At 44.0% G+C, this 217,001-nt stretch overlaps 2 protein-coding genes across 3 annotated transcripts; both read left to right on the top strand.

Annotated features, from left to right (window-relative positions):
* Positions 1–15,701: 15,701 nt before the first annotated feature.
* On the top strand, positions 15,702–29,689 carry EIF1AX (eukaryotic translation initiation factor 1A X-linked). The gene is made up of 7 exons (XM_044283970.1): positions 15,702–15,921; positions 22,121–22,204; positions 23,264–23,367; positions 26,147–26,197; positions 27,237–27,318; positions 27,402–27,493; positions 28,461–29,689. Exons 1-7 carry the CDS (start codon positions 15,906–15,908, stop codon positions 28,464–28,466), a joined length of 435 nt encoding a protein of 144 aa, XP_044139905.1. The 5' UTR covers positions 15,702–15,905; the 3' UTR covers positions 28,467–29,689.
* Positions 29,690–52,455: 22,766 nt separating this feature from the next.
* Positions 52,456–189,033, top strand: MAP7D2 (MAP7 domain containing 2). Of its 2 annotated transcripts, none has more exons than XM_044283972.1 (17): positions 52,456–52,616; positions 119,080–119,157; positions 120,847–121,010; positions 153,066–153,177; positions 158,963–159,073; positions 163,961–164,086; positions 166,066–166,217; positions 168,934–169,055; positions 172,239–172,468; positions 175,074–175,206; positions 177,742–177,946; positions 178,882–178,986; positions 180,155–180,208; positions 180,924–180,993; positions 182,768–182,957; positions 183,430–183,698; positions 186,686–189,033. In XM_044283972.1, the coding sequence occupies exons 1-16, from the start codon at positions 52,493–52,495 to the stop codon at positions 183,677–183,679; spliced, it is 2,226 nt and encodes a 741-aa protein (XP_044139907.1). In that variant the 5' UTR covers positions 52,456–52,492; the 3' UTR covers positions 183,680–183,698; positions 186,686–189,033. The 2 variants fall into 2 exon arrangements, with proteins under 2 accessions (XP_044139907.1, XP_044139908.1); XM_044283973.1 differs by lacking the exon at positions 52,456–52,616 and adding an exon at positions 100,883–100,927.
* Positions 189,034–217,001: the final 27,968 nt, after the last annotated feature.

Consider the following 217,001-nt stretch of genomic DNA (forward strand, 5'->3'; position numbering starts at 1 on the left):
TGGCTCAGAGTCCAGGACGGAAGCAGCCTCAGGGAAGCAGCGGGACAGGGCATCTGCCTTCACGTTTTTGGAACCTGGTTTATAAGTGAGGCGGAAATTGAAGCGGGTGAAAAACAATGCCCACCTGGCTTGTCGGGAGTTGAGTCTTTTGGCACTCTCTAGATACTCCAAATTTTTGTGGTCAGTGTAAACCGTGATGGGATGTTCTGCACCCTCTAGCCAATGTCTCCACTCTTGAAAAGCCAATCTTACTCCCAGAAGCTCTCTATTGCCGATATCATAATTACACTCGGCTGGAGAGAGCTTCCGAGAGAAGAAGGCACAGGGATGTAACCTCTCGGGGTCCCCAGAATACTGTGAGAGAACTGCCCCTACACCGACCTCTGAGGCATCGACCTCGAGAACAAAAGGTCTGGAGGTGTCTGGATGAGTAAGAATTGGTGCCGTGCAAAAGGCCTGTTTCAGCGTCTCAAAGGCTCTGACTGCCTCTCTCGTCCACTTAGAAGGATTAGCTCCCTTCTTAGTGAGGTTAGGTGAGAGGTACTACTATCGCTGAAAAATTCTTAATAAACTTGCGGTAGAAGTTGGCAAAGCCTAAGAAACGCTGCAACCCCTTAAGATCCTTAGGTTGAGGCCAATCCAAGACAGCAGAAAGTTTGGATGGGTCCATAGCCAATCCCTTTTCTGAGATAATGTACCCCAGGAAAGGCAACTCCTTCACCTCAAACAGACACTTCTCAAGTTTGGCATAGAGGCGGTTCTCCCTCAGCTTCTGGAAAACCTGACACACGTGTCTCCGATGAGAGACCAGATCCGAGGAGTAGATTAGTATGTCATCTAGATAGACAACAACACATCTATCCAAGAAATCTCTGAGAACATCGTTGATGAACTCCTGGAAGACCGCGGGAGCATTACAGAGACCGAAAGGCATCACGAGATACTCGTAATGCCCGTCTCTGGTATTAAATGCGGTCTTCCATTCGTCACCCTCTCTAATGCGAACTAAATTATAAGCACCCCTTAAATCGAGTTTGGTGAAGACTCGGGCCCCTGCCACCTGAGAAAACAGATCATCAATCAGAGGCAGTGGATACCGATTCTTCACCGTAATCCGATTAAGGGCACGATAATCGATGCAAGGTCTCAAGCCTCCATCCTTCTTCTCCACAAAGAAGAATCCAGCTCCAGCAGGGGAAGTGGATGGACGAATGAAATTCTTCTCAAGGTTCTCTTTAATATACTCCCGCTGAGCCTGAACCTCAGGCCCAGTGAGATTATAAAGATGCCCTCGTGGTGGCATGGTGCCTGGCAACAGGTCTATAGGACAATCATATGACCTGTGGGGAGGTAATACATCAGCCCCCTGAGGACTGAACACATCTCGGAAATTATGATACTGCTGTGGTAAAGTACTTAATACTTCCATGGAGGCTAGTGACAGGTCGGGACGAATGCACTTAGTAAGGCATTCCGTACTCCACTGACAGATAAGACCCGAGCGCCAGTCCACTACTGGATTATGGAGCCTTAACCAAGGGAGACCCAAAATCACGGGAGTGGATGGCATGTCAAGGACAAAAAGGCTTAAGGTCTCCCGATGATCAGCCCCCACCGTTACCTGTATTCCCGGAGTAATCCACACTGCACGACCATCTTGAAGAGGGGAACCATCAATCGCGGTCACTGACATGGTGGTTTTCGGCTGGATCAACGGGATGCCAAGTGGACGAACCAAGGTTGAGTCCACAAAATTCCCAGCGGCCCCAGAATCGATTAGTGCTGACAACTCATGGACCTTGTCTTGCCACCGTAAGGATATGGATACCATCACCCGGCTTGGAGGAGGGATAATAGCACCTAGGGGGTTCTCCTCTATGCCCCCTAGGTTCATTTGTTTCCCGCTGGCAGGAGGGGACAGGTTTTAACGAGGTGTCCAGACTTCCCGCAAAATAGGCACAGGCCTTTCTGTTGGCGACGAGCTCGTTCTGCCTGTGTGAGATGGGAGGATCCAACCTCCATTGGCTCTTCGGCCGATTTTAGAGGCCCTGGATGTGGTCGAGAGGATGAAAACCGAGACGACCGTTCCACTCGCCTCTCACGGATTCGCCTGTCGGCATCGATTGCCTGAGAGATAGCCATTTCCAACGAGAAGGGGGTAGGCAAGGCCAAAAGAAGATCCCGGACCGCATCCGAAAGTCCCAAACGGAAGCGATGGCGTAGGGCTGCGTCGCCCCAGGTGGTGAAAGCTGCCCATCGCCTGAATTCTGCAGCGTATTCTTCAGCTGGGCGGCGGCCTTGTTGAATATGCTCAAGATTGGTCTCTGCGGTGCGAGTACGATCCGGGTCATCGTAAATCACAGCCATAGCCTCGAAGAAGGCATCCACTGACGAAAAAGCTATATGGTCTTGAGGCAAGTTAAATGCCCAACGTTGGGGGTCTCCACGTAGCAGTGACATTACAATCCCAATTCTCTGCCTGAGAGTGCCAGAAGCCATCGGTCGTAACTGGAAATAAAGGAGACAGGAGTCCCTGAAGTTTAAGAACTCCTGTCGCTCTCCTGTGAAGGGGTCAGGCAGAGGGATCTTAGGTTCTGTTTGATGCCTTGCGATAGTGACAGGTAGTGCTGAGGCTCCCTGGATAAGCTGCTGAACCTCCTCCATCACAGTTGTCAGTTGCTGCAGCGTATTCTTCAGCTGGGCGGCGGCCTTGTTGAATATGCTCAAGATTGGTCTCTGCGGTGCGAGTACGATCCGGGTCATCGTAAATCACAGCCATAGCCTCGAAGAAGGCATCCACTGACGAAAAAGCTATATGGTCTTGAGGCAAGTTAAATGCCCAACGTTGGGGGTCTCCACGTAGCAGTGACATTACAATCCCAATTCTCTGCCTGAGAGTGCCAGAAGCCATCGGTCGTAACTGGAAATAAAGGAGACAGGAGTCCCTGAAGTTTAAGAACTCCTGTCGCTCTCCTGTGAAGGGGTCAGGCAGAGGGATCTTAGGTTCTGTTTGATGCCTTGCGATAGTGACGGGTAGTGCTGAGGCTCCCTGGATAAGCTGCTGAACCTCCTCCATCACAGTTGTCAGTTGCTGCAGCGTATTCTTCAGCTGGGCGGCGGCCTTGTTGAATATGCTCAAGATTGGTCTCTGTGGTGCGAGTACGATCCGGGTCATCGTAAATCACAGCCATAGCCTCGAAGAAGGCATCCACTGACGAAAAAGCTATATGGTCTTGAGGCAAGTTAAATGCCCAACGTTGGGGGTCTCCACGTAGCAGTGACATTACAATCCCAATTCTCTGCCTGAGAGTGCCAGAAGCCATCGGTCGTAACTGGAAATAAAGGAGACAGGAGTCCCTGAAGTTTAAGAACTCCTGTCGCTCTCCTGTGAAGGGGTCAGGCAGAGGGATCTTAGGTTCTGTTTGATGCCTTGCGATAGTGACGGGTAGTGCTGAGGCTCCCTGGATAAGCTGCTGAACCTCCTCCATCACAGTTGTCAGTTGCTCTTGGATTTGCGCTGCAGCGGCTGCTGGTATATTTGGGCGTCGTTGGAACAGCAGGTTAACGGCTCCCGTTAATTCATTCAGCTGCTGCTGGATCTTGTCCATGGCAACTGTTAGTTGGGCCCACTGTTCTGTAATGCAAGGCACCAACAAACAGACCAGTGATGAAAGCAAAAAGGTGTTTATTCACCAGAAACATAAACGTCCAGGACACTTGCTGGTAACAAGGAAAAATAACAAAAAAAAACAGGCAAGGAGATTCCAGGAATAGTCCCAACCAGTGCTGAATGAGGCTGTGCACTTGGCAGTCGAGTCACTCCAGATCTTGGGTCCGCTGTAAGGACAAAGTTCCTGGCAGTCTTCAGTCACTAGGAGTTGTGACCTATACCTGGTTGAGGGAAAATAACAGTGGGCACTGATCACCCTGAGAGACCTCCTTTTAAATGCCTGCTGACCAATCCCAGGGTGCCAAGTGTCCACTACCATAGGTGAACAAATTGCCCTGCACCTGAGTACAAGGCCTAAGGCAATCACAAGTTGATTAACCCATGGCTGGCTCCCTAATCCACTTTGCTCTTGTGAGTCAGTATAATATGCGCCACTGGTCGACGAAGTGCATAAGAAGCGCGTACTCGCGACCGTGTATCCCTTTGCGAACCTGCCCTCGTGCGTACGCACGGACGCATGATTGACTCAGCGCGAGTATGCGAGCGCGTGGACCCAGATGCGGAAACGGAAGTCGCAGGAGACACCGGAGACAACCCTGGCCGCGGCGTCTTGTCACTCGCCTGGCCACTCTGTCCCCGGGACTCCGACGGTCCTCCCCTCCGATGTCCACGCGAACGCATCTCCGCACTGGCTCGCAAAGGGGTCAGCGCTGGTGCATCAGAGACACGCATAACCTGTCCCGCAACTCCACGAGGACCCCTCTTGGTTCCCCTGGAGTGCAAAGCAGGTGAGGATCTTACAGGTGGGGTGTCAGCAGGATAAAAAAAAACTTCTGTACAAGATAATGTTTCTGGCCAGACCAATAGCTCGTTCTTGGTTTGCGCGCAATGCTCCTAGTATGAATACATGGCTAAACCTGATAAATACTATAGACTGTTTACATCTAACATGACTAAAAGGGCATTTGGCGGAACACTCTGTAATGTAGAAATGATTTTGAGAAAATGAGATGTATCTAGTAAATAAGATTTAGTTAATTTGGTAAGTGGAGTAAGTATTTTTTCTAGAAAAATAGACAATGGCGCTAAAATAGAGTCCATGGACGCTACTATCGGACGCCCCTGGTGGTTTCTGAACAGTTTTATGGATTTTGGGTAATATATAGAAAACAGGTGTGATCAGGAGTTCATTATATAGAAATGTGAAAGTGGCTTTTTCAAGTGTCCCCTCCATGAGATGTTGATCTAAAAAGGTTTAAATTTCCTTCAGAATTGTAACCCCTTCAGGACCCTGCCATTTTTCACCTTAAGGACCAGGCCATTTTTTGCCAATCAAACATGTGTCACTTTATGTGGTGATAACTTTAAAAAGCTTTTACTTATCCAAGCAATTCTGAGATTGTTTTCTTGGCACATATTGTACTTCATGACAGTGATAAAATTTAGTAAAAAAAATGGCAAATTTACCTAAATGTTTAAACATTTGCAAATTTCCAAATTTCTATTTCTCTACTTTTATAATAGATAGTAATACCTCCAAAAATAGTTATTACTTTACATTCCCCATATGTCTACTTCATGTCAAGATAATTTTGTGAATGCCTTTTTGTTTGGGGGGACGGGGGGGGGGGGACGTTAAAAGGCTTAGAAGTTTAGAAGCAAATCTTGAAATGTTTCATAAAATTTCCAAAACCCACTTTTTAAGGACCAGTTCAGGTCTGAAGTCACTTTGTGAGGCTTACATAATAGAAACCACCCAAAACAGGATCCCATTTTAGAAACTACACCCCTCAAAGTATTCAAAACTGATTTAAAAAACTTTGCTAACCCTTTATGTGTACCACAAAAATTTATGCAAAATGAAGATGTAAGTTCTAGAATTTCACTTTTTGGGCAGATTTTCCATTTTAATCCATTTTTTTACACTAACAAAGCAAGGGTTAACAGCCAAACAAAACTCAATATTTATTGCCTTGATTCTTTAGTTTACAGAAACACTCTATATGTGGTTGTTAACTGTGCGGGCACACAGTATTGCGCAGAAGGAAAGGAATGCCATATGGTTTTTGGAAAGCAGATTTCACTGGGATAATTTTAAGCTGCCGTATGACATTTGAAGACCCCCTGATGCATCCCTAGAGTAGAAACTCCCACAAAGTTACCCCATTGTAGAAACTACACCCCTCAAGGTATACAAAACTGATTTTACAAACTTAGTTTACCCTTTAGGTGTTCCACAATAATTGATGGAAAATAGAGATGAAACTTCAGAATTTCACTTTTTTGGCAGATTTTCCATTTTAATCATTTTTTTTCCACTAACAAAGCAAGGGTTAACAGCCAAACAAAACTCAATATTTATAACCCTGATTCTGTAGTTTACAGAAACACCGCCTATCTGGTCGTAAACTGCTGTACGGGCACACTGTATTGTGCAGAAGTAAAGGAACGCCATATGGTTTTTGAAAAGCAGATTTTACTGGGATAATTTTACGCTGCCATGTCACATTTGAAGACCCCCTGATGCACCCCTAGAGAAGAAACTCCAAAAAAGTGACCCTATTTTAGAAACTACACGCTTCAAGGTATACAAAACTGATTTTACAAACTTTGTTAATGCTTTAGGTGTTCCACAAGAGTCAATGGAAAATAGAGATAAAATTACAAAATTTCACTTTTTTGGCAGATTTTCCATTTTAATCCATTTTTTCCAGTTACAAAGCAAGGGTTAAAAGCCAAACAAAACTCAATATTTATGGCCCTGCTTTTGTAGTTTACAGAAACAGCCCATATGTGGTCGTAAACTGCTGTACGGGCACACGGCATTGCGCAGAAGGAAAGGAATGCCATATGGTTTTTGGGAGGCAGATTTTGCTAGACTGTTTTTTTGACCCCATGTCCCATTTGAAGCCCCTCTAAAGCACCCCTAGAGTAGAAACTCCAAAAAAGTCACCCCATTTTGGAAACTACAGGAATAATGTGGCAGTTTTGTTGGTACTATTGTAGGGTACATATGATTTTTGGTTGCGCTATATTGCACTTTTTGTGAGGCAAGGTAACAAAAAAAAATGTTTTGGCACTGGTTTTATTTTTTGCTATTTATAACGTTCATATGACAGGTTAGATCATGTGGTATTTTTATAGAGAAGATTGTTACGGACGCGACAATACCAAATATGACTACTTATTTTGGTTGTTTGTTTCAGTTTTACATAATAAAGCATTTTTGAAAGCCGTAGTTATTATTATTATTATTTTTGTGCGACTTTCTTGTGTAGGGGCTCATTTTTTTCAGGATGAGATGACGGTTTGATTGGCACTATTTTAGGGTGTATATGACTTTTTGATTGCTTGCTATTACACTTTTTGTGATGTAAGGTGACAAAAAATGGCTTTTTTGACACCGTTTTTATTTTTTAAAAATTACGGTGTTCACCTGAGGGGTTAGGTCATGTGATATTTTTATAGAGCAGGTTCTTACGGACGCAGTGATACCTAATATGTATGCTTTTTCTATATACTTAGTTTAGTAATACACAATAACAGCATTTTTAAAACAAAAAACCCGCACCTACAAGGAGAACGGAGCAGAGAAAGTGGAGGAGGGCGCACTGCGCATGCGCAGCCGCCCTCCGTTCATTTCTATGGAGCCACCGAAAATAGCCGAGCGCTGTTTCGGCTATTTCCGTCGGTCCCATCGAAATGAATGGGAGCGTTGGCCGCGCATGCGCGGTGCGCTCCCATTCACTTCAATGGGAGAGGCGGGGAGCTGTGCCTGGTGGTGGACGGAGCCTGGGAAACCCGGGGTCCTCTAGCCACAACTCTCCCCGGCTCCATTCTCGTTGTAAGTGCGGGTCCCAGAGGTGGGACCCGCACCTAACAGACAATGGGGGCATATCCTTGCGATATACCCCCATTGTCTAAGATGGGATAACCCCTTTAAGTCACGGACATCTCTACGGGTTAAAAGTGGGGTTGGAATTAGTTAACTCATATGCATCAGTGTCCATTAATTGTCTCCTGATTTTCTGTACATAGTAGGAGGTGTCCATTATTACAATCGCACCTCCTTTATCGGCAGATTTGATTGTAATGGTTTTATCTTGTTTAAGAGCTTGTAACGCGGTGACCTCAATGTTGGATAGATTGGAGTGGGAAGGGTATTTACCTTTCTTAGGCCTCTTGCACACGAACATGTGCGCCCCGTGGCCGTGCTGCGGCCCGCAGATCAAATCTATATATAACATATGATATCGGACCAGATCACATCTGTCCCAATCATATGTAAATAGGTCCGCATAAAAACTGGGATGCGTTGTATCAGTAGATCTCACTCTGTTCAGTTAGATCATATATTATTATTGATCTGCTCCCATATGATATGTTATATATAGTCAACAGGCATATGTATCTTATTCTTCAGCTGAGTGGCTCTAATGTCCACAGTATGTTACTCACAGTTTGCTGGTTTGTAATGAGGAGCGGGGTGCTGTGCCTCGGCGTGGCGTCCCACGTGGTCCCCGACACAAGTGTCTCTGACCTCCGCGTCTCTTCGCTTCACTGTGAGTGCTGTGGATGTGGCGTTCAGTCGGCTGCTCTGTTTGCAGATCGGGAATACAGTGTCCTACGTGGTCTCTGAAGTTGGTCTCTAAACAATAGCAAGAGTCCTCATGGAGTGCTCCATTTCATTTTCAATTGATTGATTTAATGCGTTTTTAATGCCTTTTAATATAATTTAGTTTGAAAAACTCCACCACTGTAAAAATCACTAGATGCTATCTATCTGGAAGTCTTTGTTTGTTTTTTAAAATCCAAATTTTTTGTGTTTTAAAATTTTTATATATTTTTTTAATGTTTTCATTTTTTGGTGTCTTCTTTTACTTCTTATTATTTCAGATACTTCATGGGAGATCAGAAGTGAAACATTGGTATCTAAAACCCCGGCACAGGACTTGTGGGATCCAGAATTTAATAAGGAGTGGGATACCCTACTACATAAACAATCTATTGCATTGATACATCTACAGTAAGTATAAAAAGAAGATCCCAAATAGGGCTGCAGTAAACGAATATTTTTGTAATCGAGTATTCTATCGATTATATTTCTCGATTCATCGAGTAATCTAATAAGAAAAAGCTACTTAAAATAACGTACATAATTAGGTATGTATAAAGTTATTGGTTTGAAGGGGTTAATAACTTTATACATGCCTAATGCCAATGTGCTTCCATTAACCCCTCCAAACCAATAACTTTATACATGCCCATTGGGTTTGGAGGGGTTAATGGAAGCACCTTGGCATTAGGCATGTATAAAGTTATTGGTTTGAAGAGGTTAATGAAAGCACCTTGGAGGTGCCTTCATTAACCTCTCTCTAAACCAATAACTTTATACATGCCAAGGTGGTGCTTGCAGCCTCCATTAACCACTCTCTCTCCATCTGCCTCCCCCCAGCCTCTGATCTGCTTGCCCCCAGCCTCTGATCTGCTTGCCCCCAGCCTCTGATCTGCCTCCCCCCAGCCTCTGATCTGCCTCCCCCCAGCCTATGATCTGCCTCCCCCCCCAGCCTCTGATCTGCCTCCCCCAGCCTCTGATCTGCCTCCCCCCCAGCCTCTGATCTGCCTGCCCCCAGCCTCTGATCTGCCTCCCCCCCCAGCCTCTGATCTGCCTCCCCCAGCCTCTGATCTGCCTCCCCCCAGCCTCTGATCTGCCTCCCCCCAGCCTCTGATCTGCCTCCCCCCCCAGCCTCTGATCTGCCTCCCCCCCTCCCCCCAGCCTCTGATCTGCCTGCCCCCAGCCTCTGATCTGCCTCTCCCCAGCCTCTGATCTGCCTCCCCCCTCCCCCCAGCCTCTGATCTGCCTCCCCCCTCCCCCCAGCCTCTGATCTGCCTCCCCCCAGCCTCTGATCTGCCTGCCCCCCTCCCCCCAGCCTCTGATCTGCCTGCCCCCTCTGGTAACGCAACCCCCCCTCCCTCCCCAGTATTAATCATTGGTGGCAGTGGCCACAGGGTCCCCCTCCTCCCCCCCATCATTGGTGGCAGTGTCAGTTCCGATCGGAGCCCCAGCAGTGTAATGCTGGAGCTCCGATCGGTTACCATGGCAGCCAGGAGTCACGCTACTGAAGTCCTGGCTGCCATGGTATGTTAGTGAGCAGAGAGCAGCGCATTATACTCACGTGCGCTGTGGCCGGCGGTCGCTCCTTCTCATAGGTCTGTGCGGCGCATTGCTAATGCTGTAAGCATTAGCAATCCGCCGCACAGACAGAAGAAGGAGCGACCGGCGGCCACAGCGCACGTGAGTATAATGCGCTGCTCTCTGCTCACTAACATACCATGGCAGCCAGGACTTCAGTAGCGTCCTGGCTGCCATGGTAACCGATCGGAGCCCCAGCATTACACTGCTGGGGCTCCGATCGGAACTGACACTGCCACCAATGATGGGGGGGGAGGAGGGGGACCCTGTGGGATATGGCCGGCACATTCATTGGTGGCGCAGTGGCCACAGTCCCTCCCCTCCTCCTCCTACTCTGTCCTCATTGGTCTTCAGGGGCAGCCGCGCACAGTGGGGAGGGAGAGACTCCCTCCTCCTCCCTCCTCCTCCCTCAGCTGTGCCGGACTAAATTAAAACGCATTAAAAACGCACAGAAAACTCACATTAGATTTATTGAGTTCTTTTTTGCTTTCTTCATATTTTTACATATTTTCATATATAATTAGAATAATGGTAATGCATTTATATGTATCATATATGTTTACATAACGAAAAGGGCACCGTGTGAGACATAAGATACGATTGATTGGGAACCGCAGGACAACTATACATACTCCATTTCCGAACTGAGATCCAGTTTGGATTTTTATTTGGATCCTCATCATAATATGTATATAAGGAAACTTGCTAAGATGGAGGTCTTTGACCACTGAAGAAGGAACAAGTTATGGTTCCGAAACGCGTCTGGGATAGTTGGGGACCTCCTGATGCCAACTATCTGTCGCCTAAATCAATAAATTGAAAATGAAATAAAGCGCTCCATGAGGACTCTTGCTATTGTTTTTAAAATAAAAAAATTCTGGAATCGACTCCATTTACCACGTGGGATGTTGCCCGCTCTTCCAGGCCGGCACTGATTTTGCCAACTTCAGAGACCACTCACAGTGAAGCAAAGAGACGCGGAGGTCAGAGACACTTATACCGGTGACCAGGTGGGACGCCACGCCGAGGCACAGCACCCCGCTCCTCATTACAAACCAGCAAACTGTGAGTAACATACTGTGGACATTAGAGCCACTCAGCTGAAGAATAAGATACATATGCCTGTTGACTATCTATAACATATGCTATAGGACCAGATCAATAATAATATATGATCTAACTGAACAGAGTGAGATCTACTTATACAACGCATCCCAGTTTTTATATGGACCTATTTACATATGATTTGGACAGATGTGATATCATGCGGTTTCCCAATCTCCATATGAATATCAGTTCATTATCATTACCCCACCACGCTGTTTAATGCACTTACTGGCACATTGAATATATTGTGAAATAATAAAATCTACACAACACGGATCCAAACCCGAACTTCTGTGAAGAAGTCCAGGTTCGGGTCTGGGTACCAAACATGCAGATTTTTCTCACGCACTTGCAAAACACATTAAAACGTTTTGCACTTGCGCAGAAAAATCGTGCATTTTCCCGCAACGCACCCGCATCTTTTCCCGCAATGCCCGTGTGAAAGAGGCCAAAGTGGTGCAGAAAAAAAATGACCCAAAAAAGTGCACAGACCAAATGCCATCTGTAAAAAAAGGACAGAGGGGCTGGGGGGAGGGGGGGGGGGAGAGACAGGGACAGGGATGGAGGGTGGTTTAGGGATCTGGAACAGATGCAAATGAAAAAAAAAATCAACACAGCAATTCCAGATGTTCTTCTTCTTCTTTTTTTTCGGCAGGAAAAGCTCAAATCGCAGTGGTGGTGCACTACAAGTCCCAGCAAGCCAAAAAGCTGCACAGAGAACCACATAACCTCTCTGCATGCAGTCACCAGCTAGAAGGGCTGCCTGCAGAGAGGTTCAGCGCTTTTCTGTGCTGCTATAGCGCTGCCATTGGCTGGAGCATTGTTCCAGCTATTTGCAGCACTGACAGGGGACGCCAAACACTGGAGTCCCCTGCCTGACTTCAGAGGAGACCGGTGCTGACTAGTTCAGCAATGGTCACCTCCCCATTTTTTTTAACCCCTTCTACCCTGTACCAGTTTTCGCTCTTCTGCCCAGGGCATTTTTTGCAAATCTGACATGTGTCACTTTATGTGGTAATAGCTTTGGAACACTTTTACTTACCCAAGCCATTCTTAGATTGTTTTCTCGTGACACATTGTACTTCATGATAGTCATAAATTTGAGTCAATATATTTTACCTTTATTTCTGAAAAAATCCCAAATTTACCCAAAATTTTGAAAAATTCCCAAATTTTGAAATTTAAATTTCTCTACTTTTATAATAGATAGTGAGTGATACCTCATATAATATTTATTACTTTACATTTCCCATATGTCTACTTCATGTTTTTAGCATTTTGAAAATGTTATTTTATTTTTTGGGGACATTAGAAGGCTTAGAGGTTTGGAAGCAAATCTTGAAATTTTTCGGAAAATTTCCAAAACCTACTTATTAAGGACCAGTTCAGGTCTGAAGTTACTTTGTGGGGCTTACATAATAGAAACCACCCAAAAATGACCACATTTTAGAAACTACACCCATCAAGATATTCAAAACTGATTTAAGAAACTTTGTTAACCCTTTAGGTGTTCCACAAGAATTAATGGAAAATGGAGATAACATTTCTGAATTTCACTTTTTTGGCAGATTATACATTTTAATCTATTTTTCCAGTAGCAAACCAAGGGTTAACAGCCAAACAAAACTCCATATTTATTGCCCTGATTCTGCAGTTTACAGAAACACCCCACATGTGGTCGTATACTGCTGTATGGCCACACGGCAGGGCGCAGTAGGAAAGGAATGCCATATGGTTTTTGGAAAGCAGATTTAGGCTACTTTCACACTAGCGTTCTGCTGTCCGCTCGTGAGCTCCGTTTGAAGGGGCTCACGAGCGGAGCAGAACGCTTCCGTCCAGCCCTGATGCAGTCTGAATGGATGCGGATCCGCTCAGACTGCATCAGTCTGGCGGCGTTCAGCCTCCGCTCCGCTCGCCTCCGCACGGCCAGGCGGACAGCTGAACGCTGCTTGCAGCGTTCAGCTGTCCGCCTGGCCGTGCGGAGGCGTGCGGATTGGTCCAGACTTACAATGTAAGTCAATGGGAACGGATCCGCTTGAAGATGACACCATATGGCTCAATCTTCAAGCGGATCCGTCCCCCATTGACTTTACATTGAAAGTCTGAACGGATCCGCTCAGGCTACTTTCGCACTTAGAAATTTTTCTAAGTTATTAATGCAGACGGATCCGTACTGAACGGAGCCTCCGTCTGCATTAATATGATCGGATCCGTTCAGAACGGATCCGATCAAGCGCAAGTGTGAAAGTAGCCTTAGCTGAACAGGTTTTTAGATGCCATGCCCCATTTGAAGCCCTCCTGATGCACCCTTACAGTAGAAACTCAAAAAAGTGCCCACATTTTGGAAACTACGGGATGAGGTGCCAGTTTTATTGGTACTATTTTGGGGTATATATGATTTTTAATTGCTCTATATTAAGTTTTTTGTGAGGCACCGTTTTTATTTTTAACAACATTCATCTGACAGGTTAGATCATGCGCTATTTTTATAGAGCAGGTTGTTATGGACACAATTATATCAAATATGTCTACTTTCTATGATGTTTGTTTCAGTTTTACATAATAAAGCATTTTTGAAAGCAAAAATTTGGTTTTTGTATCTCCATTTTCTGAACGCCCTTTTTTTTTATTATTCTGCTGATCGTCTTGTGCAGGGGCTTGTTTTCTGTAGGAAGAGTTGACGTTTTTATTGGTACCATTTTTGGGTACATATGATTTTTTTATCATTCATTATTACACTTTATGGGGCAAGGTGACCCAAAAATGTGTTGTTTTGGCACAGTTTTTATTTATTTATGTTTACAGCGTTTACCTGAGGGATAAGGCCATGTGACTTTTTTATAGAGCAGATCATTATTGACATGGCAATACCTAACATGTATACTTTTTCTTATTTATTTAAGTTTTACATAATAATAGCAGTTTTGAAACCGAAATAATTATATTTTAGTGTATCCATAGTCTGAGAGCCATAGCTTTTTTATTTTTTGACCAACTGTCTTAGGTAAGGACTCATTTTTTGCGGGATGAGGTGACGGTTTGATTGGTACTATTTTGGGGGTATATGCCTTTTTGATCGCTCTGTGTTGCAATTTTTGTTATGTAAGGTGACAAAAATTGCATTTTTTTTACACAGTTTTTTTTTTATGGTGTTCACCTGAGGGGTTAGGTCATGTGATATTTTATAGAGCTGGTTGTTACGGACGTGGAGATACCTAACGTGTATTTTCTTTTTATGTATTTAGATCGCTTGATGTTGCACTTTTTGCCTTTTTTACACCATTTATATTTTTTATTTTTTTATGTTTTTTATCGGATTTATAGAGCCGGTCATTACGGATACGGCGATACCTAATATGTGTGTTTTTTTTCTTTTTTGTTTTTTATTATAAATTAAGGGGAAAGGGGCGTTTTTTTTCCTTTATTAATTTTATTACTTTTTTTAAACTTTATTTCTGATGTTCACTTTTGGGGGTCTGATCCCCTCTGCAATGCATTACAATACATCTGTATTGTAATGCATTGCCTGTTCGTGTACAACAGTGAGTAATACACGAACAGGTTGCCTTCGAGACCCAGCCTGAGGCTGGATCTCCTTGGTACCCGTAGAAGGCAGGTCCCAATGCCGTGCATCGGGCTGCCTTCTGACACATCGAGTCCCCAGCGCGGGGACTCGATGTGCTCCCTCACCCGACACAAATCCCTTCTGTGTTGCGGTTAGCGTGGACCGCGGCATGGAAGGGGTTAATCAGCAGGGGCCCGGCTAGCCGGATACAGCAGGGGCCCGGCTACCAGAGACTGTTGGGCCACAGCAGTGATCGCGTGCGTACCGCTCTGGTGCCCACCCGATTACTATGACATACTATTACGTCAAATTGCAGGAACGAAGTGGCTTCCATGACGTGATAGTACGTCATGTGTCGGGAAGGGGTTAAAAACCATCAAAAACAGTGTTGGCTACCTCCTCCACGGCTGCGTCCACCTACACCGCCATGTCCATCGCCTCCTCAACCTCCTACTCCACTTTCACCTCCGCCTCCTAGTTTAAGATTACTATTTTTTATGTTTTATGTTATTTTTTGTAATTTGTCTATCCACATTTCTTTGCAGGGCAATTGTCCTGCCCTTACACCCATTTTGCTTTCTTTTGTAGCCCTCTAGCCCTTACTACGACTATTTTACAGCACCAAGGTCCGGGTCCCTATTGACTTCAATGGGGTTCGGGTTCGAGTTCGGGTCCCGAAACCAAACTTTGACCTGAAGTTCGGTAGAACTCGAACATCCACGGTTCTACTCAACACATAGGGATGTGGACAGTACATGGTGTGTTTGTCCTCATCTTTTACAATAATGAATGGGTCTGCATCTTATCCAAAAACAACGCAGACTGGATGTGGGCCAAAAATACGGTTGAGTGCATGAGCCCTGATACTGTACTATACATATGCCCCAGCATTTACAGAAATGTGCATTCTCTTGAGACTACTGGACCCAGCATAAAAAATATTAGACATATCTCTAGCTAGAAGCCTGATTTCTTGTATTGAGACATAAGGCTGAGACCATTCACTCCATCTATTCAAGAACACTCCTCCAGGTTTGTTACACTTTAAGTTGTTATTGTGTATAAAAATAATTGTACAAATAAAGTTCTCTTGAAAAAAAAAATCACGAGCGCAAATCTTATTGGCTGGAAGCGGCGTGACGCTCATGACGTTGCTTCATCGGCGCTTCCGACGTGAGGACGCTCTCTTTTACGGCTGTGCACGCCGGCTCTTTACGCACGCGGGAGACCGAGAAGAAAGCCTTCTTTAGCCAACGTTACAGCCCGAGCACCGGAAAGCGGAGTCCTCGTCTATTATCCGTGTGCCGAACGATCATTCCAAGCCCTGAACTTTTCATCTACGGGAGCACAGCAAGCCGGTACACTACACCATGCCTAAAAATAAAGGTGAGGCCCAGGGAAGCGGGCTCTGAGGGACTTCTGGCTGCCCGGAGGAGGGCGGTGTTGGTGACCCGGGTAGTTCCAAGGGCAGTAGAAGTGACTGAGGGAGCAGCCTTTGTGCGCCACGTGACGTGGGGTTTTCTCTGGGCGAGAGGCCCATATGGTTTATAGACAGCTGCCACTTAAAGGGGTTGTCTGATGAAAAAGATGTCCTTTTAGAAAGGAGTCCTGATTCTGCCAGGAAGTACAGTGTTATGGCCACCATTCAGAGTAATGCCTGGAGAGCTTGAGTGTGCTGAAATGGGAGCCATTCATTCCAGGGCAATGTTCACACACAGCGGCTACGCGCTGGATTTCCCTTCTAGATTTGCAGCCCAATTGAACAGATCCTACACGGTTTCAAAGCAATGGATGTCTTCTCCAGATACCTTGTCCACAAGCTGTGCTATGGATGCTGCTGGCAGATCACTAGGATATACCATCAATGTCAGGTGTGAACAGAGAGCAGGACTTCTGCTGGGCCATGGCAGTGAATCGAGAGGTGGCCGCAGTGCTTGCTCAGGGGGGATTATAGTGATGAATGGAACTTCGAGGGCCCTGTTCTGGAGATAGGAGCCCAGAGGTGGGACCCCCTCCTACCTGACACTGATGGCATTCCCTAGTGATAAACCATCAATGTCCCAGATGGGCCAGCCCCTTTAAATCTGTAGCACAACCATTTTTTTTCCCCTGCAGATTTCCCTTTGCCAGTGAGCCCACAACAGAACCCACTGGTAATAAATTTGGATTTTGCCACTGGAATGTGGATGGAACATGAATGATATCTGCAAAATGCCTGCGGCGGTGTGCACGAGGCCTTATACAGAGCGTGTATCATACTTTGTGTAGTGTTTCTCTAAGTTTATATTGACAGACCAGTCAGCTCTGGAACCCCCCCCAAAACGACAGTATGTTGTGGGAGTGTGAAGATACAAACTATATAATTAGGCTCAGCGTCTAACACTATACACCGCTTACTGTAGTTTAGGGGATGGGTTCCCCTTAAGATGTGTAGATGAAAAATCACTGTTAAAAATATGTACATAATTCTTAAAGGGGGTTTTCCAACATTTCTAAAAACTTGGCACAGAGCAGGAGACTTCAGCTACCGTGATGGACCCATACGTCAGTGGTTGAGGGAATGTATGGAGCGGGCTGCTGCGGTGAAACCCGCTACATACATGGCAGGTGTCGGCTGTATCGTGCAGCGGGCACCCAGCCGCAATGTCGGGAAATGGCAATCCCGCCAGTCCCTGTTTAACCCTTCAGATGCTGTGATCGTCACCGATTGCTGTACCTGTGAGCTAAGGCAGAAGAATGCTGCTCCCTCTACCTTCCGATCGAAGCAGCCGCAGTGAAATTGCAGGACTCCTATCGGATGCCCAAAAAATTTAGCTCACACAATTAGCCTTTTTTTTTTTTTTTTTTTTTGTCGCCTTCCCCCTTAAAAATTTTTTTATAACAGTGATCAAAAAGTCGTACATACGAAAAAATGGTACCAATAAAAACTATAGTTCGTCCTGCAAAATATAAGCCATAATACAGCTATGTTGACTGAAATATTAAAAACGTTAGGGCTGTCAGAAAAGGGTGATGCAAAAAAAAAAACTATACAAGTTTGGTATCTCCCTATTTGGATTGCGCTGCAGAATAAGGACGTCGTGTCATTTTTAGCACACATGAATGTCGCAGTGTCAAACCCCCAAAAACCTTGGCAGAATTGAATTTTTTTCCAATTTAACCCCACAAAGAATTTTATTTTCCTTTTTTTGTTTTCCAATAACAGACATTATAAAGTAAATGGTGCCCTTAAAACTACAATGACCTCTCGTATAGCTATATTAGGGTGTTTCATTTTTCCAAAGATGTGATTTTTCATATGACTTTGCTTACGCCCTGAGTCTCAGTGATTAGATATATATACGCACGCTAAGGGTACTTTTCCGTCACAGGGGCAAAGAACTGATCAGGCATATCCCCATGCATTCTGAATGGAGAGTAATCCGTTCAGGATGTCTTCAGTTCAGTCATTTTGACTGATCAGGCAAAAGAGAAAACCGCAGCATGCTACGGTTTTCTCTCCGGCGAAAAAAACTGAAGACTTGCCATAGGAATGTATTAGTCGTTCCGGCATGCGCAGATCGGTAAAAATGAGAAAAAAATGTACAAGACGGATCCGTCGGTCCGCATGGCAAGCGGAGATCCGTCCTTGCAATGCATTTGTGAGACTGGTCCGGATCCGTCTCACAAATGCTTTCAGTCAGCGGCGGATCCGGCGGCCAGTTCCGACTACAGAACTGCCCGCCGGATCACACTGCCGCAAGTGTGAAAGTAGCCTTAATTTCAAGAAGATTGGATAATATTTAGTGGTTGCACACATTGATTACTACTCTCACTCCTGTACCTAGGAGGTTGGTCATAAAATGACTTCAGTTTCAGGATCCCAGGGGCTCTGCATCAAGCAAGGCCGATGGCAAAGGCAATATATGCACTTAAAATTGTCCTTCACTAAACAGCTGAATATTCCTCAACGAGAATTGAAAGGAATGAAACGGGTTGCACATTGTGTCAGCCTCATATGTTGGCTTTTTGCACGAGGCAATTGTCAGTCGATGGGCTCCAAAGAATGCTTTGGATATGCTACAGCTTCTGAGCACTTACCCAGATGCAGACGTAAAAAGAAAGTGCTCTCACAGTTGCTAAGAGACACCTTTTGGTATCTGTTAGAAACAAATGTAGGATTGGCTTTTTTGGACAAATCTTCTTGCAATTTGGGATATATATCTTTTACGTCACTGAGACTCGGGGTGTAAGCAAAGTCTGCAAAAATTTAACATTTAAATTTTTTTCCATTACAAAATGAAACCCCCTAAGCTATATAAACAGGGTGGCTAAAAAAGTTATGGCTATTGGACCGTGGGGAGGAAAAATAATGTAAAACCAAAAATGAGCTCGGTACTTAAGGGGTTAAGAAACCCTTGGGGTGTTCACACATACGCACACAGGTATTTATTTTATTTTTTGATCGGCTGAAGTAAAAATGCAGCTAATCAGCAAATGCCCGTTCATTGGGAGAGGGCGTTGTTGATGAGGCATCCTGTTTCATAATTTCTGGGCAGTAGATCCAGTTTTGTGTAAACGGGGATCTGCTGCCTAGAATTGGTTCTGTATGGGGACGAGCAATTGCAGTAGTCCTTGTTTAGCAGACTAGATCAGGAGTCGGTAGCCTTTGGCACTCCAGCTGTTGTGAAACTACAATTCCCAGCATGCTCCATTTATCTATGACAGGTCTGAGAAGAACAGAGCAAGTATGCATGCTGGGAGTTGTAGTTTCACTACAGCTGGTGTGTTGGAGGTTGCCGACCCCAGGAGTAGATGCATGTAAAGCAGGCAATTATTGGGGAGGAACTGTTCTTTCGCAATTATAATTGCCTGTTCAGCGGGTTGCACAAGTGGATGCACAACTTCTTTGAGAAGTCTCAACCACTATATAGCGCATAGGCTGCATGCCAAGAGGAGTTTGCAGAGCTGGACCTGGTGATCCACATCAGCAATATATAGAATCGATGCAGGGGAAAAAAGTTCCAGCACTTCCCCATAAAAATGAGTCTTGTTTATTCAGCAATAAAATTAAATGTATATGTATAATTCAGTTAAAGGTTGTCTCACTTCAGCAAATGGCATTTATCGTATAGACAAAGTTAATACAAGGCAGTTACTAATGTGTTGTGATTTGTCCGGGGTGGGCAATATATTCATTTTTCCATCACATTATACACTGCTCATTTCCAGGGGTAACGACCACCCTGTCATCCAGCAGCTGTGGTCGTGCTTGTACATTGTAGGAAAAGGCGCCGGCTTCTATGGTGGCCAGGGCAATATGAGTATGTATAGGCACGCATACGTAGGAGCTCCTGTCCCGGCCACCTCATATCTGGCGGTCACTCACAACTGCATTTATATACATAAACACTTTGTTTTATTGTTGAATACATCATATGCAATATTAAATTGTGGCGTTGGAAAGTACAACTTGTCCCGCAGAAATCAAGCCTTCATGCCTGTGAACAGACAAATAAAAAAAGTTATGGCTCTGGGAAGGCAGGGAGCGCAAAACAAAAAAATAAAATAAAAACCTCTGGGAGTGAAAGGGTTAATGGCACACTGACCTGGACTTGAAGTTGCTTGAGATGGGTCCCAGACCGGTGATAGCAGTACACTAGACACTCTGAGAAACGTATCTTTCGGACCATAAGACACACCTCTTTTCCCCTAAGGGCTCACGCACACGAACGTATTTTCTTTCTGCTTCTGTTCCTTTTTTTTTTTTTTTCTTTTTTTTTGCGGACCGTATGTGGAACTATTCATTTCAGTGGGGCTGTCGAAAATACAGAAGTTACTATGTGCATTCCGTTTGTATGCATGTGTGTAACGCAAAAAAGTAGTGCATGTCCTATTGTCTGCAAATCACAGTCCAAGGCTCCATTCAAGTCAATGGGTCCATAAAAAAATAGAACACACAGGGAACACATTCGTATGTCATCCGTATCTTGTGGATCCATACTGTAGAAATGCTATGCCCAGCATAAGTTACTCTATACGATCCGCGAAAAACGGATCAAATACGGAAACCATACGGATATGTTTTGTGCAATAGGAGGACTTAAATCGGAGAGAAAAAAAACCTTCAGATACAGAACAACGGATCAGTGAAAAACGGACTGAAAAACAACTACTGTCGGGTGCATGAGCCCTAAGTGAGGGAAATTGGCAGTGCGTCTTATAGTCCGAATGTTGATGACAGCTTCTGTTAAGCAGTGAGTGACGTGTGGCACAGCTGTACTCATCCATCCTGGTCTTCTTCTGGACATCAAGACATAGTGCATGCCTACGTGCACTATGATATGACTGTGTGTGGAACGCAGGCCGGAACGTTTACCCAGAAGGATTTTGGCTTACTCGTGTACATTTTGGAAAACTGTAGTCAAGCTTTGTCTGTCAGCAGTGGGGTTCTCCTGCCATAGTTTATTTCATTCAAATGTCAATGGATAGTTTGTGCTGACACTGATGCACCCTGAGCCTGCAGGACAGCTTGAATGGGCCTGCTTATCCACACTCTGGACTATCCTGCGCTACAACCTTTCATCAATTTTTCTTTTCCGTCCACGTCCGGGGGGGGGGGGGGAGATTAGCTACAGTGCCATGAGTTGTAAACCTCTTGATAATGTTGCGCACCGTGGACGAAGGAACATCAAGATCTCTGGAGATGGACTTCTAACCTTGAGGTTGTTTAAAATTTTTCCACAATTTTGGTTCTCAAGTCCTCGGATTCTTCTCTTCTCCTCTTTCCGTTCTCCATGCTTGGGTTCCATTCACACGTCCGTATGTGTCTTGCGGCTCCACAAAACACGGGCATCGGCAATGTGCGTTCCCGCATTTTGCAGACCGCACATCGCCGGCACCATCATAGAAAATGTACTTTCTTGTCCATGATTGCGGACAAGAATAGGACATGTTCTTTTTTGTGGATGCGGACAGCACATTCCGGCCCCATTAAAAATGAATTGGTCCGCACCTGTTCCGTAAAATTGCAGAACGGACGCGGACCCATTTTGCGGACGTGTGATTGGACCCTAAGTGTGGAACACCCAATGCAAAGATTGAGCTAACTAAGGTGTGATTTTTAGATTGCCCACACCTGTTACTTGCCTCAGGTGAGTTTGAACATCACATGAAACAAATTTTTATCCCCAATTTTGAGAAGGTGCAAACAGTCTTAGCTGACACCCCAAAATAGTCATAAGAAGAATGTCAGTTGTTACACACCCCACAGCTCTGCACCTGCATGTAAACAAAGGGGCCAGAGCAGTAATAGGTATGTGTAAGTTTCATTTTTCTTTTGCTATACCTCACTTATCTGATGTAAGGTTTGGAGTCGTTATTTTTTTTTCCTGTAACTTGGAGAAAAACCTTATCTCAACGATTTCATCTGCGTGACTGTTTTGTCCAGATATTGCGTTGTGTGGTCCATTATTCTGTGCACAAGTTTGTAATTTTAGACCATCTACATACCCGCAAGAACTGACATTGCCTAAACATAATCTTTTTATTTTTAATTTTTTTATAGTGATTTTTTATTTTTTTTTTATTTTTTTCTTCCCTTTAGGTAAGGGAGGTAAAAATAGGAGACGTGGTAAGAATGAAAATGAGTCTGAAAAGCGAGAGCTGGTATTCAAAGAGGATGGGCAAGGTGAGATCTGCTTGGGTATCCCTTCATAGGTGTATTATCACATTGTTACAGAAATTTCTATGACTGCCGGGTTCATCTGCACGTGCTGCAGACAGTCCCATTCAGAATTCAATTGCAGAAATGTCTGCATGTTTTCTAAATGTAACTTTCTGTAGATATAAATGGCTTTTGTGTGCTGGTGTAAGGGAACTTTCACACTAGCATTTTTGTTTTCCGGTATTGAGTTCCGTCACAGGGGCTCAATACCGGAAAAAAACGGATCAGTTTTATCCTAATGCATTCTGAATAGAGAGCATTCCGTTCAGGATGCATCAGTTCAGTCCCTCTTATGTTTTTTGGACAGAGAAAATACTGCTGCATGCTGCAGTTTTCTCTCCGGCCAAAAATACTGAACACTTGCCTTAATAAACACGGCATTAATTTACAAAGAAGTGTATTGGTGCCAGATCCAGCATTAAGTGTTCCGGCAAAACGGATCCAGCTTTCCGATCTGCGCAGACCTTTAAAAATGCTAAAAAAAATAATAATTTATACCGGAGAAACTGATCCGGTATTTCAATGCATTTGTCAGATGGATCTGCATCCGGTTCCGTCTGACAAATGCGATCAGTTTGCGTCCGGATTGCCGGAACTGCCTGCCGGAATCCTCTGCCGCAAGTGTGAAAGCACCCTAAAATACGTTATTGTAAGTTTATTCTTAGAGAGAAAGGTTTGTCTGCAAATGAATGAATGTCTTACGATCTGTCTACAGTAGTTTCTAGTCCTTTTTCTTAATGTCAAGGTCCAATTACATAATGTCTCTGGATTTCTTTAGACTATTATAACCAGGGCCAGGTTTGACAGGGTTATCTAAGCAAGGCCAGTAGGCCTTGGAACTATTCAGCCAAGTCTGCCTTTCTAGTTATCGACTCTTTCCTTTTGCCAGTTTTTTTTTATATACATACAAACTTTTGATCACTTTCCTTGTGGGGGGCTTAATGCAGGGTTACTTTTGGGTCTCACTTTGCTTGTATCCCATTTTGCTCATTAAGCATGTATTATCTGTGCTTGTTCCCACAGAGTATGCGCAGGTGATAAAGATGTTGGGCAATGGCAGACTGGAAGCTATGTGCTTTGATGGCGTTAAGAGGTTATGTCACATTAGGGGAAAACTGCGAAAAAAGGTAGGCCTTACTCTGCAAAATGATTTCATTACCATAAGGATACATCCACAGGGGACATATAGGCTGCAGATTTGCCACCAAGTGGCAAATCCCGAGAGTTTACAGTCCCAGATTATTGAATGAGCTTTTGAAGGAATATCGCACATACCTCAGTAGTAATCCGATTGACATATTGGATGCTTCATGGTTCAAGGCCGACTGTCGTTTGAAAAACTAGCGTAAATGAGCATTCGTGATCACAGACTGCAGACTTGTCTGCCGAAAACGTAATCTGCTGTGCTGGAAAATTTAGGCCATTTATCGGCCGAAACTGCATGTTGATGGCATAAGTCGATAACTTGCCATTGCGCTCAAGCACCAGTGAGACTGTTTTTATTAATAACTGACTCCCTGGTCTGGCAGTTTAGTTGGTGGGATGGTTCATACCAACGATCCTATGGAAGACTGATCAGGCGCAATGCGGCCGATTATCTCAAATGTACGGCCAGCTTTAGAGTTTGTGACATACAAATTACGTGTTTGGTGCAGTCTCTCACAGTTGCACCGAAGGCCCTGTTTCTTATCGCTGCCAGCACTCTTCATCCCCTTTGAGAGACAGGTCCAGGCAGTATCAGTAGCTTGACACCCAACCCCCCTTTTTTAATTTTTATTTTCAGGCAGCATCTTGCCTGGCCTTGTGTTCGTTCTCATTTACAGTCACTACGGCAGTCGTCTCTCAATGATCTGAACTAATATGCATATCACAGAATCAAAGTCTTTTATTTATTCCCCCCCCCCCCCCCCCCCCCCCAATACAGGCACCAACCTGGATTGGGAAAATATATTTAAATTGGGAGACCATGATGCATTTATCACTTCACTTGGATTCCGGTGGAGGTTTGTGGTGACAGATTCCCTTTTAAGGGAACCTGTCACCATGAAAATGCGATGTTTTCTGCCAGCAGCATTTTATAGAGTATTAGGAGCTGAGCAGAATAGTATGTTTTATGGCAAAAGATTCAGTATAACCTGTATTAAATTCATTTAAATTCCTTACCATTCTGAGCTTTGAAGTCAAGGAGACGTCCTATCAGTGATAGACAGCTATCTCTGTATACAGTCTTGGGGTCCATTCACACGTCCGCAATTCTGTTCTGCATTTTGTGTAACGAAATTGCGTACCCATTTAATTTTCATGGGGCAGCCCAGATCTGGAAATGCGGACTTCCACTTCCGGGTCCGCATTTCTGTTCCCGAAAAAAACAAAAAACAAACATGTTCTATTCTTGTCTGCAATTGCGGACAAGATTAGGCATATTCTATTATAGTGCCGGTGAGGTGCGGTCCGCAAAATGTGGAACGCACATTGCCGGTATCCGTGTTTTGCGGATCCACAAAACACACACAGATGTGTGAATGGACCCTTAGAGGGCAGGCTGTCAGTCACTGATAGTACCACCTTCTTGACTTCAAAGCCCAGAATGAGCAGGGTTTTAAATGAACGAAATATGTTTTACTGAATCTTTTTTCTAAAAATTATACATCAATCTGCTCTGCTCCCCTTGTTCTATAATCTGCTGAAAATCAGACACCAATTTCAGTGAAAGGCTCAGTTAAAGAAATCTCATACACATGCTGACACGCTGCACAATTCCACAGTTGCGTTCACTCTGTAGTCTAAAGGATAAAATGCAGCGAATGTGCACCCTGCTTGACAGGACCCTAACGCAATGTTCACATAGCAGATTTTAACACTGTCAAAATCTGCTGTATATTCTGCGGAAGAACCCGCTGCAGTTTGAGGACTCACAGGTTTAATCCCATTGAATGGTGCTAAACCTTTAGCAGACTTCTGCCATGGTGTCTGGCAATAAATCTCCACCATGTAAACATAGCCTAAGGGCATATGCATGGTGCAGATTGTATGCAGCAAATCTGCATGACAACTGATTGAGAGGCACAATAAAAAGAAATGCACATAAATCTGTGCCATTTATCATGCCTTTTGTGCAGTTTTTAGTCCTGCTCTGCTGTGGAAATGCATTAGAACCCAAGTTTTCTGTGTATTCTAACAGTCCGTTGAAGTCTAAGGAGAAAACCAGCACTAAGGCTAGGTCTACACAACGACATTTGTCGCGCAACATTTTGTTGCACTAATGTCGCGCGACAATTTTTATAATGGCAGTCTATGGTGTCGCACTGCAACATGTGGCGTGACAGTCGCAGAAAATCTGTTAGATGGATTTTTCTGCGACTGTCGCGTCGCATGTTGCAGTGCGACACATAGACTGCCATTATAAAAATTGTCGCGCGACAGTAGTGCAACAAAATGTTGCGCCCTATTTGTCGTGCGACTTTTTGTCGTGCGACTTTTTGTCGTGCGACTTTTTGTCGCGCAACAAATGTCGTTGTGTAGACCTAGCCTAAATCAGCTGCAGAGCTGCACAAACTGTGCTGCAGATGTTATAAGCTGCGCTGTGAACAGGAGATGTCGATTTGCTGGTACTGTACTGCACTTTGTATGTTCCCTGCTGAAAGTGTAATATGCATCGGGTGTCGTACCCTTAAGGTGATTTCACACACGGCGAAAGAATCCTAATCGGTCACAACTTCAATTATGTAGGTGAGGGCACATATCGAGTTAAATCTGAGCCAAATGTTTTTAGGTCTTAGAGAATGCATGTAACTGATCTATGCGTTTTTCAAAGGGGTGTCAGCTTATGAATGAAACAGCACTCCTTTAATATTCTGTTACAATTACTTTTCATGTGAATTTTTATTTTTTCCCACCCTCCATTAGGTGTGGATAAACACGTCAGACATTATATTGGTCGGCTTACGAGACTATCAAGTACGTATTTTATTTCCTCATTTTGGAATACAAAAATAAAACTGCTCCCTTAGAGCCCAGATCATCCAATTCAACCCCGTTGAATGTCACAGGTTCCCTTAAAGATGATTAATCCTGCATGGTGAACGGCGTAAAGGGGGGGTGGGGGGAGAATTCACAAACCCACTATTGCTGCTTTGCCACCTTATGTCCCCCCAAGAATGGAATAATAATCAAGAAGTCGTGTTTCTAAAAATTTTACTGATAAACTATAGCTCAATCTGCAAAAAAAAAACAAGCCATCATAAGCTCCATCGATAGAAAAGTAAGTTATAGGTGTCAGAATATGGTAACACATATATTATATTATATACAGAGTGAATCACCCCCAGAACATGGCAGTTCGGGCTTTTTTTTTTTTTTCCCTTCCCAGTTTCGCATCACAATTTTATTTATTTTTTTACAGTTTTGTAATTGTATGGAGCATTTAATATTGTCAGTAAAGTGCAACTCATCCCACAGAAAAACAAGCCCTCATACAGCTATGGTCAGCACAAAAATAAAAAGGTTTTGGCTCTTGGAAGGCAGGAAAGGTGAAAGCGAAAACTGGCTTTGGTAGGAAGGGGTTAAATGATGCTTTAGCATCTTCATATTAGATTATAATAATGTTCAGTAGTAAGTGTTAAAGTGGTAATCCAGTTGGTACAAGCTATCCCCGATGCACAGGATGGTGGGGGTCCTATCACAGGGACTCCCACCAATCATGAGAACAGGAGCCCTGTAGCCCCTGCTGCTCCCCTGAAATGACTGGAGTGGCCGGTTGCACATGCGTGCAGCCCTTCCTTTTATTTCTATGGGAGTTCTGGAGATGACCGAGTACAGCACTTGCTATCTCTGGAACTCCAATAGAAATTAATGGAGCTGCTGCGCACATGTGCAACTGGCAGTTCCAGTCATTGCAAAGGGGGTGGGGGGTACAGGGCCCCCGTTCTCAATCTGTGGGGAGGGGGGGGGGGGGGTTCCCCACAGAATACCACTTTAAGCTGTTTTCTTTCTCCAGGACAACAAAGCAGATGTTATCCTAAAGTATAATGCAGATGAAGCCAGAAGTCTGAAGGCGTACGGAGAACTTCCAGAGCATGGTAAAGAGCTGCAACATGTGTCTCATGCAGTCCTCTTGGATATTGGAATGCAATTCTAAGTTATTTTTTGGTTTGTTTTTTAGCTAAAATTAATGAAACCGACACATTTGGCCCTGGTGATGACGATGAAATCCAATTTGATGACATTGGAGATGATGATGAAGATATTGATGATGTAAGTGTCTCATTGTATTCTAATGGATGTGGAATTTCAGGTGTGGTGATTTGGGTTAAGTGAAAAATTGCTCAATTGTGATCACTGCTTAGTGACCTTTGGCAGACTAAAACTAGGCTTCCCTCTTCTCTAGCTGTGCTGAACTGCTTTGTCGGCACTCAAGTTGGGCCATGCATGGTGGAAGGGGGTTGCAGGGTCAGAGGGTTATGTTGATGGCTCACTCCCATCTATTGCTTGGATATACCGTCTCTTCAGTGTTGGTGGGGGTCTGACCTCTAGAACCCTCACTGATCCTGAGAATGAAGGGATCACAATATTTCATTTTTAGGCTTGGTGGTTGTCCTAGAGGTCAGACCCACATTGATCATAAAGTGATGGCGTATCCCAGCATGAGATGAATAACCCTTTTAAAGGTTGTCTGTCACTGGGTAATTCACTGATAAACCAAGCATTATGATGTACGCGTAACTCAGCTGAATGTAATGATACCTTGCATTCGGTGTTCTGTGGCTTCATTCTGGAGAACAATTACTTTTACTCCATATGTAAATGAGCAGACAAGTGCACCGAGGGTGGGCACCTGCTGTTCTGTGCACGCTTATTTCTCCAGGCAGGACGGCTATTGCAGAACATGGCCCTTAAGTAGAGGGAGAGGCGAGCAAGGGTTCACAGAGTGGCTTGGGCTTATCTTTGGTGCACTTATTTGCTCATTTACATATGGATTAAAATAACGTTTTTCTTCATTATTTAAGCAATGGATCGCTAAGTGACAGGTAGTATTACAGCACTACAAGGAATTATGCCTGGTTTAAGGGAATTTTGTGCTGAGACTCCCTTTAGGATCATAATATTGAAATCTCTCTATTGCGATTACAAACCTGAAACACCCGGCTATCTTTATCAGTAGGATAATCCTCTTTTTTTTTTCTGCTGTTTAAGTAATGTCATTTTGTGCTTGATTTTTCAGATCTGATCAGATAGGACGTCTTTTCCATTCCACTTGCTGCGGATTGTTCTAGTTTTGATGTTTTCGATTTGAGTGAAGTCCTCCCATTGAGACGACGCTCTCCCTTGGCTCCAATAAAGTTTTTTTCTGTTTTAAAGTATTTATATTCTTTCAGTAGATGTCGACATTACTGGATGTTCTGGAGCACCCGAACAGAAAAATATCCTTTGTCCATAAAGATGGTAATTTACACCTTTTGAGTTGTGTTTATCATTTTAAAATTTTTTTTTTTTGTATTTTTATTTTCTTCCTTGTAATTTATCATGGTACTTGTTTGAGCCAAATCCACACTTTAGAGTTGGTTCAGATGGGATGCTCAATCTCTCCACTGGACGCCTTCATGTATTATTTTGGCTGTGGTCTTGCAGACAGCAATCCAGGTGGTGAGCGACGCTTATGTTTTTACCATGAGTTTTATACACCCTTCATCAGTTTCAATGCTTTTCTTTGCAATTGTTTTAAACTGTTGTGCGGAATGAGTAAATGCCACTGTACATTAACTTCATTGGTGAAATGCTCGAAGAGCCCTACCTACAGAATTACCCTCTGCATTTAGCCCTACTTTTTTTTCCACAAAAAGCTAATTTTATTTTTTCCCCGCAAATAAATGCCTAACCATATGTTGCTTTTTGGGTTTTTAAAAGCTATATAAATATTTTTTACTATACAAAGTGCTTTTACCATGCATTTGATGCCTTGCACACCAAAAGAGAAAAAAAAGTGCATCATCATCTTATTAGTCTGTTGCATTGATGGTTTTCCCAATGTTATCTTTAAATAAGGCTTATGATAGATTATATTGGAAGAAATATGAACGGATTTCATCTTGGTCAGGTTTCTGGATTTTCTAACACAATAGCACAATAACATACAAATGGCCGTGTTCGGCTCAGTGTGTATTGTCACTGGATTTAATGGAGCCTACATATGTAATACCGACTAGTAAGAATGGGATACTAACGTGTCTAGTATCTCATTTTTCTTATGCTTCCTTTGGTGTGCAGGCTCCTCTTGGCCTGCATTACATTGTATAGTATGTGAATGGAATTGTGTACAGATTGATATGTTAGACTTGAAAGGGCCTATGTTTCCTAACTTCGCTAAATTTACCCAAACTATTATGGAAAGATGCCATGCAACTTATGAATGGGAAATAAAACATCCGAAAACAATAAAGATTTATGACAATATTTGGAGTAGATCTGAGTAATTTTACATTCATTTTATTTTTTTTATTAATATCAATCCTTTCATACAAATATTTGTGGATTAAAGGAATTATGCAGTGGCTTAATATCTACGATCTATCCTCGGAGGTCATCAATATCTGATGGCAGGGTTCCTCTCCGATAATAAGTTCGTAGAAGAGGTTGTGGCACTGCGAGTGCTGCTTCCACTCCCTGCACGTCCTCTCCTTTGCAGTGGCCGTGCAGAGGATAGGTCATCGGTAAAGAAGAAAAAAAAAAAATCTTGAAAAACTCTTTTAAAGCATTCCTTCCCTGTTAAAGAAAATTATACCATAGACAACTCCTTTAACCCCCTTCAACCTCCCTGACATACCGCTATGTCATGGTGGTAGAGGTATTGAATGGAGCAGGCTGCTGCAGTGAGCCCACTCCATACCCGGGTGTACCGAATGTGTCATACAGCAGGCACCTGGCCGCAATGATGAGGAATGGCGATCCCGCCAAACCCTGTCGTTTAACCCCCTCAGGTGCCACGATCAACACTGATCACGACTCCTGTGAGGCAAGGCAGAGGGATGCGGCTCCCTCTGCCTTCCGATCGACGTCCCTGCAGTGAAATTGCGGGGCTCCAATGGGTTACCATGGCAGCCTGGACGCTTGTGAAGTCTTCCAGGCCTGCAATGGTAAGCTCCCTGCTGCTGTGTGCACAAAGCACAGCAGGGACAGTGTAAAATCCTAGTCACCCTAATGGATCTCTTAGGGTGAATATGACAAGGGATAAAAAGATACTAGGTTCTATACCTCTAAGGGGGCTAATAGTTATTTAATAACTTTAAAAAGTTATAAATTAAAATAAGTTTAAATGCCCCCCTTTCCCTAGTTTACATATAAAAATATATTAACAATAAAAAAATAATGGTATGGCTGTCTAAAAATGGCAATGCAAAGTACATTTTGACCTTTTTTTCTTTTTTTTTTTGTTTTTTCTTCAAGTGGTAAAACAAAAAATACCTCTACAAGTTTGGTATCGCTGTATTTGTAGTGAGCCGCAGAATAAGAACGTCATGTCATTTTTTGCACACAGTGAATGCCTTGATGTCAAAAACCTTGGTGGAATTTTTTTCTTCTCAATTTAATCCCACAAAGAATTTATTTTCCTGTTTTTCCAATAACAGACCAGGTAAATTAAATGGTGCCCTTTAAAAAAACAAAAAAAAAAAAAAACATACAACTTATCCCACAAAGAAAGGCCTCATATGGCTATATAAACAGAAAATTAAAGTTACTGGAACGTAGAGGCCTGGTACTTAAGGAGTTAAAGATCAGTCCCAGACTGCATTGTTTTTCCAAACCCTCTCACCATTAAATTACCAGGGAAGCAGCAGCTGCTAGCCATGCATTATACAGTATTGTGACCCATTTGAATTAATAAAGTAGGGATGATCGATATGGCCTAAAATCTATTGTGAAATAATTTGAAGCATATTTTCTTCTGTATGTATACAAATTACATGGCCATCATCCATGTCCCCCAGCCAGCGCCATCAGCCCCATGCCAGTCAGTAGATAAATGCTCCGACTCCTAAGTTTTTGGTACTTCCGACTCCTCTGTATTTAAAAAGCAAATGTATTTTATACATTCCTTGAAGGAAAGAGAGGCAACATACATGTCATTACCACAGAACTACTGGCTAGGAAGCCGACAGTCTACTGTATTGAACAGTTTAAGCCTAAGACAAATGCAATGAAAACAACTTTTTTTTTTTTTTATTTATTTTTTTAAGTGGCTGGATATTAGCAGCAGGCATAAACATCAGGAACTTTAGCAGTTCAAAAAATGCTGCTGCTGCCTTCTCCTTTGTGTGCTGATCTTCTGCTGAAGATACGGCAGTGGGAGGATCCAGGAAGGGGCATTTTTTTTTTAGCAGTTTTTCAAATGGTTTACAGCTTCAGTCTTGAGCTATTGATTTTCCATTCCCTTCACTTATACAAGTGTCTAGTCTTGCAAAAAACATATTTACTTAATCAGTTATCAGTGAGAGGCTAGGTTAACTATGGGCGTTGCGTTCCCTGTAACAGCGGAACACAACACAATGGAAAGTATAAGTATTGCCGCTCCTTAACTGTGCGTTGCGTGCCATATAGTGAAGCATATGAAAAGCACGCTTCTTCATGGTCACTTAACGTGCTCGTTTTGCGGTAACGTGACGCACTGCATGCATTGGCCTTTATTCTTACAGTAGAGAAGTAATTAATTATAACTTTTGGTGAATTAGGACATTTACCTTTTTTTTATTCCAATTTAGTAGGAGTCAGTTCATTTTTGCCGACTGACTCCAGGTACCCAAAATTGCCTGACTCCACAGCTCTGCCATGACCATCATCATCCATGTCCCCCAGCCAGTGCCATCAGCCCCATGCCATTGCTATTTGCAATCATCCATCTACCCAAGCCAGCTCAATCAGCCCCATGCAATTGCCACCACCATCATCCATGTTCCCTAGCCAGCGCCTTCAGCCCCATGCCATAGCCATCCACTGCGCCCCACCCCCGGTAGATTTGGGCCCCTGCTAATATACTTGCCTTTCCTGCAGGGTGCGTGGCTGGCTGATGGAGTCCGCAGGAGACAGACTGCGTCGTCTTCCCAGCATGCACTGGGAGGGACCTGAGATCGCACACAGCGTCAGCCAGCACACTATGTGCATGCAAGGCCCTGGCCAGTGCGGTGCGGTGCAGAGTTGGGAGGCCATGGAGCGGTGAGTGAGAAGCTTCAATTCACTACTGCTCCGTGGTCATCTATTGCGATATCGCAAATCTATATCGTTGCCTGAATTTATATTAAAGGGACTCTGTCACCACTTTCTAACCACCACTTTTAAAACTATTGTTCTGTCCATGGAGCCCTTGTGATTACAATGGTGTTATATGCGAAATCTGCTGGCTCGTTTTGATAAAAAAAACCTTTTATCTAACCTGTCAATCATGTGGATAAGGTGCCCAGGGCGTTTCTCCTGGTCTGAACATGCCGCCCGCCGTTGGTGCCCAGCTCCTCCTCTGCCTTGAATTAGCGCCGCCTGAATGTGAAGAAATACGCCTCCGGCTCTCCCTCAGTCCCCCCTCCTTCTTTTCTAAGATCCCGCGCGTGCGGCAGTGTTCACGTTATCGGGCTGAATCGAAAAGTCAGCACGGGCGCATCAGGCACAGGCCTGTGCGCACGCGCGAGATTTTAGAAAAGGAGGGGGGACTGAGGGAGATCCGGAGGCGTATTTCTTCACATTCAGGCGGCGCTGAAAGGATCAGAGGAGGAGCTGGGCACCAATGGCAGCGGGCGGCAGCTTCAGACCTTGAGAAACGCCCTGGGCACCTTATCCACATGATTGACAGGTTAGATAAAAGGTTTTTTTTTTTATCAAAACGAGCCAGCAGATTTCGCATATAACAACACCATTGTAATCACAAGGGCTCCATGGACAGAACAATAGTTTTAAAAGTGGGGGTTAGAAAGTGGTGACAGAGTCCCTTTTAATATCGTTTATATCACCCACCCCTGGAATCAAGTAATACCTAGGTCAGGTCAGCCATAGTGCTAGAGCTCTGCTAGGTGCTGGGGCTAATAAAGGCTCCTGAGAGGAGTATTCCTTAGACATCCATATTCCCTTACAGATCATATGGAAAAAGCTTTGTATATAGTATACCTATGATGCAATAGTAAACACCTTTTTTTAAAGGGGTTTTCCAATCATCCGTATCTGACTTGTGGGGGCCTGAAACCCAAGAAACCTAGTGAGCAACCGTGCCTTCACAAACAGCTGATTGTGGGGGTATTGAGTGTCAGACCCCCACCGATCAGATACTGATGACCTATCTACTCGGGACACTCCTTTAATCTGGATCTAAACTTTCCTTTTTTGCTGCCAGAATTTGTCAGTAAGGTGGAGATGTGTTACGGTATTTGTCACCCATGCCGAGTGGCAAACGTCAAGTGTGTGATAAAATGATGCACATGTAATATATATGTAGGCCTCATGTTGCGAGTTCGTATTCAACAGTGATGGCGCTCAATGTAAAAGAGAAACCATATCCAGAGTCTGGATACAAGAAATGTTACACTAGTGGTTAAAGTTCTCCATTTGTAACAAGTAGGCTTTAGTTTGGATAGTGGTTAAAAGGGGCATGAATGAACCATTCACGGTAAGTTTGTCTGTAGCCAATTTATTCACTCCTATTGAAAAGCTGCTCTGTATATGCGCTGCCCTGCTGTTTCAGTGTCCAATGTCTACATGCACACAAACATTTCTGCTGCCCAATGCAATCCAGTCTATGCAGAACGTACTGCCCATGTTATTGAGTACACTGAATCTGACTTTTAGGTCAAATAATGCCTGAATGGGGGGGTCTGAGGTTTAGAAATATTCTATTAAGAACATGTGGAGCTCTCCATAAAGCAGACTCTGCTTTAACCACCTCAGCCCCCCTAGCTTAAACCCCCTTAATGACCAGACCACTTTTTACAATTCTGCACTATACGACTTTCACGGTTTATTGCTCGGTCATACAACTTACCACCCAAATTAATTTTACCTCCTTTTCTTCTCACTAATAGAGCTTTCATTTGGTGGTATTTCATTGCTGCTGACATTTTTAATTTTTTTTTTATATTAATCAAAATCGAAATTTTTGCAAATAAATTAAATTTCTCGCCCATTTTCCTTGGGGGACACAGACCTTGGGTATAGCTCAGCTCCCTAGGAGGCGTGACACTAAGTAAAACTGTTAAGCCCCTCCTCCATCAGCTATACCCTCAGCCTGGAGATAGAGGCTACCAGTTTTAGCTTAGTGTCATTCCACCAGAGCAGTCGGAGCTTCCTGGGCGCAGAGGCATCGGGCCTCGGCTGAACAGTTGTGCAAAGCAGCCACTTGGTCCTCTCTGCACACTTTCACAAAGTTCTATAGGGTGCATACGCATGCATCAGCGGATGCTGCTTTGGGCCGCCTTGTTTTGCAGGCAGCGGTTTCCTGATGCTCTGGTGGTGGTCCGCCTTGGGTTTGTGGTCCCTCCCTTCTTGGACTGCTCTTGAACGTCCCAAGGTCTGTGTCCCCCAAGGAAAATGGGCGAGAAAAGGAGATTTTTGTATAACTTACCAGTTAAATCTCTTTCTCGCTCTTCCTTGGGGGACACAGCACCCACCCTTCTGTGTTTGGTTACAGGGTTATGGTCTGGCGCCCCGTTGGGTTGCTGGCTGGTTGTTTCCGTTATTGGTTGTTATCCTTTCACTACTTGGACACGCAACTGGTAGCCTCTATCTCCAGGCTGAGGGTATAGCTGATGGAGGAGGGGCTTAACAGTTTTACTTAGTGTCACGCCTCCTAGGGAGCTGAGCTATACCCAAGGTCTGTGTCCCCCAAGGAAGAGCGAGAAAGAGATTTAACTGGTAAGTTATACAAAAATCTCCTTTTTTCACTTTGTTTTAAATTTTTTCTAATAAAACTACATTTCTATATAAATTTTTCTCAATTTATTGTTCTACATGTCTTTGATAAAAAAAAAAAAATGCAATAAGTGTATATTTATTGGTTTGGGTAAAAGTTATAGCGTTTACAAACTATGGTACAAAAATGTAAATTTCCGCATTTTGAAGCGGCTCTGACTTTCTGAGCACCTGTCATGTTTCCTGAGGTTCTACAATGCCTAGACAGTAGAAACACCCCACAAATGACCCCATTTCGGAAAGTAGACACCCTAAGGTATTCGCTGATGGGCATAGTGAGTTCGTGGAAGTTTTTATTTTGTGTCACAAGTTAGCGGAAAATGATCTATTTTTTTTAATTTTATTTTTTCTTAAAGTATCATTCCACTAACTTGTGACAAAAAATAAAATCTTACATGAACTTGCCATGCCCCTCACAGAATACCTTGGGGTGTCTTTCCAAAATGGGGTCACATGTGGGGTATTTATACTGCCCTGGCATTTTAGGGGCCCTAAAGCGTGAGAAGTACACATCCAAATTCTCAAGCGATTAAACACCTGGTATTGTTGCTGTCCTGGACCAATCACGTATAAACCAAAACGAAACTCAGAACAGCATAGATCATCAAAATACAAAATCTTTTATTGGACATACACTTGTAAAAAGTTTGTGTGTGTGTATATATATATATATATATAATTTATTTATTTATTCTCATTACATCACACAGGATGATCGCCACAGGTCTATTCCATTATACTACATATAGTTTTGCAATTACAAAATCCCTAACTGCAGTACAGTAAACAAGCAGGGGCCTAAGTCAATATACATAAAGTGCATAGTGCCTCCACTAAAAAAATGACACAGGGAAAATACATGCAATATCTGTAAATAAAATGCCCTGTGAAATCCTGAAAGTACTCATTGGAATTTGCCCATGTGCGCATCTTGGCTGCAAAAAAGTGTCACACGTGGTATCGCTGTACTCGGGAGTAGTAGGGCAATGTGTTTTGGGGTGTCTTTTTACATATACTCATGCTGGGTGAGAGAAATGTCTCTCTAAAAGACAACTTTTCCAATTTTTTTTATATTTTTAAAAAATTTTTATACAAAGTTGTCATTTGACAGATATTTCTCTCACCCAGCATGGGTATATGTAAAGACGCCCCAAAACACATTGCCCTACTTCTCCTGAGTACGGCGATAATACATGTGTGACACTTTTTTGCAGCCTAGGTGTACAAAGGGGCCCAAATTCCAATGAGGAACTTAGGAGGGCATTTGGATTCCAGACTTCTTCTCATGCTTTAGGGCCCCTAAAATGCCAGGGCAGTATAAATACTCCACATGTGACCCCATTTTGGAAAGAAGACACCCCAAGGTATTCCATGAGGGGCATGGCGAGTTCATAGATTTTTATTTTATTTTTTTGGCACAAGTTAGCGGAAATTGACTTTGTTTTTTCTCAGTCTCCCTTTCCGCTAACTTGGGACAAAAAGTTAAATCTTCCATGGACTCAATATGCCCCTCAGCGAATACCTTGGGGTGTCTTCTTTCCAAAATAGGGTCATTGGTGGGGTGTTTGTACTGCCCTGGCATTTGAGGGTCTCTGCAATTATTACATGTATGGCCAGCATTAGGAGTTTCTGCTATTCTCCTTATATTGAGCATACGGGTAATGAGATTTTTTATTTTTTATTTTTTTTCGTTCAGCCTCTGGGCTGAAAGAAAAAAATGAACGGCACAGATTTCTTTATTTGCATCGATCAATGTGGATGAAAAAATCTCTGCCAAAAAATGTGCAAAAAAAACTAAAAGGCGTCTGCCAGGACATAGGAGCTCCGCCCAACATCCAAACCCAGTCAGCCCGTATGCCCTGGCAAACCCGATTTCTCCATTCGCATTACTCGATGTGGATAAATAAATCATTGCCGGAATTTTTTTTTTTTTATATACAAAGTGTTTGCCAAAGCATATGAACACCGCCCCTCAGCTCATAAGCCTCGGCAGATGTATCTTTTTTTTTACTGCAGAGGAGAAATGTCATCTTGCAGCGCCGCATACAACGACTTTTGTGTAATCTGACAGCAGTGCAATGCTAATGTCAGAATGCACATCAGTGCTGCAGCTGGTCGATCGGTTGGTCCACCTAGAAGGTAAAAAAATAAAAAAACAGGCCGCAACGCAATACATTTATTAACATTAACTTTATATAACATTTGAAACAGAACATTAACTTTTATAAACTTTATTGAACTTTTGGAACATTAACTCTTTTGCTTACGTGTGGTGATTTTTTTTAAACCTTTTATAGGACAAACCTCTTCTTCCACATGGGACAATGTGCAAAGTGCAAATCGCCCAGAGATGTGGTGAAGTACATTATGCACTTTATCCCAGGTGAAAGGAGAGGTTTGCAGCAGTTCTGTGTGAAAGGCCCCTAAGAGCCCTGTGTGGCTGTCCTGTGTCACGCAATACTTATACTAAGTGTACCTGTGTGTTACTTCCAGAAACACTCCCTTAAGCATAGGTCAGGGCAGTCGGGACAGAAATAGTGGGTGTCACGCCTTATTCCACTCCTGCTACAGGCACAACATCTTTTTCGAGGTGATGCTTGGGTTGAGGTACCAGCAACGACATTAGGGAAATGGTGCTCGTGTAGACGGCTCACTACACTGGTGGTTGGGGCTACGGAACCTCCTGGGTACAGGAGGTTATTTATGATCTCTTCCTGAAATTTGAGGAAGGATCGTGTTCTCCCAGCCTTACTGTAGAGAACAAAACTATTGTACATCGCCAATTGAATTAGAGATACAGACACCTTACACCAGCGTCTGGTCCTGTGGGAGAGTAAGTAAGGAGCCAACATCTGGTCATTGAAGTCCACCCCTCCCATGAGCAAATTATAGTTGTGGACACTGAGGGGCTTTTCAATGACACTGGTTGCTCGTTTAATTTGTATTGTCGTAGATGGAGGAGAGCATGTAAACGTCACGCTTGTCTCTCCATTTCACTGCAAGCAGTTCTTTGTTACACAAGGCAGCCCTCTCCCACCTCCCCCTTGCAAGACGGGTGGTAATGAGCCGTTGGGGGAAGCTCTGGTGACTAGGTTGCGCGGTGCCACAACAGCCAATCTGTTCTAGAAACAAATGCTTGCAGAGGGGCACACTTGTGTAAAAATTGTCCACATAAAGATGGTACCCCTTGCCAAATAAGGGTGACACCAAGTCCCAGACTGTCTTCCCACTGCTCCCCAGGTAGTCAGGGCAACCGGCCGGCTCCAGGGTCTGATCTTTACCCTCATAGACTCTAAATTTGTGCGTATAGCCTGTGGCCCTTTCACAGAGCTTATACAATTTGACCCCATACCGGGTGCGCTTGCTTGGGATGTATTGTTTGAAGCCAAGGCGCCCGGTAAAATGTATCAGGGACTCGTTTATACAGATGTTTTGCTCAGGGGAATACAAATCTGCAAATTTGGTGTTAAAGTGGTCTATGAGGGGCAGAATTTTGTGGAGCTGGTCAAAAGCTGGGTGGCCTCTGGGATGAGAGGTGCTGTTGTCACTAAAGTGCAGGAAACGCAGGCTGGTCTCAAATCGTGTCCTGGACATGGCAGCAGAGAACATGGGTATGTGATGAATTGTGTTCGTGGACCAATATGACCGCAATTCATGCTTTTTTTTTTTTTGTCAGGCCCATGTTGAGAAGGCCCAGAAAAGTTTTAAATTCGGAAACTTGGACGGGTTTCCAATGGAAAGACTGGGCATAAAAGCTTCCCGGGTTGGCGGCTATAAATTGAGTGGCATACCGGTTTGTTTCTGCCACAACTAAGTCCAAGAGCTCCGCAGTCAAGAACAGCTCAAAAAACCCCAGTGCCTATCCGATCTGAGCTGTCTCAACCCGAACTCCAGACTGGGCGCTGAAAGGGGAACTACTGGTGCGGCTGAAGTTGGAGGCTGCCAATCAGGGTTTGTCAGCACCTCAGGGACTCTACGGGCCTGTCTGTGCGGTGGCTGCGACGGGGAACTAATGCACGTGCCACTGTACCAGCTTCAACTGCCCTTCTGGTGCTCGCCACTTCACTATGTTCTACGGCAGTGCTGGTACTAGGTCCAGGATGGGCTGCGCTGCTGGTGTATGCCTCACCACGTAATCCGACAGCGCCAGCCCCACTCTGCTGCCCTTGAAGCGGATCCTGCGCAACCTATGGTCTAGCAACACGGGGCCAGGTACGCCTGGTGGTATTGGGGACCTCAACCTCATCGTTCGAACTTTGGGTCACACTGCCACTGCTTTCTACAGGTTCGTATTCTGACCCGCTGGATTTGTCAGATGAGGGTTCCCATTCCTCATCCGCTCTTCAGAAGAATACCCCTTACTTGCCATTTGGTCAACTAAATTTAGGGGGTATTCCCTGAGACTACCCAAGAAAAAAAAGCAAGCCTGTCTTACAAATGGGAGGCTAGCGAAGTACAGGAAGCCGCTGCAATTGATAAAATAAATAAATCAGTTTTGATATTTTTATTATCGCTGCAGCGCTTGTGTAGTGATTGCGCAGTGATTTAAAAAAATAAAAAAAAAATGTCACTGCGGTGGGGCAGGCGTGGGTAAACGCACGTGTGGGCAACCGATCAGGCCTGATCGGGCAAACACTGCGTTTTGGGTGGAGGGCGAACTAAGGTGACACTAATACTATTTATAGCTCTGACTTTGATCAGTTCTGATCACTTACAGATACTATAAAAGTACCAATGCTGATTAGCGATATGCTAATCAGTGACTGCGGTGGGCTGGGCGCTAACCGACGCTAACTACCTACCAAAGGGGCCTAAACTAACCTAAAACCTAACCGTCAATACTGGTGAAAAAAAATGTGACAGTTTGCACTGATCACTTTTTTCCCTTTCACTAGTGATTGACAGGGGTGATCAAGGGGTTAATTGGGGTGATGGGGATCTGGGGCTAAATGTGTTGTGTTTTGTGCACTTACAGTTATCTGTGCTCTCTGCTGGAACCAACCGACGAAAAGGAACCACCAGAGAGCACAGAAGCCATTTAACACACTATATTTACTTTTTTTTAAAGTCACCAGCCTGCCAGCGATGATCATTGGCTGGCGACGAACTTCTGCTGCGACGATTGCGCAGTGCGGGCCGGCTTGGTGCGTCGTCTCGCAAGATGACTCGCCGATGCGTCCATGAGGAATAACCCGCCCGCAGGACACATCCGTGCGGTCGGGTAGCAGTTAAAGGGACACTGACAGGCCGTTAGAACATATAAAGTGACATATATTCTTCTATTGGTCTTAATATGCATAATTAAACTATACCATTATCACCCCCTCGCTGCCTTTCCGTTACTTATAAAAAGTGTTTTTATCAATATGCAAATTGATAAATAGTGCAGCCCAGCTCATTTTTTTTCTCTCAACGACGCAGTGAAATCCCGCTCATGCCCTGTACTATCTTCTACTGGAGCTGGAGGGTGGAGGGGACCTTATCCGGCACAGGCACGGAGCGACAAGCTGAGGCTGATGCCAGGAAGATGGTACTGGGCATGCGTGAGGGGTGATAATGGTATAGTTTAAGCATATTAAGACCAATAGAAGAATATGTCACTTTATAGGCTCTAACGGCCTGTCAGTGTCCCTTTAAGCCTATTTATCACAAGTGTATTTAATCTGTGAAACACTCCATGGCAATTGTATTTCCTGGGCTGAACACTGCTCCTCTGACATTAACTCAATGCACAGTGATGATTTATGATGCTGTGTGGTCCTGCCTGACCAGCGGTCTACTATACTGTACTCATGGCATTATGTGAATACAGTTTAGCAGACCCACAGGCAGGACCACACAGCATCATTAATCGTGATACAGTCAGTTTACAACATCATTGGAGCAGTGTTTCCAGGCTCCTGATAATGATAGTGGAGCTCATTCTGCATCCCTGCCACCAGCACTGGACTGGCACTGTGAAAAGAACAGGAAGTACAGCTCCGTTCCAAGTGTAGTGGCCGTGGTGAGTTACTGCAGCTAAGCTCTCATACTCTTCCGTGGAAGGTGAGCTGCCGTAACCTAGCACGGCTATTACACTTTAAAAGGATCAGAAAGCAGCCAGCTTCTTTCAGAGTGCTGTTACCAGAGGCTCGGGGTTGCCAACCAATTTTTATTTTATTCTTTTCTGGAAAACTTATCTTAAAAATGATGGACAAATTGGAACACCACAATGAATGGTAAAGATTACAAGTAATGTCTATAACTCAATTCACTAAACTCTCTACTGTAGATCTGTGTTGCTAATTTCATAAGGTTATTTTCTGTATGAAGGGGACTGAACAAAAAAATCATGCCATATTCCAGTGATCGTGAATCTTTTACAGACTGAGTGCGCAAACTGCAACCCAAAACCCGTATATTAATCGCAAAGTGCCAACACAATGATTTAACCTGAATACCAATATAGTATATCTTCCATGTACTTTATCATTTAGCTATAATAGCCTGCCTATTCGGTGCCCTGTGCTGATGAATGGCAGGGAAAGTCTAAGGCATAGTAGTACACCATAGACTTTTTCCAGGGTGTGGGTGCCCACAGAGAGGTCTCTGAGTGCTGCCTTTGGCACCAATGCCATAGATTCGCCACCACTGCCATATTCCATTGTACATACGGGCCTGATTTATCATAGACTGGTGGTGTACACTGGTCTGTGATAACCCTTCATGCTGTGCCTAATTTGAGGAAGTGTACTAATCATAAATTAGGTGCGGCTTTCAGTATTGCATGGTGCCAAAATTGGTATAAAAGATAGGTGTGATGGGGCTGTTGTTTCAATGCCCCTTTTTTTTAAAAAGTGGCGGAAGAGAACCACTTGTCCAAAAATGTTTATGGTAGTGGTGTTTAAAAATTGTTTGCAACTTTTTCAGTCCTTTTTTAAACTGGTAAATAATTGTGATAAGTTAGGCCCATGCATAAGCCCTGAGCTACTTTAGGAGGGAATTCCTGTGTTCAGACAAGAAATGTGAAAGGCTGCAGGGTCATTACACAGAGCAGCACTACAACACTCCCATGTCCTAAACATGTAGAATTATCTGCTTTTTTTGTTACACTGTTGTCTATGTGCTTCTCATCTTCAGCAGCAGCCCATGTGGGTTGTAGCATGCTGCCTTGCTGTTCCTGGCTGTTGTTCTTCTCCTGGCTGTTGTTCTTCTCCTGGCTGCTGAAGAGAAGTCTCTCCCCACTCATAATGTACTGCCCCTCCAATAGGTGAGCCGCTCACATTAGTTTCCAGTCCCCTAGTTTACAGCCCCTTGTAACTTGGTGTAACTGAGCATGCTTGACCACAAGCTGAAGCTAAACTACAGGTCGTAGCCTAGAGCAGGGCTCAGCAACTTTTGGAGCTCCAGCTGTTGCGAAACTACAATTTCCAGCATGCTCCATTTGAAGAGCAGAGCAAGTATGCATGTTGGGAGTTGTAGTTTCACAACAGCTGGAGGGCCAGAGGTTGCTGACCCCTGCCCTAGAGAGTAAGCTATGAAAACAATATTGTGGGTTGGTGATCAAGTGGGGAAAAAGGTAGTGATGAGCGAAGCGAGCTTCGGATCCTAGATCCGAAGTTGCTTTGCTCAAAACTTTGGCTTAATGCTACACGGAGATCAGTCTCTGTACGGCCTCCGATGAGGCGAAGTCAGTTATTCCTTTAAGTTTATGCACTTTAAAACTTTGATCTGAACTCTGCTTTGGTTCCGAGGTATCAGTTGGAACCAAAGCAGATTTTGGATCCAAGTTTTAAAGTGGTTTTCCACTTTAAAAATCAAATACCAAAGTTATTCAACAAAGTCTCGCGAGATTTTAGGAATAACTGACTTCATCTCTTCGGAGACCGTGCATTTCAATGCTTTACGGAGATGGATCTCAGTACAGCATTAATCCGAAGTTTTGCGTGAAGTGACTTCAGATCTAGGATCCGAAGCTTGCTTCTCTCATCGCTACTGAAAAGATTTAATTTCTACATACTGAGGATTTTTGCTGTGTTTTGCATACTTTTAATAGGAATGTATTCTAGAAGAGTCCACCTTTAACTTTTGTCACCAGATATCCCAATGAAGTGCTGCTTTCATTGGGAATTTCTGATCATGTTCAAGAATTTGGACAAAATTGAAGATACATTTATAAATCTAATAATTGGTTCACTAATGGAATAATAGGATGATGGGTCCATATTTACTTTGAGGTTTGCACAATATCCAGGTCTGTGAGGTTTAGTATGAATGATGTGATGAGTAAACGGTTCAGTTCCAAATCCTGCTAGCTCACTGGTGATTTCATTAGCTAAGCAAGTAATTTGTTGGATGTCGCCCTAAAATGGCATTTTGAAAAGGTTGACTGACAAAATTCCTGGAAACTCCCCTGCATAATGGAAACGGGACGGATCAGTTTTGCAGCCTATAGACTTTTATTATGACTGAATGAATAACGGAATGCCTCTAAAGGCATTCTGTCATAGAATTGCGTTATGGTCCGTGGTAACTGAATCCATAACGCAATTCACCTTTTACCAACAAACGAAGTGTGAACGAATTTCAAAATATGGAATTCGCTCATCTCTAATGGGAATAAATTCTGTCTACAGCAGGCTGCCAAATCAGTGCTGCAAATTGTTGTAAAGAGCAGATTACGTGTAAGATTTTGTGATCTGACAGGTCAGTATCCGATGCCGTTCCAAATATACAATGAGCCTTAAGGCTGTATTACACAGCCTGATGTGGCCTCTATAGGTCACCATAGGGTAGTCACTAGAAATAAGCGAACGTGTTTTTTTGCCAGTTCGGGTTTTATTACAATTCTGTTACCATGGCCATAATGGAAACCAGACGGATCCGTTATGCGGCCCATGGACTTCTATTATGACGGAATGCAAAACAGAATGTTTCTTAAAGGCATTCTGTTATGGCCCGTGATAATGGAATCCATAACAGAATTGTAATAATACCCGAACTTGAAGTTGTAAAACACAAGTTTGCTCATCCCTAGTAGACACCTGTAACCTGCCTCTCATGTCCAGATCTGTCGTAAGGATCTCGCAAGGTTTTGGCAATATTTCTTTTACTCTATAGTCCTGATAAAAAAATAAAAAATTATAATATACCTATGGGTTCTTTTGTGTATATGTACTCTCTCTAATAAACTACAGTTGCAAGAAAAAGTATGTGAACCCTTTGGAATTTTATGGATTTCTGCACAAATTGGTCATAAAATGTGATCTGATCTTCATCTAAATCACAACAATAGACAATCACAGTCAGCTTAAACTAATAACACACACAATTAAATGTTACCATGTTTTTATTGAACACACCATGTAAACATTAACATTGCAGGTTGAAAAAGTATGTGAACCCCTAGCCTAGACTAATGACATCTCCAAGAGCTAATTGGAGTGAGGTGTCAGCCAACTAAAGTCCAATCAATGATATGAGATTGGAGGTGTTGGTTACAGCTGTCCTGCCTTATAAAAAACACACACCAGTTCTGGGTTTGCTTTTCACAAGAAGCATTGCCTGATGTGAATGATGCCTCACACAAAAGAGCTCTAGGAAGACCTATGATTTAGAACTGTTGACTTGCATAAAGCTGGAAAGGGTTATAAAAGTATCTCCAAAAGCCTTGCTGTTCATCAGTCTGCGGTAAGACAAATTTTCTATAAATGGAGAAAGTTCAGCACTGCTGCTACTCTCCCTAGGAGTGGCCGTCCTGTAAAGATGACTGCAAGAGCACAGCGCAGACTGCTCAATGATGTAAAGAAGAATCCTAGAGTGTCAGCTAAAGACTTGCAAAAGTCTCTGGCATATGCTAACATCCTCGTTAGCAAATCTACGATACGTAAAACACTAAACAAATATGGATTTCACGGGAGGATACCACAGAGGAAGCCACTGCTGTCCAAAAAACAAACATTGCTGCATGTTTACAGTTTGCACAAGAGCACCTGGATGTTCCACAGCAGTACTGGCAAAATATTCTGTGGACAGATGAAACCAAAGTTGAGTTGTTTGGAAGAAACAAACAACACTATGTGTGGAGAAAAAAAGGCACAGCACACCAACATCAAAACCTCATCCCAACTGTAAAGTATGTTGGTGGGGGCATCATGGTTTGGGGCTGCTTTGCTGCGTCAGGGCCTGGACGGATGGCTATCATCAAAGGAAAAATGAATTCCCAAGTTTATCAAGACATTTTGCAGGAGAACTTAAGGCCACCTGTCCACCAGCTGAAGCTCAACAGAAGATGGGTGATGCAACAGGACAACGACCCAAAGCATAGAAGTAAATCAACAACACAATGGCTTAAACAGAAAAAAATACGCCTTCTGGAGTGGCCCAGTCATAGTCCTGACCTCAACCCGATTAAGATGCTGTGGCATGACCTCAAGAAAGCGATTCACACCAGACATCCCAAGAATATTGCTGAACTGAAACAGTTCTGTAAAGTGGAATGGTCAAGAATTACTCCTGACCGTTGTGCACGTCAAATCTGCAACTACAGGAAACGTTTGGTTGAAGTTATTGCTGCCAAAGGAGGTTCAACCAGTTAATAAATCCAAGGGTTCACATACTTTTTCCACCTGCACTGTGAATATTTACATGGTGTGTTCAATAAAAACATGGTAACATTTAATTATTTGTGTGCTATTAGTTTAAGCAGACTGTGATTGTCTATTGTTGTGACTTAGATGAAGATCAGATTACATTTTATGACCAATTTGTGCAGAAATCCATATCATTCCAAAGGGTTCACATATTTTTTCTTGCAACTGTATGTCTATTGTGATCTTGCTCTGACAAGGGTAGGGTAAGTCTGTCCTGGGAAAGGGCTGGTTTAAATGGACTTGCTGTGAATATCCTCTCCTCAAGAATCTTCCTAGTAGCTCTCTTGCTTGTTGGTAAGTCATCAAAATGAGGGCAATTTTTGTGAATAGCTCTTTTTTGACTTGCTGGATGATGACTCTCACACGGGAAGGGACTGTTAGTGCCTCTGAGTTTGCAATGAATCTTGGTACTCAAAGACCCACAGCTCTCTGTTTGGAATATCAACATTAGGGAATGCAATCTGATTTAGATTTATTAAATATGTAAAATGTATCCTAATTGTGTTGTTATTGAGCTCCCTGATAATAGTAGAGAAGTCAGTTTCTGACCCGTTCCAAAAATGAAGATGTCATCGATATAGCTCCTCCAGAAACGTATCTGGGAGGGTCCATATACTATCTTCTGTAAAGACTACAGTATCCTCCCACCATCCCAGAAAGACATTCACATACGTGGGGGCACATGAACACTCCTGAGCTGGTGGAGAGATTTGGAATTAAAAAGATAATACTTAAGAACTCCAGCAATTCCAATATAAAGGTATTATGGGGGGGAAGATCTATCAAGTGGTGAAAAGGGAAAAGTGGCTTAGTTGCCCATAGCAACCAATCAGATGGATCCTTTTCTAAGGGAGCTCTGAAAAATGAAAGGTGGAATCTGATTGGTTGCTATTGCCAGCTAAGCCAGTTTTACTTTGCACACATTTTCATAAATCTCCTTCCATGTGCTGTGAAACCAATGCCTTTTGTGTTAAGGAAATGGTTAACAGCCAGTAACCCCAATTGTGTGTATATTACTATATAATGCTAAAACATCTATTGAAGTTATTTTTACTATCGCTCCCAACCACTGGGACACGCAACGTTGAATAGTGCTGACTTTTCTGCCTAGGCACGTAGCAATCTGCCAGAGTTCTAAACCAAGGATTCTCAGTTGAAGGATTCTGTCCCTCTAAGTTTTTGACAAGTGGTGATAGCTGGCACGTAGATGTACAGGATGCATACATCCCACACACAACTTGATGTGATTTTTGAGGTTTCATGTGGCTAAAAAAAAACTTTGCTTTCCATCTGGCTTGTATGCCCCTCCCACATGCCACAGATTGGAGCTAAGTGCTTGAAAACATTATCTGCAGATCTTAGTGATACCTGCTACTTCCTCGATAGGCATGACCTTACAACCTGTCCTTCTTGGTGTTGCAATTTCAATGTTGTACTCCTCAATCTGCCCCTATGTTTGTTTGGGGGGGGGGGGTTCTCATTTTCATGATTGGTGGTTGTACTACCTGTGGCAGACGCAGCACTATGAAGTGCCTTTTGCGCTGTGGCATTAAAATAATTTTGATATCTCTGACTTAGTCTTACCAGACTGTCTGCACACGGCCGTGTTCCGCGGCCCATAGCGGTCCGTGGTGTGCCGGGCTGGATTCCTGTTCAGAGCAGGAGCGCACGGCGTCATTGGTTGCTATGACGCCATGCGCTTCATGCCGCCGCTGCAGTACAGTAATACACTCAGTAATCCAGCCCGGCACACCACGGACCGCTCTCGGCCGCGGAACACTGCCGTGTGCATGAGGCCTTACTCTGTAATTCCTCTAGCGTTGTTCTATGGAGACAGTAGGTTAAAAGAGCACACCAAATGCTTGAAAATAACTACTTTATTAACTTAAACTTTTCTTCATATATAACACTACCGCCTCCGCAGCAGATAGTCCATGTACAAAACACGTGTTGAAAAGATATCACAAAATGGCGGTATGCAGTTAGCAGTAACTATTTGCAGATTGGTTGAGTATGATCTGGTATGGTTGTATGCAATTTGGATTGCAATATGTTTGTATGGTATTTGTAGTAGTTCACAGTTTGGAACTGTAGCTTGCAATTTGTATTTGTACTTTGCAATTGTATGGTTGCAATATGTGTTTACTTACAGTTCCACCAAACTACAATATCTAGTTCAGTATACAGTTCTAAACACAATATGAAAATTATATAACTGTTTTAAATACCTATATTGGCCTCTTGTTCCCATAAAACTCAGCTCTCAGTGGAGTGAATGTCTCTTCAGCTCCTGTCTGTGGTGAATAATTATTCTAGCAGCAGGAGCTGGGGGAATTCCCAGACAGGCTGTGTTTGGTGAAAACTCTTGCTGTGTGAGAAGCTGGCTGTGATTGGTCTAGACTTCTGCCCAGCAACAACAGATTAACACCATGCTTTCTGCTGTGTCACTGAGTTTACTTTACATTACAAAATGAATCTTAAAGGCATATTTTCTTTTTCTGCTTCTGCAAACACAAAATATAACAGTAATATGACATCCAAAACATGATGTCATAGTAAATAACTCTGCTATTGTCTTTAACACATAAACATAAGAACTATATTAAGGCGATTGGCAGGTTTAGCTGTATACACATATAAGCTATACTCTCAACCAAGGACAGGTCTTAGCTGGCCAGCTACACTACCACCGGCACCACTACCTGTAATGATGACGAGAACCCCTGAAATAGGTTAGGGGATAACTTGCTACAACCAGGACAACCCTTTATCTGCATTTAAAGGGGTTATCCAGCTTTTTAATAGACTATCATTAGGGAGGGCCACCAACATGAGGTCAGCAGGGGTCTGACTCCCAGCACCCGCGGCCGTAGCCAGAAAAGCTGCAACTAACAGTACAGAATTCTGAGTATGACCAGTGTCCGGACAGATGTAAGCAATGAAGAGGCTATAACACTTGCCCGAAGGCAGTGGACCCTTCAAATGGCTGATCAGTAGGGGTTCCAAAAGTCGAATCCTAGAGCGGCCAAACCCACTGTGTGTTTGGAGCACCTAACTCTCCTCTGACAGATGATGTCGGGGAGAGAAGTATTTAGGCGAGGTGAATGTCTTCTCCAGATCCCTTTGTTCTTCTGGGAGATAAGCCACCACTACCATTATCTGGCAACTGCTTTCTCGCCATTGCATGCACTTGCACGTTTGGCCAGGAGGGAATCAGGAGAGCTGTCGACCAAATAATTGTTATTGAATGTGTATGGCTGCTCCAGGGATAGGCCGCCATGTCCAAAAGGCTGGAAACCCATTTAACACTAAGAAAATTTCACTAGATTTCACATGCGGACTGATTTATTTTTGATCATGCCGTAGTTGTTACCTTTGTCCTTGCAGGATGGAGATAGCAAATTGATCTTTGTCCTCAGTCATGTTAGTTCAGTGATTGTGAATCACAGCTCCTTGAAGCACAAATATCATATATTACTCATCCATTATAAAACCTGTGTACACATATTAACGTTCTTTCTCTATGTTATAGCTAACCAGCAGCATTTCTCGGCACAGAGCATTCCCAGAGCCTGTGCACGGACTTGTATAGCAATTACTTAACAGACCGATTGTGAGGATTTAAAATTGGCATTGGACATGAGTTAATGATGATTTCTTATGGCTGTGGAGACACTTTGAAGACATGGAAGTCTTTTGCAGTTCGTGTTTCTATGGCAACATGTTCTGTAAAATGCTAACAAAACAATGGTATTTCTGCCATCTCCTATGTATGGTGTACAGTTTTCTCGTGGACTATTACCACCCAACTCAAAACATAAGAAAAAGGTCAGGAAACAGAACTGGTATTCCTAAAGAAAAGTTTTTCCATCTGTCATCTGCTGGAAATGAAATTCAATCCTGTTGTGTTTTTTTTTTTTTTATAATTTAAAAAAATATCCTTAAAGGGGTTGTTTACCCCCAGAGGCCTTTCGTGGCCAGACCTGCGAGGGAATCTTACTTACCTGATCCCTGCTGCTGGGTTCTGGCTCCTCCACTCCCCTGCAGCTCTCCCCTCTCCCCATGTCAATATCTGGTTCGACGTGGGTCACATACTCGCTGCAGCAGCGACGTGTCCCCATGCTTCATGATGCATAGGGGCACGTCAACATTGCGGCAAGTCATTGGCTCAGTGACCACGTGACCCGTGTCAAATTGGATGTTGACACTGGGAGACCATAGAACTGCAGGAGCGGTGGGTAGGGATGAGAGAAGCAAGCTTTAAATCCAAGATCCGAAGTCGCTTTGCTCCAAACTTCATTTTAAGGCTGGACAGAGATTCGTCTCTGTACAGCATTAAAATGTATGGGCTGCGGCGAGGCAAATTTGTTATCACTGAAGTCTCGCGGGACTTCGGTGAATGACATCGGGATTGGATTTTTGAGCTTGAAAACCAATTTAAAACTTGGTTCTGAAGTTGGTTTAGATACCTGTTTTAAAATGATTTTCAAGTTTAATAACCAAAAGATGAAGTTATTCACCGAAGTCTCGCAAGACTTTGGTGAAAACTCTTTTCGCCTCGCTGGAGCCCATACATTGTAATGCTGTACGGAGATGGATCTCCGCACAGCACTAAAACTAGCTTTGGAATGAAGCGACTTCGGATCTAGGATCTGCAACTCTCTTTGCTCATCCCTAGTGGTGGAGGAGCTGGAACCCAGTGCCCTAAAGGACCCCGTGGGTGAACAACCCCTTTTATTATTTAGTAAACTGTCCATCACCCAGAACGCTTTGGACACTAGATCTTTAGCAACACAGTGCCCGTGGTTGTAACCATGGAAATCAGAAGTGTATAATGCAATCGAAAATTTTACTAAACTCTACTTCTGAAGTCCCAGCTGATCACTCTAGCAGCGCGGATGTTGAGGAACCCCGGCTGCAGTCCGCAACACCTGCCTGCTGTGCAGGTAAAAAAAACGACGCTATTAAACTAAAACTGTGATTACATTGTCTGTGCGTTTCTACATGAGGTGCTGTCTCCTTTTCACAGTAGAAAAGTTGATATTTTACCTGTTTTGTTAGGCTACATTCACACTAGCGTTTTGGCTTTCCGTTTGTAAGATCCCATGCCACCATGGCCCCTCCCACTTCCTGACCTGGCTCCTCCCATGCCACACCCCCATTAAATACATTTATACATGACCTACTGAAACTGTTAGGGATAAACATTTTTTATTTTATTATTAACAAACTTTGTTGCAGTAACGTATAAAATGTACATGTATTTTCCAATAAGGATTTGTTCTGTGAAATAAAACAAATGAAATATTATAGATAAGCTACATTTAAAATATTTACCAAAAAAAAATAAAAAATATTAACTTATTTTGAAGATGACGTGTCTGCCTCTGAAAGTCCAAGTCAAAAGAAGTATGGTAGCATGGCGGGGATCAGAAAAATAAACCTGAAAGAGTAAAACATAATGCATATCACATGTTAAGTTGAGCTGTTACAGTGGACACAGATGGGCCATGTCACTTGCCAGGCTTGCCAGAGTGGGCACAGGGCGCAATATGTATGCCACACAACTGAGCGAGTGCAGGAGCGCATACACATCACTCCTCCTGCCTCTGTCCACTGTGCTAAAGCTGGATGTAAGCCATCCCCCATATCTTTAACCCATTTTGTCATCACTTCTCTTACCCCAAACCCCTTTAACTCCTTGCTGCTGATGCTGAGTGTGCACATTGTGTTTTTCAGTTTGTTCCATGTTATAAGGGAAAATAATACAGTGAATAGACTTTAATTGGGTCTGGGGTTGCTCATCCCTATCATCTCCTAGCAACCATGCGTGAAAATCGTACCGCATCCGCACTTTCTTGCGGATGCTTGCGATTTTCACACAGCCCCATTAATTTCTATGGGGCCTACGTTGTGTAAAAAACGCTGAATATAGAGCATCCTGCGATTTTCACGCAACGCACAAGTGATGCGTGAAAATCACCGCTCATATGCACAGCCCCATAGAAATGAATGGGTCCAGATTCAGTGCAGGTGCAATGCGTTTTCCTCACGCATTGCACCCGTGCAGAAAACTAGCCCGTGTGGAAGGGGCCTCAGGGTCCATTCAGACGTCAGATAGCCACGGACAAGAACAGGCATTTCTACCACAGGGCCGGGCATGAGCGGTCAGCAAAATGATGAACGCACATGGCCGGTATCCTTGTTTTGTGGATCCGCAATTTGCAGACTGCAAAACACTTGCAGACGTGTGAATGTATTTATATATTTTTTTTTTGTTTTAAAAAAGATTTTTATTTTCCAAAAATATAGTGAATGTATTTTTGTCATTTGTCGATACATTGAGATATACGCTGTTCTGACTGAACGCCTTTTTATAAGCACCTGTTCCACCTTTTCCAGCACAGTGGGTGAGGCCAAGGGCGACTTCTTTTTATCATTGTTTTCATTAAATTTCCTGAATAAATAAATGTACATCTTTGCATTGCCTGGGGGCGACTTGCCTACCTGTACTGGTAAACAAGGTGGGGAGGGGGCCCTGCCAGGATGTCGGTGTAGGAGAGGCCCTGGGATGGAGCCGAGCAGTAATCCCCGCTCCTCCTGTAAAGCGGCTTAATGAGCCCGGCCCCCTGCGCCTCCTCCCGGCTCCTGTGCGCCTCACTGCGCAGTCTGCAGCCTCCCGCACATGTGGCAGGTGGAGCTCCGAGGGGCACTGACCGCACCAGCAGGTATCACCGGAGACCTTGAGATGGCGGACGGGTCCGGGAAGACGTCACCGCAGAGCCCCAGAGGCGGCACACTGCCTGCAGGTGAGATGATGCAACGGGGACGGTGACTGGCACAGCCTGGGTATGTGCCTGGCACGACTGTCACATATGCCTGGGCTTTTCTCCCAGGGGCTGATAATGAGAGACACCCTGCATGAGGGGTGGAATATGGGTGATGAATGTAATACACCCTGCATGAGGGGGTGGAATATGGGTGATGGATGGATGTATGTAATACATATTCCTGCGTGAGGGGTGGAATATGGGGGATGGATGGATGGATGGATGTTATACATATTCCTGCATGAGGGGTGGAATATGGGTTATGGTTGTATGTAATACACCCTGCATGAGGGGTGGAATAGTGGTGATGGATGTAATACACCCTGCATGATGGGTGGAATAGTGGTGATGGTTGTATGTAATACATATTCCTGCGTGAGGGGTGGAATATGGGTGATGGATGTATGTAATACAGGCTGCAGGGGCTCCATAGATGAGTATAACAGTGAGTGATGGTTATTATACACCCTACAGGGTCTCCATAGAATGTAATAGAGGGTGATATTGTACTACACCCTACAAAAGCTCCATATGGGGTATCATAGTGGGTGATGGCTGTCATACACCCTACAGGAGCTCTATATAGGAGTATACTAGTGGGTGATGGTTGTGATACCCCCTAGATGGACGCTATATAGGGGCATAATAGTGGGTGATGGTTGTGATACCCCCTAGATGGACGCTATATAGGGGCATAATAGTGGGTGATGGTTGTGATACCCCCTAGATGGACGCTATATAGGGGCATAATAGTGGGTGATGGTTGTGATACCCCCTAGATGGACGCTATATAGGGGCATAATAGTGGGTGATGGTTGTGATACCCACTAGATGGACGCTATATAGGGGCATAATAGTGGGTGATGGTTGTGATACCCCCTAGATGGACGTTATATAGGGGCATAATAGTGGGTGATGGTTGTGATACCCCCTAGATGGACGCTATATAGGGGCATAATAGTGGGTGATGGTTGTGATACCCCCTAGATGGACGCTATATAGGGGCATAATAGTGGGTGATGGTTGTGATACCCCCTAGATGGACGCTATATAGGGGCATAATAGTGGGTGATGGTTGTGATACCCCCTAGATGGACGCTATATAGGGGCATAATAGTGGGTGATGGTTGTGATACCCCCTAGATGGACGCTATATAGGGGCATAATAGTGGGTGATGGTTGTGATACCCCCTAGATGGACGCTATATAGGGGCATAATAGTGGGTGATGGTTGTGATACCCCCTAGATGGACGCTATATAGGGGCATAATAGTGGGTGATGGTTGTGATACCCCCTAGATGGACGCTATATAGGGGCATAATAGTGGGTGATGGTTGTGATACCCCCTAGATGGACGCTATATAGGGGCATAATAGTGGGTGATGGTTGTGATACCCCCTAGATGGACGCTATATAGGGGCATAATAGTGGGTGATGGTTGTGATACCCCCTAGATGGACGCTATATAGGGGCATAATAGTGGGTGATGGTTGTGATACACCCTACAGGGGCTCATCAGAGACTAAGGTGGCTGAGATACACCTTCCTGGGGCTCTATAGGGGTGTAAATGATTGGATATATGCTATACTTTGCTGGGACTGTAGGATAGACGGGTGTATGTGATAGCTTGGGGCTCAATTGGATAAATCCGGATGTGGATTTACAGTACCACACATGTGGAATGGGGCATGCTGTGAATGTCAACACTATGCTCATTTTGTTGTGGAAATTCGCTGTGGATTTCACCCCTTCAACCTATAGTGGTGAAACTGGTGGTGATGAATCTGCCGCACATTCGGCCTGCACCACATGCGGATTATGCTGTAGGATCTCCATGGATTGGCGGCAAAATCCACAATGGAACAATAAGGCCTCTTCAACACGAACAATACGGATTGGCTCTGGATGCGTTCAGTGAAACCCGCACCATTTCCAAGCAAGTTCTGTCTGTGATTGCGTTCAGTTGTTCAGTTTTTTTCCGTGCGGGTGCAATGCGTTTTGATGCGTTTTTCACGCGCATGATAAAAAACGGAAGGTTTACAAACAACATCTCTTAGCAACCTTCAGTGAAAAACGCATCGCACCCTCACTAGCTTCCAGATGCAATGCATTTTTCACTGAAGCCCCATTCACTTCTATGGGACCAGGGCTGCATGAAAAATGCTGAGTATAGAACATGCTGTGATTTTCACGCAACGCAGAACTGATGCGTGAAAAAAAACGCTCATGTACACAGACCCATTTAAATAAATGGGTCAGGATTCAGTGCGGGTGCTATGCATTTACGTCACGCATTGCACCTGGGCGGAAAACTCGCTCTTGTGAAAGGGGCCTACCGCTTTTTACGGCCTTACCCATACAGTGGGGACAGCTGAAATGTCACCTCTCGGCTTTTCCCAGCAGTGTGTACAGATGTGGTCAAAGTACAATGGAGGTGGAGACGGCAGGTTGTACTTCTGCCATTACTACAACATAGAACGGGTTATGCTTGGATTCGGAGATGCAGATCCCAGTATTCATTATACGTCCCAGTGTCTGATCAGGGATTTTACTGATATACCAATGTCCAGTAGGTAGAAGACCCCTCGTTACATTGGCATTGTGTGGGTGCCACTCAGACTATACAATAAACTGGTATCATTTACTAAAATCTGATTGTGGGAAAGCTGGGTGGCTGAGTATCATTGTATAACTGAACTGCTAGCGGACATTTATGTGGGAGCTGTAATAGACACCATATTGGACGTCTGACACGGGACAGGAAGCCAAGGCACAGAGACGTTCTACCGGCACAGGATTTCTGTGACCCCCCCCCCCCCCACCAAACCTGAGAACAGGGGTCACGTTACTCAGATCAAGCATGTGCCCCGCCACTCCATTCATTCTCTATGGGATTGCCGGAGATGGCTACGTACAGCGTTTTTCTATCTCCAGCCGTCCCATAGACCTGAATGGAGCAGCAGAGCACATGCGAGACCACCACGCCATTCAGATGGAGGGAGAGCTCCCCCCCCCCCCCCCATGTTCTCGCCCCAACTGTCAGTCCCAACTTTTATCTTCTATCCCATGGTTAGGGGATAAGTTGTCTTGTAAATGCACACGTTCCAGATTTATGTGCGGAGAATCCACAGGCGTCAGCAGGGTAATAAGTGCGGACAATCCGCATTAATCGGTGGGGATTTACATGCAGATTTTACTCTCCACATTGAAGTGAATGGAGAAAATCCGGTCGTGAAAAATAAAACAAACTGACATGCTGCGGCTTTTAAAATCCGCACTGCTGGTGTACGTGATAATTTCAGATTGTCATAGGATACAATGTACATGACCTACGGTGTGGATTTTCTGCATGAAAATCCGCATGGAAAAATCCCTACGCAATAAATGCGACAACCACTGGTCGCATTTCCGTGGCTGCACAAACACTTTTGGGGGCACCAACCCCGACGGTGTCTCTGTGCTATACATGGGACAAGGTGTCGGTATTGCCCCAGACAATCCTCCCCACCTTAGCCTAAAGGCAACGTGTCCAGACTCCAGAATGCTCATTTTCTTTACATACAGCCGGCTGTACATAGAAGCGCTAATATACTGTACGCCCTCTGTACCAGCCTCCTGAACTACCGTCTCACTGGACTCCGCCGTCATGTGAGTAACCGGACAAACCTGTCCCTGCTGGTAGTTTTAATTACTCCACTGCTATTTTTATAGTGTATGTATGGAAATGTGTGCTTGTAGTAGTGTATGTATGTGCCATATAATCTCCTCGCAGAGGTGTCCGGGTGATTTTTAGTGGCATTTTCAGAATTTTTTTATTTTATTTTTTTTTTGCAGTAAAAAACGCCATCTCCAGATGTTAGCAGAAGGTCTGTCTGAAATATGAAACACAGGACACACAAGTGTTTTAAAAAAAAATTGTATGCTGCTACTTTTGGTGTCTCTATAACATGTCGAAAGTTTTACCAAAACTCAGTGGGGATGATTTACAATGGGTGCTATGCCAGTTTTTGGCCATAAAGCCGCAAGACCCAGTTTTGCAACTTTTTATATACCAGCGTGACAATATTTTGTCTCATGGGTGTTCTTGTGCTGTGCTCGTCACTTGGGAGTGATAGGCCCCTTTCACACGAGCGTGACGGATTAGGTCCGGAAGCGTTCAGGGTGCGTTCAGTGAAACTCTTCTGCAAGCAAGTTCAGTCAGTTTTGTCTGTGATTGCGTTCAGTTTTTTCCGCGCGGGTGCAATGCGTTTTTCACGCGCGTGATAAAAAAAACTGAAGGTTTACAAACAACATCTCTTAGCAATCATCAGTGAAAAACGCATCGCACCCGCACTTGCTTGCGGATGCAATGCGTTTTTCACGCAGCCCCATTCACTTCTATGGGGCCAGGGCTGCGTGAAAAACACAGAATATAGAACATGCTGCGATTTTCACGCAACGCAGAACTGATGCGTGAAATGAATGGGTCAGGATTCAGTGCGGGTGCTATGCGTTCACGTCACGCATTGCACCCACGCGGAAAACTCGCTCGTGTGAAAGGGGCCATAGGGGCATGGCGGATGCCAGGTCTTCAGGCCTGACACACTTACCATCTTTTACACTCTGTGTAAGGGTACTTTCACACTTGCTTTTTTCTTTTTTTCGCCACCGAGTTCTGTCAAAAGGGCTCAATGCCGGAAAAGAACTGATCAGTTACATCCCCATGCATTCTGAATGGAGAGCATTCCGTTCCGGATGCATCAGGATGTCTTCAGTTCAGTCTTTTTGACTTATCAGGCAAAAGATAAAACCGCAGTATGCTACGGTTTTATCTCCGGCCAAAAAAAAACTGAAGACTTGCCTGGTTTTTTATTATGTATTAGTGCCGGATCCAGCATTCAAAATGCCGGATCCGTCCTTCCTGCGCAGACCGAAAAAAAAGGTGAAAAAAAAATAAAAATGCCGGATCCGTTTTGCCGGATGACACCGGAAAGACAGATCCGCCCTGATCAGTCTTAAAAATGCCTGATCAGTCAGAAAAATGCATTGAAATGCCAGATCCGTCTTTCCGGTTTCAGTCTTACAAATGCCATCAGTTGGCATACGTTTTGTGACAGAACTGCTTGCTGGATCACTCTGCCGCAAGTGTGAAAGTAGCCGAAGTCTTGAAGGTCCATGGAGATATAGTATGGGCTCATACCGTCATGTGCAGAAGACCTAATTATGATTGAATGTTCGGTATTATGAAATGCCTATGCATGCTTGTAATGTAAAATGTAATTGTAGACTGTATAATAGGTCTGGATATTGCTATGATGGTGCTGTGAGTGTTGAGTATCATCTGGTCTACCTGGGGATGATCTGCAGGATAAGAATTCACGCCTGTGTGCTATATCGTAGTCATAGTAAGCGTTCGGGAGGCTCATTGCTTTACATTTCAAAGGCATGCGATGAGTGTATGCAGGATTAATATGAACGCTTCAAACCCAATGGAAGTTTTATGGATAGGCGGGTGGGGGATTGGACTTTCATGGTAACATGTAATTTACACCGGCGACATCTCTGCTTTGCTATCACTTCAAGGTGGGTGTCTTTGTTCCTTCTGTTGAACATTTTTGGAAACATGCCCCAGGAGAGAAGACGGGAAGCCATTAATGTCTGTGTTTTTATGTATATGGAGTGGCCAATGTATTAGATCTACCGTGTTTCTCCGAAAATAAGACGGGGTCTTATATTATTTATTTATTTTCTCAGAATAAAGGGTTAGGGCTTATTTTGGCTCCGTGAACATATTTTATATAGACACATGCCAATTACAGAACAGTCCCTGGACAGTGTTTATTAAATATGACTATAACCCCCAAGCCCATATGGGTGCATTCCCATGGATTAGGTGGGTTTTTGGCATATTTGCCACACATTTTTCATTCTGGTACCGTATATTGCACCTGAGCTGTCCTAGGCTGCAATCTATGGTACCAGGGAGAGCAGATACGGCGCAGGAGAGATGTAGGGAGCTCCTCCAGACAGAGAGGGGAAGGAGATCCTTCTGCTGCCTCCTTCATGTAAGTAAGAACGTGCGGGCTGGCGGCAGTACAATACAGAGAAGCTGTCAGCCCGCCCAACGTGAAAGTGAAGAGAAGCGCAGGCTGCTGGCATTATTTACGCTGGGTTCAGACCTGAGCGTTCGCGATGGAGCGCTCTGTATGCGAGATTGTACCGGCGTTTGCAATCGCGCATACAGAGACAAGCGAACGCCCATTGTCGCGCGTTCCCGAAAGTCTATGTACGGGAACGCGCGACAAGACGCCCCAAAGAAGCTCATGTACTTCTTGGGGCGTCGGGCGTTTTACAGCGCGATCGTATGTGTTGTAAAACGCCCAGGTGAGAACCATGCCGATAGGGAAGCATTGGTTTCTCCTTGTTGAGCGTTTTACAGCGCGTAGGAACACGCTGTAAAACGCTCAGGTGTGAACCCAGCCTCAGTGAAGCTGCCAGCCCGCCCGTCAGGTGCTGCTTAGTGCCGCGATGTATGCGCGGGCTGGCGGCCTCACTGAAGGCTAATTCACTGAAGCCTACGCTGCCGCCCGCCCACAGTTTCATGACAGCTCAGGAGCCATTAGTGAGCGCTCCTGAGCTGCTGCAGCCCGCACATTTCCGCCATCTTCCCTTTATATAAAATAAAATACTGCTATATCTAGAGCTTATTTTTGGAGTAGGGCTTATATTTTAACCCTACTCCAAAAACCCTGCAAAATGGCACTTATTTTCGGGGAAACACGGTATCTATCAACTAGAAGACTCTAAAGTCATCATGGAGTCTGAGAGAGAAGACTGGCACATGGATTGCATCCAAAAATTAGCCGAGGTTGAAATAAAGATATTCCTCTGGAGACATTGGGGGAGATTTAACAAAACTGGTGTAAAGGAAAACTGGCTTGGTGGCCCAGAGCAACCAATCGGATTCCACCTTTCATTTTTCAGACCTCCTTTGTAAAATGAAAGGTAGAATCTGATTGGTTGCTCTGGGCCACTAAGCCAGTCTTCCTTTACACCGTTTGATAAATCACCCCCATTGCTACCAAGTGGTGGCCATTTTGCTTTTTCTCTACAAAGTTCCACATGGCCTATGGACAGAACCTGATTGGGCGACCCCTTTTATTTTATGTCGCCAAAGTTAGAATTGCCATACAGATTGGCTCTAAGGCTGCTATAGGTCTAAGAAAGGGATGCCTCCATTCCTTTCCCCCTCAGTGAGCTATCTAGACCAGCAGCCAGTCTGAGGGTCTCGCTGCTGTTTTTTTTTCAATCCATGGATAGGACTGTTGTACCTGCACTGGGATCCTGTCTCCCCACATTGAGTTGTGCGGTGGTGTAAACCATAAGCTGAGGGTGAAAACTTATTTTAATCCTTGTTATGCGTCTTTCTTCTCTCTGTTAAAATTCACCACATATTCCGCAGCATAAACCACCAAACCAGCTTTAAAATGCATTTAGAGGACTCCAGAGCGCTCACACATAATGGAGAGGACTTGCCGAGGAGTCCTCTCAACACATTTAATGCTGGTTTGTCAGAATGCAAGGGAGTATGATGATAAATATATGACCGGACTGAGCACCACTTTATACTATACACCGCTTAAAGGGGTTATCCCATGACCAATGTAAAAAATGAAAATCCAGTATCATATAGTACAAAGCTAGCCAGCCCTGTACCTCACATGGATCCAGAGATCTCCCCATTCATTGCTCCAATTACTCAGCTAGATTTATTCCAAGCTGGCAGCTCAGGGGGCATGTCCTTTCTAAGGGCTCGTTCACACGAACGCATTTAGTGTTCTGTATACGGGCCGTTTCCTGCGTTCCGCATACGGTCCGTATACAGAACCATTCATTTCAATAGGCCCGCAAAAGATGCAGACAGCACACACAGTGCTCTGTTCCGTGGCCCTGCAAAAGTTATGAGTCCTGTCCTATTCTTGTCCGTTTTGCGGACAAGAATAGGCATCTCTATAATGGGCCTCCCGTTCCGTTCCGCAAATTGCGGAAGGAACACGGGCGGCATCCGTTTTTTGTGAACCGCAAAAAACTGCACGGTCATGTGAACGAGCCCTAATGCAGCTGAAGGATGGAACTGAGCATGTTCTTCCATCTCAGTGAGCAGGACAGAGAAATTAGAAAAAGAGCAAACAGCAGGTGGCGCTCTGCAGATAGATTTCAGTGAATAACTCGCTGGCTATACTCAATTTTTAATTACATGCAGTTAAAAAGGTATTCAGATCCAGGTGCTGGTTTGAAAAATTTAGAATATTTTTTTGGGGGCGGCAACCCCTTTTATCTAGTTTGGGGGGCAGTTTTGGAGCTGACATTCCCTTTAAATGATTTTTAGCAGAAATGAGGAATTATCTAAGGCTCCTTTCACACCTGCGTTCAGGTGTCCGCTCGTGAGCTCCGTTTGAAGGGGCTCACAAGCGGCCCTGAACGCAGCCGTCTGGCCCTAATGCATTCTCAGTGGAGACGGATCCACTGAGAATGCATCCGCCTGCCAGCGCTCAGCCTCCGCTCAGCCTCCGATCCGTTCCGACTTACAACGTAAGTCAATGGCGACGGATCCGCTTGAAGATGACACCATATGGCTCAATCTTCAAGCGGATCCGTCCCCCATTGACTTTCAATGTAAAGTCTGAACGGATCCGCTCAGGCTACTTTCACACTTAGAAAAATTTTCTAAGTTCTAATGCAGACGGATCCGTTCTGAACGGAGCCACCGTCTGCATTAATATGAGCGGATCCGTTCAGAACGGATCCGATCGAACGCAGGTGTGAAAGTAGCCTAATGTTGTTAAACTTGCCAAAAAACAAGTTTCGACAAAATAATTATAAAGTCACCAACTCATTGCTTCCTTGCATAACAGAACAGTTGTATGCATTGTCGGGCCGGGCTCTTTTAGTATTATTTTTCATATCTTCCATGATGCAGGATACAGAACATAATGGTGCAAGTCATCGCCGTGCTAACACATATGACACCACAGTTAAGAAATAAAATAATATCAAGGAATTTGACAAATCCCTTTAACCGCCTCCGGACCGCCTAACGCAGATGTGCGGTCCGGAGGCGGCAGCCCTGCGCACGACGACTCATATACGCGTCATCTCGCGAGGGCCGGGATTTCCTGTGAACGCGCGCACACAGGCGCGCGCGCTCACAGGAACGGAAGGTAAGCGAGTGGATCTCCAGCCTGCCAGCGGCGATCGCTCGCTGGCAGGCTGGAGATCTGATTTTTTTAACCCCTAACAGGTATATTAGATGCTGTTTTGATAACAGCATCTAATATACCTGCTACCTGGTCCTCTGGTGGTCCCTTTTGTTAGGATCGACCACCAGAGGACACAGGTAGGTCAGTAAAGTCGCACCCAAACACTACACTACACTACACCCCCCCCCCCGTCACTTATTAACCCTTTATGAACCCCTGATCACCCATGATCACCCCATATAAACTCCCTGATCACCCCCCTGTCATTGATCACCCCCCTGTCATTGATCACCCCCCTGTCAGGCTCCGTTCAGACGTCCGTATGATTTTTACGGATCCACGGATACATGGATCGGATCCGCAAAACACATGCGGACGTCTGAATGGAGCCTTACAGGGGGGTGATCAATGACAGGCGGGTGATCACCCATATACACTCCCTGATCACCCCCTGTCATTGATCACCCCCCTGTAAGGCTCCATTCAGACGTCCGCATGATTTTTACGGATCCATGGATCGGATCCGCAAAACACATGCGGACGTCTGAATGGAGCCTTACAGGGGGGTGATCAATGACAGGCGGGTGATCACCCATATACACTCCCTGATCACCCCCTGTCATTGATCACCCGCCTGTCATTGATCACCCCCCTGTAAGGCTCCATTCAGACGTCCGCATGTGTTTTGCGGATCCGATCCATGGATCCGTAAAAATCATACGGACGTCTGAATGGAGCCTTACCAGGGGGGTGATCCGGGAGTCTATATGGGTGATCACCCCCCTGTCATTGATCACCCCCCTGTCATTGATCACCCCCCTGTCATTGATCACCCCCCCTGTAAGGCTCCATTCAGACATTTTTTTGGCCCAAGTTAGCGGAAATTTTTTGTTTGTTTTTTGTTTTTGTTTTTTCTTACTAAGTCTCATATTCCACTAACTTGTGTCAAAAAATAAAATCTCACATGAACTCGCCATACCCCTCACGGAATCCAAATGCGTAAACATTTTTAGACATTTATATTCCAGACTTCTTCTCACGCTTTAGGGCCCCTAAAAAGCCAGGGCAGTATAAATACCCCACATGTGACCCCATTTCGGAAAGAAGACACCCCAAGGTATTCCGTGAGGGGCATATTGAGTCCATGAAAGATTGAAATTTTTGTCCTAAGTTAGCGGAAAGTGAGACTTTGTGAGAAAAAAACAAAAAAAATCAATATCCGCTAACTTATTTCTATGAACTCGCCAGGCCCCTCATTGAATACCTCGGGGTGTCTTCTTTCCAAAGTGGGGTCACATGTGGGGTATTTATACTGCCCTGGCTTTTTAGGGGCCCAAAAGTGTGAGAAGAAGTCTGGGATCCAAATGTCTAAAAATGCCCTCCTAAAAGGAATTTGGGCCCCTTTGCGCATCTAGGCTGCAAAAAAGTGTCACACATCTGGCATCGCCGTACTCAGGAGAAGTTGGGCAATGTGTTTTGGGGTGTCATTTTACATATACCCATGCTGGGTGAGAAAAATATCTTGGTCAAATGCCGACTTTGTATAAAAAAATTGGAAAAGTTGTCTTTTGCCAAGATATTTCTCTCACCCAGCATGGGTATATGTAAAATGACACCCCAAAACACATTCCCCAACTTCTCCTGAGTACGGTGATACCAGATGTGTGACACTTTTTTGCAGCCAAGGTGGGCAAAGGGGCACATATTCCAAAGTGCACCTTTCGGATTTCACCGGTCATTTTTTACACATTTTGATTGCAAAGTTCTTCTCACACATTTGGGCCCCTAAATTGCCAGGGCAGTATAACTACGCCACAAGTGACCCCATTTTGGAAAGAAGACACCCCAAGGTATTCTGTGAGGGGCATGGCGAGTTCCTAGAATTTTTTATTTTTTGTCGCAAGTTAGTGGAATATGAGACTTTGTAAGAAAAAAATAAAAATAAAAAATCATTTTTTTTTTTGCCCAAACATTTTTTTTTTTATCAAAGACATGTAGAACTATAAATTTAGCGAAAAGTTTATATATGGATGTCGTTTTTTTTTTGCAAAATTTTACAGCTGAAAGTGAAAAATGTCATTTTTTTCCAAAAAAATCGTTACATTTCGATTAATAACAAAAAAAGTAAAAATGTCAGCAGCAATAAAATACCACCAAATGAAAGCTCTATTAGTGAGAAGAAAAGGAGGTAAAATTCATTTGGGTGGTAAGTTGCATGACCGAGCGATAAACGGTGAAAGGAGTGTAGTGCCGAAGTGTAAAAAGTGCTCTGGTCATGAAGGCGGTTTCAGCTAGCGGGGCTGAAGTGGTTAAATAACATGTATTTATAATACAATTTGTGAACTATTAGGAGGTTCAGATTGGTCCATTCGTAGCGTCCCTGATACATGGGTATCTGACTCATTCAGCGTTATTGCTGTAAATTACTTGTAGTGACACACGAACACCTTTCCAGTGCTAGTTTCTGCCGTCCCGTGTGAAGGTGTGTAATTATAATTGCACTGACACCTCTGCTGTACCTCATTCTATCTTGTGCTTACCTGTGCGATTACCTGACCACGCTCCGTTCACTGTCTATGGGACTGCCGGAGATAGTCCAGTGATGTACTCTGCTGTCCCATAGTCAGTGAATGGAGTGCTGCTTCATTCACACAGGAGACTGTAGACCCCCATTCTTGTTATTGGGGGGTGGGGGGGGGGGGGGTCTTAGGGATCGTATATTTACCTCCTATGCTGCATAAGTGATAAATGTTTGTGTGCCAACCCCTTTAAGACCTAAATTTATGATCAGAGCCTGAAGGTCAGCTGCCAGTCAATCGGCCCACTGCTCTTTATCCTCCATGCTTTCCACGGCATCTCTGCTTGTGTATATTGAAACCTTAGTGTATATATACAGTTCTGATCAAAAGTTTAAGACCACTTGAAAAATTGCAAAAAAATAATATTTAGCGTGGCTGGATCTTAGAAGGTTCCAATAGAGCTTCAACATGCAACAAGAAGAAATGGGAGTGAGACAAAACATTTTTTGAGCATTCAGTTTAATGAAAAGAACGAATAAACTGAAACGGGCTGTTTTTCAGCTGATCAAAAGTTTAGGACCACACCTCCAACAAAAAGACTACCCTCCCCCCAAAACAGAAATCCAACTTCCAAACATGAACTCAGTAATGAGTAGCTCCACCGTTATTGTTTATCACTTAAAAAATTGGTTTCGGCATGCTTGATGCAAGCGTTTCCATGAGGTGAGTGGGAACATTTCTCCAAGTGGTGAAGACGGCCGCACGAAGGCCATCTACTGTCTGGAACTGTTGTCCATTTTTGTAAACTTCCCTTGCCATCCATCCCCAAAGGTTCTCAATTGGATTTAGATCAGGGGAACACGCAGGATGGGCCAAAAGAGTGATGTTATTCTCCTGAAAGTCCCTTGCCCTGTGGGCATTGTGTACTGTAGCGTTGTCCTGTTGAAAAAACCCAGTCATTACCACACAGACGAGGGCCCTCGGTCATGAGGAATGCTCTCTGCAACATCTGGAAATAGCCAGCGGCCGTTTGACGCCCTTGCACTTCCTGAAGCTCCATTGTTCCACTGAAGGAAAAAGCACCCCAGACCATTATGGTGCCCCCTCCACTGTGGCGCGTAGAAAACATCTCGGGTAGGATCTGCTTGTCATGCCAGTTACGTTGGAAACCATCAGGACCATCAAGGTTACTTTTTTTTTTTTTTATTATCAGAGAATAAAACTTTCTTCCACCTTTGAATGTCCCATGTTTGTTGCTCTCTTGCAAAGTCCAAACGAGCAGTTCTGTGGCGTTCAAGGAGACGAGGTCTTTGAAGACATTTTTGTTTTTTGAAGCCGTCAGTCTCAGATGCCGTCTGATGGTTATGGGGCTGCAGTCAGCACCAGTAAGGGCCTTAATTTGGGTCGAGGATCGTCCAGTGTCTTGACGGACAGCCAATTGGATCCTCCGGCTCAGTGCTGGTGAAATTTTTTGGGGTCTTCCACTTGACTTTTTTGTTCCATAACCCTCAGGATCATTTAAGAAATTCCAAATGACCTGCGATGGTGCGCTGTGAGAGACCCTGCTTATGCAGTGCAACAACCCGGCCACGTTAAAAAAGGGAGAGTTTTTTTGCCTTTGCCATCACAACGTGTGACTACCTGACAGAAAATGACAATGAATCCACATCCTTGCACAGATTTGGCCTTTTAAAGGCATGTGGTCCTAAAATTTGGATCAGCTGAAAAACAGCCTGTTTCAGTTTAATCGTTATTTTCAAGTAATTGAATGCTCAAAAAATGTGTTGTCTCACTCAACAAAAACACTTCTTGTTGCATGTTGAAGCTCTACTTGGAACCTTGTTAAAGGGCTTCTGTCACCCCACTAAAGTAATGTTTATTTTTTATTTTTATTTTATTTTTTTGGGCTAGTTAAATTTCTTATACTGAGATATATGAAAATATAATGGTGTTACTTACTTTCCTTCAGCAGTTTCTTATAAAAACGAACTTTTATAATATGTAAATTAGGTCTCTACGAGCAAGTAGGGCGGCTACTTGCTGGCAGCTGCCGCAAAAAACCGCCCCTCGTCGTGTTGATTGACGGGGCCAGCCGCGATCTCCTCCTCCGGCCGGCCCTGTCAGCATTTCAAAAATCACGCGCCTGTGTTCATTTGGCGCAGGCGCTCTGAGATGAGGAGGCTCGCCTCCTCAGAACTCCCTCAGTGCGCCTGTGCCGATGACATCACCGAAAGAGAAGACATCATCAGCGCAGGCGATGCCATTGAAATGAATCCGCAAAAAACTGAACTGACACGGAAACAAAATACGTTCCTGTGAATGTAACCTTAGGGTACTTTCAACTAGCATTATTCTTTTACAGCATTGAGTTCCGTCCTAGGTGCTCAATACCGGAAAATAACTGATCAGGTATATCCTCATGCATTCTAAATTGAGAGCAATCCGTTCAGGATGTCTTCAGTTCAGTCTTTTTGCCTTTTCAGGACGGTGATAATACCGCAGCATGCTGCAGTTTTATCTCCACCCAAAATTTCCGGAACACTTGCCGGCATTTTTTCCCATTGAAATGCATTAATGCTGGATCGAGCATTGCAATCTGTGCATGCTCAGACCGCAAAAAAATGTGAAAAAAAAAAATTTATACTGGGTCAGTTTTTCCAGATGACACTGGAGAGACTGATCCGGCATTTCAATGCATTTGTGATACGAATCAGGATCCCGATCCGTCTGACAAATGACATCAGTTTGCATACATTTTGACGGATCCGGCGACAGAACTGCCTGCCGGAATCCTCTGCCGCAAGTGTGAAAGTACCCTTAGTCTTACTTGCAGCACTCCTTGTGTCTGCGCAGTAAAGGCTTGTGAGCGTGCGTTACTTCATGCTTCACACTGTTTACCAAGTCGATTCCTTGCTCCCTAATTCTCAATATTTGACTTGGCCCGTGCATTAGCTTTTTAGTTAACTCATCCATCCCTCTATTAAATTCGTATGTGCATTTTTGTTTTGTTTTGTATAGCGAGGATCTTGAAGGGGTTTTCCAGGACATGCTTCTTGATGACTTATCTGTAGGATACGTCATCAGTATCAGATCAGTGGGGGGAGGGGGGAGGGGGGGGGGCACGTGAATTGGAGCAGAGCTGCAATAACCTGGCATGGCCATTACACAGTGGGTGAAGTTGGATAGTTCCAGTTCTGGGGCTTCTGAAAACAGCTGATGGTGTGGCCTGCTCGGAGTCTGACTCCGCTGATCGTATACTGATGACCTGATCGTATACTGATGACCTTTCCTAAGGATAGATCATCAGTAACTAAAGACACTCTGTGACCAGATTTTAAAATTGGTCCATTAAAGGGGTTATCCCACAGAAATGATTACTTATCAAGTGAAATGCATGCTCAATCGGATTCAGGTCAGGTGATTGACTTGGCCATTGCATAACATTCCACTTCTTTCCCTTAAACATCTCTTTGGTTGCTTTTGCAGTATGCTTTGGGTCATTGTCCATCTGCACTGTGAAGCGCCGTCCAATGAGTTCTGAAGCATTTGGCTGAATATAAGCAGATAATATTGCCCGAAACACTTCAGAATTCATCCTGCTGCTTTTGTCAGCATCACATCATCAATAAATACAAGAGAACCAGTTCCATTGGCAGCCATACATGCCCACGCCATGACACTACCACCACCATGCTTCACTGATGAGATTGTATGCTTGGGATCATGAGCAGTTCCTTTCCTTCTCCATACTCTTCTCTTCCCATCATTCTGGTACAAGTTGATCTTGGTCTCATCTGATGTTGTTCCAGAACTGTGAAGGCTTTTTTAGATGTTGTTTGGCAAACTCTAATCTGGCCTTCCTGTTTTTGAGGCTCACCAATGGTTTACATCTTGTGTTGAACCCTCTGTATTCACTCTGGTGAAGTCTTCTCTTGATTGTTGACTTTGACACACATACACCTACCTCCTGGAGAGTGTTCTTTATCTGGCCAACTGTTGTGAAGGGTGCTTTCCTTACCAGGGAAAGAATTCTTTGGTCATTCACCACAGTTGTTTTCCGTGGTCTTCCGGGTCTTTTGGTGTTGCTGAGCTCACCGGTGCGTTCCTTCTTTTTAAGAATGTTCCAAACAGTTGTTTTGGCTAATGTTTTTGCTATCTCTCTGATGGGTTTGTATTGTTTTTTCCAGCCTAATGATGGCTTGCTTCACTGATAGTGACAGCTCTTTGGATCTCATCTTGAGAGTTGACAGCAACAGATTCCAAATGCAAATAGCACACTTTGAAATGAACTCTGGACCTTTTATCTGCTCATTGTAATTGGGATAATGAGGGAATAACACACACCTGGCCAGCTGAGAAGCCAATTGTCCCATTACTTTTGGTCCCTTAAGTGGGAGGCACATATGCAAACTGATGTAATTCCTACACCGTTCACCTGATTTGGTAGTAAATACCCTCAAATTAAAGCACATCTTTATTTATTGACCTGACTGTAGGAGTAGATCTAAAAAGAAGGAAAAATGTAATGGAAAAACCTGCATCTCCATTCTGTTATATCCGCTCCTCTGTTTGGTTCAAAAAACACATCAAAAACTGCCACAATATCTGCCTTTGTGATTCCATCCCTGATATGGAACTTTCTGTGAGGATGAATGTCCATGAAATAACGAAACATTTCAAGACTGCAGCTTGTCAGATACTACAGTGCTAGCGGTGTGCAGTTCTCATATTACAAGGGGTCCTCTGTGAGATGCAGTGAAGTCCCTGAGTTAACATTTTTTTAGGTTTTGTACAGTAGAAGTGTGTGTTCATACATCCTGTTCCACGGTTAGGGTCCTGTTTTATGGGCAGATGCCAGGCCAATAACGAGTGCCGACCGACTGTATACAAGTCGAACGACCCTCATTTAAAGCGCCTTTCACTTGTTTGCCAGTTTGCATAATAAGTCTATGGTTATCCAATATCAACTACTGGTCCCTGCTCCCTGCACCACTTCTAGTTCCCGCACTGCCGCTGTTCTCCCCGTGCATGGATGAAAGTGTCCGGGGGATGTAGGGGGGGGGGATGCAGCCAGTGGAAGACGGGGACGAACCTCGCTAGCATCGTGGGTGACGCTAGGGAGGCTTGTCCCCATCTCCGCCTGCCATTGGCTGCAGCCTGCTCGCTCCCCCCCTGATACCGGATGCGCGGAAGCAGCAGTGGCGGTGCGGGGACCAGGAGCGGCACTGGGAGCCAGGTAAGTATATTGAACGTGGGGGGCCTGGCACATGGGATGGAGGGGCAGTTATTGATATTGGGTAACCCCTTTAAGATTTTTATATAGACTCCCATGCAGGCAGGCGTCCATATGTGACATACACTGGTCCATCCAGTTTGGTTAGGGGCTGCATTTATATAATGATTGCATAATGCCATTTATGTACCGTACTCTTCATACTGCCATATTAGTTAGTCCTGAAAACCCCTTTTAATAATCCTGAAAGTTTGACCATGACTTCATGAAACTGACTGGGGTCATTTGCAAAAACCCACTTTTTACGTCGGTCTCTGTTTCCCCTCCTGCACCACCAGAGGATTTGCTAAATTTATAATGAGGCGTGTGCCACGTCAAGAATTAGGTGCACCTCTGGCAGTTTGTTCGCCAGGAGTAAAAACTACTCCAGCCCCTGACTGGAGTAGTTTTAAAGGGAACCTGTCACCTGGGGACATGGGCTGCTAGATCGCCGCTAGCACATCGTAATATATATTCTCCATAGCTCTCTGTGCTTTTTATTGTGTCAAAAAAACTATTTTATATAAATGTAAATGAGGCTACTAAAACGTTTCCAGAGCCCAGCACCGCCCGCATACTCCGAATCTCCTCCTTGCTCCCCGACTTTACAAAGATAGATCGCCGTAATCTCGCGATGCGCGAGCTAGCGCATGCACAGTGTCGGCATAGTGTTCCTTCCCTGTGCTGGCATCGGCCTCGGGGAACGAACTGCGCATGCGAGATTACGGCGCTCGAGATTTGTGACGTCGGGGAGCAAGGAGATTCGGAGGATGTGGGGCGGTGCTGGGCTCCTTCACAGTGGCTGTGGATGGGCTCAGAGTCAGAGAATGCTGGACTCTGAAGCATGGAGGAGACAGGACTCATCTAAGGTTAATTTACATATGTATAAAATCTTTTTTTTACACAATAAAAGCACACAGAGCTATGGGGACTGGGTATTGCAGATGTGCTAGCGGCGATCTAGCAACCCATGTCCTCAGCTCAATACCTAAAATCCAGGTGATAGGTTCCCTTTAAGCCAACATTTACGTCTGTTTCCAGTAGACTTGCCAAGGTTGATACCCCGCCATGCACCCGCCATGTCCAAGTGGTGAGCGCGGCAGAAAAATACCCTTTCGATAAAATAGTGTTGCACAAGTGTTAAAGTTGCAAAAGGTTTCTTGCAACTATTTTTAGATCAAAAACGGACTAAAAAAAGTTTGTAAATGACCCCCATTGTGTCTTATGTGTTTGTGAGGTGGTTCCCTGCTATTTATCTCTATAATGGAACTTGAAATAAATGATCATATTTTGTACACCATGTACATTTTTTTTTTCCTTCTGTTTGTATTCTTCATTATCTGTAGAACACGGACGATAAATTGTGATTTATTTTCTGTTTGGTTTTTTAGGGATATTTGTATCACTTTTATTGACCTTTTACAAAGTGTTGCCAGTGTAGAGAAGTGCCATCTAGTTTTGGTCATTTAGTAACAAAGCTGTTTGTCATTCTAGATGAAATACCGTGAGGCAGATTTATTGCATGCACATCGTGGTGACAGACCAAGGTCAGCATTTTATGCTGCGCACTTCATTATCTGTAGAGGCCTCCGCAACTTATAGCATCTGTTCTATAGGTATATTTGAGGAGATGCCTCATCGCCCCTACTTGACTGGTCCCCTTACTGTGACCTCTCAGGTGGCTCCTCTAATGTAGAAGGCCACATTTGAAAGCCACTTTGTTCCTTTCATCTCTGAGGTTATTCTGTTCTACCTGGCCAGTCAGTGTATTGTCAGTGCCCACTGTGTACACAGCTGGTTTTCTCTTTTTGTCTTAAAGCGACAGCAATCCTAATGTCTATTCTGTAGTGCAGTTGAAAATGAGGTGTTCCGACCTAGGACAAACAAACTCTCTGCTCCCCAAAGGGTGGTCTCAACACGGGGACTGCATTTCTACATAGGCTACGTTCACATCTGCGTTTTCCTTTCCGGTTTTGAGATCTGGCAGAGGAAAACACATCCGTTTGAATAATACAACTGTCTGCATCGATTCAGAACGGATTCGAAAATGAGCATGCCAGATCTGGCATCAAATACCAATGTAAGTCAATGGGACGCCGGATCCATTTTAGGTCCGGATGTATTGCAAATGCGTTCAGTGAAAAAATGCAAGAACTGAATGACTTTGCCTGCGATCGCGTTCGGTTTTTATCGCGTGGGTGCAATGCTTTTTGATGTGTTTTGCACGCGCGTGATAAAAAACGGAATGTATGCAAACAACATCTCTTAGCAACCATCCGTGAAAAACGCAAGCAAGTGCAGATGTGATTTTCACACAGCTCCATTCACTTCTGTGGGGCCATATGGAACATGCTGCGATTTTTCACGCAACCCACACGTGATGCGTAAAAAACCAACACACATGTACACAGCCCCATTGAAAGGAATGGGTCCGGATTCCGTGCGGGCTCATTGCACCTGTGCGGAATATTCGCTCGTCTGCAATGGGCCTTAAAGTCCGCAGCATGTCAATTGTTTGTGTGGCTCCATGGCTAATATATTGCAGTTGTTCCCCATAGACTCCAGTGGGGTTGTTAAAATACATAGAAAATATGCATACGGTGAGTTTAGTGCAGGTTTTGATGCATTTCCGCAGAAGAGCTGCACAAAAAAAGTACTAAATCTGCAATAAATAATTATTTTAAAAAAAGTGTGTTTTTTCATGCAGATTTTCACACACAAATCCATGAGCATATACCCCTGGGCTATGTTAAAATCCGCCACGGCTGTTTTCTGCAATGGTATCCACTATAAAAATACAAATTACATCTTCCTATTGACTTCAATATATATATATATATATATATATATTTTTTTTTATTATTTTTTTTTTTCCCCTCCACTGATTTGAAATGCGCTTCAGCTGATTTTAGCTGCGTTTCGCACTGAAGTTGTGTGTGTGTAATTGCTAAAGTATCATTTTTGTGCAGAGGCGGGTTAGCCAACTGATCGGCTACTGTTTTTTACGCAGTGGATTTTTGTAGTGTGAACCTATCCTTAGGCCTCTTTCACACAAGCGATACAAATTGTGTCAGGTTCTGTTCAGGGAAAAACTGATAGTTTTGCATGCAAGTTCAATCAGTTTTTTTCTGTGATTGCGATCATTTATTTTTAATAAAAAAAACAAATCCGGATTGCATGCATTTTTTAAGCTCGTGAAGGAAAAACTGAACAACAATCTACTTCTCCTAGCAACCATTGGTGAAAAACGCTTTGCATCCAGATGCTTTCCATTTTTCACACAAGGCCCATTCACTTCAGGGCTGTGTGAAAACGCTCAATATAGAACATGCTGTGAATTTTCCCTGAACGCAAAGATGACCAGTGAAATGAATGGCTCAAAATTCGGTCCTGATGCGATACGTTCACTACACTTGCTTGCTTTTGTGAAAGAGCTCTTAGGCCGCTTTCACAGAAGCGACTTTTCCATCAGGGTGCGTGCGATGCGTGTAGCAAAGACATAGCATCCGGACTGAATCCTGGCCCATTCATTACCATAGGTCTGTGCACAGAAGCATTGTTATTCATGCATCATTTCTGCGTTTAGGAAAAATCGCAGCCTGTTCTGTATTGTGCGTTTTTCACACAGCCCTGGTTCCATAGGAGTGAATAGGGCTTGTGTGAAAAACGGAAGGCATCTGGATGCAATGTGTTATCCAATGATGGTCCCTTTTAGATGTAGATTGTTGTTCTTCTTCAGCTTTTTTTTTTTTTTTTCACGCGCATGAAAAATGCATCAAAAACTGCACCCGTGCGGAAAAATTGAAACGCTGAATGCAGACGAGACTGATTGGACTTGGGTGCAAAACCATCAGTTTTTTTTCCCTGAACAGATCCTGACACAACCAAAAACGCTTGTGTGAAAGAAGCCTTAGGCCCCTTTCACACGGGCGTTGCGGGAAAATGTGCGGGTGCGTTACGGGAACACCCGCGATTTTTCTGCGCGAGTACAAAATATTGTAATGCGTTTTGCACTAGCGTGAAAAAAATTGCGCATGTTCGGTACCCAAACCCGAACTTCTCCACAGAAGTTCGGGCTTGGGATCGGTGTTCTGTAGATTGTATTATTTTCCCTTATAACATGGTTATAAGGGAAAATAATAGCATTCTGAATACAGAATGCATAGTCAAATAGCGCTGGAGGGGTTAAAAATAAATAAAAAAATTATTTAACTCGCCTTAGTCCACTTGTTCGCGTAGCCCGGCATCTCCTTCAGTCTCCTTTGCTGAACAGGACCTGGGGTGAGCATTAATTACATGAACAGGACCTGTGTTGACGTCACTCCGGTTATCACATGATCCATCACATGATCTTTTACCATGGTGATGGATCATGTGATGGAACATGTGATGACTGGAGTGATGTCATCACAGGTCCTGTTCATGTAATTAATGCTCACCCCAGGTCCTGTTCAGCAAAGGAGACAGAAGGAGATGCCGGGCTACGCGAACAAGTGGACTAAGGTGAGTTAAATAATTTTTATTTATTTTTTTAACCCCTCCAGCGCTATTTGACTATGCATTCTGTATTCAGAATGCTATTATTTTCCCTTATAACCATGTTATAAGGGAAAATAATAATGATCGGGTCTCCATCCCGATCGTCTCTTAGCAGCCGTGTGTGAAAATCGCACCGCATCCGCACTTGCTTGCGGATGCTTGCGATTTTCACGCAACCCCATTCATTTCTATGGGGCCTGCGTTACGTGAAAATCGCACAATATAGAGCATGCTGCGATTTTCACGCAACTCATAAGTGATGCGTGAAAATCACCGCTCATGTGAACAACCCCATAGAAATGAATGGGTCGGTATTCAGTGCGGGTGCAATGCGTTCAACTCACGCATCGCATCCGCGCGGAATACTCGCCCGTGTGAAAGGGGCCTTATAGTATTGGGGAAGCCAGAAGAGAGAGCAGACATCACACGCAGTCTGAACATTAAGAGCAATGTCCAGCTAAACGTGGGCCAAGAGTAGTAATTTGTGGCACTATAGATAAAATAAGTTGTCTGAGATATAAAAAAATAAAAATTGGAAAAGTGCAGGAACCTGTATTAAAAAAAAAACAAAAAAAAAAAAAACATTGCTCACCCTTTAGGCCTCTTTCACACGGGCATAATGTTTTTTGCCCGGATAAGAGGCGGGTGCGTTGCGGGAAAATGCGCAATTTTCCCGCGCGAGTGCAAAACATTGTCATGCGTTTTGCACTCGCGTGAGAAAAATCGCGCATGTTTGGTACCCAAACCCGAACTTCTTCACAGAAGTTCGGGCTTGGGATTGATGTTCTGAAGATTGTATTATTTTCCCTTATAACATGGTTATAAGGGAAAATAATATCATTCTGACTACAGAATACATAGTATAATAGTGCTGGAAGGGTTAAAAAAATAAAAAAGTTAACTCACCTTATCCTCTTGTTCGCGTAGTTCGTTCCCGGTCTGTTCTTTGCTAGCTGTGTGCTTTGGCTGAATGACCTGTGGTGACGTCAGATCACATGCTCCAATCACATGGTCCATCACCATGGTGATGGAGCATGTGATCTGACGTCATCAAAGGTCCTTTAGCCCAAGCCCACAGCTAGCAAAGAACAGACCGGGAACGAACTACGCGAACAAGAGGATAAGGTGAGTTAACTTTTTTATTTTTTTTAACCCTTCCAGCACTATTATACTATGTATTCTGTAGTCAGAATGCTATTATTTTCCCTTATAACCATGTTATAAGGGAAAATAATACAGTGAATAGACTGTCACCTAGAACCCATGTGTGAAAATCGCACCGCATCCGCACTTGCTTGCGGATGCTTGCGATTTTCACGCAGCCCCATTCACTTCTATGGGGCCTGCGTTGCGTGAAAAACGCACAAAATAGAGCATGCTGCGATTTTCACGCAACGCATAAGTGATGCGTGAAAATCACCGCTCATGTAAACAGCCCCATAGAAATGAATGGGTCAGGATTCAGTGCGGGTGCAATGAGTTCAACTCACCCGCGCGGAATACTCGCTCGTGTGAAAGGGGCCTTACAAGTCCTGTTTCCCCAGCATAAATGCTTTGGTTCCCTCTGGCGCTATAACGATCACTCGCCATACATTGTTCACATGACTGCAGCACCCAGCCACATGTACATGAATGGCACATGACCACTGAGGACATTCATTGGCTGCAGTGATCTCATGAACAATGAACACGGTGTCCTCTCGGCAAGGAGCATAAACGGAAGTAATGTGTTTTTTTTTGGGGGGGGGGGGGGGAATTTCAGTTTCCTGCTCTTGGGCAATAAAAAATAAATAAAAAATCTGACAACGCCTTTAAAGGGAACTTGTCATCAACTTTATGCTGCCCATACTAACGGCAGATTAAAGTAGAGACAGGTTTATTTCAGTGGTCTGTCATTTATAAGTGGTTGCTGAGAACCAACATCACAATCATTGCAGACTGGGCCTGGAAAAGAGTCACAGCCACCTGAGAAGAGTCCTGGTTATTCATGGATTCCTGCTCTCCCTGCCCATCTGCTGTGACTGACAGTCTTCTACCTAGTTTTCTCCCTTTCTCTCTAGGAGAGACCTGCCAATCATCAGCAGATGGATGAGAGTGTAAGAGATTCTGAATAACCAGGACTCTTCTCAGGTAGATTTGACTCTTTTCAAGGCCTGGGCTGCAATAATTATGATGCTGGTTCTCAGCAACCACTTAATATTAGCTCATGAGTGACAGCATTTCTGTCACTAATTTATGCTGCGCTCAGTGAAGTCAGCATCAAGTTGATGACGGGGTCCCTTTAAAGGGGTTGTCCGGGTTCATAGCTAATGCTCCGCTTTGCCCTGTGCTAAATCTCGCAGGGCAAAGGCATTTTTTGGAGATCCGGTGACGTACCGGGGCTCTCCATGGGGCTGCCAGGAACCCCGGTGATGTCACCGGCACAGATGGGCGGGCTTTAGCGCTGCCCTAGCCAGTAAAATGGCTAGGGCAGCGCTAAAGCCCGCCCATCAGAGCCGGTGACGTCACCGAGCACACTGCCAGGCAGAAGTTTCCGCCTGGCAGTGTGTTATTGAAAGCAAAATAGACCTTGCCCTGCGCAATCTAGCGCAGGGCAAGGGAGCGCATCGGAGCATGAGATGCACCGATACTAGCCTCAGGGGGGCTGCCTGGTGAAAATAAGGGTATGTCCGGGTTCAGCTCTGAACCCGGACGACCCCTTTAAGTGGAGAAGCCAGGTGTTGACAACTGAAACAGATATACAAAACAGGAAAATGGCTAAATACAAGTCAGACGAGCCAAAAGACACACAGCCTGAAGACCGTATCACAATACCAAAATGAGAAATGGCACAGGAACCAAAAAAGGTTGCAGAACAAGAATGATCAGAGCGCACTTCAGAAGATAGCCTTGTTATTGTCATTGGTTCTTCTTTTGAGTATTTTTTAGTTTGTATTTTGCTTTGTGTTAGTGGTTAGCAGCCCCGCTGTATTCTGCGCCATTTCAGCAAAGTGGGGCAAATCTCTGCTGACAACTGAAGAATAAATACATTGCTAGATAAACATTGCTTACAAGAAATAATGGCTGTCTGCCTAAAATGATTTTACTGCTGGAACTGTGCAGGAAGTGCCAGCAATCTGCAGACATCAGTTAACCTAAAGTCAGCGTTTTAATCCAACGCGTGACACACTTTTAGTCAGACTGTAGAGCTGCCTGATGCAGTAAAGGTGTATGAGGACTTTGGTCTGTACCTTTGAAAACACTCTCAACATGTATGCGGAGAACACATCTGAAGAATGTGAACTGAGCCTAAGGCCTCATACACATGACCGTTGTTCGGGTCCGCATCCAAACAGCAGTTTTTGCGGCTCGGGTGCGGACCCATTTACTTCAATGGGGCCGCAAAAGATGTGGTCAGCACACAGAGCTGCTCCGTTCCAAGGCCCCTCAAAAAAAAAAAAAACATGTCCTATTCTTGTCCGAATTTCTACAATGGGCCACTCATTTTGTTCCGCAAATTGCGGAAGGCACATGGGCGCCTTCCGTTTTTCTTTGCGGATCTACGGTTTGCAGACCACAAAAAACGGCACGGTCGTGTGCATGAGCCCTAAAGCTGTCCGTACACGTTAGATAAATGTAAATTCAAAACTGCCAATTTGAGAAGGACTGGACAACCATCTAATTCGTTTGGGGACCGCCTCTTTATTTCTCAGGGGCAGCTGCATTGCAAGTATCCAATCCATTTGTTCTTGGAAATATAAGCTGTTATCCGCCCGGCCGTGTTCCCGGTGACATCACCGGCACTAATGGACGGGCTTTAGCGCTGCTCTAGCCATTTTATAGGCTAGGGCAACACTAAAGCCCGCCTATTAGTGCCGGTGATGTCACCGGGCTCGCTGGTGGGCGGAAGCCTCCTCCTAGCAGTCCCCACGGAGAGTCACCGGATCTCTCTAAAATGCCTTTGCGTTGCCGTTTACCGTCCACAATACGGGCACTGATCCAGTACGGTCGTGTGCATGAGCCCTAAGGCTAATCTATGTTGTGGAACTGCTAATAATAAACTGCACGTTCTAGGAATTTAATTTATTGGGCCACAATTGTGCTTAAAGCTGCCATGTTGCACTTGATGCTTCAGACATCATGTTACAGAGCAGGCGGAGCTAAGCAGATTGATATATAGTTTTGTGGGAAAAGATTCAGTATAATAAAATTTTCTATAACTTAACTTTATTCATTTAAAATGGAGTCTGTCCTCTCCAAAATCATCTTCAAAGTAAACGTATCGCCATGTAGGGTCTGTGCTCCGGAACATAACTAGAACTTTGTTGTGAAAATCCAGTCCTTTAATCCTGAAAAGGTGTCTTTTTTTTATATTTTTATAGAAATAATTTGTTTAGTGCACCTTGGGCATGCCTGTGCAATTTGGTTCTGAAATCTCAGGGGTTGTCAATCAAACAAAGCACAGGTGCTGGGTGGCATCCAGGCAGAGAGGCTCCACCCATGGTGCATAAAAATGAAAAACTTGTCTCTGGATTAGAGGACTGGATTTTAATTTTAAGGTTCTGTTTCAGGACACCTACCCTACATGGGCGGTATGCTGAGTTTGAAACCGTTTTGGAGGGGACAGACTTCCTTTAAATCTAAATCTCTCAACAATGTTTGTTTTGTTTTGTTTGAGTATTTACTCAATGTGCATTCTGTTTCCATATGTATACATGGCCGTACTGCAAAACAATATGTAGTGCCCTGGAGCAGGGAGTACTTTGACATTTGGACATTTGCCTATTTCCCCTATGAAAAGTTAAAACTTCTTACTTTATTTCACCTAAAAGGGTTAACTTGCACTGTTTAATACTGCGTAACTGCATTTTATATATATGTTGTGATATTCAGCCAGGTCCATAAATATTGGGACATCGACACAATTCTAACATTTTTGGCTCTATACAGCACCACAATGGATTTGAAATGAAACAAACAATTGGCTTCTCAGCTGTTCCATGGCCTGATGTGTGTTATTCCCTCATTATCCCAATTACAATGAGCAGATAAAAGGTCCAGAGTTCATTTCAAAGTGTGCCATTTGCATTTAGAATCTGTTGCTGTCAACTCTCAAGATGAGATCCAAAGAGCTGTCACTATCAGTGAAGCAAGCCATCGTTAGGCTGAAGAAACAAAACAAACCCATCAGAGATAGCAAAAACATTAGGTGTGGCCAAAACAACTGTTTGGAACACTATTAAAAAGAAGGAACACATCGGTGAGCTCAGCAACACCAAAAGACCTGGAAGACCACGGAAAACAACTGTCGTGGATGACAGAAGAATTATTTCCCTGGTGAAGAAAACACCCTTCACAATAGTTGGCCAGATCAAGAACACTCTCTCCAGGAGGTAGCTGGATGTGTGTCAAAGTCAACAATCAAGAGACTTCATCTGAGTGAATACAGAGGGTTCACCACAAGATGTAAACCATTGGTGAGCTTCAAAAACAGGAAGGTTAGATTAGAGTTTGCCAAACGACATCTAAAAAAGCCTTCACAGTTCTGGAACAACATCCTATGGACAGATGAGACCAAGATCAACTTGTACCAGAGTGATGGGAACAGAAGAGTATGGAGAAGGAAAGTAACTGCTCATGATCCTAAGCATACCACCTCATCATTGAAGCATGGTGGTGGTAGTGTCATGGCGTGGGCATGTATGGCTGTCAATGGAACTGGTTCTCTTGTATTTATTGATGATGTGACTGCTGACAAAAGCAGCAGGATGAATTCTGAAGTGTTTCGGGCAAATGCTTCAGAACTCATTGGACGGTGCTTCACAGTACAGATGGACAATAACCCAAAGGATACTGCAAAAGCAACCAAATAATTTTTTAAGGGAAAGAAGTGGAATGTTATGCAATGGCCAAGTCAATCACCTGACCTGAACCTGATTGAGCATGCATTTCACTTGCTGAAGACCAAACTGAAGGGAAAATGCTCCAAGAACAAGCAGGAACGTAAGACAGTTGCAGTAGAGGCCTGGCAGATCATCACCAGGGATGAAACCCAGCGTCTGGTGCTGTCTATGCGTTCCAGACTTCAGGCTGTAATTGACTGCAAAGGATTTGCAACCAAGTATTAAAAAGTGAAAGTTTGATTTATGATTGTCCCATTACTTTTGGTCCCTTAACAAGTGGGAGGCACATATGCAAACTTTTGTAATTCCTACACCGTTCACCTGATTTGGATGTAAATACCCTCAAATTAAAGCCTGACAGTCTGCAGTTAAAGCACATCTTGTTAGTTTCATTTCAAATCCACTGTGGTGGTGTATAGAGCCAAAAATGTTAGAATTGTGTTGATGTCCCAATATTTATGGACCTGACTGTATATACTGTTCATTATCACTGTATTTACATGGCTCTGTGGAAAGGGTTAATGAATATTGAGAGACTGTTAGGCCTCTTTCACACGGGCGTCATGGATTTGGCCCGGATAAGATCCATGGGTTCGTTTTGCCGTAAACGAGACTCCGTGGGAACAAAACCCATAAAACGGTGGGGGGGATTGCGTTTTTTTTTTTTTTTCCAATTCCACCCAATTTTGAATTTTCCTTCCGCTTCCCACTACATTTTGTGGCATTAGAAATTACAACTTGTCCTGCAAAAAATAAGCCCTCATACAGCTATGTGACCAGAAGTATAAAAAAGTTATGGCTTACAGAAAATAGGGAAGAAAAATGAAAACGCAAAAACGAAAAACCTCCGTTAGCGTCTGGTTAAGGCCTCTTTCACACTTGCGTTATTAGGATCCGGCGGGCACTTCCGTTGCCGGAAGTGCCCGCCGGATCCGTAACACCGCAAGTGAACTGAAAGCATTTGAAGACTGATCAGTCTTCAAAATGCGTTCAGTGTTACTATGGCAGCCAGGATGCTATTAAAGTCCTGGTTGCCATAGTAGTAGTGGGGAGCAGTGTACTTACCGCTCGTGCGGCTCCCGTGGCGCTCCAGAATGACGTCTGAGCGCCCCATGCGCATGGATGATGTGATCCATGCGCGTGGGGCACCCTGACGTCACTCTGAAGCGCCCCGGGAGCCGCATGGACGGTAAGTTCCTCCAGTAAAGAAGGACCCTGGTTTACTGTAGACCCTGACTCTCTGGACTTATTTCCCATTGGGGTGCACCATGCCTTACCATTCGTTCCAGAGAGCAGCAACACGTGGTGACAACTTGACGGTGTCCGTGGGACCCAGCATAGCGTTGGGGCCACCCCAAACCCGGCCACTGCAAATAGAACATGTCCTATTATTGTCCGTATCATGGACAAGGATAGGACAGTTCTATTATGGGCCAGACGTTCCGTTCCGCTAAATGCAGAATGCACATGGCTGGTATCTGTGTTTTGCGGATCTGTAATTTGCGGAGCTCAAAACGGGCAACGGTTGTGTGCATGAGCTCTTATACTCAATCTTTTCCCCTAAAACTATATATCAATCTGCTCAGCTCCCCCTGCTCTATAACATGCTGCCCACAGTTAGGAGGACTGTATGAACAATGTGATGGTTCCCTTTAAATTTGGAATGGGTTTGTCCAACACAAAGGATTGGTTTGATTTTGTTTTTTGCAAATGTGGTGCAACATTGTGACACCCCCCCCCCCCCCCCCCCCCCCGGTATTTCCCTTGGGGGAAGGGGCCGAATTTTTTAGATTGTCGCTTGTACTCACAGGACAACATTGAGGTCACATGTGAGTTGTAGTAATTTTTTGTGACTCTCAGGCCACCAGATTTTGCTGCGGATCTCTATTTTCTGCTTTTCTGAGTGTATGAGTAGCGTAATAACAGCAAATGAATGTGGACAAGACGACAGATACTTGTGTGACATGTTTTATTATTGGACAGTATACTATTTAGGTGGTGAGTTATGTCCGTTAAATGGCAAGGTAGAATTTATCAGGCCTCTTCATATTGTTTAGCCGGGTTATCAGTCTTCATATATTAATGGTGAATGGGCTGCTAGTCATAAATACATCTATGTACATGGCTGGCTTGTATGCGTATAAAATGAGTGACTGTGTGCACTGGGAATATGATATATGTAAGTAATGTTGGCGTTTATAGCTATACTAGCAGGGTGTAAAATGTGAGTCATTTTGTACATTACACAAATAATACAGTGATGTAGTTATTAGCAACATCATGAGCTATGTTTCTTAGACTAATGTATTCAGTAACTCGTTCTCGTTTAGGCTACATTCACACGACAGTGACAAAAAAAGGCTGTTAAAAACCAATATACTGTCTGTTTTTCATGGCTATTTTGCATCAGTCTGTGCATCCACTTCCTGGCCATTTATCCGTTTTGTAACAGCCGTTTTGCAACAATTTTTAATGGCTGGGGCTGTTAAAAACAGATGAGTTTCATATTTTTTTTTTTTTAATCCCAACCCACTGCAGGTCCCCCAGTATAGATTGTTACCCCCATAGTAGCCCTCAGTAAAGATAATGGCCCCATTTGGGCACACAGTATTATAAAATGTCCCCTTTGTCCCCCGACATCGGAAAAAAATAAGAATTCTCCTCGTCCACCTCCACTTGAACATGTGGACACACTCGCTTCTCACTAGATGCTGCAGGACCTGCACTCCCAGCATGATCATGTGACATCATGCTGGGAGCGCAGGTCCTGCTGCATCCAGTGAGGAGTGAAAGTTTGAGAAGTGAGTGTGCCTGCACATTTAAGTGAATGGGGTGAGTATATTTTTTATTTTTATTTTTTAACCCCTGAAAGGCTCTTGTGACGCACTTTGATAAACTACCTGGCTTGGTCAGGGTAAGCAGAACCATCCTGAGGGTATCTGCTTCCTTAGCTGTCGGCGACATGCCATATTTTTTTCAATCATTTATTCCTTTCTTCTTGTCTGGCGCAGTACACTACAACTCGGTGTCGTCTAACATTTCCCGTGGATAACACAGTCAAGATTTTTGACTCTCCCCATGATCAAACCTGTTAAACTAGGCATACTGCCTGGTAGGGTTGATAATGGTGAATTAAATGAGCCCTCTTTTGCTGCAGCGAGATGTATATTGGTCTTACTTTTATTTATACTTTATATGTTTATGCAAATGAGGTGCTTGGGGCACCAAGGGGCTGGCCTTGCTCCTTTAAGCACTGCTTCACCTCCTCCTCTTCCCTGATGCCACTACCCCTTATGCCCTGATTGACTCACTGTTCTGAACTCTCACGCATGTTTCGGTGAGATTTCAATCAGAGCATGCATAGTGTAGACAGCAGAGCGAGGAGAGCCTCATGAGCTGCACTGCGTATGCTCTTATTGAAATCTCCCTGATGTAGGTGTGAGATTTCGGGGTCAGGCATCTGAACAGTCAGGATGCCTGGCCCCGTCAGTCAGGGCACGAGAGTGAGTGGCTGCGGGGGAGAGAAGGGGGTGAAGCGGTGCTCCAAGGGGCTAGGCCAGCCCCTCGCTGCTCTGAGCACCTCAATAAGAACTTCACTGCAATAGTATGTCCTAAATGAGGGCTCATTTAATTTACCATGATCGACCCTACCAGACAGTATGCCTGGTTTTAATCTGGGTTGATCATGGTGACAGATGCTTTTTAAAATAATATACACATGATCTGAATGCAGATTTTAGCAGGAACTCTGAGACTAGTGAAGGTGTGCTGAACCGTCTATAGGTAAACTATAAAAAAAAAAAGTATACTTATTTATAATTGCCTAGACTTTAACAGTTCCATCTACAATTCACCTATATCCACATGTACGTTGGGAACCTGTGGCCCAGGCAGTTATTTTTTTCTGGTGGCATGGAGTGTCTCCTCTAAGGTACTCACGCCTGACGGCCGACTCTTGGATGTACAATTGTATGAGGTAGAAAAATTCCACAACTGGATAACATTGACACTACTAGTTTTCTGGCAGAGCAGACAAGATTGCTGGGAGAAATGTTAAAATTACCTTAGACATCCCGTTTGTAGCCATCCTGATTTATATTCTGATCAAAGTAAAAGGATCTAAAAAGGATAACCTTTTAGGTCTTCTTTATGAAACTTTCAGTAATCTCTTGTCACATTTACGTTTACATCAGAGGTTCCCAGACTTTTCTAGTCTGAGGTCTGAGTTGTCAGATTGTACCACTCCCAAGGGTTGCACCTTAGAGGCATTCCCATGGGAGACATTTATGACATATCAAAAGTCCCAAAGATGTAGCCCCCACCTGTAGGCTTCCTTCACACACTGCTAAATAAAGGTTGTTGTTTTTTTTTTCTCCTACCACTTTAGTTTTCTAGTGGCGTTTTTGTTTTTTTCTTCAGGTAGACTGTGATCATCAGCATGGCTAGAAAGCTTGAGGAATAAGGGTATGTTCACACACTTAAATGTGCAGGCACACTTACTTCTCAAACTTTCACTCCTCGCTGGATGCAGCAGGACCTGCGCTCCCAGCATGATGTCACATGATCATGCTGGGAGTGCAGGTCCTGCAGCATCTAGTGAGAAGCGAGTGTGTCCACTTTTTAGTCTTGTCGCCATTTGCCACTAGACTCTGCTCTGCAGTTGAATACAGCGGCGGGCACAGGAGATGATAGTTCTCTGCCCCGCCGCCGATGTTCTTCTCAGCAGCGCAGTGGAGAAAGGAGTCTCTCCCTCCCCCCTGTGCTGCTGCCTCCGCCAATAAGAAGAGACGGGAGGGAGGAGGGGAGGGGCTGTGGCCACTGTGCCACCAATGAAGAAAACTGACCTGTAATACAAATAAAGGAGGCGGGTGCTGGAATCAAATAGCCGGCACCCGACCTTTGTGACAGGAAGCTGCGATCAGCTGCAGTTGAGTTAACCCTTAAGGTGCGGTACCTGAGGGGTTAACTGCCGCTGATCGCAGCTCCCTGTCACAAAGGTCGGGTGCCGGCTATTTGATTCCGGCACCCGCCTCCTGTATTTGTATAAGAAACATGGTGCGCCCCCCCCCCCCCCCAACACCCCAGTATAAGAAAGATTGGTGGCTCAGTGGGAAGTGCCAATGAGGGTTAAAAAAATAAAATAAAAATTAACTCGCCTCCTCCAGTTAATCGCGTAGCAGCCGGTCTCCTGTTCTTTCTTCAGGACCTGTGGTGACAGTCACTGAGCTCATCACATGGTCCATTACCATGGTGATGTATCATGTGATGAGCACAGTGATGTCACCACAGGTCCTTTGAAAGGTCCTGAAGAAAGAACAGGAGACGATCAATTGGAAGAGGTGAGTTAATTATTTTTATTTTATTTTTAACCCTCATTGGCACTGCCCACTGCACAACCAATGTTTATTATATTGAGGGGGGCACACTGCGCCACCAATGTTTATTATATTGGGGGGGGGGGGGGCGCACTGCGCCACCAATGTTTATTATATTGACCTTCTACTATGCATTCTGTATTAAAGAATGCTATTATTTTCCCTTATAACCATGTTATAAGGGAAAATAATACAGTGAATAGACTTTCATCCTAGCAACCATGAGTGAAAATCGCACCGCATCCGCACTTGCTTGCGATTTTCACGCAGCCCCATTAACTTCTATGGGGCCTGCGTTGCGTGAAAAACGCACAACATAGAGCATGCTGCGATTTTCACGCAACGCACAAGTGATGTGTGAAAATCACCGCTCATGTACACAGCCCCATAGAAGTGAATGGGTCCGGATTTAGTGCGGGTGCATTCCGGTATTTTGAATGCCAGATCTGGCACTAATACATTTCTATGGGGAAAAATGCTGGATCCGGCATTCAGGCAAATCTTCAGGGTTTTTTTCGCCGGAGATAAAACCGTAGCATGCTGCGGTTTTATCTTTTGCCTGATCAGTCAAAATGACTGAACTAAAGACATCCTATGCATCCTGAACGGATTGCTCTCCATTCAGAATGCATGGGGATAGGCCTGATCAGTTCTTTTCTGGTATAGAGCCCCTAGGACGGAACTCTATGCCGGAAAAGAAAAACGCAAGTGTGAAAGTACCCTAAAATATTAAGTTTAAATCCCCCCTTTCCCAATTTTACATATAAAATATATAAACAATAAATAAATAAACATATTACATAGCGCTGTCCAAACTATTAAATTATTAAAAAATATCTCCTATGCGGTGAGCATTCGCCATTTTTTAGTCACCTTGTCACCCCAAAAAATAGGATAGGACTGTTCTATTATGGGCCGAATGTTTCATAAAATGCAAATGCACTTGGCTTTTTTTGGTGGTTTTTTTTTTTTTTTTTTTTTGCGCGGTATTGAGTATCGCAATACTTTTTTATGGTGACGAAAGCGAATCAAAATTTTGGTATCAAAATGTAGCTATAGTGACCCAGGCCTGTATTTTGCGAATATTACATTGCCGATTTTTCGCAATTAAGAATATAATCTAGAATTCGCAAATATATGACGAATATTCATCCAAATATTCGTGAAATATCGCAAATTCGAATATAGCCCCTGCTGCTCATAACTAATAGTCAGATGAAAGCATGCATAAAACTGTGCTGTTTAGTCCAGAGTCCAAGGTACGATGGAACAAGGGACGGAATTTCCAGAAGTGAAAAGCCCTGAAGCAGATTTTCTTAATACCAATAAGCTGGGTTTCCACATTCAGGGTTTTTGGTGCGGTAGTAGATTCAAGAAGAGGAGAAGACTTTCTTTTATGTCTCCTTTATTTCTACTTTGTTCTTGGCTTCGGTTTCAACAACTGCATCAAAAATCTGGATTGTGGAAACCCAGCCCAAAGGATTTGAGATCTTAAAGGGAACCTGTCATGTGGATATTTGATTATAATCTAACTAATTATATACAATCATTAACTAGTAAAAAGTGCCTTAGATGTATTCACTTACTGGTGTGACAGATGGTTACCTCATAATATACACACAAAGATGCCACATGCCGCATGCTAATGAGCTGATTGGAGTCCGGAGTGATGTCATTGAGTCCAGCGTATATTTAATTCAGAGCTATAGCCACTCCCCTGCCCACCTGCTGCCGATTCCTATGGCAACAAACTGTCACTCAGCAGTAGGTGGGCGGGGAGAGTCAGGAGCTCATGAATATTCATGACTCATTATCAGCTGGAGCTTTTCAATACAAGATGTTGGCAGATTGACTGGGTCAATTACAGAAAGTGACCCAGCATTTTGATAAGCGAATCAGTCACTTATTTATGTTGCCCTTAGTTAGGACACCATAAAACTGGTGACAGGTTCCCTTTAAGATGATATTTTTAGGAACGCTGGCATCCTGGTAAGGTACCCAAGTAAAAACAGGTACAGCACTGGTGGTAACACTATATTTTCCATGCTCGTGTAAGGGTGGAGATGAGCTTCTAGTACAAATGGTTTTTCTAACACCTACATTACAAACACTGCAAACATTTGAAGCCAAGACCAATATCGCAACAACCACAAAGTAAGTAGACTGTTCAGATCTCACCTGTCATGGTTGTCCACCAGTTTCTCATTTTTACAGAACAATTTCAGGGCATTATAAAGAAAATAATTTAAAACTATTCTGAGAACTGTAGAATGTGTACAGAGCAAGACAAACTTTGGTGGGTGAAATTATGATATTTGGGCAACTTTATGGGCACATGCACAATTTAGACAGCCAAGCCCTGCTGCTTATGGCAACATTGTACAACGGTCTAATCTGTATGAGGGCAAGCTAAGAGACCCGTTTGGGTATATTGGATTTCAAGGTGCTTATTCTCCCCATGGAAATGAACAGGCTTGGCAATTGTGTGGACTATTACAGAACTGTTGTGGTTGCAAGCTTTGGTTGTTTGGTAGATTTGCCATCTCATATGATCCTGAATATGTAGAAATGTGTATAAAATATTTTCTCTAGAAACTGTATTTTACAGGTAGTCTGACCATATATTGGGGATTTCTGAGGGCAGTCTTCTGAAAGACTCGTCAATCATGGTTGGCCTGTGAAGGATATCGCTATGGACAACTATGCAGTTAAAGTGACAATTCGATATCCATGGCTCCGTCTAAAAGACTTTTTACCTGACTACCACCAAACAATCCTACATGGCAGATCACCTTTTCAACACCAGTGATGGTCAGTTCACATTGTTCGCCTGCGAACACATGCGGGCTGCCATATTTTCTCACAAGTCCGGCGAGGCACAGGTAAGCCCTGATGCGATCAGCGGGAGCAGGCAGTTCCGAGAACAGCCCGATGAAGGCCCCCGGTGACTGTTCTCAGAACTGCCTGCACCCGGTGACTGCATTTGATTTCAGACCGGCTCGCGCACAGGTAAGGGCTTACCTGTGCATCGCCGGACTTGTGAGAAAAGATGGCAGCCTGCATGTGTTCGCGGACGAACAATGCGAACTGGCCATCACTGTTCAACACGCCTGCCTTCACTTGGCATCTGACAGGCTCATTTGTGCTACAGAAAGGCGGAGCATGGTCTAAATCAGCTTTTTGGCTGTCCAAAATCTCAAAGTGTGTGTATAGGTCATCACTACCAAATTTCTAGAAAACCCTTATAAAGTGCACCTGTTTTTAAGAACTCGCATTTTAAATTTCACGGTGCATGACTTACAAGGAGTCCAGAGAGCATCCTACATCTTACAACTGACTATTGACTAGTGTCGAGGAGGGCTGAGTGAAGGACCTGAAGGTTTCCATTAAAATTATAATATAGAATTGCATGATCAGAATGAAAGAGAGAGTAAGGCTACTTTCACACCCGCATTTTGTGCGGATCCATCATGGATCTGCAAAATTGGATCCGTTACAATAATACAACCGCATGCATCCGTCATGAACGGATCCGGTTATATTATCTGTAACATAGCCAAGACCGATCCGTCATGAACTCCATTGAAAGTCAATGGGAGACGGATCAGTTTTCGATTGTGTCAGAGAAAACGGATCCGTCCCCATTGACTTACATTGTGTGCCGTTTGGCTCAGTTTAGTCAAGCGGACAGCAAAACGCTGCTGGCAGCGTTTTGGTGTCCGCCTCCAGAGTGGAATGGAGACTGAACAGAGACTGAACTGATGCATTCTGAGCGGATCCTTTTCCATTCAGAATGCATTAGGGCAAAACTGATCCGTTTTGGACCGCTTGTCAGAGCCCTAGACGGATCTCACAAACGGAAAGCCAAAACACGAGTGTGGAAGTAGCCGAAGTTCAGCATTTACTCTGAATGGTTGCTAGTACCTGCTAGAATGGGGAGACGTACCAAGGCAGCTAGTAGAAATGTAGATAGGCTCTTATCTAGGAGGCCCTCTATTGCCACCTTTTGGATGGCTTTCCTAAAAGTCAATGGGGAGACTTTATCTTGTGTCTGCGTTAGAGTTGTTGCGATACCAATTTTTTTTATTCGGTTTCGATACCATGAAAAAGTATTGCGATATTCGATACCACGCAAAAAAAATAAACCAAAAAAGCCACGCAGTTTTTTTTTTTTTTTTTCTGTTCCGGCGTTCATCGCATAGATTTTATTTTTTTTATATTTTAATAGTTTGGACTTTTCTGACGTGGCAATATGTAATATGTTTATTATTTTTACATTTTATATGTGAAATTGGGAAAAGGGGGTGATTTATACTTCATATTTTGGTGTTTTCTTTTTTTTACTTTATTTATTTTTATTTATTTTTACACTTTTTATTTAATAACTATTTCCCCCCTTAGGGGCTAGAACCTGGGATTTTTTTCATCCCTTGTCCTATTCACCCTGATAGAGATCAGGGTGAATAGGACTTCACACTGTTCCTGCTGCTCTGTGCACACAGAATCAGGGATGTTACCATGGCAGCCAGGGCTTCAGTAGCGTCCTGGCTGCCATGGTAACCGATCGGAGCCCCAGGCTTACACTGCTGGGGCTCCGATCAGAAGCTGCCACTGCACCACCAATGAGGGGGAGGGGAGAGGACCCCTGTGGCCACTGCCACCAATGATTTTAATACTGGGGGGATGGGATGGGGGTTGAGGGGGGGGGGGTGCGCACTGTGCCACCAATGATAATTACAGGAGGCGGGTACTGGCAGTGGCAGATCAGCGGCAGTTAACCCCTCAGGTGCCGCACAGCTCCCTGTCAGAGGCAGGGTGCCGGCAATGTGATTCTGCTGCCGGCACCCGCCTCCTGTATTATGTGTTAGACTACTTTTCCTGGGTCCAGACTCCAGATTCCAGACTTTAAGTATTAGGCTACACAGAGCGGCGCCCAGCGATGTCCCAGCACTTACTATTAGTCCTGGGCGCCGCTCCGTTCACCCGCAGTGCCGAGCATGCTTATTACTATCGGAGCGATGGGGAGGAGATATCAGCTTCACTAGTGCTTCTTCCTGCACTGCGATTGGACAGCGCTACAGCCAGGGAGAAGGAACGCCCACTAGTGAAGCTGATGTCTCCTCCCCATCGCTCCAATAGTAATTAGCATATGGAGCAGGAGAGGAGACAGTAATGGGGCACAGCAGGTGAACGGAGCTGCGCCCAGGACTAATAGTAAGTGCTGGGACATTGCTGGGCGCCGCTCTGTGTAGGAAAAGTCGTATCATTGGTGGCGCAGTGTGCCCGCCCCTCCTCCGCCCCTCTCCCCGTTCATTGGTGGCAGCAGCACAGGGGGGAGGGAGGACGGCTTCCTTCTCCCCGTGCTGCTGAGAGAACATGAGCGCGCCGTGCTGCTGAGAGAACATGAGCGCGCGCTCATGTTCAGAGATACTAGACTGCGCAGAAGCGCAGCCCAGTATCGGGAAAAAAAATGGAAATCCCAGTATCGTATCGATACCGGGACAAAAGTATCGATTGGGTATCGAAATTTCGATACCCGCAACAACCCTAGTCTGCGTTGCCGTACTATCCACCACATTTATCAAATGTCACAAGTTGGCGCATCTTTAAACGTTTTGTCTAGAGATTCTACTCCAGTTTTTCTACGCCACCCCCCACTGGAGGGAATTTTTTTTGTACGACTTTTAAAAAAGTTCAAATGATAAATTCAGAGTGAAACTCATTAACATAGCTAACCATGGCCACTATCCCACCCACTTTTCAAAACTGGAATCAGTGGTGCAAAAATAAAAATTCTTAAAACATTTTGAAGCCAGAGTTCTGGAGTACAATGCGATAAATTCCTCCAGTGCCTTGGAACAACATCCGAGGAAAATATTCTGGTATTTGCTTATTTCTCAAAAGTCTACCTCAACTTTCAAGTAATATGTTGGTAGAAATGCCCTAATTTTGTGATGTTATTGATTTTACTGTTTTACAAGCAAGACAGATTCTGGTTTCTACAATACGTGCTGCAGTGGGCACTGAACGGAAAGGAACACAGAACAAAGCTGGTCCTGTCTGTCCTCACTCCCTCCGCTAAAGCCTGGCATAGGACATAGATACAGGATATCCTGCACTGATGTTGTAAGGCAGAGGTTTCAGCGGAGGGCACAGGCAGGAGCAGCGATGTGTGCTCCTGGCAGTAATGTTCTCACTGCAGCGCATATTGTAGAAATCGGAATCCGTAAACCGCATATGTGGCTGAACTTCAGGGGCCTTTTGCTGCTTGTAAAATCAATAAATAAAATACATCACTAAAATTATTAGGGAATTTCTAACGGTTTAAAAATTATTGCTTGAAAGTTTAGTTACACTTTAAGGAACAGACATCCATCTGCAGGCAGCTATTTCAGGGTTTTTACCCATCTTCATTGGGGTGCCACCTGGTTTGGCCGAGTGAGAGGCCTTTAATGTGGGTCTGGGGGAATTAAAGGGAACCTGCCAACTGGTTTGGGGCCAGTAAACCACCAGCATGGAGTTTCGTAACGGGAGTTTAGGGCCCCAAACCTGCTTACAGCAAACCTAGATGTCCCCACAAAAGAAATTCAAACTTACTGGTAGAAGAGTCTGCGCTGCACAGCGATGGAAGTTGTACCGTCCTCGGCCTCTTTGACGCATTGTGTATGCAGCCAATGCTGTAGGAGAAAAGTCCTGGACTTTTCTCCTGGTAAGTATGAAATTTCATTTACGTTCTTTTGCAAGGACAGATGGGTTTGCTACGGCAGGTTTGGCACCCAGGCTGCATAATGGCATGCAAGTGGTTTGGTGACCCCAAAGCAGGTGACAGGTTCCCTTCTGAAGTTACCCAAGTTGGCGTAGGGAGTCTTATAGGCCAGACAGTGTTTTCTGGGAAATGTAAATACCGTAAGGGCTTATCCAGGAGAACAAAAGCTGTCTCTCTAGTGCCACCTGGTGGATGAACTACCCTATCAGCCAAAGTCTGGCCCTTTTAATGGGTCTTGAGACAATGAATTTAGGGTATGCTTTGTGTCATGAGCACTTCTTATCCCTCTTCTTACAGTTTTCTTCTCGTTATTCTGGTACAAGTTAATCTTGGTTTCTTCTGTTCAAAGAATTGTGTTCCAGAATTGCTTTTTTTAAAATTAAAGTGTAATATTATTTGCAGTTCCTATACCGGACTCGTACATACAATGGATGCTAGTGGGACTTTACAGCATGTGCATTCTACATTGGCAAAATTGACCCATAGTCCACACTTCAAATGGGGTGAGGGGGGGCAGTCATTAGCAGGCCGCAACGGAGATAAGCCTCCCTTGTGTCACCGGATGTCTTGATCCCAGTCATGGGGAGATGCAGCGGCGGCCATGCAGGAATCTAGAGCAATGCAGGTGCTGGGGAGCAGGTAAGTATATTTTATGAGGGGCCTGGGCATTAAGGGGGTCATTATAGGGGTTGGATAACTCCTTTTAAGGGTGTATTAGACAGGCAGATTGTCTGCCAGATCATTACTAATGAGCGTTCGTAGTAATGTTAGCGATGATCATCTGGCAGTGTAATACTGCCACCAATTACCCTTCATCGGGCAATCTTTCAAATATTTGCTTGCCGGCGGCACATTGTGGTGTCTAATCGCGATCTGCCGCCAACAAACAATGATTCAGTATGGGGACGAGCAATTGCATGAGCGATCATTCATCCCCATACTGTGGAGGAGATCGCTGTATGTAATAGCAGCGGTCTCCACTGACGAGCAGGCAATTGCTGGGATGAAACGTTTCCTTTCTGGCAATCGCCTGGATAATCTGGCTGTCTAATACAGCCTTTATAGTATAATAGTTATATAATAGTTAATGTGTACTAGAAAAAATATCCTGTAGAAGGAACTATGCTAACATACTTCTGAGCCTCGCCCTGTTTCACACTGCACTATTTATTAGCGGGCAGGTTCCTAACGCTGACAGCATGTTTTCATGGGCATAATTTTTTGCTTCATGCATGGCTCACTGTCAGCTTGTGTGTGATTGCCTTTAAAGGGGTATTCGGGTTATAGCATGTTATCCCTTATCCATGGGATAGGGGATAACTATCAGATTGGTGGTGTTCCTACCTTTCGGACAGGGAGCCCACTTGAAATGGTTTGAAAAGCACGTCGCTGCTCCATCCATTTCTATGGGAGCGCCATATCATATGTTTTTTTTTTTTTTTTAGAATTAGTAATATTTCTCTTCACCTAATGACTATGTAATACATTCATTGCCTTGTAAAATAAAAGGGGTTGTCTCACCTCATTATTTACAGGCTCTCTCGTGGCTCTTAGGGCCTCAGTTTCCTGCTTGCTGGGGTGGAGCTGTAGGGACAGTGAGCAGGGCAGGGAGGATGCAACCCTGCCCCTTGCTTGTGCGTGCGAGCACGCTGCCTGTAGATCCTACGAGATTGTAGTAAAGCTCAGAGCAGGCAGCCGATAGGGCAGTGATGGCGAACCTATGGCACGGGTGCCAGAGGCGGCACTCAGCCCTCTCTGTGGGCACCCGCACTGTGAAAAAAGTCTATGGTGTACCAATATGCCTTTAGACTTTTCCTGCCATTCATCAGCGCAGGGCGCACTATGAACAGCGCAGGCAGCGCACTAATTGTAGGCAGGATATTATAGCTAAATGATAAAGTACATGGAAGTTATAATATACTGGACTGTAGTATTCAGGTTAAATTGCCGTGTTGGCACTTTACGATAAATAAGTGGGTTTTGGGTTGCAGTTTGGGCACTCAGCCTCTAAAAGGTTCGACATCAGTGCGATAGGGTTTCTGTGTGCCTGCGCGGCCACCACTGATAACGTTACAGCAGTGGACGTAACCCCTAGAAACAGGAATAAAATTTGGGGCAGTATAAGGAGGAATAAAAGGTGACAGAGGCAAATTGATCTACGGTACAGAAATGATCCTGATGGTACAAGGAACTGATTAAATTGTGATTATTGAGGTGACAACTCCTTTAAGTGATGTGTTAATGGTAACTGAAATGTTCTTTAAAGGAGTTGTCCGAATGTTTAATACTGATGACCTATCCTCTGGATAGGCCTTCAGTATGTGATCGGTGGAGGTCCAACATCTGGCATCCCCCCACCGATCAGCTGTATGAAACGGCTGCGGCTCTCCTCACAGCTTACTAAGCACACCACTGTCCATTGACTAGTGGCTGTGCTTGGTATTGCAGCTCAGCCCCATTTACTTGAAAGTGTCTGACCTGTGCCTAGGTCACAAGACTGATGACTGTCACTTGCCTAGGAAGAGGCCGCAGAGCATTGTGGTCTCTTCAAACAGCTGATTGGCGGGGATGCCGGGAGTCTGACCTTCACCTGTTAAATACCTGTGACCTGAGAAGTGTCTGATCAACTGTGGTCCGACGTGTGGGGACCCCACCAATCACAAGAATAGCACCCCGTTCTATCTTGTTTGCATGGAGCTATGTGGCAGTCACATGTCTGCGGCCACTTTATTCATTTCTATGGGGCTGCCGGGGATAACCGACTGCTTGCACTCGGCTATCTCTGTCGGACCAATAGAGCTGAAAAGAGAGGCAGTGTACACGTGTGACCGCCACTCTAGTCATATGGGGGAGAACAGGCCCCTATTCTTGTGATCAGCGGGGCCCCCCGGTGGGCCAGTTAAAGGACAAGTCACATAGACTGACATTCTTTGGAATGGCCACCGCGTATGGCTACATTTCCCCTGAGGCAGTTGGTGCAAGGAAGGCTACTTTCACACTAGCGGCAGCCTTCTCCGGCAGGCTGTTCCGGTGGAGGAACAGCCTGACGGATCCGTGCTACCGCTAGAGCACCGTGCCACTGGAAGTCCGCTCCGGCCCCATTCACTATAATGGGGGCGGGCCAGAGGTCCGTCCGCAGCACGGCAAAAATACTGAGAGACGGCCGGAATAAAACTACGACATGTCATTGTTTTATTCCGGCCGCCTCTCGGCATGTTAGCCCCCGACCAGCTCCCAGCACCCCCGGCAATCTATTTCTTCCTTAGTAAATTATATTGTGTTCAAGTACACCTTTTTTTTTTTTTTTTTTTTTTGCGGAAGTAATCTTTTTATCAACACATTCGATAAGAATAACCAATGTGCTAATAATTCTTGCACCTAAAATGTGTTTAGCAAGTCTCAGTTTAAGACTAAAATGACTTTTTCCTGTCCTCTAGCTGCACAATGGTACACTTTAAAAATCACACTATAAATGCCACGTTCCGGAATGAAATGACAGACTACGTAATACGTAAGGGACACCTGAATCCTAGTGGGAAGTGTTGGGACATTCAGTGTATGTTATTTCCTATCGCCAAAGTGCTTAGAGAGAACCTGCCATCTCTTCTGACATGTCTGTTAAAATAAAAATGCTGGAAAACTGCTGCCTCAAACTGTGTTGTAAAGTTCCCCCGTTACTCCTCCTGGAAATGCATGAATAAAAAAAATAGGATTTTACTGCAAAATAGTGTAGTCCTTGGTTGCCACATGCAAGCAATACGCCATAATGAGAAGGTGAAAACAGAATGTAAGAAATCTTTGCTAATTTATTGAAAAGGAAAAACTAAAATCTTGCATTGACATAAGTATTCAGATCCTTTACTCAGGACTTAAAGCACCTTTGGCCGTGATTACAGGCTCCAGTCTTCTTGGGTATGACGCCACAAGGTTTACACACCTGGATTTGGGGATTTCTTGGCATTCTTCTCTGCAGAGCCTCTCGAGCTCTGTCAGTTTGGATGGGGACCGTTGGCCTACAGCCATTTTTAGGTCTCTACAGAGATGTTTGATTGGTCTCAAGTCATGGCTCTGGCCGGGCCATTCAAGGACATTCACAGGGTTGTCCCTAAGCCACTACTGTGTCGTCTTGGCTGTGTGTTTAGGGTCATTTGGGGAGATTTATCATAGCCTGACTACGTACCCCAGGCTACGATAACCAGGCACGCTGGTAAGGCGCAGCATCCAGCAGTTTGTGTGCCAGGGGCTGGTGTAGATTCCAGTGTTCTTCTAGCCCAGTGGTGGCGAACCTATGGCACGGGTGCCAGAGGCGGCACTCGGAGCCCTTTCTGTGGGCACCCACACCCTGGGAAAAATCTATGGTGTACCAATATGCCTTAGACTTTTCCTGCCATTCATCAGCGCGGGTTCACTATGAATGGCACCGGCAGTGCACTGAATGTAGGCAGGCTATTACAGCTACATGATAAAGTACATGGAAGATACACAATATTGGACTGTAGTATTCAGGGTAAATTGCTGTGTTGGCACTGTGCGATAAATAAGTGGGTTTTGGGTTACAGTTTGGGCACTCAGCCTGTAAAAGGTTCGCCATCACTGTAATCTAGGCCATAAAACTGTTGTAGATAAATGTGACCTTTTCAGGAAAGTGGCGAGGAAGGCAGAGAAACAAAAAATTTTGCGTGCCATTGAAAAAGTGATAAATCTGCCCCAGTGTCTCGTTGGAAGGTGAACCTTCAGTGCAGTCTGAGGTCCAGAGCACTCTGGATGAGGTTTTCATTAGCAATCTGTACTTTTTTCCATTCAACTTTCCCTTAACCCCAACTAATCTCCCTCTTCCAGCCCCTGAAAAAAAAAAAAAAAACACAGCATGATGTTGCCACCACCTTGCTTCACTGTAGGGATGGTATTGGGCAGATGATGAGCAGTATCTGGTTTCTTCCGGACCTGACTCTTAAAATCCAAGCCGAAATGACTAGAGAATCTTGTTTCTCACAGTCTCAGAGTTCAGTAGGTATTTTTTACTGTAACCTCCAGAGAGCTTTCATATGTCTCTCTTATTGAGGAAATGCCTCTTTCTGCCATAAAGCCCAGATTGGTGGATGCTGCAGAGATGGTTGGTCTTCTGGAAGTTTCTCCTGCACACAGGATCTTTGGAGCTCAGCAAGAGTGACCATTGGATTCTTGGTCACCTCTCTTTACAAGGACCTTTTCTTCCAATTAGTTAGTTTGGTAGGGTGGCCAATTTTTAGTACCCTTCTCCAAATCTGTGCCTCCGCACAATCCTTTGACTGCTGTGCCCCCGGTTCTGATTTTAATTAATAGCATCGGTACAAACAGGAGGAGACGGCCATGTTTCTCAGGGCAGTGATTGGGCAGCTCACAGCCAGGGAGAAGGAGGCGCCCCTTGAGAAACACGGCTGCCTCCTCCTCCCTGTACCGATGCTATTAGCATACAGGGTGGGAAAAGAGAACAAGGGGCACAGCGGGAAAACGCACTGACATCTACTGATCATACCCTACACTGCCAGGTACTAATACTGCAATGTCAGAACCAGTAAAAGGTCCCATTTACCACAGGTGGTCTCCAGTTAAGAGCTCATGCACACAAACGTATTTTCTTTCCCTCGTCCGTTCCATTATTTTTTTTTTTTTATGGAACCGTATATAGAACCATTAATTTTAATGGGTCCGCTAAAAAAATGGAAGGTACTTCATGTGCATTCCGTTTCCGTATGTCTGTATTTCGGTTCCGCAAAAAAATAGAACATGTCCTATTGTCCGCATTACAGACAAGGATAGTACTGTTCTGTTAGGGGTCAGCTGTTCCGTTCCGCAAAATATGGCATGCACACGGACGTCATCCGTATTTTATGCGGACCGTCGATGTAGAAACCTCTCAAAGATGATCGAGAGAAATGGGAGGCCCCAGAGCTAAATGTCAGGTGTCATAGCAAAGGGTCTAAATACTTATGTACATGTGAAATTTTAGCTTTTACTTTTTAAGGCTATATGCACACGACTGTGCTTTTTTTTTTTTTTGCGGTCGGCAAACCGCGGATCCACAAAAACCGGAAGCCGCAAAACGGACAAGAATAGGACGTGATATTTTATTTTTGTTTGCGGAACAATGGATGCGGACAGCACGCGGAGTGCTGTCCACATCTTTTGTGGCCCCATTGAAGTGAATGTGTCCGCATCTGAGCCACAAAAACTGCGGCTCGGATGCGGACCACAACTACGGTCGTGTGCATGAGGCCTAAGTGTGACTTCACTACACACGGCAGATCTTGTGAAAATCTGTTTCATTCACCTTAATGGAGCTTTCAGAAATCCATGTGCTTGGCGCCCAATTCAAATGAATGGAACAGATTTTTAGTTGCAGAATTTTCAGCCACAGAATCTGCCGCGTGTAAAGGCGCCCGTATACATTTGCAAAAACTTCTAAAATTCTGTTTTTCATTTCTCATTATGGGGTATTAAGTGCAGATTGATGGAAAAACTAGATATTTTTTATTTTGGCACAAGGCCTCAACATGGCAAAATATGAAAAAGTGAAAGGGTCTGAAGACTTTCCACATGCATTGTATATAAAACGTATTTGAAAAGAAACTCATGAAAAATGTTCAAGGGTACTTTCACACTTGTGGCAGAGGATTCCGGCAGGCAGTTCCGTCGCCGGAACTGTCTGCCGGATCCGTCAAAATGCATGCAAACTGATGGCATTTGCCAGACGGATCAGGATCTTGATCTGTATGACAAATGCATTAAATGCCGGATCCGTCTTTCCGGTATCATCAAAACGGATCCGGCATTTATTTATTTTTTCAAATTTTTTGCGGTCTGAGCATGCGCAGACCGCAATGCCAGATCTGTTTTGCCAGAAAACTCGGGGCAGGGTCTGGCATTAATGCATGTCAATGGGGAAAAAAATGCCGGATCCGTGTTCCGGAATTTTGGACAGAGATAAAACCGCAGCATGCTGCAGTATTATCTCTGTCCTGAAAAGTCAAAAAGACTGAACTGAAGACATCCTGATGCATCCTGAACGGATTGCTCTCTATTCAGAATGCATTAGGATAACTGATCAGTTTTTCCGGTATTGAGCCCCTAGGACGGAACTCATTGCCGGAAAAGAATAACGCTAGTGTGAAAGTAACCTGACATGAATATATGATTTAAAGAATGTCTTTTTCTGACATTTCCTCCCCTTTAAATATCCATTGTTTCATTAATCAGCCAGTAATATCATAACCTGTAAATTATGACGACCTGTGGAATGAAAAATGCAAACGCACATTAAAATTTTCACAGGTTAGCCATCTTTTTCATGGTAAAGAGGGATGGGTGTGTGACCCGTCATACTTACATGTGGTGGATACTGTGTAGATTTTCTGCACTGGAATTGCGAGCATAAAATCCAGTGTTTTTATAGTAGCTGCAAAGTGGATCAGATTGTACAAAATCTCATCCAGATAGTGCAGAAAAAAAATATGCAGTGAAAATTGACCAGCGGTGCAGATGTTAAATGTAGAGCATAGGTCATCAGTATGAGTGCTGCAGTCAGTGACGTCATGTTTATTGGTCACATGGCCTACGTGCAGATCTGTCCCATTCAAGTGACTATAGAACATATGGCGCTGTGCTTGGCATAATGTGAGGAGGCAGCAGCTGATCGGTGGCGGTGCCACAACCCCCTGATCAGATATTGATGACTTAGGCCTTATGCACACAACTGTTTAATTCCATGTCCGTTGTTCCGTTTTTCGTGATTTTCTGCGGGGCCATTGACTTTCAATGGATCAGTTGAAAACTCAGCTAATGCACAGTTTGTCATCCGCGTCCGTGATCCGTGGTTCCAGTCCGTCAAAAAAATATAACCTGTCCTATTTTTTTCACGGAAAACTGTTTGCGGACCCATTCAAGTCAATGGGTCTGTGAAAAAACGCGGAGGCACACAAGATTGTCATCCGCGTCCGGTTTTTTTCCCATCATTTGCATGGCAGACTTGACTTAGACTTTTTTTTTATGCTTTCCTTCATGTCTGGTGATCCTCCAAAAAAGCTGATTGCTTCTCTGGACATCCCCTTGACTTTAGGCAATATTTTATCAATGGCGTAGATTACAGCAATGGTTTTCTATGTTCCTGGAAACTGAATGTAAGACAATTGTTCATATTCTCAATGTTTGGGTCTGCTGTCTTGGTAATACATAACTCTTGTCCAGCCCTGGACTCTGATGGCAGCGGTGGCACCACAGCATCCCAGAAATGCCATGGACTCATGGGTGTAATACTAAATAGTAAAATTGTAGAAATGATTTTTTATTTTTTCTGTCTTTTTATTTTTTGTCAGTTTTTTTTCCATTGTCTTTTTTTAGCTACAGAATAAGTATCTGTAGACTTTTATTGTTTTTGTGCATAGCGGAAGGCAATCTATCGCAGCAAGCCAGGGTTCTGTAACCAGTAGCAGACCAGGACTTGTCTATACGTTCCCTTTAATAGTCTGGCAGGCAGCAGACATGTTTGAATGAGGTTAGCATTTGCTCAGATGGTTTCCAGGGTTACTGAAGAAGATGGGTTAGGGCACGCAGCGCCAATAGCAGAGCAGGATTGTTAGGCTTTCCTTTTTCCTTTTTTTTTTTTTTGTCTACACTTTCAAATTCCTTTTGTGCTGGAGGTAGAGACCTCTCCCGGGAAGGTGAGCACTCCGCACATGGAGACGGGTCTCTCTATAGATGTATCTTCTCTGTTCTCTTTTTGATTTCCATTAATCTTGTGTGACTGGATATACACTTCTTATAGAGCTCAGCCTGATAACATGGCATCTGTCTCCTGCTTTTTCCTTGTTACGTTGTCTGCGCGTTCACATTGTATACGGGATTTACCCTATTGTCTGCTGTTTGTAAGTGGAGAAATGCCATTTGTATTATTGAGGTGGAGCAGTAATAGACCTCCTTATTTCATGTGGTGTATACCCATTATACTCTGTATACTCCATACAGAATGCTGGTGTTTTTGCATGCAGTTTTTTTTCTCTTAGAAATCTGTAAATGAGCAATATACATACTTGTATGGCTGAAACAGCAGGGTACATGTAATGCTCTGAATTGCTCATCTATCTGCACTTATAGTTGCATCACCATGTCCTTATTCTTTGCTGACTGGTCACTGCGTATATGAGGCACGCTGACAGTGACTACCTGTGGGGCTGCTGTGGCTGGGTACTGCCTGTATTGGGTGCACTGGCGGGGCGCTGCCTGTGAAGGGTTGCACTGGCGGGGCGCTGCCTGTGAAGGGTTGCACTGGCGGGGCGCTGCCTGTGAAGGGTTGCACTGGCGGGGCGCTGCCTGTGAAGGGTTGCACTGGCGGGGCGCTGCCTGTGAAGGGTTGCACTGGCCGGGCGCTCTGGTTTGTCATTGTCTTTAGGGCTAGTTCTGGACTCTGGAGGCTAGCCTTCCCTGAGATGCTGGACAGTATGCTGCTGAACTCATTTTGCTCATTTTCCAGCTGTATATAAGAACGCAGAAATATCTCGTGCTGATCTGATTGTTGAGGTGCTGAACATTCCACTTAACTTGGCTTGCTGGGACTTGTAGTTCTGTATATATCTGGTTATCTAGTCCACTTTCTTCTACCAGGAGGCAGAATGATGATATGTACTAGTGAAAGATTTGTTTTGTCCCATGACGGTGGGGAGCGAGTGTAGACCTGTCGGAGCGGAGTCGGCAGCTGTCTGGAGGACGAGACAACAAATTATACATAGCTGGGATAATTGCATTGTTCCTGTTTTCCTTACTACTTGTACGCCAAACAATCATGAGGTAATAGAAGCTCCTGAGTGGAATCCACAGTTGCGCCATCACACTTGGTAGAAGTACTGGGGGAGCACTATAGTTGTCTCCTGTAAGCCTCATTACAGCTCCAAATAACCTTTGGGTTGTAGGATGACAAGCATTTGGCCGATGGCTGTCTTAAAAGGGTTTTCCAAGAGTTTTTTAAAAAAATTGACAGGGGGTAGGGTGCAGTATAAAAAACATTTGAAAAAAAACCCATTTACCTTGTATATGTGGCCATTCTGATCGTGGCTGGGCTGTCATCAGTCATGTGCCATTCATCATTCACGTGACTGCTGCAGCCAGTCATTGATCTCTCAATGCTAAAAATGCTCTCCAGGTACCCTTGCATTAGGACTACAGCCACGAACAGTGAATTACTACCCAATAGCCGGAAACACACAAACATAAAACAAAAACTGGCTCAGAGTGGCTAGAGTACTGAAAATAATATTTAATCAAATATTTTATAATAGATTTGATGATCTCTTATGCATAATGCAAAAAGATAACAAAAAAAATCTTTAAAAGCGAAATAATTACAAATATAAATGCAGTCCTGTCCCTATAGGTAGCGTATGGGGGGCCAACACTTGTACGGCTCCTGCAGTATAATAAACAGTTAGGGCTCATTAACACAGCCGTATGGTCGCTGTGCCCGTGTTGCAGACCACAAATCCTGGTCCACAATATACGCGCAGCGGCCGTGTGAATTCCGTGCTATGGAGGCATGGATCGTAAGCCTTTACGTGGGCTTTTGGGTCAGTGCCTCTGCGTATTTTGTAGATCGCGGACCCATTCGGGTCAGTGGGTCCGCACCGCAGCACAGAGTTCAGAAGGCTGATGCCCGTGTATTTCGGAACACTATTTGCAGTCTGCAGCACGGGCACGGCCACCATGTGGTCATGTGAATACGTCATCAATATTGGATCGGTGGAGGTATGACTCCAGACACCCCCACCGATCAGCTGTTTGAAGAGGAGGCGGCGCTCCTTTCAGCTGCGGTGTAATGTACTCCTGGGTGCCCCAGCTGTTGGATACCTCTGATCAGATACCTTTTCCATAGCTAGGGATGAGCGAATTTCATATTTTTAAGTTTGTGCGCGGGTTCGTGTTGTGGTATTTACTGACTTGCGTTATGGATTCCATTACCACGGACCGTAACGCATTTCCATAACGGAATGCCTTTAGAGGCATCCCGTTATTCATTCTGTCATAATAAGTCTATGGCCTACAGAATGGATCCATCTGGTTTCCTTTATCCGTGGAGTGCTCTCCTGCATAACGTAAACCGGATGGATCCATTATCCATTCCATCATGGAATTGCGTTATGGTCCGTGGTAACGGAATCCATAACGCAATTCATTAAATACCACAACACGAACTTCAAAATATGAAATTCGCTCATCCTTATCCATAACCTGTGGATAGAGGCCAAGTTGATGTCTTGGCACAACCCCTCTAACTCTAGAAAGCTGGGAAATCAACTCTATGGAAGCTGCTATGGCGGCCATAATGGTTGTCAACTAGTTTTCCTGCAACTTGTGCATAAAGGAAGTCTGTCACCTCCTAAATCGGTTTCAAAGTAAACATACCACCTTGTAGGGTAGGTGCCCCAGAACATAACCATATCTTTCTGGTGAAAATCTAGTCCTTTATTCCTGAGAAGGCTTTATGTTGATGTAAATAAGGTGTTCAGTGCACTGTGGGCAGGGACATTTCATCAGGTGCAACATCAGCTATGCCAGTAATGCTACCCAGCGCCTCCCCGTTTTTTAAAATGAACTGTCCCTGAGATCTTAGTGGTGATAACGATGATGCAGAGGAAGCCAAGTGCACCAAACAGAGTGGCTCCACCCACAGTGCACAGAAAACCTTATATGTCTAAAAATAACCAGAAGCATTTCTCCGCATTAGAGGACGGGGCTTTCACAAGAAAGGTATGGTTATGTTTTGGGGCACCTAATCTACATGGCAGTAGGCTAATTTTGGAGATGTTTTTTGCGATCAAAGAATCTGTTTAATGTCCAATCTAGGGCTGAAATGATTGCTCGATTTGAATCAAGTAATTCGACACACAAAAATCCTCGATGCAAATTTTTTGCATCGAAGATTCGTTTGTGTCACGTGACCACGGAGCAGGAGTGAAGCGCTTGCTATTACCGCCGCTCCGTGGTCTCCCGCTGGCCTGCAATACTCCCCTTTCCAGCAGGGGGCCTCCGGACACTCTACAGCACATCCATGGCGTGTCGGCGGCACCCCTGCTGGAAAGATAAGTTGGTGCAACCAATGACGCTGTGCACTCCGGGTGTCAGGAGGGAGGGGGGGGGGGGAGCTGCTGGCACAAGGGGTGGGGAAATGAGCTGCTGGCACAAGGGGTGGGGAAATGAGCTGCTGGCACAAGGGGTGGGGAAATGAGCTGCTGGCACAAGGGGTGGGGAAATGAGCTGCTGGCACAAGGGGTGGGGAAATGAGCTGCTGGCACAAGGGGTGGGGAAATGAGCTGCTGGCACAAGGGGTGGGGAAATGAGCTGCTGGCTCTGGGGGATGGTGGAGCCTATGGCACTGGGGCAAACTGAAGCACTTGTGCTGATCACACAGGGGGGAACAAAGGGTGTTGGGGACTGATGGAAGGGGGTCTGATGAGTTTTTATAAAGGAAAACAGTCTATTAATTCATTTTTTCTTATTAGAATACTCGATTAATCGTAAAAATTATCGCTAGAATTCTCTATTTCTAAAATAATCGTTTACTGCAGCCCTAGTCCAATCATTAACTAAATGTGTCAGGAGGTTGCATTTAAAATTCTAGCCTTTTTAAAAATTCCAAGGTATTGACTCTGGGAAAAGGGAGAGGGTACACACTGAAAATGGTATAGCAAAAGGTGGGACTAGTAACCGTTGTTTGTTTAGTGCTCCCGGCGCATTTCAGAAACTATTTCAGAGGATAAGTCAGAGACCTTTGTTAACCAGTGATTTATTTTCTATTTTAAAGTAAAATGCCGTCCGTAGGGATTTTGGAATGTATGTTACTATTGGAATTCTATCATTCCTCCAGAAAGTGTTGCTGATCATTGCAATTGCATATACAGTAAATATAAAAAGTCTACACGTCCCTGTTAAAATGTCAGATTTCTGTGCTGTAAAAAAATGAGGCAAAGATAAATCATTTCAGAACTTTTTCCACCTTTTAATGGGACTTATAAACCTGTACACCTCAATGGAAAAAACAAACTGAAATCTTTTAGGTGGAGGGAAGAAAACAAAAAAAAACTAAAATAATGTGGTTGCATAAGTGGGCACACCCTCTTATAACTGGGGATGTAGCTGTGTTCAGAATTAAACAATCACATTTAATATCATGTTAAATAGGAGTCAGCATACACCTGCGATCATTTAAAGTGCCTCTGATTAACCCTAAATAAAGTTCAACTGCTCTAGTTGATCTTTCCTGACATTTTCTTAGTCGCATCCCACAGCAAAAGCCATGGTCCAGAGAGAACTTCCAAAGCATCAGAGGGATCTCATTGTTAAAAGGTATCAGTCAGGAGAAGGGTGCAAAAGAATTTCCAATGCATTAGCTATACCATGGAACACAGTGAAGACAGTCATCATCAAGTGGAGAAAATATGGCACAACAGTGACATTACCAAGAACTGGACGTCCCTCCAAAATTGATGAAAAGACAAGAAGGGAGGCTACCAAGAGGCCTACAGCAACATTAAAGGAGCTGCAGGAATATCTGGCAAGTACTGGCTGTGTGGTACATGTGACAACAATCCCCCGTATTCTTCATATGTCTGTATGGGGTAGAGTGGCAAGACGAAAGCCTTTTCTTACGAAGAAAAACATCCAAGCCAGGCTACATGTTGCAAAAACACATCTGAAGTCTCCCAAAAGCATGTGGGAAAAGGTTTTATGATCTGATGAAACCAAGGTTGAACTTTTTGGCCATAATTCTAAAAGATACGTTTGGCGCAAAAACACTGCATATCACCAAAAGAACACCATACCCACAGTAAAGCATGGTGGTGGCAGCATCATGCTTTGGGGCTGTTTTTCTTCAGCTGGAACTGGGGCCTTGGTTAAGCTAGAGGGAATTATGTACAGTTCCAAATACCAGTCAATATTGGCACAAAACCTTCAGGCTTCTGCTAGAAAGCTGAACATGAAGAGGAACTTCATCTTTCAGCATGAGAACGACCCAAAGCATACATCCAAATCAACAAAGGAATGGCTTCACCAGAAGAAGATTAAAGTTTTGGAATGGCCCAACCAGAGCCCAGACCTGAATTCGATTGAAAATCTGTGGGGTGATCTGAAGAGGGCTGTGCACAGGAGATGCCCTCGCAATCTGACAGATTTGGAGTGTTTTTGCGAAGAAGAGTGGGCAAATCTTGCCAAGTCAAAATGTGCCATGCTGATAGACTCATACCCCAAAAAACGGAGTGCTCTAATAAAATCAAAAGGTGCTTCAACAAAATATTAGTTTAAGGGTGTGCAACAATATTATTTTATGTTTATATTTTTTCCCCCCTCCACCTAAAAGATTTCAGTTAGTTTTTTAATTGAGTTGTACAGTTTATAGGTCACATTAAAGGTGGAAAAAGTTCTGAAATGATTTATCTTTGTCTCATTTTTTTACATCACAGAAACCTGACATTTTACAGGGGTGTGTGGACTTTTTATATCAACTGTATACTACAGGAACTGGCAGTATAAGGGCTCTTTCACACGAGCGCATCCTGTGCGGGTAATCTGCTACGTGAAAGAGTCAAGCCCCGTTACATGATTAATAATGCTCCATGCTTTTCTATGACCTTTTTAGTACAAAATCACAGTAACAACTTTATCCCACTGTGATTTTGTAGTAAAAAGGTCACAGAGGCACGGAGCATTATCAATCATGTTAATGCTCCGTGTCTCTACTGTCCGAAACAGGGCTTGGCTCTCTTTCACTCAGCGGATTACCCACACGGCATCCACTCGTGTGAAAAGAGCCCTAACAGTCTTCTGAAATACAGTTAATAGGACTCCTTATGTCTAAAGTAGTGTTTGTTTTTATTTGTAATGGTTTTGTGTCAAAAGAACCACCACAAAAATGATCCCTTTTAACCCGTAGAGGACCCGCGCCGTACATGTACGCCGCAGATGTCCGTGACTTAAGGACCAGCGTAGTACGGCGCGCTGACCGTGGCACATGCGATGTCCTCACGGGAATCTGAGCTGCCATCGGGTCCCCGTGCTGCTGTGACGGGGACTCGATGGCATGGAAGGCAGCGCGATGCCTTCCTTAGGCATCAGAGCTGCCTTTCGGTTGAGAGCCTGTGAGATCCAGCCCCCTGGATCTGACAGGCAGGAAGCTGTATGTATAATACACACTGTATTACACATACAGCCAATGCATTCTGATACAGAAGTATTGGAATGCATTGTAAAGGGGATCAGACCCCCAAAAGTATAAGTCCCAAAGTGGGACAAAAAATTGAGTGAAAAAAGTTGGCCTCTACCTAAGATAATCGCCCCCCCCCCAAAAAAAAGGCTTAGAATATGGACACACCAAAACATTGTTTTGTTTCAAAAATGATATTGTGTAAAACGTAGACATATTATGTATCGCCGCATCCGTAATAACCTGCTCTATAAAAATATTACATGACCTAACCCCTCAGGTGAATACCGTAAAAAATAAAAATAAAAACGGTGTAAACAAAAGCCATTTTTTGTCACCTTACATCAGAAAAAGTCATGTGCACCCTATAATAGTACCAATCAGTCATCTCATCCCCAAAAAGATTTGCCCCTACACAAGACAGTCGCCCAAAAAATAAATAAAACTGTCTTTCAGAATGTAGAGACACTAAAAAATCAATTTTTTTCAAAAATGCTTTATGTAAAACTGAAACAAACAGCGAAATAAAGTTGTCATATTTGTTATTGTCGCGTCCGTAACAACCTGCTCGATAAAAATACCACATGATCTAACCTGTCAGATGAATGTTGTAAATAACAAAAAATAAAAACTGTGCCAAAACAGCTATTTCTTGTTATCTTGCCTCACAAAACGTGTAATGGAGCAACCAAAAATCATATGTACCCTACTATAGTACCAACAAAACTGCCAACTTATCCCATAGTTTCCAAAATGGGTTCACTTTTTTGGAGTTTCTACTCTAGGGGTGCATCAGGGGGGCTTCAAATTGGAGATGGTGTCAAAAAACCAGTCCAGCAAAATCTGCCTTCCAAAAACAGTATGGCGTTTCATTTCCTTCTGCGCAGTACCGTGTGCCCTTACAGCAGTTTACGACCACATAGGGGGTGTTTCTGTAAACTACAGAATCAGGGCCAGAGTTTTGTTTGACTGTTGACCCTTGGTTTGTAACTGGAAAAAATGGATTAAAATGGAAAATCTGCCCAAAAAGTGAAATTCTGAAATTTATTCTCTATTTTCCATCAATTCCTGTGGAACACCTAAAGCGTTAACAAAGTTTGTAAAAATCAGTTTTGTATACCTTGAGGGGTGTAGTTTCTAAAATAGGGTCATTTTTGGGTGGTTTCTATTATGTAAGCCTCACAAAGTGACTTCAGACCTGAACTGGTCCTTTAAAAAGTGTTTTGGGGAAATTTTCGGAAAAAGTTCAAGATTTGCTTCTAAACTTCTAAGCCTTCTAACGTCCCCAAAAAATAAAATGGCATTCACAAAATGATCCAAACATGAATGGAGCGATTTTCATCCATCCGGAGCCGGTGCCATCTCGCGAGAACTGGAGCGCCTGGGAGAACTTTTGAAGGCCCGCCCAGTTGAGCCGAACGGTCCATTAGCATACAAGGCGGCAAATATTACGGGGGGGCAGCGCGGACAAACGGGGGCACTGATTGAAAAATGAATGACTGAATAAGCAATACCAGGGGCATGTAAGTAAGGCTTTATCTTTAGTTTAGTTTAACTTTCATTTTCGGGTGAAAGGTCCTCTTTAAGGTGAAAAATGGCAGGGTCCTTAATGGGTTAATATGTGGTTTGTCCACAGCAATTATTAGCTATGTCCACTCAAATATATATATATATATATATATATATATATATATATATATATATATTATTTTTTTTGCTGCTGCTGTCAGCACAATATCTGCCTCCAAGCTGCCTGGAGCACCTTAAGGCCTCTTTCAAACGGGCGTGTCCAGATTAGGTCCAGATGCATCCCGGTGCAATGCGGCAAACCCGCATGAGTAGGTACGCAATTGCAGTCAGTTTTCACTGCGATTGCGTTCCGATGTTCAGTTTTTATCGCACGGGTGCAATGCGTTTTGCACGCGCGTGATAAAAACCGACTGTGGTACCCAGACCCGAACTTCTTCTTCACATAAGTTCAGGTTTGGGTTAGCTGTAGTGTAGATTGTATTATTTTCCCTTATAACATGATTATAAGGGAAAATAATAGCATTCTGAATACAGAATGCATAGTAAAATAGGGCTGGAGGGGTTAAAAAAAAAAAAAAAAATATGTAACTCGCCTTAATCCACTTGTTCGTGCAGCTCGGCTTCTCTTCTGTCTTCATCTGTGAGCAATAGGACCTTTGACGTCACTGTGTTCATCACATGATCCATCACCATGGTGATGGATCATGTGATGAGCGTAGTGACGTCATCAAAGGTCCTATTGCTCACAGATGCAGACAGAAGAGATGCCGGCTGCACGAACAAGTGGATTAAGGTTGTATTTTTCGTTTTTCTTTTTTCTTTTTTTTTTAACCCCTCCAGCCCTATTGTACTATACATTCTGTATTCAGAATGCTATTATTTTCCCTTATAACCATGTTATAAGGGGAAATAATAATGATCGGGTCCCCATCCCGATCGTCACCTAGCAACCGTGTGTGAAAATCGCACTGCATCCGCACTTGCTTGCGGATGCTTGCAACTTTCACAAAACCCCATTCACTTATATGGAGCCTGCGTTACGTGAAAAACGCACAAAGAGGAGCATGCTGCGATTTTCACGCAACACACAAGTAATGCGTGAAAATCACCGCTCGTGTGCACAGCCCCATAGAAATGAATGGGTCAGGATTCAGTGCGGGTGCAATGCGTTCACTTCACGCATTGCACCCGCGCGGAATACTCGCCCGTGTGAAAGGGGCCTAATAGTTGCCTCCTTTTCTCTGAAGGTGTTCTCGTATCATTCTTCTGTCTTACGAATGCAGCAAAAATCATCTTTCTTTTTTTTTCTTTTTTTTTTATAGATCCCGCTGTATGCTAGCCTGCAGTTCGAAGTCAAGGGGCTGCATTTATCATTTAAATACACCAAGTCGCAACCTTCAAATGTGCGACTTTTACAACGGCACTTGAACAAAAACACTTTTTGTGGAAGTGGTGTTTTTCCCCTGGCCTCCCCCCTTTCTCGAAAAAGGGCCTGGGAGAGGGACCCAGCCACGTTTATTATCTTCTACGTCAGTTTTCAAGTATAGAACAACGCTGAAATCTAGGCCATCCAGGGGCACTTGAGGAAGAGGAACTGCTGGATGCTGTACCTAATTTATGGCCGGGCATACGCCTTGGCAAAAATCAGGCCCAGCATCCGGCAGCGCACCTGGCTATCATAGGCTGTACTCCGCCAGGCTGTGATAAGTTTTCCCCAGGAGTCTGGCATCTTCTTTCCTGAAGTCCAGGTTGCCCTCTCCAAATCTTGCCCCTTCTTTGACAATCCCTAGCACATATACAGTAGAAAATTCTAAAGGGTTCACAAACTTTCGAGCACCGCTCTAGCGGTCAACAAACCAAACACTGTCTCTCCCAAACTTCATTCACATAAACGTTCAGCCTGAACATGCATGCATGTGTACTGAATGGGGAGAGGGCAGTAAGCCGCTGACAGGTTATCTTCCCTTTTGGTGGCAGCGTATCTCCCCTGAGAACAAAGCCATTGGGCATGTTGGAACTCAACAGACCAGATCCATTATTTATTTATTTATGTTCTTCTCTTTTTCTCCCTGACATGTGCCGTTGGGACACGCCTATACACATTGGCAGGTATAGCATGCATGCCATTTTATGTACAGATGTAGCAGAGGTTAGAGAGGAAGTGCCAAGAGAGAGCTTTTTTATGTACGTCTATTGTAAGACACATCTATTGTAAGGCGTTTCTTTAGTTAATCTCTGGTATTTTTGTGTGTCTTTTGTAGATGTTTGATGTGGTTACACAGTAACTGAGGCCTCAGACTAGTCAGGATCCGTGTGGCTCACTCCCAATCCTCTATATAACCTATAACAATACATGGAAGGTGAAGAGAGGGATTTATAGTGGGGAAATCTATAGTTGCCATATAACTACACAGAAGTCTGATGAAGATTCAGCCTCGCAGTAAAGCCATGCTGAACTAATAAATGTAAATTACGGCATTTTATGTGGTTCTTGACTACAAATACCCCCCGCTCTTCAGAGCTGGCCATGCTCTAATCCTGGGGTGCCTAACCTGTGACCGTCCAGCTGTTGTAAAATTTCATTTTCCAGCATTCCTGCACAGCCTACAGCAGTGATGGCGAACCTTTTAGAGACCAAGTGCCCAAACTGCAACCCAAAACCCACTTATTTATCGCAAAGTGCCAACATGGCAATTTACCCTGAATACTACAGTCCAAGATAGTGCATCTTTTATGTACTTTATCATTTATCTATGATAGCCTGCCTACATTCTGTGCGCTGCCTGTGCTGTTCATAGCGCGTCTGCACTGATGAATGGCAGGAAAAGTGTTAGGCATACTGGCATGCCTTAGACTTTTTTCAGGGTGTGGGTGCCCACAGAGAGGGCTCTGAGTGCCGCCTCTGGCACCCGTGCCATAGGTTCGCCACCACTGGCCTACAGCTTCTAGTTCAATAGAACTAATGCAAGAGTTCTGTCACCAGGATCAACCCTATTAAACCAGACACACTGGCTCATCATGCTGATTTAAACTATACCTTTCTTTTGTCTGTATGCTAATAAAGCTGCAGAGAAATCTGTTTTTATTCATATGCAAATGAGAAATTAGAGCACCAGGAGGCGGGGCTGAATCCTTTGAGCACTGCTCTAACCCCCCCCCCCTGTGCTCTGCACACTCCCCCCTCCATTTGAGCTGCGTCCTAACATCTACATATGATATATTGTATTTACTATAGCTTCACCACACTGAGATCTGCTCAGAAAGCTAATCCTACATATCACTGCTTTATTCGCAGGCACAATATATGATTATAAAGACTAGTAATGTGTGTGTTGGCTTATAAGCATAGAAAACCATATTATTCTATGTAGTAATGCTATAGCTTTGTGGTAAGTGTTTAGTTTTGCATGTAGAGATCCTAGGTTTGAATCCTGGGAGTCACAAAGCCATTTCTACTTTACACCAGTTTGTTACTATATGACACTATATATCCTTATCATATTGAGAATTATATTCTTAGGCTTTAAAAGCTAATAAATCTTGCTGGTGTGTTTTATTATTGTGTCTGTAAATAAATCAGTAATAGTTTTCAGGTTCCTAAGCAAAAAACAAACAAAACAAAACACCAGTCTAATATACTGAGAAAAAGTTTATGGAAGTCTCTCCCAGGATTTAAACCTGGCATCTCTTCATGCAAAACCATACACTTACCACAAAGCTATAGAATTACTACATAGGGCTATATGTTTTTTTTCTGTGCTTATAAGCTAACACACATGTATTACTGGTATCTTTATAATCATATATTGGGCCTGTGAATAAAGCAGTGATATGTAGATTAGCTTTCTAACCAGATCTCAGTGTGGTGAAGCTATAGTACATAGAGTGTATGATATGTAGATGCTAGGGCACAGCTCTGCCCTCAGCATGTCTAGCTCCTGTCAATCAAAGGAAGGGGAGAGTGTTCAGAGCACAGGGGGTGTTACAGAGCAGTGCTCAAAGGCTTCAGCCCCGCCTCCTGGTGCTCAAACTTCTCATTTGCATATGAATGAAAATGAAGATTTCTCTGCAGCTGTTTAGCATACAGACAAAAGAAAGGTATTGTTTAAATCAGCATGATGATCCCTACCAGCCAGTATGTCTTGTTTAATAGGGTTGGTCCTGCTGACAGAGCCACTTTATAGGAAATGTCAGCAAAAATGTGTTCTGCCAGTTAAAATCTGATAGTAACACATCTCCTTTTTTTCTGATCAGTTTTTATTTTCTGATGGAATAAATAAATCTACAACTTTCTGAACATGATTATGGGGGTGGCCATCTTGCCTGAGCTGTTCTTAACAGCATCAAGAAAATTGCTTTACAGCAGCCCCATGGTCCATAGACACTGGTCAGGAGGGGACCTCATTGACTTCTATGGGATAGTTTCCTAGGCAACTCTGTGACCTGTGCAGAGCTCTGATGAGCTCTGACAATCACCTATGTTAAATGGTGGCTCCTGTCTTATCTGTCATTCTAACCCTGCCTGTAATGACATCACCTCAACGTATAGATAAGCAGGAAACTGCAGTAAAGTGATTTGTACAGACTTAGGCTACTTTCACACTAGCGTTCGATCGGATCCGTTCTGAACGGATCCGATCGTAATAATGCAGACGGAGGCTCCGTTCAGAACGGATCCGTCTGCATTATATTAGCAAAAAAAAGCTAAGTGTGAAAATAGCCTCGGACGGATCCGTCCAGACTTTCAATGTAAAGTCAATGGGGGACGGATCCGCTTGAAGATTGAGCCATATTGTGGCATCTTCAAACGGATCCGTCCCCATTGACTTACATTGTAAGTCTGGACGGATCCGCACGCCTCCGCACGGCCAGGCGGACACCCGAACGCTGCAAGCAGCGTTCAGCTGTCCGCCTGTCCGTGCGGAGGCGAGCGGAGCGGAGGCTGAACGCCGCCAGACTGATGCAGTCTGAGCGGATCCGCTCCATTCAGACTGCATCAGGGCTGGACGGCTGCGTTCGGGTCCGCTCGTGAGCCCCTTCAAACGGAGCTCACGAGCGGACACCCGAACGCTAGTGTGAAAGCAGCCTAATAAGTGGTGCCAATTATTTGGTTTATTGGCCAGTGGGAAAACTACAGGATTTAATGTTTTTTGTTTAAAATTTTTAGATATGGACATGGAAAATGATTTAAACAATGGGTCATATTCTGATGACACATTTCCTTTAAGGCCCTCATACTTAGCCCAATACTGATCATTTAAAGGGCCTTTGACCAAAATGAAAGGGGGTGAATGATCATTATTACGATCATTCACCCTCCATTCCCAAGCATATTGTATGCTTGTTTAAACGACCTTTGCCAATAATTGTCCCTCATAAAAGTGCCACTTTTCGGCACCTAAAATGATTAGCAGCATACTGCACTGTGCAAACGGAGGATGTGCTGCTGACAAACTGCAATATTAGGTGCCACACAAGCCAATTACCAGGAAACGGGTGTTTGTACGAATGTTAATTTCTGATAACTGGCCTGATCCTCGGCCCGTTTTAAAAGTGCCTTTAAATGTATGGGAGTATTTTCTGGTGGTTAGATCCTTGTTCTGTTCATGTGACTACAACACTAGTAGTTCAATCCGGGCCATTTGCCCCCTTCCTGACCAGGCCTAAATTTGCAAATCTGACATATGTCACTTTATGTGGTAATAGCTTTGGAGCGCTTTTACTTATCCAAGCCATTCAGAGATTGTTTTCTCGTGACAAATTGTACTTCATGATAGTCATAAATGTGAGTCAATATATTTCACCTTTATTTATAAAAAAATAAAAAATGTACCCAAAATTTTGAAAAATTAGCAATTTTCAAATTTTTTATTTCTCTGGCTTTAAAAAAAAAGTGATACCTCATAAAATAATTATTACTTAACATTTCCCATATGTCTACTTTATGTTGGCATCATTTTGAAAATGTCATTTTATTTTTTTAGGACGTTAGGAATTTTAGAAGCAATTCTTATAATTTTTAAAATTGCCAAAATACACTTTTTAAGGACCAGTTCAGGTCTGAAGTCACTTTGTGGGGCTTACATAGTGGATACCCCCACAAATGATCCCATTGTAGAAACTACACCCCTCAAGTTACTTAAAACGTATTTTACAAACTTTGTTAACCCTTTAAGGTGTTCCACAAAAATGAAAGGAAAATGGAGATCAAAATTTCAAATTTTTCGCAGATTTTCCATTTTAATCAATTTTTTTTCTTTAACACATTGATGGTTAACAGCCAAACAAAACTCAATATTTATTACCCTGATTCTGCGGTTTACAGAAACGCACCACATGTGGTCGTAAACTGATGTAAGGGCACACGGCAGGGCGCAGAAGAAACGGAGCACCACATGGTTTTTGGAAGGCAGATTTTACTGAACTGGTTTTTAGATGCCATGTCCCATTTGAAGCCCCCCTGATGCACCCTTACAGTAGAAACTCATTTTTTGCGGGATGAGGTGATTGTTTTATTGGTACCATTTTGTGGGACACACGCCATTTTTGATCACTTGGTGTTGCACTTTTTTGTGATGTAAGTTGACAAAAATGGCTTTTTTTTTTACAGTTTTTATTTTAAAAAAAATTATGGTGCTTATCGGACTGGGTGGATCATGTGATATATTTATAGAGCCGACCATCACAGACACGGCAATACCAAATATGTCTTATTTTTTTTACATGTGAAACTTTTTTTTTTTTTTTTTTTTTTTTTCACTTTGCGTCCCCCCCATAAGGTCATACAAGACCTCTGGGGGACATTTAACTTCACTTTTCTTTTTAGAAGCTCCTGTACTCTCCCAGCCCCGGCGGTCACATGACCACCGGGCCGGGACAGGAAGCGCATAGCTGTGTATACAGCGAACTAGAAGGCAGGGACACCTGGGAACTGTCCCTGCCTTCTCTCTGGGTTGCCCTGCTGTCACTGACAGCGGGCAACCCGCTCTGCAGGTCCACTATTAGCGTGCAGCTGCTATCTCTGAATAGACGTTCTGGAACGTCCATTCAGAGATAGCGAAACACCTCCCGGATGTTTATAGTCAACGGGTGGACGGGAGGTGGTTAAAGGGAATGTGTCATAAGAAAATGACCTATTGTTTAAATCATGTTTTTATGTTATGTTTAAATAATTTTTGGTGAGGTTTTTAATTTTCTATATTTAAAAAAATAAATAAAATCCTGCAGTTTTCGCACTGGCCACTAGTTCTAATAGGTGACACTTCACAGTGTGTATAGATTACTTTACTGCAGTTATCTGGTTAACTTTATAGCCTCCGTTGTATGAACTCTATGTACAGACAACACAGGATCTACCATTCACAATAAGTTATATCACAGCTTATAACCTCCCTCCTTACCTCTGCACAGGTCTCGGAGCATGCCTAGAAAACTCTCCCATAGAAGTCAGCGGTCTGTCCCTGAACATTGTGTCTATAGCCCATGGGGCTGCTTTAATGCTCTCTAAATGCTGTTAAGAACAGCTCAGGCAAGATGACCGCCCGTAATCATGCTCAGAAAATAGAATAAAAAAATCAGCTATCAAAAAATGAAAACAAATTTGAAAAAAGGGTATGTGCCGCTATCTGGTTTTAACTGGCAGATAAAATTTTCAGTGACCCATTTCCTTTAAGAATGATCCTCACATTAAGCGTCTCATATGAATGCGTCTAGAGACTGACTTCCGCTTCACACAGCGGACTCTGTAGGATTCAGGTGGTCAGTATAATGGTGGAACTGAGCTGATAATTCTACAATAAAGCACCTCCTGAGTGCATTGCATGCGCTGCCTTTTATCCGGTGGACTTGACAAACGAAGACAACGAAGATGTTTTTTTCCTGGAGTGCTTCTTTAACAGCAAATGCTACTGAAATAAACCATATGACTGGCCTGCAGAATAGCAGGAATTGTTCTGCCTTTTGTGTACAAGAATATCCAGGTAGCGGGACTGCACATATATGACCACTGGCACTGGACACACTAGGTGGAGGGAATCGTCAGAACAATAGAGGGTGCCATGAAAGTATGTAACAGCCATATATGAAAAGATAACATATTTTGCTACCGTTGTGGGAGGGGGTCCTCCACCTACCCCTCCCCCTCCCTCCCTTCCTTCCAGAGTGTTAAGTGGGTTTTCCAGGATTGTGATATTGATGGCCTATCCTTATCAGCCGGCACCCTAGCTGATTGCTGTTTGAAGAGCCCATGACACTCTGATGAAAGTGCCCCGGCCTCGTCCTAGGTCAGTGACATTATGTGCATTGGTTACATTGGCCTATTTGCAGCTCTGTCCCCTTGAGATGAATGGGGCTATACAAAGTACAAGGCATTGCTTGGTGTGCCGTGGGGAGGCCACAGCGCTCACTGGAGCACCACTGCCTCTTCAAGATGCTGATGGGATACCTGGCTGTCAAGTATCTGATATTGATGACCTATCCTGAGGATAATCCATCAATATCAAACTCCTGGAATACCTTTTCTGCCAGAAAACCGCTGTGTAAAAGCATTTTGTACAATTACAGTAAAAAAAAAAAAGCATGTTTAGTAGGATTAGGTTTTCTACTGTGTTTTTAGGGCTTTGGAACTTTAAAAATTCCTTAGTGTGCAAGACCGGAATATTCCCAAAGGGGTTAGAAGACTTTACAGCAAGGGTGGCTAAGTCCATGTGATCTTTCCGCACATGGACTTAGCCACCTCATCTATTAGCCACCTCATCTATCTGAGTTTATCCGAATACATGTGTGCAGTGATCTTCACCTTTGTACTGGGAAGACAAGAATGCGGTCTGCTGAGATGCTTTACTTTCCCCATTACATGCTGATAAAATCTCTGTGTACGTTGTAGATAGGAATGCTTCCTATGTATTACCATGACAGTAAAAACAAAAAAGAAAGTGAACAATCGGGAGAAACATATTAATGTATGGTGTTTCATATGCCAGTCTTTATGTAGTTTGCACTGGTGCATCTCTGGCCCTTTGTGTGCCAGAAAAAACAATCTACACCAGTTTATGGTTTTCATTAAATTTTCAGGACGACTAAGCCTTACCCATGCCACGGCCACTTTTGAAAAGGGGCGAGTGCATTCCCCAGATGGGAGTGTGTCTAACATAGTATGACAGTATGTGGGGATTCTCACTGGTAGTTCGGACTAGCGGATGCAGAATAGAGGCAAAGTATACAGTTTGTGAATCAAACAGCGGTGTTTATTCACACATTGGTGTATAACAAAATGCAGATAAGGTGTATCACAAAACGCAGGTGGCTTGGTGTTTGTTCACACACAAGGAAAGTCCATTAATAATAAAATTCCCCTTTTCTCCTGGGTGTTAATTCACACCCTGTTAGCCATTCAGCCTCATCAAGTCCATAGGCGGCCTGTTAGCCTTTAGAGGGGCCTGAGTCCTCCAGCCCGGCTCAAACCTCAAATCCCAGCACAGCCCTCAGTTCACAGCACACAGACTCCTGAGCTCCAGTGTCAGAGGGAGGTAAATCCACCACACCTGGTAGTGCTGGCTGGTTTTTATGCCTGGCAAAACCCGGCCTGGAACATAGGGAGTAATCACCCACCCAGCACTTTGACTACTCCCAATAAGAGCCGTACCGGATCAGCTATGACAGCCATGCTAAATCTCAAAGTGTCAATTAGCAATAGCTGCTGCTGAGATATAAAATACCGGCTCTTACTTCACCGAGGCCAGGAACCTCGGTGATACATACCTTCCATCCACGATGATTCCAGGTACCTTCTTACACAGGACACGCCTCTAATGGGAAACTCCCAGCTGGCCTCTATTTTAGGCTGTTTGCAAATAAATGTAGGAATAATAAAAGAATTGCACAACACAGAATTATGCAAAAAGATGCTCCAGAATTATTACATGGGGAATGCAATTACTGGTAGTTACTAAAACAGACATGTCAAAATAGGTGACGGGTCCTCTTTAACGCCACAAAAGATTCGAAAAATAATAGAGGAATAATCGAAGAACAGGGCAACGCATTTTTTATTTTTATTATTCAAGTGAAATTAATTAACTATTCTTTCATTTCAAGGTATGGATAGTCTTTTCAAGACTGATGAACGACAAAGACTGGCCAAAGAAAGACGGAACGAAAGAGAGAAATGTCTTGGTAGGTTTCACTGTTGCTTATTACTTTCCTTCTTTTAAAAGGGTTTCCAGTGAGATTTTCTTTGGTACTTCTCTCCACCTGTCCTCCATCATTCCTGTTCCAGCCCCCAATACTCTGAACTTCCTGTCCTGGTTCAACATGGCTAGAAATACTAGTAACCGCCTGCTCATCCAGTCATTGGCCTTAGTGGTAACCAGCATCAGCTAGTGACTGGCTGAATGAGCCTCAGCTGGAATACATTAAAGTGTCATGCTGTGACAGGAAGTGCAGAACTGGTGCGGAATGGCAGGGAATCGGTGGAGGCATGTACTGGTTCTTTGTAATCTTTTACAGTTTCTTACAGTTGTATCCAATTTGGTTCATAAGCTGGCCATACACATTTAGACTTCTATAAACTGAACTCACAGATTTCATCAGGGTTGGCTGACCATCAAATGTGTATGGGGGAGACTAACTCTCCCCTAATGGTAGATGTCGACTGAGATGAGGATTGAGCTGTTAAATGTCAACGTGCTCCATCCTTTCGTTCTCAGTAAGATAAGTTACCGCCAGAGGTATCTGTCAGCGGCTTACTCCCCCCTGTCAGCCGCTTACTCCCCTCTCCCCATTCAGAATACATGCGCGCTACATTGGCCAACCAGTATTTTGTGTATTTGATTAAGGTAGAAAGGGATGCAAATGAGCTCTGCCTCTGGTGCCACCAGATGTAAAGCAACTATCCTGTAAGTCAATGTTCAACACTTTAAATAGGCCTTGATACATGACTTGGATATTAAATAAGCCAGCACCTCATCTGCAGACAGCTGTTTCGGGTAGCTGCCGGGATGCTTGTTAAGAGCTCATTTGCATCCCTTTCTTTCCAGAATTCCAGAGGAGCATATATGGCCTATAAGTCTCCTCACTTAGTAACGCTCCTCCCACTTTAGGAAGCAGGAGCGTTACTAAGTGACGTCAGTCACGCGCCGGCCGGCCGGCCAGCTCGCTGCAGTGCATTTATCGTGACAGTGAGTACAGAGGCTGGACCTGTTATCAATAGGAGAGAGATTGTTTTACACACAAAGCCAGTTATGTGCGCGGGGCCCCTTCATATATAATCGCGGCATTTTCGGGTCGGCTAAATCGCCATATCGCATTTGCCGATTATCGCAATTCGATTAATTTTGCGATATATCGTGCAGCCCTAAAGTGCACCAAAATTCTGTACACCAAAAACTTTAGACCAACTCGAAGTAGGTCTAATGTGCACTAGAATCCTGGATTTCAGTTTTTAATTAATCTGGCAACACCCAAATTCTAGTTTAACACCATGAAATGTCACGGATGTTTGAAACAGTCATTCTTTGTGGTGCACCTTATGTCTTATATAATAGTGGGCCAACATTTTGGCGCAAAAAATGCAAGTGGTAGTGAAACTGTATGCTTTGCTTTCACACGGGTGAAATGCCCTGGTGCACCCGGTGGTTCTCTCATGCAAAGACATTCAAGTAAATCCCCCTGGATGCCCTTCAGGTATAATTACAATTATAGTAGCATGCGTTCTAATGTCATGTAATGAGTCCATGACAGATGCCCTCTATGGGGTTCATTCTTGCGAGCAAAGCATGCTTTGTGTCTACTCCATTGGCATTGTGTGCCATACGTTCATCTGGGTTTTATGGCTGCATTCAATTTCTACTTCTCTATTTGTAGCTGCCAGAGAGCAACAAATTTTGGAAAGGGAAAGAAGAGCAAAACTGCAGTATGAGAAACAAATTGAAGAGCGGTGGAAGAAGCTGGAGGATCAGCGTATAAAAGAGGAGCAGAAGCGGGCGGCAGTAGAAGAAAAGAGAAAGCTGAAAACCAGAGAAGAAGAGGTGAGATCAGTCTCTGCTTTTGTGAGTGGCTACTCACAGATTTGTTCCTTTTTGGATTGGTTTTTGTGGGCATGACCTTTTCAGGATGGTGGCTAGCAGTCCATTGACACATGGGTACAGAGCATTTCATACCTTCTCAGCTCCCACTTTTTACTAGGTGGGTTAGAGGACTTGCTTTACATAAGGTTTGACAGGGGCAGTAAAAAAAGTATGCAAAAAAGCTATCCTCCAGAAGTAAGAAAACACAAAGACTCTTAAAGGGGTTGTCCTATCTTGGACATTAGGGGCATATTGCTAGGATATTTCCCCAATGTCTGATAGATGTGGATTCCACCTCTGGGACCAGCACCTATTCTTAGATCGGAGCCCGCAAAGTGACGGAGGGTGCATACGCGGCCACCCTTCATTCCTTTCTATGGGAGTACCGAAAACAGCCGAGCATTGGCTCAACTATTTCTGTCAGCCCCATCGAATTGAATGAAGCCATGGCCACACTTGTGTGCTGTGCTTCCCATCCATTTCAATGGGACTGCCAAAAACAGCCAAGTGCACCACTTGGATGTTTTCATCTCTCCCATAGAAATGAATAGAGGACTGTTGCGCATGCCCAGTATGTCCTCTAACTTTTTGGGCTCTATTTTAAGGATAGGTGCAGGCCCTAGATGTGAGACCCGCATCTACCAGACATTGAGGGCATATCCTAGCCCCAATGCCCAAGATGAGAATGCCCTTTTAAATATGTTGTCCCTTTATTTTCCCAGATGTTGACATGTGATCATTGATGTGTATCTGATTGTATTCTGTGAAAGAATTAGTTCCAGTGAAGGGAAATCGTAATGCTCCAGTATACAGTATAATGAAAGACGTTTTTGGACCGTTGTATGCTTCCAACTTTTTGGGAACAGCTTTGGGAATACCCTTTTCTGTTCTACAATTGTTATGCCTCACTTCACAAAGCAAGGTCTGAAAACGCATGGTTGGGTTAGTTTGGTGTGGAAGAACTTGACAGGGCCCTGTCCTTAACCCTATTGAACACCTTTGGGATAAATTAGAAAATTAATTGTGAGCCAGGCCTTTTTCTCCAACATCAATGTCCGACCTCATAAATGCTCTTTTGGCTGAATGGGCAAAAAAGACGACACCATCCAAAATCTTGTAGAAAGTCTTCACAGAAGAGTTGAAGAGGTTTTAGACTCTAGGGGGGGGGGGGGGGGGGTTACTTGATATTAATGGATTAGAATAAAAAGTCCTAAAGGCTCCTGTAGTAGTAATATGTATGTGTCCCAATAATGTGTATATATTATGTATATTTATGTGTATGTAGATACATACATACAGTACAGACCAAAAGTTTGGACACGCCTTCTCATTCAAAGAGTTTTCTTTATTTTCATGACTATGAAAATTGTAGATTCACACTGAAGGCATCAAAACTATGAATTAACACATGTGGAATTATATACATAACAAAAAAGTGTGAAACAACTGAAAATATGTCATATTCTAGGTTCTTCAAAGTAGCCACCTTTTGCTTTGATTACTGCTTTGCACACTCTTGGCATTCTCTTGATGAGCTTCACCTGAAATGGTCTTCCAACAGTCTTGAAGGAGTTCCCAGAGATGCTTAGCACTTGTTGGCCCTTTTGCCTTCACTCTGCGGTCCAGCTCACCCCAAACCATCTCGATTGGGTTCAGGTCCGGTGACTGTGGAAGCCAGGTCATCTGGCGCAGCACCCCATCACTCTCCTTCATGGTCAAATGGCCCTTACACAGCCTGGAGGTGTGTTTGGGGTCATTGTCCTGTTGAAAAATAAATGATGGTCCAACTAAACGCAAACCGGATGGAATAGCATGGCACTGCAAGATGCTGTGGTAGCCATGCTGGTTCAGTATGCCTTCAATTTTGAATAAATCCCCAACAGTGTCACCAGCAAAGCACCCCCACACCATCTTCTCCATGCTTTATGGTGGGAACCAGGCATGTAGAGTCCATCCGTTCACCTTTTCTGCGTCGCACAAAGACACAGTGGTTGGAACCAAAGATCTCAAGTTCAGACCAAAGCACAGATTTCCACTGGTCTAATGTCTATTCCTTGTGTTCTTTAGCCCAAACAAGTCTCTTCTGCTTGTTGCCTGTCCTTAGCAGTGGTTTCCTAGCAGATATTCTACCATGAAGGCCTGATTCACACAGTCTCCTCTTAACAGTTGTTCTAGAGCTGTGTCTGCTGCTAGAACTGTGTGTGGCATTGACCTGGTCTCTAATCTGAGCTGCTGTTAACCTGCGATTTCTGAGGCTGGTGACTTGGATGAACTTATCCTCCGCAGCAGAGGTGACTCTTGGTCTTCTTTTCCTGGGGCGGTCCGCATGCGAGCCAGTTTCTTTGTAGCGCTTGATGGTTTTTGTGACTGCACTTGGGGACACTTTCAAAGTTTTCCCAATTTTTCGGCTGACTGACTGACCTTCATTTCTTAACCCCTTAGTGACCACCCATACGTGTTTTTACGGCGGTCACTAAGGGGCCTTGGGCTGGAGCGCCGCCTTTTTACGGCGGCACTTCAGCCCGAGTTAACGCTAAAATCAAGCGTAGTAGCTCCGTGCCCGCAGCTACCGGAGGTAGCTGAGGGCTCGGGGCAGTGATCAGAGACCGTGACAAGCGGTCTCTGATCACGTGATCGCCGTGATACACTTTATCACGGCGATCACCGAAAATGAAGCCTGAACTAAAACTTTCTCCCTCCTCTCATGTGAGAGAGGAGGGAGAAAGTCTCCGGTGCTAGGATCGGGTCCCCCAGCACTTCTATCCCTAAGCTGGGTCCCGATCCTCACCCCCCCACCCCCCTTACCCTCAAGGAAGATGGCGGCGGCGGCCGGCGCATGCGCAGACTGAAAGCCGGCCGCCGCCGCTTACTGTAAGGTCTCTCTCCTCAGGAGAGGAGAGAGAAGTTCAAGTTATGCCCCGATCGGGTCCCCAGCACCCCGATCGGGGCAATAGGGCCCTTAGATATATTTTAATAAAGTTATTAGGGCCCCCCCCCCCATCTAATAAAAAAAAAAAAAAATGGCACAGACATGCGCACTGGTTACTGTGCTGAAGATCTGCCTTCAGCACAGTAACCATCAGGGACCAATAATAATGGTCCCTGATCATGTGGTCTCCATGATAAACCTATCATGGAGATCACATCCATTATATTTACAAAACATGGCCAGGACAGGGGCTGTGCTTCTCTCTCCCCTCAGCGCAGTTGTTCTGTGAGGAGAGAGAGATCAGACTTCTGTCCTGGCTCTGTGATTACATACTGTGAAAAAAAAAAGAAAAAAAAATCAAATTATAAACTGTCCGTCAGTAACTGGCGGTCAGTGGATGTCCGTGATTAGGCGTCCGTCATTAGACGTCTATTAGTTACAGTCATTTATCTTTATTAGGGACCCTGTTCGTCTGTTACTGGCGGTCAGTGGGTGTCAGTCAGTGAGTTGTTGGGTGTCACTCCGTCAGTCGGTGGGTGTCACTCCGTCAGTCGGTGGGTGTCACTCCGTCAGTCGGTGGGTGTCACTCCGTCAGTCGGTGGGTGTCACTCCGTCAGTCGGTGGGTGTCACTCCGTCAGTCGGTGGGTGTCACTCCGTCAGTCGGTGGGTGTCACTCCGTCAGTCGGTGGGTGTCACTCCGTCAGTCGGTGGGTGTCACTCCGTCAGTCGGTGGGTGTCACTCCGTCAGTCGGTGGGTGTCACTCCGTCAGTCGGTGGGTGTCACTCCGTCAGTCGGTGGGTGTCACTCCGTCAGTCGGTGGGTGTCACTCCGTCAGTCGGTGGGTGTCACTCAGTCAGTCGGTGGGTGTCACTCAGTCAGTCGGTGGGTGTCACTCAGTCAGTCGGTGGGTGTCACTCAGTCAGTCGGTGGGTGTCACTCAGTCAGTCGGTGGGTGTCAGTCAGTCGGTGGGTGTCACTCAGTCAGTCGGTGGGTGTCACTCAGTCAGTCGGTGGGTGTCACTCAGTCAGTCGGTGGGTGTCACTCCGTCAGTCGGTGGGTGTCACTCCGTCAGTCGGTGGGTGTCAGTCATTTTTAGGGACGGTCGGTTATTTGAATTTTTCTGAGCTGTACAGAAAAAAAAAAAAATGGCTCGGAGATTAAGTGCGGAGCAGGCATACGAATTTCTCTGCTCTGACCACTCTGAATCTGGCACCGCTTCAGAGGCGGAAATATTTTCAGATAGCGGGGACTCTGATTCCATCCCCAGACCCCATAGCCCTATGGTGGTAGAAGTCACCACCTCCCCTCATTCTCCACCCAGCGGTCCCGTCCCTTCTGCTACGTGGGTTCCTGCCACTTCATTTTCCCCCCAAGTACCCCAATTTTTACCCACTCCCCAAATTAATGTGGATGTCGGCAATTTTACCCCTTATGATTTTTTTCATTTATTTGTAGATGATAAAGTCCTGGAGTTAATTGTGCAGCAAACTAATTTGTACGCCACACAGTTTGCTGTACAAAAGCCCACGTCTATTTATGTAAGACGGTGGACCCCCACAAGTGTCCCTGAAATAAAAAAAATTTTGGGGCTTACCCTGGACATGGGCATTGTAAAAAAACCCTCTGTCCGATCCTATTGGGCTGCGAGTACTGTCCACTCAACCCCTGTGTTTGCAGCAGTTATGTCCCGTAACCGCTATGAAGTCATAATGCGGTTCATGCATTTTTCAGACAATTCCCAAGTCCCCCCCAGAACTGACCCAGCCTTCGACCGCCTAAATAAATTGAGACCCCTTATTTCCCTCCTTACAGATTTATTTTTGAAATTATATACCCCTGAGAAAAAATTATCAGTTGACGAGTCCCTTTTTAGTTTTAAAGGCCGCCTTTCCTTCCGTCAATATATTCCTTCCAAGCGTGCCAGATATGGGGTAAAGTTGTATAAGGTGTGCGAGAGCACAACCGGCTACACCTGTGGCCTGTCTATTTATGAGGGCAGAGACTCCCAACTTAACCCCCCAGGCTGCCCCGAAAATATTGGCACATCGGGAAAAATTGTGTGGGATTTATTGGCACCATTCCTGCACAAAGGGTACCACGTGTACACCGATAATTTTTACACTAGTATACCCCTTTATAAATCCCTCCATGCTGCAAACACAGGGGCTTGTGGGACAGTCCGCAAAAATAGAGTTGGATACCCACAACCGCTGGTCTCCAAACGTTTGGAGAAAGGAACATCCTTCGCCCTCGCAAGTGACCAGCTGCTTGCCGTGAAGTGGAAGGACAGGAAGGATGTCTACATGCTGACCACCTTGCATGCAGACACCACAGTGGCAGTTAGGGAGAGGGGGGCTACGGCGGACAAGCACAAACCGGTCTGTGTGACAGACTACAATAAATTTATGGGAGGTGTAGACCTCTCGGACCAAGCGCTTCACCCCTACCTGGTGAAGCGAAAAAACAGGGCCTGGTATAAAAAGGTAGCAATCTACCTCATCCAGATTGCTACCTATAATAGTTTTATTTTATTCAAAAAGTCCCAGGGAAACCTTAACTTCCTCGAGTACCAGGAGAAGGTGATTGAGAGTCTCCTGTTTGAGTCCCCCGCACCTAGGCAAGCCTTCGAATCGGAGGACGTTCGAAGGCTTTTAGAACGCCATTTCCCTCACCCCGTCCCTGCCACTACCAGCAAAACGTATCCACAGAAAAGATGCCGGGTGTGTAGCAAACATGGAAGGAGGAGGGACACCCGGATTTACTGCCCCAGCTGCCCATCACAACCAGGGCTCTGTAATTACCCCTGCTTTGAAACGTACCATACGGTTGCAAATTATTAATTTTATTTAATACCAAAAAGAACAGGGGGGGGGGGGGTCAGGAATTCAATTTATTCTCATTTTCTGTTTAGTTTGTGGGCTTTCCAGGGAGGGAGGGATCCCTTTGGGATGGTTCGTGGAGCTATTTTTATTTTTTTTCACCTTCTTAGCATTAATTTCAACAAAAAACTAGGGGGTCTAAATGCTCACTACACCCCTAGATGAATACCTTAGGGGGTCTAGTTTTCAAAATGGGGTCCATTGTGGGGGTTTTCTATTGTTTTGGCAGCTCAACGCCATTACAAGTGTGCAATGGGGCCTAAACCATTTTCAAGCAAATTTTGTGTTCTGAAAACAACTGGGTGCTCCTTTATGTTTGGGCCCTGCCGTTTGTCAAGACATAAGATTAGGGCCACAATGGGGGTATTTCTGAAGACAGGAGAAACAGGGGTGATACATTTTGGAGTGTACATCTTCATTTTCATGTGCTCTGTAGAAAAAAATCTGTCTTTAAATTGACACTTTTGTGTAAAAAATGAAAATTACATTTTTTTTCACCTTCTTAGCATTAATTTCTACAAAAAACTAGTGGGTCAAAAAACTCATTACACCCATAGATAAATACGTTAAGGGGCCTAGTTTTTAAAATGGGTTCACTTTTGGGGGGTTTCTATTATTCTGACACTTATAAACCTCTGCAAACTTGGCTTGTTTCAGGAAAAAATATGTACTTAAAATTTTTTAACATTTATGTTAAAATGTAAAGTCTCCTAAATAAAAAAAAATAAAAAGTAAAAATTTTTGTGAGTGCAGCCAAAATAAAGTAAAGATGTGGAAATAAATTTCTGATAAAAAAATATTGAATAGTATTTATGTATGTATATGAAATATTGCAGTTGAAAATAGGAAAATGTGCAGTTTTTTACAAATTTTCATAAAATTTCACTTTTTTAATAAGGATACGCATATTTTATCGGTAGAATTTTACCACCTAAGTAAAGTACAATATGTGACGAGAAAACAATGTCAGAATTACTTTGATGTGCAAAACCGTTACAAAGTTATTCTAAGCTAAAATGACACATGTCAGATTTCCAAAATTTGGCTTGGTCATTAAGGCCCAAACAGGCTTGGTCACTAAGGGGTTAAAGTAATGATGGACACTCGTTTTTCTTTACTTAGTTGCTTTTTTCTTGCCATAATACAAATTCTAACAGTCTATTCAGTAGGACTATCAGCTGTGTATCCATCTGACTTCTCCACAACACAACTGATGGTCCCAACCCCATTTATAAGGCAAGAAATCCCACTGATTAAACCTGACAGGGCACACCTGTGACGTGAAAAGCCATTTCAGGTGACTACCTCTTGTCGCTCATCAAGAGAATGCCAAGATTGTGTAAAGCAGTAATCAAAGCAAAAGGTGGCTACTTTGAAGAACCTAGAATATGACATATTTTCAGTTGTTTCACACTTTGTTATGTATATAATTCCACATGTGTTAATTCATAGTTTTGATGCCTTCAGTGTGAATCTACAATTTTCATAGTCATGAAAATAAAGAAAACTCTTTGAATGAGAAGGTGTGGCAAAACTTTTTGTCTGTACTGTAGATATATATATATGTCCGCTAATCTGCACCGTCGCATTTACAATCATGAAATTTGGTACATCAGGTGTCTGGAAAGGTTTTCGACTGAGTCTCAGCTATATAGCACATACCGTTCCTAAGATATCCCCCCAAAATGCAAATATGGCACATCACATGACCTACATTAGCCAATAGAAGCCTGCAGGTCTTTCTCCTCACATCCCAACTGCCATACACACGGTCGGTGACATGTCCCTTATCAGCCACCCTAGGGGAAGGCTGCTGTGGAGGTCACAGTTAAGGGGGCAGTCCGCTATGGAGGTCAGTGTTAAGGGGCAGATTGCTCTAGCGGCCACTGTTAAGGGGTGAGGTGTTGTGGAAATCACTGTTAATGAGATGGGGTACCGTTGAGGTCACTAATAAAGGGGCGGCTGCTGTGGAGGTCACTGTTAGGGGAGGGATGCTGTGGAGGTCACTGTTAGGGGAGGGATGCTGTGGAGGTCACTGTTAGGGGAGGGATGCTGTGGAGGTCACTGTTAGGGGAGGGATGCTGTGGAGGTCACTGTTAGGGGAGGGATGCTGTGGAGGTCACTGTTAGGGGAGGGATGCTGTGGAGGTCACTGTTAGGGGAGGGATGCTGTGGAGGTCACTGTTAAGGAGGCAGGCTGCTGTGGAGGTCACTGTTAAGGAGGCAGGCTGCTGTGGAGGTCACTGTTAAGGAGGCAGGCTGCTGTGGAGTTCACTGTTAAGGAGGCAGGCTGCTGTGGAGGTCACTGTTAAGGAGGCAGGCTGCTGTGGAGGTCACTGTTAAGGAGGCAGGCTGCTGTGGAGGTCACTGTTAAGGAGGCAGGCTGCTGTGGAGTTCACTGTTAAGGAGGCAGGCTGCTGTGGAGTTCACTGTTAAGGAGGCAGGCTGCTGTGGAGGCCACCGTTAAAGGGGCAGCGGGGTACTGTGACTGGTCTGCGGTTGTGAGGCCGGTTGGATGTACTGCCAAATTCTCTGAAACGCCTTTGGAGACGGCTTATGGTAGAGAAATGAACATTCATTGCATGGGCAACAGCTCTGGTAGACATTCCTGCAGTCAGCATGCCAATTACAGGCTCCCTCAAATGTTGCGACATCTGTGGCATTGTGCTGTGTGTTCAAACTGCACATTTCATAGTGGACTTTTATTGTGAGCAGTCTAAGGCACACCTGTGCAATATTCATGCTGTCTAATCAGCACCTTGATATGCCACACCTGTGAGGTGGGATGGATTATCTCGGCAAAGGAGAAGTGCTCACTAACACAGATTTGTGAACAATATTTGAGAGTAATGGGTCTTTTGTGTATGTAGAAAATGTTTCATATCTTTGAGTTCAGCTCATGCAAAATGGGACCGAAAGTGTTGCGTTTATATTTTTGGTCAGATTTTATAATATATATATACACACACACACACACACACACACACTAGGGCTGCAACAATTAATCAACGTTTTTGATAATATTCGATAACTGGTTCGTTGTCAACAAATCCCGTTATCTAATAATCGGACGACTCGTTGCTATGCAGGTGGGAGCGGGCGGTCAGGCGATATGCCTGTGTGTCCTTGAACTTTAAATCACTGCATCTTTATTTACTTACAATAAAGCTCCAGTAGCAGGCAGAGCGGGCTGCGGCGTAACGTCACTTACTCACGTGACGCACATGCTTCGTCTGCTTCATTCATAAAGTGGGCAGCGCAGGCGCGTCACGTGAGTAAGTGACGTTACGCCGCCGCCCGCTCTGCCTGCTACTGGAGCTTCATTGTAAAGTAATAAAGATGCAGTGATTTAAAGTAAAAGTTACTGCCGGTTAAGGAATACTCCTGTGAGCGGCGGGGCCGGGGCTGTTATGGGAGGGGGATCTGGATGACACTGTTATGGGGAGGGGGATCTCTGGATGGCACTGTTATGGGGAGGGGGATCTGTGGATGACACTGTTATGGGGAGGGGGATCTCTGGATGGCACTGTTATGGGGAGGGGGATCTGTGGATGACACTGTTATGGGGAGGGGGATCTGTGGATGACACTGTTTTATAGGGAGGGGGATCTGTGGATGACATAAGATGCTATATAGTGTCATCCACAGATCCCCCTCCCCATAGCATAGTCATCCACAGATCCCCCTCCCCATAGCATAGTCATCCACAGATCCCCCTCCCCATAACGGTGCCAGCCACAGATCCCCCTCCCCATAACGGTGCCAGCCACAGATCCCCCTCCCCATAACGATGCCAGCCACAGATCCCCCCCTCCCCATAACGGTGCCAGCCACAGATCCCCCCTCCCCATAACGGTGCCAGCCACAGATCCCCCCTCCCCATAACGGTGCCAGCCACAGATCCCCCCTCCCCATAACGGTGCCAGCCACAGATCCCCCCTCCCCATAACGGTGCCAGCCACAGATCCCCCCCCCCCCTCCCCATAACGGTCTATATACAGTGGATATAAAAAAAAATCTACACACCCCTGTTAAAATGTCAGGTTTCTGTGATGTAAAAAAATGAGACAAAGATTAAATCATTTCAGAACTTTTTCCACCTTTTAATGTGACCTATAAACTGTACAACTCAATTGAAAAACAAACTGAAATCTTTTAGGTGGAGGGAAGAAAAAATATAAACATAAAATAATATGGTTGCACACCCTTAAACTAATACTTTGTTGAAGCACCATTTTATTAGAGCACTCAGTCTTTTTGGGTATGAGTCTATCAGCATGGCACATTTTGACTTGCCCAGATTTGCCCACTCTTCTTTGCAAAAACACTGTCAGATTGCGAGGGCATCTCCTGTGCACAGCCCTCTTCAGATCACCCCACAGATTTATTAATCGGATTCAGGTCTGGGCTCTGGCTGGACAATTCCAAAACTTTAATCTTCTTCTGGTGAAGCCATTCCTTTGTTGATTTGGATGTATGCTTTTGGTCGTTGTCATGCTGAAAGATAGAGTTCCTCTTCATGTTCAGCTTTCTTCTAGCAGAAGCCTGAAGGTTTTGTGCCAATATTGACTGGCATTTGGAACGGTTCATAACTCCCTCTAGCTTACCGTATTTTTCGCCCTATAAGACGCACCGGCCCATAAGACGCACCTAGGTTTTTGGGGAGGAAAATAAGAAAAAACATTTTTTTAACCAAAAGGTGTGCTGTGGGTTTGGAACTAATGGTGGTCTGTGGATGGCATTATTACTGGGGATCTGTGGATTACTGACACTGTTATGGGGGGGATCTGTGGATGACGGACACTGTTATGGGGGGGATCTGTGGATGACGGACACTGTTATGGGGGGATCTGTGGATGACTGACACTGTTATGGGGGGATCTGTGGATGACTGACACTGTTATGGGGGGATCTGTGGATGACTGACACTGTTATGGGGGGATCTGTGGCTTGCACTGTTACAGGGGGGGGATCTGTGGCTGGCACTGTTACAGGGGGGGATCTGTGGCTGGCACTGTTACAGGGGGGATCTGTGGCTGGCACTGTTACAGGGGGGATCTGTGGATGGCACTGTAATGGGCTGGGGGGGGGATCTGTGGGTGGCACTGTTATATATGTGCCATCCACAGACCCCCAGCCCATAACAGTGCCATGCACAGACCCCCCCAGCCCATAACAGTGCCATTCACAGATCCTCCCCCCCCCCCCTGTAACAGTGCCATCCACAGATCGCAATCCGAACGCCCGCCCGCCGCCGCCATACAAATATAAGATGTCATATTGAATTAATAGTTATTAAACATGCCCCCCAACTCCTATTACTACCTTACATCCTAATCGCTTCTGTAAAATTCAGGCTGGACGGCCGGCGCGTCTCACTGACGTCACTTGCCTGCGCCGCCTACTTCATTCATAAAGTAGGCGGCGCAGGGTGACACGAGTTACGCTGCCGCCCGCCCGGCCTGCCTGAATTCTACAGCAGCGATTTAGGATGTAAGGTAGTAATAGCAGTTGGGGGGCATGTTTAATAACTATTACTTGAATATGAGATCTTATATTAGTATGGCGGGGCGGTGCTATACTACACTGACTGCACCGCCCCGCCGCTATTGCCGGCCCCCAGCTCCTCCTCCCAGTCCCTCCCCGAGTCCCCGCTCTGCTCATACATCGCAGCTTGCGATGTAAAACTGGCAGCATTCGCCCCATAAGACGCAGGGGCATTTCTCCCCCATTTTGGGGGAAGAAAAAGTGCGTCTTATGGGGCAAAAAATACGGTAACTAAGGCCCCTACTTCCAGCTGAAGAAAAACAGCCCTAAAGCATGATGCTGCCACCACCATGCTTCACTGTGGGTATGGTGTTATTTTGGTGATGTGCAGTGTTGTTTTTGGGCCAAACATATCTTTTGGAATTATGGCCAAAAAGTTCAACCTTGGTTTCATCAGACCATAACACCTTTTCCCCCATGCTTTTGGGAGACTTCAGATGTGTTTTTGCAAAACGTAGCCTGGCTTGGATGTTTTTCTTTGCAAGAAAAGGCTTTCATCTTGCCACTCTACCCCATAGCCCAGACATATGAAGAATATGGGAGATTGTTGTCACATGTACCACACAGCCAGGACTTGCCAGATATTCCTGCAGCTCCTTTAATGTTGCTGTAGGCCTCTTGGTAGCCTCCCTTCTTGTCTTTTCATCAATTTAGAGGGACGTCCAGTTCTTGGTAATGTCACTGTTGTGCCATATTTTCTCCACTTCTCACTGTGTTCCATGGTATATCTAATGGCTTGGAAATTCTTTTGTACCCTTCTCCTGACTGATATCTTTTAACAAGGAGATCCCTCTGATGCTTTGGAAGCTCTCTGTGGACCATGGCTTTTCCTGTGGGATACGACTAAGAAAATGTCAGGAAGACCAACTAGAGCAGCTGAACTTTATTTGGAGTTAATCAGAGGCACTTTAAATGATGGCAGGTGTATGCTGACTCCTATTTAGGGTCCATTCACACGTCCGTTGTTTCTTTCCTGATCTGTTCCGTTTTTTGCGGAACAGATCTGGACCAGATCTGGACCCATTCATGGGTCCTGAAAAAAATCTGACATTGTGCTGTCCGTTTTTTTTTCAGGACCCATTGAAAATGAATGGGTCCAGATCTGTTCCGCAAAAAACTGAACAGATCAGGAAAGAAACAACGGACGTGTGAATGGACCCTTAACGTGATTGCTTAATTCTGAACACAGCTACATCCCCAGTTATAAGAGGGTGTGCCCACTTATGCAACCACATTATTATTATTTTTATTTATTTTTTTTTCCCCCCTCCACCTAAAAGATTTCAGTTTGTCTTTCAATTGAGTTGTACAGTTTATAGGTCACATTAAAGGTGGAAAAAGTTCTGAAATGATTTATCTTTGTCATTTTTTACAGCACAGAAACCTGACATTTTAACAGGGATGTGTAGAATTTTTATATCCACTGTGTGTGTGTATAGATAGATAGATATAGAGATAGTAAGATAGATAGATAGATAGATAGATATATAGATATATATATATATATATATATATATATATATATATATAATTTATTTCATTTTCGCACACAAACTATGATGAAACATGGTTTGAAACCTTTCCTTCCTCCATCTCGGGTACTGCAGTGAGAGATTAGGCACTCGCTGGCTGTTTTGACTAGTATAAATACAACTTCATGAAGTATGATCACTTGTGCATAAATTGCTGTCACAACACCTAAGAGGTCCGTAATTTCCTTTGCAATTGTATAAAGCTATTGAGCATTCTTAGGGTGGATTCACACTGCTTTCTGGGCTTTCTGTCGGGGGGTATATATTTGATTACCCAAAATCGATAGATGTATACCATCAGGGCCGCCATCAGGGCCGCCATCAGGGGGGTACAGCCAATACCCCAGTAAGGGGCCCGGACCCTGGGGGGGGGCCTGGCCAGTTCCAATTTAAAAAAAAAAAATAATCCTTTTTTTTTTTTTCTTTTTTTGAGATTGTAAGGCTACTTTCACACTTGCGGCAGGACGGATCCGGCAGGCTGTTCACCCTGTCGGATCCGTCCTGCCGTTATTTCACCGGACCACCGCTCCGTCCCCATTGACTATAATGGGGACGGGGGTGGAGCTCCGGCGCAGCATGGCAGTGCATGGCGAAAGGCCGCCGGACTAAAAGTACTGCATGTCCAACTTTTTAGTCCGGCGGCCTCTCACCGCGAACTGCCGTACTGAGCCGGAGCTCCGCCCCGTCCCCATTATAGTCAAAGGGGACGGAGCGGCGGCAGGACAGATCCAACAGGGTGACAATCTCTCTTCAGGTTTATTAGAAAATCGTGCACAAATTGCACACTAGTTATTTTCCTGAGTGATGTCTGTGTGGACTGTGGGGACTATTTTATTATCAGCCAGTGTTACTGTTATCACCTTAGCACATACAGTTTTCCCTGTGCATTCACTTAGTTGTACTGCTGTCAGACTGCTGTCACTGTGGGTAACAATGCATTGCATGCCCACCACACAGCTCCTGAGTCCTCCTGTCCGCTTCCCTTCATTCCTGACTCACTCAGTCAGAGCTCAGACAATGCACTAAGAGCCGACTCAGCGTGTCAGCAAGTGAATCGAAGCATCCGCGCATGCGCACCACCTAAGCTCTTCAGTCAGTAGACTCAGCAAATGAACCGAAGATCCGATTCATGGTCTTCCGAACTTCCCATCTCTATTCCTTGCCCGATTACCCCCCCGCTCCGCTGATTCCCGTATTACAGCTGGTATACCGGCTCCGGCTGCATTCCCCTTTAAAAAGCTCTGAGCCGCTGTGCAGAGGAATGTAGCTGCGCAGCGGCAGATGACGTCAAACGCTGACCGCTGCCTTCTGCCGCTGTCCGCTGCCTGCTGCTGCCTCATGCCGTGATGCCGCCTTCAGATTAGCGCGCCGCAGCCTGCCTGCTGCAAGCAGCGTTTTGGTGTCCGCCTCCATAGCAGAATGGAGGCGGAACGGAGCCAAACGAATGCATTCTGAACAGATCCTTATCGATTCTGAATGCATTGGGGCAAAACTGGTCTGTTTGGGGACGCTTGTGAGAGCCCTGAAACAGATCTCACAGGCGGACCCATAAACGGCAGTGTGAGAGTAGCCTATGCCGCATACTGAGCTGAGCGATTTCAAAGGCTCCAAATTATTTATTTTCATATTGATCTTTATGTTGTCTACTTGGCTCGGCAGCTCCATGTTGTGTGGTCTTTGCTCGGGGGTAAAATGCAAAGCTGTTTTCTGGATTATCCCACAGGGCCAGGATCCTCCATCACTTATTGTTATTAACCCCTCCCTTGCCAGCCCACCCAGCCCTATTTAGCTTTGTGTTCTGCTTTGAAAAAAATGTTTAGGCCATAAAGGGGTCAATTAAGTGTTGGGGGGGGGGGGGGGGGGGGGTGTTATCCACAGATTCCTCTCCATAACAGTATAACAGTGTGTCATCCACAGATTCCTCTCCATAACAGTGTGTCATCCACAGATTCCTCTCCATAACAGTGTGTCATCCACAGATTCCTCTCCATAACAGTGTGTCATCCACAGATCCCCCTCCATAACAGTGTGTCATCCACAGATCCCCCTCCATAACAGTGCGTCATCCACAGATCCCCCTCCATAACAGTGCGTCATCCACAGATTCCCCCCATAACAGTGCGTCATCCACAGATTCCCCCCATAACAGTGCGTCATCCACAGATTCCCCCCATAACAGTGCGTCATCCACAGATTCCCCCCATAACAGTGCGTCATCCACAGATTCCCCCCATAACAGTGCGTCATCCACAGATTCCCCCCATAACAGTGCGTCATCCACAGATTCCCCCCATAACAGTGCGTCATCCACAGATTCCCCCCATAACAGTGCGTCATCCACAGATTCCCCCCATAACAGTGCGTCATCCACAGATTCCCCCCATAACAGTGCGTCATCCACAGATTCCCCCCATAACAGTGCGTCATCCACAGATTCCCCCCATAACAGTGCGTCATCCACAGATTCCCCCCATAACAGTGCGTCATCCACAGATTCCCCCCATAACAGTGCGTCATCCACAGATTCCCCCCATAACAGTGCGTCATCCACAGATTCCCCCCATAACAGTGCGTCATCCACAGATTCCCCCATAACAGTGCGTCATCCACAGATTCCCCCATAACAGTGCGTCATCCACAGATTCCCCCCATAACAGTGCGTCATCCACAGATTCCCCCCATAACAGTGCGTCATCCACAGATTCCCCCCATAACAGTGCGTCATCCACAGATTCCCCCCATAACAGTGCGTCATCCACAGATTCCCCCCATAACAGTGCGTCATCCACAGATTCCCCCCATAACAGTGCGTCATCCACAGATTCCCCCCATAACAGTGCGTCATCCACAGATTCCCCCCATAACAGTGCGTCATCCACAGATTCCCCCCATAACAGTGCGTCATCCACAGATTCCCCCCATAACAGTGCGTCATCCACAGATTCCCCCCATAACAGTGCGTCATCCACAGATTCCCCCCATAACAGTGCGTCATCCACAGATTCCCCCCATAACAGTGCGTCATCCACAGATTCCCCCCATAACAGTGCGTCATCCACAGATTCCCCCCATAACAGTGCGTCATCTACAGATTCCCCCCATAACAGTGCGTCATCCACAGATTCCCCCCATAACACTGTAACAGTAAACCTTTTGCTTTTAAGGTGTTTTTTCTTAAATGTGCCAGGGGAAGATTGCTAGGGCAGATTAGAACAGGTAGTGTAGTTAGTGTTAGTGTAGGGTCCTGCTCAAGAGTCTACCTTGTCGTGGTAGCAGGCTTCATATTATTTGGTCAAAAATTAATTCCTTACTGAAATCGCTGATTATCCTTTTTTACTGTCTTTGTAGTTGTAAAAAAAATAATGAAATTGGGGGTAGGTCCTTGGGGGTGGAGGGGAGGTGGAGTCAGGACGGATTCTAAAGGGGCGGCGTAGGAGGGGGGGCCCAGGCCTTGAGCTGTGTAAGGGGCCCCAAAATTTCTGATGGCAGCCCTGTATACCATAGCAGGTACATTCACTTGAATGAGGCAGACTGGACTGCATTTGACCAGCTTTCCAGTTGTTTTTATTTTATTTTTTTATTGGAGAAAATTGTAGACATGCTACTGTACTGCAAATTCGATTTTAAGCAGTGTTTTTGGATGGTTTTCCGGATGTTTTGTGACTTGGATGAGCTGTGGGAGTAATGTTGATAGGTCAACCACTTCTTAGAAGACTGACCATTGTTTATAGAACATCTGACAGCATGATTAACCCTATTAAACCAGGTATACAGCCTGGTGTAGATGATCATGCTTAAAAAAAAAAAGTACGTTGCCCAATTGATGAGAGAACTGGATTTTTATTCATATGCAAATAAGCTTACTGTAGCACCGAGGGGTTTCCAGAGTCCTCGGAGCACCAGTTTATTACACCAATTGAGTCCCTCCTCCTTTCCCCTGGATTGACAGGGCTAGACTTCTGGTCCAGCCCAGTCTTCTTACACCAACTCCATGTGTCCAAATGCTGGCGTTTGCGCAGTGCATCTGTCCCCTACTTCCCTGGATTGATGGGGCTTGACTTCGTCTAGCCCAGTGTTCTTATGCCTGCACAATGTGTTCCAGTCTCAGTGCCTGCGCAGTGCATCTTCTGCTCTCCAAGCAGCACAGATTCCCACTGAGCAAGCGCAAAGCGCAGGGACCTGTCATCTCACGCCTGCGCTGTGGCTCCCGTCATGGCTCTTACACATGGATCTTCTGCTCCTCTCCATAGTAGTACTGAGACAGGAAGACAGCGCAGGTGCAAGATGACTGATCTAGACACCTTTTTTTGGAAACCTTTCTAGATTGATATACGTTTAACATACCCTTTCACTTTTCATTATTCAAAGTTTTGTGATTTTATTTTGCGCAAATGCTAAAAAAAAAGTGTAGGATGTTACAGATCAATACCTAACCACTAAAAATTATACATGCCTCTGCATGTTTAATCTTTATTTAGATTTTTTTTTTTTTGTTTAAAACCTTTTTCTAATTTATGTAAGCTGTAAGAAATCTCCTTAAATTCCCTAAACGCAGAATGTCTTTTGGCCCTAATGATACATGATGGATCATCCCTAATGGAATGTTTGTCTATGTGACACATACATTAGTACTCAGAAAAAGCATGTAAATTAAATATTGATTGATTGGTGCCCTGATTGCATCTTGAACCCTTTAAAGTCATTGCAGCCTTTATCTGTGTTATTTCTGCAGTTTAGAGGTTTTTGTGTAAATGGTTCCGAGGCAATTTATTGTCGCACTTCTGAAAATCCATTCTAGGTCGGTGCTGTTTTTTTTTTTTTTTTTTTTTTTTTTTATTCATAATTTGTTCTATCTGTCTTTTTTCATATATGAATTGCCTTTAGATTACTTCAGTATAAGTGTAACATATATACATATATTAACAAAAATGTAGGAGACAGATAAAAAAGAGTTAAGGCTGTATTAGACAGCCCAATTTAAAGGGAACCTGTCATCGGGATTTTGTGTATAGAGCTGAGCGCTTTTATTGTGTCAATTTTTTTTGTGATACATATGCAAATTAACCTGAGAGGAGTCCTGTCCCTGACTCATCTCATGTCAGGACTCATACTTATCTCAGGTTAATTAGCATATGTATCAAATCGGTTTTTTACACAATAAAAGAACAGAGAGCTATGGGGACTGGGCATTGCGGATGTGCTAGCGGCCATCTAGCAACCCATGTCCTCCCGGTGACAGGTTCCCTTTAACTCGCTAGCGGAGGAGACAGCTGCTATTACATGTAGTGATCTCCTCCTCGTTATAGGGAGGAGCGATCGTTATACCATTGCTCTTCCCTATTAGATACCACGATCTGCCGCCTGCAAAAACTATCTTTTTTGACCTGTCAAAAGATTTAGATTGCCTGTTTGCTCATTCATCGGGCAATCGGCGAAAGTATTACACTGCCAGATGAACGTTTTACTACGTTACTACGAACGCTTGTTAGCGATCATCTGATGAGAAAACGGCAGGTGTAATACAGGATTAAGACTGTAGGATCAGACTACACAGGGTTTGTTTGTAGTCAGTTACCATGGAGACACCTAGATCTGCAAAGGAACTGTAGAAACAAAAAAGTATGTACAAGTACATATTATCCACTTTAATTGTGGTGTGGCAAAGTACAATTATTTTGCTTCTAAAAATTGCATTGGATCTGGTTGGGTAGAAAAGTATAAATAAATTGCTTGATCTCTCTTCCCTGTTGCATCCAATTCTTATTTCAGCCCAAAAAACAAAAGCACAATCTCGATTGCAAGTGACCCGCAACCTAAGTGGAGTTGTGTCTGACTATAGGGAAGAGAGGAGGACAAATAACTGTGATGTGGGAACAGGAGTAGATAGATGTAATAGGCTACATGCACACGACCGTATGTGTTTTGCGGTCCGCCAAATTGCGGATCTGCTAAAAAAATACGGATGACATCCGTATGCCTTTCTTTTCTTTTTTTTTTTTTTTTCGCGGATCCATTGTAACAATGCCTAAAACGGACAAGAATAGGACATGTTCTATTTTTTTTTTTTGCGGGGCTACGGAACGGACATACTGATGCGGACAGCACATGGTGTTCTGTCCGCATTTTTTGCGGACTCCTTGAAATGAATGGGTCCGCATTTTTTGCGGACTCCTTGAAATGAATGGGTCCGCATCCTATCCGCAAAAAGAACTGAACGGACACAGAAACGAAATACGTTTCTGTAAATGTGAGCGCCCATCTACATTAGTCAATAGTACATGATGGTTCATTTCATGTAGTGGCTCTAAGTTTAAAGTGTAAATAACTTTTAATATGTCATAGTGACATATCAAAGGTTTTGGTCCATAGAGGATCTGAGATCTCCAGCAATTGGTAAAAGAGACTGAAGCGCCCACACTGAGTGCTGTCTCTCCTTGCTGAAGACTATCTACCCATCTCCGGTAGCGAGGAGAGAGAACACTCTGTATGCTTCTTTTTCCTTGTTTTAGCGATCGGTGGGGGACTCCTCCCTCCAATCAAAACCATTCATATGTCACTATGATATATGAAATGTTTTTTAAAAGTACAGACATACTTTAATGGTAGCTTAAAATAAATTTAGGAAAACCATACCATACTCTATGACCTTTAGCAGTAAAAAAAATAAAAAATGCTCTATAATCACACATTCCAGCAACCACTGATTTGTCCAGGATTCTTAGGCTCGGTGCATATTAATACTAGCAATAATATACAACAGGGTGTAGAAATCTCTGCCCCCTAATATGTCATCACTATGTCCACTACTCAATACACCTCCCTGTAGGTGAATTGAGTAGTGGACAAAACAAAAAAAGCAAAACCTTAAAGAGGTTGTTACACCTTCTCTAATGCCTGCAGCCTGCAACAGGTGATTCCTACTTACCTGCTGCACACCGCTCTGTTCCTCCTCAGTTTCCTGTCTCCATCTTCCAGTTCAAGCATTGCACTGCTCCTGCCGAGGACTGGCTTCAGCAGTGATGTGGTCACAAGCAGCATGTCCCCACTGAAGCCAGTCATTTGGTGGAGCAGTGCATGTGACCATGCCCATAGCCAGTCGGATGTAAACAGTGCGGAGACCAAAAGATGGACATAGCGGGGGCATGCGGAGGGCCGGAGCGGCATGGATCAGGCAAGTATGAATCCTTTGTTTCAGCAGCCAAGCTGCGGGTATTAGAGAGTATATAGCGATTACAGGACAACCCCTTTAAACTGCTATGGTAAAATGATAATTGATTGTGTTTTTTGTTTTTTTAAATGGTTATGATAAATCTGCTCAACTAAATATATTTTACATCAGGGAGATGAGAGAGAGGCTGAGAAGCCGCACCTCAGGAGTTACAGTTGGGCCCCATTCACATCAATGTTCACAGTTTCCGTTCTACTCCTTTAGCTCTATGTATGTCGTCTTCAACCTGCCGCTGATTGGCTGAAGTGGTTACACCATGTGACTGCTGCGGCCTTTCAGAGAAGCGAGTAGACAACACAACTTGCCTTTTAAATATTATAGTGCGATTACCTCTCTGCTGGTATACATTGATGTATATTGCCCATAGGGATCCATAGCTAAGAAATAAAATATATGTACAGCACGGGATACATTTTTTAGCAGTGGCTCTCACGGTTTAGGAAAACATAGTCTGCTGTGTTTTCCTGTACAGCTGAAATCAAGACCTCAGTTAAGTGAAAGGAGCCCTGTGCATACGTTTTTCCTGGAGTGTACACCGCGTGGGGCTCTGGCACCATGTGCAACGACCTTTACTTTTTTTCCATGTGTTTGTGTAAATTCTGAACATCATTTAAATGCAAAAAAAAACCATAAACACATCTGTAAACTATCATCATTTGCATTGCCTGATCAAAGTTGAACATGCCTGTTATCCATATCCCAGCGGCCTTGGTATTTAGGTTACTTGGTGAATAACCTAGCTTTGTTGCTGATGATTTAGCATTCTGATGGAGCTGTCCTTGAGTTTGAGTCTATTCAGACTTGATGGCAAAACAACCATCTCCACCCCTCCGAAAAACAAAATGTTCTCTTCTTTTAAAGTGTGGATATCTGCGCTTGGTTGTGCTTCGCCACCCATAAAAACCCTGATCCTACTAGTAAATGGTTTTCAGATTAGTAAATGTTTAGTTCAGATTAAAAGTGGGCCAGAAAAATCATAACGTTAAACGGTCTGGTGCAGAGCAGGTACGTACGCCGAAATCGTAGGGCCCAATAGCAAAACCTAGTATGGGCAGCCCCTACCCCAAGAGCCCTGACAAAAAAAAGTGAATGTTTACCATAAGGCCTCATGCACACAACCGTTTTTCGGTTCCGCATCCGAGCCGCAGTTTTTGTGGCTCGCGTGCGGACCCATTCACTTCAATGGGGCCGCAAAAGATGCGAACAGCACTCCGTGTGTTGTCCGCATCCGTTGCTCCGTTCCAAGGCCCCGCAAAAAAAAAAATAGTATGTCCTATTCTTGTCGGTTTTGCGGACAAGAACAGGCATTTCTACAGTGGGCCTTCCGTTCCGCAAATTGCGGAAGGCACACGGGCGGCTTATGTTTTTTTCAGACCGCAAAAAACGGAACGGTCGTGTGCATGAGTCCTAAAGCAGATCTTTATAGGGGAGCCCGGTTAAAGAGAACCTGTCAGCCTTATTAAACCAAAATAAATAGATCGGGCTGCACTCCCTCAGTGGAGTGGATATAATCCAGGCATAAGTAATGAGATACCTCCGCACACTCCAGGTTTGTATGCAAAATAAAGCTGCTTTTATTATTGTGACAAATCCTCCAGTAACATGAGGGCAAAGTTGAAACAATTGCCAGTAATTTATTTGTGACTATTATCTTGACTAGAGATGAGCGAATTTCATATTTTGAAATTCGTTCACGCTTCGTTTGGTGGTAAAAGCAGAATTGCGTTATAACGCAATTCTATGATGGAATGCACCTAGTAGCACCTAGTAGCTAGCACCTGTACCACACTGAAGACTGTGTAAATGTGTTTTCTAAATATTTTTATTTATATTTACACCAGACAGCTGGTATAAATGCATCGATGGTTCTCCTCTACACGTTATCTGATTTCCTTCATACTGTCGATGATGAAACTGCCTGCCTGTAGCCACCAGGGAGCTGAGTTCATAGGAATTTATACAGCTGCCATTGACCTCCATGAAGGCTGTAAAAAAAATATTTATGCACTGAGCTTCCCTTACCGGCTGTTCTTGCTCTACCTCAGGAAGCAGGAGGACACTTCTAGTTTTGCCTGTTCCTGTGTCTTCATTCACATGTATAAGGCCCCTTTCACACGGGCGAGTTTTCCGTGCGGGTGCGATGCGTGCGGTGAACGCATTGCACCCGCACTGAATCCTGACCCATTCATTTCTATGGGGCTGTGCACACGAGCGGTGATTTTCACGCATCACTTATGCGTTGCGTGAAAATCGCAGCATGCTCCTCTTTGTGCGTTTTTCACGTAACGCAGGCCCTATAGAAATGAATGGGGTTGCGTGAAAATCGCATGCATCCGCAAGCAAGTGCGGATGCGGTGCGATTTTCACGCATGGGTTCTAGGTGACAGTCTATTCACTGTATTATTTTCCCTTATAACATGGTTATAAGGGAAAATAATAGCATTCTGAATACAGAATGCTTAGTATAATAGTGCTGGAAGGGTTAAAAATAATAAAAAAGTTAACTCACCTTCTCCTCTTGTTCGCGTAGAGGCCGGTCTGTTCTTTAGCTGTGGCTGAAGGACCTTTGATGACGTCAGATCACATGCTCTATCACCATGGTGATGGACCATGTGATTGGAGCATGTGATCTGACATCACCTCAGGTCATTCAGTCCACAGCTAAAGAACAGACCGGATCTGCGCTAACAAGAGGAGAAGGTGAGTTAACTTTTTTATTATTTTTAACCCTTCCAGCACTATTATACTAAGCATTCTGTATTCAGAATGCTATTATTTTCCCTTATAACCATGTTATAAGGGAAAATAATACAATCTTCAGAACATCAATCCCAGACCCGAACTTCTGTGAAGAAGTTCGGGTCTGGGTACCAAACATGCGTGATTTTTCTCACGCGAGTGCAAAACGCATGACAATGTTTTGCACTCGCGCGGAAAAATCGCGCATTTTCCCGCAACGCACCCGCCTCTTATCCGGGCAAAAAACATGACGCCCGTGTGAAAGAGGCCTAACAGCCAAAAGAGAGCGGGTAAATGTGGCCATACAGATGAGAGCAAAGCTGGCCGGCATGCTTGTGTATGCGGGTGCATGAACTCTGCCGTGACAGATGATATTAGAGGAGAGAGGGATCGGGCTGCTGAATTTCGACATGCCCAATTCTTTTGTCCTATGGGAAATAAACCTGAGGCAGTTGTCTGAGGATGACTTGCTCTTCACATTGAAAGCACATGCACACTTGACCAAACCAAGCATGCATGTGTATTTGGAAAGTTAAGGGAAAGTAGCCGTGGGGATAGCATTGCTAATTTAAAGGGGTTGTCCGAGTTATGAAAAAAAATAATATAGCACTGAAAATCTGATATATAACTGAGCTAAGCAAGTTTTAGGGAAAAAAAAAATATTTCCTCGTTTCCCTGGTTCTTTTCTGGCTCTTTCTTTACATGCAATAAAAACAATGTCTGCCCCTCCCCCAGCACTAATAAGGGAGTGAATACAAGTGCTGCCCTGAGTGACATGTCTGCCTGCTGGGAGACTCTGCAGCATGTTGTATGTGTAGGACTACAAGTCCCAGCTGTATAATTACACTGCTAAGGGAGTGGATACAAGAGCTGCCCTGAGTGCTGGGAGACTCTGCAGCATGTTGTAAGTGTAGAACTACAAGTCCCAGCTATATAATGACACTGCTTAGGGAGTGGATACAAGAACTGCCCTGAGTGACATGTCTGCCTGCTGGGAGACTCAGCAGCATGTTGTATGTGTAGAACTACAAGTCCCAGCTATATAATGACACTGTTTAGGGAGTGGATACAAGAACTGCCCTGAGTGACATGTCTGCCTGCTGGGAGACTCAGCAGCATGTTGTATGTGTAGAACTACAAGTCCCAGCTATATAATGACACTGTTTAGGGAGTGGATACAAGAGCTGCCCTGAGTGACATTTCTGTCTGCTGGGAGACTCTGCAGCATGTTGTATGTGTAGGACTACAAGTCCCACCTGTATAATGACACTGCTAATACACACAGGATCTTCCCCCTACCTTCTTGTGCAATGCTCTCTAGTATGTATTGTCTCTTCACTGCCTGCAGAGCTGTGCAGCTGAAGGGGTTAGGAATCCCAGCAAAGAGTAGACGGCAGAGAGGGGGGGAGGGGGGGGCGTGGCCAGCACAGTGATGTCTCCTTTACAGGCTTGTAAACGACCTTTATCAGAGCAGGGAGAGAAGCTGACATCACAGGTCATGTGACCCTCAGTGAAATCTGAGAAACCAGCCACTGGAGATAAAGTGAGTGAATTGGAAAGCTGTTATATTTGCTTAGTTAGGAACATAGAAAGAACAAAAAAATAACTTGGATAACCCCTTTAATCAGCTTTACAAGAAATAGGGCTATAACAGCCCAGTGGTCATGCATTAGATGCAAGTCATGTTTTTGACTCCATCAGTATGCTGATGCCTTCAGTCTTGTCAGGCAAGTCTCTACCAAGAGCAGCATTCACCCCCTCCCCCAGAGGCCCAGAAGCTTCCCTGCAATGCTAGCATTATACTCCTCTGAGAAATGTCATCATTTTACAGTCAACCTTTTAGGCAAAAATCATTGACTCTGTGAGGGTGTCATGGTAACCTCAGATATGCTTGGTCTCTATGGAGGCATGCTTTTTGACCTTCTCTGTCCCTTTATTACCATTGCACCAATAATTTCCTAAAACTAAATCTGTTTTGTCTGCAATAGATTGGTGAGTATTCACATTAGTAGTTTTAATCCAGTTATCACAAGTTGTAATAAAAATATTACCATGTTCAGTTCATTGAAACAGTTAAAGCTTGAAATGATGATTTGTTTTGCTGTATTTTTATGTAGGTTCTTTGAATAGCCCAGAGCTGTATTCACAATTCTGCAAGTTTCAGGGCAGAAATAACTTCTTTCCATGCTGTTTTACAGGATTATTGAAGTATTTTATTGTTAATGGCCTATCCTCAGGACCATTAATATTAGGTTGAAGGCAGTCTCGCACCCTACACCCCTGCCAATCAGCTGTTTTGTAGTAGCTCCGGTGTTCTGTCAGAATACTATACCTTATCAGAATGCTATACCCTCGTCACTTCCGGTGACACGGCTGCACTGGAAGTGACGAGAATCAGCTGGAGGAGGGGGGGGGGGTGCGGTGCTGCACAAGCGCTGTTCCACGGGTAAGTCCAAATTATAGCACCACCGCAGGAGAAGCGCCCACTTAATGCGCGAAACCGGCTGGGACACACTGCGCCCGGAGCCACGGCTGGGTAGTAGAGGGTGCGCACGCGCGGCTATATACTCCCGTCGGCCACACCCACCAGGTTTACACCGCACTTGCGCACTCAGGGGTAGGTAGATTTGTCAGTGCAAAATATTCCACCAGATCTCCCTACCCCTGAGTGCGCACGAGCGGTGTAATCCTAATGTGTGTGGCCGACGGGAGTATATAGCCGCCCGTGCGCACCCTCTCTTACCCAGCCGTGGCTCCGGGCGCAGGCGCAGTGTGTCCCAGCCGGTTTCGCGCATTAAGTGGGCGCTTCTCCCGCAGCGGTGCTATAATTTTCACATAAACCGCGGAATTGCGCTTGCGCTTGCGCAGCGCCGCACACCCCCTCCTCCAGCTGATTATCGTCACCGGAAGCGAAGAGGGTATAGCATTCTGATGAGGTTTAGTATTCTGACAGAACACCGGCATTGAAGTGAAAGGGAGCAGCTATGTAGTAACTAGCTGTGTCCACTAAACCAGTGTTCCTCAACTCCAGTCCTAAGGGCCCACCTCTCGGTCAGGATTTGAGAATATCCCACAGAATAAAGACCTGTGGTTAGTCCTGATGCACTGACACGAATTAGATCACCTGCTCAGTACTAAGGAAATCCTGAAAACATGACTGCTAGGTGGGCCCTGAGGACTGAGTTGAGGAACACTGCACTACACCATGGATGGAGGCAGCTGTGTAGTTCCAGCTCCCTGAAAAAGCTGATCGTCGGGTATGTAATGGCGGACCCCTTCTGATCAGATATTGATGGTCTATGAGAATAGGCAATCGATAATAAAGTCCTGGCATACCTAGTTAATGTCAGATGATTTGCAACAGCTCTGACATTATGAGAGGGCAACAAAACATACTAGAGGTATCTGCAGGGGCGTACCTAGAGCATTTGGCACCTGGGGCGAACCCTTTGTTTGGCACCCCCCCCCCCCCCCCCCCCCCCCCAAGAAAGTTAAGAAAACATGCACAAACTTTTTTCAATGTTTTCAATAATATTTATTACAAAACATTCAGACATCCGCATGTGTTTTGCGGATCCGATCCATGTAGGATCCAGTGGATCCGTAAAAATCATACGGACGTCTGAATTGAGCCTTACAGGGGGGTGATCAATGACGGAGGTGATCAGGGAGTCTATATGGGTGATCACCCCTCTGTCATTGATCACCCCCCTTTAAGGCTCCATTCAGACATCCGCATGTGTTTTGCGGATCCGATCAATGTATCAGTGGATCCGTAAAAATCATACGGACCTCTGAATGGAGCCTTACAGGGGGGTGATCAGGGAGTCTATATGGGGTGATCAGTGGTTCATAAGGGGCATCTCCTCTCCTACATAGCGCCACATACCTCTTACATCCAGTGATGTCACCTTTGATGTAGACGTTCTCTTTCCTCATCTTCTCCATTCAGACCAGACCGCCATGATGATTTTTCTGCCATCTCCCGTCTCTGCAGAGATTGAGAAACAGACATTAGTTTCCTGCCACCCCCAATACTATAGTGCAGAAACAGTCCCCCTGGGAATACTACTATAGTGCCCTAGTAATCATGTTCTTCATAGCCCCCAGTAGTAGTAAAGCTCCCCATAATACCCCCTAGTGGTACTAATTTTCCCTATAATATGACAGTACATGAAATACCCCCACTTAGTGCCCGCAGTTGAGCTAATGTCCCCATAATGTATGCCAGTATAAAATACCCCTATATAGTGCCCCAGTAAATGCCCTCATACTGCTCCTCTCCCCCTTCCCCATAGTGTCCCCCATAATATGCCAGTAAAAAAATGCCCCTTAGTGCCCCCAGCAGGTGCCCCTATAGTGCTCCTCCCCCACAATGTGGCAGTAAAAAAATGCCCCTTCTTAGTGCCACCATATGCCTCAATAGTGCTCCACTCCCCCATAGTGCCGCTCTCCCCTATAGTGCCTCCCATAATGTGCCAGTAAAAGATGCCCCCTTAGTGCCACCAAATGCCAGTGCCCCCCATAATGTTCCAATACAAAAGACCACTTTAGAGCCCCCACTTCCCCATAGTGCCCCCAAATAATGCCCCTATAGTAACACCAGATGCCCCATAGTGCTGCTCTCCCCTATAGTGCCCCCCAGAATGTGCCAATAATTAAAAAAAGCCCACCACAGATACCCCCATAGTGCTCCTCTCCCCCATGGTGCCCCCCCATAATGTGCCAGTAAGAAATGCCCCCATAGTGCCAGCTCCCCCCCCATAGTGCCAGCTCCCCCCCCATAGTGCCAGATCTCCCCCCCATAGTGCCAGATCTCCCCCCCTATAGTGCCAGATCTCCCCCCTATAGTGCCAGCTCCCCCTATAGTGCCCCGCCATAGTGCTAGTTCCCCCATAGTGCCTCTCCATAGTGCTAGTTCCCCCATAGTGCCAGCTCCCCCCCCATAGTGCCAGCTCCCCCCCCATAGTGCCAGATCTCCCCCCCATAGTGCCAGATCTCCCCCCCATAGTGCCAGATCTCCCCCCCATAGTGCCAGATCTCCCCCCTATAGTGCCAGATCTCCCCCCTATAGTGCCAGCTCCCCCTATAGTGCCCCGCCATAGTGCTAGTTCCCCCATAGTGCCTCTCCATAGTGCTAGTTCCCCCATAGTGCCAGCTCCCCCCCCATAGTGCCAGATCTCCCCCCCATAGTGCCAGATCTCCCCTCCCATAGTGCCAGCTCCCCTCCCATAGTGCCAGCTCCCCTCCCATAGTGCCAGATCTCCCCCCCATAGTGCCAGCCCCCCCCCCCCCCCCCGCAAAGTGGAAAAAAAAAACGAATACTTACTCAGCAGCGATGCAAGCCTTTTTCGGCATGTGTCCCTGCTGTGTGCTGCCGGAGTCAGGCGTCGCGATGATAATGACATCATCGCGCTGCCTGAGCCGGCCTCTGATAGGCTGCAGGCATTAGTGCCTGCGGCCTATCAGAAGAACAGGGGAGGGACACGCCTCTCCCTCCCCTGCCCCACAGCACGGCCGCAATTACATCCAGGGCCGCGCCGCCTGTGGCGATCGGCGGTGCGGCCCTGAAGAATAAAAAAATATAATTTTTTTTTTTTTTTAAAGACAGGCGGCCTGGCACCCCCCTTGTGAGTGGCACCCGGGGCGGCCCGCCCCCCCCCCCCTTGGTACGCCACTGGGTATCTGACAACAAGCTAGTGGATGGCTTAGTGTGACAACCAACAGAACTGTGAATGCAGCTCTGGATTACTATGCAGTCTGTAAATCGGGATTAGTATAGAATACAAATGAATGTGGCAAAGAAACAAGTCAGTGATGAAGAGGAAGTTTCTAGGGTTGTCACGATACTAAAATGTTGATTAGATTTAGATACCATAAAAAAGTATTGCATTCCGCATTTTATGGAACGTCCGGCCCATAATCGAAACAGTCCTATTTTTGGGCAGAACAAGGCGACTAAAAAAAAATGGCGAATCGCGCTGTTTTTATTTTTTTCTGTTACGGCGTTCATAGGAGATTATTTTTTTAAAATATTTTAATAGTTTGGACTTTTCAGACGTGGCAATATGTTTATTTTATATGTAAAATTGGGAAAGAGTGTGATTTATACTTAATATTTTGGTGTGTTTTTTTTAACTTTTCATTTAATAACCATTTCCCCCCTCTCCTTAGGGGCTAGAACCTGGTATCTTTTAATCCCTTGTCCTATTCACCCTAATAGATCTCTATCAGGGTGAATAGGATCTTACACTCTCTCTGCTGCCCTGTTCTTTGTGCACACAGCAGCAGGGAGCTTACCATGGCAGCCAAGGCTTCAGTAGTGTCTGCCATGGTAACCAATCGGAGCCCCAGGATTACACTGCTGGGGCTCCGATCACAACTGCCACTGTACCACCAATGAGGAGGAGGGGACCCTGTGGCCACTGCCACCAATGATTTTGATACCGGGGGGGGGGGGGGCTCACTGCGCCACCAATGTTTTTAATACTTGGGGGGGCTGTGCCACCAATGATTAACTTTTACAGATACAGGAGGCGGGTGCTGGCGGCAGAATCACATAACCGGCTCCTGGCCTGTATAATGGGGAGCTGCGATCAGAGGCAGTTAACCCCTCAGGTGCGGCACGTGCCGGCTATGTGATTCTGTTGCCGGCACCTGCCTCCAGTATCTGTATTAAACGTTAATTATCATTGGTGGAGCAGTGGCCACCTCCCCCGCCCCTCTCTCTCCTCATTGGCGGCACAGGGGAGAGGGAGAGACTGCTTCCTTCTCCCCGTGCTGCTGAGGGAACCTGGAGCTTGCTGAGAGCAGTGCAAGCCATGTTCTGTGATACTGGGCTGTGCAGTAGCGCAGCCTAGTATCGGTAAGGCTACTTTCACACTTGCGTTCAGAGCGGATCCGTCTGAGACGGATCCGCTCATATAATGCAGACGGTGGCTCTGTTCAGAACGGATCCGTCTGCATTATATTGTTAAAAAATTTCTAAGTGTCAAAGTAGCCTCAGACGGATCCGTCCAGACTTTACATTGAAAGTCAATGGGGGACGGATCAGTTTGAAAATTTAGCCATAGTGTGTCATATTCAAACGGATCCGTCCCCATTGACTTACATTGTAAGTCTGGACGGATCCGCTTGCCTCCGCACGGCCAGGCGGACACCTGAACACTGCAAGCAGCGTTCAGGTGTCCGCCTGCTGAGCGGAGCGGAGGCTGAGCGCTGCCAGACTGATGCATTCTGAGCGGATCCGCGTCCACTCAGAATGCATTAGGGCTGGACGGATGCGTTCGGGGCCGCTTGTGAGCCCCTTCAAACGGAGCTCACGAGCGGACACCCGAACGCTAGTGTGAAAGTAGCCTTAAAGGCAAATCCCGGTATCGAATCGATACCGGTACAAAAGTATTGATTTGGGTATTGACATTTCGATACCCGATGCAACCCTAAGAGGAACACGCACGTAAAGCCTCACGGACACGACCGTATGTATTTTACATATGAAAGTGGTCCATGTTGACTTCATTCAACATTTTCCGGCCAGGTATAGGACATGTTCTATCATTTTTCTGAACAGACATACAGTTGCTGAAAGCACACAGATCATCCGCGTGCTTTCCGCATCCGTATGTCCGTTTCCGCAAAAAAGATTGACTATGTCCGCAAAATGCGGATCACGTACCCATTGAGGTCAATGGGTCAGCAAAAAATAAATACAGACCACACACGGATCGCATCCATATTTTGCATCTCCACGATTTGTCGAGGAGATTCGAGGACCTATTGCTGTATACTGTTGGAGAGTGCATTTGGCTAGCCCCCCATAGTGACCTGCCACCAGGTTAGCAGTATTTGATGTTACCACAGCAGTGACACATTTCATCCTCTTGTTTGTGCATAGGAATCCACAATGGCTGCACTACACAGACAGGGTGTACCCTTCTTTTTTCTGGACTACTTACCCCCAAATCACGGACAGACAACAACTTTTATGGCCAAATTGGAAACCGATAATGAATGATATAGACCAGTGATGGCTAACCTTGGCACTCCAGCTGTGGTGAAACTACGACTCCCAGCATGCTCCATTTATTTCTATACAGTTCTGAGAGCAGCCAAGCAAGGGGGGCATCTTGGGAGTTGTAGTTTCCACAGCTGGAGTGCCAAGGTTAGCCATCACTGATATAGACTATAAGTAATCCATGTCTGTAGCTCAATATACTGATAACACCTCATTACCAGCATTTACTGTGAGCTGTAAAATTATAATTTAATTACCCTTAAAATAATCTAGTCAAGTGCTGACAGCCTCAAAAAAAAAATAACGGACACATCATTCTTTTCAGAGACACAGTCCTGAGTTTATGGACTATCAAGAAATTTCTGAAAGGTTGGCAACCCTGTACACCGACAGTTATGGTTTGAGAATGACTTGCTGTGTAGTCCCGGTAGAATTGGATGGGGAGTTTATTTTAAAACTAGTGATGGGGATGTCCATCGCAATAAAATTGGGTTGCTCATTTCATTTGCTAAAGATCCTGTGAACATTGAAGGTTGCAAGGTCTTTGGACGCCATGGACTGCTCCACTTCTCCTTAGTTTTAAGAATGCTCTTCCAATATGATAACTGCCCGTGATCATTGTCGTTCTGGTTGCATATATACTGTATTTGTCAGGACAGCATCTGTAGGCAATAAATGACATTGGATTATTGTAGTATTTATATTACATATGCCTTCCTTACAAGACTATTGATTGATAGCATTTCAGTTGATATTTTAGAAGACCCTTCTTGTACTTTTCCTCTCCTCTGCATTCCTGGTCTTTGTGACTGTGCAGTTAGACGCTCTCTGCCCTGAATGAGTTAATGCTGTGAAAGCATTCCTCATCTAAAGCGACCATCATTGGCTGCAGCTCCACAGGGACCAGATGCTGAAATCAGTGATGCAACTTGTGTTATTTACCTACTACATCCCCTCTAGTGACACTTCCCCGTGACGAGGATCAAAGCAGCCAGCCTGCCACCTCCTTTTGTTTAGTAGGATCATCTCATTCTTCTGTCTTCAAAGCCCATCATCCGTCAGTAGGACCTTAGCCTCGAGGCACAAGCTCTGCACCTTAACTGTAGCTCCCAAAACCAACTTTAATCCGTGTTCATATTTGTCTAGGAGCGACTGGGGGCTATGATGAGGCGCTCCCAAGAACGCAGTCAGCAGCTGGAACAGAAGCAGAAGCGATGGTCCTGGGGTGGGGCCTTGGTTGCCGGATCTGGAAGAGATGGTGAGTCCTTCTTCCCTGCAATGCAGCCCTCATTTCTCATAGGAAAGTAGGCACGATAAATGTATATTTGTGAGAACAGCTTTGTCCTTTCGAAGCACTCGTCAAGGTTAATGGACCAATTTACTATCTTGAGCTCTGTATTCTTTTACGAAGATGGACACATGACCATCTTCTCCTGTCTTTTTGTACATGCATGTTTCTATGAACCGTATTGTATCTCTTACTAGCATGGGTAGTAGTATTAGTCGGTGCAGTTGATTTTATTACATTTTATTACACGGCATTAATGCTCTTAAAGGCACTAGTCACTACTAGTTGGTGATTATACTGCTCAGTAATATCTGACTGTGCAAAAATCTAGGTGAGATAATGGCCTCCTTTTAAGGTAGGCCCTTAAAATGTTAACTGTTTCACAGCTGCCTCACAGTGTTATTTGATTCCATATAGACTGTTTAATCGTTTTTGCTTTATTCTACTCTGTAACTTTTACCATAGGATTTTATATTTCACCCTCTTGTTGTTTTACTCTGGTTTTGTGCTGTGCAGGTGAATCTGAAATCCCCCAACCCCCCGTGCTAGATATAACTACCAACACCCCAGATACAGAGCCCGTGACCTCTGCCGATGCCGAGGAGTCCTCCAATGGTATTTTATGAGGGGCACAGGACTACTGTGTCTTTAAGTGTTCCAGTCACATTAACTCCATCCCTCCCAGCTGTGTACCCTAAACGGCGTTCCGGTCAGACCACAGCAACGTGCTGTCACATTGTTCATCCGTTTGTGTTCCTATGTGGATCCAGAACATGGTGCATGACGCCCGGTTTCATTCTGTCTTGTGATACATTCCATATCATGCTCACATCACCAATATGCACTTAATTTGGATGTCGCTTCTATAGTTTTGACATTGTGTACGGTTATGGGGTCCGGTCATTAGGAAATTTATTAGGTGAAGCATCCATAAAATGTTCTGATGGAGTTAAGAGTAGGCACAATTTTATCTTCCAGAGTCCCTCCCAACATAATTAATCATGGAGTCCAGATGAATCTAGCCCCACCCTGGCTAAGAACAGAGTCATGGCTGCAGAGAAGTGTGGCACAGGGCCGCTGATGGCATAATGGGACGGACATGGACGGGGCCCCCATTTCTTACCCCCTGCCCTTCCAGCAGTTAGGTTCATTAGGTCAGCTTTAATAGGATATCATACATAATACCCTGATCTAAATGTTCCTAGTGAAAGGTTGCTTTAAAACATAGGTAAAAAAAAAAACTCAACTGAAGCGATATTACTTTACGGGATACATTTTTAAGCTAGTCAGTAAGAATTTTAAGGATTTTATGTTCTATCCAAATGTTCTTGGTTTTATATAATCAAGATATTTATCTGAGGGTAGCTGGGAAACTAGAAGAGCTCAATAGGGGAAGATGGGGATTTTGACTGTCATTTAAAGGGAACCTGTTGTATATAGTGTTGTATATAGTGCAGTCTGTGGGCAGCATGTTATAGAGCTGGAGGAAAAGAGCAGATTGATATCGTTTTCTTAACTTTATTTATTTGGTGTCCAGTTGGTGGTCCTATTCGGTGATTGACAGCCTTTCCTGTATGACTGTATGCAGAGAGCTGTCAATCGGGGAGTAGGACCGCCCACTGGACTCCTAAGGATAGAAACAGCAGAGATTTAAATGCATAAATGACAAGGTTTATTGAATATTTTTTCTACAAAACTATATATCAATCTGCTGAGCTTCTCCTGCTCTATAACCTGCTGCCTTCAGATCAGACACCACGTTCAACGTGACAGGTTCCCTTTAAGAAGGACCATATAGCAGCCTCTTCCCTTTAAATATTTAGCTGTCAAATAGAACTACAGTGGCCATAAGTCACTGAATGACATGTTTGTTGTAAGCTGTAGTTTGTTTTACTGGTGCCCATATTAACATAGATCTGAGTCTTAGCTGAATTTTGTATTCATTATCTGTGCCAGGATTTCCTGCCTAGTCATAATCCCCCATCCCCCATTACATTCTCTGGGGAATAATGCAGCAAGCTGATCAGTGGCACAAAATCCAGTACATCATGTCCACAACTGATCTGCTGTTTTTCGTGCTATTTATTAGAAATTCTCTGATCATAGCGCTGGCATTTACGGTAACTTATCCTGCAGTTTTATCCATTTTTGCTTGATTTGCTGCGCTTAGCAACTGTATCTCACTAGCACTTGACCTCCACTCTAGATATTGTCTGTTATTATTATTATTATTATTATTATTACTATTATTATTTTGAGTATATTTCTATATCATTGTATCTATGGTAGATGAGGGGTAGCTAGCGCAGATTCCATGTTTTTTTTTAATTTTATTCATATTTTAAATATCCTCCATCCCCAATGCCAGAAGTAGTTTTTAAAGGACAGTTTGACCGTAATTTCTCAGTGTTTCACCCACTGATCTGTGTAATACATCAAAATGATAAACCAATGAAGATCTTTGGGTCCCTTTTAAAAATGAAGGACTTCTGTTTAAATTCAAAAAAAAAAAGAGTAAACCCCTCACATTTTTGTAAATATTTTATTCTATCTTTTCATGGCACAACACTGAAGATATGATTTTTTTCTTACAATGTAAAGTAGTCAGTGTACAGCTTGTATAACGATGTAAATTTGTTCTGCCCTTTGAATAACTTAACACACACCGCCATTAATGTCTAAACCGCTGGCAAAAAAAAGTGAGTACACCCCTAAGTGAAAATGGTCAAATTCTGCCCAATTAGCCAAGTCTCAGGTGTGTTAAATTTGGTGGTCACTGGAAGTACAACATGGCACCTCATGACAAAGAACTCTCTCTAAGGATCTAAAAAAAGAATTGTTGCTCTACATAAAGATGGCCCAGGCTATAAGAAGATTGCCGACACCCTGAAACTGAGCTGCAGCACGGTGGCCAAGACCATACAGCGGTTTAACAAGACAGGTACCACTAAGAACAGGCCTCTCCATGGTCGACCAAAGAAGTTGACTGCACGTGCTCTGCGTCATATCTAGAGGTTGTCAAAATAGACGTATGAGGGCTGCCAACTTTGCTGCAGATGTTAAAGGGGTGGGGGGTCAGCCTGTCCGTGCTCAGACCATATGCCACACATTGTATCAAATTGGTCTGCATGGTTGTCGTCCTAGAACAGTGATGGTGAGCCTTTTAGAGACTGAGTGCCCAAACTGCAACCCAAAACCCCCTTACGGTATTTATCACGAAGTGCCAACACGTCAAGTTAACCTGAATACTACAGTCCAATATAGTGTATCTTCCATGTACTTTATCATTTGGTAGCTATAATAGCCTGTCTACATTCAGTGTGCTGCCTGTGCTGTTCATGGTGCGTCCTGCGCTGATCAATGGCAGGAAAAGTCTAAGGCATATTGGTACACCAAAGACAAATTCCAGGGTGCGGGTGCCCACACAGAGGGCTTTGAGTGCTGCCTCTGGCACCCGTGCCATAGGTTCGCCACCACTGTCCTAGAAGGAAGCTTCTTCTATAGATGATGCACAAGAAAGCTCGCAAACAGTTTGCTTAAGACAAGCAGAATAAGGGCAAGGTTCCAGTAATCCATGTCCTGTGGTCTGATGAGACCAAGATAAACATATTTGGTTCAGATGGTGTCAAGTGTGTGTGGTGGCAACCAGGTGAGGAGTACAAAGTGGAAGTGTCATGGTTTGGGGCTACATGAGTGCTGCTGGCTATGTGGAGAGCTACAGCTCATTGACGGAACCATGAATGCCAACATGTACTGTGACATACTGAAGCAGAGCATTATCCCCTCCCTTCAGAAACTGGACCGCAAGACAGTATTCCAACATAACTACCCCATATAAGCCTCCAAGACGACCACTGCCTTGCTAAAGAAGCTGAGGGTAAAGGTGCTGGACTGGCCAAGCATGTCTCCAGACCTAAACCTTATTGAGCACCTGTGTGGCATCCTCAAACAGAAGGTGGAGGAGCGCAAGGTGTCTAACATCCACCAGCTCCGTGATGTTGTCATGGATGAGTGGAAGAGGATTCTAGTGGCAACCTGTGAAGCTCTAGTGATTTCCATGCCCAGGAGAGTTAAGGCAGGGCTAGGAGCTAATGTTGACCACACACAATATTGACACTTTGTGCACAATTTGGCCACTTTCACATGGGGTGTACTCACTTTTGTTGCCAGCGGTTTAAACATTAATGGCTGTGTTGAGTTATATTGAGGGCACACCAAATTTACAGTGTTGTACAAGCCGTACACTGACTACTGTACATTGTATCAAAGTATCATATCTTCAGTGTTGTCCCATGAAAAGATATAATAACATATTTATAAAAATGTGATGGGGTCTACTCACTTTTGTGAGATACTGTGTATGTGCGCATATATATAGAGATATAGATATAGATATATAGATAGAGATATATATATATATATATATATATATATATATATATATATATATATATATATATATATAGATAGCAAGTAAAGTGGTTCTTAAATATAGCAGATACCAAATGCAGGGTTTCTGTTACAATTGTTTCTGTGTCTTCGATTAACGATAACGGAGAGTGTTGCCAACTCTTCCTCACCTCCTCTTAGTGGCTACTTTTGGATATTTCCTACCTATTTTCAATAGGTGGGCTTCTAAAGGTGAGATCTTGGGGATATTCCTTGAATGTTTTTCAATGGAATGCCTCTATAATAGGCAATGTATGCTTCCGTATACAAATCAGCCCCCTAGTGATAGCAGTAGGCAACTGGGATTTGTAAGTTTGTGTTTGGAGGGAGAAGGAAAACTGCTGTAAATATATATTTTTCTAAATCCTATATTCTGTAAGGGTAGGTACAGGTGAAGCTTGAAAAATTAGAATATTGTGCAAAAGTTCATTTATTTCAGTAAGGCAACTTAAAAGTAGAATATTGTAAAATGGTTCAATATTCCAGGCTCAAAGGGTCACACTCTAGTCAGCTAATTAGTTCCATATCCCCTGAGCAAAGGGTACCTCAAAATTGTGACTTTGGGGTTTCATAAACTGTAAGCCATAATCATCCAAATTATAACATATAAAGGCTTGACATATCTCGCTTTGCATGTAGTGAGTCTATCTCATATGTTAGTTTCACCTTTTAAGTTGCATTACTGAAACAAATGAACTTTGCACGATATTCTAATTTTTTTGAGTTTCACCTGTACATTGTAAAGTATTTCAGCGGCTTCATGTGGTGAAGTAGGAAAAAATCCATAGTTGTGTACTGAAAATTGTATAGCCATTATCTAGTGCTTACAGCTTTGCATTGCTTACCAGGCATTACAATATTAAAAGGAAACCTGACCAGTACCGGCTGCCAGAGATGGAACATAGATGTGGAAACAACCACCTCTTCATGAGGGGGGTCTGCAGCCAAGTCACTTTATTCTTGGGAAACCCTTAATGTCCCCCGATAATCACCACTAATCTGGGCAAATTCCACAGTCTCATGAATGCAGTGGGTGCACTCTAGTATAACACACTGGTTTGTAGCTTGGATGATCGCCTCCTACTGGTATAAAAAAAATATAAAATCTGCATAGCCTACAGACTTCAGTTAGTAACATATTTGATTTAGGCTGCTGCTAGTTAAATATTAATGAATCCCTTTCCAAATTCCTCTGTGACCCTGTTCACTGTAATCCACAAAAATATTTTAAAAAAATTCTAAAAAGAGCAGTGATTTGTTTTCTGTGAGCGATTTTCTTATCTGTGTCTGATACATCTCTCTGCAGCCTGTGACAAACTATCATCCTCTACAATGAGTCTACAGAGGCCAGTGGACTCGCCGATCAGTAAGAGGCTCTCCGCTTCCACCGCTGCAATCACACATTCCCCTGATCGAGGCAAGTGTACTGTCTCTCCCCGTCCATCTTCCCTTGCTGCTTTATCCTTCTTTCTATCCTCCAGCTTTCTCAAATGTCATTACTGCATCATATCTGGATTCTTCCACTTTCCTCTTAATATCATGGAACTATAGCTCGGTGCACCATTTATAGGCTGGTGCCAGGCTCGTGAGCTGCATTACACTGGATAAAAATCGAGCACAGTGTACTGATTGATCCGATGAAAGTACCAATATAGGTTTTAACTAGCGTGGAAAAATAAAAAATGGCAGTAGACCACAGGCTTGACGTGTCTGGTATCGCAACTGGACTCTATTCTGAAGAGAATGGGGTTGAGCTGCAATACCACACACAACCTGTGGACAGGCGTGGCGCTCTTTTGAAGAAAAGTATCCATGAATTTTGTGCTGAACATGCAAAAAGGGTAGTAATGAAAATCTATTTTTCCAAGATGCTGGAATTTCTATTAAATCGAAGGTAGAAGTTCATGTTTACAAGAGTATACCTGGTAATCCCCTGACAGGTTGCCACAATATCCACAAGACAAAACTTCTATGTGGTTTGCTAGGATGTTATTTTAAGCAACTCCACTAGATGGCACCATATCATAACATACAGTAGTTCTTTGGAGCAGCGGGATCTTGCTAAACATGACCAGCTTTAAAAATGTCAGGATGCATAAATGTCACACTGTGGGTGGATAAGAATTATATGGCTATTATAGAAAACACTTGGAAAACAGAAATTCATATCTACAGTTGCATCTAAAAAATGCAAAATTTGAATATCATCAAAAAGTTAATTTATTTCAGTTAATTCAAAAAGTGAAATTTATATATAATAATTCATTACACACAGTGATCTATTACAACTATTTATTTCCTTTAATATTGATCCTTACAGCTAATATAAAACCCAAAAGTAAGTATATTGTGAAAAAGTTCAATATTGTAGACTCATGGTGTCGCACTTTAATCATAAAACATCTGCTAAGGTTTTCTAAGCTTTTAAATGGTCCCTCAGTCTGGTTTAGTAGGCTACACAATGATTGGTAAGACTGCTGACTTGACAGATGTCCAGAAGACATTGACACCCTCCACAAGGAGAGGAAGCCTCTAAAGGACACAGTGACTCTGGCTGCTCAGAGTGCTGTTTCCAAGAATATTAATGGAAAGTTGAGTGGAAGGGAAAAGTGTGGTAGATACAGGTGCACAAGCAACAGGGATAACCGCAGCCTTGGAAGGATTGTCAAGAAAAGGTCTTTCAAGAATTTGAGGGAGAGTTACAAGGGGTGGACTGCAGCTGGAGTCAGTGCTTCAAGAGCCACCACACACAGATGTGTCCTAGACATGGGCAAAAGCTGTCACATTCCTTGTGTCAAGCCACTCGTGATCCAGACCCAACATCAGAATTGCCTTACCTGGGCTAAGGAGAAAAAGCACTGGACTGTTGCTCAGTGGTCCAGAGTCCTGTTTTCAGATGAAAGTAAATTTAGCATTTCATTTGGAAATCAAGGTCCCAGAGTCTGGAGGAACAGTGGAAAGGCACACAATCCCAGCTGAGGTCCAGTGTGACGTTTCCAGTAAGTGATGGTTTGAGGAGCCATGTCATCTGCTGGTGTTCGTCCATTGTGTTATATCAGAATCTGAGGTATTGTCAAGAGGAACAGGAGAGACACCAGACCCAACAATGCAGACAAGCTGCAGACCGCTATCAAAGCAAACTAGGCTTCATAACACCTCAGTGGTGCCACAGCCTGATCACCTCCATGCCATGTCGCATTGATGCATTAACTCATGCAAAAGGAGCCCCGACCAGGTATTGAGTACATGTAGCAGACGTACTTTTCACTAAGCCAATATTTCTATGTAAAAAATTATTTTTTTAAATTGGTCTTCTATTATAATCTCATTTTCTAAGATACTGACTTTTGGGTTTTCATTAGCTGTAAGCCTTAATCATCAACATTAAAAGAAATAAAGGCTTGAAATCTATCCCTCTGTGTGTAATGAATCTATAGAATATAGGAGTTTCACTTTTTGAGTTTAATTACTGAACTAAATTAGCTTTTTGATGTATATTCTAATTTATTGAGACATAGATATCTTAATTTTATTGATCCCATGAACAGGATAGTCAGCGTGTCTAGAGATTTGCCACTGGCAGCTTACTTTTTGGTTTGCTTTCTATGGATATCTATAAAAGTTCTTTATTTTTCCCTTGACTCCATATAATGAGAAGGTTCCCCCAAAAATCACATCACTTTACCCCTTGTAATCCTTCATTTGCTATAAGAGCATATTTACAAGCCTGCGTCACGGTTGTAATGTGATGTAAAGGTTTGAGGGGGTTGTGTAATGTAATCCAAGCATTCCCCCTCATTACAGCACCCAGGTGAGTTATCAAGGGGGGGCTTTATTTTAACACACAGCAATTGTTACCGCTCTAAAAATGTGGCCAGATCTCATCAATAGTGATGGTTTGATTGTCCTAGATATATACATAGATGTACAGTGTATATGCATAGACCGAATGTGTAAAATTCTATGGGGACAGTTCGTTACATGATCTTCTGACTTAAAAGGGTTTCTGTCATAAAAATTAGTATTAACCTGGTTGATATTAGCAATGTGCTAATGTCAGCTGAACATAACTATATTAGTCCCATGTCACTATGTGCCGCGGTTATTTAGAAAAAAAAAAACCTTTTATTATATGCAAATGAGCCTCTAGGAGCAGAGTGGGGGAGGGGGGTATTGCACCTGCTCCTAGAGGCTCCATTCACCCACCTCATTTCCACGCCCGTCTGTCTTGATTGACAGGGCCGTGCCTGCGCCGTCCCGTTCAGTATCAATGAGGAAAGGACGTTCGCCGGCGTTCTGCGCGAGTTTTCCCCGGCATACAGGAGACCAATGCTGGCCTGGCCCTGTCAATCAAGTGTAGAAGGGGCGTGGAAAGAGGTGAGTGAAGGGAGCCTCTAGGAGCAGAAGCAACGCCCCCCCGCTCCTAAAGGTTTATTTGCATATGATAAAAGTTTGTTTTTCTAAATAACGGCGGCACATAGTGACATGGGACTAAGATAGTTATGTTCAGCTGACATTAGCCCATCGCTAATGTCAGCCAGGTTAACACCTATTTTTCTGATGACAGAAACCCTTTAATTTCCCACCATGTGTTTCTGTTCTCCGAGACCAGTTAGTCTTTCGGCTCACAGTGGCCTTACACTGTGTAACCGGATCTTTACATTTGGCATGTAACGCATGACCTTGACGAGCGGAGTGGGATGTGTCGCAGTGCTCGATATTACTTGGTGCTGTGCAGCAGACTGAATAGGAAGATCGAGGGGAGCACGTGTAGGTGCCAAAGCTGCAGTGCATCTTTCTGGACCAGTTACAAAGACACGGCATGCTGCTGTGAGAAGGATTAGCATTGTTGACGCTGCACAACCTTTGCTGATTAAGATGTTTATTCCTGGAGGGGACATGCACCAAGTTCTCTAGAAATGGCACCGTATATTAGGATACACAGTGACTGAATCGGGGTCTGTGTGAGGAGGCTGCATGATTCATAGATTAGATTACATTAGATAGATTAGATATAGAGTATCAGGGATGGCCAACCTGAGGCCCTCCAGCTGTTGTAAAACTACAACTCCCACCAGGCCCTGCTGTAGGCTGATAGCTGTAGGCAGTGTGGGCATGCTGGGAGTTGTAGTTTTGCAACAGCTGGAGGGCCTCAGGTTGGCCATCCCTGGTGTAGGTAGATTCGGTAGACAGGAAAACATATTTGTTCATGGCTAAATCACATATTTATTGTGTTGACCAGATAGACATATACAGGGGCGGACAAGTCATCCTGGAGAAGAAAAAACTAAAACTAAAGGTGGCCCCATGTCGTAGGAGGATCCTTACTGACAGAAGGTGGGGCAGCACAAGTAGGCAGGGACATCAGTACCGTGGTGCAGCTCACAGAACCAAATACCACAGTGCATCATAGAATATTGCTGCCCTTGTCGCAGTATTTAACTGTAACACTGTGCTAATGATAGTGATACAGTTGACTTCTGGAGGGCGCCTGTGACTACTGGCCAGAGGCATAAGTACCTGCTGCTCCTACATTAAAGGGGTTGTCTCACTTCAGTAAGTAGCATTTATTATGTAGAGAAAGTTAATGCAAGCAACTTACTAATGTATTGTGATTGTCCATATTGCTTCCTTTGCTGGCTAGATTCATTTTTCCATTACATTATACACTGCTCGTTTCCATGGTTACAGACTACCCTGCAACCCAGAATCAGTGGGCCGTACTTGCACAATACAGGAAAAAGAAATAGCCTATGTGCACTCCCATGGTCCCGGCCATCCAGAGAGGCTGCCACTTTTTTTCCTATAGTGTGCAAGCACGACCACTACTGATGGATTTGAGGGTGGTCTGTAACCATGGAAATGAGCAGTGTATAATGTGATGGGAAAATGAATCCAGCCAGCAAAGGAAGCAATATGGATAATAACAATACATTAGTAACTGCCTTGTATTAACTTTCTCGACATGATAAATGCCCCTTGCTGAAGTAAGACAACCCCTTTAATGCTGAGGGCATCAGATCGTTATGTACCCAGCCGTCAGCCATGAGGAGGGTCTATGTCCAGTCTGCCTATGGCCCTATACAGACAGTGCGTCTCAGGGGTCTGCATACTGCCAGTGTGGTGTGAAATAACAGTGTGCCTCTCCTGGTTTTATTTGTAATCTCATTTTTACATCTTTATTTTCATTTTCCATCAGTACTTTTATTTTATTTCCTTCCAGATCTCATTGTTTAACCCATTGTGTTTCATGTATTTTTTTTTTTTTTTTTTAACATTCATTACTTTGCTTCCATCCTTTTAGCCCATCGCATGTACCTTAGTCCCATGGAAAATTTCCTAGTCAGTCGCTTGCTCACACCAACACATTCTTCCTTAGTCAGAAGCAGGAGTACAGCCATGCTTCATGAATCCTGTGATTCCATGTCAGGTAATATGGGATGGAAATCGGCGTATTATTGTGTAGAAATGATGGTGGCCTGATGGATGCAGAGGATGATGCACAGCATCAACAGCAAAAACAATACGATATGTGCATTTGTAGGGTTAGATCTTTTTAAGAAAAATTGTAGGTAACAAAAAACCCCACCTATTCATATAATGAAAAAGCCACTTCTGGGGAATGGAGTCCACCTGGATGTGGGGAGAGGCTATGCTGGTGTAGTATACATCCTTCTTAAATTTTGGGGGTAGTGGAGATCTGGTCATGTTATCAGTAGTGTGTTCAGAGAGTTGCAAAAGAAGATTATACAGAAATATTTCTACTTAAGTACATTAAAATGGCCTCATGGAATCTGAGTCATTTTCACACTTTGAGTTACTGGACATTTCCTATAGTTAACTCGCATATTAATGCATTCATTTGTCTTCTATTCATTCATTCATTGATTCTTTTTATTTGTTCACATTTGTTACATTTGATTCTTATTTTATTTTTTTACCCCGCCAAGCTCTGTTCATACTGCTGTTGTACGTTCCATTTTTATAATATCCCTACTGGATCCCATTGCATTATTCTAATCTGCCAATTAAAAATTCACTCAAACCTGGAACTAAACCTAATGCTATTGTGAACTTAACAAAACAAATTCCTTAACTTATTGCAAACATTTTTGCAAATAAAGATGCATATTTGTCACCTGTCACTTAGAAATGTTGGTAATGAAGTGGACTCTTTCTGCCCCGTTGTTCTCAGAATAGTCCTTTTGTAAGGCATCAGTGAAACCCCTATGCATCCTTAGATGTCCCACACACTGCTGGGGTTTATGGGATGTATAGCTATCTTACAGCAGATCGGTCATCAGACTATGACGCCCAGTTTAAAGGGAGCCTATCACCTCCAAAATGAACTAAGCGTACTGCCATGTATGGTAGGTGCTCCGAAACACAACCACATTTTTCTTTTTAAAATCAGTTCCTCTAATCCTGAGAAATTGTTCTTTTTATTTTTATAATATTTTTATATATAAAGTTTTTGGAAGACCGTGGTAACTGGGAGGGGGGCGGCGGGGGCGCTCCGTTTAGCATCACTTCCAGCTCCAAAATCACAGGGACTGTCGAGCAGTACAGTGAGGCATTGGGTGGTGGTATAGCAGAGCAGTGGTGCACAAAATAAAGTGGCCCCACCCCTGGTGCACCAGAAGCCATGTTTGCTAAAAAATTCAAAGAAGCTTTTCTCAGGATTAAAGGGCCAGATTTTCACACAAGCCATACGGTTATATTTCAGGGCCTCTACCCTACATGGCGGTAGGCCTAGTTGGAAATGGATTTTAGAGGTGGAAGACTCCCTTTAACTGCAGCACAGTATGAGGACATGTCCACTATCCTGGTAACCCAAAGGCACAAATAAATATTGTGATGAAAGAATACCAGTCTGCAATATTGATTATGGGTGCTCCCCACACCCCTTGCAGGAGTGATTGAAGGCCTCTCTGTGTCGGTATGTATTCCTAAAGCCAATCAATCACTGCTGAGCGGGGAAGGGGGCGATGGGAGAAGTGCTCCCATTGTGAGTGCGCTACATATTTCTTCATGCCTTTGGACGGGTAGGAGAGAAAAACTTCTATGTTGGCTACAAACAGGACAACATAGACTGGTGACCGATCCTAACCAGTGGATAAACGAGAATTCCCTTTCCTGCATCAGGCACTTGTAGAATTTTCAGGTCTGATCAAAGTTTACACCTTACAGGTGCCTTGATTTTTAGTTCCATATTTGTACCCAAGCCTATCGGTAACATCTTTATACTTGGTGATGAAAATGTTAGGCTTCTGTTTCCCATGATGTGATGAGCTTGTTACTAAAAAGAAGTATTGACTTATGTCTTGATGTTTCCCTTTTTCTTTATTGCTCTGTGAACCTCCTCCTATTTGCTCCTTTATTCCTTGCCTTTATACTATAACTCTTTAGTCTTCCATGTGTGTCCTCGTGTAGCCTCTGCTAGTCCTCTTAAATCTCCTTTCAAATCTTCACCTGCTCGGAGTACTGATAGAAGGAAGACTTTAACGTCGCCTAATGGAGCAGAAGGAACCAATGCACCCAGATCTCCAGAGTCGAAGCAAGTATGTGATCCTTTTCTAACCAAGCCTTCATGTTGTTGTTCATTTTCAGATACCTCCATTAAGACTGGGAAACAATCCAGCCATCACAAAGAATCCGTAACCCCTCTGACATGTCTGTTAGTAAGTACATGCACTCTCCAGGTAATAACCTCTCTGGAGCATCTATTTCTGTGCCATTCCTTTACTATTTCTCCTAGACTTTTTTATGAATGATTTTCCAAAAGCCTTAAGTAAAGGTGCAACTGGGTATTACGAGTTGTGGGTGTGTTCCTGCACCAGTCAGTGCTGCAAGTGTCAGACTGTGCAGGGACACGCCTCTAACTGGTAACTGCCATCTGGACCTTTACTGCCGATTGCCGGCAACTCATTTGTAACTTCTATCAGGAATAGTAAAGGATTGGTACAACATAGTCATAAGACTAGATGATCCAGAATGGTTACTATATGGGGAATGCAAGTAGTTACAAAAACCGACATGTCTGGAGAGGTGACAGGTCCTCTTTAAAGGAGTTGTCTCACTTCGGAAAATGACATTTATGTATTGTGATTGTCCATATTGCCTCCTTTGCTGGCTTGATTCATTTTTCCATCATATTATACACTGTTCGTATCAGGGGTTATGACCACTCTGCAATCCAGCAGCCATGGCTGTGATTACACTATATAGGGAAAAGCGCAGGCCTTTGTGGTGGCCAGGATTTGCGTGCATGCGCAACAGCTCTCTGCCACCTTGTATCTGCGCTGCAGCGGTGGCCGTAACCTCTGGATGCAAGCAGTGTATAATGTGATGGGAAAATGAATAAAGCCAGCAAAGGAGGCAATATGGACAATCACGAAACATTAGTAAGTGCCTTGTATTAACTCTGTCTACATAACAAATGCCATTTGCAGAAGTAAGACAACCCCTTTTGAGGGAGTAGGGGTTGTTTATGGTGACGATAACATTATACTAGTGTTAATGATGTAACCAATTGTGACCAGAAATGTAAAGGTTCACTTGGCAGATGCTGTGACCAGTATATACAGAAGTCAAGCAAAACGGATGATAAAATCTAAAACATCAAATTGTAAAATTGACCATCCATATGCTTTAAAGCTTGTAAAAGAGATTTCTCTAATTCCCAGTCTTATTAGACAATCCCATTAACTAATGAACTGAATCATAAAGCCAGCCCCCTTCATCATGTCACCAACACACAGGGAGGGGGATGAAGCTCCCTGCTGTGCCGCAACGTCAAAGCCGCAGCAAAAGCACAGAAACCTCAGGAAGCCGTGGACTGGGATTAAAATCCCCCTTTAAGCAGGGCAACCAATCTGAACAGGCAGAGCTACAGTGTGAACTAGGTGGGAAGCCTCTGAGCTGGATTTCTGAATACTCCAGACTCCTATTAGGCAACAGATCTCAAGTATAATCCCTAATTATAGCTGTTCCTAAAGACTCGGAGCTGACAAGCAGCCACCATTAAATAAAAAGGAGCAGGAAAACTCCATATTTTCTTTGTTTTAACGGACCACAGCAGAACATCCATGTGGATGGGGATGCAGTGTGCATTCAGAAGATGTTATTGGGAAGGGTCTGTCCTCGATGCAACCAAGGGGTGGTTTCGCTCTGCCATGACCGTTTGGCTTCACTTGATGTTTGCTATACCTCAGAATGTAAATAGTGGCACTCTCTTTGAAGTCGATGAAACCTTAAAGTGGATGTCTGACAAAAGATAAGCCTCCTTGCTGGGACCTAAATTAATTTACTAATATTCTTTGATTTTTCACATCTATATAAACCACTTGATTTCAATCCCAGTCCACGGCTTCCTGAGGTTTCTGTGCTTTTGCTGCAACCTTGATGTTGCGAACAGCAGGGAGCTTCATCCCCCTCCCTGTGTGTTGGTGACCTGATGAAGGGGGCTGGCTTTATGATTCAGTTCATTAATTACCTGGATTGTTCGAGATAATAATTAAAAATTTAGAACAAGTCCTTCAATAAGCTAAAACGTTTGTACTCTCACTACTCCTGATAATAAAAGCTCCACAAACTGATTCCCTTTCAAGGTGTTATCTGGGTAAAGATAACGGTGACCTATCCTATCCATGGACTGGGTCAGAGTACCAGAACCCCCATCGATCAGCTGCTTCAGGGAGCCGCAGCGCTCAACGTCAGCTTTCCAAGCCCAGCGCCGTACATCTTATAGCGCTTGAATCGGGCTGAGCTGCAACTAGGCCACATGACCAATGTACGGTAATGTCACTGGGCTAGGAAGAGGCCGTGGCGCTCGCGAAGCTCTGGCATCTTCTTACAAAGCTTCAGTAAGCGCAGTGGCCGCTATACGATGTACACGTGGAAAGCTGCCGGGGGCACTCACCAGAGGTCCGGTAAGTGCAGCGGTTCCCTGAAACAGTAGATGTGGACCCCCACTGATATGAAAGTGATGACCTATCCTGAGAATGTCATAATTACCTTTTACCAAGATAACCCCTTTAAAGAGGTACTTCCCCTTATGACATATCAGCAATTATATATTAAACATCAAGTGGGTTTTGGATGTATGAACTCTTTCTGTTGGGGAACATAGTGTCCTTTGTGGCATTTAGAATCATTTGTGGTTATCAGTAACGATTAGGGGTGTATGTTGCGCAGTATTTAATGAGTGTTGCTTTTATTATAATGTATTATCATTATTACCCCTCTAATGTTCTTTTATTTTGTCTAATATTGTAGCCAGAAAAGTTAAAGAAAGAAAAACGATCGTCAACTCCTGTCCCAGCCTTAGGTAGTCCAATTCGAAGGCCTGAGTCTCCTGCAACATTTTCCAAGAAATCACCTTCTCCTGCAACGCCAAAGTATGAATAATAGTGTATTTTCCTATGATGAGTCTATGGATCATACTCATCTGTACCCGACTACTTGTATGTAGCTTTAAGTATTATTACTGAAGGTATTATCGTACATTATACTCTTACTCACATGCCTGTACAAAGAGGTATGTCCCAGGTAAAGAGAGAAAAGTCTGACTTTTTAACAAGCCTTGGAACATGACAACAGAAAATAGCCAAGTCAAATATCCATCTGTAGACAGCTGTTTCGGGGTGCTCATCAGTATGGAGTACAATTCTAGGCATTCAGTGCATCGCACTCAGCCAGCCAGAATCCTACTCTGTACTGATGAGGGGCAAGCACCCCGAAACAGCTGTCTACAGATGGATATTTGACTTGGCTATTTTCCCTTGTCATGTTCCAAGGTAGGGCTGAAACAATTACTCAATTAAATCGAGTAATTCGACACAAAATAATCCTCAATGCAAATTGTTTTGCATCGAGGATTCGTTTGTGTCATGTAACCACAGAGCGGGAGTGAAGCGCTTGCTATTACTCACCGCTCCGTGGTCACCCGCTGGCCCGTACCACGCTGCATCCGCCAGCTTCATCGCCAACCTCCCCAATGGCTACATAACCGACCTGCAGCGCCCCGAGCCCCCCCAGATGCCCCCACCCACCGAGCCAGACAGGAGCAGGCAGAGCGGGGGGCTTCTTTTCTATCACAAATGTGGTCAAACAGACGGGGGCATCGGCGGGTATGGGGGAGAAGAATGCAGGGGGCCCCGGGAGGAAGACCCTCACCTGCAGGGGCCCCTATGTACACAAGGTGTCCCCTGAGACAGTGCATTAGGTTCCGCATAGACTGGGGGGAGCCCCTGGATTATGTCAGCTGTGGGGTCCCCAGCTCCCTCCAATGTACTGGTGTGCAAACTGGTTTACATTCCACAGGGACTGGGTGGGACTCCCTGTTTAATGTTAGGGTTCCCCAAATAAATGTATGCAAATTATGTCTTTATATTACAAATCCTGTATTCTAGGGGCCCCTGTGTTAGATTGCCATAGGGTCCCTCGAAAACTATATGGAAATTATATTATTGCTTTATATGTCATGTAGACAGAGGGCCCTGTATATGATCGCCATAGAGTCCCCAGCTCGCTCCCTAATAATATATATATATATTGAAATTATTGCTCTATATGTGATGTAGACGGGGCGTCCCTGGTGTACAGGATCCCCCAAACTGACTGGAGCGTTCCCCTATAATGAGACCTCCTACACCATTTCCTTGTAATGTCTCCCAGTCACTGCTGATACGATATGTACTGTAATATATATGACTGGGATCCACGTGTGTACGTTTATGTTGTATACACGCACATAGATATAATATACATAATGCTGCGTCTCTCCAGGAATGTGACCTCTCGGAGAGAACTGTTGCGTTATGGAAAGTACTGAGAGTATAATGTGTCGTATGTGATACGCTGACAGATGTATATATAGATGATATATTATTTTTTTTTTTACTGATATATAATTTTGGTGACTAGGAATTTGTTGGCAAGCTGGTGGCACTGGGGGGGGGGGGGGGGTGTCTGATGAGTTTTTAATTAGTTTTTTGTTATTAGATTACTCGATTAATCGAAAAAAAATTATCAATAGAATACTCTGTTTCTAAAATAATCGTTTACTGCAGCCCTATTCCAAGGCTTTTTAAGAAGTCCGATTTTGATTCATACAGAGCCACCTTCAGAAGGTGACACCATTCAGATGTTTTTCTTCCCTGGGAGATACCTCTTTGCATACTAATAATAAGTCTCCATACACAACTGGTCCCTTTAGTCCCCGTTCAGACAAGCGAGTCCCACGCATCGGACTCGCAGCGTGTGTATGCGAGCGCACCCGTCCTGACCTCCCAGCACTGACGAGTCGCATGGTATTATATTGATTTATGATGCTATGTAACCCTTAAAATTCTGGAATGTATTGCAAAAAACTGACATAATGCTGTCAGTGTAATCCAATACATTCCAGGACTATAAGGGTTACATCAATTTATATAATGCTATGTAACTTGTCAGTGCTGGGAGATCAGGATGGGAGTCCGATGCGTGGAACTCGCTCATTTGAAAGGGGCCTTAAGGAGAGTAAGCACCCTGCCTAAACTCGCATACCTGGAGGACTTTCTTTCCTTTCTGTGAGTGGGCAGCAGCTTATCGAGCATCTGTTATCTCCCAGGATGAATTGCAATTAGTTTAACACCTTCCTCTCCTACATACAAAATAGTCCCCCACATATGGCCCCCAAAGATACATATGGTATGTCTCCACAATTTCTTTATCCACCGTCTCTAGAGAGAGAGAGAAATTGTTCTATGAATTTAGAAGTAGGGATGAAGGAATGTAAGGTAGAACACTACGCCAGTGCATCGGGAGGATAAACTGCAGGGGGTGCTGCCAGAGAGGACGATGTAATGTACATAAAAACCGAAGAATATTTTATAGCATTTTTAGGGTCTATTCACACGTCCGCACTGTTCAACTGTTTTGCAGTCCGCAAATTGCACTATGATAGAAATGCCTTTTCTTCTCCATGGCTGCGGACAAGAATAGGACATGTTGTATTTTTTTTGTGGGGCCTGCGAAACGGAAGTGCAGATCCGGACAGCACACGTTGTGCTGTCCGCATCATTTGCGGCCCCATTGAAAATGAATGGGTCCGCACCCGTTTCGCAAAATTGCAGAAAGGCTGCAGACCCATTTTGCAGACATGTGAATGGACCCTTATTGCAATAATCATTTTGAATGCCCTATTGTATGCATAGTAATACTTCTCGTGGGATAACCCCTTTAAAGAGAACCTGTCAACGCCCCTGAAATGTTGTCCTTGTCCTTGTTTTTATACTAATGCTGAAGCATTGTTTATTTAGGATTTTGAACTGGGTGTTCACACTGACGCAGTCAACACTGGTGCCTAGATTTCCTAATGCTGATTCCAGGGAGCAAAAAATGTGTTTTTCTTGGATGCTTCAGTATAATTCAGTCTCCAGACAACTTTACATATTATGCCTCATGTCCATAGCTCTCGAATTGCTAAACTCAAAGATGGGATTCTACCATACGCGATAAGACGTCTTGAATGAATAAACCATTGGAGGAAGAATGCAGACTCTCTTCCGTCTCACTTGGTATCTTTTCACTTTCAGATCACTTTCCAAATCTTACTCACAGTCTCCAGCTAGGAGCAGCAAGCAATACCCAGCGTCCCCTGTCAAGTCTAAGCCTAGTCCAAATCCCAGTCAGGATACACCAAAAAAGAAGGCTGAGAAACATCAAACATCTCCTAAAACAGAAGAACATCCAGTGGAGTCTAAAACTGAACCTGCTAAACCTGACAAGACTACCTCCCCTGGAGAGAAGAAAGAAGCAAATGAAAGTCAGTGCTTAATAATCTCCTGTCAAGATAAGAAAAATGATTTCCAGTAGTAAACATTAATACAAGGACTTCACTGGTGTTAAAGAGGACCTTTCATCGGTCCAAACATTGCAAGATAATAATCAGGCTACATAGAGCGGAGCCCAGGGATCTCGCTGCACTTACGATTTATCCCTGGGCGCCGCTCCGTTCGCCCGCTGTGTCCTCCGGTATCTTCACTGAATTGATTCGACTAGGCGGAGTCTGCAATGTTTCACCCTTGGCGTTCCTTCTCCTAGGCTGTAGCACTGTTCAACCACAGCGCAGATCTCACAGCCTTGGAGGTTTTTTTTTTCTCCCAGGCTGTGAGCTCTGCGCTGCGAAAGGAACGCCCAGGGAGAAACATTGCAGACTCCACCTAGTCGAATCAATTCAGTGAAGATACCGCAGGACACAGCGGGCGAACGGAGCGGCGCCCAGGGATAATAGTAAGTGCAGTGAGATCCCTGGGCGCCGCTCTATGTAGCCTGATAATTATATTGCAATCTTTGGACCGATGAAAGGTCCTCTTTAAAGGGAACCTGTCACCGGGATTTTAGGTATAGAGCTGAGGACATGGGCTGCTAGATGGCCGCTAGCACATCCGCAATACCCAGTCCCCATAGCTCTGTGTGCTTTTATTGTGTAAAAAAAACTATTTGATACATATGCAAATTAACCTGAGATGAGTCCTGTCCCTGACTCATCTCACGTACAGGACTCATCTCGGGTTAATTTGCATATGTATCAAATCGTTTTTTTTTACACAATAAAAGCACACAGAGCTATGGGGACTGGGTATTGCGGATGTGCTAGCGGCCATCTAGCAACCCATGTCCTCAGCTCTATACCCAAAATCCCGGTGACAGGTTCCCTTTAAATTTGTAAGATTGTTTTCTAAAGCATTCCCATGACCCTTTATTGTAGGTGCTTTAGGGGTTGTCTGATTTATTTATTTTTTTATTCTAGGCACAAACATTGGCCCAGATTTATTAATATGTCTGCGCCTTGAATCTGTCTAAAAAGTGACACGAATTGTGCAATTTGGCACAACTAGGGTTTCTTCTCGCTTGACAAGGGTGTGGGGGCTTAGCAGGAAGGAGACGTGACTTCCCTGGAAAGGGACATGGGACAAGATGCACCGTTTTTGCTGTGGAATTTGAAGTTAGACAGTTAGACAGTAGTGTCTATCCCTGCACTATCATCCAGCCTTAACCACCGTGATAAATTTGGTGCAGGTCTAGCTAGCCTGTTTAAGCTTCTGCCACCTACAAACTCCAGTGAGTCTGATAAAATAACAGAAGTCTTGCTTAGCCCCCTTTTTCCCATGCTGCTTCCTGCACTGTGCTTTGGTCCTCTCCACCAGTGTTTGTTCTCCTTGGTGCAGTGGTGATGTCTCATACACACCATGTTACTGCTGTATCCATTCACTGGCCTGAGGCGTCACATGCCATATACTGCTGAAGCCAGTGATTGGCTGCACAGTAATCTGGTGTGTACAAGGCATTGCCGCTGCAGCCAGGAAGATGACATCAGTGCTGCAAGACAGGCAGGGGAGAAAGGAAGTCAGTCTGGCTTTGTTTTTTATTTTATTGCACTCGTTGCTGCCCCTTTGAATGCCGATATAGCGGCAATGTTCCGACCTAACATATATAGCTGGGTCAGAATATTGGTTCTGTATCTGTATACCATGATGACTTAAATATTGGGACTGGATGCTAATTCCTTTTTTCTATTAGGGAACAAGGATCAACACCATTGCTGCGGAAGCATAAATGCAAAGACTTGAACTGGTGCTGTCTAGAAGTACTACTTTGACAAACAAGGAAATGTCCACTATACACAAATAGAAACTTGTTAGTCAAGCCGAGTTGACTGGGGAGAAGCCAGAGGGCAGCCACTCAGCTCTTTTTAAAACTTTTTTTTGCATTGGAGGACCCTGTTGAGATTTCATGCTGCCCGGCAGCATGAAACTGATGGCAGGTTCCATTTCAGTGACAGACAAAACACCTTCAAGATTTTAAAAGATATAGGAGTATAAAAGGGTATATAACAAGGTGCAAAGAGACATAGGAGAATTAGGCTTGGCTTACGTTATCTGGGGGAGCCCACTCTTGTATACCAATGCCCAGAGTGCCAGTGAGAGTAGAGCAGGTCCTGGACGCTAGAAATACCCATCAAGACTCTGTGTTCTTTGTTCTCTTATGCCCTCTAATCAGTGAGGCCCATGGGGACTTGAATTCCCAATTCTCTTACCAGTTAGTCATTATATGCCTATAGTTGTCTTAAGGAATAGCAAACCCCAAAATTATCTTGTACCTTAAACCAGTATACGAAATCCTCCATGTTACATCTAATGAGGGCCTTCGAGGCAGTGCATGAGACAGAGGTTCAAAGTCCTAATCAGCCTGGAGTATTCTGTAAAATTTATAGCACCTAAAGAACAATTTTAATATTCCTATATAATCTAATTCCGCTAAAATAGTAAGGGTGCATTGTAAAATTTGAATGAATATCTGTTTACCAGTTTTTATTATTATTAATGGTAACACATTCAGATACTGATAATTTTCTATTCCTGTTTTAGGCTTCAGCAAGATGACTGCGGGTACAACTGATGCGGATGAGGCCACAAAAATCCTAGCTGAGAGAAGGCGTCAGGCTCGCCTGCAGAAAGAGCAGGAAGAGCAGGAGAGACATGAGCGCGAGGAAGCAGAAAGGTGCCTCAGTAGTAATTATAGGCTCAGTATATTCTTATTCCTCTCCTGTTAGAGGATGGTTGATAATGCTGTAGAATCATGTAAACTTCTCCTGCTAAATATCAATATTCTTAGGGCTTGTCATTTTGTGCCGCTAAGCAGTGTCTTGCCTTCCAGGATCTTTCTGTTAGATTGGACCATGTGCTTTTAGCTTTAGGAACTTTAGACACTACCACCGGTGACTCTTAACCTATGTCATCGCAGACATTCCTTGTAACGCCACCTCTTGTATTCTAGGCTGTTTTTCTTACATAGCCCTCTGTGTTTTACAAAAGGGCTAGAATGAGATACTTGATGACAGATTATTGTCAGTATTGTTTGAATGTTGTCACACAAATGAAGAAATATTGTAATATATCTTATAACAAAAAATTCTGTTCTGCACTCATCAGACTCCTTCTGCACTGAGCATTCGCACTCAGTTTCCATCGGGTTTAGCAGCTCACTGACGGATCAAGTTACATGCTGCCCATAACAGTGTACGGCAGGGGTGGCCAACCTTACAAACACATAGAGTCAGAAAAAAAAAAAAACGTGTGACTACCAGGAGCCACAAGCTATACATTTATTTTTCATCTGATCTGAGTTTTTTTCTTTCTTATTTTTTCATTAGCAGAGAAGAAAATAAAAAATATATTTTTCATCAGACCCCCAATGCTCATCTGACCTAAGATAGGATCCCCAATCCTCATCAGAACTCCAAATCAGACTCCCAGTGTCAGACCCCCATGCTGAGATCAAGATTCTCCATGCTCAGTACTATAATTTAAAGAAATTGCCTACCTCTCCTGATCGGGCACCTGCTACTCTGCAGGTCTGACACTGTCTCTATGTGACCTGATGCGCACAGGGTCAGGTCCTAGTGAGCGTCTCCACCTACTACGTTCTGACACTCTGCGCATCAGGACATAGTAGCGAGCTGGAGCTGCAGAGTAGCAACGGTGCCCGATCAGGAAAGGAGATATGAGCATGGGGTGGAAAGTGCGCTGGTCTGACTGCTTCCCAGCTCCACCGCTAGAGCGGCACTTGAAGAGACAAAGAGCCGCTGCTGCTCAAGAGCCGTGGGTTGGCCATCCCTGGTCTACGGAGAGGTGAAGAGAAGATAGAGGAGGGAGCAGCTGGAGAGGGACAGGAGGCTGAAGGTCACCCAGAGACCTTGCTTTAGCTTGTACTGAATTTTCTGTCTCGCCACAGTAATGGATTCACAGCTGCATTGCTTAGTACTGCTGTACAATGTCCTTCATGCTGCTGCCGCTGCTTCTGCGGGTGTGCTGCAAAGAGATTTGGGGAAGATTGTTCTATTCTTTGTGTGTGCTGTGTATGGAAAACATTAGCGGCTAGTGAAACTGAGTGAAGGAAAAACGGATTAGAAATGGTGTCTGCAGAGGGGAAAAATGGTGATAAATGCAGGATACAAGCCATGTCATGGCTATATACAGACATAGGACAATGTATTCTGAAAAGTCACCTAAAATGACAGGTATACACTTTCTTCTTTAAAGGGACTCTATCATCAAATGTTTTTTCTCACATATTAACAGCCTATGTGTGAATATTCTGTGTATATAAAAAAAAATTCTTTACAAAAAAGGGTAGCTATATTTTTGGATAAACTGCTTCGAAGTCACTCGATGTATTCTACTTCCTGGCCTGGCCCTTTTTACTTACTCCTTTGTTTGGACTTTTAGAACATCTAACAGCCTCACTTGACTTTCTCAGTCAAGTCCATTCATTTGACCAGAGAGGAAAGGGGTGTGGGTGACTGAATTAGAGCTTCACACATTACACTAATCAAAGCAATGCATTTCTTTAGGGTACATGCACATGAACATGCGTGGCCAATGTCCATATTGTGACCTGCAAACAGCGGGTCCACAATATACAGGCACCGTCCGTGTGCTTTCTGTATAACCGTTGCGCACCCATTCAATTGAATGGTTCTGCAAGATACGGAGCTGTGCGAAGCAGAGGCAAGGAGTGGAAGCACTACGGAGAGCTTCCATGGGATTTTGGTCTGTGCCTCTGCACCACAAAAAAAAAAGAACATGTTATATTTTTTTACGGAGCGGACCATTTCTTGCGGATCTTGGGACTCGTTCAAGTGAATGAGTACGCAAATGGCGGGCACACAGCCGTTAGCCATGCATTGTGGACCGCAATTTGCATGAGCCCTTAGACATATTTTTCAAGGCCTATAAGAGCGCTGTTATCCAAAATCTACTAATCTACTATTTATACTAGCAGTTAGCATCATCCCTTCACAGCAGCAGTAAACTAAATAACAGATTACCTCTGTGTATATTTTATTTTTCTGTGCTGACTGCTACAGAAGGACAATATTTAGTATTAATTTTCAGTTTAGTACTGTTGAAATAAAAAATAAATTAGAGAAAATTAAAAAAAAAAAATGTTTTCGATGAATATTGAGTTTTAAAAAATTACCCTTTCTGGAAGAAGTGTCCCTTTTTAAATGTTTTTTTTGTCTCACGTGTAAAGGCAGAGAATGGAAGAGGAAAGCAGGAAGGCTGAAGAAGAGAGGCGCCGTTTAGAAGAAGAAGCATGTCTTCTGGCTGAGAGGAAAAAACAAGAGGAGGAGGAAGCCAGAAGGAAATCGGAAGAAGAGTCAAAGGCAAGAGCAGAGGAAGAACGCCTGCAGAAGGAAGCACACGAGTTGCAACTGCAGGCCTACTTGGAGAAACAGGTTAATAACCTAATAAATATGAGCTGTATCAGGAGCTTGAAAAACTGGCAATATCACCTGGACACAAGACACCCATGCACATCCTAATGAAATCCTAACATTTTATAATAGGATAATGGCACACAATGGATGCGATATCTGTGCTGCGTTTTTGGTGTGGCAAAATAAAATGCATGCGGTTCTTGCAACAACATGCCTGCATTTATGGTGCATTTTCTTCCAGCAAAGGAAAGCCACACAACAAAACTGAATCACATTAATTACAAAATAGTCACATTTAATGTAATTTAAGTCTGCTGTGTATTTTCCTTTGCTGAAAGAAAATGCACCATAATCGTAAATTGATGCCTTTTTTTGCTGCGTCGAAAACGCAGCACAGCCGCGACATGTGCCAGCACTTTTAGGGTACATGTAGTAATGGGGACATCCATGGCCACACCTGGGATACCAAATATATTTCATCCCTTTCACTCTTTTTTTTTTTAGGTGCAGTTGTTCCCTATATAAAAATAGATTATTGATACTGTATAATATCATTGACATCCTCAAATGTATAGCAACTAAAATATATTATAGAATTTCTTATCGAGCTCTATTGTATTTCAAAACATTTTGGAAGATAATGATTGGTTTTAAAATGTGGCCTCCACACTCCATCATCCTTCATTTTTTTTTAATCAGATCATTTTTATTAAAGGTTTTACATACAGCCAATTGTTCAGATAAACCATACATTATATGACAATAGGACATACTTTAGGACATACTTTATCCAAATCAGCACATCAATAACACTGCATCAAATAAACCTTTATTATCATCCTTCATTTTTAAACAGTTACATGTTATTTTGGAGGCACACAAAGCTGACTATACTATATAAGCTTTTAGTCAGGCTTTCAGTTCACTAATGTTCACTTTTATGAATTTTGCAGAAGGAAGAGACTGAACTAAAGGCGAGAGAAGCTGCAGAAGCCTTGAGAATAGAGAGGGAGCAGATCATACAGCAGATTGAACAGGAACGTCTGGAGAGAAAAAAGGTACTTATGTATGTCGTGAATACATTTACCATGGGGGGAGGGGTGTATATATATGTGTGTGTGTGTGTGTGTGTGTGTGTAGTGTAGTAGTAGTATATATATATATATATATATATATATATATATATATATATATATATATATATTTTTTATTTTTTTATTATTATTGAGTCTTACATTTGCTTAAAATTTATGCTCCCCATTTTGTTTTAGGTCCAATATTCTGTAACAGTTTCTTAGTGCATCTCTATAATTGTTGATATTCGGGTTTTCTGATGGAGAGATGTACGTCCCCTGCATAGATTTAAATTATAATATTCTGCCACAGCTAGAGGGAGCTTTGTAGCTTACTGCATACTTTACTTTATTATTGTTTAAAGCACGACTATACTTTTAGTGTTAGTAATAACACTATATATGTACATTTATATGATTTTATCTTTCATTTGTTAGCTGTTTCATCCTCTGGTGGCTCCATCTTTCTCAGTTTTTCCTGAGCTAGTGAGTAGAGACTAGCTACTACAATGTCTCCCATAGACTGCACATGCAGAAAAAACACATTCTGCTCCCCTATCACTGACTTTCATATGTAGAGAAGCAGAAGACCATTGAAGACAGTATAGAAATGGGTATAGTTCTGAGCAGTGTAGGTGTGAAACCACTAGCTGTGAAGCAATTAAACGCTTTCTACTGGAACATGTTCACTTCTCAGATACAGCATCCATAGACCTCTATATGTAGTGGTAGTTTGATCCTCACTGAGCGGAGCGGAGGCTGAGTGCTGGCAGACGGATGCATTCTCAGTGGATCCGCCTCCACTGAGAATGCATTGGGGCCAGACGGCTACGCTCAGGGCCGCTTGTGAGCCCCTTCAAACGGAGCTCACGAGCGGACACCTGAACGCAGGTGTGAAAGTAGCCTAAGTCGAGAAAGAGGTATTATTCTTTGATACTATATATTACAAAGTTTCTTATATTCGCCTGTACTATTGATTGCTGGAAAGTTAGTTGGGTATGTTCCTATTATGGCCTTTTACACCATTATTATGTGTAGGTTTAGATTATGTTTTTGGGTAGGCCTGAGAGTAGGTCTGGTTTCTATAGGATTAAATAATAAAGATACTTATAATAATAAAGTATTGATGTATTGTTGAAATGTTCCTCTCTAGAGGATTGATGAAATCATGAAAAGAACAAGGAAGAGTGAAGTGATGGAACCTAAGGTATGTGCCTCAATCATGTGAAAATGTGTGGTAAGCACAAGATGTTGTAGGACAGACAGACATGCATGGATCACTGTGATGCCAGATTTATATCAATTAGAAGATATATTTTCTGTGATTGTTAGAGCATTCAAGCAATGTATACACTAATATGACAGGGACCTGGAATTTACACTACATGTAATATATATGGTACACAGGGACGTAGCCCAGTGATGCAGTTGTATTTCATTACCATTGGTGACATTGTTCTTTTGGAAGCTTTTTCTCTAGCTCCAGTTCCAGACTGTTTGTATGACAGGGACCTATGAGTTGGGGCTCATTCACACAACCGTATGAATGAGTCTTCATCGGTTCCATGATTTTGCGTAACGGTTACGGACCTATTTATTTCAATGGGGCCGCAAAAGATGCGGACAGCACACGCAGTTCCATTCCACGGCCCCGCAAAAAAGAACATGCCCTATTGGACAAGAATAGGCATTTTCTATGATAGTGGTGGGCATGTGCGGCCCGCAAATTGCGGATTGCACACGGGCCGGTATCCATGTTTTGTGGATCCGCAAAACACTACGGTCGGGTGAATCGAGCCTTAATTTAGGTATTTGGTAGCTTATGTAGATACTCATTCTATCAATAGCATAGTTCCCAGAATGCCAGATTAGGACTGTCTGAGCTTGATTACTCTAATTCATGTATAATTATTATTTCACAGAAGGAAGAGTCTAAAGCAGATGTTCACATGCCTTTGAAAAGTGAAAATATAGAAACAGATGATGAAAAAGGTATGATAACATTTATACGTTAAAGGGGTTGTGCAGCAATACAGATTGATGACCTCTCGTCAGGATAGGTCGTCAATATCTGATCGGTGGTGTCCCCTGCCAATTAGCTGTTTCCTGTTTATTATACTACGCGTCTCCTGTGGAGCGGTGACGTGTTTTAATTACAAGTACTCACTCCATTCAAGTGAATAGAGCGAGTACTTGTCCATTACACTGCACTTCTGAACCCCCGCCAATCAGATATTGTTGACCTATCCTGATGATAGGTCATCAATATATATTGCTGCACAACCCTTTTAAAGTCTTTGTAGCAATTTTTTTTTATTATTGCATTTTTCTTATTTTGGCCTAAAAATCATTTTTTTCCAGTTGGAATTGAGAATTGAGCTGTAATGAGTGTTTTGAGGTCAGGAGATCTGAGATAAGAGCTACACATTAGCTGTCAGATGATGGGATTCAAGAAAACCGAAACTGACAGTCCCGAAAACCGGCTAATTTTAAACCCTGTGTGAAGAGTGAACATTTTTAGCAAAGAACTATTGAAAAAATGATTTTTAGCCCAAAATAAGTAAAACACGATCCTTAAAAAGTTGTCCTGAAGGTGTCCATAGCCTTTAAGTCAATTCAGTGCTTTGAACATAAGTACAATGTGAGGGATAATGTATCACGCTCTCGTCACACTAACAATTAGAGCCTTAGTTGGGTTTCTATCACTTTTGATGACAAAAATGCAAAGTATGCAGCTCTATTTTTCCCCATAAAACAGAACCCCCAACTGACCTCCATTATAAGTGAAGAGAGTCTGTTGCCATTTTGGATTTGTAGGACGACCGATCCATCACACCTTGTGAAGAGAATACTAGCTACTGTACAGCCATAGCTTGAAAAGGGATCCTATCCCCAGGATAGGCTTTATAAATTAAAGAGGTTTTCTGTTTTTTAAGATACTGATGACCTATAAGGAGTATAAGTTATCAAGTTATCAGATTGATCGCGGTCCGACCCATGGCACCAACACCGAGCAGCTTTTTTCGGCAGCCATCAGCGCCAGGAGCAAAAGGCACAGTTGTATAGTGGCCGAGCTGAGGTACTGCTGCACCTGAATGACCGCTGAGCTGCAGAATGGCACGGCCACTACACAGTGGACTGAGCCACATTCTTCTATCTCTATCCACTGTTTAGTTTCCAGAGGCTGCGGAAATCAGCTGATTGATGAGGGTGCTGGGAGTCAGACCTCCACTGGTATGATATTAATAACCTATCCAGAGGATAGATCATCAATATCTAAAAGCTGGAGTGCCCCCTTAAAATCTGTACTGTAGGACAGAGAAGCAAATAGAAAGGACAGGCAGCTTTTCACCTCTGCTCAACATGCCAAATTGGAAAGCCTTAATCGCACGTCAGTGATTTCCATCAGTGATGGTGAGCCAAAACCAGGACTGGAGCCTCCACAGAGATGAGGTATAAGGGAAAGATCTGCACCTGTTCTCTCTAGGCTCCACTCCTGGTTTTAGTTCACGATCACCGATCACTGACCAAAACACTGATGTGTGAATGAGGCATGAGGTGTAAGGGAAAGATCAGCACCTGGCCTAGTTTACAGCCGTGCCTGGTTTTGGTTTAAAATCACTGATGGAAATCACTGACCGAATACGGACTGTGTGAATAAAACATAAGTCTCGGTACAGTAGTAAGGGCAATATCAAATTGAATTCTAGTAAACGAACGTGTCATCTGTTTCATTATTTTACATGATATTTCTCTGGTATTCTAGGTCAACTCAATGGATTTCCAGTATATGTGGGAAATAAAGTACCAACTGTGACAATCATTGAAACAAAGCCTCAGGATGTGTTCCCAAGTGGCCTCAAGATGAGTGCAGCTTCCATCCATCTTGATGTTCTTGAAGGGAAATATAACAGCTTGGATGATTCTACTGATGAAGTCCAGTCAATGGATGTGAGGTAGGCAAGCCTTGTTATAATCTCAGCCTAAATGACCATTACTGGGCAATATAATCCACGCACACCAATCAACATCAGTGTCAATTTCTTAGCCTCCTTCAGCAATCGCACCATCCAACATGGGTATCATTTCCATAGCCCACACAGTCGTTGTATGACCCATTGTGTAGATGTTTTATGTAAATTTACCAAGTGAGTGTGACTGATACAAAACCTACGCATTGATGATCTGCTTCTGTAAAGATGAAGGATGGTTATATTTAGACGGCATTATCAGTCTGGGTTGTTGTATTCTACTTTTGGCCCCAATCCGAGCTTCTTCTAGTTTGTTTCCATGACAGATGTATTATCTAAGCTCCCCATCTGGGATCCTATTTTTTACACGTTATCTCACTATATTTCAAATTGTTATGCAATAACATTCTTGCACTTAGTAGTCAATTATAAAAGAAATATATATTTCTGCCCACAGCCCCGTGTCCAAGGAAGAGCTTATATCAATCCCAGAATTTTCACCATTGAATGAACATGTTCCTGGTGTGTCACTGGATCAGAATGGGACTAATCATTCTAAAGCTTTAGATGATCTTCTGGACTTCACTGGCCAAGCCACGTACTCCAAGATAGCCAGTGAAAGCATACATATCGATGACTGTAATAGAAACCTTATTGATGGATTTAGCAGTCCCAGTCAAGAACCTAAACTGAACAAGATCTGCTGACTTGCCCAGTGTAATATGGGTAATGTCTTTTATATGAATTAGAGCTGAAAAATTGTATTTTCTGTAAATAACGACCGCTGCCTGTTTCTGTGTGGTCACATGGGTGAATCCCCTGCCTGCCACCATCTGTTGTCTTATGGACGTGGAGATCGCTGCTCTCCCATGTTTACATAACCCATCTATGAGCCTTCAGCTAAATAGCTGGGAATAAGGCACAAGGGAAGTTCCAGTATTATGGGACACAACATAAAAGTTTATGGTACATTAAAAATATTTACTATAAAGTGCCCAAAGAGCATCTGTCAGCAGATTTGTACCTATGAAATTGGCTGACCTGTTGCAATGTGCTCTTGGCAACTGAAGGCATCCTGGTTGGTCCCATGTTCATATGTGCCCGCATTGCTGAGAAAATTTAAGTTTTAATATATGCAAATGAGCCTCTTGGAGCAACATGGGCGTTGCTTTTACACCTAGAGGCTCTGCTCTCTCTGCAACTGCCGCACCCTTTCCACTTTGGTAGGGGCAGGGAGTGTAAACGTCTTCACACCAGGCCCTGTCAATCAAAGTGGAAATGACGTGGCAGAGCCTCTGGGTGTAATGGCAATGCCCCCATTGCTCCTGGAGGCTCATTTTCATATATTAAAACATCTTTTTTTCAGCAAAGTGGGCACATATGAACATGGGACCAACACAGATGCCTTCAGCTTCTATGCACACATGTAACATTTCAGCCAGTTTCATAGCTACAAATCTGCTGACAGATGCCCTTTAACAAGCAGGTGTGCAGACCAAATGAAAGTTTTCCTAGTGTTTTATACTGATGACCTATCCTCAAGATTGATAAATGCAGATGGTATCAGCAGCATCTCCCATCATCGACTTTTATTTGGACTTCAAAGCAACAATACACATGGCAACGTTTCGGCTGATACATAGCCTTTATCAAGCCTTTATCAAGCTGTGTATCAGCCGAAACGTTGCCATGTGTATTGTTGCTTTGAAGTCCAAATAAAAGTCGATGATGGGAGATGCTGCTGATACCGTCTGCATTTATCTATATACTCCGGCCGTTGGATCTAAGGCCATCGGTGAGGCTGTTGCATCTATTTGGATACATCAACAAGGACCGAGAGGTGCTGCTTCTACACTTTGTTTATTGCTATCCTCAAGATTGGTCATCAGTATCTGATCAGTGGGGGTCTGACCCACAGCACTTCTGCCTGTTTGAGGATGCTGCTGCACTCCTGTAAGCACCACTGTCTCCTTGCAGCTTAAAAAGCACAGCGCCATCCATTGGATAGTGGTTGTGCTTGGTATCACAGTTCAACCCCATTCAATTGAATGGGAATGAGCTGCGCCTAGGCCATTTGACTGATGAATGTGGCGTCACTGGCCTAGGAAGATGCAATCAAACAGCAGAGGAGTTGTACCCTCACCTATCAGATACTGATGACCTATCCTGAGGGTAAGTCATTAGTATAACACTCGGAAAACCCCTTTAAAGAATTCCGGTTCTATAGATGTACTAGGTTTGCTAATGTGAGAAGTCTGATATGAAGACGGGCACCTCTGACAGCACATCAAACTTGGAATAGGATGAGCTACAGCCAAAGATAACATTTATGATTTACTCCGGTAACTTTGCTTCACCAAATTTACAGCAGGTCACATGAATCCATGTATTTATCTTTCCATGTATACGTAGCTCAAGCTGATGGCACAAATTTGCCCTCTCAATGCCAAATGAGCAGTGTGTAAATGCCAGAGCCGCCTTCTGCTGTCTACTTCCTGCAAGATACCATGCCATGCCAGAAAGTAAACCTCATGTCACACTGGTTCTACAATCATGAGAACAACATGAACCAGGAATGTTTCCATCTCCTTTTTGAATGAATCTACTACTTTCTAGTATTGGGCAGGAACGTCTAGAATGTGCTGGAAACATTCCTTACAAGTTCAGCTCTGTGATAAAGTAATAGCTTTATACAGTTGCTGCACATTCATGCTATGCATTCTACATATGTTCCTGGAGGACATCTTTTATTCTTTTTTTAATCTTCCGCCCTGCCTTTTCTCCCGTATAGTGGGTTTCCACCACTATAGAATAATCCCTTGCATGTGCGTCCCTTGTCACCCTGCTCCTGCTCTAATAGCTCTGATCCCAGCCATGGAACTTTTTGAATGGGCGACACCATCAAAGGGACTGGTGACATGATGGCGGACCAGGGGGGCCCTATGTAGTTATCCCTGGAGACCTAGAGAGGACCGTTAGTTTGCTAAGCCTGCTCTTAGGGTACACTAAGTGTATGTGAAACCAGCCTATGTGAGATTATTAGTATGGATATAAATAGACCTATAGACTGCTGGTTTTAGGTTGGATTTTTAAGAGTCCAGTACAATGGAAGCACCTCAGATATGGGGTCACATAAAATCCTGCAAAATTAGACCTGTGCTCAACTCTTCTTTCTGCCTCTGTTTGAATATGACCTGTGTCATTTTGTAGGCTGGAGCTACACAGTGAAGTGTCTCAGAAGAGTCGTGCAACTAAAAACATTTGTGCAACTTGACTATTTTACAGCTTCGATTTGGCTGGAAGTAAAAAAAAAAAACGTTGCAGACAAGTCGCATGCAACTTACATTGCGGTTCGTGATGGTAAAGTCACATGTGACTGCAGACCAAAAATCCAAGTGTTGGACTTTTTGCGATTGTCGAATTGCAGTGGAGGCATGTCACATTGTGACCCCATTGACATTCATTAGATGTGATGTTACATTGCAATCTTCATGTCATGTGATGAATCTCATGTTGCCTAAAGCATCACAGATCAATATCAAGAGCTGATCTCCCCTTTGTAGATCTTTTATTCTACAAATCATACAAGTAAGTTTGGTCTGGGCAGGAAGAAAATGTCCCCAAGACACAAATATAGGGTCTAGTACGTTCAGTATAAAGAAGTACATCAAAACTTTCTTTTTCTTGTGCTCTCATATTTTGTTTTTCTACAGGTGCTGCGGAGTAACTCGGCAAGAAACGCGCTTTGGGCCAATGAATACTTTTGGCAGTTGACCATCAAGAAACAAATATTGGATTTTATTATCAGAGCTGAATATATCCTGCAATTCTTCATCTATACCGTTTAAATTAGTTCTGTGTTGGTAAAAAAAAAAAAGCTACAGTGGCTGCATAGTTTGAGTGCGGAAACATCTGTGGGGCACCTAGTTAATGAAAAGCTGCTCTTGGTATTAGAATGGGTCACTTGCTGTACGGGTGATTTTCTACTGCTTTTGGTCTGTCTGTGCAGTTATATTGCAGAAGGTTTTTTGTTTTTGTTTTTTGTTTTTTTTTTATTAGGATTTTCATCATTGTATTCCAAAAAAAACAAATCAGACACTTGAACACTGGAGAAAATGGAAGTTTCTCTTTGCTATCAATAAGGCACACATTGAACCTCTCCCTACAGATCCTAGATGTATACAATCAGATAACGGCATTCATTTGATGTACTATATGGTAACATCTCCTCCATCCTTGGGTTAGTACTGGACCAACCCTATCCAACCAGTTTAAGGGGATTATAGTACAAGAACGTAGAGGCCAGTGTTCAATAGTAGTTTTTTAATACATTATATTGATTTCACATGGTTCACATGGTTTTACAGTGTTTGGATGAATGTCATAAAATAGTTAGTCTGGAGAGCCAGGATTACCCTCAAAGCTGAGCTCCAGAACTTGTAGTATCCTTCGTCTTAGATACTCAGTTTGAAGCCAACTCTTTCTAAAATAATTCAGAGCTTTAGATTTAAAGTGTACCTAAACCTTCAAGGAATTTTTTTTAAAACTGTTACGAATACCATAATACAGAGTTTTGTAATATGCTAGTATTTTATTTTTAGATTTTATTGCTTTAGTAGTCGGAACAGAACCCATACGGCACAGCCATGTATGCGGTGTACAGATTAGGACTTTAGTGAACGCTGTACTGGCAGCCTGTGCCCTCCACTCCGCTGAAACTTCTGCCGTACAACATTGGTGTAGGCGTATCCTGCACCGATGCACTATGCCAGCGCAATGAGGACAAGTAGGAGCTCTGCTTAGCACATTGTTGCTCCTGCATGACCTTGCTCCTTTCAACTAAAGTGTGGTATAGCCCATCGATGCAGGGTATTCTGCACTAATGTTCTATGGCAGATCCTTAAGCGGAGCAAAAGGCACAGACAAGAGCAGTGATGTGTGCTTCTGCCAGCGCGGTGCTCGCTGCAACACATATTGTTAAAGTCTGAATCTGTAACACCGGATACATGGCTTTGTTGTGCGCTGCAGTGCATAGCGCTTCAGGAAGGCCCAAACATCCGAGCCCGTTTGGCTACTAAAAGAAAATCTATAAATAAGATATATTACAAAAATCATTGCTATGATACTTGAAATGGTTTAAAAAAATTACTTGAAATTTTGGGTACACTTTAAACAGGAGAAAGGTTGATCACCACTGACAAAGAGAAATTCACACTAAATCATATTAGTTCTTTGGATATGGATTAAGGTCTTAGGGTGTTCAGGTTACAATAGGGTATCCCCTGTCCACTGGCTAGAGGATAACAAATTGGTGTGGGTCCAAATGGGTCATGATAAGGTTGGTCCTGTATGAATGAAGTGGCAGGTCAAGCATTCAGTCTGTGGGACTTTCAGAGATGGCTGAGCCATGTACTTGGTTCTCCTGCAATCCCATAGAAATGAATGGTGTGGCAGTGAGCATGCTCGACCACAGCTCCATCCATACAGAGGACCCGCATTGTCATGATCAGTAGGAGAGCGCATGACTCAGACCTCCACAGTGGATAGGAGGTAACTTGTTGCTAATGGAATATGTAATAATTATTTGGCTCATGTGATGGAGACAGTTCTGGATGTGGATACTTTTATGCCACATTCAGACACATACATTGCACCAGTGGTTTAATTGTAATCTGACCCATATCTACCATGGTTCTACTGAACCAAACTTACAGCACAATAAGAATCTATGGTGTTGTATGCTTGGTATAGTCCAAGTTAGGGTGGGTCCTATTTTACATCATCAATATGGACAGTATTTGACAACTCAACAGAGTAAATTTATTCTACAGGTTGCTTTTTTTATTTTTTTATTAATTTATTTATGTATGTAGAATTATGCTAGATATAAATTTGAGTTATTATATGATCCCGTAGTGAAACGATGAGATGACAAATATTAGGCTCCATTCACACGTCCGCAATTCTGTTCCACATTTTGTGAAACGGAATAGCAGACCCATTCATTTCTATAGGGCCACACGATGTGCTGCCCAGATCCGGAAATGCGGATCCGCACTTCGGGGTCCGCAATTCCGTTCCCGAAAAAAAAATAAAAAAAAATAGAACATGTACTATTCTTGTGCGCAATTGCGGACAAGATTAAGCATTTTCTATTATAGTGCCGGCGATGTGCGGTCCGCAAAATGCGGAACGCACATTGCCGGTGTCCGCGTTTTGTGGATCCGCAAAACACACACGGATGTGTGAATGGACCCTTAAAGAACATTTCTGTCCTGTGCTCTGACGTAAATATAACCCCAATGAAGAAGATATTTTGTGGGTGAATACTTCTGGGTGATAACTGGTTGTAAATACTGATGTGTGACAAATATTGGCGGACTGGTAAAGCACTACTGTAAGAGCAGGTTTACTGAGCAGCACTTTACAGGTACTCATGTTACTGCCCAAATTTCTGTATAGAACTAATAATGAGAATGTAACCTGTATAAAGATGAAGTGCCATACATTGTAAATGTAATCGGTTCTGTATGTGGACTACTTCATTGTTGTTACGCTGTATATATTATTTTACAATTTGTTTTAAAAAGCCACAGTACATGATGAAAAAGTGAAGGTAAATTCCTTGACGTGTTCCGGATATATGTGGGTTGTGTGTTGAAACTAAACCAGTGCAGACATTAGTACATACATCTTTGCAGCAGTCATAAAGCGTCCTCTGTAGGCACATGGCGGAGGTAGTCTGGCGATTGTCACTTCCTTGGGAGGCTGCACCTCTTTCACTTGTGTCTGAATGTTGTGACTACTTCCTAAGAAATGGATTAGCTGAACTTGTTAGTAGCCTCCATTGTGTAAAGGCAAATGATACTTAATAATTTTCAGGGTAAAAAAAAAAAGCAATAAAGATAAAAACCATAATGGACAAGGATGGATTTGATCTTTTTTTTTTTTTTCAATTAAAAGAAATGGGTATTGAAGCATAATAAAATGAGACTGAAAGCTGTAATAATACAGGTCACGCACCAATTCGCAGTGCTGTCTGCAGTACAGAGAATATTACGTGCGTCTCAGTATAACAACGCACGTTGCCCGTTATATCCATGCTGTTGGTATCCATCTTGCTTAATGTGCAATAAAGCTTAAGCATGTTTCTGTGACTTGCCATCAAAACACGTGATGGTCATATGTGTTATATTGTACTTTAAAATGTCCATTGAGATGTGATATTTTGTTACAAATTGTAGATTCATAATTGGCATGACATGTATAGCATGTATAGATCAAAGTGAAATACATTTTTGTTTTGAAACCAACATTTTGGCAGTGTTTTTTTTTGCTTTTATGTTTGCATATACATTTTTTTAGCAGTTTATGATTGAGGATAATGACACAAATTTACTAGTTTTGGTGTGAGAAATTATCAGTGCCTAGCCTCACAAAGGTCCTGGCTTTCATAGGAAAGGAAAAGTGGCCTAATGTGCAACATTTAGCATCAAAATTGCACCTTACTTCTGATATTAACAGTTTTGCCTCAGACTAAGTTATCCAATATGAGTTACACAAATGTCTAGCCATACACCACATTTATCATCCAGCCTGGGCCACTGTGTGTAGGTCTAGAGGGCCTGTCTAAGTTTGCCATCTATTGGGTGTATTAATAAATGTTCCTTTCTGTTCTATATCTCAGACAAACTGGCCACCGATAACCCGTTCAAAATGTAATACACATATCATGCTGCTTTTATGGATTTGACCAACATATGTTTCAAAACCAGAAGTTTACATACACTATATAAAAAGACACATGTATGTTTTTCTCAATATCTCATGAAATCAGAATAAACCTTTGCTGTTTTTGGTCAATTAGGATTACCATAATTATTTGCCAAATGCCAGAATAATGAGAGAGAGAATGTTTTAAGGCCTTTTTATTACTTTCTGCAAAGTCAAAAGTTTACATACATTTCAATAATATTTGGTACCATTGCCCTTAGGGAGCATTTACACGACCGTGTTGGTTTTGCAGTCTGCAAATCACGGATCCGTGTGTTCCGTATGTCTTCAGTTATCTTTCCGTTTCCCTTCCGTAAGTCCGTATAATAGGGACGTTGTTCTTCCATGTGTCATCCGTATTTCACGGTCCGCAAAAAACTGAAATGGGGTTTCCTAGAATGTTTTCAGTCCACAGATCCGCAAAAAACGGATGACATACGGATGCATTTCCGTGTACTATCCGTTTTTTACGGACTAATGACTTTCTATGGGGCCACGGACCGCAATTTGCGGCCAAGTATAGGACATGTTCTAAAATAAAAGCAACGCACACACGGAACGGACAGCACACGGATGACAATGAAAGGCATTCCGCAATTTTTGCCGACCCGTAGAAATTAATGGGTCCGTGCATTGTCCGCAAAAATTGCGGAACAGACGCGGAAGAAAAACACGGTCGTGTGAATGCTCCCTTAAACTGTATGACTTGGGTCAAATGTTTTGGATATCCTTCCACAAGCTTCTCACAATAGTTGGTCGGAATTTGGGCCCATTCCTCCTGACAAAACTGGTGTAACTGAGCCATGTTTTTTGGTTGCCTTGCTCGCACCTGCCTTTTCAGCTTTGCCCATAAATTTTCAATAGGAGTGAGATCAGGGCTTTGTGATGGCCACTACAAAACATTGACTTTGTTATCCGTAAGCAACTTTGTAACCAGTTTGGCAGTATGCTTTGGGTCATTGTCCATTCGGAGACCCATTTCCACCCAAGCTTTAACTTCCTGGCTGATGTCTTGAGATGTTGCTTCAGTATTTCCACATAATCTTCTTTCCTCATGATGCCATCTATTTTGTGAAGTGCACCAGTACCTCCTGCAGCAAGATATGATGCTGCCACCTCCATGTTTCACAGTTGGGTGTTCTTAGGCTTCCAAGCTTCTCCCTTTTTCCTCCAAACGTAACGATGGTCATTATGGCCAAAAAGTTCAATTTTAGTTTTGTCAGACCACAGGACATGTCTCCAAAAATGTAGGTCTTTGTTCCTGTGCTTCTTTTGGAGTAATGGCTTTGTCCTGGCAGAGTGGCCTTTTAGCCCATGTTGATACAGTACTCGTTTCACAGTGGATATTGACACAATCTTACCAGCTTCCGCCATAATCTTCACAAGGTCTTTTGCGTTTGTTCTTGGGTTGATATGCACATGTCAGGACAAAAGCGCGTTCATCTCTGGGACACAGAACCTGTCTCTTTCCTGAGCGGTATGATGGCTGGACATTTCCATCTTTTTTGTACTTGCGTATACGGTAATTGTTTGTACAGATGAACAAGGCACCTTCAGGTATCTTGAAATTGCACCCAAGGTTGAGCCAGACCTTGCGAAAGTCCACAATTCTCTTCCTGACATCTTGGCTGATTTCTTAAGATTTTCCTATGATGCTGCACAAAGAAGCAGTGAGTTTCAGGTGTGCATTTAAAGAGGACCTTTCACTAGTATACAAACAAAAAAATAACTCTATCTGTGGGCAGAGCGGCGCCCAGGGGTCCCCCTGCACTTACTAGTATGCCTGGGCGCCGCTCCGTTCGCCCGGTATAGGCTCCGGTGTCTCAGCTCCATCTGTTGTACTGGACTGATTTTTTGTAGGAGGCGTGTCCCTTGCTGCAGCACTGGCCAATCGCAGCGCACAGCTCATAGCCAGGCCGCTCTGCCCACAGATAGTTAGTTTTTAGTTTGTATACTAGTGAAAGGTCCTCTTTAAATACATCCACAGGTGTGTCTCTAAGTAACTCCGATGTTGCCAAAAAACCTAACAGACTGCTTTCAAACACATGACATCTTCATATGGGCAGTCCAGAATTGTTTAACCCCTTCACACGATATCGCGTACATGTACGTGGGGGAATGTGGTGCCTTACCGCATTCCCACGTACATGTACGTGATGGGGTTATACTGTCAGCGCACGGAGCGATGTGCTGACAGTTCAGGTTTGCTGACACACGGGGGTTGCTAGACAACCAGTGACGCCGGCAGAAAGCGAATCGCATCGCTTGCCGGCCGGCGATCGCTGTGATGCGATTTAGGGAGGAACTGTGTGTGTGTGCTCCTTCTCTAATCGTCCCAATTCCTGTAAGGGAAGCGATCAGAGAAGGAGCTATTCTCAGAATCCACTCACCACCAAGTTTTAACCCCTTCAGTGCCGAAACGCCATTCTTCTGTGCCCCAATCAGTGACACAGATCAGTTCTGTGCCTCATCTGTCATCAGCCTGTCTTGTCATCTTCAGTTCTGTGCCTCATCCCCTGCCTTACACATAATTAACCCCTTCAGTGCCAATTTAACACTCTTCTATGTCTGATTTGCTGCAGTCAGTGACAAATAAGACACCTGTCACTCAAGTCCATCCGTCAAGTCACACCAGCCTGTCTGTCTGTCAAGACACGGCCAAGTTACATAAAAAAAAATATATATTTAACCCTTTCACTGCGTGTGCCATACTCTTGTCCTATGCTTGAGTTGCACCATTCTGTAAAATATAAGTCTCCTATGCCCTATGTGGATTTGTGCCACCTACAGGTCAAACTCGAAAAATTTAAATATCGTGCAAAGTTCATTTATTTCAGTAATGCAACTTAAAAGGTGAAACTAACATATGAGATAGACTCACTACATGCAAAGCAAGATATTTCAGGCCTTTATTTGTTATAATTTGGATGATTGTGGCTTACAAAAGTCACAATTTTGAGGTACCCTTTGCTCAGGGGGTATGGATTAATTAGCTGACTACAGTGTGACACTTTGAGCCTGGAATACTGAACCTTTTCACAAAATTCTAATTTTAAGCTGCATTAATGCAATTTCTTTTAATTTGCATAACTGAAATAAATTTACTTTTGCACGATATTCTAATTTTTCGCGTTTCAGCTGTATAATTGTAAAATACATTAATTAACCCGTTTTTAGTTAACCCCAATAAGGATATTGGTACTACTCTGTGCCCCATACTAGACCCCTGTATATAATTTTCAGCATCCTGAGGCTCATCGCCAGCCATCTGTGCTACCTGTGACACCTGTAAATAACTGCCAAGTGACTCAGGGAGTTTTTACCGCAAAGGATATACAGGATTTAAGTTCGCTGTTTAATACAAAAATAATAATCTACATTAGTTTACAGTTTAAAATGACTAAATGGCTTTTCCCTGCTGAAGAGGCATATGTCATGCTTTTTGAGGACACTGACTCAAACAGTGGAGATGAAGTGACATTTTTAGTTTCATCTTCCTCAAATGATTCATCTAATGATGAACCCCCTCGTAGGCGTCCTAGGGGTAGTGCGCAGTCGCAGCCCCGTACAAGTGACTCTTCATGGATCCCCGCAGATAACTATGTGCACCAGGTGCCTGAATTTACAGCCACTCCAGGCATCAATGTAGATAACACAGGTTTCGGTGAAATTAATTTTTTCAAATTATTCTTCACTGATAACCTAATTAACTTGATGGTGGAACAAACATATATATGCAGAGCAATTTATTGCCTCCCATCCAGACAGTTATCTTCCAAGGCTCCACAAATGGACCCCTACTAACACAACTGAAATGCAAAAGTTTTGGGGACTTCTCCTAAGCATGGGCATTACAAACAAAAAACAATACGTTTATATTGGAACAAAGATATTCTTTATCACACCCCTCATTACTTTCTTGCCATGCCCCTGACCCGTTTCGAAACTACTATTCAAAGATTTCTACACTACACAGCAATAATAATGAATGCCCACCCCAAGCGACCCCAGTTATGACAGATTAGGAAAGACACCACTCACTACTGTCAGACTTGCCCCTCTAAACTGGGCCTCTGTATTGGAGAGTGCTTTCAAGTTTATCACACCTCCACTGATATCCATTAAGTTCATTTCATTCATATCTTAATCAATGGGAAGACATTTTCAGTTTATAATTTTTCCATTTGGCAATCCAATAATAGCTGTCTGGGTGTCTTCAAATGCGACATGGTGCCTGAAAATTATTCCAGCAAAATCTAACATCCAAAAGCCAAACTGTGTTCCTCCCATTCCTCCTTTGCCCTGTGCTAAATCCCTGTGTGCGATTTAGCACAGGGCAAAGGAGAGTATCGGAGCATGAACTGCTCCGATGCTCATGTCAGGGGGGCTGGGTTCAGCTCTGAACCCGGACAACCCCTTTAGGCTACTTTCACACTAGCGTTCGGGTTTCCGTTCGTGAGCTCCGTTTGAAGGAGCTCACGAGCGGACCCGAACGCAGCCGTCCAGCCCTGATGCAGTCTGAATGGAGGCGGATCCGCTCAGACTGCATCAGTCTGGCGGCGTTCAGCCTCCGCTCCGCTCGCCTCCGCACGGACAGGCGGACAGCTGAACGCTGCTTGCAGCGTTCGGGTGTCCGCCTGGCCGTTCGGAGGCGTGCGGATCCGTCCAGACTTTCAATGTAAGTCAATGGGGACGGATCCGTTTGAAGATGCCACAATGTGGCTCAATCTTCAAGCGGATCCGTCCCCCATTGACTTTACATTGAAAGTCTGAACGGATCCGCGCAGGCTACTTTCGCACTTGCGAATTTTTTTAAAGTTATTAATGCAGACGGATCCGTACTGAACGGAGCCTCCGTCTGCATTAATATGAGCGGATCCGTTCAGAACGGATCCGCCCGAACGCTAGTGTGAAAGTAGCCTAAACTGTGGCATCCCCGACACAGTGAGAACATCTTAGGCAAGCAGATTTGTGCAACAGGCACCAACTACTGTATGTTCATAGGGTTTGAGATAGTCCAGCTCTAGGGGGGCCTTCAATCTTCCCCCTAGGGTGCAGGCTCTTAAATGTTATGAACTGGATTAAGTATGGACTTTGTCAACAAGCCTTGTTTTGTTACCCTTCTGATTAATGGGCTGTCGATGTTATAATCCGTCTAGCAACTGATTATGCATCCTGGTAGCTGGTTCTATGGAACATGTGGGATGCATGTAGACATGATACATGTGTCTGATCAAGGCTGTAGACATCAAGCATTTTTTTTGTGGTTTTCATTAAGCTGGAAGTTGGCAGACGTTTGCAAGGTCATAGAAATGGTCACCACTGGAGCAGAACAGGATACCAAGTATAGTTCAGGTTGCAGATTAAGGACAAGTAGGGCTAGGCACTCACCTACTTTTTCATTAGCTCTCTAGCCGGCATCTGCTCCTGCAGCAAAAAAGACTCAAAATGACATTGGTATCTGGACCGAACCAATTACTTGACTGGCAACCAGTACCACCAACATAGTCATTATGCATAATATACATGGTGTACAGGATAAAACCCCTTCTCAACATGGTCATTATTTCAAGCATCATTTCGACCGTTTTTCACTTAACCCTCTATAAGGCTGACCATAACATGGAGGATTTTATCACAGCTGACACTATAAAAGACGTCCTAACTGAATGTGACCAGTACATAGCCTTTCACATAGCTTGCAGGAACACAAAAATATCTTTCAAAGCATACATAGATCTTCAGTATCATTAGTAAAATGGACAGCATCCTAGAAGAACCTTCTACATTTTCCTCAGAAATTTTTTCTTTATAACAGACCTTATTCACTAGCAATTCTCTGGCTAGTAATGCAGGATCAGTGTTATTAGCACAGTCACTTGCCTGGGGCAGACCCCACAAGGGTAACACAGTCACAGATCCTATTATAGGGCTGGTTACCCTCAGATACAGGCTGGGGCATTCCTTGAGATGCAACAGGCTGTCTAGATCCACTGGGGCTGGATTTTCGATGACTTGCTATGCTGGCGCTGGACCGAATCCTGTTTGTGATGCCAAATTGCAGAGACCGGGTTTGGGGTGACCCCAACGCTACATTGAGTCTTCCAGACACTGTCGAGGTGTCACCGCGTGTTACTGCTATCTGGAAGGGATGGTAAGGCATGGTGCACCAAAAGGGGAAATAAGTCCAAAGAGTCAGGGTCTGCAGTTAACCAGTGTGCATCTTTACTGGAGGAATTCAGGTGCAAGGCATATGGCCGGCTTCTCCAGTCTCCTCCCTGGCAGAAGAATGGTTTGATGCTGAGCAAAGGCTATCCCTTTCTCTCTCTTCAGAAGGCTGGTACCCTGGTCAAAGGCTGGTGATCCAGGGTCTGTGGCAGCGTATCCCTGTCTCAGCGGCTTCTGGTCACTCATGCCGACTGGCATGAGTCTCCTCCTCCAAGCACTGGTCCCTAACTGCAGAACACTAGGGGCTCTGACTGCTCTCCTTTATATACAGTTTCTAGCTAGACTGTAACCTTCTAGTGGGTGGAGTGGAGAAACTTGGCACAAACAATTACAAAGTTACCACTTCCGTCTGTCATAAACTTACATCAGAGTTTCAATGATACACAATGGTAATGACACAGCAGTTTTTCCAGCCAAAAATGAGTTTCAAGACATAACAACAGAGCTAAAACCAGACATTCAAAAGGTCCGGCTGTCTGGTTTTGGTGGTAAATAAGTCTGGCTTTTTCCCTCCAAAACATGCTCTTCTTTAAACCCTATGGCAGCTGTGAATAATTACCAGCTTCTTATTCAAAGTCCCAAAAGTCTCTCAGTATTCATTAACCCTTTCCACAGAGCCTTGCAAATACAGTGCAAATGAACAGGATATATATCACAACATACATAGAAAATGCAGCTAAACGTTATTAAGCAGTGTATGTTAATGCTTTCAAGTGAAATAAAGTATGACGTTTCTAACTTTGCATAGGGGGAACGGGCAAATATCCAGACTTCACAGTACCCCTGCTCCAGGGCACTACATTATTACCATAATGAAAAGTTCACTAGATGTACACCTGCCCAGTAGGTCATTGTTCTTTATACTTGTACAGTCATTGAACAAGCATATGCTCCTCAGAGAAACACATGACTACACTGACACACTTGCCAAAATTCTGCTAGTGGCCGCATGGTCTCTGCCCCCTGTTTTCAATAGCATGCAGTGCTGCAGTTCACAGGCTGGCAATTTAAAGCCGCAAGTGCACCAAGAAGAGACTCTGTACAGTATTAGAATGTATTGGCTCCGATGAGCCAAAGTTATTCAAGGTACCACTTGGAACCGAACCCGAGTTTGGGAAATGTTTTTTTTACAGTATAAATCAATTTCTGAAGGTTTTACGCGAAGTCTCGCGAGACTTCGCGAAGTAATAACCGGCTTATCGGAGCCAATACATTCTAATACTGTACGGAGCTCCTGCTCCGTACAGTATTGAAATAAAGTTTTATGCAAATCGACTTCGGATGTTTCATGAAAATTACTTGATAAAATCTATGAAAAAGTAATACAATCAGCTAAAATCTGACAAATATTATATAATCTTTTCAACTGGGCTCTCTGGAACTCACAGTCGATGTGCACTCCCCACTATCCATATCTACTTCCTTTCAAAATCTCTCAAGTTGCTGACCCTCACAGAAACTTGGCCTTAACATTTTGACACCACTTTCCCTGCGCTATCCTATGATAGGCTGCACTTTTTCCATACCCCAGAACTGATGACAGTCATGATGGAGGAGCAGACATACCAGTTTCTCCACAATGCACGTTTCAAGTCATTTTCCCTGTACCCTCTCTCATATTCGCCTCTTTTAAGGTTCACACCATTAGATCTTGCTACTAAAAAAAAAAATCTCTTGACCCGACCTGTGCTACTAATTACTGACCTGTCTATAACTTCCCCTTCATCTCTAAGCTCCACTCTATTGGCCTTAACCATCTCCCGTCACACTAACGCCGAAAGGCGTCAGTGCGGCGGCTCTCTCTGATCTCGATGACGCCTATTGGCGTCATCTCGTGAGACCTGAGATTTTGCGTGAACGCGTGCGCTCACAGCGGCGCAGCTGACAAGTTGAACTACAGCCTGCCATCGATGATCATTCACTGGCAGGCTGTAGATGTTAAAAAAATCGCATCAGAGAGGTATATTAGACGCTGTTTTGCTAACTGGTCCTCTGGTGGTCCTTTTTGCTTGGATCGTCCACCAGAGGGCACAGGCAGCTCTGTAAGTAGTACCAATCACTACACTACACCCCCCTGTCACTTATTAACCCCTGATCACCCCATATAGACTCCCTGATAACCCCCCTGTCATTGATCACCCCCCTGTAAGGCTCCATTCAGACGTACGTATGTGATTTGCGGATCCGCGCATCCGCAAAACATGGACACTGGCAATGTGCTTTCCGCATTTTGCCAGAACTATATAGAAAATGCCTTTTCTTGTCCGCAATTGCAGACAAGAATAGGACATGTTCTATATTTTTGCAGAACGGAAGTGCGGACCCGGAAGTGCAGATCCGCAATTCCGGATCCGAGCGGGACGAAGTCTGTCCCCATAGAAATGAATGGGTCCTCAATTCCGTTCTGCAAAATGCGGAACAGAATTGCGGACGTGTGAATGGGGCCAAAGGGTCCCTTATCACCGCCAGTTAGTTAGCTACTTGTTAGGTAGTTAGCGCCCAGCCCACCGCACCGCAGTTACTGATTAGTCGCTGATTAGCGTCATCTCTGTCGCTAATCAGCACTAGTACTATATAGTATCTGTAAGTGATCAAGACTGATCGCAATCAGATCTATATCAGTACATTAGGGTCACCTTAGGCTCTACAAAAAACACAGTGTTCCACCGATCTTGTGCGCACACTTGCGTTCAGTCCGCCCCACCGCAGTGACAGTTTTTTTTTTCTGATCACTGCAAAAACACTGTAAAATCGCAGCGGCGCTATAAAGATCACTTTTGAGGGGCATGGCGAGTTGTCATATACCCATACTGTGTGTGAGAAATATCTCTGTAAATGACAACTTTAAAAAAAAAAATATATAAAAATTTGTCAATTTACAGAGATATTTCTCTCACCCAGCATGGGTATGTGTAAAAATACACCCCAAAACACATTGCCCTACTTCTTCTGAGTACGGTGATACCACATGTGTGACACTTTTTTGCAGCCTAGGTGCGTAAAGGGGCCGAAAGTCCGAGTACCTTTAGGCTTTACAGGGCTGCTCACAATTTAGCCCCTCCCAAAATGCCAGAACAGTAAACACACCCCACAAATGACCCCTTTTCGGAAAGTAGACACCCCAAGGTATTCACTGAGGGGCATAGTGAGTCCGTAGGAGATTTTTTATTTTTTTTTGCCAGAAGTTAGCAGAAATGAAAACTTTATATATTTTTTAGTCATTTTCCGCTAACTTGTTAAAAAAAATTAAATCATACATGAACTCACCATGCCCCTCAGCGAATACTTTGGGGTGTCTTCTTTCTAAAATGGGGTCATTTGGGGGGTATTTATACTATCCTGGCATTCTAGCACCTCAAGAAACATGACAGGTGCTCAGAAAGTCAGAGCTGCCTCAAAATGCGGAAATTCACATTTTTGTACCATAGTTTGTAAACGCTATAACTTTTGCGCGAACCAATAAATATACACTTATTGAATTTTTTTTTATCAGACAGTCAATAAATTCTGACACAAACTTGTATAGAAATGTAATTATATTTGAACAATTTAACCAGAGAAAGTTAAAAATACATTTTTTGAGAAAATTGCGGTCTATTTTGATTAATATCAGAAAAACGAAAAATGTCAGCAGCAATCAAATACCACCAAAAGAAAGCTGTATTTGTGAGAAGAAAAGGAGGAAAAATTAATTTGGGTGCCAAGTTGCATGATTGAGCAATAAACCGTTAAAGTTGTGAAGTGCCGATTTGTAAAAAAAAGGGCCTGGTCACTAGGGGGGTATAAACCTGCGGTCCTTAAGTGGTTAAGGACACTGCTCTCTTGGTTTTCTTCCAATCTCTCTGGCCACTCTTTCAGTGTGTCGTTTTTTCTACTTTGTCTCTCCTCTACCTCTTGCTGCCGTGGTTCCTCAGGGCTCAGTTCTAGGTCCACCAGTCTTTTCTCTCTAGACAGCCCATCAGCAGATTTGGTTTTCAGTACCCTCTCTATGCTGATGACTAGAGATGAGCCAGGCTGAAAGGCAAAATAGTGGTCCAGTCATGAAGTGGGGAGGGTGGGAACAGCATGAGAGTGGCCCAATGACAGGGTCTGGAGGTTGTGGCAGCATCAGGTGGCCACCTAGTGGCACAATGGCAGAGTCTAGAGGTGGTGGCAGCATGAGGAGACCACAGAGTGGTACAATGACTGTGGAGGTGGCGGCAGTTCCAGGAGGCCACAGAGTGGCACAATGACAAAGTCTGGAGGTGGCGACAGTAGCAGCATCAGGAGAAGGCTAACGAGTGGCACAATGACAGAGTCTGGAGTTTGCAGCAGTATGAGGAGGCCACCGAGTGGCACAATGATAGAGTGTAGAGGTGGCAGCAGTATGAGGAAGCCACTGAGTGGCACAATGATAGAATCTGGAGGTGGCGGCAGCATCAGGAGGCCACAGAGTGGCGAGGTGACATAGTGTGGAGGTGTCAGCAACATGAGGAGGCCACAGAGTAGCATGACAACTGAGAGATTGCGGAGGTGGCAGCAGCATGAGGGACGAGAGATTGTGGAGGTGGCAGCAGCATGAGGAGGACACAGAGTACCTGCTTTGTCTATTCATTTTTAGGGAACATGGAACAGAACAGAAGGTTAAAATTTCTCAACTTTATAAAGTGTTGCTTAAAACACGATTTAATAATACACGTTCTCCGGCTCAAAAGGCTTGGCAAATTGATTGTCTGTGAATTTCCCTCGAAGATTGGGATAATACAGCCAGGTCCATAAATATTGGGACATCGACACAATTCTAAAATATTTGGCTCTATACACCGCCACAATGGATTTGAAATGAAACAAACAAGATGTGCTTTAACTGCAGACTGTGAGCTTTAATCTGAGCAGTGGCGTACCTACAATAGAGGCAGACCACGCAGCTGCTATGGGGCCCGTGAGGGGGGGGCCCCGGGGGGATGGAAGGCCCCGCCCCTAATTACACTAACATAGCTGCTGTGCTCCACTATCACTTCTCCTGTGCTCCGGGCCCCCCTCCCCTTACATATTTTATCAATCTTCCTGCCGGCTCCTGCAGTGACAGACAGTCCCCAGCCAGCCTATGACAGTGCGCTTCTTTCTGTCTGTCTGCCGGGTGTTGAACTGGCCAATCAGCATTTAGCAGCGTTAATAGCCTGCTGCTGATTGGCTAGCCTAGCTCAGTAGAGTAGACAGAGACAGGACTGAGCGGGCGGGATGCTGGACTTGTCTTCACCGCACTGCCTGCCCAGCTCAGTGATTTATAACCACCAAGAGACAAACTCCAATCCCCACCAGGGCCGCCATCAGGGGGGGTACAGCCAATACCCCAGTAAGGGGCCCGGACCCTGAGGGGGGCCTGGCCAGTTCCAATAAAAAAAATAATAATAATTTTTCAAATTTTTTTTTTTAATTTTTTTTTGTCCCCCCCTCCCATTTGTCAGTGACTTCAGTTGAACTTTATTGCATCGATAGAGGGGGGCAATTGATTATTCCTTGCTAGTGATGTCCGGTACATGAACGAATCGTTCATTTGAATCGATTCAGTTCACTGAGTTCAGACTGAGCGGATCCGAGTAAAACAGCTCAGTCTGACCTAGCACACAATAGCAGAGCCGCTGGCAGCAGGGAGGGGAGGGGCTAGGGAGGAGTGTAATCTGATCCTAGAGTGGAAGCTGCTGCTGCTGCCAGCCCCTCCCCTCCCACCAACCAATCAGAGCTGAGGCAAGGCAAGCACTAGCAGCTCTTTGTCTGAGTCACACACAGTACAGGGAGGAGTGTAATCTGATCCTAGAGTGGAAGCTGCTTCTGCCACCCCCTCCCCTCCCCGCCCACCAACCAATCAGAGCTGAGGCAATGCAAGCAGTAGCAGCTCTGAGTCTGAGTCACTGACACAAGTACAGGGAGTCTAAGAATCGAATGAGTCACAGGTTAAAAGTATCTAAAGATCCGACTTAGTTAGAGACTCATTCGATTCTTTGAGTTAAAAGAGCCGTCAGTCACTAGAACAGTTTACACTGAGGCTGATGCTTTTGTTGCAGCAGTAATAAGATTAAGGGACAGGAGCAGAGAGATAAGAGAAGTGACAGATGACTGTGAAGACCACGCGATCTGTTGCTCAGAAGCCATGAGATTGTAAGGCTACTTTCACACTTGCGGCAGGACGGATCCGGCAGGCTGTTCACCCTGTCGGATCCGTCCTGCCATTATTTCACTGGACCGCCGCTCCGTCCCCATTGACTATAATTGGGACGGGGGCGGAGCTCCGGCGCAGCATGGCAGTGCATGGCGAAAGGCCGCCGGACTAAAAGTACTGCATGTCCAACTTTTTAGTCCGGCGGCCTCTCACCGCGAACTGCCGTACTGAGCCGGAGCTCCGCCCGTCCCCATTATAGTCAAAGGGGACGGAGCGGCGGCAGGACAGATCCAACAGGGTGACAATCTCTCTTCAGGTTTATTAGAAAATCGTGCACAAATTGCACACTAGTTATTTTCCTGAGTGATGTCTGTGTGGACTGTGGGGACTATTTTATTATCAGCCAGTGTTACTGTTATCACCTTAGCACATACAGTTTTCCCTGTGCATTCACTTAGTTGTACTGCTGTCAGACTGCTGTCACTGTGGGTAACAATGCATTGCATGCCCACCACACAGCTCCTGAGTCCTCCTGTCCGCTTCTCTTCATTCCTGACTCACTCAGTCAGAGCTCAGACAATGTACCAAGAGCCGACTCAGCGAGTCAGCAAGTGAATCAAAGCATCCGCGCATGCGCACCACCTAAGCTCTTCAGTCAGTAGACTCAGCAAATGAACCGAAGATCCGATTCATGGTCTTCCGAACTTCCCATCTCTATTCCTTGCCCGACTGCCCCCCCCCCCCTCCCCCCCGCTCCGCTGATTCCCGTATTACAGCTGGTATACCGGCTCCGGCTGCATTCCCCTTTAAAAAGCTCTGAGCCGCTGTGCAGAGGAATGTAGCTGCGCAGCGGCAGATGACGTCAAACGCTGACCGCTGCCTTCTGCCGCTGTCCGCTGCCTGCTGCCGCCTCATGCCGTGATGCCGCCTTCAGATTAGCGCGCTGCAGCCTGCCTGCTGCAAGCAGCGTTTTGGTGTCCGCCTCCATAGCAGAATGGAGGCGGAACGGAGCCAAACGGATGCATTCTGAACGGATCCTTATCGATTCTGAATGCATTGGGGCAAAACTGGTCTGTTTGGGGACGCTTGTGAGATCCCTGAAACAGATCTCACAGGCGGACCCAGAAACGGCAGTGTGAGAGTAGCCTATGCCGCATACTGAGCTGAGCGATTTCAAAGGCTCCAAATTATTTATTTTCATATTGATCTTTATGCTGTCTACTTGGCTCGGCAGCTCCATGTTGTGTGGTCTTTGCTCGGGGGTAAAATGAAAAGCTGTTTTCTGGATTATCCCACAGGGCCAGGATCCTCCATCACTTATTGTTATTAACTCCTCCCTTGCCAGTCCACCCAGCCCTATTTAGCTTTGTGTTCTGCTTTGAAAAAAATGTTTAGGCCATGAAGGGGTCAATTAAGTGTTGGGGGGGGGGGGGGTGTTATCGTGCATATTGTGTTTGGGATCCATTTAACAAGTTTGACCAGTTGGGTTTGAGAGTGGTTGAGTGTCATCCACAGATCCCCCATAAAAGTGTCATCCACAGATCCCCCATAAAAGTGTAGTATCAAAAATTCTTTTATTCGTACCTCCAGACACAATCGGCAACGTTTCGACTGTTCACCAGTCTTTATCAAGCCTTGATAAAGACTGGTGAACAGTCGAAACGTTGCCGATTGTGTCTGGAGGTACGAATAAAAGAATTTTTGATACTGCACTATGCTGCCGAAGCCATCTTCCTTTCTATATATGTACTCCAAGGCCTGATGGATCAAGGGCCTACGGCTAGGCTGCTGCATTGACCAACGCACTATCCTGAGACCACAAGGTGCTGCTTCTACACTTTAATCTTCCCCCATAAAAGTGTGTCATCCACAGATCTCCCATAAAAGTGTGTCATCCACAGATCCCCCATAACAGTGTTCGTCATCCACAGATCCCCCATAACAGTGTTCGTCATCCACAGATCCCCCATAACAGTGTGTCATCCACAGATCCCAATAACAGTGTTCGTCATCCACAGATCCCCCATAACAGTGTGCCATCCACAGATCCCCCATAACAGTGTTCGTCATCCACAGATCCCCCATAACAGTGTGTCATCCACAGATCCCCCATAACAGTGTGTCATCCACAGATCCCCCATAACAGTGCGTCATCCACAGATCCCCCATAACAGTGTGTCATCCACAGATCCCCATAACAGTGTGTCATCCACAGATCCCCCTCCATAACAGTGTGTCATCCACAGATCCCCCTCCATAACAGTGTGTCATCCACAGATCCCCCTCCATAACAGTGTGTCATCCACAGATCCCCCTCCATAACAGTGCGTCATCCACAGATTCCCCCCATAACAGTGCGTCATCCACAGATTCACCCCATAACAGTGTGTCATCCACAGATCCCCCTCCATAACAGTGCGTCATCCACAGATCCCCCCATAACAGTGCGTCATCCACAGATTCCCCCCATAACAGTGCGTCATCCACAGATTCCCCTCCATAACAGTGTGTCATCCACAGATTCCCCTCCATAACAGTGTGTCATCCACAGATTCCTCTCCATAACAGTGTGTCATCCACAGATTCCCCCCATAACAGTGCGCCATCCACAGATCCCCCATAACAGTGTCACCCACAGATCCCCCCATAACACTGTAACAGTAAACCTTTTGCTTTTAAGGTTTTTTTTCTTAAATGTGCCAGGGGAAGATTGCTAGGGCAGATTAGAACAGGTAGTGTAGTTAGTGTAGGGTCCTGCTTAAAAGAGTCTACCTTGTCGTGGTAGCAGGCTTCATATTATTTGGTCAAAAATTAATTCCTTACTGAAATCGCTGATTATAATTTTTTGCTGTCTTTGTAGTTGTAAAAAAATAATGAAATTGGGGGTAGGTCCTTGGGGGTGGAGGGGAGGTGGAGTCAGGACGGATTCTAAAGGGGCGGCGTAGGAGGGGGGGGCCCAGGCCTTGAGCTGTGTAAGGGGCCCCAAAATTTCTGATGGCAGCCCTGATCCCCACAGACTGATAATGTCTCCAGAGAGCGTGCCCTGCACAGTTACGGACAAAGTAAGTGCTGTGCAGCTGTGCACTGTCAAAAGTAAAAAAAAAAAAAAAAAAAAGTTTATGGGGAAGGGGGGGGGGGGGGCGCACACTGCCCTCTACATAATCTTATCATATAGAGAACAGACTCAGTGTGCCTCAAACGCCCCCCCCCCCCCCCCCTGAACGCTGCTTGCTGTTAATGCTTATATAGACAACGATGCCCCAGCAGCCACCCCCCAATGAACTCTGTTGCATTAACATTAAGAAGAGTTCATGGAGGTGGGGTGCTGTGCAGAGTGGGCATAAGCAGGAGGACCGATGCTATGCAAGCTCCTGCCCTGCGCTCCTTCAGCTCTGCTCTCATATAAATCACTCTTCCTGCCTGTTCCAGGCTGTACATCCCTTGCTGCAGCCCTAGTGAAATCTGTACTTCTGTACACCACTGTCATATCAGCGGTGTACGAAAGTATGGGAGAAAGTAATCTTATGGCGATTATAATAGGTTCTAATAAACTTCATTTAGTTTATGTGTACTTTAAGTTAGGGATGTCCAACCTGCGTTCCTACAGCTGTTGCATGATGGAAGTTGTAGTTTTGCAGTAGCTGGACGGCTGCAGATTGGACATCCCTGCTTTAAAGGGTTATTCAGGTTCTTTCAAGTTATCCCCTATCCACGAAAATGGAGGCCCTGTACTCTCTGAAGCCTGAAATGAACTGAGGGGCCAGTTGCACATGTGCACGGCCGTTCTATAAATTTCTATGGGAATTCCGGAGATATTTGAGCAGTGTACACATCCTGTGGATAGGGAATAGTTTGAAACGAGAATACCCCTTTAAGGATTTATATTGTCAGTAGTAGGCTACCATGTCTACTTCAAAATACGTTAATAATTTCCAGAGCAAAACCTTACGGGAAAATATTATTTTAGTTAGTTTTTAAGTAATTTATCCCTAACGGTTTAATTAGTAGTGGAATGGGCCACAGGTGGGTAGTGGGTGGGGTTAGGGGGGCCCAATTCAGATTTTTGCTATGGGGCCCAATGATTTCTATGTACGCCCCTGAATCTAAGGGTATTTATATCCAAATCAGGGGAACAGTGTAGGAATTACAACAGTTTGCATATGTGCCTCCCACTTGTTAAGGGACCAAAAGTAATGGGACACAATAATAATCATAAATCTAACTTTCACTTTTTAATACTTGGTTGCAAATCCTTTGCAGTCAATTACAGCCTAAAGTCTGGAACACATAGACATCACCAGACGCTGGGTTTCATCCCTGGTGATGCTCTGCCAGGCCTCTACTCAACTGTCTTCAGTTCCTGCTTGTTCTTGGGGTATTTTCCCTTCAGTTTTGTCTTCAGCAAGTGAAATGCATGCTCAATCGGATTCAGGTCAGGTGATTGACTTGGCCATTGCATAACATTCCACTTCTTTCCCTTAAAAAAACTCTGGTTGCTTTTGCAGTATGCTTTGGGTCATTGTCCATCTGCACTGTGAAGCGCCATCCAATGAGTTCTGAAGCATTTGGCTGAATATAAGCAGATAATATTGCCCGAAACACTTCAGAATTCATCCTGCTGCATTTGTCAGCAGTTACATCATCAATAAATACAAGAGAACCAGTTCCATTGGCAGCCATACATGCCCACGCCATGACACTACCACCACCATGCTTCACTAATGAGATGGCATGCTTAGGATCATGAGTAGTTCCTTTTCTTCTCCATACTCTTCTCTTCCCATCACTCTGGTACAAGTTGATCTTGGTCTCATCTGTCCATAGGATGTTGTTACAGAACTGTGAAGGCTTTTTTAGATGTCGTTTGGCAAACTCTAATCTGGCCTTCCTGTTTTTGAGGCTCACCAATGGTTTACATCTTGTGGTAGACCCTCTGTATTCACTCTGGTGAAGTCTTCTCTTGATTGTTGACTTTGACACACATACACCTACCTCCTGGAGAGTGTTCTTGATCTGGCCAACTGTTGTGAAGGGTGTTTTCTTCACCAGGGAAAGAATTCTTCGGTCATCCACCACAGTTGTTTTCCGTGGTCTTCCGGGTCTTTTGGTGTTGCTGAGGTCATCGGTGCGTTCCTTCTTTTTAAGAATGTTCCAAACAGTTGTTTTGGCCACGGCTAATGTTTTTGCTATCTCTCTGATGGGTTTGTTTTGTTTTTTCAGCCTAATGATGGCTTGCTTAGTAACATAGTACATAAGGCCGAAAAAAGACATTTGTCCATCCAGTTCGGCCTGTCATCCTGCAAGTTGATCCAGAGGAAGGCAAAAAAAAACTGTGAGGTAGAAGCCAATTTTCCTCACTTTAGGGAAATAAAAAATTCCTTCCCGACTCCAATCAGGCAATCCGAATAACTCCCTGGATTAACGACTCTCTCTAGTAGCTATAGCCTGTAATATTATTACACTGATAGTGACAGCTCTTTGGATCTCATCTTGAGAGTTGACAGCAACAGATTCAAAATGCAAATAGCACACTTGAAATGAACTCTGGACTTTTTATCAGCTCATTGTAATTGGGATAATGAGGGAATAACACACACCTGGCCATGGAACAGCTGAGAAGCCAATTGTCCCATTACTTTTGGTTCCTTAACAAGTGGGATGCACATATGCAAACTGTTGTAATTCCTACACCGTTCACCTCATTTGGATGTAAATACCGTCAAATTAAAGCTGACAGTCTGCAGTTAAAGCACGTCTTGTTCGTTTTTCAAAGCCATTGTGGTGGTGTAAAGAGCCAAAAATGTTAGAATTGGGACAATGTCCCAATATTTATGGACCTGGCTGTATATTGGCTAATTTAAGTTTACTTTCTTATCATTTAAATCAAGTTTTGGTTCAATTTAATATTCAATAATTAATAAATGTAATAATAAAAATTAAGTGTTGCCTAAGACAGGAGCGAATCCGCCAGTCTTCAGTTTATTCGACCAGTCTTTTATGATGGAGAAAGCATTCCAAAAAACAATTTCTCTCCACCTGGAGACGAATCCTGTCAAGATTGATGCAAGTGTGGTATCAGCTTCTCATTGACCCAGATACTTCTGGGGGAACCTGCCTGGCATGATCAGGCCTCTAGTAGCGACAGACAATTAGAAGACAAAGCTTGAAGATAGCTTTGAGTACGAAAGAGTTGCGAAGTTCATCAATATTTTACCGCATATAACCGCAGCGCTGAACGCTGAATAAATTTATTTTTTTGACCGAAATACTTCAATAAAGATTTTACCACATATAACCACAGCGCTGACCACTGAATTCATTTGGTTTTTCGACCAAATTACTTCAATAAAGATTTTACCACATATAACTGCAGCGCTGACCGCTGAATACATTTTGTTTTTCCGCCAAAATACGTCACTAAAGATTTTACCAGATATAACTGCAACGCTGAACGCTGAATACATTTTGTTTTTCGACTAAAATACATTAATAAATATTTTACCACATATAACTGCAGCGCTGAACACTGAAAAAAATAAGTTTTTTGACCGAAATACGTCACAAAAGGTTTTGCCACATATAACTGCAGCGCAGAACGCTGAATAAATTTAATTTTTCAACCGAAATTTGTCAATAAAAGATTTTACTGCATATAACTGCAGCGCTGAACGCTGAATAAAATTAGTTTTTTGACTGAACTACGTCAATAAGATTCTACCACATATAACTGCAGCACTGAACACTGAATAAAATTAGTTTTTTGACCGAAACATGCCTGGTACGAACAGGCCTCTAGTAGCTACAGACAATGAGAAAACAAAGCTTGAAGATAGCTTTGAGCCCGGAAAAGTCGCGAAGTTCATCAAGATACGTCACTAAAGATTTTACGGCATATAACCGCAGCGCTGACCACTAAATTAATTTTGTTTTTCGACCAAAATACTTCAATAAAGATTTTACAGCAAATAACCGCAGCGCTCACCACTGAATTAATTTTGTTTTTTGAACGAAATACGTCAATAAAGATTTTACCACAACTGCAAAAGTGAACGCTGAATATATTTAGTTTTTGCACTGAAATAATAACTGCAGAAGTGAAATGCGTATATATTTTTCATTTTGTACTGAAATAAGCCACTGTACTGAAATAAGCCACTAAACTCTTTCACCACAAATTAATTCAAAAGTGAAGTGTGTATATTGTATACACTGAACGCTTTCATCACATATAACTGCAGAAATGAAATGCGTATATATATTTTAAGTACGTATATTTTTTTCCTTTTTGTACTCAAATAGGACACTGAACGCTTTCACCACATATAACGGCAGAAGTGAAATGCATATATAGTTTTCTTTTTTGTACTGAATCAGGCCACTAAACTCTTTCACAAATAAATGTAACAGTGAAGTGCGTATGTATATATAGATATATATATATATATATATATATATATACAGTCCTGATCAAAAGTTTAAGACCACTTGAAAAATGGTCAAAAATCATATTTTACATTGTTGGATCTTAACAAGGTTCCAAGTAGAGCTTCAACATGCAACAAGAAGAAAATGAGACAAAACATTTTTTGAGCATTCAATTAATTGAAAATAACGATTAAACTGAAACAGGCTGTTTTTCAGCTGATTCAAATTTTAGGACCACATGCCTTTAAAAGGCCAAATCTGTGCAAAGATGTGGATTCATTGTCATTTTCTGTCAGGTAGTCACACGTTGTAATGGCAAAGGCAAAAAAACTCTCCCTTTTCGAACGTGGTCGGGTTGTTGAACTGCATAAGCAGGGTCTCTCACAGCGCGCCATCGCTGCTGAGGTGGGACGCAGTAAGACAGTCATTTGGAATTTCTTAAATGATCCTGAGGGTTATGGAACAAAAAGGTCAAGTGGAAGACCCCAAAAAAATTTATCAGCACTGAGCCGGAGGATCCAATTGGCTGTCCGTCAAGACACTGGACGATCCTCGACCCCAATTAAGGCCCTTACTAGTGATGACTGCAGCCCCATAACCATCAGACGGCATCTGAGACTGAAGGGCTTCAAAAACATATAACTTTTATTTTTAAAATTTAACCTTGATGGTCCTGATGGTTTCCAACGTTACTGGCATGACAAGCAGATCCCACCTGAGATGTTTTCTACGTAATGGTCTGGGGTGCTTTTTCCTTCAGTAGAACAATGGAGCTTCAGGAAGTGCAGGGGCGTCAAACGGCCACTGGTTATGTCCAGTTGTGACAGAGAGCATTCCCCATGACTGAGGTCCCTCATCTGTGTGGTAACTAATGTTTTTTTTAACAGGACAACGCTACAGTACACAATGCCCGCAGGACAAGGGACTTCTATTCTCAGGAGAATAACATCACTCTTTTGGCCCATCCTGTGTGTTCCCCTGATCTAAATCCAATTGAGAACCTTTGGGGATGGATGGGAAGGGATGTTTACAAAAATGGACAACAGTTCCAGACAGTCTTTACCACTTGGAGAAATGTTCCCACTCACCTCATGGAAACACTTGCATCAAGCATGCCGAAACGAATTTTGGAAGTGATAAACAATAACGGAGGAGCTACTCATTACTGAGTTCATGTTTGGAAGTTGGATTTCTGTTTTGGGGGAGGGTAGTTTTTTTTTTGGAGATGTGGTCCTAAACTTTTGATCAGCTGAAAAACAGCCTGTTTCAGTTTATTCTTTGTTTTCATTAAATTGAATGCTCAAAAAATGTTTTGTCTCACTCCCATTTCTTCTTGTTGCATGTTGAAGCTCTACTTGGAACCTTATTAAGATCCAGCCATGCTTAAACTTTTGATCAGGACTGTATTTTTCCTTTTTGTACTTAAAAAGGCCACTAAACTCTTTCACAAATAAATGCAACAGTGAAGTGCGCATATTTTTTCCTTTTTGTACTGAAATAGGACACTGAACGCTTTCACGACATATAACTGCAGAAGTGAAATGTGTATATATTTTTCCTTTTTGTACTGAAATAGGCCACTAAACTCTTTCTACACAAATAACTGCAGAAGTGAAATGCGTATACCTATTTTACTTTTTCTACAGATATAAGCCACTAAAGGCTTTTCAACATAGCACTTGCACCCCAATGACAAGAACTAATTGCTGGAATGCCAGGGCTGTATAATGGCTATTTGGATTCCCAAATAACGTTTCCCTGCACTTGAAAATCGCTTTTTTTTTTCCACAATGAGGTTTTTCTAGTACTGTCCCAAGCGACATCAGATGTCTCTCCCTGAACTAAGATGCTGTGAAATGATTCCTCCCTATCCTTTCCCTGCACTTGTAAATCACTTTTCTGGCACTGTTCCTAGCGCCTTCTGACGTCTCTCCCTGCACTAAGATGCTGTGAAATGATTCCTCCCTATTCCTTCCCTGCACTTATAAATAGCTTTTTTCAGGTTTTGTTTTCACAATGAGGTTTTTTCCTATTGCTGTCCCTAGCGCCTTCTCACGTCTGGCCCTGCACTCAGCACTTTGGAAAATGTCTGACTCTAAGATGGCCGCTGTATTTATAGGGCTGTGAAATCACAGGCCTGGCTGGCTGCTGATTTGCTGCATGCATGGCATTATGGGTCAGCCCACCTTCCCACAGTTCCTTGCCCCATGTCCTCACACGTGTAGCCGCCATTGTAGCTGTCATTTTAGGAAAAATTGCGATTTGTTACCACGAAGGACGAGGAAATTCGCATTCGTTGTGAATCGAATTTTTCCTGAAATTCGGATCGAATTCCACTTCGTCTGATTTGATTCGCTCATCTCTACTGATGACACCCGACTATATACCTCATCCCATTAAATCACCCTAGCAGTACTACAGAACACCAGTGATTGCCTGGCCACTATCTCTAAAATCATGTCCCTTTTCCACCTGAAACTGAATTTCTCAAAAACTGAACTTCTTGTCTTTCAACCTAAGGCTACTGCAATGAGCCGGGGGGTGGTACGGTTAGGCGGACACCAGAATTATGCAGTGGGTCCGGATATGGATATAGAAGTCTATAGTTTTTGTTCGTGATGCCAATTTCAGCGTGCGCAGGGTACAGTCTCAGGACCCTTTAAGATGTTGTAGCTCAGGTACCAGGTTAGGAATGCCAGAGTGGGGTAATGTCTCTGTGTAGCAGTAGGTATAGTGCCAACGGTGTCTCCTACCTTGGTACGGCTGGCCTCCTGAATCCTGGCTCACTTGCAATAAATGAGTGTTGCTAGTAGGAGTAATTGAGGGTTTTAGTAGCAGTAAATGAGATCCAGACTTGTAATATAATTCAACTTGTCTTTACTGGAGGCAGCATTAATCCATATGAGTTACAGCAATAGTCTTGGGTCCCAGCAGGTATTGGCAATGTATGGCAGGGATCAATATCTCTTCTGCTCCTATCATGTGCCTGGAAAATATGGCAGGAATCTATCTTCTGCTCTGTCTGTCTTCTGCTGTGTATGGGACTGACTAGCTGAGGAGGAATTTGGCTTCTCCTGGTCTCTGGATGGTACTCACAGTTATGTTCACAGGGAATGGTTCGTCCTGGAGTTCTGGAGATGGCTGCTTGCTGGTCACCAGTTGAGGCTGAAGGGCTCAGACTGGGAATGGTGATCTTTGGTCTCAATCAAAACAAGATCCTGGGTTGGGATCCCTAGAACTGGGAGCTCCTACCAGCACAGCCTTCCCCTAGCCGGGGTGGCTGGCACACTAAACTGAACTTCCTTTCCCACCCATGAGGCAGGAAGTTGGAACATTCCACACCTCCTCAAAGAGGGGGGAGCTAAACTGGAATGTACTATTCCAGTCTAGATATGCTAAACTGTTACTAACGCCCTGGTAACACATTGCTGCCACCTGCTGGTGTACATGGAAATTACAGCAAATTACATGTAACAGGCTTAGAATATGCACATTTGTGAGAACGTGATGTTAAATTACACAGGATGACAATGCAGATACACTTAACAGGTTGTAGCGGGGTAAAAGAGTTTAGTAACACAACTCTGGGATGTTACACTACTTTCACACTAGCGTTAATATTTTCCGGTATTGAGATCCATCATAGGGTCTCAATACCGGAAAAAAATGCTTACGTTTTGTCCCCATTTATTGTCAATGGGGACAAAACGTAACTGAACGGAATGCAATGCTCCAAAATGCATTCCGTTCCGTTCTCATACTGGAGAACAAACCGTGTTGCGGTTTTCTTTCTGTCCTGGGATGCGGAGCAAGATGACACTGGCATAACCCCCAATGCAAGTCAATGGGGACAGATCCGTTTTCTCTGAAACAATCTGACACAATAGAAAATGGATCCGTCTGACATTGACTTTCAATGGAGTTCATGACGGATCTGTCTTGGCTATGTTAAAGATAATAGAACCGGATCCGTTAATAACGGATGCAGATGGTTGTATTATCAGTAACGGAAGCGTTTTTGCTGAACCCTGCCGGATCCAGCAAAAACGCTAGTGTAAAAGTAGCCTAAACCTGATACATACAATCCATCCACAAATTTCTTGTCAATTATAGTTGTGATTGGATTAAAAACTCGCTTATAGAAAGTACCCAGAGAGTTCTGTTAAATTATTATTACTCTGAATAGTCGCCTGTTTTAACGAGTTCCTCCCAAGGTTTAGTGCTTTGTTTTATTTATTTATGCTTTTATTTAACTTATTTATTAAAGGGGTTGTCTGGGACTTAACCATTGATGACCTCCTCAGGCTATATCATCAATATCTGATCAGTGGGGGTCTGAATTCTGGCTCCTTCGCTGAACAGCTGTTTGAAGGGGCTACAGTGCATGGGTGAGCACTCTGGCCTTTTCCTCAGCCAGTGACATCAGGTCCATCGGTCACATGACATTTTTGCAGCTTAGTCAAGTGAATGTGATTGAGCTGCAATACCAAGGACATCCATGACAGCTGGACAGTGTATGCCAGTATGCTTGGTATACTGTGAAGAGGCCATAGCACTTATTCAGCGTTGGTCATCAAACCTCCACCAATCAGATACTGATGAACCTATCCTGAAGATTCCTGGAAAACTTCTTTAATCATGGGGGCACCGGCCATAGACCCTACAGGGAAATTTCCTGGTGGGTCGATGCCCAGGGGGCTGTCTGAACCCTACCCATGACCACTAGCCAGGTAAGTAATGGTCTGACACTTCCCTTCTTAATTAAATTTTATTGCCATCCTGAGGCAACTGGAGTTGGAAGACACAACGTGGCATGTGGCGCTGGTCACCACAGAGGGTCAGTTTTTTGGGAGGTATTTTGTGCTGTTGGGGCAGTATTTTGGGATGCACTGCGGTTTTTGTCTCTGCTGGGGTGGTATAATATGCAGCAATATGGTATTGCTGGCCCAGCCTTCTTTTGTTGGCCCTGCCTTCTGTCAATATGGACCCAACTATAAAATTGGGCCAACTATAAAACTGGTGGCCGCCCCAGCCATCCATATGCCCGCCGGCTGGGTACATAATGATCTGATCGAATGATCTTAACTAATGCTAAGAGCATCAGGCACTTGTGCATCTGGCCAATGTCCGTAGGTGCCCTCCTGAATTCAGTTATGTACATTGAATACTGTGGCGATGGTGGTAGTATTTTGTGCTGCACTATAGTATTGCAGGCCCTGCTTACTTGTGTTGGCCCTGCTTACTTGTGTTGGCCCTGCCTACTTGTGTTGACCCATCTACTGTCTTTTTGGACCCGCCTACAACTTGGGGTCACTTTTAGTTTTTTTCCAGGGCCACTTTAAGTTCCCAGTCTGCCCCACCTTAAATAATATAGTGGATGGGATTAATAGCACTGTTTCAATTGTTGCAGATGACACCAAGCAGTATTTACAACCCTAACTTCTTATATGGATTGCAATTAATAAAGTGAAATAAAAAGGCATAATGACGTTCAGGGGTTACAAGAACTACTGAATGTATCACAAGTGAACTCAGACAAGACTTCAGGACACAGACTAAAAAAAAAACAACCATGGTTAACAAGACAAACATGATCAGAATCAGACAGGACATATGGATAGGAAACAGTGCAGACCTAATCTCTACCCAACCACTGTTCCTACCTACTTGAACGATCTGTCCTAAAACAACAGCCCCCAACTGGTCGACTGTCCCTGCACTTAGACAGTGTAGGGACAAAGTACAAGCAACTGTGATAAGAACTGCAGGGAACTGTTCATACAGCTGGAACCCGAGCATACTAAACTGACATGAAACAGCAATACAGGGCCAGACCAAAGACACAGAATCAGGATCAAAGCATAACCCGGAACCAATGCAGATCAGAACACACACAGGAAACATGGCGTTCAAAGGCAGATGAGGACATAACCAAGGACATGATGCAGACGAATCGTAAGCAGTCTGCACACAGCTTTCCTGGAGACAAACGACAGACTGATCTCCCAGGCACACAGTCCACGGATCAAAATAGCAGAGTAATTAAGACACTTGACCACCTGATGTTCAGACACACAGACCAGAAACATTAACTCATACATGAACAAACACAGAGAGCATACAAGTTATAGGAAACTGTTCACACATGCCAACAGAAATCCGCAGGCAGCATACACTGGAACACGTCATCTGCAACCAGTACGCAACAGCACTGGCAACAAATCTACACGGAATGCAGTATCACAGTGAAGAGCACTATGACAACGAGTGCCAGATTCAACATTGGAAGGAGTGGTATCCTATCTGAGCACCACAACCTAGGGGAGTGTTGTGTTATCCACAACCGGCTTGGACATCCTCTTGGTAAATAAGATTTAATGTGGATATGGGTATCAAAAAAGATACATGCAATGTATGTCTTAAGGGGAGTAACAGTGGGAGAGTAATCTTATCGAAGGATCTGG

Source organism: Bufo gargarizans, chromosome 3, assembly GCF_014858855.1.
Source record: "Bufo gargarizans isolate SCDJY-AF-19 chromosome 3, ASM1485885v1, whole genome shotgun sequence".
Classification (NCBI taxonomy): Eukaryota; Metazoa; Chordata; class Amphibia; order Anura; family Bufonidae; genus Bufo; species Bufo gargarizans.

Excerpts from the sequence above, each read along its gene's own strand:
- EIF1AX (XM_044283970.1), top strand. Across the intron at positions 23,368-26,146 it reads GGGGAAAACTGCGAAAAAAG|GTGTGGATAAACACGTCAGA; the intron begins GTAGGCCTTACT and ends ACCCTCCATTAG. Across the intron at positions 27,319-27,401 it reads CGGAGAACTTCCAGAGCATG|CTAAAATTAATGAAACCGAC; the intron begins GTAAAGAGCTGC and ends TTTGTTTTTTAG.
- MAP7D2 (XM_044283972.1), top strand. The coding sequence starts at position 52,493 with ATGTGGCAGGTGGAGCTCCGAGGGGCACTGACCGCACCAGCAGGTATC. Across the intron at positions 175,207-177,741 it reads GAGCGCGAGGAAGCAGAAAG|GCAGAGAATGGAAGAGGAAA; the intron begins GTGCCTCAGTAG and ends TCACGTGTAAAG. Across the intron at positions 180,994-182,767 it reads AGAAACAGATGATGAAAAAG|GTCAACTCAATGGATTTCCA; the intron begins GTATGATAACAT and ends CTGGTATTCTAG.